This window comes from Pelophylax lessonae (genome assembly GCF_965119305.1).
Source record: "Pelophylax lessonae genome assembly, chromosome: 8".
NCBI lineage: Eukaryota > Metazoa > Chordata > Amphibia > Anura > Ranidae > Pelophylax > Pelophylax lessonae.
Window position 1 is genome coordinate 19,135,879 of NC_138775.1, and position 288,358 is coordinate 19,424,236.

The following is a 288,358-nucleotide window of genomic DNA, read 5'->3' on the forward strand; positions in this document are numbered from 1 at the left end:
TAGGAGGGAGGTCCAGAGTTGGAGGCTGAGGATGACACAGAAACACAGTATAGAATACATGTAAATATACTTGCTCTTTGTTTGGAATAAAGGCCACTTATAAGCCATAATATCTTCTATTCTATTAGTTCATCAGACATGAGGTTCAGTTTCGAAATTCTGCTCTGCACCCCCATTATACCTTATAATAGCCTGGTCTATACTGTATATCTGGCCCCCAGCACACCAACTTGCCTTTCCTCTATATCCATTCCCTAGCATATACATGTTTTCCTCTATATTCCACCCCCAAAATATCTCTTGGCCTTTCCTCAATATGCCTTCTCCAACGTACCAATGTTTCTTTACTCAATATCCTGCCCCCAGCACACCTACTAGCCTTTACTCTTTATCACCCTCTAGTGTAGAGTGCTAGGTAGTGTACAGTACAGTTTTTCTGTAGTGTAGCTCAATTGTTTGGCTTGGCTGGCAGCAAAGCCTGTGTTTTGAATCTGGGTCAGGGTGAATGACTGAGGAAATAAAACCAGAAAGTGCAGCGCTGAAATCAGTGTACAATTGAGATGCTAAAAAGCTTCAAAATAATATAAAGGAAAAAGGGTAGTGTCCGTCTTTCTTATGACGAAACGTTGGCGACTCCAGACGCAACGTCCACACGCCCCCCAACGGAGCCGGCTGTTTTCAATATGCTGATTTGGAGACCTGCGGGACGCCGCGGTTAGATCCATGACCGGCACATACTACATGCCTGTTTTTGTCTTTTAAATTGTAAGTAGTTTTTTTTAAATAAATTTACCTATTGGTTTACGGGATTACGCTATGGGCCTTTATTTCTTTCTACATATGGCTCTACACTTGATGGAGTAAATGAGAAGTTACAAGCGTGATATATACTAATGTGATTGGTATAACAACCCCCCCGGAAAAGGCTGTCTGCTTTGGGAGATTTGGAAGCACCTGAGCTTGACATCAGTCGACCTACTGGTTTATTACTAGCTGGGAGAGGCTGTCTCATTGAGTTGAGCAGCCACGGAATTTCGGTAAGCTGCTTGTTATACCTGAGCACAAAGGTGTCCCCTTCTTACACTTTTCCTTGGTGTCACTGGAAGAAATTCTATTATTTTGCACGTGGATTCATATCTCTGCACTTGTTATTGGGACTATTTATTTGGACACTACCCTTTTTCCTTTATATTATTTTGAAGCTTTTTAGCATCTCAATTGTACACTGATTTCAGCGCTGCACTTTCTGGTTTTATTGCATTTTTTGAATCACTGTTAGTTGATTTTGTGCTAGCTGCTCACTATTGTTTTCTATTACTTCAAGTTTTTGTCATATTCAGCGCGGAAATTTTTCTTCTTTTTATATTGCAATGACTGAGGGAGCCTGAATGACTCATTAAGCAGCACCTCTGGTGTCTCCCCCTACTTGCTGGAACTTTGGAGAAACTTACAGAAAAATGGGAGGGAGGTTAGGAGGAGCTGCCTGGAGTATTGATGAGGGCTCCAGCCAATCCCCTGGAAAAAATGGGCTGGCAGGGGGAGGGCACCTCTTTAATACTCTGAGTTAGCCTAGCAGGGGCAGAGTGAGTTTGGATGGAAGCTGGAGATGGAGTTTTGAGGAGGCTGTCAGTGGCTCCTTGAGGGTAACCCCCTAGTCTGGGGGGGGGGTTACCTCAGGCCTGGGGCTCTAAAAACACAAGGAAGAATCCTGTTCAGAGGCACGAGAGCAGGTGTGGGGACAGCAGGAGCCAGCGAGCACATCCAGGCGATCTTCGGGGAGAAGAAAGACGGGTGGCTGAAGAGTGAGACAATCTGGGAGGACTGAGAGACAGCCTGAGAGGACTGCTGAGTGGCAGTCTGGAATGGCTGGAGAGTCAGTCTGGGAGTATTCTGGAAGAAAAGCCAGGAGGGGTAATGAAAGGGGCAGCTGCAGCCAGGTGGGCTGGCAGTGCCTGAAGAGGTGGTGCTGGAATCGGTAGCCACAGGAAGATAGCTGGACACTGGGACTTTTTCTACACACCAAAGGGGCCCGCGGTCCCTGCCTGTAACAGGCTTTTGCTGGATCTGACAGAATGCCCTGTCAGATCCCCCCTTAACAGTGTCCCAGCTGGATCTGTGATTTTTGTTCTGCAAGCAAGTTACTGTATGTGCTGGAGGCAGGGGCGTAACTACAGGGGTTGCAATTGCAACTGGGCCCCATGCTCCAGGGGGCCTGTGTGGCTCCCCTATACACCTGGATAGGAGGGGTGGTGGGGGGCAGCATGTAGAGAAATCACTGTCCTCCTTTTACCTCCTGTAGCTGCAGGAGGAAAATAGAGGAGATTGGTTCCTCTGTGTGCTGCCCCCACCACTCCTCCTATCCAGTTCACTTGTGTTCTGCTGTCTCTGGGCCCCTGTGTGCTCCCCTGGTCCCCCCCCCCCTACTGTACTCCCTTCCCTCTCCTGCCAGCTGCTTCAGGGGATGCGTCACAATAGAGTCATAGTCAGTGACATTATAAAAAAATAAAATAAAACGATAAAAAAATAATACAATTTAAAGTATCAAAAAAATAAAAACTACTGACACGAGTGGGTGAACTTCCAGGATCGGTAAGGTCACACTTGGGACCTGCCCTGGCATTCCACCACCGCGGGGAGGCCCCAAGATGGCAGGAAGGGGGCCCACTGCAGAACTTGTGAAAGGGTCCCACTGGGGGACCGTAATAAAGGGCCCCACTATGAGAGTAACGGGCCCCAGGATTACTTGATTCTAAGGGAGCACTAAAAATGGCGGAGGTGAAACTTCCAGTTTACGGGAGTTATTATCATTACATCATATAGATTTCATTAGATCAATAAATGCACTTTAGCTCATAGAATCAAATTGGAGGTATATATAGCTAAATATAATTAGAATTACAATACTTTTAATACAATTGGTTCTGCTTATCATGTCCGTCCACCTATCATCAAAAGGGAGTACAAAGATGGGGGAACCGGAGCTTCCGGTGCGGGAGTAACAAAAAGAATATAATATGTTTTTGGGTTCATATAGATATACACATATTACCTACTGAGATCGGTGGTAACTAGCATGTACAGGAGGTGTTTCGGTGAATCAAGAAGGTTCTATTTAGAGGGAGGACAGATTGTGAGGGGAAAATGTATGGCGGACGTCAGACGCACGTAGAAAGTGATGGCAGCACCAGTGTGGTGTACACCCTATTGGGAGTAGTAGGAGTGTTGGATGTAGTGGGAGGGCTTTAGAATATAAAAGGCCAATAAGCACGAGAGTCCCCAGCTTCTGAAGAGCCCGATAGGAGGGGTGAAACAGGTTAAGCGGGGATTGTGAGGGGGAAATGTCAGACGCACGTAGGAAGTGACGTCAACACCAGTGAGGTGTACACCCTATTGGGAGTAGTAGGAGTGTTGGGTGTAGTGGGAGGGCTTTAGTATATAAAAGGGCAATAAGCACAAGAGTCCCCAGCTTCTGAAGAGCCCGATAGGAGGGGCGAAACGCGTCAAGCGGGGGCAATTTCCGGTGACGTATTTCCGGTGTTTGGAACACACGCTGTGTTGCGAACCTCACCAGCTCTTATGCTTGTTTTTATGTAAACACTGTAAGTGCATCTGATTTTAATTTTAATAATTTTTTAAACGGTTTTATGCTATGGATACCTTTCTTTCATCTCATCTATATACCGGATGAGAGCCATATGATTGAAGGAACCACTTAGGAATATTCTGAGATCCAGGAAGTACCTTATGTGTTTGGAGGGGAACGAGTGAAACCATCACTTATATCTGTGCTTGGGAGCACTAAATGTTTATTTGCTCTATATTTCTGGTGAGTAGGGATCACAGGAGGGGAGCCCAAAGAAGCACTCCGAAGACGTCAATGTAGTGACGAAACGTGTCAAGCAGACACGCACGCTGCCTCGGTTTGGACTTACCCTGGAACACACGCTGCTCTGTCTATTTCCTGGAATGGTACGGCTCCTAATAGAAGTGCGGGCAACCACAATCCGAGGGCTGCGATATGTGCAATACTGAGCCTGCTCGAATTGGGGGAGTCAAAGAGGTGAGCTGATATTACTCTTTCTGACTCCGCCAACCCGAGCAGGCTTTGCATTCAATAATAGAATACATCGCTCACTGATATTGGCTCAGCGCGGTATACTGTATGTAGCCGAAGCTACAGTACATAAAGTATACCAGTACAGGATTCCCGCACAGCCAGCGTCTTGAGAGATTACATCTACCGGTAATACTTACTTACGGTACCTTGGAGATATATGAGAGATTACATTTACAGTACTTCAGAAGGTAGGTAGTCTTATACGGTGAGTATAGCCCAAAACCTATGTTTTAAGTTGAAAATTAAGGGGGTCGTCTTATACGCCCAGTCGTCTTATACGCCGGAAAATACGGTAATCCTTTCATTTCATTTATATTGCTGAGCAGAACCCATTAGCAAGTGTAGCCAATAATTTTATACTTTATGTAAGATTTTGTTTTTATGTCACCCATCTAACTATTTATTGTGAATACATGTCTTGTGAATATATATATATATATATATATATATATATATATATATATATATATATATATATATATTCCCTACTTACTCAGTAATCATATCAATTGGTATATGCTGTTAAATAGAAATTGGTGGATGAAAAGAACTCGTTATAATTATCGTTCGGGAAATCATTCTCAAACGTATAACGTACAACACTCCAGTTCCTCGATATCCTTTTTATGAACTGGTGGTACCCAAAACTGAACTGCACATTCCAGATGAGCTCTTACTAATGATTTGTACAGGGGCAAAATTATATCTCACTCTCTGGAGTCCATGCCTCTCCTAATACAAGAAAGGATTTTTCTTGCTTTGGAAACTGCAGCTTGGTATTGCATGCTATTATTAATCTTATGATCTACCAGAACACCCAGATCCTTCTCCACCATTGATTCCCCCAGTTGTACATTGGCCTTTATTCTACACTCCATTGGCATTAGTAGTAAAAACGATCCAGCTGCCAGGGTTGACAGGCTTGGCTTTGAGATATTGCGACATCTTGTCACATTTTGTTCATTTCAATAATGAAGACATATTTCTGCTGCATGGACATGTGTTGCTCAGAGCTAAAGCAGCAAAACTGTAAGTGCCTGAGACATAATAGGGGCCAAGGAACCACTGGGATGTTCCTGCATTCCTAGCAGACTTGAATTAATGCCTAGGACCTACAAATTAATTTGGATTTTTTCTCCTGGAGGAAAAAATACTCTCCCTTGAGACATGTCTCAGAGCACCCCTAGATAACTCTCATTCTCAAAGGTGGCAACAAGGCCACTTTGCACGTTGAAGAACAAAGAAAATGGCCTCTGCCCCCACCTATAACTGGCCTTCATGGCAAAGAACACATGGAAGGGCAACGCACATGAAACAAACAAAAATAAAATTCCCAGTTCAATTTGCTAACCAGTTTGCTTACCAACCAAATTAACCTGTCTAACAGTTTGCGTCAAAACAGGGGTTTAGTTAGCACACATTTGCAAATGCATGTGTAAGCTGCAGGGCCACTCCACAGCTCCCTGTGTTACCTGCAGTCCTGCACGTTGCACCAAAAAAATAAATAAATAAATAAATTTGGACCTGAAATAATAACAGAGAAATGTTAGTAGAAGAGGACACAAAGAAAACATTCACAATTGACATTCATAGACAAGCACCTCAACTCCTAAACCAGCAGATTATGTCCAGCAATGCCAATTACACCACCCACTATGCAAAGGCACTCCACCATCAGGTCATTTTAGAGCAACAAGAGGGTCATCTACCCAGGAGGGTCTGAACTTGGATAAGGGGAGGTTAAAAGGATAAAACACTTCTCCCTAGGGAATATCCAGGACAAAGACATAGATAGAACACTTGGAGGATAACCAAAGGAACATGCATATACTAGTTAGGGGATGTCCTGCAGTGTGGCAGGGGTGGAGTTGACCAATGAAATGCTGGACCAGGAAAAGACATATATGAGATTGATGAATATATTGACTATTATTTAGGTAGATATATTCACCGATATTCATTTTGGGGTTCTTTTGTACATGAGTATAACCTCTCATCTCATGATGAGGTCTGGTCTGCTGTTGAGGTCTGGTCTAGTGTTTTGTGGTCTGGATTGGTGTTGGGGTTTGGCCTGATGTTGTGGTCTGGTCTGGTGTTGAGGTCAGATCTGCTGTTGTGGTCTGGTCTGGTGTTGCGGTCTGGATTGGTGTTGGGGTTTGGCCTGATGTTGAGGTCTGGTCTGGTGTTGAGTAATCATGGCAGGCACCAAGTAGTTCATTTAAAATGCTCCTGCTTGCTTTTGCCAACTTAAACTGCTTTTAGTGATGTTTAATTAGCAAACAATCCCACTTACACTACCACAATAGTAAATACAGATCTCACCTGACACATTGAGAAATGTTCCATTTCCATATCCCAACACTCCATGGCTGAACTGAAGAGTGACCTCACAATAATACATCCCACAGTCTTCTGCCTCCACTCTGTGCAGAACAATGGTGGCTGATCGTTGGTTGATGAATTGATTGGTATCTGCTGTGGAGAGCCTCCCAGAGTAATTGCGATTCTTTTCCGAGACCTCCAACCCGGATCTTATCATGTCTCTGTACCACTTGTAGGATCCTATCGCAGTGCTCTCCTCACCACTGATATTGTAGTCACACGGTATGGTGACTGAACTGCCCTCTGTGGCCCATAGTATCGGAATCTGCGATACGTGGATGGTCTGTGATAGAAATCCTGAGATAGATAGATAGATAGATAGATAGATAGATAGATAGATAGATAGATAGATAGATAGATAGATAGATAGATAGATAGATAGATAGATAGATAGATAGATAGATAGATAGATAGATAGATAGATAGATAGATAGATAGATAGATAGATAGATAGATAGATAGATAGATAGATAGAAATAGATGATTATAGAACATTGAGTTACCCAAAGAGAAAGTCACAATAATGAGCAGCAGACAGATAATCTTCATTGTTCGTCATTCTTCAGTACAATAAGTCTATTAGTGGGAATCGAGTGGTAGATGGATTTTATAGACATAGTCATATTACGCTATGTGGTCAGTAAGAGGAAGCAGAGCTGACACTCTACTCTCCATGTGACCATATCACATATCGTTTATGTCACATTTTGTGGTGTTCCATGGAACATCTTCTCTCCTTCACTTTACTAAAGTTTTTTAATACAGAATAGACAAATTAAACCAGTGTGAACTCCATCTTTCTTTGTCTTATGCATCATCGGACATGGTTCTGCCACTAAACAAATATCTACAAAAAGTCCAGATTATGTGGTGACATGGCACCCCTCACACTTACCTGGAATGTAAATCATGTGAGAGGCTCTTTCTGTCATTTCAGTTAATGTAATGATATAGAGATGAGCCTCACCTGAAGGAAAATTGAGGTATATTTATATAGCGGTCAATCTGACATTCACCAAACATTCACTGCTGTGAATCCTCCTGGCATATGTTTAAAATGAGAGGCAATGATTTTCCACCAGTGAATGTTTAGTAAGTCATCTTTACTTCTTTATAACTATGCCCCCATTGTGTCCTACATTGTAGTATTTGTGTCCACACTTAGCTTTGGGTGGAGGTTTTTTAAACAGTGTGTTATACTGAGTATATTAAATTAGTGTTTATAACGTAAATAGCATATGTTGTCTTCCTGTATTGGTTGCTGAATGAATGCATTATGAAAGTATTATTCTTGCTGGTTGAGTATTATTTAATATTGTCTCATTTTATTAAATAGTCCACCAACCATAGTCTTTGCAATCATCCCACCCCTATCCTCTTCCCCCTTTCCTCAACCCCCTAGTATGATGACCCACCATAGTCTTCATCATAACATACCTTGTCCCCTAGTATAATGGCCCACCATTGTCTTTGCCATCACCTACCTCATCCCCAGTATGATGGCCCGGCCCACCATAGTCTTCATCTTCACCTACCTGATCCCCAGTATGATGGCCCACCATAGTCTTCACCTTCACCTACCTGATCCCCAGTATGATAGCCCACCATAGTCTCCACCTTCACCTACCTGATCCCCAGTATGATTGCCCACCATAGTCTTCACCTTCACCTACCTGATCCCCAGTATGATGGCCCACCAAAGTCTTTGCCTTCACATACCTCATCCCCAGTATGATGGCCCACCATAGTCTTTTCAATCACCTACCTCATCCTCAGTATTATGGCCCACCATAGTCTTCACCATCACCTATCTCATACCCAGTCAAGGTAGCCCACCACTCATTTTTTCGATTCTTCATTCATCAGACAGATGAACATTGCCTACAATATCTCTCCTCACCTTGCAGAGCTGCCAGTATAATCAGCAGAATCTCTTCCTCCAGCATGGTTTTGTAAGGGACTGACAAAGAATGACAGAAAACATCCCTGTTCTCCGTAGCACAATGGCTGAAGGAACAGAAACCAGTGGAGAGAACAGAAATAACGACTTCACAGAATAAATAATATTTAGCAGAAACCAGCTACAGGGTAGATTGTTATCATTGAACCATGGCCCCTAACTGCCCTTGTTTTAGAATTGTCCCTTGTTTGGGAGGATTTGTCCTCTTTTGGAAGGATTGGCCCTCTTTTGGGAGGATTGTCCATTTTTTGGACAGATTTGCCATCTTTTGTAAGTACCAGCCCTAATTTTGGAAGGACTTGCCCTCTGATGGAAGGAATTATCTTCTTTTGAAAGGATCTGCCCTCGTTTGGAAGGTTTGGAACTCTTTTAGAAGGATTCACCCTCATTTGGAAGGATCATCCTTCCCTTGGAAGGACTGTCCATCTTTTGGAAATATGCACTCTCTTTTTGAAGGACTTTCAGTATTGAGGAAGGATTGTGCCTTTTTTGGAAAAATCACCCATCTTTTGGAACGATTGGCCTTTGTTTGGAAGCAGTGTCCATCTTTTGGAAGGATTGTCCCTGTTTTGAAACCAAATCGCTCTTCTGCTCTTTATTCCTTAGTTGTTCCTCTTTTTGGTTTAATAAATAATTCTCAATAAATATGGTTATTTAAATACCAAAACAAAAATACTATATTAAACCTTTCATCCATGACTGTAAATGTCATTTTGAAAAGCTAATTAAAGCTAAGTGACAAAAAGCAGTTGTAAGTTTAAGCAATAATTTCTGACATATATAATGCTTCACAGTCTGCAAAACTTGGGCGTAGTGGGGTGTGCGTACTTTGCCTACATACTTTGTCGTAAAAGGTGTCCCTCTTTTAACACAGAACATTGGGCGGTATCATAGACATAAACATGTATGTGCAGTGCCTGCCTGTGTAATTGGGGCTCATTAGAGAAAATGAGGAACTGTCCTCAGATGGACAACCAGTTACAGGGTGGTAAAAGAGGGTCAATCCTTCCCAAAGGTTAACAGTTATTAATGGTGTGCCCCAAGGGTCTCTATTTATAATGGTGTACCCCAAGTGTAAGTGTTCTTAGTGATATTCCCCAAGGCTTAGGTGTTGTTAGTTGTATATACAGTGGTTCAGTGTTATTAGTGGTGTACCCCAGGTTTAAGTGTTGTTAGTCATTTACGCCAAAAGAGATAAAAATTCCGCGCTTATGGATGTAAGCTAGGCTGCAGCCTACCCCAAAAAATATAGTCCAATGGGCTATATCATACAATGAAGAAGTAAAACGAGGTAAAATGGCGCTGCCTATTAAAAGGTAAATATATACTTATGTGGAAGGGGTTAAAATATCGTGCAATTATATGTAAAAAACTGTGAATAAACTTATGAAGAAAAGTTGTATAAAAAATATATATATATATAAAGTTATCCAAGCATTATTTTATAAAAATAAATAAAGATAAAAATAGACACATAAGTTGTGAGCATAAAGTGATATGTGCAATCAATAAAGATGACAAATAAACAAAGTGCCAGTGTAAAATATCCAGTGAAAACACCAAAAGTATTAAATGTATATATATTAACTCAAAAAAAGTCCAAAATCAGTCCATAAAGTGCTTGCAAGAAGGTGCTTCACAAAACAATAGTGCTTCAATATTATTCGAGGAGTGATCCGGGTGATAAGTGTAGGGTGAAGAAAAAACATGCACCCCTCCAGTATATCCCGCACTCACCAGAGATATATACCCCTACAGGGGTAATAAACTTTAAGATAATGGCCTCTTTTCTACGGATCCTAGTAGTGGGCTCTTGGGTAAAGATATCCCTGGGTGTCTCCTCTCAGCGGGGTCAGATGTTTCCAATACACAAGATCACCATAATATTCCTCTCTCAAGTGTAAGGAGATATCCCGAGGTAGTATGTAAAAAGGAAGACCTCATATAGTGATGTACCGTTTAACTTCTTTATTAGGCATAAAATCAAGAATCATACTCACATTTAAACGAGGTAAAACAAGCATAAGAAGCATTAGGGGCCGCAAATCCCTCGTTGGCGGCTACTTCCGGGACGCTATGCAAACCAGCGACCGGATCTACGTTCCAGTGGGGCGGAAATTACGTAACCACGCACAACGCGTTTCGCCACAGCTGACGTCATCAGGTGCGTAAAGGTGCCAAGTTAAAGTGTTATTTCTGGTATGCTCCAAGGTTTAGATTTGTTCTTGGTATACGTTTAGGTGTTATTAAGGGTGTACCCCAATATTTAGTGTCATTAGTAGTGTTCCCCAATCTTCATTGGGTATACCCCAATCTTCAGTTTAATTAATGGTGTTTTAGTGGTATACCCGGGGGGGGGGGGGCTGTAAAGCACAGTGCTCTGGATGCCAGAGGTTTAGAGAAGGCCTGTAATGCACACTGTGCTCTGGACAGTGGTCTGAAGAAAGGCCTGTAATGAACACACTCACAGTGCTCTGATCTGGATGGTCAGGAGGCGGGACTCTCGTATGGAGGCCTGTAATGCACAGTGCTCTGGATGCTGGAGGTAAGACAAGGCCTGTAATGCATACAGTGCTCTTGACAGTGGTCTGAAGAAAGGCCTGTAATGTACACACTCACAGTGCTCTGATCTGGATGGTCAGGAGTCTGGACTCTCGTATGGAGGCCTGTAATGCACAGTGCTGCTCTGGACAGCCGTCTGAGGACTCGGAGGCCTGTAATGCTGCACAGTGCTAACTGCTAAGCATCGAGCTCCATGGAAATTAGAAGTTCACGAGGGTAAACGTCCCTCCCTCACATTTTCGTTTCCTTTTTGTTCTTGAACTAAAAAGGAACTGATTTTCGTAAATGAAAACGTGGTGTACTTTTCGTTTAGTTTTATTCACCGTAAAAAGGACGTTGACGAAAATTTAGACAAAAATGTTTTCATTGACGAAATTACCACTGCTGGGAATACACAGCTGCCGTGCCATATAATGCACACCTGTCCGCACTTTGTAAAAGTGAAATGGTATCAAATCTTTTTTTACTTTGGATGGAGTGAAGAGATAAATAATAATCTTTATTGTCATTGTATAAAAGACGTTCAATAACAGTTTTATTTGCATTCCCTGAATGGTGCATTACAGTATTAACACAGTTACACAATAATAAAAAACAATATACGGTACACGTTATTTATAATTTATCCTGTATAAAAGAGAGTCTTTCTATTATTCAAGGTTACCAATTACATTTATATAGTGATTAATTCAGTGATTAATTAATGCTGCATCTGTCCACTGGCGCCTCTACATTGAGAACTGAGCGTTCGAACATCACTGATAGCTCGGTTCTGGCAGCTCCATGAGCAGAGAGCTGCTGACTGTCAGTCATCGGCTCTCTGCTCTGCCCCTCCTCACTCACTGGAGCGCTGGGCTGTGGAGGTGGTGGAGCGGCCGGCTCAGGCTTTCAGCGGCTCGCTGTGGGGCTGAGCCAGGTGTTAGTCCAGGGATCTGGCAGATCCCAACTTCATGGTCACGATGACGCGGAAGAGACAAGAACTCACTGCTCAAGGTGGTGTAATTGCCTGATGACCCACACCGGTGCATGCCCCGGCTCGCCTCAGTGAAAACTCGATAAAAGAAAAGGAATTGGCAGCACACCAGGTATGGTCAAAATCCAGATTTATTGACTGGACATCCAAATATGACAATCGTGATAAGGTAGACGCGTTTCACACACTGACTGTGTGCTTAACCAATAGGACAGCTCAGGCTTTCAGCGGCTCGCTGTGGGGGTGAGCCAGGTGTCAGTCCAGGGATCTGGCAGATCCCAACTTCATGGTCACGATGACGCGGAGCCTGAATAGACTTCTGTGACTGACTTCAGCCCACTCTCTACTGAACACGGGTCACAGGAGTGCAAAACAAACCCCACTGCTGTTATCCATCGAAGATGTACAGCCAACCAAGCTTTAGCTGTACTTTTCCTTTTAGTCCCATGAATCAACAGCGTATTTTATTGCCTACCAGGCACACTAAGGCTTCATGTACACTAGTAGCTCCTAAACTTGAGTTTTTGACATTTTTTGCCAAAGCTCCTAAACTAAACTCCATAAAATCCTATGTGTCAATGTGAGCATAGGCTTTTAGCAGAGTTTAGGAGCTGCTGCGGTTAGGTGAGGTTCAACCTCGCTCAACATACCTCTCTGAATGCAGAAGAATTTCGTACTGGATAGGAATGTTTTGACCTCTGACCGCGGGAAAACGCAAAACGTCAAAATGTTGCAAAACCACAGCAACATTTTTTTTTCCTGCGGCTGTGGTAAATGGCAGCCAAGTGTACATGAAGCCTAAAATGTTAGGATTGCATGCACAGCAGCTAGATACCCTATGTGCAACCAGCCTTGACGTGACTCTCTCTTAGCATCTTTATTTGTTTTGGAGATAAAACAAAGACTCCAGCTGCCAAATATAGCATGCTTTTCGTGTCCCTGGAGAGGGCGCCACTGAGCTAAATGCACCAAATCTAAAAGTCTGACGGTTATTTTGTATGTTTGATGGGTTTCTTTTATACTCAGAGGACACACCCTTAAAGTGATTGTAAAGTCTCATTTTTATTTTTTCAATAAAAATAACAAACATGTTATTACCTCTTCTCTGTAGTTGGTTTTGCACAGAGCAGCCCAGATCCTCCTCTTCTTGGGTCCCTCTTCGGCTCTCCTGGCCCCTCCCTCCCCTTGAGTGCCCCCATAGCAAGCAGCTTGCTATAGGAGCACCTGAGCCGAATCACAGCTCCATGTATCAATTCAGACACGGAGCTGCAGTTCGGCTCGTCCCCTCTCTCTTGTCATTGGCTAACGGACTTTCATTGACAGCAGGGGGAGCCAATGTGGAGGGGAGTTCCAGATGCTTGAGACACTTGTGGACATCGCTGGATCAAGATGGCCCTCAGGTAAGCATTATGTGGGAATGAGGGGGGCTGCTGCACAGGTAGGTTTTTTTATCTTAATGCACCGCCCCCTTCTGACATCACATGTACGATGTATAGAACCTGCTGCAGCAATACTGATATTTCTAAAAAAATAAATTTAAAAAAATATATAATTTAAACTTGCTCACGGGTGCAATGTATCCCAGCAATACAGATAAAAAAACATGAAAAAAATGGCGTAGGATCCCCCCAGTCCATTCCAGGTCCTACGGTGGCACAGCCCGCTTCTGACATTACATGACGTCATGTGACGTCAGAAAGAGGCGGTGCCACCAGGTGATGTAACCGGGTGGCCCCGCCCCTTGCCTATAAAAGAGCTGTCAAAGTTGAAGATCGGCATACGGCGGGTAGCCTCAGAAGAGGTGAAGCATTTTTGAAATGTTTTCTATTTTTCTGGTCTGCGGGCGTCATGATTGATGATGGATTTACATCGAGGGACACAATTTTTTTATTTTTGTTTTAATAAAGGACTTGTCAAAAACTGTGTTCTATGGTTTTTCCTTTTTTACACTTTTTTGGTGAATGGGCAGGGGTACTATGTACCCGATATCTATTCACATAGGGGGGCACGGGATCTGGGAGCCCCTTGTTAAAGGGGGTTTCCAGATTCCGATAAGCCACCCCACCCGCAGTCTAAGCCTGAGTCTAAGCCCCCCCACCCGCAGAACACCACAAGCACAGGCCAGGGTTGTCGGGAAGAGACCAAAAGGCACCCTCCCCATGTTGAGGGCAAGCAACCTGGTATGGTTCAGGAGGGGGGGGGGGCGGTCGCTTGTCCCCCCCATCCTGGCCTGCTAGGCTGCATGCTCGGATAAGGATCTGGTATAGATTTGGAGGGAAACCCAAGCGTTTTTTTTTTTTTATTTCAGTGTGGGGTTACGAAGGGCCTGGTATGGACTGGGGGGACGACCCCATGGCATTTTTTTCATTTTTGTTTATCTGTATTGCAAAGAGCTGACAATACGTTACAGCCGCGAGCAAGTTTAAATTAAATCTTTTCACTTTAGGGGACCCCCTCCCCAGGCCCAGGCACGTTAAGAGGACCCCCTAGGCACGATATTTAAAGGAATTTTTTTTCTGTAAAAACGATCTTTTTAAAAAAACATTTTCTTTGCATTGATGCATGTCCCCCAGTGCAGTACCCGGGTCTCCATGCACTTTTTTTGCCAATAACTTACATATGAGCCTTTAAAATGAAGACATTTGATTTTTCATGATCGTGTCCCATGGACTTTAATTGAATTTGCATGTTCGCTAGAACTTTTCCCCTGTTCGAGATGTTCTGGTGCAAACCGAACTGGGGGGGTGTTCGGCCCATTACTAGTTACAACAATGTGTGAGACAGGGGCGTAACTACAGGGGTTGCAACTGCAACCAGGCCCCATGCTCCAGGGGGTCTGTGCGGATCCCCTGTACACCTGGATAGGAGGGGCGGCGGGGGCAGCATGTAGAGAAATCACTGTTCTTTTTCCTCCTGTAGCAGCAGGAGGAACATGGAGGAGATTGGTTCCTCTGTATGCTGCTCCCACCACTCCTCTCCAGTTCACTTGTTTTCTGCTGTCTCTGGGCCCCTGTGTGCTCCCCAGGCTTGAAGGGAAGGGCCCCGGCCAGAGGTCGGTGGCCCTTCATGGTTTCTTGCACCGGGACCCTGAAGGTTCTAGTTACTCCTCTGGTGGGAGAAAATGTCCACAATGAGACCCCGGTCAATAGCCTGAAAGAGCTTCAGAGATGGGGCTCCAACTTTATCAGTGGATGACTCAAGAACAAAGCCACTTACAGGAGCTCACAGAGGCCATGGACAGTCCCCACATTTGCTACAATTGCCAGACTGTCAGTCCAGGCCTGGGCAACCTTCTCTAAATTAAGTGTGTTTGTAAAAAGGATTCCGATCTGAGATGCAGAAATAATAAAGACTTTACAAAAGAGAAAAAACAAAAATATTTCATAAATTCAGAAACTTCCTGATCCAGATGTATTGTAAAGGGTCTTATTTTGCACCTCAGACATCCAATCACACACTGGGGAAAAAACATGATTGGATGTTTAAAGTGATGACAGGTCACATGACACAGGATCAGGTCCTACACATTTTGCTTTGAGTAGATAGAACCAGACTGAGATTAATTCAATGCAGAAGCTCCTAATTATAGATGTGACAATGATACATAAAGATACAATAAACCTTTTCTCTTGGGATGAATCTTCCATAAATTGTCTTTTCCACCAGAAATAAAGAAACCTGAATCTGACTAAAGGACAGAGATGACGGCAAATATTGTCAGCCAGTCACAAAGGCTATTATTCCAGATTGTGAGCCTTGTCCATTGTGGCAGAAAACCCATCAATGTGCTGAGAGACTCGTTATCTGATTCCTTCCACAGTGATGGATGTTAAGACATGGCAAGCAGAGTCCAAGGATGGATATCATGTCTTCTTTTAAGAGAAAACACCTGCAGAAAGAGGAGACCAAATAATCAGAGTTGTATAAAGTACTCAAAACCCATACTTGAGTAAAAGTACAAATGCTCGATCAAAAGGTGACTTGAGTAGAAGTATTAAAGTATTCAACATTTTTTGTACTTAAGTATTGCAAGTAGTTTTTTTTTAAATTTTGCTACTCAAGTACTGAAAGTAAAAGTACAAGTACTGTATTATGTAGTTATTAAAGCGGAGTTCCGATCACAAAATCGATATTTTTTTTTTGTGCCCCTCCGCTAGTTCGACATCACCTGAAAAGGAATTGGAAAGTTAGGTTTTTTTTTTTGTTTACTCACCTTGTAAATGAAGATCGTAAATACTCACCTCAGTGTACTTCCTCCCTCAGCGCCGCGGCTCCGCCGTCACTTCCTGTCTCGCGATGATTCCTGGGAGCTGAACGTCATCGCTCCCAGGAATCAATGCGACGGCACCGGCCCCGCTCGTCACTTCCGGGCGACGCCGCATTCCCCTACTAAACAGCTTCTGGGCATGCCCAGAAGCTGTGGAGGAATGCGGCGCCGCACCGGAAGTGACGAGAGGGGCCGGTGAAGGCACATTCTGGGAGAAGAGGACGCAGAAGAAGACGCAGAAGAGGACCGCGCCGGCTTCAGCTGCCCACAAGAGAGATGGAAACGCTGTGGAAGAAATTTTATAAGTTAGTATCTCATCTTGCAGGTAAGTGCGAACCCGGGACAGATCAGAGGCTAGCCATTGTGGAATGTACTAGCCCTGACTGTCCTGGGGGTATGTTTACTGAAAAATTACTTCTGTGCCCGGAACTCCGCTTTAAAGAAAGAAGTCAAAAGTTTATTAAAGTTAAAGTTATTAAAGTTAAAGTTATTAAAGAAAGAAGTCAAAAGAAGTCAAAAGTACACATGACATTATACACATTTTTTGAGCTTCATGAAACCTGCCACCTACTGTTCTGGTAGTGGTAATTTATATAATTGTAACGAGTAACTATGCAGCACAAAAAAAAAAATATCGGAGTAGAAGTATTGAAATCATTAAAAAAATGTAGTGAAGTAAAAGTGGAAGTAGGAGAAAACAATTCTACTCTAGGAAAGTACAGATACCGCCTTTCCTTACTAAGTACAGTAGTGAAGTAGTTCTACTTAGTTACTATACATCTCTGCAAATAATGAACCCCATGGAGTGATAATCATTAGAGGTGACAAATGAGAATGTTCTACTCACCTCACATGGTAGCTAAGAAAAACACGATAGCCAGGAACACCAGAAACCCCACGATCATTCTGATGGTATTCTGGATGGTGTAGGAGGAGGTAGGTCTGGAGGCTGAGGATGAAACAGAAACACAGGATGGAAAACTTTGAAATAGACCACCAGTGTTGGGGGTAACGAGTTACAAAGTAACGGATTACAGTAACTACATTACTTTTTTTGGTAACTAAGTAAAGTAACTAGTTACAATACTAATATTGGTAACTACACTACTTTACTAGACTATAGGAACGCGCTTTCCTGCGTTACCCAAGCCGTACGATACAATCGTTATTTCGAAGAATAGAGAGGGATGAAGTTTATGACTTTTTGTTGCACTTTATGTTTTATTCTGTTTTTTCAGGTTTTGTTCTCATGTTTCCCAAAGCCTGTGTTTATACAATAAACTCTATGCAGAAAGAGTGTCATGTATCTTTTTTCTACACGGTCAATTAAGAAAGAGGAAAGTAAAGTAATAAGTAGTGAAGTTACTTTTCAAATGCAGTAACTAGTAAAGTCATCTCGTTACAATTTACAGAAGTAACTAGTAACTAGTTACATTTTTTGAGTAACTACCCCAACACTGTAGACCACCACCATACAGTATACACACATTCCATATTACACCATGTAACCAACTTCACCTAAAATACTAAAAGGTAAATAGCGGCGCTAGATGATTACTCAATGTAATAAATGTACACTGAACAAAATTATAAATGCAACACTTTTGTTTTTGCCCCCATTTTTCATTAATTAAACTTAAAGGTCTAAGACTTTTTCTATGTACACAAAAGGCCTATTTCTCTCAAATATTGTTCACAAATCTGTCTAAATCTGTGTTAGTGAGCGCTTCTCCTTTGCCGAGATAATCCATCCACCTCACAGGTGTGTCATATCAAGATGCTGATTACACAGCATGATTATTGCACTTATGCCCCGTACACATGCATCGATAGTTGGCCGTGAATTTTCGGCCAACGTCCGATCGACCGATTTTCGGCTTGTTAGTATGATGCTTTCGACAACCGACTCCGACTTTTCGGCCGAATAAAATCTGGTGTGCAGGCTATAAAATTTTTGTTTGCCGTCACCACAACGGCCGATTTTCCGTCAGTCAGTACAGATTTCGGCAGACAAAAACCTGATGAGCAAGACTGGGCATGCTCAGAGATGAAAAAACACACGGAAAGTAAACCAGCACATGACATCACTTCTGAAGTAGATTTTTGTTGGCCGAGAAAATTCGTGTGCAGTCTAGAGCACATTTCAACCAACACAACAACACTGGACAAAAGTCGGCCGATCGGTCGGCCGATAATCGTTGCGTGCGTACGAGGCATTAGGCTGGCAACAATAAAAGGCCACTCTAAAATGTGCAGTTTTATCACACAGCACAATGCCACAGATGTCGCACGTTTTGAGGGAGAGCGTGCAATTGGCATGCTGACTGCAGGAATGTTCACCAGAACTGAATTGAATGTTGAAAGAGCGACAATTCTAAAAAAAAAAAAAAAAAAACAATATTTTTTACTTTCTGCTATATAACATTCTCAATAAAAAAAAATTAAAAGTCAAATTTTTTCATCATTTTAGGCCAATTTGTATTCTGCTACATATTTTTGGTAAAAAAAAAAAATCCCAATAAGCGCATATTGATTGCTTTGCGCAAAAGTTATCTCGTCTACAAACTACGGGAAAGATATATGTCATTTATATTTATTTATTAGTAATGGCGGTGATCAGTGACTTTTAGCAGGACTGCGACATTGCACCAGACAGATCGGACACCTAACTGACATTTTTGAGGTCAGGACAAGTCAGTCAAGTTCCTCTACCCCAAACTCGCTCATCCATGTCTTTATGGACCTTGCTTTGTGAAATGGTTCAAATCATTTGGTGGAGGGGATTATGGTGTGGGGTTGTATTTCAGGGGTTGGGCTTGACCCCTTAGTTCCAGTGAAGGAAACTCTTAAGGCGTCAGCATACCAAGACATTATGGACAATTTCATGCTCCCAACTTTGTTGGAACAGTTTGGGGATGGCCCCTTCCTGTTCCAACATGACTGTGCACCAGTGTACAAACAAAGGTCCATAAAGACATGGATGAGCAAGTTTGGGGTGTAGGAACTTGACTGGCCTGCACAGAGTCCTGACCTCAACCTGATAGAACACCTTTGGGATGAATTAGAGCAGAGACTGCAAGCCAGGCCTTCTCATCCAACATTAGTGCCTGACCTTAAAAATGCGCTTCTGGAAGAATGGTCAAACATTCTCATAAACACACTCCTAAACCTTGCGGACAGCCTTCCCAGAAGAGTTCAAGCTGTTAAAGTAGCAAAATTTGGGCCAACTCAATATTGAACCCTATTGACTAAGACTAAGTTCATGTGCATGTAAAGGCAGGTGTCCCAATACTTTTGACAATAGAGTGTAACTACATAATCAGCCTCAAGGTTCCTTAAAGCCAGGGCACACTATTTTGTATCTGCATGCAGATCATAGTTCCTACTATCATAAAGAACAACTCCCATTTCTGCACAACTAATATTTGTGATCTTATAAGGAGTAATGCTGCAGCTATCTACATGAGTATGTGTGTCTGTTTTTGGAATATCCTGCACTTCTCTTTGAATAGTGAGAGTCTCAAAATACATATGACAGAAAATACCAACATGACACGAAATCTCCCCACGTATTGTGAACAATAGCAGTGGCGGCTAGTGCTCAAAATTTTTTGGGGGGGGCGCAAACAGAAAAATGTAATAGGCGTTGCTTTGCGGCAAAAAACGCAGCAAAAAAATTGCATGGCTCTGAGGTCACAAAAGTGTGAAAGGGGCCTTCAGTAATCAAGGTAGAGTGACCAGTGTACCCACATCAATGCAGTGTGACCAGTGGGCCCCCATCAATGCAGAGTGACCAGTGTGCCCACATCAATGCAGAGTGGCCAGTGAGCAGTTCCCCATCAATGCAGAGTGACCAGTGAGCAGTTCCCCAATCAATGCAGAGTGACCAGTGAGGATTGCCCCCATCAATGCAGAGTGACAAGTGAGCAGTGAGCCCCATCAATGCAGAATGACCAGTGAGCCCCATCAATGCAGAGTGACCAGTGAGCCCCATTAATGCAGAGTGACCAGTGAGCCCCATCAATGCATAGTGACCAGTGAGCCCCATCAATGCAGAGTGACCAGTGAGCAGTGCACCCATCAATGCAGAGTGACCAGTGAGCCGTACCCCCATCAATGCAGAGTGATCAGTGAGCAGTGCCCCATCAATGCAGAGTTACCAGTTCCCCCATCAATGCAGAGTGACCAGTGAGCAGTGCCCTCATCAATGCCGAGTGACCAGTGAGTAGTGAGCCCCATCAATGCAGAGTGACCAGTGAGCCCCATCAATGCAGAGTGACCAGTGAGCCCCATCAATGCAGCGTGACCAGTGAGCAGTGCCCCCATCAATGCAGAGTGACCAGTGAGCAGTGCCCCCATCAATGCAGAGTGACTAGTGAGCAGTGCCCCCCTCAATGCAGAGTTACCAGTTCCCCCATCAATGCAGAATGACCAGTGACCAGTGAGCAGTGCCCCCATCAATGCAGAGTGACCAGTGAGCAGTACCCCCATCAATGCAGAGTGACCAGTGAGCAGTTCCCCCATCAATGCAGAGTGAACAGTGAGCAGTGCCCCCATCAATGCAGAGTGACCAGTGAGCAGTTCCCCCATCAATGCAGAGTGACAAGTGAGCAGTGCCCCCATCAATGCAGAGTGACCAGTGAGCAGTGTGCCCCATCAATGCAGAGTGACCAGGGTGCCCCCATCAATGCAGAGTGACCAGTGACCAGTGTGCCCCCATCAATGCAGAGTGACCAGTGTGCCCCCATCAATGCAGAGTGACCAGTGTGCCCCGTTAATGCAGAGTGACCAGTGTGCCCCCTTCAATGCAGAGTGACCAGTGTGTCCCCTTCAACGCAGAGTGACCAGTGTACCCCCTTCAATGCAGAGTGACCAGTGTGCCCCCTTCAACGCAGAGTGACCAGTGTGCCCCCTTCAATGCAGAGTGACCAGTGTGCCCCCTTCAATGCAGAGTGATCAGTGTGCCCCCAGCAATGCAAAGTGACCAGTGTGCCCCCATAAATGCAGAGTGACCAGTGCATTTACCTGATTTGCAGCAGCGGCTTCTCCTCAGTCCTCAGTCCCCCGCGTCTCCTCCAGACCTCCCTCCTCCTCCTCCTCCTTGGCCAATGGCATGGGTTCGCCTTTTTTGGCCAATCAGGAAACGGGCCTCGGACCAGCTTCCTGATTGGCCAGGAGGAGGATCCGTGTGACAATAGCGAATATTCATTCGCTATTATCACACAAATTGGTGGGCTCAGGCGCAGTGCTTTGCGCCCCGGGCCCACCCTTTTCTGAAGCCTATTAGAGCTTCAGAAAAAAAAAACCCTATTGAATGGATGGGGGGCGGCGCCCCTACGCCCCCAACACACCAGCCGCCACTTAACAATAGTTTCATTATCTATGGATGGATATCCATCTCTACAAATAATCATCCTGGTCAATGGTCACCTAAGCCTCCTATGATCAATCTTTCCTCGATGATTAGGCTTTATTATTAATTTGTTAATGTAGCACCCTCCTAGGTAGTTGCTAGGAAAAGTATAGTTTTTGCTCTGCCTGCTTATCAGGAGAGCCTGATCAATAGTTAGGCCTATTACATGTGTCAACTGTCCATGTGTTATTCATTAGGTCTGAGGGAGTTTCCCCACTGTATTCAATAGGGAAGCCATTTGGACAGTGGAGGAAACCTAGTCAATGACACACAGGCTTTTGTGGCTGTCCCAGTGGGTGAGCACAACAGCGGTGCATCCTGGGATAGGTCATAAAAGGCAAGGGCACATGTGACCAGCGTCTTTGGGCAGGAAGCCAGGTCCCAGGAGGAGGGTGATGGTTGTCTCTCCTCCTGCCAGTGTGGAAAGTGGTCTCAGGCAGTCAGCCTAGTGGACCATACGTGTGGTGCTGAGCCAGGAGGTCCAGAGGATACTGACTGTGGAGCAAGTGGCAGAGCAACCTGAGGAAAAACAGTGTCTGTGAGTACCAGGGAGCTTGCCAGGGGTCTGCCCAGGAAGGGGACCACTCCAATGAGGTGTAAGTGGACAGGGGCTAGCACACACCGCAAGAGAGAAAGGGGGTGCCAAGTTGAGACCCTGAAAAGTAACTTAAACAGGAGCATATTCATCTATCTTCACTTCTGTGGCAAAGTGAAGCAGCGGCCTTGCCGCATACACTACAGCTAATTATCTTCAGAATTGTGCATAGTTCATAGTTGGAGTATCCCACTCATCCCTTCTTCCATCCCAGTTCAAAATAAAACACAAAAAAACAAATCCCCTGTACTGTTCATTGTCTGAGCCAAGAGTTAAAGTGATACGTTTTAACGAACTGTTGCTATGGGTAACCCAGGGGAATCCAATGTCAGCAGCTCCCTAGGGGGCAGTGCTATATTAATATTTCTCCTGTCTCCTAAATATAATCTCCTGTCTATGGGTGGATATCCCCCCTCCGTATAATCAGATCTCACCTGTCACATTGAGGAACGTCCCGTTTCCATATGCGGTTATTTCTTGGCCAATCTCAAGGGTAACTTCACAATAATACAAGCCAGAGTCTGATAACTCCACAGGGTGCAGGGTGATGGCGGCCGATCGCTGTTTGGTAAATATTGCTGGATCCACTAGGATGAATCTCCTGGAAAAATCTTTATCATTATCAGAGACCACCACTTTACTCCCCACCATGTGCTTGTACCACTTGTAGGACCCAGGAGGAGTGTCATTCTCTGCAGTGGTATTGTAGTCACACGGAAAGGTTACCGAACTTCCCTCTGCAGCCCATATTACCGGAGTCTGCCATACATGGATCGTCTGTGATAATAATCCTAACAGAGAGTAGAGACAATTATAGCTAATAACAAAAGAAACAAAAGACAAAGGACAAACAAAAACAAAACAAACATAAAAACAAGACAGTTGGGACTTTCAACGAGGCAATGCCGATCCAAGGCCAGCTACCTCCATCCCTGGGCCCTTACAGCTCCCAGAGCAGACGTTTTTGACCTTTGGATTACTGTTTATACTACCCTCCTTTATATTAACTCTACCTTGAATGTTGATTTGGGGTGCATCTGCTCCTGATGAGTGGAATTCATCCACGAAACTCATCAAGCTTAATATGGATGTATTCCCCATTATTAATAATAATTTTTTATTTGGATTTTATACATGTCTATTATCAATGACCTTCCCTTCCCAATTTACATCCCATCAATTTTGTATGATCTTGCATTTAGGATGTTCCCAATTGCCTTTTTGACTGTATTATTACATGTATGTAATTCTGATGTATCATGCACATTCTTGTTCATGCTATATATGATATCCACTATATGATACATATTAAATCTTTTACCCTGTATTAGGTGACTATACTCATTTATTATGTCCACCGACTCCACACACCTCATATAAAGTCCCATTTGTTCCCCCCTTTCCTGTTTTACCTACCAAATATTTGGGGCATCGGCTTTTTAAGAATAATACCAATATTATGTCATGAATTATACCTATATTATGTTATCTTACTCATATTTCGATCCCATAATACCTTTCCTATTATCCATTGTATTCCCCTCCCCCTTTTTATATATTAATTATAGCAGATAGATAGATAGATAGATAGATAGATAGATAGATAGATAGATAGATAGATAGACAGACAGACAGACAGACAGACAGACAGACAGACAGATAGATAGATAGATAGATAGACAGACAGACAGACAGACAGACAGACAGACAGACAGACAGACAGACAGACAGACAGACAGACAGACAGACAGACAGACAGACAGACAGACAGACAGACAGACAGACAGACAGATAGATAGATAGATAGATAGATAGATAGATAGATAGATAGATAGATAGATAGATAGATAGATAGATAAAGTCACCTGGAGAAGATGTCAGTATTAGCAGTGGATGGATAATTCTTAGGATGTGTTGCATGGTTGCTCCCAACTTCGTACAGCGTAGGAACAGAATGTTCTATATGATGTTGATCAGCTAGTTGTGGGAACAGAAAGGTAGACAATGTAGTCAAATTGCTCTGTGGGACTGTATGAGGAAGCAGACGGAAACTTTAATACAGCCCATAGAGAGGAGAGGTAAAAAAAAAAAGTAGAATAAAGGGTCTCAGCATTTGCTTTTCCTCTACAATTGTAATTAGAAAGATATTTTTGTTAGAGAGCCTAGATTATTAGATTTATTTTCTTAGAGTTTATATACTTGTGTAGCACCCTCCTAGATGCTAGGAAGGAGAGTAGTTTGCTTTGCCTGCTTAACAGGGGAGTAGCAGGTAAAATATAGCCTGCTCCATCTGCTTAACAGGGGAGCCTGATCAATAGTTATGCCTGTTGCATGAGCCCATGTGCGATTCATCTGGGCTGAGGGAGTGTCCTCACTGTATCCAATAGGGGAGCCTGTTGGACAGTGGAGGAAACCCAGCCAGTGACACACAGGCTTTGTAACTATCCCAGTGGGTTGGCACAAACAGTGGTGCATCCTGGGATATGTTATCCAGGCTTTGTAAGTTTGCTTGGTGGGGGTGCATTGTTCCAAATGCACCCCAAAAATTGTATCATACTTGTATAAACAAAATGCCTATATTTTTTCTACATAATTTATTCTTGTACATTCGTTTTCCCTTTTCCAGGTTTGTGGGATACTCCTTGAGATTTTCCGGTAGGGACTTTTTTTGTAGGTGGCGGCTGCCCCAGAGCCAATGGGGACATGGCTCATTTTTGGTGGGGGCGGATATAGCCCCCTCCTAGATAGGTGCTAGGAAGGAGAGTAGTTTGCTTTGCCTGCTTAACAGGGGAGCCTGATCAGTAATTATGCATGTTGCATGTGCCCATGTGTGATTCATCTGGGCTGAGGGAGTGTCCCCACTGTATCCAATAGGGGAGCCTGTTGGACAGTGGAGGAAACCCAGCCAGTGACACACAGGCTTTGTAAGTTTGCTTGGTGGGGGTGCATTGTTCCAAATGCACCCCAAAAATGGTATCATACTTGTATAAACAAAATACCTATATTTTTTTCTACATAATTTATTCTTTTCCCTTTTCCAGGTTTGTGGGATACTCCTTGAGATTTTCCGGTAGGGACTTTTTTTGTAGGTGGCGACTGCCCCAGAGCCAATGGGGGACATGGCTCATTTTTGGTGGGGGGGGGGGCGGATGTAGCCCCCTCCTAGATAGGTGCTAGGAAGGAGAGTAGTTTGCTCTGCCTGCTTAACAGGGGAGTAGCAGGTAAAATATAGCCTGCACCATCTGCTTAACAGGGGAGCCTGATCAGTAGTTAGGCCTGTTACATGTGTCCAGGGTGTGGTACATCTGGGCTGAGGGATTGTCCCCACTGTATCCAATAGGGGAGCCTGTTGGACAGTGGATGAAACCCAGCCAGTGACACACAGGCTTTGTAACTATCCCAGTGGGTTGGCACAAACAGTGGTGCATCCTGGGGTATGTTATAAAAGCCAAGGGCACATGTGACAGGGTGTCTTTGGGTGGGAAGCCAGGTCCCAGGAGGAGGGTGACGGCTGTCTCTCCTCCTGTCTGTATGGAAGGTGGTCACAGGCGGTCGGCCTAGTGAGCCAGAAGTGTGGTGCTGAGCCAGGAGGTCCAGTGGATGCTGACAAGTGGAGTTGGAGGCAGAGCAACCCAGGGAAAAACAGTGTCCGTGAGTACCTGAAAGCTTGCCAGTGGTCTGCCCAGAAAGGGCACCCCTCCAGTGGAGAGTCAGTGAACAGGGGCTAGCACGAACAGCAAGTGAGAAAGGGGGTGCCAAGTTAGGACCCTAAAGAGAAACTAAATCAGGATCATATTCTTTATCTTCACTTCAGTGACAAGGTGAAGCAGCGGCCTTGCCGCACACACTACAGCTAGTTGTCCTCAGATTTGTGCATAGTTCATAGTTGGAGTATCCCACTCAATTTTTGCCACGCTGGGCTCCCCTATCTGGTCTCTTGGCCCTCCAGACATCTCCCTACTTCACCATCCCCTGCACCACCTATTGGAGCCACAAACATCCAGCCGTGGACCCCTGTGTTCCTGCAGACCACCTTACAGATGAGCTATTTTATACGGTTTTAAATGTGAGCAATTTTCCTTTACCTGCCTTACCCTTTTAATTAAACTGATAACACTTAGAGGCGTTCTGATTTTTGTTTTTATTGGACTGTTCTACTGCTGCAGGGAGACCAGATAGTGTCCGTAATAGCATAGACTGACACGTTTCAAGGGAGAACCCTCTTCCTCAGAGCCAAAGAACTGAACCGTGGCGAGGCCTGTTCTGAGTGGAACCTGTTCTGTTAAACCACTGTATGGTCTTGGCCACCATGCTGCAGCTCAGTTTCAGGGTCTTGGCAATCTTCTTTTAGCCTAGGCCATCTTTATGTAGAGCAACAATAATTTTTTTTTCAGATCCTCAGAGGGTTCTTTGCCATGAGGTGCCATGTTGAACTTCCAGTGACCAATATGAGAGAGTGAGAGCGATAACACCAAATTTAACACACCTGCTCCCCATTCCCACCTGAGACCTTGTAACACTAAGGAGTCACATGACATGGGAGGGAAAATGGCTAATTGGGACTGAATTTGGACATTTTCATTTAGGGGTGTGCTCACTTTTGTTGCCAGCGGTTTAGACATTAATGGCTGTGTGTTGAGTTATTTTGAGGGGACAGACAATTTACACTGTTATACAAGCTGTACACTCACTACTTTACATTGTAGCAAAGTGTCATTTCTTCAGTGTTGTCACATGAAAAGATATAATAAAATGTTTACAAAAATGTGAGGGGTGTACTCACTTTTGTGAGATACTGTAAATCTTTCTCCTAGTTTGTAGATGATAACTTTTGCACTTTATTTACCAAAAATATGTAGCAGAATATAAATTGGCCTAAAAAAGAATGAAAAAAATAGATTTTTTTAAAGTTGTTTCTTTGGGAATGTTGTATAGCAGAATGTGAAAAATATATTTTTTTTTTCAGAATTGTCGCTCTTTTTTTTATAGCGCAAAAAATAAAAATGGCACAGGTGATCAGATACCACCAAAAGAACGCACTATTTGTGGGTAAAAAGGACATCAATTTTATTTTGGTACAGCGTCACACAACCCTACAATTGTCCTTTAAAGTAACGCAGTGCAGAATCGCAAAAAAAATGGCCTGGTCAATAAGGGGGCAAATCCTTCCGGTCCAGAACTGGTTAAAAAAACACCTGGCAGCTAAACACCGGTGTAACTGATCTTTACAGCCTGCTGGCTTCTGGGAGACACCTGCTGGTGGACACTGGAACTGCAGCAATCAGCCCAGAGCAGAATAGTGCCACCAGCAGGTGAACTCAATTCTTTTACCCCTATACAGGGGTCTTCAAACTATGGCTCTCCAGTTGTTCAGGAACTACAATTCCCAGCATGCCTAGTCATGTCTGTGAATGCCAGAGTTTTACAATGCCTCATGGGATGAGTAGTTCCACAACAGCTGGAGGGCCATAGTTTGAGGATCCCTGCCCCTATATATCAGAGGTCCCCATCATATCAGAGCCCCATATACATCCCAGATCCCACATCATAGCCCCACTTCACATTAGAGGCCCTTCATCACATCAGAGCCACCTTTACATTAGAGGCTCCCCTAACATCAGAGCCATCTTCATATTAGAGGCCCCCCTCACATTAGAGTCAACTTCACATTTGAGGCCCCCCATTACATCAGAGCCCTCTATACATCAGAGGTCCGCCATCGCATCAGAGCGCCCCTTCACATTAGAGTCCCCCCATGATATGAAAGCCCCGTCACACCAGAGGCCCCCATTACATCAGAGCCCCATATACCTAAGAAGTCCCCCCATCACATTAGAACCCCCCTTCACATTAGAGGCCTCCCATTACATCAGAGCCCCACATCACATAAAGGTTCCTTATACATCAGAAGTCCCCCTCTACATCAGAGCTCCTCACCACATCACAGTTGCTCCTGTGAATCAAAGGCCCTCCCTACATAAGTCCCCTCCCTTAACCACAGAGCTTTTCCATCACATCAGAGCCTCCTATTCACATCAGAGTCCCCCTATCAGAAAGCCCCCGTTATCACACAGCCCACCCCCCAATTTCACAGTTCCCTTTTCACATCAGAACCCTACATTTTTGGAGAAAGGGAATGAGATGGAGGAGGTCGGGAGGAGATGGACTTCCATCTTCTCTTGAGTGCTGGGGGTGGCCCTGCATGACATGTGCCCTAAATCAGAGTCGTGCTTCTCTTTGGTGTGGGCAAGCAGACTACCTTCACCACAGCAATGAAAGACGCAGTGCTTCCTGACCATAGAGCAATATTGATTGTTATGGTGCTTGAGGCTGGCACACCCGCACCATGGCAAATTAAGATGCTGATCCAGGGAAAACCTAGTCTCATGTTCACAGCACCCCAGGGGAACCCAGGTAGTGCCCTGGTTTAGAGACACTGGAATAATGCATTCTTTGCCATATAAACTGGGTCGTGTCAGAGGGCCGCAGTTTAACACTCGTCCAGGGTCCCAGTTTATGTAAAATCGGCCCAGCACACCAGGATAAGAATCCTTACTTTCAAAGAACCTAAAGTCACTTCGCTAAAAATAAAGATCCTTATTCTGGTGTAAGTGGTTGCTTCCATAAGATACAGTACAACATATTTTTTGGGTAAGTAGGCAGATGATTAGATGGAATTATTCCATCTGTCCCTGTAAGGTCCTCAGTATAATGAACAGGCCACTAATTGCGTCCCATTGTATCACTTCCCATCTGAAATCACCTCATAAAAAAAAAGTAAAAAAGTCGTTGAGACCGGGCCGGATGTCAGGGATGGAAAGTTCTCCTTTTGACAATGTTGTGAAACCCTATAAAACAGGAAATGTCATATAAACTTCTGGTTTCATTAGTGCCTAAACCCCCCAGATGACCGCCATGTATAGAGGACTCAATAATAATATACAAGTTGGTAAGACTCTGAGTTAGGCCAAATGGCAGGCATGAAAAGTTTTATCCAACCATATGAAACATTAGATGTCATATACTGTAGATATCTGGTTATATCAGTAGTGATGGGCTTAACGTTCGTGTCGAACATAAGTTCGACTAGAACATTGCTGAACACACGAACAAATGGGGTGTTCGGCGGTAAGTTCACCCGCCGATGACTGTCCCATAATGTACTACGTGATTGCAGTGCATTAAGTGCTTGTGATTGGCCAAAGCATGCACCTGACCTGTATGCTTCAGCCAATCACAGTACAATGTCCTGTCAGAGCCATAATTGGCCAAAGGCAGGGTGCCTTTAGCCAATCAATCATGGCTCAGGGGCTAAGTCCACGCCCCACACTATGTACGGCTGCTTACACGGCGAGTGGAGATTAGGCAGGGTAGTTAGAGGATTGTGCTTTGATGTTTAATGCAGTCAGTGCAGTGTAGTGTGGGGCGGATTCATCTTGTGTAACACAGTGTAGTGCAGTCAGTTTAGTGTAGTACTGTGCTGATTCTTGTGTAACACAGTGTAGTGCAGTCAGTGTAGTGCTGTGCTGTGTTTCTTCTGTAACACAGTGTAGTGCAGTCAGTGTAGTACTGTGCTCATTCTTGTGTAACACAGTGTAGTGCAGTCAGTGTAGTGCTGTGGTGTGTTTCTTCTGTAACACAGTGTAGTGGGGCCACTAAAGTTTTGGTGTATACAACACGTCTGTGTCACCCCACTGACCCCATTTTTTTTTTTTCACTGATATATATATATTTGTTTTCTTTTCAATTTCTTTTTTTTTTTTTTTTTTTGCAGCATCAGATTCTGTTGCTGCGATATTAGTACTCCCCCTTCTGTGTCACAGGTGCTATTACTTCTGCGTCAGCAGTGATTTTTTTTTTTGTGCCTTATTTAGGGCATAATTGCTGTCCTCCCTTTTGTGTCGTAGGTGCTATTCTTTCTGCATCAGCAGAAGGGTTTTTTTTTTTCTTTCGTGGCACAGCAGGACTAATAATATTTAGGGCATACTTGCTGTTCCCCTTTCTGCATCACAGGTGCTAGTACTTCTGCGTCAGCAGTGGGTTTTTTATTTTGAATTTTTTTCGTAGCACAGCAGCAAGAATAATATTTAGGGCATGATTGCTGTCTCGCATTCTGCATTGCAGGTGCTATTCCTTTTGCATCAGCAGAGGGTTTTTTTGTGGCGCAGCAGTACTAATTTTATTTGGGAATAATTGCTGTCCCCCCTTTTGTGTTGTAGGCGCTATTCCTTCTGCATCAGCAGGGGTTTTCTTTTTTTTTTTTGCTTTATTAAGTTTTTATTTATTAAAAAAAAAACTATAATAAAATGGTTTATAGTGCACCAAGTGCAAAATTATTGCACCCAAGCTCCATATTCCCTTCCCACACTCTATAATAAAAAGTTATAAAAATCCCCCCCCCCCCCAAAAAAAATAAAAAGGAATAATAAAACTTTTTATAGTGTACCAAGCACAAAAGTTTTGCACCCAAGCATCATATTTCCATCCCACATTCTATCATAAAAAGTTATAAAAAAAAAAAACCCCATCATGTCCGAAAGGCCAACAAAAAAAGCAGATGCTCACAGGCCACTAAAATAGGGCAAGAAGCCTCTGTGTCCACAGTGAAAAGTGGTGGTCAAAGACATGGTGCATCCTCTGCAGGCGGGGCACGCTTGTCCTTTTTTTCTGGTGCTGGCCATGTTATTGTCATGTGGAAGGCAATGTGGTGGCCTCGTTGGACAGAGCGATCAGCAGGAAGGTTCACAGTACTGCTGACTCATGGACTAGCAGGCATGGTCAGGGACGTTACATTTCCTTGACAGGCGCACTGGGTAACTCTGCTGGCAGCTGGGAAGGATGCAGGACAGGGTTCAGTGCTGAAGCTTGTTCCGCCACCACGCCTCCAAAACATTGGTGGTGATTCTGCCACATCTGTCTGCTCCACCCCTTCCTCTTCTTCTTCCTCTATGGCCCCTTCTGCTGAATTGTCCTCTGAACCAGCAGTGCTCCCTAAGCGTTCAAGAGGCTACGCAAGCAGTCAGACTAAAAGATGTCATGCAGTGCTTCAGTTTTTGTAAATTTAAAAGAATTGGGATAAAAACAGCTTGGGGGACCCTTTGGGTCTTGTATGGCTTTTAAGGGAACCCCATGACAGAATTAAGAAAAAAAATGGTGTGGGGTCCCCTCAAAATCTACACCAGGCCCTGTGGGGGTCTGCGGGTGGGGGGCTTATTGGAATCTGGAAGCCCGCTTTAAAAAGAGGGCCCCCAGATCCTCTCCCCCCCATGTGAATGGGTATCTGTATACATCGTACAAATGCGCCACTTTACAGGCAGACTAAGGGGACCCCCCAGGCATGATATTTAAAGGAATTTTTCTTTCACTTTAAGCATCATTAAAATCACTGCTCCTGTAAAAACGATCATTTTAAATACATTGTTTTGCATTGATGCATGTCCCCCAGAGCAGTACCCGGGTCCCCATACAGTTTTTATAGCAATAACTTGCTAGCAATATCAAGAGGTGAGAGATCAGGAGGTGATGGCTGGATATTGGGAGGTGGAATATCAGGAGGTGAGATAACAGGAGGTGGAGGTAGGATATTGGGAGGTGGAATATTGGGAGGTGATATATCAGAAGGTGGGAGTAGGATATTGAGAGGTGGGATATTGGAAGGTGAGAAAACAGAAGGTGAGGCAGGATTTTGTTAGATGGGATATTGGGAGTTAAAGTGTTTCTAAACCCAGGAGCCTGCATTTACTATATCTGGTCTCCCACAGTACACAGAACATGGAAATGCAATAGTTTTAGTAAATATAAACTGCTAAATAAATTTTCCCATCAGCAGTATTTAGTAGTCATATGACTGCGATCAGTGTCTTGTTAAAACTTGCAGGGGGATATTTCATTCTGCTCTGACTGTCCTATCAGGCTGCAGGACCCCTGACCCTCTGTCTGGACAGTGCTGATTGGCCCTGTGCTGATCACTAGGGATGATCGAACTTTTGAAAAGTTTGGTTCGGCCAGAACACCCGAACTTCCCGAAAGTTTGGGTCCGGATTCCAGAACCCCATTGAAATCAATGGGACCTGAACTTCGGTAATCAAAAAACACCATTTTGAAGCCCGAAAACCCAATAAATGCCCCTAAAAACTGCCTAGGGTTCTGGGTCATGCCCCAGGGACTATTAATCACACAAAAAAAGTTCTTAAAAATTGTCGTTTTTGATAGAGAGCCAATTATTGAAAACATTATTGAGAAAAATAAATAAATTAGATTTCTTTGGATTTAGTGTCTGGGGGGTCTAAAAAGTGTACCTGTGACGTTTCAGCCCTGTAGCATGTCCAGAACCAGAAAAAAAGATAATTTTTCTTAGAATTTTTAGTAGAGCAGGGATGGGGTTCAGCTCCTTTCACATCTGGGAGTTTTTGTTTCAGGCATTTATTGGGCTTTTTTGTGGACGTCTTTGGAGGCAGTCATGACATCTGAACTTCTGTGTAGGGGTATATATACACACACACATATATGTATATATACACATACACACATATAGGTGTGAAAGGAGCGGAACCCCATCCATGCGCTAATGAAATTATTTGCAGGGATGGGGTTCCGCTCCTTTTACACCTACTGTATATGTGTGTATGTGTATATATATATATATATATATATATATATATATATATATACACATACACCTATACACCTATACACCTATATATATACACACCTAGGCGTTTTTGTTGCAGGCGTTTATTGGGCATTTTTTGGGCGTCTTTGGAGGCAGGCATGACATCTGAACTTCTGTATAGGGGTATATATACACACACACATATATGTATATATACACATACACAGATATAGGTGTGAAAGGAGCGGAACCCCATTCATGCGCTAATGAAATTATTTGCAGGTATGGGGTTCCACTCCTTTCACACCTATATGTGTGTATGTGTATATATATATATATATATATATATATATATTTATATATATATATATGTGTGTGTGTGTGTGTATATATACCCCTATACAGAAGTTCAGATGTCATGCCTGCCTCCAAAGATGCCCAAAAATGCCCAAAAAATGCCCAATAAACGGCTGAAAAAACACACCTGGGCGTTTTTGTTGCAGGCGTTTATTGGGCATTTTTTGGGCGTCTTTGGCGGCAGGCATCACATCTGAACTTCTGTATAGGGGTATATATACACACACACATATATATATATATATATATATATATACACACATACACACATATAGGTGTGAAAGGAGCGGAACCCCATCCCTGCAAATTATTTCATTAGCGCATGGATGGGGTTTCCGCTCCTTTCACACCTATATGTGTGTATGTGTATATATACATATATGTGTGTGTGTATATATACCCCTACACAGAAGTTCAGATGTCATGCCTGCCTCCAAAGACGTCCACAAAAAAGCCCAATAAACGCCTGAAACAAAAACGCCCAGGTGTGATAGGAGCGGAGCCACATCCCTGCTCTACTAAAAATTCTAAGAAAAATTATCTTTTTTCTCTGGAGGTCACCCTGACATGGATGAGTTCGGTCACCCTGGCATAGCAGTCAGAGTCAGTTCACCCTAAACTACATTACGGTCACCCTGACACTTAACACTTTCCCTACAGAAACTAGATTTTTGAATCTAACTTTAGTGGTATATAGTACCCTAACTACACTAGATAGCCCTTTCCTCACACTAATAATTGCTAAATTACACTTTTGCAGCAGCAGTAACAGAACTGCTTCCACTCTCTTCCACAGCACCTGTATTACAGTGCTAGAGATTTGGCGGGGCTATGTTATATACTGGGGGGTGTATTCACTACTGATTGGCCTCTGGACCCCCTAGTCACTCCAATCACATTCCTAGCATCCTCCTGCCCCCTCAATTGGCTTTTACTCACGTTTCTGGTCCAATCACGGGCTTTTAAAGCCCAGCTCCTGTCCCATTGCATTTTGGGCGGCTCTGGTGCCGAATTCCAAACTTTTACCGCAAAAAGTTCGGAATTCGGCCGAATTGCGAACAGTCAATGTTCGGGTCGAACCGATGGTCGACCCGAACCGTTCGATCATCCCTACTGATCACATCCACTCTCCCAAGACAAAAAAACTCTCTAGCAATACATAACTGAGCATGTGCAGCTTGTCCCCTAGCCTCTGTTCTATCAGCAGATAGATTGGGGACCATGGAAAAAGGGGAGGATCAAAGAAGACAGAATCAAACAGCCTTTTTACACAATGCAGAGGATTAACCCCTTAGGATCCACAGTGAGTATACCAAGCATGCTTTGCTGCATATACACACTGACTATACTGTTGTGGGTTTAGTAACACTTTAAGATACCAGCAGGTGGGGGCAAGATATTGGCAGGTGGAATATCAAGAGTTGGGGTAAAAGATCGGGGGGGACCAGATATCAACAGATGGGGCAGGATTTTGTAAGGTGGGGTACCAGAAGGTAAGGGTAGGATATAGGGAGGCTGGGTGTAGGATTTCAGTGAGGGTTGGGGCTCCTTTATCTTGGACATATCACTGTCAAGGTTCACAGCTTGAAAAATGTTTTAGGACAAATAAATGGGGCCTTGAGTAGACTGAAAATATCCATCTAGCCTGGTCAGAAGCCTGGTGCATGGGAACTCACCACCAGGCACAATGGACTCTTATACTAATTCTCTTTATTTCCTAAAATTATACACATACAGTAAACTACAAGTAATATCAGAAAGACCCATTTATTGTCACATATGAATATGAGGGATAGGGGAGATCTGGGAGGAGATGAGATGATCGAGTAACTTGTGTAAAACCTTCAGAGATATAAACTTCATAGACATGTGTCCAATTTACTGTATGTAAGTGTCATATAAAGATTCAGTAGTCATCAAAGTCCCAGCTGGGCGTGTATTATGAGAATTCCGTAGGCAATTGTGACATCATGTCCTACAGATGAACAGTAAAACTGACCATGGGTGACAGTTGCTTAAAGATAGCACATCATATCTTCTGGTAAGGGAAAAAAACCTTCAGAATAAAGAGACAAAAAACAATGACCACCATGGAAAGGGAAATTCAAGTGAATAGAGGATAGAAGAGAGAGTTCTACTTACAATAGCTGCAATAGCAGACAGACAGGATGATCAGGAACATCAACAGCACCAGGGCCAAGCTCAGGATATTGATGACAGTGAACAATCTAGGAATGATGTAGTCGGTGGCTGGAGACATCATGGAAGAACTCTCTCTGGCTGTAGGACATTATAATAGGAGCTTAGCAGATACAGAACATATGGTCACTGTTTATTTGAGTTGTAAGAGGGCTTGGCAATGGAAAAAACATTCTTAAAAATGACGATACATAAATAGGGGAAGGAAGGACCTGGACACCAACATTTCAAGGTCAACTCTGCGAGCCAGGCTGGTTGAAGGTCATCCTATGGAAAGAGGGGTAGTAAATGACCAAGCAAATCATAACTGCCTACTGCTCATCATTGCATACTAATGCCCAAAAATGCTTTTACTATTTTCCAACATATCAACCAAGCCCTGTATGAGTTACAGCATAGGTGACTGTATGTACTGGTGAGTAGGGATGGGCTCTATGTTGGAGTTGAACTTAAGTTCAACTCAAACATCAGCTGGAAGGCCGCCTGATGATGAGCGCCCTATAATGCACTGCCCTGTTGCAGTGCATTGATTGCTGATGATTGGCCAAAGCATGCACCTGACCTGTATGCTTTGGCCAATCACAGCACAATGTCCTGTCAGAGTCATGGTTGGCCAAAGGCTGGGTGCCTTTAGCCAATCATGGCTCAGGGGCTTAGTCCACACTATATAAGGCTGCTGCTTACACGGCAGCCATGTGTGACAATAGAGATTAGGCAAGTAGTTAGTGGATAGTGTGTTCAGTCAGTTTAGTGCAATCAGTGTAGTGTACAGGCATATTCCACTTTTAAAATGTATAATGTGTAATTATATGTTGTAGTCCTGGGTCCCTTCTCGGTGCTCCCCAAGTTTGGTGTCCCTGTCACTTATGGTTCGGGAGCAGTGCCATGTCAAGCTGACCACTTCCGGTTCGAGCGCGTCATCCCTCCACAGCTTCTGGGCATGCCCAGAAGCTGTTTAGCAGGGAATGAGGCGCCTGCACCAGAAGTGTCGAGCGGGGCTGTGCAGGCACATTGATTCCTGGGAGCGATGACGTTCAGCTCCCAGGAATCAATGCAAAGAGGAAGTGATGGCGCGGCCCGCGGCCGCAGAGGGAGGAAGTGGAAGAAAGGTGAGTATATTTTTCTTCAATAACAAGGTAAGTAAACAAAAGAAAAATCCTAACTATCCATTTGTTTTTCAGGTGACCAAGAGCAAGCGGATGGCCCAAAATCGACCCCAGATCCCGCCCCCCCCCCCCCCCCCCCCCCGTATGTGAATGGATCGTACCCCTACCCATTCACCAAAAAAGTGTAAAAAGGAAAAACCACAGAGCACAGTTTTCGACAAGTCCTTTATTAAAAAGTAAAAAAAATTGTGTCCCTCGATGCAAATCAATCATGAATCATGATGCCCGTCGACCCGAAAAATAGAAAAAACTTCAAAAAAGCTTTGCCTCTTCTGAGGCTACCCGCCTTATGCCGCTCTTCAGCTTTGACAGCTCTTTTAAAGGCTATGTCACTCTGTGGCACCGCCCCCTTCTGACATCACATGACGTCATGTCTGACCATAGTTCTATCAAATAGCCACAGATTTGGTGTATGCTGATTAACATATTGGTCACTGCATTCTGCAATGGTGATGCATGCAGCAAAGTGTCAATGAGTACTATGTACACCTTTCTGCATCAGAGAGAACAATGATCTCCTTGGAAGGCATATCCTTAAGGGAGTGCTCTGAATAATCTTACAGGGCAATCTCACTCTCAAACAAAATATTCAGGGTAAATGGAAACAAGATGTTGGTAACCTTGAGGAAGAGCAATGGGACAGTGTATCACAAAATGAGGTTGAAGGATTATAAGAGGTGCATGAAAGTCCATGCCCCATATATAAAATCCCTTCCTATCCATATACTGCATCCACCAAGGGGATGGAGGTGTAATGCTTTTCAGCTGGTCTTCTCCAGTTTGCACCATGGTTATATTTTAACCTAATTATTTGAACTTTTTGAGACAATAGCCAGTCGTGCATGGGGATGGGTTGGGGGAGGTTGGGCTGTCTCCCTCTCACCTGTTCCCCATCCACCCATTAGCGGCCATGTGCCTCCAGTGTGAGGACACTAAATTAAGAGTGTAGGACTGCAGATTTAAACAGGGTGCCGTGACGTGGCTCTGCAGCTTTCACATGCGTTTGCAAATGTGTGTCAACTAAACCCCTGTTCTTTGTACCAAGAGACAGGTCTTATTTGGTTGGTGACAGACTGGAAGGTGAGTACATCAAACTGGGGGCTGGCTGACTTTCATGCACCTCTTATAATCCTTCAACCTCATTTTGTGTTTTGTTATAGGGATGGAGACGCCGGGCAACACCAGCTTGGGTCTCATCTAAAGTCCCACCTAGTCCAATATGTTTAATGGGACAGTGTATTAGAGTCAGTGCTTCTCAGCTCTCTAAATACTACGCAGAGGCTCTCGCAGCTTTATATTGTTCCCAGTGCCCACTATACACCACTGAAACTGTACCATAAGGGAGCACTACAATCCCCCTTATGTGGCAAATGAATTATAGGCCAGGGTGACCTCATACATTTATTGTGGTACTTCCCTAAACGTCATATTGGGTGGAGATACCGGATACTATAAATATGGTTTTCCAGACCACCATTTCTTTAGACCCCAAATGTTGTATATTGGGCATCCTGGATGATTAAGAATTTACTAAGGCAGCTACACTCACCAGCCACTTTATTAGGTACACCTTGCTAGTACCGGGTTGGACCCCCTTTTGCCTTCAGAACTGCCTTAATTCTTAGTGGCATAGATTCAACAAGGTGTCAGTAACATTACTTGGAGATTTTAGTCCATATTGACATGATAGCATCACACAGTTGCTGCAGATTTGCTGGCTGCACATCCATGATGCGACTCTCCATTTCTAACACATCCCAAAGGTGCTCTATTGGATGAGATGTGGGGAGTGTGGAGGCCATCTGAGTACAGAGACCTCATTGTCATGGAGAAGAAACCAGTGGTGAGATGATTGGAGCTTTGTGACATGGTGCATTATCCTGCTGGAAGGAGCCATCAGAAGATGGGGACACTGTAGTCATCAAAGGATGGACATGGTCAGTAAGAATACTAAGGTGGGCCATGGCATTTAAATGATGCTCAGTTGGTACTAAGGGGCTCAAAGTGTGCCAAGAAAATATCCCCCACACCATTACACCACCACCAACAGCCTGAACAAGTGATACAAGGCAGGATGGATCCATACTTTCATGTTGTTTACGCCAAATTCTGACCCCACCATCTGAATGTTGCAGCTCCAATCGACACTCATCAGACCAGGCAACGTTTTTTCCAATCTTTTATAGTCCAATTTTGGTGAGCCTGTGTCAATTGTAGCCTCAGTTTCTTGTTCTTAGCTGACAGGAGTGGCACCCAGTGTGGTCTTCTGCTGCTATATCCCATCTGCTTTAAGGTTGGATGTGTCGTGCGTTCAGAGATGGTATTCTGCATACCTTGGTTGTAACGAGTGGTTATTTGAGTTACTGTTACCTTTCTATCATCTGGAACCAGTCTGCCTATTCTCCTCTGACCTCTAACGTCAACAAGGCATTTTCCTCCACACAACGTCCACTCACTGTATATTTTCTCTTTTTCAGACCATTCTGTGTAAACCTGAGAGATGATTGTGGTTGAAAATCCCAATAGATCAGCAGTTTTTGAAATACTCATACCAGCCCCGTCTGGCACCAACAACCATTCCACGTTCAAAGTCACTTAAATTTCCTTTTCTTCCCCATTCTGATGCTCAGGATTTAACTTCAGAACTTCAGAAAGTCATCTTTATCAGATGCCTAAGTGCATTGAGTTGCTGCCATGTGATTGGCTGATTAGCAATTAAATAGGTGTACCTAATAAAGTGGCTGGTGAGTCTATTATGTAGGGCTTTGTTCCAAACCAGGAGACTCATTCTACAATACTCAGAACAACTCCTGACTTCTAGGGTGTGGCTTAATAATATGGGGGACACTCTCCACCTAGAAAAAAAAATCAATTATCGAACATAGAGGAAACCCAGGGAAGCTATGGGGAGGTTGGATGACTGTACCGGGTTTTGTCGCCAATTGATCTTGTTATATACAGAATTTTGTGATATAGTGTGATGTTACCTTGCTCGTGGAAATCTTATATAATGCCATTGTGCCTGCTGCATGACACTGCTGGTAACCATTGTAAAAGTTTAATAACGTATCTGAAAACTTTACATGTGTGCTAAATTGTGAATAATGATGGCTTGGCTGTGCGATTATTGTCTTTAATGCCTTTGCTTATCATTTTCCTATTCTGGAACATTGTTGTTGTAGTGGATTATGTCTGTTCACATTCTGTTTAAGCTCAATAAACCCCTTGCTGATTTAAAAAAAAAATGTATATATATATATATATATATTTACAGTATATTCACCTGTCACATTGAGGAACGTTCCATTTCCTTCTCCAGATATTTCTTGGCCAAAATTAAAAATAACTTCACAGTAATACATCCCGGAGTCTGAGAACTGCACACTGTGCAGGGTGATGGCGGCCGATCGTCCATGGATGAACTGATTGGTGTCCACTCTGGTAACCCTTCCGTGGAAATGCTTGTTATTATTAGAGACCTCTGGTCCACTCCCCGCCATGTGTCTGTACCACTTGTAGGACCCAATGGTAGGGTTCATTCCACTGATAGTGAAGTAACACGGTAAGGTGATTGAGTTGCCCTCAGCGGCCCATATTACTGGAGTCTGCCACATGTGGATTGTCTGCAATGGAAATCCTGACAGAGAGTTGATATCAATGAGTGTGACAAGACTATACTAGAGATAGGTAGATAGATAGATAGATAGATAGATAGATAGATAGATAGATAGATAGATAGATAGATAGATAGATAGATAGATAGATAGATAGATAGATAGATAGATAGATAGATAGATAGATAGATAGATAGATAGATAGATAGATAGATAGATAGATAGATAGATAGATAGATAGATAGATAGATAGATAGATAGATAGATAGATAGATAGACATTCCTTCAATGAGATCAACTAAGGGAACTGCTATAGGTGGCCCTCATGAAGAGGTTGGCATTAAGCCTGGAATGCCAACATGGACACTCTGGTCTCAGCAATGTTCTGTAACATTAGGTGTTAGATAAAACCTTAGACTCAACATTAGTAACGATGAGCCCTATACTAGACATGTGCTGTGTGAGGCACAGAGGTGTCCAGAGGCCTTTTCAAACAACAAAAGTTTCCCACAGAGTAGCCTGTAGCAGAGATCCGGCACCTTTTGGTAAAGGAAAAGGATGGGGGCGCAAAATGGGAAGGAAAGAGACAGAGAGAACAAAAAAAAGGGGGGGTAATGGGGGGGTATGTGTGAATGGGGGGGGGGGGGCAGGTACAACCAACTACCCCCTCCGTCACCTTCTGATAAGCTATATCTAAGGATAATATTATGCCAACGGGATGTGGCGCTGCGAAAAGAGAGCCCGCATCACTTAACGTCCACAGCCGGGGGTCCAGCTATCACCCCGTAGAAGTTCCTGATAAGCCTGGGAACCTTGAAAGGTTGTCCAAGCCTCCCATGTGTGAGAAGATTTGGAAATATTGTCTTGAGTGGTATAGATCAGCTCCTCCATCTTTCCTATGCGATTTATGCGATGATTCTATTATATTATATTATATTCGTTTATATTCTAATATTTTACTTGCTATTCTTTCTAATCGATTCAACTTTGTTCTATTCTAATTCAAATGTATTCTATTGGGAATTCGAATTTTGGAAGATGGTTACATTCATTCTAATATATTCTATTTTATTGTTTTTTTGTATTCTGTTCTATTCTTTTCTATTATAATCTATTTTTTTCTTTTCAATTTTATTCTATTTTTTTTCTTTTCTATTCTAATCTATTCTTTTCTATTCTTTTCTAATTCAAATTTACTCTATTCAAATTTTTGGAAATAGTTATAGTCTTTCAATTTCGTTCTATTCTATTGTTTTTTCTACTCTTTTCTATTCTTTTCTAATCTATTCTATTCTTTTCAAATTCTAATTTATTCCATTCAAATCTGAATTTATTCTATTCAAATTTATAATTTCAGAAGATGGTTATATTCTTTCTATTTGATTCTATTTTATTCTATTGTGTTCTTTTCTATTCTCTTCTATTATTTTCTATTCTATTCAAATTCGATTTTATTCCATTTAAATCTAAATTTATTCTAAAGGGGGATCATGGTGTGGGGTTATTATCTAAAGGAGGATTATGGTGTGGGGTTGTTTTTCAGGGGTTGTGCTTGGCCCCTTAGTTCCAGTGAAGAGAACTCCTAAGGCGTCAGCATACCAAGACATTTTGGACAATTTCATACTCCAAACTTTGTGGGAACAGTTTGGGGATGGTCTCCTTCTTGTTCCAACATGACTGCGCACCAGTGCACAAAGCAAGGTCCATAAAGACATGGATGAGCGAGTTGGGAGTGGAGGAACTTGAATGCTGAAGCAAAGGTCTTCAGCATTCTAGATGGGAAATGTGGATTCTGGCAAATCCCTCTGGATGAGGAATCATCATTACTCACAACATTTATGACCCCATTTGGGAGATACCAATGCTTACGGATGCCATATGGAATTTCAACTGGAAGCAAAGTCTTTTAAAGATGTATGGAGCAGCTCTTTGCTGGACAGCCATGTGAACAAGTCGTGGATGATATCTTGATTTGTGGATCCTCAGTTGAGGAACATGATAAACGACTTAAATGCATAATAGACCGTGTCAGAGCCATCAATATGCAACTCAACCCTACCAAATGTCGCTTCAGGGTTTTAGAGGTGTCATACGTTGGACATCTTCTCTACGGATAAAGGTGTCAAGCCTGACCCAGAAGAAACCAAAGCCATCCATCAAATGCCTGCTCCAGAGGGCAAACATGGAATGCAAAGGTTTCTTGGCATGACCAATAATCTGTCGAAGTTCATTGATCACTACAGTAAGATAACATCTCCACTCCATCAGCTTCTGCGCCAAGATGCCGACTGGCGTTGGACTGAACAACATGCTGTTGCTGTGGATACATTGAAAGCACAATTAACTAGTCCACCTGTCCTACAGTATTTTTATGTGCATGAGTCGGTGTGGGTATGGTCTGCTGATGTTTCTCAGCATGGTCTTGGGGCAGTCTGTCTTCAAGATGAAAGGCCTGTGGCTTTTGCATCAAGTGCCCTCACTGAGACTGAAGCACACTATGCACAAATTTGGAAGGAGTTATTGGGACTAGTATCTGACATATTTGAGTTGTCAAAAAAGGATTACCTGGTCTTGGTAGATTCGTACTCTGGCTGGCGGGAATTTTATGTCCTCAAAAACACTTCCAGTAACACAGTGATCAGGACATTAAAGCGGATATTCTCCACACATGGAATTCCCTATCAAATGATGACTGACAACATCATTTTCAAGTCGAGAATGCAAGAACTTTGCTCACCAATGGGATTTTCAGCACGTCACTAGCAGTCCCAATTATCCTACATCCAATGGTCTTGCAGAGTGTAGTGTAAGATCGGCCAAGCACCTCCTAGAGAAATGTGCACGTGATGGTTCTGACGTTTATGCAGCCCTACTCAACCTCCGCAACACACCTAGGAATGACATGCCTTCTCCGGCACTACATTTACTATCATAGTTACATAGTTACATAGTAGATGAGGTTGAATAAAGACAATAGTCCATCCAGTTCAACCTGTGTAGGTGTGTGTGGCTGTAATCATCTCACATAGCCCTGAATGTTCTGATCCTTGAGATGTACGTCTAATAGTCTTTTGAAAGCCACTATACTTCCCGCAGAAACCACCTCTTGTGGTAGAGAATTCCAGAATCTTGTAGCCCTCACAGTAAAGAACCCCCCACGTTGCCTGAGGTTAAAACGCTTCTCCTCTAATCGCATTGTATGCCCTCGAGTCCTTGTGCAATCCCTTCGACTGAACAGCTTTTTTTCTAAGCTGAGATTCCCATTGAGATATTTGTAAATTGCTATCATGTCCCCCCTCAGGCGTCTCTTCTCCAGGGAGAATAAATCAAGCGATTGCAGACGCTCTTCATAATTAGGGTCCTCCAATCCCCTAATCAGTTTAGTTGCCCTTCTCTGGACTCTCTCCAGCTCCAACACATCCCTCTTGAGGACTGGCGACCAGAACTGGACAGAATACTCCAGATGCGGTCGGACCAGAGTTTTATAAAGTGGAAGGATTATAGTCTTATTTCTGGAATACATCCCCTTCTTTACGCATGCTAATATTCTGCTGGCTTTGGCAGCTGCCGCTTGACATTGCATGCTATTGCCTAATCTATCATCAACCAAGACTCCCAGATCTTTCTCCATTTTTGATTCCCCCAAGGGTTCCCCTCCTAACGTGTATTGTGCTTTTATGTTTTTAGTCCCCAAGTGCAAAACCTTACACTTCTCCACATTAAACCTTATTTGCCATGTTGTTGCCCACTCCGTAGTTTTGTCCAGGTCATTCTGTAGGATATCTGCTTCATGCTGTGCAGTTATTGCCCTGGTTCATGAAGAACCAGACTCTGATTCCCATGGTCCCATCCCACTTCCTGCCATGAGTTGAGTCTAATGTTCAGGCTGCGTTATTTACACTCAGACAAAAAGAAAAGATAAGCCAGGACAAAGGCTCATGATATAGAACATTGAGTTACCCGAAGAGAAGAAGAGAAAGTCACAATAATTAGCAGCAGATAGATAATCTTCGTGGTTCGTCTTTCTTCAGTACAATAAGTCTATTAGCGGGATTCAAATGGTAGACTGATTTTACAGACATTGCAGTCATAATACTCTATGTGGTCAGTAAGAGGAAGCAGAGCTGACACTCTCCATATGACCATATCACATGTCTTTCATGTCACATACTTTGTGGTGTTCCATGGGATCACCCACTATACCTATTCTCTATTTATTTATGCCTCATAGTTGGGAGCTCAGCCAGCACTTTGTGGAGCAGCCTTGGTACACAGGCCTCTGTTTTTAACGTAACTATTGAAAAAAATGAATTAAGTTAAATATTTTTGTTCTGAGGAGCATTTACAACAGAAGCCCTCTAATAGTAATGGGCAAAACAGCCCCCTTTTTGGTTCGCACCAGAACATCTCGAACATGGGAAAAGTTCTAGCGAACATTCGAATCCTATTAAAGTCTCTGGGACACGAACATGAAAAATCAAAAGTCTTAATTTTAAAGGCTTTATAAGCAAGTTTTTGCCAGAAAAAGTGTATGGGGACCCGGGTACTGCCCTGGGGGATGGACATGCATCAATGCAAAAAAATGTTTTTAAAAGGATCATTTTTAAAGAAGCAGCGATTGTAATGATGCTTTAGGTTAAAAAATAAAAATTCCTTTAAACATCGTGCCGGGGGGGGGGGGGGTTCCCTTGATGTGCCTGTAAAGTGGCGCATCTGTACAATGTATGGAGCCCATTGCAGCAATACTGACATTTCTAAAAGAAGAAATGTAATTTAAACTTGCTCGCGAGTGTAATGTATTGTCGGCTCCTGGCAATGAGGAGTACAAAGACAAGTGTGTCTTGCCTACAGTCAAGCATGGTGGTGGAAGTGTCATGGTCTGGGGCTGCCAATGGGGAGCTACCGTTCATTGAGGGAACCATGAATGCCAACATGCACTGTGACATACTGAAGCAGAGCATGATCCCCTCCCTTCAGAGACTGGGCCGCAGGGCAGTATTCCAACATGATAACAACCCCAAACACACCTCCAAGACGACCACTGCCTTGCTAAAGAAGCTGAGGGTAAAGGTGATGGACTGGCCAAGAATGTCTCCAGACCTAAACCCTATTGAGCATCTGTGGGGCATCCTCAAACGGAAGGTGGAGCAGTGCAAAGTCTCCAACATCCACCAGCTCCGTGATATTGTCATGGAGGAGTGGAAGAAGGCTCCAGTGGCAACCTGTGAAGCTCTGGTGAACTCCATGCCCAAGAGTGTTAAAGTAGTGCTGGAAAATAATGGTGACCACACAAAATATTAACACTTTGGGCTCAATTTGGACATTTTCACTTAGGGGTGTACTCACTTTTGTTGCCAGCGGTTTAGACATTAATGGCTGTGTTGAGTTATTTTGAGGGGACAGCAAATTTACACTGTTATACCAGCTGTACACTCACTACTTTACATTGTAGCGGGGTGTCATTTCTTCAGTGTTGTCACATGAAAAGATATAATAAAATATTTACAAAAATGTGAGGGGTGTACTCACTTTTGTGAGATACTGTATATGCATATCAATTCTTTAAAAGGGAAAGGTGTAGAATATGTATGTTTTAAATGTATACATAGGCAGGCTAATTCTAATCAGGACTCGAAAGAACGCAAACATCTAATGAAAACATTATTAGTGCCGTGCGCACAATGAGTGCAGTGTGCAATACATAAGCAAACATACAAAGTGGAATACAATTTTATACAGAATTTACACATTTCCTTTACGATAGATAGATAGATAGACAGACAGACAGACAGACAGACAGATAGACAGACAGACAGACAGACAGACAGACAGACAGACAGACAGATAGATAGATAGATAGATAGATAGATAGATAGATAGATAGATAGATAGATAGATAGATAGATAGATAGATAGATAGATAGATAGATAGATAGATAGATAGATAGATAGATAGATAGATAGATAGATAGATAGATAGATAGATATAGAACATTGAGTTACCCAAAGAGAAAGTCACAATAATGAGCAGCAGACAGATAATCTTCATTGTTCGGCGTTCTTCAGTACAATAAGTCTATTAGTAGGAATCGAGTGGTAGATGGATTTTATAGACATAGTCATATTACTCTATGTGGTCAGTAAGAGGAAGCAGAGCTGACACTCTACTCTCCATGTGACCATATCACATATCGTTTATGTCACATTTTGTGGTGTTCCATGGGACCACCCACTATAAAAAAATATAAAAGGGGAACAGAGTTGCGCTGAAAATGGTGATTAAACATGCCAAATATTTAAAATGGAAGCAAACAGAATAAACATATAGACTACAAAGGCTGCAATATAAAAGTTCTAAATAAATACCTTTTTGACCTCGAAGGTGCTAGATCATAAATGGTTCACAATCAAAGTTTCATTCCACCACTGTGTGCAGCAGACCATCAGAGATACTGCCACCTTAGGTGTAAAAAAAAAATGCCTGCTTACCGGCAGTACTGGACCTCTTTTTATAGGAGGCCAGTAGCACTTTTTGGCTGATTACCCCGCCAGGGCCTTGAGATGATATTCCTGCAGACTTTTCGCTATACTGTAAAAGGCAGGCATCCGGCTGGACTCTCCATGTTTTCAAGCTCAAAGACAAAAGGATGCTCCATATAGTGTAAAATCCAAGTAACATTTATTAAAAGTAACAAAATTGCATTCACATTAAAGAAGAAAAAAAGCGCATTTTATCTCTTGCCAGCCAGGAACATAAACAAACACTCGCACTTCCAGGACTTGTGGTCAGCGATGACATCAGCGCGTCATCCTCCCTATGCGTTTCGTCATAAAATTACGTCGTCCTGGGGCACGGGCGACACACCATGCCATCACCCTATATAATCTAACAATGAACCAAGCCTCAATTTAAGTGCCGAGTGCTCAAATAGACCTTATCCAAGCCTTATTCTGCATCTGTGATAGAAGAGCACAATACAAAGCTAAAAAAGAACCCATCATGGCTTTTTTTTTCCTGTTTTTTCCTCCAGTAGAAGCCATGGGTATGGTGTATCGTGTAGAGGTACCAAATGGTGGGCAGGTTTGAAGCTACATTTGTTATCATCTTGGATGTGTTATTGATAAAGCTGCCTTTTAATCGAATAAATGTGAGTTTAATGGTTGAAGTTGTTTTTTGGGTCATTGTTTCATCATTGTGTGGGTACTGCACCATTGAAGATTCTCCCTTTATTTCTACATGTACCCATTTGGAGTAACATCTTTAATGTGAATTAATCCAGAGACCAAGTGGGGGTATTTAACTTATGCCTGATACCCTTAGTGGGTTAACCGTGGAGGGGAGCAGACACTTCGCCTGGTGATTGCAGCACGGATTTTAAAGAGAGATCAGACACGGAATGTTTTCACTACTGCACTTTTAATAAGAATTTTTGGACTTGGTTTATTGCACTGTAGCAGTGTCTGTTTTAAATTTGCTATACAGCTTTGGACATTTTGTCTCACTTTGCCCTTTATATCATCAGAGACGAGGCCTCTGCACCATTGTTGCACATTAATTGTTATATTTGCACTTTATAATTTTTTCACATGATTTGACATTATTTGTATACTATTAATTTTACTATCACTGTTTTAAGCAGCGTTATCACATTTTTGGTTTCTATTATGGATCTTTAGAAGTGGGAATACATTTAGTGGTAGCAGCAGCTTTTATTTATATTTACATTATTTATAATATATTTTACCATTGGTGTTTCAAGGGTAGCGCACTCGAACATAAAGCCCATCCCTAATCAGAATCTGACCCAATGGAGTTGATTTACTAAAGCTGGAGAGTGCAAAAATCTGGTGCAGCTGTGCATGGTAGCCAATCAGCTTCTAACTTCAGCTATTTCAATTAAGCTTTGACAAAAAACCTGGAAGCTGGTTTCTATGCACAGATGCACCAGATTTTGCACTCTCCACTTGCACTTGGTTTCAGTAAATCAAGCCCAATGTGACCATGTGTCTGGAATATTCAATTTTTGCAGTTATTTCCAGCCTGTGCCCCGCACAACCCCCAGCTGGCAGGAATAGTCCCATCTACAGAGGTCTGGCTCCAGCACTGAAAGAACAGGGCATGTTTTCTTATAAACAATATAATAGTGTTGCGCAAATAAAAATCTATAAAATTGTGTAAAAAAGAATAAATAATAAAATGTATAAAAAAGTGTATATGTAAAACTCAGCCCTCAAGCAAAGAATCCTGAATCTAAAAATGCATAACAATGTATCATTAGTAAAATCCAATGCTTAGAAGCAAAAAAGTGCAAAGTGCAAAACACAAGTGAATATTGCAACAAGTCCCAGTGCAAAAATGTATATATATCAATCCATGCAATATATATATATATAAAAAAAAAAAAAACAATTAATGATGAGTTATTACAGCAAATACCAGTGATAAAGTTAAATCAGTCCGTGCAATATATTAAAATCAAATGATAATAAATTATCCAAAAAAGTCTTTGGTGATGATCAGTACAGAGTGGTATAAAAGAATCTTGTATAGGTGCTCAAGCCACCTAGATGTGGCAGTGTTTCCCAAACAGAGTGAGTGACCGAGGTGTCACAGCTCAATCATAACCGTGCACCCCCTTGTGATTGGGCGCTCACCTTAAAATTGATTCAGTTAGGCTCAAATGCAAGATATCCTATGGATGACACTTCCGGGTGATCACATCCCAATATCAGCAGATCTCACCGTAACAGCCAACGTATCATGAAAATAAAAGGCTTATAATAGTGCTTATACCCTTAAAAAACTTTTAATTCTTGTAAAAACGTAAGGTAATGCACTCACATGTGATGGTGCATCTATGCACTTTTAAACAGCCATACAAGTTAGGTTTAACAACCTTCAGAATACCGTTGTGGTATAGTGGGAGTGTCCTTTCCTCTATGTAGATTCAGTCTGACAGCCTGACAGTCTCGCCAGTAGCTCGGCGAAGCGCTCCGTCCGTCCTTGCCCCTCCCCTACGCGTGACGACACAAGGGACCACGTGTCTTCATCAGGGGAATTTACACGTGGTCCTTTGTGTCGTCACGCGTAGGGGAGGGGCAAGGACGGACGAAGCGCTTCGCCGAGCCACTGGCGAGACTGTCAGGCTGTCAGACTGAATCTACACAGAGGAAAGGACACAGCTGCGGCGTTTCCCACTATACCACCACGGTATTCTGAAGGTTGTTACACCTAACTTGTATGGCTGTTTAAAGGTGCAGGGATGCACCATCACATGTGAGTGCATTACCTTACGTTTTTACAGGAATTAAAAGTTTTTTAAGGGTATAAGCACTATTGTAAGCCTTTTATTTTCATGATACGTTGGCTGTTACGGTGAGATCTGCTGATATTGGGATGTGATCACCCGGAAGTTTCATCCATAGGATATCTTGCATTTGAGCCTAACTGAATCAATTTTAAGGTGAGCGCCCAATCACAAGGGGGTGCACGGTTATGATTGAGCTGTGACACCTCGGTCACTCACTCTGTTTGGGAAACACTGCCACATCTAGGTGGCTTGAGCACCTATACAAGATTCTTTTATACCACTCTGTACTGATCATCACCAAAGACTTTTTTGGATAATTTATTATCATTTGATTTTAATATATTGCACGGACTGATTTAATTTTATCACTGGTATTAGCTGTAATAACTCATCATTAATTGTTTTTTTTTTTTTCTATATATATATATATATTGCATGGATTGATATATATATACATTTTTGCACTGGGACTTGTTGCAATATTCACTTGCGTTTTGCACTTTGCACTTTTTTGCCTCTAAGCATTGGATTTTACTAATGATACATTGTTGTTTTTTAGATTCAGGATTCTTTGCTTGAGGGCTCAGTTTTACATATACACTTTTTTATACATTTTATTATTTATTCTTTTTTACACAATTTTATAGATTTTTATTTGCACAACACTATTATATTGTTTATTGGCTCTTTGCACTTTTATGAGAAGTGAAGTGTCTGCGGCATTTAAAATCTGATGTAGGTAGGTTGCTCGCAGGATTTCTTGTTTATAGGGCATGTTTTCTTCCTTTGATAATACACAGAACTCTGGAGGAACAAGCTTCTAATTTTTTTTTGGTTTCTGTTCCTCGATCTGTTACATTGCAGAGAAGTGGCCCGCGTGTCTGTCACTTGGTACCAATCGCTGGCAGGACCATGCTGGATGGAGGGACTCTGCTGATTATACTTACAGCTCTGCAAGGTGAGGGAGACTCTGGGGTTGATTTACTAAATGCAAATAGACTGTGCACTTTGCAAGAGCAGTTGCTCCAGAGCTTCGTAAATGAGCAGAAGTTCTGCTGACTTCCATCATCCAATCACGTGCAAGAAAAAAATGCACATTATTGGGTATTCTTTGCAAAGTGAAGCTTTACCTCATTTACTAAGCTCTGGAGCAACTGCACTTGCAGAGTACAACTACACTTTGCAAAGTGCAGTCTATTTGCCTTTAGTAATTCAACCCTATTGTATAGAAGTCTGTGGGGTTGATTTACTAAATGTAAATAGAATGTGCACTTTGCAAGAGCAGTTGCTCCAGAGCTTAGTAAATGAGTCTTTCTGTTTGCCTATCCTCCTATGGCTGGGCACTGGTGGTGGGGGGGGGGGGGGGGGGAGTCTGTCTGTCCTCCTATGGTTGGACACTTTTTGGAGAAGTGGGTCTGTTTGTCCTTTGAAAGCTGGACACCGGTGAGGGAGAAGTCTACCTGTCCTCCTGTGGCTGCACACTAGTGGAGGGAGAATTGGTCTGTCTGTCATTCTATGGTTGAACACTATAGTTAAGGGGGGGGGGGGTAGTCAGTCTGTCTGTTCCCCTATGGTTTGATACTGCTGGGTAGTTGGTTTGGGGATAGACTGTACACTGGTGGGGGGGAAGGGGTCTGTCTTCTGTCTTCATATGGTTGGACACTGGTGGGGGGAGTCCGCCTGTCCTCTGATGACTGGACATTAGTGAGGGAAGTCTATCTGTTTGTCCTCCGAAGGCTGGACACTGGTGGGGGAAAAGGGGTCTGTCTTCATATGGCTGGACACTGGTGGGGGGAGTCCGCCTGTCCTCTGATGACTGGACATTAGTGAGGAAAGTCTATCTGTCTGTACTCGTATGGCTGGACACTGGTGGTGGGCACTGTCTGTCTGTCCTTTTATGGGCTGGATATTGGTTGTGGGGGAGAGTTTGGGGCTGTCTGTCTTCCTATGGCTGAACAGTAGTGTCAGGAAGAGTCTGTCTGCCATCCTCCTATGGCTGAACACTAGTGGAGGGAGAGTCGGCCTGTCCATCATTCTATGGTTGGACACTATAGTGGGGGGTAGTCAGTCTGTCTGTCCCCCTATGGCTTGCCACTGATGGGTAGGTGGTTAGGGAATAGGCTGTACACTGGTGGGGGAAAAGGGGTCTGTCTTGTGTCTTCATATGGCTGGACACTGGTGGGGGGCAGGGCCGCTGATAAGATTAAATTGAGGGGGAGAGTTCGGGGCTGTCTGTCTTCCCATGGCTAAACATTAGTGACAGGAAGAGTCTGTCTGTCCATCCTCCTATAGCTTTACACTGGTGAGGGGGAAGTTTATCTGTCTGTCCTCCTATGGCTGAACACTGATAGTGGGGGGGTCTGTCTGTCCTTCTATGGTTGCACACTGATCTGGGGAAGTCTGCCTTTAAGTCCTTCAATGGATGAACACTATCTGTCCTTTTGTCCCCCTATGGCTGGACCTTGGGGGGGGGGGGTCACCTCTCTGTATTGGTACATGTTATATAGCACTGTCATATTCAGCAGCACGGTACAGGGAACAACTGCATGGGCAGCTCTTTGCTGTTCTGCTGCACAGGAGCTTACACTCTAATCTGATGTCCCCATCAAAGTCAACCACTGAGCCACCGTGTTGCCATAGTCGGGTTTTGGGTGAATTGTGTTTTATGAACATCCCTAATCTCCTGAGCCACAACCACTGTATCAGTGTGCTGGGAAATGACAGATGCCATTCCTTTATATGTCTTTGAGGGAGCACAGACAGTCCTTATTGCAATCACTAAGGCACTCTCCTTTCGCACTTGAATATTAAGCAGCAGAAAAGCTCCACTCTAGAATCAATTACATATAGTACATCAGGCCCGGACTGGCCATAGGGCAGACCGGGCATATGCCCGGTGGGCCGAGGCCTCCGCTCCGGGCGCATGATGTGACTAGTGTGTCCCAAGTCCCGACTCCCTCCGATGCCGGTTGCCGCTGGGTACATTGATAGTTTATCCTCTCCATCTTACATTGGAAGGGATGGGATCAGATGATGACAGAAGGGAGAGATGTTACTTCAGAGATTTGGCTCCTCAGACATTGGCCTACATGGCCTTTCCACAGTCCAGGCCTGGACAGACAATGGACATCTCATACTCATCAATGCTCCTGACAGTTGTATACTTAATCTTCATTGGCTGTCCCTACTGGTGATGCAGTGGGTGAAGGTAGAGCTGATCCAGGGCAATGATGACATCACCCTTTATCACATGGAGCGTCACAGTCATCACTCATGCCAGAATGATGTCACAAGTCACATGACTGATCCAGACTACATTTCTGGGAACACAGGACTGACATAATGATATTACCCATGGGAAAAAGAAACTGTCACACAATAAGGGCATAGCCATGACTTTGTCATGAAAATCTCACAGCAATTCTCTCTGATGACATGGCAGTACAGTACACCTTAGTAATATGACATCGCTCTCTGGTAACATGGCATCCTTCTCTAGTAACATGGCATCCTTCTCTGGTAACATGGCATCACTCTCTAGTAACATGGCATCACTCTCTAGTAACATGGCATCCTTCTCTGGTAACATGGCATCTTTCTCTGGTAACATGGCATCCTTCTTTAGTAACATGTGATCCTTCTCTGGTAACATGGCATCCTTCTCTGGTAACATGGCATCCTTCTCTGGTAACATGGCATTCTTCTGATCTTCTCTAGTAACATGGCATCCTTCTCTGGTAACGTGGCATCCTTCTCTGGTAACATGGCATCCTTCTCTGGTAACGTGGCATCCTTCTCTGGTAACATGGCATCCTTCTCTAGTAACATGGCATTCTTCTCTGGTAACATGGCATTCTTCTCTAGTAACATGGCATCCTTCTCTGGTAACATGGCATCACTCTCTAGTAACATGGCATCCTTCTCTGGTAACATAGCGTCACTCTCTGGTAACATGGCATCACTCTCTTGTAAAATGGCATCCCTCTCTGTTAACATGGCATCCTTCTCTGGTAACATGGCATCCTTCTCTGGTAACATGGCATCACTCTCTGGTAACTAGGCATCCTTCTCTGGTAACGTGGCATCCTTCTCTGGTAACGTGGTATCCTTCTCTAGTAACATAACATCCTTCTCTGGTAACATGGCATCACTCTCTGGTAACTAGGCATCCTTCTCTGGTAACGTGGCATCCTTCTCTGGTAACGTGGTATCCTTCTCTAGTAACATGGCATCCTTCTCTAGTAACATGGCATCCTTCTCTGGTAACTAGGCATCCTTCTCTGGTAACATGGCATCCTTCTCTGGTAACATGGCATGCTTCTCTGGTAACATGGCATCACTCTCTGGTAACATGGCATCCTTCTCTGGTAACATAGTGTCACTCTCTGGTAATATGGCATCACTCTCTTGTAACATGGCATCCCTCTCTGTTGACATGGCATCCTTCTCTGGTAACATGGCATCCTTCTCTAGTAACATAACATCCTTCTCTGGTAACATGGCATCACTCTCTGGTAACGTGGCATCCTTCTCTGGTAACGCGGCATCCTTCTCTAGTAACATGGCATCCTTCTCTAGTAACATGGCATCCTTTTCTGGTAACATGGCATCACGCTCTTGTAACATGGCATCCTTCTCTGGTAAAATGGCATCACTCTCTGGTAACTAGGCATCACTCTCTGGTAACATGGCATCACTCTCTGGTAACGTTGCATCCTTCTCTGGTAACATGGCATCATTCTCTGGTAACATAACATCCTTCTCTAGTAACATGGCATCCCTCTCTGTTGACATGGCATCCTTCTCTGGTAACATGGCATCCTTCTCTAGTAACATAACATCCTTCTCTGGTAACATGGCATCACTCTCTGGTAACGTGGCATCCTTCTCTGGTAACGCGGCATCCTTCTCTAGTAACATGGCATCCTTCTCTAGTAACATGGCATCCTTTTCTGGTAACGTGGCATTCTCCTCTGGTAACATGGCAATACTTTCTAGTACTATGTCAGAGATCTCTGGTAATATGTTAGAACTCTCTGGAAACATGGCAACACTCTCTAGTAATATGGCAACAGTATCTGGCAACATGGCATCACTCTCTGGTAATATCAGGGTTGAATTACTAAAACAAATAGACTGTGCACTTTACAAAGTGCAGTTGCTCCAGAGCTTAATAAATTAGGTCAAGTTTCCCTTTGCAAAGAATACCCAATCACTCATTTTTGGTTGCATATGATTGGATGATAGAAGACAGCAGAGCTTCTGCTCTTTTACTAAGCTCCAGAGCAACTTCTCTTGCCGAGTCCAACTGCACTTTGCAAAGTGCACAGTCTATTAGCCTTCGTGTCAGTCTCTGATAACATAACACCAATTTCTGGTAATATGGCAGCTCTCACTGGTAACACCACAGAGAACTGGCCTTTTTAGCAGAGACTGCTGCCATATTACCAAATGGTACTACTACATTACCAAAGAGTGTTGCCAGATTATCAGGGACTATTGCCATATTACCAGATATTTATGGCATATTACAAGAGGGCTATCATATCACCAATGAGTACTGCCATGCTACCAGAGAGAGTTGCCATATTACCAAAGAGTGATGCCATATTACCAGAATTTGCTGCTATGTTATCAGAGAGTGATGCCATGTTATCAGAGAGTGATGCCATAATACCAGCGAGAGATGCCATATTACCTGTTTCCTGAGGTCAGATCAGTGCAGTCTGGTCGCTATAATCTGGTGAATCCCGGTACATGACTGGACATGTTCTTGAATCAGGAAGGCTGGCAACTCAGATGCTCTTTAATAAAAGTACTTTATTCGTTACATGGGTACACAGGTACAGGTTACATTCTGACGCGTTTCGGCTATGGAGCCTTCATCAAAATTTTCTCTTATGACTGGACATGTTGTTCCAGGATTACGGTTAGGGCCTCAGAACTCCCTACACAAGGCTGGACAAACCCCCCCAGGCCGAGTATCCAGTCTGTCACACCAATCCTCTGGGTACTGACCCCCCCGGCTGCCATGGAAAACCATGAAGTATTATGAAATTAAGTGGTTTAGAAGTAGTGATCGACCAATATCATTTTTTCATTGCCGATGTTTTGGTCATCGCGTATCGGTATTTTCGTACATTTAAAAAAAATGTATTTATATATTTTTTGTTTTTACTTGACAGGTACTCTTGTGGAGGCATCTGGGGTCTAAAAGACCCCAAACCCCTCCTCTGCACTTAAAAGCATTCAAAACGCCAAGTTTGGTTGTTTTGAATGCTGTCATTGTTTTTAATCTGGCGCCAGACAGTACCCGGATGCAGGGCTTTTTTTCAGCGGGAACGCGGGGGAACTTCCGGCACTTCCAGAACTGAATGTATGTAATGGAAAGGGGTGCTGGGGTGTGCTGGAGGGTCTATTGATGCTGGCTAATAGGGAATCTATTGCTGCAGAGGATGGGGGTCTATTGTTGCTGGGGAGGTCTTCTGTTGCTCATAGGGATTTATTATGCTGGGGTGGGTCTTTTGCTGCTGGTGGGTCAGTTGTTTCTGGGAGGGATTTATTGTTGAGGGAGGGGTCTTTGTTGCTGACTGCTGGAGGGTATATTGATGCTGGCTACTGGGGAATCTAGTGTTGCTGGAGGGGATCTATTTGCTGCTGGAGGGGATCTATTTGCGCAGAGGGTCTATTGTTGCTAGGGAAGTCTGTTGTTGCTGGTGGGGTATCAAGTTGCAGGGAATCAATCATTGCTGGGAGGGATATACTGTTGAGGGAGGGGCCTAATGCTGCTGGCTGCTGGAGAGTCTATTGATGCTGGACGTTGGAAGTCCATTGTTGCAGGGGTGGATCTATTGTCGCTGGGGTGTCCATTGTTTCTAGATCTATTATAATACCTTTCTTGTTATCGTTAATTCTCTAAAAGGGGTGGTACTGGGAGGTGAGTAGAAGGTGAAACCAAGGAATGGTGCTCGGGGGTGGGTAGGGGACGGAGATAAGGGGTGACTCAGAAGGGAGGAGTTCCTGCACCTATTCTCTGAGAAAAAAAGCCCTGCCCGGATGTGATATCATGACCCGATGCATGGAGACCCGATCAGAGCCGAACGCAGGCTGGTTGCCCGGGTCTCCCGGTGGGACGGGAGACCCGGGTGATCCACGGAAGGCATCGGGAGGGGGGCGGACGTCCCCTCCCGCTCCTTGTAATGACAGCCGAGCGGCTTCTCAGCCGCATCGGTTGTTATTACAAGACAGCCGACCTTCGGGTATGGACGCCGGTACCGGGGTGAGGCCTCTAGCTGCAGGCATCACTCCGGTACAAGCACTTTCCGAAATATCGGTAATATCAGCCAACTTGGTGGCCGATTCCGATATATCGGGGAAAGTGCATTTCGGCCCTCGATATATAGGCTTTGCCGATAATCGGTCGATCCCTATTTAGAAGTTCTCACTTTGCTCGGACGTCACTGGCCACCTGTATATTCCAAGTCAGTGACTCAGAAAGTATTAAAGTCATTGGATTCTCACGACGACCAGACAGCACACATTTTCAGAGGCACGTCTGCAGTGGTAGGTTCCATTGAACATGGTAACCACGTTGTGTTCTGTATTTTTCAGCATCTTCTGCACAGACTTTTGGTGTGTACCAGATTCTGAAAGTTTCTGCTTTTGAGCATGGCTCCGTCACCCTCTTCTGTAACTTCACCTTCAATGAATCGTCCCTTGGCTACAACAAATGGTACCGCCATGATGTCAAAGGACCCGAGGTGACGAACACCAGCAAAGATTACATCGGGAGAGTCTCCATCGTTAGTTCAGAAGATTTCATGTATCACAAATCTGCCAATCTTCGCCTCCACAGGCTGAATCTCTCCGACAGCGGCCTTTATATCTGTGAGGTCACCCTGATGACACACCCTATGCGGATAGCACACGGGAACGGGACTCATCTGGACGTAAAACGTGAGCTTCTAAAATTCTGTAAACCCAATCACTAAAATCTCATAGAAGCCTTAATATGTTCTAAAGTCATTTTTAAATTTGAAGCTTTCATTATAATAAGCCCTGGTGATCCTGCCATGGAGGTCATTGTTCATGCACTTCCTGTTACAGGGTGACAACGCTCTGTCCCTGTGAACCTGGGTTGTCACTCTGTCATGGTGGTTCCACTGCTAGTTTTTTAATACACATTACACAGACATGGTCCACTGTTGTCACCATCAGGGAACCCTCCCTAAGAAATGCCATGCAGTCTTTAGTGGAGTGCATGCAGACAAAAGCTGACAAGAAGATCAGCCACATGTAACCCAGGAGGACACATAGAGGAAAACAGGGATTTTATTTAGAAAAAAAGACAGATGTTTATGATACATGAGCAAACTATGTCATCCAGTTTGAGTTTACATGTTCTTTAACCACTTTACCACCGGAGGATTTTGCTGTCTTACGTCCAGGCCACTTTTTGCGATTCGGCACTGTGCGACTTTAACTGACAATTGTGCGGTCGTGCGACGCCGTATCCAAACAAAATTGACGTCCTTTTTTTTCCCACAAACAGAGCTTTCTTTTGGTGGTATTTGATCACCTGTGCGATTTTTACTTTTTGCGCTATAAACAAAAAAAGAGCGTAAATTTTGAAAAAATAACAATATTTTGTCACATTTTTTATATGAAATTCCCCCCCAAAAAAATGTAAAAATCAAAATGTTTTTTAAATTTTTGGCCAATTTGTTTTCTGCTACCTATGTTTGGTAAAAAAAAATCACAATAAGCGTATTTTGATTGGTTTGCGCAAAAGTTATTGCGTTTACTAACTAAGGGAAAGATTTCTGTAATTTTTGGTGTTTTTTTTTGTAACGAGTAATGGGGGCGATCTGCGATTTTTTTTGTGGGACTGCGACATTGCGGCGGACAGATCAGACCCTTGACTGACATTTTTGACACTTTTGGGGGTACCAGTGACATTTCTATAGTAATCAGTGCTATAAATATGCACTGTTACTGTAAAAATGACACTGGTAGGGAAGGGGTTAATTTTATTGGAGAGGGAGGGGTTAATGCATGCCTGGTGCTTACTAGCGTGTGTGGGGGGAGGTGACTGAGTGACACAGGGACAGATCGCATGTTCAGCTATGCTGAACCCTGCAATCTGTCACTGTCTGTCACTTAGGAGATCCGCCCGCTCTGTTTACACAAGTGGGCGGATCTCCAAACTTGATTCCCCGACGATCAGGGAAGAGCGGCGGCGATGTGAATGAATACAGCGGGAGTGAGCCTCTGGCGGCGCGCGAGCGCCGCCCACAAGGGGAGGAGTCCAGCGACGTAGTACTACGTCGCTGGATGATAACGAGCCACTGTGCCGCAGTAGAGGCACAGTGACTGGTCGTAAAGTGGTTAACCTGTTCCTAACCGCCCGCCGCAGTTATACGGCGGCAGGCAGCCGCTCCCAGGACAATTGCTGTACATGTACTGCGGTCGCATGCACGAGGCTAGGGTGCGAGTGCACGCTGCCAGCGGCACGCTCCCACCCCTGCTCGTCAGTGGGGAAGACAATGCAGCGTGCAGGCGGCTCTGGTTGCCACCTGACACCCACGATCGCTCCCCGATGAGAGAGAAGAATGGTCAGCTGTTGTAAACACAGCCAACCGTTCTCCCTGGGATGATCATAGAGCCCCTGTGATCCTTCTATATAGGAGCACATGTCTCTATGGTCATTTCAGAAGCCACGCCCCCCCACAGTTAGAATCACTCCCCTAGACTCACATTTAACCCCTTGATTACCCACAATGGTAACCCCTTCCCTGCCAGTGTCATTATTACAGTAACAGTGCATATTTTAGCACTGATTACTGTAGTAATGTCACTGGTACCCCCAAAAGTGTCAAAAATGTCAGTCAGGGGTCCGATCTGTCCGCCGCAATGTTGCAGTCCCACAAAAAATCGCAGATCCCTGCCATTACTAGTAAAAAAAAAAAACATAAAAATTACATAAATCTTTCCCGTAGTTAGTAGACGCAATAACTTTTGCGCAAACCAATCAAAATACGCTTATTGCGATTTTTTTTTACCAAAAATATGTAGTAGTAAACAAATTGGCCTAAAATGTTGAAACATTTTGAATGTTAAATTTTTTTTTTGGGAATGTTATATAGCAGAATGTGAAAAATATTGTTTTTTTTTTTTCAAAATTGTCGCTTTTTTTTTTGTTAATAGCGCAAAAAATAAAAATCACACAGGTGATCAAATACCAGCAAAAGAAAGCTCTATTTGTGGGAAAAAAAGACATCAATCTTATTTGGGTACAGCGTTGCACGACCGCGCAATTGTCCGTTAAAGTACCGCAGTGCCGAAACGCAAAATAGGGCCTGGTCAGGAAGGGGACAAATCCTTCCGGTCTTAAAGTAGTTAAAAGAGAACTCCACTTTTGTTAAAAAATAATTAACATAGCATGTAAAATTGCTAGAGAAGACATTTTGTAGAAAAATGTTATTAAAAAATACTTTTCCATTTCAATCTGCAGCCACTATAGTTTTCTAAACTGTTGAATATTATATATATATATATATATTTTTTTTTTTTAATTTATATATATATATATATATATATATATATATATATATATATATATACATAAATCTGCACTTATGTGTGTGTGCTATACAGATAGGTAAATAAACTGAAAATAAGTGAATAATTAAACTAAATAAAGTTTTCTGGGTGAGGTTGCCACTCCTTTAAAAGGTGTAGTACCTTTAAATCATGTGCATATGTGTAAAGAGCGCTCTCACTGATATTCTGAATAAATACTGTTATTAATACACATAAATCAATCTCATAAACATGTCAATAAAATCATATCTTCAATAAATCAAATGTCCAAAAAAGTCCATTATTATAGGTGATCTTCTTGGTAAAAATTAAGATTCTATTCTGACTTAAAGTGTTGTACTGCCCAGTGCTGTGAACATAAATGGGTGCAATCCGTGCTATAAACATAAATTGGTGTGCCCCCGTGGGAGGGACGAAACGCGTCAGTTACCAATGGGTGGTTACGTCAGATCCGGCCAGGACACACAAGTTTCGGGGCACTTTCGGCTTCCAGTTTTCGTGCCTGTATTATTTTCATACTACTGTATGTGAGTGGAATTACTTGATTTTATTATGCCTAAATAAACGGAATTATGTTATATACTCTTCCCTTTCTTTACCATTCATACCACATATGCGTAAACCTTCATCTGAAAATAAGGAGCCAAGTTGGAGGACTACAAAGCCCAGCATTTTGAGGCAATTTATAAAGCGTAAAAGACTTCTGTCATGGGTGTCTGTGGCAGCTGGTGAGTGAGTGGGCACACAGGAGGGGAGCATGGATTGCACCAATTTGATGAAGATGAATGATGAAAATTTACTCATATGTGGTATGAATGGTAAAGAAAGGGAAGAGAATACTGTATAGTGTAATTCTGTTTATTTAGGCATAATAAAAACAAGGTATTCCACTCATATAGTATTAAAATAATACAGGCATAAAAACCAGAACTGGAAGTGCGCCACGACTGACCTCACTACCCGTGGTCACTTGACGCATTTCGTCCCTCCCATGGGGCGCACCAATTTATGTTTATAGTACGGATTGCACCCATTTATGTTCACAGCACTTGGCACTAAACCACTTTAAGTCACGATGGAATCTTAATATTTACTAAGAAGATCACCTATAATAATGGACTTTTTTGGACATTTGATTTTTTGAAGATATGATTTTATTGATATGTTTTTGAGATTGATTTTTGTGTATTGATAACAGTATTTAATCCGAATATCAGTAAGAGGGCTCTTTACACAATTTCCTAAAATTGTTTAAAAATTCAAGGCAATATAGCAACTTGGATACATATCTGTACCCTAATGTGCATATGCAATGCCCCACCCCCATCACTAGGGTATAGAATGCCCCCTCCCCCACCGTTGTGTGTACATATTGCCCCCCAACGTTGTGTGTTCTGAATGCCCCCTTCATTGTGTGTACAGAATGCCCCCCTCTATTGTGTGTCCTGAATGCCCCCTCTGACGTGTGTACAGAATGCCCCCCTCTATTGTGTGAACTGAATGTCCCCCTCCATTGTGTGTACAGAATGCCCCCCTCCATTGTATGAACTGGATGTCCCCCACCATTGTGTGTACAGAATGCCCCTCTACATTGTGTGTATAGAATGCCCCCCTCCATTGGGTGTGAGAATGCCCCCCTCCATTGTGTGAACTGAATGTCCCCCTCCATTGTGTGTACAGAATGCCCCCTTCCATTGTGTGTACTGAATGCCCCTCTCCATTGTGTGTACAGAATGCCACCTATCTGTCATGTGTAAAGAATGCGCCTCTCCATTCTGTCTACTGAATGCCCCCCTCCATTTTGTGTACAGAATGCTCCCATTTGTTGTGTGTACAGAATCCCCCCCTTTGTTGTGTGTACAGAATGCCCCCCTCTGTCATGTCTACAGAATGCCCCCCTCTGTCGTGTGTACAGAATGCCCCCTACGTTGTGTGTACTGAATGCACCCCTCTGTTGTGTGTACAGAATGCCCCCCTCCATTGTGTCTACTGAATGCCTCCCCCCATTGTGTATTGTGTGTACAGAATGCCTCCTTCATTGTGTGTACAGTACAGAATGCCCCCCCCCCATTGTGTGTACAGAATGCCCCCCTCCATTGTGTGTACAGAATGCCCCCCTACATTGTGTGTACAGAATGCCTCCTTCATTGTGTGTACAGAATGCCTCCTTCATTGTGTGTACAGAATGCCTCCTTCATTGTGTGTACAGAATGCCTCCTTCATTGTGTGTACAGAATGCCCCCCTCCATTGTGTGTACAGAATGCCTCCTTCATTGTGTGTACAGAATGCCTCCTTCATTGTGTGTACAGAATGCCTCCTTCATTGTGTGTACAGAATGCCCCCCTCCATTGTATAAACTGGATGTCCCCCTCCATTGTGTGTACAGAATGCCCCTCTCCAAGAAAACCCCCTCATTATTTGTGTATGAAATGTCCCTACTGTTGCTGAACAGAATTAAAATATTTGCAAGCAGGTGAGTAGAGAAGTTTTCGGCAGAAGAGACATAAAAAACATCAGAAGATCCGACCTTTCCGTTTACTTCTATTTTAAGGGAAGATTTTCCACTGAAACTTCAATAGATTTCTGTTCCACAAAACAGACCAACATAGTGATAAGTCAGTTTCTACATGAATGATGTGAAGGAGGCTTTAAGGGGAACTAGTCTATTAAGAGTTTCAATGTCCACTTCAGGACTGAGGGGTCTGCTGAGTTCAGGATTTGGAGCACCAGTTGTGCCTCACCAAACACCAACGCAGGAAAGAACTCGGCACTGAAAAATCACGCTCACTATTTCTTAGGTTCTTTCTTTGCTTTCCTCTCCCTTTTATATAACAAAGGATAATTGTGTACAGAACTCAATAGCTCAAACTGACATTTAAATTGCAGTTACTTCTCTCCTATTGGATGGTTCAGTCTGTAGTTTCAGTCAGCCATGCCAAAGATGAAAGCAGGGAGCATCTACTGTGCTGTCTCCTTAGTTAACCCCTAGTGCTATGGCAGTCCTTTGCCATTAGTTAAGTATTTCATTGTAAATCAAAAAACGAATACACACACAAATAGAGAAAACAAAAAAAACAGCAAACTTGTGAATTGTTTTACTTATTAAAAAATAGGATCGAGACATTGCCCCACCGGAAGGGTAAAGTGGGTAGATAAAATGCAATATTTACGGAGAATGGAGAAACTGACAGCAATAACAAGCGATAATTATGAGAAATTTCCTCCCCGAAGATGAGGGAGTTGTTAGCGGTGGGTTATATCGTAAAATAGCTTAATTGGGATGGAGGGGTGTGGAAGGAGATGTCGGGAGGGAGAGGAAAGAAAGTTATATCTTTTCTTTTGTTTTTTGTTTTTTTTCTTTCCCTGATGGTTGGTTGTGGTTGGTTTTAAGTAGGAAGAGTTGTTACACAAAATCTCTTTATTTAAGATTTTAAGCTTATAGGCCGGGGCCTCTTTTTGATGATGCTGATTGTGGTTGGGCTACTCAGGAATGTGAAAGATGTTTTCCTATGGTAATTTTGATGTAAAACTTTAATAAAAATCATAATTTTCAAAGAAAAATAGGATTTCCCCCAAACCAAATTGTCTATTATGTTATCTCCCTAGTTAACCCACAGTGCTCTAGGAATTCTTTGTCATGGGTCAAGTATTTCATTATAAAACATAAATTGAGTTAGTGTATCTGCACATTGTATCTGATGCAATCCTCTGCTGTGCTTGGGTGACCTTACCTGTCACTTGTCTCCTTAGTTAGCCCACAGTGTTCTGGGAATTCTTTGTCATGGGTCAAGTATTTCATTATAAAACACAAATTGAGTTAATGCATCTGCACATTGTATCTGATGCAATCCTGCGCTGTGCTTGGGTGACCTTACCTGTCACTTGTCTCCTTAGTTAACCCACAGTGCTCTCAGAATTCTTTGTCATGATTCAATTATTTCATTATAAAACACAAATTGAGTTAGTGCATCTGCACATTGTATCTGATGCAATCCTGCGCTGTGCTTGGGTGACCTTACCTGTCACTTGTCTCCTTAGTTAACCCACAGTGCTCTGGGAATTCTTTGTCATGGATCAGCTATTTAATTGTAGCACCCTTCTAGGTAGGTGCTAGAGAGTGTATAGTTTTTGGGGTTCCCTGCTTAGCAGGGGGACTGTCAGGCAATTGTAAGTACTTTCTGCCTAACAGGGAGCAGTGTTCCATTGATAGGGTCTGCTCAGTGGGATCTGATGCTGCTCATGCTGTCTGCCTCTTTCACACTGGTCCAATAGGAAGGAACATATTGGATAGTGGGTAGAAACCTGACAAATGGGAGCATGGGTATAGATACAGCCCTGGCCTTTGGCAGAGGAAGGTGCCTCGAGGCACCTGGCTGTGTGAAAATACCCAAGCAACTGGCTGCAGGATAATCAGAGGGAGGCCCAGGGAAATCTATGCTCAGCGATCCCTTCAGGGGCAGTGCTACATAATTCTAAAACACCAATGGAATTAGTGTATCTGCACATTGTATCTGACGCAATCCTTGCAATCCTCCACTGTATTTGGGTGAATTCACCTTTCACTTGTCACCCTAGTTAGCCTACAGTGCTATGGGAATTCTTCGTCATGGGTCAACTATTTGATTGTAAAACATAAACTGAATGAATGTATCAGCTGCATGTATCTGATGCGATCCTCCACTGTCCTTTCATTCTCCTTTCAGCAGTTGGGTAAATGTGGATCACTCTCTGCAGAAGATCTCCTCTCTTGGCTATGGCCTATACGCTATGGCCCCTGTCTTCATTTTATACACTTTAGAGATGCTTTAGGTAAAGCCGGCATGCCGAGCTGGTGTTTTGGGGCCGCATGTTGACCTCTTACTCCTTCTTTAGCTCTTAGTGGTAGAAGAATGTTAACTGAAATCAGTGCCCAGCTGTCCTCCAGTTGAGTCATTTTGCTGCTCAATACTTGGGTAGGCCAGCCACAGGTGAAAGGAAAGAAAATTGCTTGACTCCCCAGTTAGTGTTGATAGGGGAATCCCTCCCATAGCGCTTTTGTGTTCTGTCAGTGGGGAGTCTTCCCCACCAGCAGAATACAATGATCACTGTAGCGGCCGCCCCCATAGAAAGAGGGGTTTCGCCGCCAGAGATGTTCTCTTCCCCCTAGTGGGAGGGATGCTGTAGAGTAGAGCAGGAACCACTCTTACCAGAGCTAGGGATTTAGCGATCCAAGCCCAAAGGAGATAGAGCTGGTATAGCCTTCTCCCACAAACATGAGATGACACTCTATGTTGTGAGTCTAAGCAAGAACTGTTTATTAAATTCCAAGACATACAGTTTTACACACAGTTATGAGACACTCCCCTTAGCCTTGCCAAAGGGGGGGAAGGGGACAAGGAACAAGCCAATGGGAACTGAACATTTGTACATTGAAACAGGTAGTCTCTCAATACACACCCCCTGCGGAGAGATGTCTCCAGTCCAGACCATTGTCTGTGTCATGAATCCACACAATTAGACACAGAAACAGGAGGGGGGGGAGAAGGGCTGTAGCATTACATTACATTAACTCAATGCCATGAGTCATGCCATATTCAGCTGTTCAGAAGATGCATAAAGGGAACATAAAATGCCATAAAAGGCAATGTCCCAAACTCATAGGAAAATGACACGAAGGGGTTTACAATCCAGGGACAGGGTGATCCGTCACACATAGTGACGTTTAGTACCGTCACATCTATAAAAAAAAAAAACACAAATGTAGAGCGCTAAAAAACCACTGGCATATGAAGGGTGAATGCAACACTAACAGACGGGGGGAAGGGGGAAGGGGGAAGGGGGAAGGGAAATACCAAAAAGAAGGGACTTCTATATAAAATAAATACCAGTAGATAATGAATAAAAGTCCCAAATCTGGATGTCCAATGGCACTGAGCAGCTCTTCTCAGAAGTGAGGAAGACTCTGGAGCAGAAAAAACAAAAAGAAAAGCGCTCTAAGTGCAGACAAATTTATTATAAAAATAAGAACAATAGCTGTAGCAACTCACAAGATGCCACGGTATTCAGGCTTTATATCATCATATAATATATGAAGCTCCTCTAGGTGGTGCCATCTATCCACACTATAGGCAGTATACGCTGGAAAACCGTCCGTCACATAGGAGGAAGAGTGCCGGCTGTCTCTTAGAGGCGTCTGGGGAAGCAACTGCGATGTGGAGATGAAGGAGAGAAGAATGCGGCCACGTCGCCAGGGAGCTGGAATGCTTGGTATGAACGGCATGCACGACGCGTTTCTGAGCATGCGCAGGGTCCCGATCGGACATGCGCGCTCTTTCATCAGCAGCAGCACCTATATCCACTGGCAGTGGTTTGGTGACAAAAAACCAACAGACTGGTTGTACTGAAGTCAATCGATGGATCAACTTCAGTACAACCAGCCTGCCCATAGACAGATCAAAATTCGGCCAGTTTAGCAGGAACTGGCCAAATTTTGATCCGTTTTCGGCTGGCTTTAGGTTATGACCCTCCTTTCTGGTACAGAATGTTGAAATTTGCAGATGGTACTATAATTTTTTATTTAGAAACGTGCTATCATCTATTTTTTTTTTATTGTTATTATTAAATAGGTCTGGCTCTAAAAAGAAATCATGTGGCCCCTTGAAGATTTATTGCACTGTTTCTTTTGAGTTTCATGTCCCTGAGGTGAAGTCATTTCCTTGTCTTTTGCACTTTGTTAAATTTCTGTAATTGTATTTTCCTCTTTTGGCAGCATTTGTTGCAGACAATTCGAAGTTGCAGCTCGCCATTACAGTAAGTTTTAGCACAATCGCCATCATCATCATCCTTGTCTTAGCGGCTGTGGCGGTTTTCCTTGGACACCACAAGAAATGTGAGTGTTGGAACAGTCCAATACTAATCATTCTGTTGAGAAGGCTCTATGAAAACTTATACCTCATACACACGCAACGATTGTTGGCCGTGAATTTTCGGCTTGTTAGTATGATGCTTCCGACAACCGACTGCGACTTTTCGGCCGAACAAAATCTGGTGTGCATGCTATAAAATTTTTTTGGCCCGTCAACAGAACGGCCGATTGTTCTTCAGTCAGTACAGATTTCGGCAGACAAAAATGTGATGAGCAAGACTGGGCATGCTCAGAGAAGAAAAAACACACGAAAAGTTGGGTTTTGTTGGCCGATAAAATTCGGGTGCAGTCTAGAGCACATTTCAACCAACACAACAACACTGGACAAAAGACGGCAGATCGGTCGGCCAACAATCGTTGCGTGTGTACGAGGCTTTAGTCAATGACATGACCTTTCAACGCTCCAGACTTTTCTAATAAATCAGAGATCAGGCAACATGCATAAACATTTTTCAACCACATTCCACCTTCTACTGTCTCCTAAGCACTTCTCTGTCCGCTCTCCTCGTTACCAAACCACTGTGTAACAATTCCTGGCCACCAATCACAGAGGAGGACAGGGGGAGTAGCACTGGGACTCAATACCTGCACCAGATAATGGCCCCAGGACAATGACTGGTTCCAGAGGCGTAACTAGAACCTTCAGGGCCCCGGTGCAAGAAACCATTAAGGGCCCCCTGGCCGTGGGCCCTTCCCTTCAAGCCTGGGGCTCTTCCCACTGATCCTGGGGGTTTTTACTCTAGTTGCGGGGCCATTTATTACAGTCCCGCAGCGGGACCCTTTCACAAGTTCTGCGGTGGGCCCCCTTCCTGCCATCTTGGGGCCTCCCCACGGTGGTGGAATGCCAGGGCCCTGTCTCAAGTGTGACCTTTGCAATCCTGGAAGTTCACCCACTGGTGTCAGTCATTTTTATTATTTGGTATTTTAATTGTATTATTTTTTATCACCTTATTTTATTTTATCATTTTATTTTATTTTTTTACAATGTCACTGACTATGACTCTGTCCATTCAGAAAAGGAAGGAGCTGGAAAATTACATATTTAATGACCCCTTCCTGGTTTTCTATTGTGACATCCCCTGCAGCAGCCGGCAGGAGACGGGAGGGGGGGGGGGGACCAGGGGAGCATACAGGGGCCCAGAGACAGCAGAACACAAGTGAACTGGATAGGAGGAGTGGCGGGGGCAGCATACAGAGGAACCAATCTCCTCCATTTTCCTACTGCAGCTACAGGAGGAAAAAGGAGGACAGTGATTTCTCTACATGCTGCCCCTGCCGCCCCTCCTATCCAGGTGCACATGGGAGCCACACGGGCCCCCTGGAGCATGGGGCCCGCTTGCAATTGCAACCCCTGCAACTCCTGTAGTTACGACCCTGACTGGTTCATTTGATGAGAACTGGCCTACATGCTATAGAACAGGGGTCTTCAAACTATGGCCCTTTAATTGTTCAGGAACTAAAATTCCCATCATGCCTAGTCATGTCTGTGAATGTCAGAGTTTTACAATGCCTCATGGGATGTGTAGTTCCGCAACAGCTGGAGGGCCGTAGTTTGAGGATCCCTGCTATAGAAGACAAAAGTCACAGGAGATCGAGATATAGGGCCTAACATTTTAAAGTGAGAAGAGAACATGAGCTCCAATCACATGCATGAGGCATTGCGGGTTTTTAATTCCTGTGCACACAATTGGAATGTGTAAGTTATTCAGGTACTCCTCAGACCCATCATTGGGCCCTTAATGTCAGCACTGACCTTACTTTGTAGAATTAGAAACCATTGGTAGAGCGGAATAAGAGCCCATCAGGAAACTATGGTGGCCACATCTATGGGTTGTAAGCACACTGGTCCGATCATCACATAGCAGCTGTGATTATTACCGTAGTTATTTTTGCAGTTTCCATAATCAGTCCCCTTGATGAGTCTTCATACAGCATGACCTCCATTATATAGGGAAAGTGTTGGGCCCATGGACCTATGGCCAATCCTTTATAACACTTGGTTCTTTTTGATGAATTATGCAAAGCGAGCGAAAAATATTTAGAAAAGTGACTTTTTATGGGTTAGATGTTTTTTTTTTTTTTTTTACCTTTTTTTTTTTTATTTAGTAATAAAACACTACACCATAATACATTTAAAAATATCCTCACTTGTTATACAAACATTACCCACATCTCCTTCATCTCCCCTCCCCCCCCTTCCACCTATCCCCCCACAAACTATGTCTTGCCACACACTTTTTCACTTCCATTATTGTCGGAATTGTCATTATTATTATTCCATTATTAACCGGCTCTCTTTTCCTCCTACTACTTCTATTCTCCTTTTATTTCAACATACAGTATCTCACAAAAGTGAGTACACCCCTCACATTTTTGTAAATATTTTATGCCATCTTTTCATGTGACAACACTGAAGAAATAACACTTTGCTACAATGTAAAGTAGTGAGTGTACAGCTTGTATAACAGTGTAAATTTGCTGTCCTCTCAAAATAACTCAACACACAGCCATTAATGTCTAAACTGCTGGCAACAAAAGTGAGTACACCCCTAAGTCAAAATGTCCAAATTGGGTCCAAGGTGTCAATATTTTGTGTGGCCACCATTATTTTCCAGCACTGCCTTAACCCTCTTGGGCATGGAGTTCACCAGAGCTTCACAGGTTGCCACTGGAATCCTCTTCCAATGACGACATCATGGAGCTGGTAGATGTTAGAGACCTTACGTTCCTCCACCTTCGGTTTGAGGATGCCCCACAGATACTCAATAGGGTTTAGGTCTGGAGACATGCTTGACCAGTCCATTACCTTTACCCTCAGCTTCTTTAGCAAGGCAGTGGTCATCTTGGAGGTGTGTTTGTGTTCGTTTTCATGTTGGAATACTGCCCTATAGCCCAGTCTCCGAAGGGAGGGGATCATGCTCTGCTTCAGTATGTCACAGTACATGTTGGCATTCATGGTTCCCTCAATGATCTGTAGCTCCCCAGTGCCGGCAGCACTCATGCAGCCCAAGACCATGACACTCCCCCACCATGCTTGACTGTAGGCAAGACACACTTGTCTTTGTACTCCTCACCTGGTTGCCGCCACACACGCTTGACACCATCTGAACCAAATAAGTTTATCTTGGTCTCATCAGACCACAGGACATGGTTCCAGTAATCCATGTCCTTAGTCTGCTTGTCTTCCGCAAACTGTTTGTGGGCTTTCTTGTGCATCATCTTTAGAAGAGGCTTCCTTCTGGGACGACAGCCATGCGGACCATTTTTTTTTTTTTTTTGAGGGGGGATTTGTGATATGGCAATATGGGGAGAGAGAGGATTTGAGCTAGGGGCGCAAAGATTTGTGATGAGAAGAGTGATTTCAGCAGGGGGGGGGGGCAAATTTGTACTAGTAGGAGGGGGAATTTATGCTTAGGGAGTAAGCGTACAGATTAGTGCTGAATTGTTTTTTTTTTTTTGGGGGGGGGATTTTTGCTGATACATAATGCTCATACATCTTGGGGGGGGGGGCAATTTGGCATGTTTGTCCTGGGCTCTAGATTACCTTTTCCCAACACTGCATTCAGTGTTAACTCCTTTAGTCTACTGACCAATATTTTTGCATATAGTTTTGTATCTGCATTTAATAGTGCTAAAGGTCAATAGCTAGAACACACAGTTACATCCTTTCCCTCTTTGGGTATTATTATGTAATGGTCTTGCAATGACTCTTTCCTCAACCCTTTTCCTTCACCTAACCCATTTATATAAAAACAAAATTTGGGGATAAGTTGTTCTTTAAAAATGTTATAAAAGCGAACCGTGAACCCGCCAGGTCCTGGGCTCTTCCCCCTTGCTGTGTTTTTTAACGCTAGTTCAATTTCTTCTTTCGTTATTGGGTCTTCTAATGTTTTCAACTCTTCCGCTGATACTTTAGGTAGATTTGCCTCTCTAATATATTCTTGGTTTCTTTTTTTGGTTCCTATTATTTAATTTTCCTTTTATTCTTACCGAGTATAAGGAACTATAATAGTTTTGAAAAACTTCTGCAATTTTTTTATGATGAAAAGACCATCTTCCCGTTTTTATTTTTAATTTTTCCTAAAAAATTAATTGATTTCTTATTTTTAATCACTTCTGGACCGGAAGGATTTGCCCCCTTATTGATTAGGCCATTTTTTGCGATTAGGCACTGCGTTACTTTAACTGTCAATTGCGCGGTCGTGCGATGATGTACCCAAATAAAATTGATGTCCTTTTTTTCCCCACAAATAGACTTTCATTTGGTGGTATTTGATCACCTTTTTGTTGGCCAATTTGTATTCTCCTACATATTTTTGGTAAAAAAAATCCCAGTAAGCGTATTTTAATTGGTTTGCGCAAAAGTTATCGTGTCTACAAACTAGGGGAAAGATTTATGTAATTTTTTTTTTTCTACCAACAATGGCGGCGATTAGCGATTTTTAGTGGGACTGCGACATTGCGGCGGACAGAGCGGACCCCTAACTGACATTTTTTACACTTTTGGGGGGACCAGTGATATTACTACTGTTGCTAAAAATATGCACTGTTACTGTTATAATGACACTGGCAGGGAAGGGATTAACACAGTGGTGATCAAAGGGTTAAGTCCGAGCCTAGAGGGTGTTTTCTACCTGTAGGGGGAGGGACTTGTGAAATGATCATAGAGACCTGTGATTTTGTATAGAAGGATCACAGGCGCTCTGTGTTCATTTCAGAGAGAAGAATGGTCAGCTGTGTTTACAACAACTGACTGTCCTTCTCTTTCAGCGGGAAGCGATCGCGGGTCCCCGGCGGCAATCGCGGCCGTCGGCCCCGTGCATCAGCATCCTCTATCCTTTCCCAATAAGCGCATTGTGTTTACAACAGCAGACCGCCATTCTCTCTCCACGGGGAGCAATCATGGGTGCCTGGCGGGAATCGTGGCCACCCGCCCCGTGAATCAGCTTCCCCGTTGGCGGAATGGGGGGGCGTGCCTCAGGCGGCGCGCACTTGCCCCCAGGATTGCTTCCACGGAGCGCTGTGCAGGTACGGCGATTTGCGCAGCTAAGCCAGCCAAGTGGTTAATCTTACCGAGTATAAGGAACTATAATAGTTTTGAAAAACTTCTGCAATGTTTGATGATGAGTAGACCATCTCTTCATTTTTTATTTTTCATTTTCCCTATAAAATTAATTGATTTTGTTATTTTTTAAAGATCTTGCTAGATATTTTCCGGGTTTATTTCCCCATTTATATCTGTCTTTAGCCCCTCTTTTAAATACTTTTCTTGTTTCTTGCTCCATTGACTCATTTAATTCGTCTCTCTTTAACACCAAAGCCTGTTGTTTTCCTACCTGTTTTTTTTATGTATTTGTTCTAACTCCTGTATTTTTGTAATTAATGTTCTCATGTTGATTGTCCTTTCCCTTTTCTTTTTAGCATGGGGCAGATGTGTTGAGGATGCACACATTCATGATAAAAATCCATCAATGGGCATGATTAATCCATGTCATTGTGAACTGGCCACATTGGAATGATTGGGATTCATGGGTGTGGGGTCTTTTGTTTCCTATGTAGGGTCTTTGTGTAATACTGACTTGTTTCCTCTCCTCCTCCAGTGTCAGAGTGTCTTCTGCTGAGGATGACGGGAGATGCGGAGGACCACACCTATTGTACAGTTGAAGGTAAAAATGGTTACTACCAAATTATCATAAAGAAGGGCAAATATAGGGGATGACATAGGGAAGACCTGAGCAAGGCAAAGGATAATGAAAATAGAATAAGCAATAGATGTGTCGGGGAAGGGGTCCAGCTCAGAGTAGGGGAAGAAGGAGGCTGTGTAACCAATGGGTGTTTTTGGGGGGGAGGAGACAGAAGAAACAGAATAGGCAATGGGTGTATTCAAGGGAGGAAACCTGTGCAGGAGAGTACAGGATAATCAATGGATGTGTTGAATAGAAGACTGGTGCAGAGCAGGGGAGGGATGAAACAGGTCAGGCAATGAGTATTTTGGGATAGGAAACCTATGCTGATGAAGGAGGAAACAAGATAAGCAATAGTTGCATCAAGAAGGAGACCTGTGGAGGATAGCCAATATATGTGCTGAGGAAGAGAACTGTGCAAAGCAGGGGAGGGAGAAAACGGACTAGTCAATGGGTGTGTCAGAGAAGGGGACCTGCACAAAGCAGGTATGGGAGGAAACAGGATAGGCATCAAGTGTGTCAGACCAGGGGACCGGTGTAGAGCAGGGGAGGGAAGAAATAGGATAGGCAATGGGTGTTTCTAGGGAGGAGACCTGTGCAGATTGTTGGAGGGAGGAAACAGGATAGTCAATGGGTGTGTTAGGGTCAGGAACCTGCGCAGAGCTGGGAAGGGAGGAAACAGGATAGTCAATAGGTGGGTTGGCGAGGAGACCTGCACAGAGCAGGGGAGGGAGGAAACAGGATAGTCAATAGGTGTGTTGGCGAGGAGACCTGCACAGAGCAGGGGAGGATGGAAACAGGATAGTCAATAGGTGTGTTGGCGATTATTAGAAGGAAAATTAAGCTATATCTAAAAAAAGACTATAAAGGATATTGGGGATTTTTCTACTGTGAAGGTTTTTCGGCCTAACGTGTATATTACTTTTTTTTCTCCTAGAAGTTAGAAGTTACATTGATGAACAGACGATTCCCCAACAGGTGATTCTGTTTGCCCATATCAGACAGAGTTCAGGAAGAGATCAGCAGTGTCAGGAAGAGTGACTCACGTCATGTGACTCACAATCTAAATTCGAAGAGTCAACAGGCTAAGCACCATTCGTCCACCATGTCTATGAGACCTGATATCATATTATCTTCTTCAGCAGGCCATACACGGTGCAAATTTCTTTCCTGCAACAAAAGAAATTTGCTAGATTCCCCCATCAACACAGACAATGTAGACATGGAAATCCCATTTGCCAAGTCATTGTATTCTCCCGGCAGGGGGGGTGGGGAAAGTCGTCCCCGCTGGAAGAAGACAGTGATTAATGCTAGCGGCTATACCAGCTGCTAGCTATAATCGCATGTAAGATTCGGCAGGCTGGTTGTGCCCAAGTTGATTGATCAATCAACTAGGTACATTTAGCCTGCCCATACACGGTTAGAATCTCAACCAGTTCCTGCTGAACCGGCTGAAATTCAAACCGGCTGGCCTAGGATAGGCAATTATGTAACAGATTAGCACACAGGATGTGTCTTCATATTGACATCTTATTATTTATTTATTACAGGTATTTATATAGTGCCAACAGTTTATGCAGTGCTTTACATATTTTGTACATTTGGATCAATCCCTGTCCTCAAGGAGCTTGCAAACTAAGATCCCTATCTCATATACTAGGGCTAATTTGAAAAGGAGCCAAATATCTTACTAACGTGTCTTTGGAACACGAGGGAGACTGTAGTATCCAAACTAAACCCATGCAAGCAAAAGGAGAACATGCAAACTCCATGCACATAGAGTTTTGGTTGGGAATGATTTAAACCAAGGACTGTAGTTCTACAAGGCAGAAGTGCTAAACTACTAATCTACCATTTCATCACCGTCACTCATAACTGTACTCTTATTTCCACAGAGTTATTGTACTGAGAGCCGAATCTACATCAAGGACAATAGGCAGTATGATGCAAGGACAACCAGGTACGAAGAATCAGTCTTAGGTCCAATTAGTGGGACTTGGTGGGGAAGGAGATGCTGACTCTACTGATAATAGAAGAGTATTACACAGTTTTAGCATTCTCTTTGCCATATTGGCTTTCTGATCCAGAGGAAGCTGCACCACAGCTTTATGGCCTTCATGAATTCAAACCAGAGATTGTTGGCACATTTTATCTCTGTTGAATCACCTGTGTATTATTATAACTACTATTTATTATTACATCTCCAGCAGATACTGAGAATGAAGAATCCTGTTTTCAGAGCCAAGAACCGGCATTACGGACAGCCAAGGTCCAGCATGACTCCACCAGACAGCAGCTGCCCCATTCTATGCTTTGAGGAATAGGAGGGGCCAATACCAAGACCTCCATGGCTGAATTTTTAGTGTCGGAAATGTGTGTTCTCTGTGTGATCCATAGATGATCCTCAGCATTTTCCAGCCAATGGAGAAAGAGATTTTGAAAGAATGCAGAACTTATGTGTACTGAGTACTGTATGGTGATTGGGGATTCTCCTACTAGGAAAAAAGGAAAACTGTCACAACCATCGGTGACCAAATGTTACATGGGCCTGTAGATTTATTCATTCACCATTTAGTACATAGGTACATTTAGTACACAGGCTTAACAATGATTGTCATCCTCCCAATGATGTAACTCCTCCCATTCTAGGTGGGACTTTGTTGTTGATTCCACATCCACCCCTGTGGTGCACACATTCCTCGTAGGCAGTGGCCAAACTATAGGCATAGCAGCCCATGTAGATGCTATGGGTCCTATGGGTGGAAGGGGAGCCCCATTAGAGAGGCTGTTAAAGCAAATAAACTGTGAAGTGTACAGTCTACTAGATGCATGTGAAGAGTCATCAGTATTGCTAGTCACACAGAGCTCCCTGCTTTATTTAATTTATCTAACTGTCTAAGTGGTGTAGAATTATTGCCCCCAGAGCTTCTGCTACAGCTCAGTCCACCCCAGGGATAAACTGGCTGGGGGGCAAATGCCCCTAGGGATGCTCTGAAGCCCCAAAAAAAGGCTGCACTGCTTCCACTGCAGTCATGCCTAAAGGTTTCCTGATGAAGTGGAGTAAAATTCCCTGCCAGTGTCCTACCAAGTGCAGAATGAGGACAGAGTGCAGGCAGCCTCTTAATGGTGTACACATATTTACATAGTTAGTGAGGTCGAAAAAAGACATCCGTCCATCCAGTTCAACCTATGATGTGTGTGTTTGCTGTTAACCGTACATTGTATACCCCTGTATGTTGTGGAATTTAAGGTGCCCATCTAATAGTTTTCTGAAACTATCAATTCTCCCTGCTGATACGACTGCTTGTGGAAGAGAATCCCACATCCTTACTGCTCTGACAGTGAAGAACCCCCTACGTATTTTAAGGTTAAATCGCCTTTCTTCTAGTTTTAGTGAGTGGCCACGTGTCTTATTGTATTCCCTTTCTCTGAATAGTTTGTTCCTTATGTTAGGGTCGCCAGTACAGTATTTGTACATTGATATCATATCCCCCCTCAATTGTCTCTTCTCCAGAGAGAATAGGTTCAGTGCTTGTAGTCTTTCCTCATAGCTGATGTCCTCCATTCCCCTAATTATTTTTGTTGCCCTTCTCTGGACTTTCTCCAGTTCCAGCACATCCTTCCTGAGGACCGGTGCCCAGAACTGGACAGCATACTCCAGATGTGGCCGGACCAGAGTCTTGTAGAGTGGGAGAATAATCTCTTTATTTCTGGAGTGAATCCCCTTTTTTATACATCCCAGTATTCTGTTGGCTTTGCTTGCAGCGGCTTGGCATTGCATAATACACCATTATCGAGCAGAGGCTGGCTCTGTACCTGGAGCCTTAGACTGGGATGGGGGCTGGGAGGAGGCAGGGAAGAGAGAAAGCGGGGCTTAGATTTGCTGCACTATGGGCCTCTGGGTTGTACTTGCCCCCTGGGCTAAAAGTTGCAAGTCAGCCCCTGGTCAACCCTGTATGCCTAACACAGTTTTCCAAAGACTGTAAAAAGTCTTTGAGTTTCCCCTCAGTTATTATTGCTATTATTGTTTCTGCTACAACTTTTATGTTTTTTTCTTTTTTACTAGCTAATAGACCACCTCGTTGAGCACTTGCTTGCTCTGGGGCTAGGAGGGCTTAAAATTTGCACTAAGTCCCTGAGATCTTATATCTGATATTATAAAAAAAGACAGTAGACATCCTGAATACTGGCAGAGTCATTTAAAGGTAATTCCCTGCACTGCTGCTCATCCCTGACATCTTTTATCCCCACCAGAGGTCCCTAATAGTGCACTGACCTCCAGCTGTCCTTCATTCATGCTTACGTTATGTTAACATTAGTGACGATATTGTTACAATGGACACTGTGAGGTGACACAAAGAGAGGTTAAGCTGGGACTCCATAAAAAAGTTTGTTTTGGGGCCCCATGATCTGTAGTTACACCTTTGCTCATAGGCATTCACAATGCACTCTGCCCATTCACTGAGCACTGCACTACACCTCCATCCTGGCACCAGACAACATTTCATTGACACTGGAAATTGTCCTTCATTAAGTGGATGGGCCTTGGCTCATCAGTCATTTCAGTTATTTGTAGAATTGTTTGATTAGACATAGAAGTCCCAAGTTTATCGTCTCCACAAATCCACCATTGGTATAGTTGGGCAGAATGTACCCAGCTCAAATTAGGCCATGATGAATGTCCCCATCTGATATCCTTCGATCTCCTGATTGTGGCATCCTCCAAATTTTATTGTTCAGATCCCATTGTATATTTTATGGAAATATGGGCGACTCCTCTAATCCAACCCTGTATCTTGGCCTAGGCCAACAAGGCCCAGGCCTAGGGCAGCACTTTGCAGGGGGGCGACAAAAAAGCAGTCCCCGCATAAAAAATACAGCCTCCTCCTGGCTTTTAGTGTAGCACCATTCTTATGGGCCAGACTGGGCCGGGTGGCAGGGCCTATGAGGCAAATCAGTCTGGCGCCCCCATAAGCGTCCAACTAGACTTGCATAGGTATGGAAAACCTACTTGAAGCAAGCAAAAGCCTCTCAACACAGCTTAGGGTCCATTCGCACCAGCCGCTTCACTAGTGAAGCCTAAAGAGGAAGGGGTGGGGTTTGCAGATGGCAGGGGGGGGCTTAAACAGGAAGGGGTGTGGCCTTGGCAGGAAGGGGTGGGTCATATTTAAAGTATGGGGTGCACGAGTTTAGTCAGGCCTAGGGCAGCACAAATCCTAAATACACCACTGCTCTAATCATGACAATGTTGGCAGTGTAAGAGAATGTTATACGTTGTGTCACAAATTATCAGTTATTCTGTGTATGATCCGGTTGCTAATATCACTACACATTTATCTGTATACTGAGGATATTTGATAGAGTTCTGATTCTTTAATAACTATATATTCCATGGGAACATTAAAATCCTTACCAGAGGTGTGAATTTAAAGGCTCACAGATTGAAAGGATGTTCTCTATTAGTTTTGTTCTTGTTGTGCTTCTTACTCTTTCCACTGGTGTCCCCATAATAAACACTATTTACCATAAACCTTATCTGTTGTGCCTTCTATTAGCTACATATCTTCCACAATGTTTTCCTGTCTATCCTCCCGTCAGCTTCCATGGGATCAAACTATTGTCTCTGGCAATGTGTGTAGCGGCAATGCCACAATACAGAACCCAAAAGTCTGTTTGGGTGGGTGGGAAATTTTGCCTAAATCAAAATTTCTCTCTTTGGACAGTCCTCTTGGTCACAGCTGTGAAAATATTATAAGATATGTGCATTCTGTGAATGTCAGGTAAGACAACTGTTTCAGGTCTGATTGGTGGTGTTTGGGCCCCTATAATGGCGCTTTTCCACTGCATGGAACCGAACGGTTCGGCTCACTTTTGTGCTTTTCCACTGCTGGTACCGCATTGGTACGGTGTAGGAACGGTTCGGTACGGTACGGTACGGCGGCGCTTTTCCACTGCATGGAACCGAACAGTACGGCTCCCAAAAACAGTACCACCTCGATTATGGTTCCAAGAGGTACCATACCGGTACCATATCCCACAATCCTTTGCATGCAGTCACTACTAGCCACTGATTGGTCAGAGAATCGTTGTTATCCCACCCACTTAACTTTAGTACTACTTTAGTGGAAAAGCAAACCATACCGTACCGTACTGAACCGTTCCAACACCGTACCTTGCGGTACCAGCAGTGGAAAAGCAAACCGGGCCAAGCAGGGCCAAGGAGGGCCGAGTAGAGCCGAGCAGGTACTTGCAGTGGAAAAGTGCCATTTGACTCCTAACCATCACCAAAATCACTATATCATTACATCACAATATCTAATCCAGTCTTGCTCAACCAGGGTTCTGTGGAACCCTTCAGTTTCTCCATAGGTTGCTAGGGGTTCCTTAAGTAATGAGCAATTTCTGCCTCTCAGGTAAGTAACAATTGAGAATAATAATCTTTTTAGCTATCTGTAAAGGGGTAACTCTTCCCAGTGACAACAATTGTAAGGAGCATTTATCCCACTGACCATCACACCAATGTCTCAAGAGCTGTAGATAACGTAATTTTTAGCAGGGGTTCCCCAAGACCAAAAAGTTGTTTCAAGGGTTCCTCCCTGTTAAAAAGGTTGAGAAAGGCTGATCAATTCATTAGAAACCTTTTGTTGAAGAAACTAAAACTTTCAAATACTTTATACTGTAAGCATAAACAGCAGTAGACAGAGGACACAATAGAAGGAGCCCAACTGACTCTACTAGGGTCTTACAGATAACTGCTGGGTAGACAGTAAAATAATTATTGTTTTGGATACAATTTTCATTTGATGGACATCAGGTAAAAAATATCTCTGAGTTTCTCCTTTTGCATTAGTTGTGGTTTTGAACAAGAATTTAGAATTCAAAGCCTAAAAGGAAGTGAAGATCCATCAACAAGAAGAGAAACCAAACCAAAATAGTATTTTATTCAAGAATATTCTCCAAACCTGTTACAAAATACAAACCTGTAACAAAATATAATAATTTATTAACATTATAGGGGAGTGTTATGTTATAATGTGAATGGTGACCTTGTACTCACCAATACGAATCACATCAGTGGGGGTAATTCAGGTCCAAGCAATGGCTGGACATCTATCAGAGGGTACTTTGTGACCATTTCCAAGGCATTACTGAACCCAGGTGTTGGTGCTCACTCACAAAATGATACAAGTCTGGAAGAAATGGTTTAAAATATTATAGTGATACAAATGAGTCTATATTATTGAGTATTTGATTCACTCGTTTCATATATGGATGCATGTGCTACAAAATGTATTATTTTTATATGAGTCCTAATAACTGCCTAGTTATGCAGTCGGTGTACTGTGGAGAATAGCTGTCTGTGTCTGTCTAAACCTCGTGCAGAATTTCATAAGTGAAGGTCAGACTTTCTGGTTATAATTGTCCTTTCAGGAGGTGACCTTTCCCCACCTGACTGTCTCCCCAAATAGTACTACTTATAGTTTGAAGGGTATCAACGGGTCCATGGTGACTCCAGCTTGACAATTTGAAGCATGCATGCATCCATGGAAATATGTCAACAATTTGAATGTTCCAGAAATGTTCCAATAATAAATGTACGGACTAATGAAGGTACTATAGGAAACCTGACATATGATGAGTAGTAGATAAATCTGTATGATGGTCAGCTCAACCTCTTGTCAGAAAATGAATCCCATATGGTGCACAAGAGGAGAAACTTGACAATTCACTCATTATGTTTTAACTTTGTCCAGGATCAGCTTCCTCTCTGCTTCCTCTCTCTTTAACCTTAAGTCCACGAGTAGTCTCTCCTCTGTATGCTCTCCTTGATGAACATGATAAGCAGCTGCTGCCACGCATCAGCGACACCCAAATCTCACTCTGCCTCCTCTCTCCTCTGTCCACCACCAGCTCCTGCTTGACCTCCTTAACCCCAGATACAAACCTCTTCCCCTTTGCCACCAGCCTTGCTTAGCCCCATTCTAATTATTCTACCCATGGTCCATCATCATCAGATCTCACTCTGCTTCCCTGTCCAACCACTACCACTACCACCAGCTCTTGCTCTTTCTTTTCTCCCAATGGTCAATCATCAGATCTCACTCTGCTTCCTCTTTCCCCTGTCCACCACCAATGGCTTCTGCTCTACCTATTCTCCCCATGGTCCATCATCAGATGTCACTCTGCTTCCTCTCTTCCCTGTCCACCAGCACTGGCCCTGGCTCTACCTATTCTCCCTATGGTCCATCATCAGATCTCGCTCTGTTTCCTCTCCCCCCTGTCCACCACCACTGGCTCCTGCTTTACCTATTCTCACCATGGTCCATCATCAGATCCCACTCTGCTTCCTCTCTTCCCAGTCAACCACTAGCAGCTCCTGCTCTACCAATTCTCCCCATGGTCCATCATCAGATCTCAACCTGCTTCCTCTCTCCCCTGTTCACCACCATTTACAACTCTACCTATTCACCCCATTCCTCTCTCCTCTGTTTACCACAAGCTTTAAACTACTTATTCTCCCCATGGTCCATTATCAGATCCCACTCTGCTTCCTTTCTCCACTGTCTATCATCAGATCCTGCTCTACTTAATCCTCCATTGTCTATCATCAGATCTCACTCTGCTTCCTCTCTTCCCTGTCCACCACCACTGGCCCTGGCTCTACCTATTCTCCCTATGGTCCATCATCAGATCTCACTCTGCTTCCTCTCTTCCCTGTCCACCACCACTGGCTCCTGCTTTACCTATTCTCACCATGGTCCATCTATTTTCTTCCTCTTTTTTCTGGACAGTTCCCACCCTGCTTTCTCTGCTTCTCCCAATGTTCCATGCTCAGCTGTCTGTCTTCTATCTCCCCAACCCCATTCCATAGACTGCTCCATTATATCTTCTTTATGTCCAATGGATCCCTAAACGGTTGCCTTTCTGCCTCTGGATGCTCCGACTATCTCATACGGATCCTCATACACCTCTGAAGACACCTAGACACCTAGACAATGACTGGAACGCACGTCATGGCGCCACTTGAGCCCGGTGGAACGCAAATCGGAAGTGCCGCTTTCCACACCGTAGCTCACAATAGTGACGGAGTTTTATTTGATTTTTATCCCGATTTCTTTTGGAATTTTGCTGTTTTTACTGTTTTTACTCTTATTGGGACTTTGTAAATGGCTCACCTGGATATTGTGCAATAAACCCATTTGGAAAACGGTATTACAGTATCCAGACTTTCCTTTCTTTCATAACATCACTGACTGGTAGTTGGCAGCAGGAGGAGCGTTGTTATAAGAGAAAGCACCCACTTGGAGGGAACGTACCCAGACCCTGGGGGTCACAAAGCTCTGGTGGTCCTAGTGTCGTAAGGCACATAGGGCCCACGCAATCTGGTGAGTGTGAAATCTCTCTATTTTTGTCACAGTGGAGCACAAGGATTGACACCAGGGATAGAGTGGAAGATCTATTACAGCAGCACCAAGCACTTTTCACTGTGCACTTTTTATTTATTTACTTCAATATCCACTATCAAGAAGTCACGTCACTTTAAAATAATGAACTTTTTTTTTTTTTTTTTTTATATGAACTTTGACACATTTTTATAATTTTTTTTGCACTATATATGAATTAGCAAATCTATTAATTTATACTGTATTTAACTTGTATTTAAAGTGTACCTATTTATTTAATATTATAATAGATCACGGGGTTATGTATGCACTTTTATAAGTTTGACATTTTTTTTCATTGGTTTAAATATTTTTAGGCAAGCGCTATAGGTAATCACATATTAACTGATTTCTTCACCCTCATCGAGCACTCGCACTTTCACTATAGCAGCTGCATTTCACACATATTTATATTTTATTTATTCAGAAACTCTAGGGTTCTCCATTTGGCGTGGGAATATACTCTGTATATTTTTTTCTACCTCATTCACAGCAGCCTGACTTAGCTTCTACAAAACAGAGGCTCCTGTGTATTTTCAGGGGTATATGAGCAGCAATCAGACCAGTACAGGTTCTCCTGTGGCCTAATCAGGGCCGGTGCTAGACTTTTTTACACCCTAGGCAAGATCAGTTACTTGCGCCCCCCCCCCAAAAAAAAATAAAAAGGTAAGGGGTTAAAAACTGTCATATCCAGTGACCCTGATCTGATGGTTCCTCCATGTAATGCTGTCATACCCAGTGACCCCCATATTCCTCTATGTCACACCTGGGGACCCTGATGTCCCCCTATGTCACACCCAGGGACCCTGATGTTTTTCCATGTCACATCCTGGGACCCCAATATTCCTCCATATACTGCTGTCATACCCACTGACCCTGATGTTCCTTCATATCATACCCAGGGACCCCTGTGTCTCCATGTCATGCTGTCATACCCAGTAACCCCAATGTTCCTTTATCTCACATCAGGGATACCTGATGTTCCTCCATGTCATACCCGGAGACCCTGATGTTTTTCCATGTCATACCTGGGGACCCTGATGTTCCTCCATGTCACACCTGGGGACCCCAATCCCCCATGGCACACCCAGGGATCCCAATTCCTCATGGCACAACTGGTGACCCAAAAGCCCTGTTACACTTGTGACCCCTCTCCCCCATGTCACACCTGGTGACTCTGATTCCCCATGGCACACCTGATGACCCCAATTCTCTTTTACACCAGGGATCCTCCATGTCACACCCAGGGACCCTGATCCCCTGTTCTGGGGACACTCACTGGGCAGTATGAAGAGAGTGGCCTGCACTCTTCCCTCCTTCACCGTCATCCTGCTTATTCCTTCTCCTAGGATGCTCCTCTCCTGGACCACAGTGCTCACCACAGCTCCAACCGGCTCCTGGTGGAGGGAAAAGCAGCAGTCAGAGAGCTCCACACCTCCTTCATCACCAACATCCTCAGACCATTCCGGTGCCTCGTCGCTTCTGCTCCAGTAAAGGTGCCGCCCTCCAGTGCCGAGCTCCGGCTCAGGTTCAGCTCTCCTCCACTCCCTGCTTAATACCGACCCAGGGAAATGAACGGCTGCCCATCAGCTCAGTGTAGAGAGTCACTTCCCGCCCAGAGTTTAGGCCGCTCAGCTCCAGACGAAGAGGATCATCATGCAGGTAGCACTCCGGTGGGCTCCTTTCCTTCCCCATCGGGCTCCCCCAACAATGGTGGAAAGCCAGGGCCTGGTAGATCTGGCACTGCCCCAGACACCTGGCATCTTCCTCTGTCCCTTCTTCCTCCCCCACTGCCGCCCCTCCCCTCAGCTCACAAGGATCATTCATGACGGAGAGTGAGTGCTGACTCGTGGCTGCGCCCCTAGGTGGCAAAGTGCCCTAGGCGGCTGCCTAGTTTGCCTAGTGGAAGCACCGGCCCTGGGCCTAATTGTCCCTAGCTCTCTTTTCCTTAGTAGGATTAATATAGGTAAGGGCCTTAAAAATTAGGCAGAGCTTTCAGGGAAGGCTTAGCCCTCGGCGTATGGGCTCACACTAAGGATCTCCAAATCAGGCCACAGTCAAAGTCCCTTCTAGGATCTTGCTCCAAATATTTAATGGTGTAATCTGAGCCAACCTACTGGGAGCTAGCTCTTTAGTGACTGGATCGTTGTTTGCTGGAAAGCTGCTGCAGATAAAGCTCTTACCAGGCAAGACAATGCTGGATTCATGGCTGGCCCTTCGTGTTTTATTGGCAACAACAGTAACGGATAGACAGGAAATTACATCATAATTATGGTATGTAGTTCCATTATACGAGGATTGAACATAACACATACTGCCATCTAGTGGCAGAACTAGTATTACATTGTAATATGATATGAGAATGGCTGTTGCATCTATGTCTGTATAAAGAGCATGCTAACCCTGTCAAATATGGACAGTCAACCCATGTTACACTACTAGCCCAGCAAACTGAATACATCAACACTGGATAACACAGAGTGTAACTAGTGAAAATCCTGGAGCATTGCTAAACTAGGAGAGACCATACTAAACAGCAAAAAAAAAAAAAGAATCAGGCTAAACAAAATGGCGGCATCCCTGGCAATGACAGTATTAGGAGGCCAGATGTGATGTGTTTGGATGCAGAGTTGTTAGTTCCTGGCAGCTCTGTCTGTGTGGATTAGAAGAAATATCTGAGAACTTCTGAAATATTATTGATAATAATAGATTTTGGTCTCGGTGTAAAGCAGACGCCTCCTCATACAGTAAGTGACTTCTCACATTTGCGATTTCTCTTCCTAAGATCACTTCCTGAGCAGAGCAGAGGCTGGCGCAATGAGTGTGCTTGTCTACTGTCGTGTGCAGAGATGATGGGGGCTGTGCATTTTCTTCTGATCCTGGGGGCACTGCCAGGTGAGAGCTGGGGGTCTGTGCATGGAGGCAGGGTGTTCCCACTATATGGGGGTCTGTATGAAGAGGCAGGGTGTTCGTACTTAAATGGGGGTCTTTGCATGGAAGCAGGGTGTTCCCACTCTATATGGGATTCTGAATGTGGGGGTAGGGTGTTCCCACTCTCTATGGGGGTCTGTATGTGGGGGCAGGGTGTTCCTACTCTATATGGGAGTCTGTATGTGGGGGCAGCGTGTTCCTACTCTATATGGGGTCTGTATGTGGGGGCAGGGTGTTTCTACTCTACAGTATATGGGAGTCTGTATGTGGGGGCAGCGTGTTCCTACTCTATATGGGGTCTGCATGTGAGGGCAGGGTGTTTTCGCTCTATATAGGGTTCAGTGTTTCTACTTTATATAGGAATCTGAATGTGGGGGCAAGGCGTCCCCACTCTAAAGAGGGGTCTGTGCATGGGGGCAGGGTGTTCTTACCCATTTTAAAGTTCTGTATGCAAGGGGAAGGAAGTTTCTATTCTATACAGGGTTTAGTACACATGTGTCTGGGTCTTTCTACTCTCTCAGGGTCTATGTGTGGGGGTTGTTCCTACTCTAAATAGGGGTATGTATGAGGGGGACAGAGTGTTCCTATTGTATATAGGGTCTGTTTGTGGGGGCAGGGTGTTTTCTCACTATACAGGTATCTAAGCCACATACAAGGGGATGAAGTGTTCCCACTCTATATGGGGTCTGTGATCAGGGGCAAGGTGCTCTCACTTTATACAGGGGTCGGTGTCATACACAAGGGCAGGGAGTTCCTTTTCTATATGGGGGATTGGGGGGGGGGGGGGGTTGTGTATGGAGGAAAGATGTTATAACACTATATGGGGTCTGTATGTGGGGGCAGGGTGTTCCCATTCTTTACATGGAGGGCTGCATTCTGGAACTCTTTCTATTTTTTTTTTTGGAACATAATCGTGTAATCTGTGGCGCTGTATGTGAAAATGACAAGTTACAGGTATTGGTCTCTACTCTCTGTCAGGATCTCTACAACAGACAATCCATGTATGGCAGACTCCAGTAATATGGGCCACAGAGGGCAACTCCATAACTCTACCATGTGGCTACAGAATCACCGGAGAGAACACTTCCATCGGGTCCTTCAAGTGGTACAGACACGTAGTGAGGAGTAGATCGGAGGTCTCTGAGAATGAAAAGCATTTCTCTGGAAGACTCTCCAAAGCGGACCAAATTCGGTTCGTCCATGAACGGTCAGCCGCCATCACCCTGCACAGTGTGCAGTTGTCAGACTCCGGGCTGTATTACTGTGAAGTTACATATCAGATGGGTCAAGAAATATCTGGATTTGGAAATGGAACGTTCCTCAATGTGACAGGTGAGATCTGTATTTACTGTCCTGGTTGTGTAATTATCAATATCTGACCAATAATGAGACAGTGAGATGATACGGAAGAGGTATTTCATATCTGACACTTTCTGGAAGGTTGTCTCACAGACTCATTATTAAAATAAAAACAATTTAACAGTAAAATCTAAATTTCTAATGTTAAACCTTTCCATATACATAAAAGATCCCATTCAGAGATCAGCTGGAGGGTCTCTGAGGTGCCAACAACATACCAACCTCCCCCCATCCAACTGCACACTGACCCCAATCAGTCCTTCACTAGCTTCCAGTATATGACAACCGGTGAGAGGAAAAGTCTGCCTCGTATATTGATAATCAGAGATACTGAAGAGATTATATATTATCAGACAGTATTTACCAGGGCTTTTTTTCAGCGGGAACGTGGGGGAACGCAGTTCCGGAACCTCCATTCTGAATGTATGCAATGGTAAAGGGGTGCTGGGGTCAGTGGGGTGAGCTGAGGGGCCTATTGATGCTGGCTGCTGGGGTGAATCTATTGTTGTTGGTGAGGCTCTTGTTGCAGTGGAGGATTTATTGTTGCTAGGGGGAACGATTGTTGCTGGGGGGTTATTGTTGTTGGAGGGGTCTATTGTCGCAGGGAGGATTTATTGTGTGGGGGGGGTGATTGTTGAAGGGGAGAATGTATTGTTGCTGGGGGGTTATTGTTGGGGGGGGGGGGGGGCGATTGTTGCAGGGGAGAATTTATTGTTGCTGGGGGGCTATTGTTGGGGGGGGGGCGATTGTTGCAGGGGAGAACTTATTGTTGTTGGGGGTCTATTGTTGCTGATTGCAGGGGATCTATTTTACACTTTTTTTTTCTATTGTTGCAGGGGAAGATTTATTGTTGCGGGGGGATCTTTTTTTTTTTTTTGGGGGGGGGGAGGGGGTCTATTTTTGCTGATTCCAGGGGATCTATTTTACTGCCTTTTCTAGTTATTAACAAATTCCATACAAATTACCTAGTACCACAACATGATACTTGGTTCTGTATTCTCTAAAAGGGGGGGGGGGGTACTGGGAGGTGGGTAGAGGGTGGAACCAAAAGACAGTGCTCGAAGGTCAGTAGGGGGTGGAGACAAGGGGTGACTCCGAAGAGGGGAGTACCTGCACCTATTTTTGGAGAAAAAAAGCCCTGGTATTTACTAATAGTATTCGCTTCTAAATCCCAGCAAAGTTCAAAGACATTAAAAAACAAATCTGAAACAAATCTGAATTTTCTCTTGAACCAGATTGTATATATCAACTGAATGAAATTCACCAAATAAGTCCTTATCATAGAGTGTCCCACCAATTACACACAGGACTGACCCATCCGCTCAATTATTAATTTAACTTGTATCCAACACAGGAGATTTACATTCAATATATACCAAAGATCCACCATACACATGAGACACATCAAACACAAGAATCAGGGGGGGCATCCTTCCAGAACAGCTACATGTGGGGGCCGCTGTACAATAACATCAATTCAATCAGTTATTTCTAATACATTTCACTTATACAAAGCCAACATAATCCACCATATGCTACAACAAACATATCTTAGTCTATCTAATAAAAGAGAGCATAACCTGAGACAAAACGTATGAGGGTCCTGATCATTACATCTAATAGAGGACAGGAGGTATGAGGGTCCTGATCATTACATCTAATAGAGGACAGGAGGTATGAGGGTCCTGATCATTACATCTAATAGAGGACAGGAGGTATGAGGGTCCCGATCATTACATCTAATAGAGTACAGGAGGTATGAGGGTCCTGATCATTACATCTAATAGAGGACAGGAGGTATGAGGATCCTGATCATTACATCTAATAGTGGACAGGAGGTATGAGGGTCCTGATCATTACATCTAATAGTGGACAGGAGGTATGAGGGTCCTGCTCAATACATCAAATAGGGGACAGGAGGTAGGAGGGTCCTGATCATTACATCTAATAGAGGACAGGAGGTATGAGGGTCCTGATCATTACATCTAATAGAGGACAGAAGGTATGAGGGTCCTGATCATTACATCTTATAGAGGACAGGAGATATGAAGGTCCTGCTCATTACATCTTATAGGGGAACAGGAGGTATGAGGGTCCTGATCATTACATCTAATAGAGGACAGAAGGTATGAGGGTCCTGATCATTACATCTTATAGAGGACAGGAGATATGAAGGTCCTGCTCATTACATCTTATAGGGGAACAGGAGGTATGAGGGTCCTGATCATTACATCTAATAGAGGACAGGAGGTATGAGGGTCCTGATCATTACATCTAATAGAGGACAGGGGGTATGAGGGTCCTGATCATTGTATCTGATAGAGGACAGGAGGTATGAGGGTCCTTATCAAATTAATAAATGTTGCTGAAGTTGGATCCTTATTCTTCCAGCTTCTTATTCAAATGCAGAAGTTAGCCTCTTTTTCACACAAGTTTATAATAAAATTGTGAAGTTTGGCAACAATTCTATCTCCCTAACTGCCATGTATTTAATGGGGTATTTCTGAATAAACACCTTTTTCTCTATGAAAACCATCTTGGCTCACCCAGATGTGACTTGTTTTCATATAATTGGGCATCCCTCTATTTGTTAAAGTTCAATTTGGCCTGAGCCATGTGATATAAATTGTAAAATATGGCACCAAACTTGGCACCCTGACAGCCATGTTTTTCAATGGTAAATTCCAAATAGGAAGCCAAGCTCGCACGGTACGGCTCGCTTAAACAGTAACACCTCAGTTGTGGTTCCAAGAGCGCCGTACCGGTACCATATCCCACAATCCTTTGCATGCAGCCTTGACTGTTTGTCACTACTAGCCACTGATTGGTCAGAGAATCATTGTTATCCCACCCACTTACTATTAGTGGAAAAGCAAACCGTACCAAGCCGTTCCAACACCGTACCATGCGGTACCATGCAGTGGAAAACCAAACTGGGCCATGCAGGGCCGAGTGGAGCCGAGCCGGTGCTTGCAGTGGAAAAGTGCCAGTAGATAGTTTAGAGCTTTTAATTCTTGTTTGCCTCCTGTGTGCAGTTTTGGTCTTTGTTATACAATGTTTCTTTTTTTGCTGGTTCATATTTGTTAGGCCTCTTTCACACGGTCCGCCTCCGTAGGCGGATCCGTGTTGCTCAGCGGGGATCGATCCGCGATCCCCGTTGAGCCGGCGGATGACAGCTCCGTCTCCGCTTGCAGAGCGGAGAGGGAGGTGTCTCAGCCCCTGCTGCCCTCTATGGGGGATCGGATGAGAGCGGATCGCCTGTCCGCTCTCACCCAATCCGATCCGATTACTGAACGGATGGAAAAATAGGGTTTCCATCCGTCCAGATTTCAAGGACAGGATCAGATACGGATGGCAGCGGGTGTCAGCGGAGGTGTCTCCGCTGACATCCGCTGCCCCATAGAGCTGCATGGAGGATCCGATCAGATCCGCCTAAAAAACTGACAGGCGGATCTGATCGGATCGTCCGTGTGAAAGAGCCCTTAGCTGGCAGACAATGCATCTCATGTAATCTTTGAAAACAAAATAAAGTGCAAAGGTTTAGGTGACATACTTTATGCAGAGAAGGAAATGAAAGACATTCTAATGCATTTTTTAAAAATACTAATTGAAAAACTATTTCATCAAAGGAATACATTACGATTTTTCACTTCTTTCTTTCTTTCTTTCTTTCTTTCTTTCTTTCTTTCTTTCTCTTTCTCTTTCTTTCTTTCTTTCCTTCTTTCTTTCTCTTTCTTTCTTTCTTTCTTTCTTTCTTTCTTTCTTTCTTTCTTTCTTTCGTTCAGAATTAACCACTTTAAGACAGGAAGGATTTGCCCCCTTAATGACCAGGCCATATTTTGCGATTCGGCACTGCGTTAATTTAACGGACAATTGCGTGCTCGTGCGATGCTGTACTTAAATAAAATTGATGCTCTTTTTTCCCCACAAATAGACCTTTCTTTTGGTGGTATTTGATCACCTGTGCGATTTTTATTTTTGCGCTATAAACAAAAAAATTTGACAATTCTGAAAGAAAAAAACAATATTTTTCACATTCTGCTACATAACATTCTCAAAAAAAAAAAAATTAAAAATCGAATTTTTTTATAATTTTAGGCCAATTTGTTTTCTGCTACATATTTTTGGTAAAAAAAAATCACAATAAGTGGATTTTGATTGGTTTGCGCAAAAGTTATCGCGTCTACTAACTATGGGAAAGATTTATGTCATTTTTATGGTTTTTTTTTTGTTACTAGTAATGGCGGCGATCTGCGATTTTTAGCGGGACTGCGACATTGCGGCGGACAGATCGGACCCCTGACTGACATTTCTGACACTTTTGGGGGGACCAGTGACATTACTACAGTAATCAGTGCTAAAAATATGCACTGTTACTGTAAAAATGACACTGGCAGGGAAGGGGTTAACATTGTGGGTGATTTAGGGGTTAAATGTGAGCCTAGGGGAGTGATTCTAACTGTGGGGAGGCGTGGCTTGTGAAATGATCATAGAGACCTGTGTTCCTATATAGAAAAGATCACAGGGGCTCTATGATCATTGCAGGGAGAGGAACGGTCAGCTGTGTTTACAACAGCCAACCATCCTTCTCTCTCAGCGGGGAACAATCGCGGTTGCCAGGCGGCAATTAGAGCCGCCTGCCCGCTGCATCGGCTTCCCCGGTCGCCCCCTAGCTGCCTCCAAGCGAACGACGTAGGTCTATGTCGCTTTGCCTGGGAGAGCCACACTGCGGCAGTAAATATGCGGTAAGCGGTCGCCAACTGGTTAAAACATGAAAGAAAAATTTTTAGGCGGGTAAACTGGATGATATAGAAAAAGTTGTGGTATTTGTCTATCCAGCCAGCAGGTGGAGTCTTTGTTTCCCATTCACATTTATTCCAGACTTTCTTTGAACCTTTGTTGTAAAAAGTCTATTGTTTAGTTTTTCTAATGGTTTAAGCTGAAATTTACATAAATTAGTAAAAGCAGTGACTCCTGTCCTTCCTTCCTATATAATTTTCTGACGTGTTGGTGTAATATCTTTCACTTGGATGTTATAAGCTAAATATAAGCCATATAAGATAAAACTAAATCTGTGTCTGCCTTCATTTCAGGCTGCAAAGCAACAACATGTGATCATTTTAGGGGCATGATTCTTTTATATGAAAAAGTGATATAGTAGCGCCAAACACTGAATGAAAATCAATAAAATGTCAAATAAAATATCAAATAAAAATATCAACAAAAAATGTCCATATAAAGTCCAATGAGTCCAAATAGATTGGAGGAGAAATAGTGGAAACAAGATCCCAATTCCCAGTTGTGCAGTTGAAAAAGAGCCAGCACCCAATCGTGATAAATGCACTATCTGCTTACCAGATGCTTATAGATAAAGGGCGATGAATAGACTCAGACTGTGCAACCAGGAAATGAAGGGTCCAATTCATATAATCAAAACTCCAATGTACCTTCGATGAGAAAGGAAGGACAATAATGATCATACTCACAAAATTGCTAATAAATATGGCAATTTCAAATGTAAAAATCTGCTGTATAAGAAGCGTGCTGCTTGTTCCCAGGTCGCCTGACGCGTGTCGTCAGAGTAATTGACATCATCATCCCGCCTCTGATGATGTCAATTACTCTGACGACACGCGTCAGGCGACCTGGGAACAAGCAGCACGCTTCTTATACCGCGTTTTTTTACATTTGATATGCCATATTTATTCGCAATTTTGTGAGTATGATTCCTTTATTCAATAAATGATTGTCCATGCAGTCTACACTATTGTCCTTCCTTTCTCATCGAGGTACATTGGAGTTTTGATTATATGAATTGAACCCTTCATTTCCTGGTTGCACAGTCTATTCATCGCCCTTTATCTATAAGCATCTGGTAAGCAGATAGTGCATTTATCACGATTGGGTGCTGGCTCTTTTTCATCTGCACAACTGGGAATTGGGATCTTGTTTCCACTATTTCTCCTCCAATCTATTTGGACTCATTGGACTTTATATGGACATTTTTTGTTGATATTTTTATTTGATATTTTATTTGACATTTTATTGATTTTCATTCAGTGTTTGGCGCTACTATATCACTTTTTCATATGTCTACCTAGTTTGTAATCAACTATCTAGTTGGCTGCCTTCACCAATCTATGTATTTATACATGCTTTTATTGATCTTATATTGTGTTTAGCTGTCCGAGCGCAGATTATCCCTCTATTTTTTACCTATGATTCTTTTATATACCCCCTGTATATACTTTTATTCTTGTATCAGTAAATATGGTTGTTATTCTATGTCTGTTCTGTTGCTGTGATTAACAACCGATTTTTTTTCGGCTTCTATTTAACCACTTAAGCCCCGGAAGATTTTACCCCCTTACTGACCAGGGCCTATTTTGCGATTCGGCCCTGCGTGACTTTAACGGACAATTGCGCGGTTGTGCGACACTGTACCTAAACGTATTTGACGTCCTTTTTTTCCCACAAACAGAGCTTTCTTTTGGTGGTATTTGATCACCTGTGCGATTTTTTGATCATGCGCTATAAACAAAAAAAGAGCATCAATTTTGCAAAAATAACAATATTTTTCAAATTTTTTTATATGAAATTCCCCCCAAAAAAATGTAAAAATCAAAATTTTTTAAAGTTTTAGGCCAATTTGTTTTCTGCTACATGTTTGGTAAAAAAAATAGCAAAAAGCGTATTTTGATTGGTTTGCGCAAAAGTTATTGCGCTTACTAACTAAGGGAAAGATTTTTGTCATTTTTGTTGTTTTTTTTTTTTAACGAGTAATGGCGGCGATCTGCGTTTTTTTTTTTTCAGGACTGCAACATTGCAGCAGACAGATCGGACCCTTGACTGACATTTTTGACACTTTTGGGGTTACCAGTGACATTACTACAGTAATCAGTGCTATACATATGCACTGTTACTGTAAAAATGACACTGGCAGGGAAGGAGTTAACTTTATTTGAGAAGGAGGGGTTAAGTGTGTCCCTAGGGGCGTGCTTCTAACTGTGATTGGATGTGACTTGAGGTGTAAGAACAGAGATCAACGGTCCTACATAGCAGGACCGTATGATCTCAATTCTTACACAGGGGAGAATGACAGGCAGGTGTGTTTACATTAGCCGCCTGCCTTTCTCCCGCTTTAACGGACAATCGCGAGTGCCCGGCGGACATAGGGTCCGCCGGGCACAAGCGCGGGGGGGGGTCCCTGAGCGAGCGGGAGCGCGCCTCCAGTGGCGCGCGCTCGCTCCCTAGAGCCTCACAGGCTAGCGACGTAGACCTACGTCACTTTGCCTGTGAGGGGCTGACTGCCGACGTAAATTGTCGTTAGGCAGTCAGCAAGTGGTTAATTTTCTTTTGCAGCAGTTTTGTCCAACAACCACCAGCCCCACATATTTCTATTACTTCCGATCACTTTGATACATGTTTTTCTTTACTTGCTCTTCTGTTGTTGATTTGTATTAATTTATTATACATGAGCAAATTGTTTCTTTCCAAATCGAAATTCAGGTGAATTTTTTGTTATTCAGAAATTCAGATTATAAAAACTAAAACATCAGCAAAAAGGTAGTTTTCTTTCTAACCAGAAGCTACTTAAGCATTTTAGAGCTGCATTTACAATAGTAACGAATGTAAATGAATCCTCAGAAAAAACGAAGCGAAATTCATCAAAAATAACAAACTTTGAATTTGAAGTCAAGTTCAATTCGATATAGAATTAGAGTCAAATTTAATTTCGATTTCAATTTGGAGACGAATATGAAATGTAAACATATTGCATTTCTTAGATGTGAAAAATTTGGCAGCCGCATTTGAATAAAAACATTTTTAATTTAAATTTTCCAAATTCGGTCGAATTGAATTCAGTTGTAGAATTCGCAAAAATTTAAATTGAATTAGAAAAACAAATAAACAAAATGAAACAAAACAAATTTGGAAAATTAATTTAACTAATTTAACTAAATAAAATTAGGTCATTAACAAATTGAAACAATCAATTTTTTTCGTTCTGCACATGTCTACCCCAATCCTGCACCCCACAGCAAGGCTTGGGGGTATTTTATAAAACAATTTGCATTGCTATTTGTCCACAACTGCAATGCAAACTAACCAGCTGTTGAACAAAGGGGCAAAATCAAATGTTCTTCAATAATTATGGACATTAGTAAAGAGATACATTCATCATAACGAACTTAGACTAAGCCTCCATTCACATTAGGTCGCTCCGACTTCGGGGGCGACCTGTGAACTCGCGTGCAGCGCGACTTTGGCGCGACTTGCACAGACTTCATATCATGAATGTCTATGCAAGTCGCCTCCAGGTCGCCCCGAAGTAGTACAGGACCCTTTTTCTAAGTCGGAGCGACTTTTGTTGCTCCTATTAGAACGGGTCCTGTACTATTCAATGGGAGCGACAATGCACGACTTGTCAGGCTGACCAAGTCGCCTGACAAGTCGTACCAGTGTGAATGGACACTTATCAGCAGGACAATATTGCAATATGAAGCTGCGCTTATCCAAAAAAAAAATTTTAATTAAATAAGAAAGTAACGTGAATGGATGAGTGAAAAAAAATCCTTATGCCTAATGTTGTTCCTAACACTACATTTTGGTCTTTGCATTTTATATTATATAGGTATTTTTTGCAATATCAAATTCCTTTTCCCTCGCATGGCTTATTCCCTGTGAGATATTTTTATACGATTGTGTTCTTATTTGGTATGCACCATTCATATTCAGCGGTAAAGGCTACAAGATGATGGCCTCCGTTTGTTCATCCATGTACTCCCGTTACATCTAGTTTGCTTCAATATCATGGCGATCACCAACACTAGAGTATATAAGCATGACTTCTTAGCTTATCAGTCTCCCCTGAGGAAGTCCCGTGACCATGACGATGCACGTCGGGACATCACATGATAGGCAAACCCAGAATTGCAGTTAAACGGACGGCTCGAGACACCGAGCCACAGCGTTTTTTGGATGTAACCTGCCGATTGTCTGCTGTTCAACATGTGAGTTATTGTTGTTCTATTTGTTAATAAATATCGTGGAATATACTACACCAGATGAGCCTCTCCTGTCTGTACTCCATTTGGAGTTTTTAGGATGCTACAGTTCGCGTCCTTGATATATTGCAAGATTGCCAGAGATTCTTTACACGCTGTGTCCTTATAGCAGTAAGGTAAGGATGTAGTACACCTGGAATAATTTTCTTGAGTTACTGATTCACTGCTCTACCATCTGATGCTGGAACCACTTATCTGATTGTACACTGAAAACTTACTTGAGATCACCCACGTTTTCTGGCACAAGATTCACTTGAGCGGGTTTATATATATATATATATATATATATATATATATATATATATATATATATATATATATATATATATATATACAGGGCTTTTTTCTCAGAGAATAGGTGCAGGAACTCTCACTTTTGGAGTTACCCCTTGTCTCCGCCCCCTACCTACCTCCGAGCACCGTTCCTAGGTTCCACCCCCTACCCACCTCCCAGTACTGCCCCTTTTAGAGAATACAGAATCAAGTATCATTTGTGGTACTAAGTAATTTGTATGGGATTTGTTAATTATAACAAGAAAAGCAGTAAAATAACAACAAAGGACACCCCCAGCAACAGTAGATCCCACCAGCAACAATGGACCAAACACAACAAAATACACCCAGCAACAATAGACCCTCAGCAGCAACAACAGATCCCCCCACAGACAGCATCAATAAACCCTCCAGCAGCCATTTACAATAGATGGTTTCCTCAACAGTAGATCCCTCTCAGCAACAACTGCCCCCCCCCCCGCAGCACATAAGACCAGCCCCAGCAACAATAGACCCCTCTGTAAAAAATAGATCCCTTCCGGAGACAATAGGCCCCCCAGCAGCAACAGTAGACCTCACCAGCAACAATAAACCCCCCACAAAAATATATCACCTCCAGCAACAATAGATCCCCCACCAGCCAGCATCAAAAGACACCCATAGCAAAGCCCAGCACCCCTTGCCATTACATACATTCAGTGCTGAAGGTGCCGGAACTGCGTTCCCCTGCGTTCCCGCTGAAAAAAAGCCCTGTATATATATATATATATATATATATATATATATATATGTTTCTTTGAGTGTCAAGTATATATATTGTGTCACCCATCTATTGCCTCATCATCACTATTTATTGTTTTTATCATATTTCATTACTTGAGATTATTCACGTTTTTTGGCACATGATTCACCGGAATGGACTTTTTATTTTATGTATGTTTTTTAGAGTATAAAGTGTATTTATTTTGTCACTCTACTACCTCACCACCACTATTTATTATCTTCCAGATTCTTTATCATATAGCATTTATATAATTTATCTATTTATTACCAGGATTGCAAGCATTTTATTCTTATATTTGTTTTTTTCACTCATCTGTTCACGTTATTTTCGTATTCAATTTATATATTTTTTTTGGATAAGCGCAGCTTCATTTTTATTATCTTTTTATTCTATTTATCCAGCTTTGGTAAGGCTGAACAGTTAGCTGCAGCTGTCCCTCACTACACCTTTTTACGCGATAGCGCAGGGGCCTTCTCTTTACCTAATATTGCAATATGGCCACTAGTCGGAGTTTAGGATCATAGGAAATAAGGGATGTAAGAAGAGATACAATGTTACAGCTCTAGAGAATGCTGTAGAGAATGTACAAATAGATATACCCATTACTATTATAACAGGGGTGCCCAACCTTTTGCAGAACGATAGCAACCTAAATTACTTGGTAACCAGTCGCGGGCCTCAATGAGCAGAGCGGGCAGATGACAGATCTGTGTCCTCTCTGCATATGCAGAATGGACATAGATACAGCCCACTCTACTCTATGGGTCCTCCGATCCCATCTGGACAGACAATAATGTTGTGTCTTTATCTATATACCCTTCAAATATTTTTTTTGTGTTTTGTTGTATATAATTGTAGCACCCTACAGGTAGGTTCTAGGTAAATGTATAGTGGGCCTTGTCTGCCTAACAGCAGGGCTGTGATTTGTTGGATAGGGTGTCAGGGCTTCCAGATGTGCCTGCTGAGGGGAGAAGTATCCCCACTGGCTCCCATGAGAGGCTTCTCATAGGGCAGTGTGGGAAGCTTAATCAGGGGACACATCCCAGCTTGTAACTACCCCAGAAGGCAGATTATGCTGCAAAGGATTCTGGGAGTGGGTATAAGTTGGGGGGAAGTGCATGGCACGGCATCTTTGGTGGGAGCAGAGTCCCAGGAGAGAGAGTGCGGCTGTCTCTCCTCCTGTCTGAGGAAGGCGGATGTCTCGGGGTGTCGCCTGAGTGTCCAGAGAGTGCTGAGTTGAGCTGAGGGGATCCGGTGTGCCGCGAGCCTGCGGAGAGAGAGAGGGGTCCAGTCCCAGGAAAGCCTACACAGGTCATGAGTATTGAGGATTGCCCCTGGGGGTCTGCCTAAAGTTAGAGGGGACCACTCCAGAAGAGGTTCTGGCATCCAGTGTCAGCTAGCTGCAAAGGGGGTGCCTAGGTTGAGGACCCTGAAGCTACAGAGGGGGTACATAGTCAGTGGACCCTGAAAAGTTTGAGGTTAAAGGGGGCACCTGCGGTTTGGGCCCTGAATTGTACAGAGTGTGTCAGTTACAGTGATAGCTACACAGAGTTCCACTATAATACTACCTCAAGCTGTGCCAGGCGGGGAAACAGTATTCAGTGACTTTCACAGTGCATCAGTGTAAGGAGTTCTACAGTTCTCAGTCTTGGATCTTCTTGACTAGAAGTCGAGGATTCAGCACTTATTCTGCTTCACAGAATATTCTCAGTGTCAGTGAGCGTTGGCTGGCGCCGGCTGGCGTCAAGGAAGCGCCAACGGGCATTTCAGAAGGAAAAGTCCCAATTGTACTTAGTTTAGCCTCAAGGAGTATCCCACTCATTCCCTTCTCCCATCCCCTAATTCCAATAAAAACCACAAACAAAGATGCTGGAGTTGTCGCTGCTTCAGTTATCACACCCAAGGCCGCAACTCACATGGGCTGGAGGGATTACCGGTACTAACGGCAGACCCACATCAGGCCTTAGGGCTGGAAACCTTGCTACAGTTGGGGGCTCGTCCGGGATTTTGCCATTAGCTACTGGGCCAGTTGCCCTTGCCAATGACACAAGAACAAGTCCAAAAAATACATTTTTTTGTCCGGAACTGCTACATCTACATACATAATAAAGTGAGGAGATGTATGTGTGTGTTTCTGGAAAGTATGTGAGATTTGTTTTGTTTTTCACTCTTTGGATCTACAGAGCAGCAGACTTGTATTTTCTACCCAATTATTGTTGTATAGTTTGCATTTCTTGACAAAAATAAAAGAACTTGCTTTTGTTCTTCCATTAGGAGCTGAAGGATCTGCATCAAAAGATTCTCCGCAATGGTACATCTATGGTGGAGTGGCTGGTGGTGTGCTCCTTCTGGCGGTCTTGTCAGCAGTTATATATTATATGTACAGCAAACAAGGTAGGTACTACCAGTGACTGGACAACATTGTTGCCATATGGTGGTCAGAATTTCTATCAGGTCAATTATACAGGTGTGGAAGAATGGTGGGGGAACAGCTTCCACTTTGGAATACACTATGTACGTCTTTGGAGTTTCATCTGCTTTTTGTCCTCCTTAGTACAGGCTGACCAGTTGTTCCATGTCTTCTGACAAGTAGATGATCACAGTGGGGTCATTGTAAATATATGGGGGGGTCTGTGCTCTATGTAGCATATACAGGGTGTAGCATCTTCTCATGTTCCATGTCTTCAATGTAAGGACAGGTAGGTGTCACAGTGGGGTATTTACAGGATAAAACATCTTCTCATGTTCCATGTCTTCTGCCGATCTACTGGGATTTTTACACACAACCATCTCTCAGGTTTCCAGAGAATGGTCCGAAAAAGAGAAAATATCCAGTGAGCGGCGGTTGTGTAGAGGAAAATGCCTTGTTGGTGTCAGAGGTCAGAGGAGAATAGACAGACTGGTTCCAGATGATAGAAAGGCAACAGTAACTCAAATAACCACTCGTTACAACCAAGGTATGCTGAATACCATCTCTGAATGAACACATTGAACCTTGAAGCGGGGTGCCACTCCTGTCAGCTAAGAACAGGAAACTGAGGCTACAACTCGCACAGGCTCACCAAAATTGGACAATAGAAGATTGGAAAAATTTGCCTGGTCTGATGAGTCTCAATTTCAGCTGCGATATTCAGATGGTAGGGTCAGAATTTGGCGTAAACAACATAAAAGCATGGATCCATCCTGCCTTGTATCAACGGTGGTGTAATGGTGTAGGGGTTGTTTTCTTGGCATACTTTGGACCCTCTAGTACCAATTGGGCATCATTTAAACACCACGGCCTACCTGAGTATTGTTGCTGACCATGTCCATCCCTTTATGGCTACAGTGTCCCCATCTTCTGATGGCTCCTTCCAGCAGGATAATGCACCATGTCACAAAGCTCCAATCATCTCACCACTGGTTTCTTCACCATGACAATGAGGTCACTGCACTCCAATGGCCTCCACACTCACCACATCTCATCTAATAGAGCACCTTTGTGATGTGGTGGAATGGGAGATTCGCATCATGGATGTGCAGCCGATGCAACTGCTTGATGCTATCATGCCGATATGGACCAACATGAATCTATGTCATGAATAATGAGAGCAGTTCTGAGTGCGAAAGGGGTGCAACCTGGTACTAGCAAGGTGTACCTAATAAAGTGTCCAGTGAGTGTAGTTTACTTTACAACAGCTTCTCATGTTCTATGTCTTCAGTATACAGACAGGTAGATGGTCACAGAGGGGTCATTGTAGATGTATGGGGGGGGGGGTGTACTTTATTTCATATAGTATTTTCAGGATATTGCAGCTTCTTATTATCTATAATATTGTATTTTTTTCTCTACTTCACAGCGTCCTCCATCCAAGATGTGTAAGTTCTGCATTTTCCCCATATTACTAATACCAGAAGTTCTCCTGTTGTGTGATTCCCAGCATTCGCCCAAAACTGACATTTTAATCACTTCAGCTCTGGAAGGATTTTCCCCCTTATTGACCAGGCCGTTATTTGCGATTCGGCACTTTGTTACTTTAACGGACAATTGCACGGTCATGCAATGCCGTACCCAAATACAATTGATGTCCCTTTTTCCCTCCACAAATTGAGCTTTCTTTTGATGATATTTGATCACCTCTGCGGCTTTTAGATTTTGCGCTATAAACAAAAGAAGAGCGACAATTTTGAAAAAGAAACACAATATTTTTTACTTTCTGCTACAAAACATTCCCAATAAAAAATTTTTAAAAAATCTATTTTTTTTTATCAGTTTAGGCCAATTTGTATTCTGCTACATATTTTTGGTAAAACAAATTCCCAAAAAGCCTATTTTAATCGGTTTGTGCAAAAGTTATAGCGTTTACAAACTATGGGATAGATTTTTGGACTTTTTTTTATTTTTTTTTGTTGTTATTAGTAATGGCGGCGATCTGCGATTTTTAGCGGGACTGCGACATTGCGGCGGACAGATCGGACCCCTAACTGACACTTTTTTGGGGACTAGTGCCATTACTACAGTAATCGGTGCTAAATAATATGCACTGTTACTGTATAAATGACACTGGCAGGGAAGGGGTTAATACTGGGGGTGATCAAGGTGTTAAATGTAAGCCTAAATGTGCTTTCTAACTTTGAGGGGGGGGGGGGTTCTGTGACAGGCACACAGAGATCAGAGTTTCAGCTTAGCAGAGACACATGATCTCACTGTGGCTGTCTGACAGGAGAGCCGCCTGCTTTGTTTACATAGGCAGGCAGCTCTCCTGTCAGTTTCTCTGAAGATCGTGGGAGGCCGGTGGCAGTCTAATCACAGCGAGAGTGCGGCTCCGGCGGCGCGCACGCTCCGCCGAGACTGCGTGCGTATAATCACGTAGATCTACGTGTTTATGCACAGCCGAGCCGCCCTGCCGCAGTAAATCTGCGTGGGGCAGTCGGGAAGTGGTTAAAGACTCTCTAGTATATATGAAATCAGACCACCAAACATGTGATTTAGGGTAATGATGTCTTGTTTTGTGTTGCAGAGGTCCGATCGTCTACACCGACTTTATGACACAAAGTAAGAAACTATTTTTTATTTTTATATTTGAGAAAAGTATGCTGTTCATGACTATGGTCATGGTCATTTTAGGAGTAAAAGTAGAACTATAGGCAAACATTTTTTTTTTTTCATTTTGGATAGAGTAAGGGAGGGTCAGGGCCGGTTTTAGACAAAGTGTGGCCCTGGGCAAACCTAAAAGTGGGGCCCCAAATTTTTTTATATTCTACCAAAAATATAGGCGCCATATGCTGCGCGGCACCCAATTGCACCAACCGGCAAGGGAAAGGGAAGAGAGGGGCCGTGTCCTTCCACAGGTGCGCTAGGAATCTGTAAGATCGGTGCTATGGGCTCCTGACAGTGACGGGGCCCCTTTGTAAAATGGAGCCCGCCAGGGGCGGACTGAGAACCCTCAGGGCCCCCGGGCAAAATAAATCAAGGGCCCACTTCCAGGCCCCACCCATGTCCCGCCTCCAGTTACACCCTTGCCCCGCCTCCAGACACACCCACATCCTGCCTCCAGACACCCTACACAATCTTTAGACACAAGGAACAAAAGTGCAATAATTTATAAACAAGTGCAATATAAATAATTCACAAACCAAGACCAGTGCATTACAAAAATCATACATAGACAAAACCAGAGCATTACAATAGTAAATTGCCAGGTCTAGGTGGGGTAGGGTTGCTACCTCACCCCTTTAATCCAGGACACATACGAATTACCAGTGGTGGCTGGTGCTCAAAATTTTTGGGGGGCGCAAACAGAAAAATGTAATAGGCATTGCTTTGCGGCAAAAAAACGCTGTAAAAAATTGCGTGACTTAACAAACAATCATTAGGTTGGTTCAAGATTGACCAGCGTGTCCCCATTCACTGCACAGTGACCAGCATGTCCCCCATCAATGCACAGTGTCCACAATGCACAGTGACCAGCATGTCCCCCATCAATGCACAGTGTCCACAATGCACAGTGACCAGCATGTCCCCCATCAATGCACAGTGTCCAGCATGTCCCCCATCAATGCACAGTGACCAGCATGTCCCCCATCAATGCACAGTGACCAGCATGTCCCCATTCAATGCAGAGTGTTCAGCATGTCCCCATTCAATGCACAGTGTCCAGCATGTCCCCCATCAATGCACAGTGTCCAGCATGTCCCCCATCAATGCACAGTGTCCAGCATGTCCCCATTCAATGCACAGTGTCCAGCGTGTCCCCCATCAATGCACAGTGTCCAGCATGTCCCCCATCAATGCACAGTGTCCAGCATGTCCCCATTCAATGCAGAGTGTCCAGCATGTCCCCCATCAATGCACAGTGTCCAGCATGTCCCCCATCAATGCACAGTGTCCAGCATGTCCCCATTCAATGCACAGTGTCCAGCATGTCCCCCATCAATGCACAGTGACCAGCATGTCCCCCATCAATGCACAGTGTCCAGCATGTCCCCATTCAATGCACAGTGTCCAGCGTGCCCCCCATCAATGCACAGTGTCCAGCATGTCCCCCACCAATGCACAGTGACCAGCATGTCCCCATTCAATGCACAGTGACCAGCATGTCCCCCACCAATGCACAGTGACCAGCATGTCCCCCATCAATGCACAGTGACCAGCATGTCCCCCATCAATGCACAGTGTCCAGAATGTCCCCATTCAATGCACAGTGACCTGACCAGCATGTACCCCATTCAATGCACAGTGACCTGACCAGCATGTCCCCATTCAATGCACCGTGACCTGACCAGCATGTCCCCATTCAATGCACAGTGACCTGACCAGCATTTCCCCATCAATGCGTGACCCCCCCCCCCCCCCCCCGGAGGACTTCACTTACCTCTGGTGCCACTGCCGTCACCGTGCCTGGCGTGCTGCTCGGGACTCGGTCGGACGTCTTCTCCCTCCGAGTCCTCGTCTCGACCTGCATGCACGCCGCCCGTCTCTGTCCCGACTCCCTGGCGACCGTGCTGCTCAGGAGTCGACTTCTTCCTCCTCCATGGCGCTGCGACTCGGTCGGCGCCGCCCGGTGCCTCTTCTCTGACGGCGGACGGTAAGGTGTGGTGAATTTGGTGGGGGGATCACATATTAGGGTGGGGTTGTCAGTGGTGAATTGTGTGGTTTAGGGGGGGGCTACACCGCCACTGTATCATACCCCCCCCGCACACAATTCACCACTGATCTCCTCACCAAATTCACCACTACTGTGTCATTCCCTCCGAATGACACAGCAGTGGTGAATTTGGTGAGATTACATATTGGTGGGGGTGTCAGTGGTAAATTGTGTGGTGGGGGGGATGACACAGCAGTGGTGAATTTGGTGAGATTACATATTGGTGGGGGTGTCAGTGGTGGGGGGGAATGACACAGCGGTGGTGAATTTGGTTAGATTACATATTGGTGGGGGTGTCAGTGGTGGGGGGGAATGACACAGCGGTGGTAAATTTTGTGGGGAAATCACATATTGGTAGGGGGTCTGTGCCACAGACCCCCTACCAATATGTGATTTCCCCACAAAATTTACCACCGCTGTGTCATTCCCACCCCTACACCACTACTGACACCCCCACCAATATGTGATCATGTCCCCCAAATTCCCCACTGCTGTGTCATACCCCCCACACCACCACCAATATGTGATGTCCCCCAAGTTCACCACTGCTGTGTCGTCGTCCCCCCACCACACAATTCACCACTGACACCCCCACCAATATGTGATCTCCCCCAAGTTCACCACTATGGTGAATTTAGGGGAGATCAGATCACATGTTGGTGGGGGTGTCAGTGGATGTGGTAGTTAGCTGGTGCTTGCCTTGAACAAAACCGGTACTACTGTACTGTATTCCTGTTATTATCTACTCACTGACCTGACCTCACCACTTATGAGGACACCATAGATCAGAAGGCGGAGCGGGCCACAGGACCCTTCACAACGTCACGTTCACGTGACTCCGCTGAGGTGTGGGCGGGGTAAGGTGCCCTCAGCGTGATGGGGCGGGGTTAGGTGCCCTCAGCGTGACGAAGGAGAGTGACTCGACCAATGTGTGGGGGGAGCTACCTGTCAATATTCACTGGGGAGGGCTAGGAGTAACTCGGCTAAAGTGTGGGCGGGGCTAGAGCTCTTCAATGTGCACGGCCACGGACCAACGAGAAGGCAGGCCTAAGAGGGACTCTTTGTGGTGTAGGCGGGGCTAGGCGTCCTTAATGAGCACAGAGGGCGGGGCTAAGAATGACTCGGCTGATGTGTAGGCGGGGTTACAGGTCGTCTCCCCTCCTCACACTTCAACATAGAACTGGCCGCCGGGCCCCGCCTCCTAGTTCTATAGCGGCGGCCGCAGGGCTCCTCCCCTCCTCCCACTTCCATAGCGCTGGTCGCCGAGCGGCGGTTCCCGATAGCCCGATGTTGTCTCTGAGACAACATCGGGTGAATTAGTGCTGTACTGGGCGGCGGGTTCCCTTCCCGTCCGAAGTGCCCGACCGCTCAGTCCGCCCCTGGAGCCCGCTGCTGACACTGACATGGGGCCCAGGGCCCCTGGACATTCGGGGCCCTGGGCAGTTGCCCAGTTTGCCCCCCCTAACGCCGGCCCTGGGGAGGGTTATAACCCCAGTTGGAATTTATTTTACGTCATCATGTGTCCCATCGCAGAGATTTCCCTTCACTTCCTCTTCCATAGCCAAACAGGAAATGAGAGGAAATCCCAGTAAATTAAGGTAAATTTTTGGGGACCCCCAGATGAGCAGAACTAGTGTCCCCATTGGAAGATTTCCCCTCGATTACTTTTCTGGGAACAACCCAAAATTTGGGATTTTCTTTTACTTTCACTTTCAATATTAATGCTATACCGGACACATAGAGAGGATGAACCTCCTTAATGCCTCGTGCACACGTTCCGATAATCGTACGATAAAACTCGCTTTCAACTTGATCGCATGATAATCTGATCGTTAGTACACAGCTTTCGACAGCCGATCACGACAGTTTGTCCAAAAAAATCCAAAAGGGACAAACAGGAAAACTTCTGTTGTACGATAGCCTAGCGAACGACAATCGTTTAATCAGTACAATATGCATCTGCTAAAAATCGATCTACAAAGACCTCGCAGGATCAGAAACACTAAAATAGCATGGAAAAAGCCTTGCTGCCATTGTTTTTGTTTTGCACCATCTGATACGTAGCTACGCAACCAGGAAGCTTTTCCAGAATCGTACAAAAAAAATCCTATGTTTATATGCATTGTTAAGTTCGATATTAGTATCATGCAACAAAATGCGAACGATAAGTCGTCCGATTATCTGAACGTGTGTACGAGGCATTATGGGGGCACGAATAGCAATATCATCTGACAAGCATCCTAATCCCTCTACACTCTATCCAAAACTAAAAAAAAAAGTTTTGCCTTTAGTTAATACACTTAAATTCTGTAATAGATACAAGATCTCATCCAGCAACATTTATTCCATAACATAGATATCCCAAATAGAAATAAAATATTCAATATGAAATATCCCACCACACAACAATACAATGTTGGTGATCATTACCCATTCCAGAAATCTTTCTTTTGGTAAATATATTTTATCATAAATAAACATTTTGTCATTATAAATGATCATTGAAAGAATATGATTATAATGTTCTTTCATCTGACAATCCATTAATATACATAAATTAAATACATAAAATACATAAAAATAAATAAATAAAATAATAATTAAAAATAAATAAATAAATAAAATACATAAATGAATATATATAAAGCCCATTAATATACAGGCAGCTATCTCGCAAATACTTCATTATTCAACAATTTCTATAGATGATTGTATCACGTCTTCCTTTTCTCTATTAGTGCCCACAAACGCAGCTCACAGCAGATCCACACCACAGGAACAGCCGGTAAGTATTTTTGCTGTATTGATCCCTCAGTTTTCTTTGATATAATCTTTACTATGGTCAGGATATCACATATGTTGAATGCCATGTTGTTGTACTAAAGTCTCAGAGTTTGTTGATATCATCCTAATCAAGGTCAGGATCTCACAGATGTTGGATGGCATGTTGCAGCAATGAAGCCTCAATATTGGTCGGTATTAGTATCATCATTGTTGGATGTCCTGTTTCGATACTGAGGCCTTGGTGTTGGTTGGTATAATCATGGTCAGGATATCACAGATGTTGGATGCCATGTTGTTGTACTGAAGCCTCGGTGTTGGTTCTTGTTAGTATTATCATGTTGGTTTTTGTTGGTATGATTGATGTATCAAAGCCTCAGTGTTCATTGATATGGTTGTTATGGTCATGGTGAAGATCTTACAGATGTTGGATGCCATGTTTCAGTAAAAAAGCCTCAGTGTGGGTTGGTATTATTATCATCATTGTTGGATACCATCTGGCAGTTTTGAAGCCTCAGTGTTGGTTGACATTATCATCATTATGGTGAAGATCTCACAGATGATGGACGCCATGTTGTGGTTTTGAAGCCTCGCCATTGATTGATATTATCATCATCATAGTCATAACCTCACAGATGTCGCATGACATAGTGAAGTAATAAAGCCCCAGTGTGTGTTGGTATTTGTATCATCATTGTTGGATGCCATGTTGTGGCATTAAAGCCACTGTGTTGGTTTGCATGATCATCATGATCAGGAGCTCAGATACACTATATTGTCAAAAGCCTTGAGACTCCTTCCTTTACTCGCACATGAACTTTAATAACATCCCAGTCTTAGTCCCAAGGGTTCAATATTGATTTGGCCCACCCTTTGCAGCTATAACAACTTCAACTCTTCTGGGAAGGCTGTCCACAAGGTTTAGGAGTGTGTCTATAGGAATATTTGACCATTCTTCCAGCAGCGCATTTGTGAGGTCAAGCACCGTTGTTAAACGAGAAGGCCTGGCTCGCAGTCTCTGCTCTAATTCATCTCAAAGGTGCTCTATCGGGTTGAGGTCAGGACTCTGTGCAAGCCAGTTAAGTTCCTCCACCCCAAACTCGCTCATCTATGTCTTTATGGACCTTGCTTTGTGTATTGGTCCAAATCATTTGGTGGAGGGGGGATTATGGTGAGAGGTTGTTTTTCAGGGGTTGGGCTTGGCCCCTTTGTTCCAGTGAAGGGAAGTCTTAAGCTATCAGAATACCAAGACGTTTAGGACAATTTTATGCTCCCAACTTTGTGGGAACAGTTTGGGGATGGCCCCTTTCTGTTCCAACATGACTGTGACACCAGTGCACAAAGCAAGGTCCATAAAGACATGCATGAGCGAGTTTGGGGTGGAGAAACTTGACATTCCTGACCTCAACCTGATAGAACACCTTTGGGATGAATTCGAACGGAGACTGCAAGCCAGGCCTTCTCATCCAGTGTTAGTGCCTGACCTCACAAATGCGCTACTGGAAGAATGGTCAACCATTCCCATAGACACACTTGTGAAACTTGTGGACAGCCTTCCCAGAAGAGTTGAAGCTGTTATAGCTGCAAAGGGTGAGCCAACTCAATATTGAACCCTACAGACTAAGACTGGGATGCCATTGAAGTTTATGTGGGTGTTAAGGCAGGCGTTCTAATACTTTTGACAATATAGCGTATGTTGGATGCCCTGTTGCGTTATTGAAACTTCAGTGTTGGTTCTTGTTTGTATTATCATGGTCAGGATCTCAAAGATTTTGTATGTCATGTTGTTGTATTGAAGCCTCAATGTTGGTTGATGTTATCATCATGGTCAGAATCTCACAAATGTTGGATGCCATGCTGTTGTATTGACATTTCAGTGTTAGTTGGTATTGGTATCATCATTGTTGGATGCTATGTTGTGAGATTGAAACCTCAGTGTTAGTATTTTTATGATCCTGGTCAGGGTCTCACAAATGTTGTATGCCAGTCCGCTAGTATTAGTATCGTTGTTGGATGCCATGTTCCTTTACCGAAGCCTCAGTGTTGGTTGATATTTAATACTATCATCATGGTCAGGATCTCACATACAGTATGTTAGAGGCTATGTTTCTGTATAGAACCTTCAGTTATGGTTCTTGTTGGTAATATTATAGTAAGGATCTCAAGGATGTTATATGGCATTTTGTTGTACTGAAGTTTCAGGGTTGGTTAATATTATCATTATCATGATCAGGTCTCACAAATGTTGGATGTCATGTTGCTGTATCAAAGATTCAGTGTTGGTTGGTATTTGTATCATCATTGTTGGATGCCATGTAGCAGTATTAAAACCTCAGTGTTGGTTGTTACTATCATCATGGTCAGGATCTCGCATATTTTGGATGTCATGTTTCTGTATTGAAGCTTCAGTGTTGGCTCTTGTTGGTTTTATCGTGGGCAGGATTTCAAAGATGTTGGATGTTATGTTGCTGTATTGACATCTTAGTTGTGGTTGATATTGTCATTATCATGATCAGGAGCTCACAGATGTTGAATGACATATTGCAGTAATGAAACTCAGTGTGTGTTGATATTTGTGTTATCATAGTTGGATGCCATGTTGTGGCATTAAGAGCCGTTTCACACTGAGGCGATCCGACTTTGGGGGGCGACCTGTGAAGTCGCGTGCACCGCTGTGCACCGCGACTTCGGCACGACTTGCAGAGACTTCACATAATGGAAGTCTATGCAAGTCGCTCCCAGGTCGCCCCAAAGTAGTACAGGACCTTTTTCTAAGTCGGAGCGACTATTAGAACGGGTCCTGTACTACTCAATGGACCACGACCTACCGCGACTTGTCAGGCTGACAAGTCGCCTGACAAGTCGTGCTAGTCTGAATGGGCTCTAAAGCCATGGTATTGATTGGTATGATCATCATGGTCAACGTCTCATATATGTTGCTTTATTAAAGCTTCAGCGTTGGTTCATGTTTGTATTATCATGGTCAGGATCTCACAGATGTTGGATGCCATGCTACTGTATTGAAGCCTCAGTGTTGGTTGGTATTAATATCATCATGGTCAGGATCTCACAGATGTTGGAAGCCATGCTGTTGCATTGAAGCCTCAGTGTAAGTTTGCATTGGTAACATCCTTGTTGAAAACCTGCCATGCTGTGAGATTGAAAACTCTGTGTTTGTTGATTTTATTATGATCATGGTCAGGTTCTCACAGACGTTGAATGCCATGTTGCTGTATTGAAGCCTCTGTGTGGGTTGGTATTAACCACTTGCCTACTGTGCACTTAAACACCCTTCCCATCCAGGCCAATTTTCAGCTTTCAGCGCTGTCACACTTTGAATGACAATTGCGCGGTCATGCTACACTGTACCCATATGAAATTTTTATCATTTTTTTCACACACATAGAGCTTTCTTTTGGTGGTATGTAATCACCTCTGGGTTTTTTATTTTTTACAAAAAAAAAGAATAAAGACAGAAAATTTTGAAAAAAAAAAAAGTTTTTCTTATTTTCTGCGAGTAAATTTTGAAAATAAATTTCTCTTACATCCTCCGACAGTCGCCGCCCTCTTCATATTCGTCACAATAGGGTATTAGACTTTGCTCCGAAGGAGTAGCTAGGCAACAGAATATGTTAATATAAAAGTTTTAACACATCCCACCCCCAGGAGGTGGTCCCCTCAGTCAATACCCTCCTACTTCCTGTATCCATACTCCAGTTTCAATGTCTAGCTTGTCAGGAGTAGCTGGATGTCTCTATGCTGGGGCATTTCTTGTCTCAGCTTTTCTTTTCTGTTTTGATTTTCTTTGAGTTTTTTCTCTTGCTTTACTTAGCTGTTATTTTTTCAGCGTTAGTTAGTTCTTCTGATGAAGAGGATTCGTGCGGGCTGGGTCTCGGGCTGATCCCCCTGGTCGCAGGTTGTGGGTCAGTGGCTTCCCGGCCTGCCATCGAGCGTTCAGCCAGGTACCGCTCCTGGCACAGTGAACGACCCATCCCTGTTCGGTGCAGGGATGCTTGGTGAGGTGGCTACCTCACTGGACGCTGTGCGGTTTCTTAACCCCCGTTTAGTGCGTCCTGGATGCGACTCTCCCTGCCTCATGTGCTGCGGTTTGTTCGCCTGTGCGGGTTCCCCACGCCATTAGGAGGTAAGTGTACTTATGTGGGGACCTGTCTGTCGGGGGGGTGTCAGTCTGGGACTGTGTAACCTGCCTCTATTCACACTATTTGGCTCCCTGTCATTCTGCCTGCACGCTGTGGGCTGCAGGGGGGGGGGCTGTGTGGCACTGTGTGTCTGCCTGTGTACTGTGTGAAGGGCTGTGTGCTGTGGGGCATGCCTTTGGTCATGTTGGGGCACTATACAGCGGTCGCTGCGGCGATCCGCCATGTTTTTTTACATGGGTGGTGTTTTGTAGTACATCACAGAGCGGGGGAGCGGCGTTTTCAGGGGCCAAACGGCGCCATTTTGCCTGCACTCGCCCCAGCCGCATGTTTTCACTGCGGGCGGCCATTTTCTTGTAGCCTTCCATAGGCTTTAACAGAGCGCCCTGATTGCATCACTTCCTCTTTCCTGATGTGCACTGATCGAGGCGGCAGCTACAGCAGGGGTCTCCTCAGGTTTTAACCTTTCTGTCTTCCTATATCCATTGCCTGTGTTCTGTGGTATCCCTGTGGGGGTCTCATTGTGCTTGTGTGTGTGGCGGTGGGCTGCGCTCGCCGCGCTTGTTAAAGGGGCAGTTAACCCTTTCTTTGCCAGCATATTTTTTTGGGGCAATGGATTCTCAGGAGGGCAAATTTCCTGCCACATTGGTGGGTAGCCAGGGGACTGCTGTTTCCCCCCCAGGGGGGGATTTGGCTGCGATTGTGGCTAATCTTGCTGCCCAGGTGCAAATGTTGGTGGCTGCTCAATCCACAAAAAGGTCCCGAGCTTCAATTTCCTCTGGTTCAGGGGGTGATGGTGCGGGGGCTGATATGGCCGGGGTCTCCTTATCAGGGTCCCGTTCCTCCCTGGATCTTGTGGGGTCCGAGGTGGAGGCTGAGGTTGAAGGGGTGGATGATTCTCCTCCTGGCTCGTCTGAAGAGCTTGCACTCATGGATGAAATGGTTGCTTCCATCAAGCAAACGCTGCGCTTGCAGGATGAACCGTGTCCGCCTGCTGCCTTGGCAGCTTATGGGACAAAGAGAAGACGCAAAACATTGCAGGTTTTTCCCTGCACTGATGATTTTCAGAGCGCTGTTAAGGAACAATGGCGTCATATCCGCAAGCCTTTTGCTGTACCCAGTAGGTTCAAACTGCGTTATCCTTTCACGCCCGCTACTGACGAGCGTTGGTGTGTACCACCTCCAGTGGATCACGCGATCGCGATTCTGAATAAGTCCACTGCGATTCCTGCTGAGGATACCCCGGTGTTCACAGACAAGAGGCTGGAGTCTCTTGCCCGTCATACCTATTCTATTATGGGTTCTATGCTGAAAGCTCTGTTTGCTTCCCTTATGGCGGCCCAGGCGGTCGCGAGTTGGACGCAGGTGCTTAGACGCGTTTTGGTGGCTGATTCCGCCCCACAGGCGACATTGGACATGGTGGATCAAATCCATCAGGGTGTCATGTATTTGTGCGATGCGGACTTGGATATGGTCCCGTTGGCCGCGCGTGTACACGGTGTGGCAGTGTTGTCTCGCCGTTTGGTTTGGTTGAAGTGTTGGTCGGTGGACCAATCTTCGCGCAAGACCTTAGCCAATCTACCTTATGACGGTTCTCGCCTTTTTGGCGAATCCTTGGATACTCTGATAAAGGGGATCACAGGGGGTAAGAGCACGCTCTTGCCCCAATCTCAAAAGGCTAAGGCGGCTCCTGGTAAGGGGCATGCTTCCTTTCGGCCCTCTCAGGGGTCCTTTCGTGCCTTTCGGCCGCACTATAAGGGCAAGCCGTTCAAAGGTCGGGGCTCCCAAAAGAAGCCGTGGACAGGTAAGCAGAAGTCCGGCCAGTCCGGACCCGCTGCCCACAACAGTGCGGCCTGAAGGGGCGCCCTCACCCGGTTCTGGGGTGGGGGGACGCTTGCTCGGTTTTCCTCAACCATGGCTGACCCGTGTTCGGGACAGGTGGGTTCAGGAAATCGTTCGATCGGGTTACAAGATCGAGTTTATCTCTCGGCCGGAGAGCAGATTTTTTCCCTCAAATCTTCAACTGTCTCCGGAGCGTTTGCGGGACTTGCACCTAGCGGTGCGGGACCTGAGGGCTCAGGGAGTGGTGGTTCCGGTGCCTCATCGGGACAGATTTCGAGGGTTCTATTCCAATCTGTTCACCGTGCCCAGGAAGGAGGGCAAGGTACGTCCAATTCTGGACTTAAAGGCTCTGAACCGCTTTGTGTGGGTTCGCAAGTTCCGCATGGAATCCTTGCGGTCGGTGGTGGCTGCCCTGGTTCCGGGGGAATTCATGGCCTCCATCGACTTGAAGGATGCGTACCTACACATCCCCATTTTCGAGGGTCACCAGAGGTACCTTTGATTCTCCATTGCGGAGGATCACTACCAATTCGTGGCGTTACCCTTTGGTCTCGCTTCGGCTCCGCGGGTTTTCACCAAGGTGCTTGCACCGCTGCTGGCCTTGTTAAGGACCCAGGGCATCTCTGTCCTGGGGTACCTGGACGATATTCTGGTTCGGTCTGTGACCAGCCAGGGTCTGGAGTCGGATCTGTCCGTCACGGTGCAGACTCTACAGGAGTTTGGTTGGACGATAACTTATCCAAAGTCGACGCTGTGTCCGTCGGTTCATCTTCCCTACTTGGGGATGATCCTGGACTCGGTCCAGGCGAAGGTATTCCTACCGGACGACAAACTCCAGACTCTTCAGGGGGAAGTCCAGTCCCTCAGGGACGTTCCGTGCTCATCCCTACGGACATGCATGCGGTGTCTGGGACTAATGGTCTCGACTTTCGAGGCGATTCCCTTTGCCCAGTTTCACACGAGGGGTCTCCAGGCGGAGATCCTATCCAGGTGGGACGGGCGTCCACAATCTCTGGATATCCAGTTTTGTTGAGTCGTCGCACCAGAAGGGGTCTTCTGTGGTGGCTCCAGTCCCCGGCAATGTCGGGGGGAAAGTCTTTTCGTCCTGTCTTATGGACGGTGATCACCACAGATGCCAGTCTGCCGGGCTGGGGTGGTGTTCTGGGCGTCCTGTCCGCCCAGGGAACGTGGTCGGAGGAGGAATCCTCACTCCCGATCAATATTCTGGAGTTGCGTGCGATAAATCTCTGCCTTCAACGTTGGACGGACAGACTGCGCGGCTGTCCGGTTCGAGTTCAGACGGACAATGCCACGGCGGTGGCTTACGTCAATCACCAAGGGGGCACCAGGAGTGCCCGCGCGGCTCGAGAAGTGGCCGTCATTCTTTCTTGGGCCGAGACACATGTTCTGGCGATATCGGCGGTGCACATCCCGGGGGTGGAGAACTGGCAGGCGGATTACCTGAGCCGCCAGACCCTGGATCAGGGGGAATGGTCTCTCCATCCGGATGTCTTCCAGATGTTGTGCGCGAAGTGGGGTCTTCCAGAGGTGGACCTGTTCGCGTCTCGTCTGAACAACAAGGTTCCAAGGTTCGTGGCAAGAACGCGCGATTCTCGGGCAGACGCGTCGGACGCGTTGGTAGCCCCGTGGCATCAGTATCGGCTGCTGTATGCGTTTCCGCCGATTCAACTGCTGTCCAGGTTCCTTCGCAGGTTGATCTCGGAACCACACATGGTGATTCTGGTGGCACCGGACTGGCCTCGCCGGTCCTGGTACGCGGACCTCGTGAATCTGGCGGTCGACGCTCCATGGCGTCTGCCTCTTCGAGAAGATCTCCTGTCTCAAGGGCCGATATTCCATCCTGCTTTACAGTCGCTGGCTTTGACGGCCTGGCTGTTGAAACCGAGGTCCTGAAGGAGAGGGGTCTCTCTCCGGAGGTCATTCACACTTTGATTAACGCGAGGAAGTCTTCCTCGGGGAAGGTTTATCAACGTACTTGGAAGGCCTATTTTGCCTGGTGTGAGTCCATGGGGTTTTCACCTCGCACTTACTCGGTGTCTAGGGTGTTGTCCTTCCTTCAGACGGGTGTCGACCAGCGTTTGGCGCTGGCTACGGTCAAGGGTCAGGTGTCTGCACTGGCCGTTCTTTTTCAACGTCCTGTGGCGTCTAACTCTTTGGTTAGTACCTTTGTTCAAGGGGTGTGACATCTGGTCCCTCCTAGGAGGGATCCTTTGCCTCCTTGGGACTTGAATCTTGTTCTGTCCGTGCTACAACATGCTCCATTTGAACAGATCAGGAATATCTCGTTGTCCATGTTGTCCAAAAAGGTAGCTTTTTTGGTGGCGATCACTTCGGCTCGCAGGGTTTCGGAGCTGGCAGCTTTGTCCTGCAAGTCTCCGTATCTGGTCCTTCATCTGGATAAGGTGGTCTTGCGACCTAACCCTTCTTTTCTTCCGAAGAGGGTTTCGGATTTTCACATCAATGAGGATATTGTCCTGCCTTCGCTCTGCGCGAAGCCCAGGCATCCAAAAGAGGTGCAGCTGCATTCCTTGGATGTTGTTCGGGCGATTAGGGTTTACCTGAAATCGACTGAATCTTTCCGCAAGTCGGATTCCTTGTTTGTCCTTCCAGAGGGCCCTCGGAAGGGTTTGGCTGCGTCTGCCTCTACCATTGCAAAATGGATCAGACAGACTGTGGAACAGGCCTACGCTTTGAGGGGGAAAGTTCCCCCTGTGCCTGTGAAGGCACACTCTACAAGGTCTCTGAATACGTCTTGGGCCTGTCGCCATGGGGCTTCTGTGGCCCAGGTGTGTAAGGCGGCGACTTGGTCGTCCGTTCACACCTTCACGAAATTCTACAGAGTGGATGTTCAGGCATCGGCAGATGCTTCCTTTGGCTGCAAGGTTCTGAGTGCGGCAGTTCTTTAGAGCCTCTTGTATGGGCTCCTTGGCTGTTTGGGATACATGTTGTTATCCCTGGGTTATTTGTTTTCCTGGGATTTTTGCTTCTGTTGAGCAAGTTTTTTTCTTCTGTTGCCCAGATGGTTTCCTTCCTTTGGTAATGTTCCTTTCTCTGCTGTGGAGACGGCGTTGCCTTGGGCGCGGCTGCGTTTCCCACCCCTCATGTTTGCACTGCTTTGGGACGTCCCCAATATGAAGAGGGCGGCGACTGTCGGAGGACGTAAGAGAAAACTGAATTTTTGTAAAATCTTACCTGTAAAATTCCTTTCTCTGAGTCCTCCGACAGTCGCCGCCCCCGCCCCTCTTTTGGGGTTGATTGTACTCTCTACTGCTATTCCACTGAAACTGGAGTATGGATACAGAAAGTAGGAGGGTATTGACTGAGGGGACCACCCCCTGGAGGCTGGATGTGTTAAAACTTTTATATTAACATATTCTGTTGCCTAGCTACTCCTTCGGAGCAAAGTCTAATACCCCATTGTGACGAATATGAAGAGGGCGGCGACTGTCGGAGGACTCAGAGAAAGGAATTTTACAGGTAAGATTTTACAAAAATTCAGTTTTTTCTCCTTCACTGATGTGCGCTGATGAGGCGGCACTGATGGGCACTGATAGGCTGCACTGATGGGCACTGATGAGGTGGCACTTATGGGCACTGATGAGGTGGCACTTATGGGCACTGATGAGGAGGTACTAATATGCCGCACTGATGAGCACTGATAGGCGGCACTGATAGGCGGCACTGATGAGCACTGATAGGCGGCACTGCTGGGCACTGAGAGGTGGCACTGCTGGGCACTGAGAGGCAGGGCCGGACTGAGCATCGGGCACAGCGGGCATATGCCCGGTGGGCCGCCGAGGGTATTGTAATTTGTAATGGGAGAGACAGTGACACTATGTCCGGCCGTTGCTTCTCTCCGCGGCCGATTCCGCGGAGTCTGAGGGCCGCGGCCGCCGCATTACCGCCATCTGGCCGCCCGCCACTGTCCCCGACCCCGCATTACGGCAATCTGGCCGCCCGCTATCCCCGACTCCAGTCCCCACTCCTTAAGTCCTTGCTATTCTTTGCTCAGCTCAGCTGGCCTGGCAGCCGGCTCCGCAGCGGCATCCAGGCTCCAGCGTAGCTCAGGAGGGGGTGGAGTCGGTGGGTGGACCGTCACCGTGTGACCGACCGTCATGTGACTAAGGCCGGGGGTGGAGCTAGAGGCCGGCGGGGACCCCATGCTGCCTTTTCACAGGAAGAAGCGGGAAGTGACCGGCGCCGCACACCGCACAGACAGACACTGTCACACTGACAGTGTGTCTGAGTGACTGAGAGACAGTGAGTCAGAGTGTGGAGTCGTCAGAGTCAACTTGCAAGTAGTGCCTGCCTGCCCTGGAGGAGCTGCATTAACACCAGCAGCACTGCACCACCCACGACCAGGACAGGAGCCAAGGCCTCAACAGGTAAGGAAAGAATGGCAGCAGGCCAGCAGCACAATTTACAACACCACAGACCACACACCACTGTCACACTCACCGCTGGGATTTGTGGTTCTGGGTGGCCTCCAGCAGAGCAGGGTTCTGGTCTGGAACTTCTGGCTTAGCAGCAGGCAGGCCACAGGTGTAAAAAACAGATAACAGCTACACACTGTCACAGCACTGCTAGAAAACATGTGCCATGCCAGTTTGCTTATTACATGTGATGTGACAGCCAGGTGCACATTTTCAAGTTGAAAATGTGCACCTGGCTGTCACATCACATGTAACAAGCAAACTGGCATGGCACATGTTTTCTAGCAGTGACAGTGTTGTAGCTGACTGTTATCTGTTTTTTACACTTGCGGCCTGCCTGCCTGCTGCTAAGCCAGAAGTGAACCATGCTCTGCCGGATGCCAGAACCACAAATCCCAGCGGTGTTGTCGTGTTTGTTTTTGTGCCCTTTCCTTACATGGCACATGTTCTAGCAGTGACCGTGTGTAGCGGTTTTGAAAACAGCTAAACACACACTGTCACAGCACTGCTAGAAAACATGTGCCATGTCAGTTTGCCTGTTACATGTGATGTGACAGCCAGGTGCACATTTTCAAGTTGAAAATGTGCACCTGGCTGTCACATCACATGTAACAAGCAAACTGGCATGCCGCATGGCACATGTTTTCTAGCAGCAGCTAGTGACAGTGTGTGTTTAGCTGTTTTCAAAACCGCTACACACGGTCACTGCTAGAACATGTGCCATGTAAGTAGAGATGCACCGAAATTTTGGCAACCGAAATTTTCGGCCGAAAATTAGCCTATCCCATTTCTGCCGATAAGGAGTTAAAGATGCTGAAAATGTATGGCTGCTACTATGTGTAAAAACTGAGCCCTTCACTTCCCTGTCATCTCCGGGTATCTTTGCTGACCGATCTGATCCTCTGCCGGTGTAACGTTAAAAAACCATACCCCGTGAAGAAACCATACCCTCGTCACTTCCTGTGTGAAACATCAGAGCAGCGCAGCAGTGCGCATGCTCAGAGCCCTGGATACCTAATTGAACATCAAAGAATTTGACAAGTGCGCATGCTCGGAGGGCATGAAATAATCGCGGCACTGTGTGTAATGTTATACTTGCGGCGGTAACATTAAAACAGTTCGGCTGCAACATCAATAATCTCCTCTCCTATCCATGTCACTTCCATGATCTCCCCTAATAAATATAAAAGCGGTGGCGGGTGTATGAGATGTAAATGACGGCTCCGTGATCCGCTTTTATATTTATTAGCCGAGATCAGGGAAGTGAGAGGGGAAGGAGCGGAGATGATTTATGTTGCAGAGGAGCTGTTTTAATCTAACCGCCGCAAATGTAAGTACCGTGAGAAATCCATACCCTCCGTAGGTGCACCGGAAGTGACGAGGGTATGGTTTTCTCACGGGTATGGTTTTTTCACGGAACACCGGCGCTGGGCGATTCATTGTGAGCTACATTGGTTGCTAGGATGGCCGGCCGAATGGCATCTAGCAACCAGTGACATCCCGGAGAGAAGACCCAGCATGCACAGCAGAGGAGGATCTCGTCCTCTGCGCCTTTTACTGAATCGCTCCACCCACCTCCTTCCAGTGGCGGATCCAGGGGGGGCATCGGGTCAATTGCCCCCCCCCCCCCGAGAAAAATATTACACACGGCACAGTGTAACTCTCCAGTCCTCAGGAGCGACCAGGCCAGCAGCGCGGCGGAGCTGAAAGCTTCTCTTGTAGTGATGTAGTCCCGCCGCTGGCCTATACAGCAGTCGCGCCCGCAGCCCCCCCCCCCCCCGCAGAGAGTGCACTGGTTGCTGCTATGCCAATCGCCGATTGGCGTTTAGCAACTAAGCAACCAGTGACGTCATCATCTCACCTCCTAAGGAGTGGAGGAGAGCGATGCCCCAGCATCCACAGCGCAGCCTCTGAGTCCTTCCTTGCGCGCTTAGTGCTGGCTCCACCCACCTCCTCCCTCCAGGCTCCAGCAGCTTCACTACAAGTAGCCAGGCAGCCAGCAGCACCGAAGGAGAAGAATCTGAGCAGTGAGCAGTCAGTGACAGTGATCTGTGACAGTACCTAGTAGTTCAAAAGTAAGTTCAATTTAATGGATGTATTTAAAAAAAAAAAAAAAAAAAGTGCCCTGCCCAGGCTGCCCTTTGCCATTAATGTTAAAGCAGAGTTCCACCCATATGAGATGAACTGACTGACTGACTGAATCCCCTTTTAAAATGCTTTTACCAATGCAAACTATTTTTTTTTTTTGTAAGGAAATACTGTTTTTCTTGTTTATTCATCCGAACTTCCAGCCAGGTCCTGCTGCCTATAGGTGATTACGTCACTCTGCGATTCGCAAGGGCTTCTGGGATAGCGGCTTCATGTATCCCAGCAGCCCTTGCGAATCGCCTAGTGACGAAATCTCATGTTATTTCCAGACCAGTGTTCCGTGAGAAAAACCTACCCTCGTCACTTCCGGTGCACGGCAGTGTCACGGCAGTGTGTGTAATGCGGCGGTTACATTAAAACAACTGTGCTTCAACATGAGTCATCTCCACTCCTGTCCCTGTCACTTCCCTGATTTCGGCTAGTAAATATAAAAGCGGCGGCGGGTGTATGAAAATATAAATCACGGAGCCGACAGCCGCTTTTATATTTACTAGCCGAGATCAGGGAAGTGACAGGGACAGGAGCGGAAATGACTCACATTGCAGCACAGCTGTTTTAATGTAACCGCCGCGTGGGTAGGTTTTTTTCACAGCACACCGTGATAATTTCAATTTAGTGTGCATGCGCACTAGTCAGCTCCTCAGCTGTTCTATTAGGTATCCGAGGCTGTGAGCATGCGCACTGCTGCACTGCTCAGCTGTTCCTGGCCGGAAGTGACGAGGGTAGGTTTTTCTCACTAGGTAATTCTCACGGAACACCGGCACCAGCTGTTCTCAGGGATGTATTGCATTCAGTCCGCGATCTGCCCCGCCTCCTCTCAGTGAGCGCAGACTGAAAGCATTACATGCCGTAGAGCTCACTGAGAGGAGGCGGGGCGGAGCGCTGACTGAATGCAATACATCCCTGAGAACAGCTGGTGCCGGTCTGGAAATAACATGAGATTTTGTCACTAGGCGATTCGCAAGGGCTGCTGGGATACATGAAGCCGCTATCCCAGGAGCCCTTGCGAATAGCCGAGTGACGTAATCACCTATAGGCAGCAGGACCTGGCCGGAAGTGCGGATGAATAAACAAGAAAAACAGTATTTCCTTACAAAAAAAAAAATAGTTTGCATTGGTAAAAGCATTTTTAAAGGGGATTCAGTCAGTCAGTTCATCTCATATGGGTGGAACTCCGCTTTAACATTAAAGAGGTTGTAAACCCATGAACATTTTTTTTTTTTTTTTCTGTAACCTGAAAGAGAAACACATAATGAGCTAGTATGCTTCGCATACTAGCTCATTATGAAATACTTACCTAAGAATGAGCCCCCCGCTGTGCCGCCCGCTCACAAGGTTAGGACCGTATAATACGTTAAAAACAGTTCTATAAGCAACACCTTTTTTTCTGGCAGTGCCCCTCCCGAGACTAGACTCTGGATCCGCCCCTGCCTCCTTCCTTCATGTGCTGCACGCTGCGGAGGAAGGTAATGTGGCTGTCTGCAGTGTTGTTTTTCTTCTCTCTCTCTCTCTGCCATACATTTCCTTGTGCAGTCACAGCGCAGCCTATACAGGTGTATAGGAGGCAGCAAGGATTAACCCTCAAAGGCTACAAATAACAGAGAAGCACTGGTATTAAATGTAAAGGCTGCAATAAATAAAGCACCCCTATCCCCAGTATGAATAAATAAAAAAAAAAATAAAAAACTTTGTCCCCTTTTTTTTTTTCCTTCAAAAAAAAAAAATTACATTTCCAATCACAGCCAGTGCAGCTTGGCATTGGAGCTCACCCCCTTTTAATTGCAGCAGCACAACCTGCTTGTAGATCCAAGTCAAAAGCATCTCTCTCTCTCTCTCTAGTCTACAACCTGCATCCTCTAATAAGGAAGTACATAGGGCTGCTCGAGAAGAACTACAAGTACCAGCAGGTCCCGTCACTACTCCAAAGTTATACAGATAGCAGAGCATAAGTTCCTATAGGTAAAAGCCATCTCATTCAGTCTACTACCAGCATGATGGGGGATAAGCTGCTGCTCCTCTAGCTGCACAAGAACTACACATCCCAGCATGCCTTGACACTACCCATCAATTATATACATAACAAAAGGTTGTCCCACAAGTAAGCAGATTGCCATCATTAACTCTTTGTGGGGGGGCGGGGTTAATTACCAGTGGTATTTGTATTATGCAGCATGAGGGGGTTAACGTATTGCTACTGATGCATTAGTGAGGGACCGGTGGCAGTTAATTAACCCCTTTGTGCTGCATAAGTGCAACCAGTATCAGTGCAAACACTGACACTGGTGCCACTAATGCAGCACAAAGGGGTTAATTAACTGCCACCGGTCCGTCACTAATGCATCAGTAGCAATACGTTAACCCCCTCATGCTTCATTAAACAAATACCATTGGTAATTAACCTTGCCTACTATTTTAAAATCATTTGGGGGGAAAAAGTCATTTTCGGTTTTCGGCAAAGGGCATCCTGCATTTTCGGTTTCTGTTTCGGCCCAGAATTTTCATTTCTGTGCATCCCTACATGTAAGGAAAGGGCACAAAAACAAACACGACAACACTGCTGGGAGGGGGCCGGGGCCCTATCAATTGGACATGGGGGCCCGGCAGCTTGAAATTTTACTACGTGTGCAGGCAGTAAATATATATTTCTCTGTGGCTCCTAGGTTATTGATTGCAGTCGCACCGCAGACACCACCCAAGGCCTGCCTGCAAGGTAAGTGACGATGCCAGCCTGACTGCAAAAGTAATCCTTATTTTGACCCAATTTTTGATGTGTCTGTATGAGATTGGTAATTGTCTCTCTTTTACACAGTGAGTGATGGCATCAGACTGTGTGAGAGAGGGACAGTTCTTGGGCCCTAACCTAAAGGTGTGTGTGTGTATATATATATAGGATTTTTTTTAACACTGCACTTACCAAGCCAGTATTAAATGTACCACAATTACAAACACACACACACACTAAATATATATATATATATATATATATAATATATATAATTTTTTTTTTTTTTTGGTGTGTGTTTGTAATTGCGGTGTACTGGATGGGTAAATGCGGTGTTAAAAAAAAAAAAAAAACATATATACACTTTAAATGCAGGCATCTTTTTTGGGTGTATATATATATATATATATATATATATATATATATATATATTCTGTCACTGAGGCACTGTCAGCCGTGCAGCGGGCTGATGCTGAGCCCAGCTCTGCGGCGTGGCCAATCAATGCTGCACAGCCAGGCCTCAGGGGGTGGTACTGGTAACGAAAAGGGTGGAGCAGAACAGAGGGACCCCCTTCTGCCTGATATCGTGACGTGACGCGTGAAGGAGCGGGGAACACTTACTTGACTGTGGACTTGACTTCCCTCACTGCGGCCGGCTCCGCGTCTTATCAGCTTTCTGCTCAGGGGGGGGGTGTGAGTCACAAGTAGAATAATATAGATTGGTTTTTGTTAATTGTCTGCTCTGATGCCACTGTCAGGCCTATTTGCAGAAGAAATCCTTATTTTTCCGTATTTTTTGATCATGTGTCTGATGATATTGGTTTTGGTAATTGTCTGATCTGATGCCAGCCTATTTGCAGAAGAAATCCTTATTTTTACAAAATGTTTCAACATGTTTCTGTATATGAGAAGGGGACACGGCATGCTGGTCACTACATTAATGGGGGGGGGGCATGCTGGTCACTACGTTGATGGGGGGCATGCTGGTCACTGCGTTGATGGGGGGCATGCTGGTCACTGCGTTGATGGGGGGCATGCTGGTCACTGCGTTGATGGGGGGGCATGCTGGTCACTGCGTTGATGGGGGGGCATGCTGGTTGATGGGGGGGGAATGCTGGTCACTGCATTGATGGGGGCATGCTGGTCACTGCATTGATGGGGGGCACGCTGGTCACTAAATTGAAGGGGACACTTCACGCTGGTCATTGCATTGAAGGGGACATGGCACGCTGGTCACTGCATTGATAGGGGAGGCACGCTGGTCACTGCATTAATGGGGGGCACGCTGGTCACTGCACTGAATGGGGGCATGCTGTAGTAACTCTGCATTGAATGGGGGCACGCTGTAGTAACTCTGCACTATCGCAATATACAGTGCCTTGCGAAAGTATTCGGCCCCTGAACTTTGCGACCTTTTGCCACATTTCAGGCTTCAAATATAAAACTGAAATTTTTTTGTGAAGCAACAACAAGTGGGACACAATCTTTAAGTGGAACGAAATTTATTGGATATTTCAAACCTTTTTAACAAATAAAAAAATGAAAAATTGGGTGTGCAAAATTATTCAGCCCCTTTACTTTCAGTGCAGCAAACTCTCTCCAGAAGTTCAGTGAGGATCTCTGAATGATCCAATGTTGACCTAAATGACTAATGATAATAAAAAGAATCCACCTGTGTGTAATCAAGTCTCCGTATAAATGCACCTGCACTGTGATAGTCTCAGAGGTCCGTTTAAAGCGCAGAGAGCATCATGAAGAACAAGGAACACACCAGGCATGTCCGAGATACTGTTGTGGAGAAGTTTAAAGCCGGATTTGGATACAAAAAGATTTCCCAAGCTTTAAACATCCCAAGGAGCACTGTGCAAGCGATAATATTGAAATGGAAGGAGTATCAGACCACTGCAAATCTACGAAGACCTGGCCGTCCCTCTAAACTTTCAGCTCATACAAGGAGAAGACTGATCAGAGATGCAGCCAAGAGGCCCATGATCACTCTGGATGAACTGCAGAGATCTACAGCTGAGGTGGGAGACTCTGTCCATAGGACAACAATCAGTCGTATACTGCACAAATCTGGCCTTTATGGAAGAGTGGCAAGAAGAAAGCCATTTCCTAAAGATAACCATAAAAAGTGTCATTTAAAGTTTGCCACAAGCCACCTGGGAGACACCAAACGTGGAAGAAGGTGCTCTGGTCAGATGAAACCAAAATCAAACTTTTTGGCAACAATGCAAAACGTTATGTTTGGCGTAAAAGCAACACAGCCCATCACCCCGAACACACCATCCCCACTGTCAATCATGGCGGTGGCAGCATCATGGTTTGGGCCTGCTTTTTTTCAGCAGGAACAGGGAAGATGGTTAAAATTGATGGGAAGATGGAGGGAGCCAAATACAGGACCATTCTGGAAGAAAACCTGATGGAGTCTGCACAAGACCTGAGACTGGGACAGAGATTTGTCTTCCAACAAGACAATGATCCAAAACATAAAGCAAAATCTACAATGGAATGGTTCACAAATAAACATATCCAGGTGTTAGAATGGCCAAGTCAAAGTCCAGACCTGAATTCAATCGAGAATCTGTGGAAAGAACTGAAAATTGCTGTTCACAAACGCTCTTCATCCAACCTCACTGAGCTCGAGCTGTTTTGCAAGGAGGAATGGGCAAAATTTTCAGTCTCTCGATGTGCAAAACTGATAGAGACATACCCCAAGCGACTTACAGCTGTAATCGTAGCAAAAGGTGGCGCTACAAAGTATTAACTTAAGGGGGCTGAATAATTTTGCACGCCCAATTTTTCTTTTTTTTATTTGTTAAAAAAGTTTGAAAGATCCAATAAATTTCGTTCCACTTCATGATTGTGTCCCACTTGTTTATTCTTCACAAATGATTACAGTTTTATATCTTTGTTTGAAGCCTGAAATGTGGCAAAAGGTCGCAAAGTTCAAGGGGGCGAAATACTTTCGCAAGGCACTGTATATCGTTGGGAAAAAAGTATCGCAATGTGATTTTTTTTTTTTCAATATCGTGCAGCCCTACTTCCCACAATTAGTGACATTTTATTGTCTTTTTCAATTTTCAATTTACTCAGATGTCTGCAAAAAAACAAAAAGGAGGAGCGGAAAAAATCAGAGAGAAATCTAAGAAGTCTTTGGAACGTGATGCTCTGAAATGTGCTAAAATTTCGGACATGTTCAGTCCTTCTCATGCACAGAGTTCCAGTGATCCCATGGCAGGGCCCGGTAGAGAGGCAACAAACAAAGAACAAATAACAAATGATGATTTAGTGGAATGTTTTGAAGAGACCTCAGAATTATCCACTGAAGAGCATAGAGAATTGGGGCACACAGAATTACCCAGGAAACAAGTTATTATGGATGTTTCAGAGTGCCAAACAGAAGACATAGATAAATCGATTAATTATTTTGCTCGTCCAAATAAAAATGAGTTTGCTGTCTTTTTCAATTATCATCCACGGCAGGATATTCCAGATCCAATACTAAAAAAGGCGACAAAACGTAAAGATGGAACAAGTCGCAAATGGCTCACCTACTGCAATGAAAAAAAAGCTATGTTTTGCTCTGTTTGTCTGGCTTTTGCAAAGTCTCAAGAAACAAATTCTTTTATTGAAGGAATGACAGATAAGCGTCATGTTCATCAAAGAATTGAAGAGCATGAGAAGAGTGCAATGCACAACGTGTGTGCCGAAGCCTTTTTTATGAAATCAAGTAGTGCTGGTGTTGATGATCTACTTATGTATAAGCAAATGTCTGTACGGCGAGAACAAGTAAGAAACAGGCGACAAGTACTGCAGCGGATTGTAGATGTAGTAAAGGTTATAGGAAAGCAGGGTTTGAGTTATAGGGGAGATAAAGATGAGGCTGCCTATAGTTTAGAGGACATAACGAAAGACCATGGAAATTTTTTAGAACTCATTCTTCTCGTCAGCAAGTATGACATTTGCCTGAAAGATCATGTAACCCAATGTATTGAAAACAGCAAGAAATTGCACTCTTCTGGAGGGAAAGGAAGAGGATCTTTGATAACCTTGCTTTCAAAAACAACTGTCAACAAAGTTATACAAGCTATTCGGATGCTTATCGAGGAAAATATCTCAAAAGAAGTAAGGGAAGCCGGAATGTTTTCAATTCAAATTGATACAACTCAAGACATCACTTCCAAAGATCAATGCTCCATAATTGTTCGCTATGTGACTGATTGTATCAATGAAAAGCTTCTTGCAGTTGTTGAATGTGAATCTTCAACAGGAAAAAACCTTTTTAATTTGCTTACGGAAGTCTTAAAATTATGCAAGCTTGATATCAAAAATTGCATTGGCAATTCAACTGATGGAGCAGCAAATATGCAAGGCCAATACAATGGTTTCTCTTCATGGCTGTCAACTGAATCACCAGGGCAAATTCACATTTGGTGCTATGCACATGTTCTGAATTTAGTACTTGCAGATACAACAAAGGTGGTAGTTGAAAGTGCATCACTGTTCAGTTTGTTAAATGACATCGCTGTCTTTATTCGGGATTCTTATCAGCGCATGAATACCTGGGAACAAGTTAGCCAGGACCCTCATCGTCGCAGAATTTCAGTAATTGGGGAAACACGCTGGTGGTCAAAAGATGTCGCTTTAAGAAAAGTCTTTGGGGAATTTTCAAATCCTGATTCTGCTTTGTTTCTTAGTCTACTGTGCACTTTGAGCCGAATTGAAGAAAACGTGTCATCGAAACCTGAGGTGCGTGTTAGAGCAAAATACTATGCGGAATCCTTGCTCAAATATGAAACCATACTCACGGCACAAATTTTTTTGAGAATATTTGAATTGACAACACCATTGTCCAAATATCTGCAAACAACTCAGATGGATATCTCAAAAGCTATGCAAATGGTACAGGGAACCTATGAAACACTTAAAACAATAACGAGAGATTTTGATTCCATACAAATGACTGCTGATAAGTTTGTTAAGTGGGCAAATGACAAGATGCAAGAAGAAGAAAGTTACCACCTAGAAGTACAGACCACTCTGCCTCAAAAAAGAATAAGAAGAAGAAAGCGAATGCCAGATGAGACAGATGACGATGTAGCAGTTTGTGATGCTGTTTCAGCCTATACAATCCGTGTGCACAATGTTATATTGGATACGGTCACACAGAGCATGAATCGCCGCTTTCTCGCTTGTGGGACTCTCTATGCTGACTTAGCTTGCTTGGAACCAAAAAGCTTCTCAGATATAACAAAATCTGGACTTCAGGCACCAGCAATGGATGAACTCAGCAAACGATTACTTAGATTTGATGAGGGAGCAACATCAGAAAATTTGCGTTCCCAACTGGCAAATTTTGCAATGCAGTGGCCCAGACTGAAAACATCACCCCTTGATCAATATATTGTACAAGAAGATGTATCTATGGAAAACCAGGAAAGCGTATTGCCAGAAACAGAACTGGTGAACAAATCTTGCATGGCATGTAAGAACTGTGCTATTTGCTGCTATAAGATACTGCAGCGCTTTAATTTGTTAACTGATGCCTATAATGTCATTGGTTTAGCCTACAAGTTTTTGCTCACACTATCCTTTACTCAAGTTGCCTGTGAAAGAAGTTTCTCCACGTTGAAATTTATTAAGACCCGTCTAAGAAGTTCTGTATCTCACGAGCATTTGAGCTCTTTGATGCTAATGGCAATCGAAAAGGATATTCTAATGAACCTTGATTCTGATGATGTCATTGACCGAGTTGCAGAAACCAGTGAACTTCTACGAAACTTGCTGAATCCATAGAGAAGTTCTTTTGTTCTGTTATTTTAAAGATAACAAAAATATATGCCAAAAAATCTAATATATTTGGTTATTTATTTCTTTTTGTATTGAATCGTTCATTAAAAATTTTGCACTTAATGTATTGCATTCATTCTTTCATTTATTATCATAAATGTATATAATTTCAAATGATTAATAAAATACAATGACTGAGGTGAGGTGTGATAGTGCAGGAATTGGGGCTGATCTGAGGTGTGATAGTGCAGGAATTGGGGTGATCTGAGGTGTGAAGGTGCAGGATTTGGGGTGATCTGAGGTGTGAAGGTGCAGGAATTGGGGTGATCTGATGTGTGAAGGTGCAGGAATTGGGGTGATCTGAGGTGTGAAGGTGCAGGAATTGGGGCTGATCTGAGGTGTGATAGTGCAGGAATTGGGGTGATCTGAGGTGTGAAGGTGCAGGAATTGGGGCTGATCTGAGGTGTGAAGGTGCAGGAATTGGGGCTGATCTGAGGTGTGAAGGTGCAGGAATTGGGGTGATCTGAGGTGTGAAGGTGCAGGAATTGGGGTGATCTGAGGGGTGAAGGTGCAGGAATTGGGGCTGATCTGAGGGGTGAAGGTCCAGGAATTGGGGTGATCTGAGGTGTGAAGGTGCACGAATTGGGGTGATCTGAGGTGTGAAGGTACAGGAATTGGGGTGATCTGAGGTGTGAAGGTGCAGGAATTGGGGTGATCTGAGGTGTGAAGGTGCAGGAATTGGGGTGATCTGATGTGTGAAGGTGCAGGAATTGGGGTGATCTGAGGTGTGATAGTGCAGGAATTGGGGCTGATCTGAGGTGTGAAGGTGCAGTTGACAGTTGTTTTTTATGTATCTGGCACTCCCAATTTCTTTGAAAACATTTTTCGGCACACTGTGCCCAAAAAGGTTGTCTACCCCTTGATTAGAGTAACCCTCATCTTGTGCTGCTTCATACTATTTTTAGGACTCAACCATCAAAACAGGATTTAAAGTAAGACAAAAAAAACGGCATCATATGGCAGCTCTGATCTAAACTGGACCCAGTCTGTCAGATTAAACTAAAAAAGGTACCGTAATCGAATCCAAACATCCTGGAACATTAAATCCTCTCATCAACCATCCCGACGAACGTCACGCCCCAGCCACGCCCCCGTCACGCCCCCCTCCTGGGCTGCTCAGTCCAAAATGCCCGGGCCTATTTTTTGTCCCAGTCCGGGCCTGCTGAGAGGTGGCACTGCTGGGCACTGAGAGGCGGCACTGACGGGCGGCACTGATGGGCACTGATAGGCGGCACTGATGGGCACTGGCGGATGGCACTGGACACTGACGGGTGGCACTGATGAGCGGCACTGATGGGCAGCACCATCAGTGCCCACACTCAGTGCCCATAGTGCTGCCAGTCAGTGCCTAGATGAGCAGCCACTGATGGGCACTGACTGGCAGCACTATGGGCACTGATTGTGGGCATTGATGGGGGCACTGATGGTGGGCACTGTGGGCACTGATGGGGGGGCACTGTGTGTATGTTTTTACCTTTTAGTAATCAGGGCACTGGTGATCAGTGCCCTGATTACATGTCTCTGTGTCCCCGGCGCTGTGAGGCTCCCCCTCCTTCCTCACACTGCAGGCTCCGTGTGAGGAAGGAGCGCCGGCGATGAGAGATGATCTCATATGTTTACATATGAGATCATCGCTCATTGGACGGCCCGATCACGTGTTGAATGGCCGCTGTGAATGGCCATTCACCACGATCTGTGATCGGCCGTGTCTAAGGGACACGGCCGACACAGATTTTCCCCTCTGCGCGCTCGCGGGAGCGCGCGGGGGGCGTGTCATTGGGAGGCCGTTTAAAAACAGCCTCCCGAAAATTCAAGTCCGCGCTGCAGCCGTATATAGGCTATAGCGCGGACGGGGGGAGGTTAATATTATCCTTGTTGGATGTGATGTTGCAGTATTGAAGCCTCAGTGTTGGTTGGTATTATCATCAAGGTCAGGATCTCACATATGTTGGATGCCATCTTTATGTAATGAAGCTTCAGTGTTGGTTCTTTTGGTATTATCACAGTCATAATCTCAAATATATATTGAAGCCTTATTGTTGGTTAATATTATCATCATCATGGTCACAATCTTACAGATATTGAATGCCATTTTACTGTTTTGAAGCCTCGGTGTTGGTTGGTATTTTGATCCTGGTCAGGAACTCACAGATGCTGGATGCCATGTTGCTGTGATTAGTAAAAGGTCAGACCTGGCCACCATCCTGTCTGTATAATATCTGTCTACTTGTACCACTTACTGTCGAACTGTACTTCTACCTTCTACTGCTCAAAAAAATGAAAGGAGCTATTTGAAAACACATTACTGTAGATCTCATCTGGGAAAAATAGCTGGATATCTATACTGATATGGACTGGGTAATGTGTTAGGATCTATACTGATATGGACTGGGTAATGTGTTAGGAATGAAAGGATGCCAAATCCTTTGATGGAAATGAAAATTGTCATCCTACAGAGGGCTGAATTCAATGACAGCCTCAAAATCCAAGGGAAAAAATGATGCAGCCCATTTTGCTGAAATTTCATTGCAGAAACTCAAAATGGTACTCTGTAGTTTTATGGCCCCCACGTGCTTGTATGCATGCCTGACTACATCCAGGCCTGCTCCTAATGAGAGGACGGATGGTGCCCTAGGGTATTTCCGCCCAGATCTGGGAGCAGGGCATCACTGAGCTCCTGAACAGACTGAGGTGCAGCCTAGCGGCATTAGATGGACTGAAACATAATGTCCCACAGGTGTCCTATTAGATTTAGGTCAGGCGAACGTGGGGGCCATTTAATGGTACCAATTCCTTCATCCTCCAGAAACTGGCTGCATACTCTCACCACATGAGGCCTCGCATTGTCGTGCACCAGGAGGAACCCAGGACCCACTGCATCAGCGTAGGGTCTGACATTTGGTCCAAGGATTTCATCCTGATACCTAATGGCAGTCGGGGTGCCATTGCCTAGCCTGTAGAGGTCTGTACGTCCCTCCATGGATATTCCTCCCCAGACCATCACTGACCCACCACCAAACCGGTCATGCTGAACGATGTTACAGACAGCATAATGTCTGTCACATGTGCTCAGGGTGAACCTGCTCTCATCTGTGAAAAGCACAGAGTGCCAGTGGTTGACCTGGCAATTCTGGTGTTCAATGGCAAATGCCAATCGAGCTCCACAGTGTCAGGCAGTGAGCACAGGGCCCACTAGAAGACATTGGGCGCTCAGGGCACCCTCACAAAGTCTGTTTCTGATTGTTTGGTCAGAGACATTCACACCAGTGGCCTGCTGGAGGTCATTTTGTAGGGCTCTGGCAGGGCTCATCCTGTTCCTCCTTGCACAAAGGAGCAGATACCGGTCCTGCTGAAGGGATAAGGACCTTCTACGGCCCTGTCCAGCTCTCCTAGAGTAACTGCCTGTCTTCTGGAATCTCTTCCATGCTTTTGAGACTGTGCTGGGGGACACAGCAAACTTACTGGCAATGGCACGTATTGATGTGCCATCCTGGAGGAGTTGGACTGCCTGTGCAACCTCTATAGGGTCCAGGTATGGCCTCATGCTACCAGTAGTGACACTGACCCTAGCCAAATGCAAAACTAGTGAAAAACAGTCAGAAAAGATGAGTAGAGAAAAAAAGGTCAGTGGCCATCACCTGTAAAACATTCCTGTTTTGGAATTTGTCTCATTGTTGCCCATCTAGTTCACCTGTTGTTAATGTCATAAACACCAAAGCAGCTGAAACTGGTTAACAACTCCCTCTGCTACTTAACTGACCAGATCAATATCCCAGGAGTTTGATTGAATTGATGCTATAATCTGATTAAAAAGTGTTCCTTTAACTGTTTTGAGCAGTGTATTATATTATTACACTTTATATTCCATCCTGAATATTTCTGCAGCATCCTGCACACACATTGCATACACGTCTATATAATTCCCTGGAGTTTATATCGACATTCCCGCACTGCGTAGTTCTTCAAAGGGTATCCAGGAGGCAAATGGTCTCTGATCAATCAGATCCTGTCTGTCATTTCTCCAGTGGCAGATAGGACATAAAAAGAAACACCTGATTGGTTGTGGAGAAGATTAATTTCCTCCAGATTTATAAATGTAATCTGTGACTGATGAGAAGAGTGATAGGAATGTTGAGTCGCTCCATCCTGTGACATCACTTTGTTGCCTCTTTCTTATTTATAGCCTCCGGACACTTGCCTGTACAGCATGGAGAACCAGCACTATACGTACTTCCAGCACAGAGACATCCAGAAGATGCCAACTTCCCAGTGTTATCAGGAGATGGATCTATACAGTGTCATACCATAGAGGAATCACCGAAACCACAGGCATGGCGCCACTCTCCTGTACAGCAAATATTCAACCCTAACAGACCGATAATTCACCAGATAAAGTAAACCTGTGGGAAGCATTCATTTTATGTTGTTTTGATGGATCTTCTGACTGCACATACAGTAATAGATATCTATAGAGCTGCGGTCATACCTGGAGGATCAGTGATAGGAGCTGGCTGTCACTTTGTCAAACGTGAAATTTGGATAAGCCAATTTATATCTGCAAGAAATTAGCCTCTTGAGGTTCTCTAGGAAAGAGATAGCAGTAGGGGTGACAACAACATATAATGTACAGTGGCCATCACCCCCAATGGCTCAGGAATATCCCTAAGGGGCAGTTCCTGAGGATACGAAGTTTCAGTCGTTTCTGGGAGGGATCTACTGTTGAGGAAGAGGTCTATTGTTGCTGGCTGCTGGAAGATCTGTTGTTGCTTCCAGGGGTCTATTGTTGCTAAGGAAGGGGGCGGTATTTTCTTGTAGGTGGTCCATTGTTGCAGGGGGGGGGGGGTCTATTCTTCCAGAGGGTCTGCTGATGCTGGCTGCGAGGAGATCTGTTGTTGCTGCTAGGGAGGGGGGTGTTTTGTTGTGAGTGGTCCATTGTTGCTGGCTGCAGGGGATCTATTCTACTGATTTTCTTGTTATCATTAATAAGCTCAATACAAATTAGTTAGTACCACAAATGTTACTGTATTATCTAAAAGGAAGATTTTGGGAGGTGGGTAATGGGTGGAACCAAGAAACGGTGCTCAGAGGTGGGTAGGGGCAGATCTTGAAAAGGGGGAGTTCCTGCACCTATTCTCTATGAAAAAAAGCCCTGCATAAGACCCACCCTTAGCAACAATAGATCCCCTGCCAGCAACAATAGATCTCCCCAGCAAAAGACCCCCCCTGCAATAATAGATTCCCTCCAGCGACATTAGATCCCCAGCAACGGGCATCAACAGACCCTGCCGCACACCTCCAGCACCCCTTGCGATTACATACATTCAGTCCTGGAGGTGCCGGAACTGCGTTCCCCCGCGTTCCCGCTGAGAAAAAGCCCTGGTTCATATATAGAGAATGCCCATCGTTTGGTGATCGTGTTGTTAAAAGGGTTCTTGATCCATCTACGAGACCCACTATGTTTTGGGATAGGAGTGTTTTTTTCTCAAGCCGGAGGTGTGTGTCTTGCAGGCAGGTCACGGATAAACAAAGAGGCAAAACATCCTTTATTTCAAGTGGGAATGGGAGAACTTTTGAAATAAAGAAATTTATTTCATGCCAGTCCACACATGTGGTATACTGTTTAGAATGCCCGTGTGGGATGATGTATATTGGTCGAACCAAGAGGACGCTCTCTAAGAGAGTATCAGAACATATTACTAACATTAAAAAAGGGTTTGAAAACCATAGTGTTTCTCTCCATTTCAAACTGAAACATAATAGGGATCCGTCTGGGCTCAAGTTTTGGGGTATAGACAAAATTGATGCCTCTTGGCGTGGTTCCAATCTGGTAAGGGAACTCTCCAAAAGGGAAACCTATTGGATATACCTCACCGATTGTATGTATCCCAAAGGCCTTAACTTGGAATAAGATGTTAATTGCTTCATCAGTGATAATTGATTTTCAGTCCTGCGTTTTATTGTAATAATAATACATTTTTTTTTATTTATTTTTTATTTTTTATCTTCATGTGAGGTTTACTCTTTTTCTATCTTTTTATCTGATTATGTTTATCAGATTGAATATATTATTGATGTATTATTTTAATTTTATCTGTTTAGGTCCTTTTACAATGGGCCATAATTTTATTATGATGATCTTAATGAGTGCCTATTCGAGTATGGGTACATTATGTATTTTAATGTACTGTATATCGGTATATGTTGATAGCTGCATCTATACTAATTGTTGAACGACCGAATACAATCTTATGAAAGAAAAGAAAAAAGGAGGCGCAAACACCTAGTGCATTACCAGTGGTCACCGTTAATAAAAAGTTTTAATAAATGCCAAATGCATACTCACAGATTATTAAAATCGTGTTACAAGAATCCACCACACGTGAACTGGAACATGTCCTTGTAGATAGGACCGCTAACGCGTTTCAGGAGTCAAGCTCCCTTCATCAGAGCTGGTCTTATTAGCAGCAGATCAAAATATATATACTCTAGCTTTGAGTATGCATGTTAAAACTTTTTATTAACGGTGACCACGGGTAATGCACTAGGTGTTTGCGCATCCTTTTTTCTTTTCTTTCATGCACTTATGTTGGAGTTCCCTGCCTGAGGAGAGCAGCACGCCAGTCTTTCCCATCGGAGTGAGCGATTGGCTGAATTGTTTGTTTGGAATACAATCTTATGCCTGTCTGTGAGTGTGTGGAGTATAACACACACCGCTTATTATGGGCTGCATTGATTATATGATGTATTCTGCATTATGCTTTATAGCTGTGGATTGTTTTTATATTTTTATATTTGTGTTTATATTTATGTAAAAACGATGGGAGATGACGGATGGTGTGTGACCTATGGTAGATCTCTTTTTCCACAGCATAATTTATACTATTATTTGTTGGGGTGTACATTTGCAATCCTAACCTCTAGTATAAGTTGGCCAGTGCTTGAGGGAAGTTTTGTGTTTTTTTATTGATCGTTCTGTGAATGGGGTACATTCCAACACGATCTGCTTATTGATGAACTCCCATGAACCTATTCACATGCCTGGGGCAGGCGTTCATGTTGGCGTGACGGATCCCCCATAAGGGCTAAGCGATTGGCGAGGAGGGAGATAAATTGCAGGGGTTGATTTGCATGCCCACGCCCTCTGTTGAAGTCAGCCAATGACGAAACGCGTCAAGCGTGAGCACGCTATCACCCCAACATACTACACGCTGTCGGTGGTTACGGAGATTTTTGAGCATCTCCGAGCAAGGATAGAGCGGGGCCGGGTCACAGGAAGTATCCGAACATCTCCGAGCGCCGCAGTCACGGACTTATCTGAGGATTCACGGCCAGGGACGGAGCGGGTACTGGTGAGATCTCAGCCACCCAGTATTTGATCATCTCCATTCGTTTGAATGCTTTAGCCTTGTATCATTTTATGGCATGTGAGTGCAATGTGATGGGGATGGGGCTGTCTTTTTAGTCAATAAATTAGTTGTATTGGAATACTGCCCTATGAGCGTTTTTCCTCTTTATACACACACATGTGATGCTGTTGGAAGTGCTGCAGTTATCATTGGGTATATTTCCCAGAGAGAGACTCCTGAACATCTGCCGGTGTATGTTACTAAGTGGAGTGATCCGGAGTTTATGGTCTCATATTTAAGGCTTATCGATCTCCGCCTTTGGTGAGTGTTGACTGCCTAGGGGGTCACGTGGTGCGGTGGAAGTTCTTCTAAATATCTCTTCACGCCGTGGACGGTGATTGGTCATCCCTCTTGAGCTGTTATAATGGACTTTGCATTTCTATAGTGCATCTTTCTTACTTACCAATATATATTGACAGGGCTTTTTTTCTCAGACAATAGGTGCAGGAACTCCCCTCTTTCCGAGGTACTCCGTTTCTCTGGCCCTACCCACCTCTGAGCACCATTCCTTGGTCCCACCTCCGAGCACCATTCCTTGGTTCCACCCCTACCCACCTCCGAGCACCATTCCTTGGTTCCCCCCCTCTACCACCATTCCTTGATTCCATCCCCTACCCACCTCCCGATACTGCCCTTTTAGACAATACAGAACCAAATATAATTGTGTGGTGCTAAGTAATTTGTATATAATTTGGGAGTGATAACAAGAAAGGTAGTAAAATAGATCCCCTCCAGCCAGCAACAATAGATCCCCCTAACAATGGAACAATAGACTCCGGCAGCAACAACAGATCTCCCTACCGCTAGCATCAATCAACCCCTCCCTCAACAGTAGATCTCTCCCAGCAAAAACGGACTCCCCAGCAACATAGAACCCATCCCCAGTAACAATAGATCCCCCACCAGCAACAATAGACCCCCTTGCTAAAATATATCCCCTCCAGTTAGAGTAGATCCCCTCACAGCAAGTATCAATAGACCCTGCAGCACACCCCAGCACCACTTACTATTACATAGAGTCAGTTCTGGAGGTGCCGGAACTGCGTTCCCCCGCGTTCCAACTGAAAAAAAGCCCTGTATATTGATGTCCAATATATATTTATCAGCGCTGCTTACATGGCTACTTTTCTGTCAGGACTGACATTTGAGGGTATTCACATCTGTATTTATCATTTTGGTTTCATTAAGGCAGCAGCTATTATTTTGTAATATTTATTGTTTTAGTGTTTATATCGCATATTACATTTAGCGCTGGATGATTGAGAAATATAGTCCTTCGGTCCATTATTCTCATTCCTTGTTTCCTGTTTGCTGCTTTCTGTTTCCCCTGTCCCCTTCACTTGGCCATGTAGAAGCATTTACACCACCGATAAGGTCTTTCCTGTGCCCTCCGATCTTACTGCCTACATGAAAACTCCAAATCTCCCAGAGGCTGGAGCATGTTAGAATCATAACATTGTTCAGTGCATGCCAGCTATTTGGTCACAATGTTAGGAACACCCTCTTTGACTGTGCAGAGCATTATGGTAGGTTCATACAGACATCAGATACCTATACTAGTAATATTTCAAATGTATTCAATGGTTCTTTTTCCTCTACAGTCCTCCGCTCTACCAGCTGAGCTATCGAAGGAACTTCAATGGTTCTTGAAAGGGTTAAAAAAGACTGAAATAATGTACATAATTAATAAACTGTACATAAAGCATTTTCAAAAGTGCCGACAATTTATGCACCTCTTTACATACTGTACGTTCACATCAGTCCCTGCCCCAAGCAGCTTACAATCCAAGGTCCCTATTGTTGTATATTTGTTAGAATCTCTGTATTGCCATTTTAAGAAAAAGTTTTGACATTTCTGCTTTAGGAGCTTTCGGAGATAGTAGGAGAGCATACTTGCCAACTGTCCTGTTTTTGCCGGGACAGTCCCGGCAAATAGGAGCCTGTCCCGGGTAATTTACATTGTCCCAGCAATGTACTTATTTACACTTTGCACTGTATTTATATTTACATTTTTTGTATGGTCACTCCTGAGCACATTTCACACTTAAGAATTGCAGGGAATTGTGATGAGAATTTTAAACTTTAGGCAGAAGTAGTGCAGCTGAATGGGAGAATTATTCCAACTCTGCTACTTTGGCCTCAAGTTTAAAATTCCCTTTTCAATTTCCTGTAAATCTCTCTTTATTGAGTAGACCCTAAAATCTGATGATAAGTAGGCAGAGATTAATTAGGTGAAGTGGGCGGAGCTTTAGGGAAGTGGGTGTGGTAAGTAATTGATAGCTGTGCTGCAAAGTGTCCCTGGAAATTTTTTTCAAATGTTGGCAACTATGGGAGAGGTTGGAGCATGAAGTTTGGTTCTCAGTCTGTCTGCACTGCTGAGACTCAACAGTGGAGAAGAGGACACCTGAACCCTGTGTGTAGCCTCCAGAGATGTTTCTGCAGCAACCTGGAGAGCCTGTAATACCTTGGGATCTCTGATATGAACAGTTTTCAATCTACTGACTAGCATGTGGCCTGGATGGGGCTGACCTTAGAGACAGAGAGCATTGCTGTTTAACACTGTAGGCTCCAGGGGCTGACTGTCAACTTTAAAAACCGGAGACCCATGGTGCAGCAACCCAGCCCCCCTTCCACTCTACCTCTTCCCTGTCTCCTCCTGACCCCATTCCAGGCTGAAACTCCGCTCTAGGTACTCTCTACTCACGGGCCGAAACCGGGTTCCCAACCTGGCCAGCAGGGAGCAGTTGGGGGGAGCTAGGACAGCTGAGGCGGGGCTGTCTGGAGGAGGAGAGCCTCAAGTGGGGCTGGGAACTGGCCTCTTCTCAGACACAGTTTACACCATCCATGCTGGGGAGAGGCTTGCGCTCTGTCCTTGTCTTCATCCCGCACTCAGTAGGTCAGCAGTGGGGACTTTTTACTTCTCTTCACCAGGAATCCTTTAGGCATGTCTGTGGCAGAAGCGGTGCAGCCTTTTTACAGGATATCAGAGTTGCCCGGGGGGCAATTGCCCCCCTGCCCCCTGGCCCAGTCCTCCCTTGGTAGGTTCAGAATCTTATAGGATTTTATCAACTTTGGGAGCAGATTCTTCATACACAGCTGCATTACAAGCCCTATAACAGTATTTTAAACCAGCCAGAGTTTGTTTTCACAGTTGTGGTCAAAGCAAGGTAGAATCTATCTGCCACTATGTTGTGGGCTTAAAATTACAGGCATTTTGCTGCGCCTGGGGAGCCGCAGGTGCCCCATGCATCTTTCTATACAAGTAAATGGGTGTACATTGTTGTACTCTCGTAAACGCTAATGCTTTAGTGCATTGGCGCCTACCCAGGCTGTACACGGCAGCTGTAGTTCCCCAGATACAGGAATGTTATGCCAAGCACATCCTCAACTTCTCACCGTAGGTGAGGCCTCAGTATTCAGTGCCATTCTAAAAAGCAGCTATTCATCCCAGAGCAACCAAGTGCCATTTAAAAATGGTGCCTAGGCTAAGCGGCTTCTGTGGCCCGCCGCTGGATTTAGTGCTGGAATTAGGGGTTTTATCTGTGAAAGCTGGAATCTAGTGCTAAGCTCAGAAGCTGACAATCAGTTCCTGGGCTTCCGATCGTGCTACACAGCCTTTCATAGGAGTTAGGTTGAAAAAAGTTTTATGTTCTCTTGCACTTGCATTTTGGTGCAATAAACAATTTTAAGGAAACCTGATTTGTTGATGTTTTTTCCCACTTTTTTAATTTACCTCATTTTTTTTCATAAATGAATGGTTGTTAGTAGAAGAATCCTCTTTGAAACAAATCAGGTGTGCACTGTTGTACCCACTTCTTCACAGTCACTTTCACCTCATCTTCAATGCTGGTTTCCCATTCTTTAAACTTCTTTATCCATCTGTGCACATTGTTCTTGTCAATGGTGTCATCTCTATAATCATTCTGTAGCCTTCTGTGAATGTCGGATAGCCTGGACCCTTCCTTCTTCAAGAACTCAATGACGACTCGTTGCTTCTGCTTGGAATCCATCATAATATAGAGGAAGAGATACTCTACCATCATGTAATGATTTCTATTGGCGGCCCTGAACGAATGGATTACAGCACGACCGGGGATTATTCTGGAGTACCACTAAACTGGAAGAAACCATACTAAACAGCTAAAAACTAGAGTCAGCAACATGTTGCCATTCCTGGAAGTGACATTATCAGGAGGCCAAATGTGATGTGATTGGATGCAGATTTATAAGTTACTGGCAGACAAGCGGGCACTGTCGTCCACACCTGGTGGACCTGCCCAAAAGTAAGACGATTTTGGATTCGCACCTACAATTTTATCTATTCCTTGACGCAGGTTAACTTGGTAAAATCTCCCCAACAAGCCCTTTTGGGTAGACAGATCGAGGGGGCATCTAAACATACTAAACGCCTTATAGCTTTTATATTCACAGCTGCTAAAATTGCAATCGCTCGCTCCTGGCGCACTGCTGTAATACCGCTTGAGCTGCTCAAAGCTAAATTTACCTGGATCATGATAAATGAACGGATGGTAGCGCTACTTAATGATAAAATGCGTTTGTTTGACAAGACCTGGGACCCTTGGCTCAGATATCTGGGGGAGTGCCACTGTTCCCTCGGGAGATAAGAGTTGTAAATGCCCCTGATTGGGGGGGGGGGTGGACCTGGATGCTGACCCCTTTCTACCCGCCGCTACTGATCTCTTCTCCTACTTCTTTCTTTGCTACTGCTTTTGCTCTTCCGTGATACCTGGCTTCTTTCTTTCATTTCCTTTTCATTTCTTTCCTCTTCCCTTCTCTCTCTTTATTTTATTTTATCCTCATTTTATAACTTTCACTCCTTCCAGTGCACTGACAGATGGCAAATGCCTCCCCCAGTTTGGTGTGCGATGGTGGGATTGGGGGTTGGGGGCCACTTCCCTCCTGGGGCGCAGTGTGTTCCCGTAAGGGGCCCCGGGGGGAGCGGGGGCCGGGCCCGCCGACCACCCATGTGGCTGATTGGAGGCTCTATTTCTACCTTGACTTGAGTCACCATTCTATGGTTTACTTTGTTTACCTGGTTTTTCTTATTCCTGCGATATTAATATTTATATTGTTCTAATTCATGTTTTGAGGCTGCTATGCTATTTCTGCCATGTATGACTGAGCCCTATGGGCACACTTTGCACTGTTGTAAGTTTTGTTTACTTTTTCATGAAATCTTAATAAAAATTATTGGAAATTATAAGTTACTGGGAGCTCTGTTTGTGCGGATTAGAAGAATTATCTGAGGACTTCTGAAATAATAATGATAATAATAGATTTTGGTCTCGGTGTAAAGGAGACGCCTCCTCATACAGTAAGTGACTTCTCACATTTGCGATTTCTCTTCCTAAGATCACTTCCTGAGCAGAGCAGAGGCTGGCGCAATGAGTGTGCATGTCTACTGTCGTGTGCAGAGATGATGGGGGCTGTGCATTTTCTGCTGATCCTGGGGGCACTGCCAGGTGAGAGCCGGGGCTCTGTGCATGGAGGCAGGGTGTTCCCACTATATGGGGGTCTGAATGTGGGGGCAGGGTATTCCCAATTTATATGGGGTTCTTTATGTGGAGGCAGGGTGTTCCTACCCTATATGGGGGTCTGAATGGGGAGGTAAGGTGTTCCCATTCTCTATGGGGGTTTGTATGAAGGGGCAGGGTGTTCCCACTCTATATGGGGGTCTGTGCATGGAGGCAGGGTCTTCCCTCTCGATATGGGGTCTGAATGGGGAGGTAAGGTGTTCCCATTCTCTATGGGGGTTTGTATGAAGGGGCAGGGTGTTCCCACTCTATATGGAGGTCTGTGCATGGAGGCAGGGTCTTCCCTCTCGATATGGGGTCTGAATGGGGAGGTAAGGTGTTCCCATTCTCTATGGGGGTTTGTATAAGGGGCAGGGTGTTCCCACTCTATATGGAGGTCTGTGCATGGAGGCAGGGTCTTCCCTCTCGATATGGGGTCTGAATGGGGAGGTAAGGTGTTCCCATTCTCTATGGGGGTTTGTATGAAGGGGCAGGGTGTTCCCACTCTATAAGGGGGTCTGTGCATGGAGGCAGGGTGTTCCCACTCTATATGGGGTCTGAATGTGGAGGTAAGATGTTCCCATTCTCTATGGGGGTTTGTATAAGGGGCAGGGTGCTCCCACTATATATTGGGGTCTGTATGTATGGGCAGGTTGTTCCTATTATATATGGGGGTCTATATCAGGGGGCAGGGTGTTCCTACTCTATATGGGGGTCTGCATGAGGGGGCAAGGTGTTCCTACTGTATATAGGGGTCTTTGTTTCTAATCTGTATTGGTAGCTGAATGTGGGGGCAAGGTGTTCCCACTCTATACAGGGGTCTGAGCATAGGGGCTGGGTGTTCCTACTCTATATGGGGGTCTTTACATGGGGGCAGGGTGTTCTTACCCTATGTAGAGTTCTGTATCTGGGGGCAGGGTGTTTCTACTCTATACAGGGGGTTTACATTTGGATGTAGAGTGTTCCCACACTATATAGGGGTTTGTGCACATGGGGCTGGGTGTTCCCACTGTATATGGGGTCTGTTTGTGGGGGTAGGGTGTTCCCTTTCTATACAGGGATCTAAACCATATACAAGGGATAGAGTGTTCCCATTCAGTATGGGGTCCATGTGCAGGAGCAGGGGGCCCAGTGTCATACACAAGGGTAGGGTGTTCCTTTTCTATATGGATAAGGGAGGTCTGTGTATGTTGGCAAGAACTTATAACTCTATTTGGGGTCTGTATTTAGGGGCAGTGTGTTTCCATTCTGTATTTGGGGTTTTCTGCATTCTAGAACTCTTTCAAAAATACATTCATGTCGTTTCTGCTGCTGTATGCGAAATCAATAAGTTACAGGTATCAGTCTCTGCTCTCTGCCAGGATTTTTTTTACAGACAATCCATGTATGGCAGACTCCAGTAATATGGGCCACAGAGGGCGGTTCGGTCACCTTACCGTGTGACTACAGAATCATCGGAGAGAACGCTTCCATCGGGTCCTACAAGTGGTACAGACACATAGTGAGGAGTGGATCGGAGGTCTCTGAGAATAATAAGAATTTCTCTGGAAGATTCTCCAGAGTGGACACCAATCATTTCATCCATGGACAATCAGCCGCCATCACCCTGCACAGTGTGGAGTTGTCAGACTCCGGGATGTATTTCTGTGAAGTTACATTTCAGTACAGCCAACAAATATCCGGAGATGGAAATGGGACGTTCCTCAATGTGAGAGGTGAGATCTGTATTTACTGTCCTGGTTGTGTAATTATTAATATCTGATCAACAATGAGATGACTCTTCAGAAATTACAGTATATTTCATATTTGATATCTTCTGGAAGGTCATCTTCCTGTCTTATTTTCTTAAATATGAACAATTTAACAGAAAAAGCTAAAAAATCCAAGGAAAAAATATCCATAGACATGAAAGATCCCATTCAGAGATTAGCTGGAGGGTCTCTGAGGGGTCAGCAACATCCAACCTCCCCATCCAACTGTACACTGACCTCAATCCGTCTTTCAGAAACACCCAATAAAAGACAAGTTAACCTACAACTACACTACAACAAACCGATCAGAGAAAGAGAGAGAGAGAGGAGAGGCAGAGAGAGACAGAGAGAGCGAGGCAGAGAGCAGTGCCATCTTAAGAGCATTAAAGGGCCCCGGGCAATGCAGTGCACTGGGGCCCCGCCTACACATTCACCCGCGAGACTAAAAATTCAAATTATCAATAAGGTGATATTTATTGTTACAGCAGTGCCAGGCTAATGACAGCTTCCACGTCCAGCGGCTGGGTCCGGTGAACACACACGGATGGGAGTCAGACTCAACTGTCCTGTGTGCGCCTGTTCCTGTGGAGGCAGACAGGCATTGCTGCAGTTATGGGCTCCCCCTCCACGGCCCAAGTGGCCTGAAAGCAGCACAGGGCCGACAGGCGTTGCCACCTGCTAAGTTCGGCAGCGGGATGCACACGGGAATCGGGACTAATGCTTGGCTGGGGTTGGGTCATTGGGCAGGTGGGGCCCTCCCAGGAAGTGGGGCCCCCGGGCAACTGCCCAGCATGCCCATTTGGTAAGATGGCCCTGGCAGAGAGAGACAGAGAGACAGAGAGAGACAGAGAGAGAAAGAAAGAAAGAAAGAAAGAAAGAAAGAAAGAAAGAAAGAAAGAAAGAAAGAAAGAAAGAAAGAAAGAAAGAAAGAAAGAAAGAGAGAATGATGAGAGAGAGAATGAGAGAGAGAGAGAGAGAGAGATATGAGAGAATGAGAGAGAAAGAGAAAGAATGATGAGAGAGAGAGAGATACGAGGTATGAGGGTCATGATCATTACATCTTAAAGCGGAGTTCCAATCAAAAGTGGAACTTCCGCTTTAAGTGCTCCTGAGCCCCTGACATGTCACATTTGGCATGTCATTTTTTTGGGCGGGGGAGCGGGTAGTTTTGACAGGTACCCGCTCCAACTTCCTCTCGGGCGGCTCGGGCGGATGTTCTCCTCTCCCCCTCCCTCCCTGCAATCTTCTGGGACACGTCAGAGGTCCCAGAAGATTGCCCGCCCATGCAGGACGCGCAGCGCGACTCGCGCATGCACAGTGCGCACCCGGCTGTGAAGCCGCAAGCTGTCACAGCCGGGTGCCCACATTAGAGATGCCAGGGCCACGGGGAGAAGACGAAGTGAACCGAAGCTCCCGCCGGCCGCATAGCTGGACCGCGGGACAGGTGAGTGTGTGTTTATTAAAAGTCAGCAGCTAAACTTTTTGTAGCTGCTGACTTTTAATAAACACAAAAGCCAGTAGAACTCCGCTTTAAAGCATTGTTTACCCTAAAAGAAAAAACTATTTGATCCTGTTCCTTAAAAGCATGTTATGCAGCACAGTTCTCATGCTGTGTAATTTGGCCCCCTGTTTCACCTGAATTACCTGGCTGTTCCTGCCTGGTTCTGCCCTTCCCCCTGTAAACTGACCATGGGTTATCATGGCTGCTGAACCCTGACACCGTGGTCAGTTTACATGCCTCTATCATTCGCAGCCCTGCTCTGTCCTGCTCCCCCCACCACCAACCCTGCCTGTCAGCTTGTGCCAGTGAACGCCCCCTCCCCTCCTGCTGCTGAAATAACTTTATCATTTTTTAGGCAATCCCCTGTGTTAGATAATGCAATCTCTCCTCTGTGTGCTTTATTAAAACAAATGCCTCTGTATACCTTATTTCCGAGCGCCGCTCGTTGCTCACGTGACCGGCCACCACTCTTCTCCTCTCCTCCCCTCCCCTCCTCCCGACTGACATCAGTGGGGGATTCTCAGCCCCTCCCACTGTAGCTGTCAGATCTGGAGAGGAAATGGCAGGCAGTCATGTGAGCGCCACGTGGCGCTCGTAAATAAGGTATACAGAGGCAGTTTTTTAATAAAGAACACACAGAGGAAATATTGCATTATCTAACACAAGGGATTGCCTGAAAGTGATGAAGTGGGTTTAAAACCACTTTAGGTTCCAATCACATCTTGGCGTCCTAAATCACCGAAAATCGTGGGACCCCTGTGCGATTCCTGTCACTTCCAATGGCAACCAATGACTGTGCGATTTTGCCACAATTGTAGTCCAATGAGTTGTGGTAAAATCGAGCAAACAGAATTGCGGGACAAGTACAAGAACTTCTTTTGGGCAACAGGTGTCTCACGATTCAGTTTTTGCAATTTTACTGCGATTTGTCGGGTAACAATCGCTGCAAAATCACGCCACGATCGGGTGCCATTGGAAATGACGGGGATCGCACTGGCATCCCACAGTTTGCCGTGATTTCCCGTGACACCCCAAACGCGGAGGGATTTTGCTGCTATTGCCACCTGACAATTTGCGGTAAAATCGCGCAAACAGAATCACGAGATGCCTGTCGCCCAAAAAAAGTACAATAACTTATTTTGGGTGAGAGGCGTCCCTGTTTGCGCGATTTTACTGCGATTCGTCGGGTGACAATCGTGGCAAAATTGCGCCGTGTTTGGGGTGCCATTGCAAGTCACAGGAATCGCACGGCGTCCCGGCGACTTGCAATGGTTCGAGATCGCGACAATTCCGCCTGCGATCTGAGACGCCTATATCTGAATGGAGCCCATAGGGAATAGAAGGTCTGAGGGTCCTGATTATTACCATTCACATATAGGCTTTGCAGATCACGGGCAGAATTTCTGTGATTCTGACCGCGATCCTGAAGCACTGCAAGTCACCCGTGCGATTGCCGTGACTAATGACACCCCAAATGCGGCACGATTTTGCCGTGATTGTCGCCTGACAAATCGAGGTAAAATCCCGCAAACAGAATCTCGAGATGTCTGTCGCCCAACAGAAGTACAAGAACTTATTTTGGGTGACTTATTTTGGGTGGCAATGATTTTACCGCGATTCATCGGGCGACAATCTCAGCAAAATCGTGCCGCGTTTGCGGTGCCATTGCAAGTCACGGGAATCGCATGGGCGTCCCGCGACGTGCTATGGTTCAGGATCGCTGCAATTTTGCCCGCGATCCGAGACGCCTATATATGAATGGAACCCATAGGGATTAGAAGGTCTGAGCGTCCTGATTTTTACAATAAGGCTGCATTCACACCTGAGCGTATAATTTTCAGCCTTTTTTTGGTGTTTTTCATGCATTTTTTCAGGCGTTTTTCTGGTGTTTTTCAGGCGTTTTTTTTTGCAGTTGTTTGGAGACAGGCATTGACATCTAACAAAAATGCTTATAATTTGCTAAAAAAGAAGCTCATGTACTTTTTTGAGATTCAGGCGTTTTGCTTCAGGCGACAAAAACGCTCATATATGAACAGGGGGCCATTGAAATGAATGGGATTTTGCCTGTTGGGCGTTTTGAGACTTCAGAGATGAGTGTTTGAACAGGGCCTAAGGAGAGAGGAAAGGCTGTAGAAGGTGTGTAAACACGGGCATCCACATACGGGGGGCAATTGCCGCCCCCGGAATCTCAACTTCCACTTTAAAGGAGTAGTCTGAAGCAAAGTGTTTCTGGGGGAAATAGAGCATCACACAAAGTTATAACACATTCAAATATACTCACGTTTTCCTTATGGTCTTCTTCCCGGTCTTCTCCTCGTTTTTCTCTCCGGCCTGAAGCTGGGTCTTTTGATGACGCTCGACTTCTTTCTTCTTCATCCGCCGCCATCTTCGCCCGGTGACTCATCGATCCCAGGAGTCACTGCGGACTGCGTCGGCCTCCACGCCCGGAGTCGAATACTCCCCCTGACCTAATTTATGCATATATGCGCTGAGCTGAGCTGTCATTGGCTCAGCTCAGCAAACGCCGATTGGAGCGCTGTCCTCCAATCAGCGGTTATGTACCGCGCATGCGCACGTCCGACCGTAGAAAAATCTACGGATAGTAAATTTCTACAGAAGTCCATTGTACGCTTGCGTACTATGTACGCTTATTCACAGCACGTCTTGCTCCTTTCTCCCAGCGTAGGGAGACAGTATCTTATTACATAGCAACAGCTATGTAAGGTTAGTATTGGTCACTTGTAAAGTAATCAAAGTGTTAATGAATATTAAAATAAAGGGGATTCCTTACATATGTAACCCCTCCTTTTGACTATAAATGTGTTTTTAAAACAATAAACTTTCATTGTGGACTGGACTGGAATATTGCCAACCTTGTGGGGGGAATTATACTGCCAACCTTGTGGGGGGAATAATACTGCCAACCTTGTGGGGGGAATTATACTGTCACTTGTAGTTTTTACTTAGATCTATGCATCATCTCAATAAATAAAGAAATATATATATAGATATAGTGAAATGCTGCATATATCTAAGTAAAAACTATAAGTCACAGCATGCCCGTACAGTATTTTTATGTATGGGCATGCTTTGACTTGTAGTGTGCACCTAGATGTAGGCAGCATTTCACTATATATATATATATATATATATATATAAACATATAATAAGTTTTAAAACTACAAGTCACAGCATGCCCATACATAGAAATACTGTAAGGGAATGCTGTGACTTATAGTTTTCCTCTTGAGGTAATAAGCATTTCAATATAAATACATATAATGAAATGCTGCTTACATCAAGGGGATAACTACAAGTCACAGCATGCCAATACAGTATTTTTATGTACGGGAAAGCTGTGACTTGTAGTTCTGGATAAGGGATGGTTGGGGGACTAACATGGAAAGGGGGTATGTGTATTGTACTTTATTTTACCATTATGGGATGGTGATTGGTGCACAACTTCCGATCCTTCGGCCCGCTGCTGCTCCGGCACTACAACCTCTAGCGATGTAAGCTTTACATGCTCATTGGAGCTCGGCAAGCCAATAGAAGAGGACGTATTTTACGAGGCGGGGATAGGGAAATAGGTGCGAGAGGAGGGGGCGTGTAATATTATAATTTAGGGAGGGGGCCGAGCGGAGGAGTCACAGGGGGAGGGCAGGAGATTACCGGAAGAGATGAGCGGGCATGCTGGGAGAGGTAGTTTTATCATGGCGGCCATAGAAGAAAACCCGGAAGTGCTGAAAACTTCGGGAGGGAATAAAAGAATAACCGCTGGGCCGATTTTCTTGAAAGTGGCGACATTGAAAAGGTATTTCAATTGGCTAAATTCTGGCATTTTGTGGAATGGGGCTTCAGACTACTCCTTTAAAGTAGTTGTTAAGCTACTTTATACTATCCTGTCTGATCTGTTTATTAATCCTGTGTGCCCCTGTGTCTGTGTATGTGTTTTAAAAAAATAAGCCGTTCTTTACCAGTTTTTAGAGCGCCGATCGCCGCTCACGTGACCTACCAGCTTTCTCCTCTCCCTCTCTGACAGCTGCCTGCAGCAGGCGGGGCCGAGGATTCCCCGCTGACATCAGTCGGGAGGGGAGGAGGAGAGGCCGAGAGGAGAGAGGCGGCGGGTCATGTGAGCAGCAAACCCAAAACAGAGAGTGTCAGCTTTGCTTTTGCATCAGGTTTCTCAAACCTCTGATGCCTGCGCTTTATGTGATAATGACTAAGCCCCTCCCCTTCATGACATTGTTGAAAAGGGGCGGAGCATGGCTGACCTTAAAATGATGCCCCTCGGAAAAATTTCTGCAGACGCCCATGTGTGTAAAGTTTGAGGTGTGAGGTTCTGAGGAGATGTGCAGTAGATAGTTTATGTATTTATTGTTGTTTGTTTCCTGTGTTGTTTGTTTCCTTTGTTGTTTGTTTCCTGTGTTAAAATTTGGGTTTTGTTATACGTTTCTATTTTTTGCTGATTCATTTTTCCTGCCCGGGGGGACAACACAGGAAACATCTCACACAGTCTTTGAAAACAATATAAAATGCGAATGTTTAGCTGACATGCTATGGAGAGAAGGAAACTAACAAGGTATTATAATGCATTTTTCTTGTCAAATTAGTTTTATTGAGTTTTGTTATACAAGGAGGTTTAGATGCAACAATAAGGCTCCATTCACATATAGGTGTTTCGGATCGCCATTCTGCCCACGATCCCAAACCATTGCAAGTCGCGGGACGCCCGTGCGATTCCCGTGACTTGCAATGGCACCCCAAATGCGGGGCGATTTTGCCGCGATTGTTGGCCGACGAATCACGGTAAAATCGTGCCGTAAAATCGCAGGAAATTTAACGCAAAAGAAGTTCTTGTACGTGTTTGGGGCACAGGAATCACATGGGCGTCACGCGACTTTCAATGGTTCAGGATCACGGGCAGAATCGTGGCAATTCTTCACATGATCCAAAACGCCTATCGGTGAATGGATTTGTTTTACTGAGTTTTGTTATACAAGGAGGTTTAGATGCAACAATTAGGCTCCATTCACATATAGGCGTTTCGGACTGCGGGCAGAATTGCAGCGATTCTGCCCGCGATCCCGAACCATTGCAAGTTGCGGGACGCCCGTGAGATTCCTGAGACTTGCAATGGCACCCCAAACGGAGGGCGATTTCAGCCGATGAATGGCGGTAAAATAGCGCCGTAAAATCGCAGTAAAATCACGCAAAAGAAGTTCTTGTACGTGTTTGGGGCACGGAATCGCACGGGCGTCCCGCGACTTTCAATGGTTCAGGATCGTGGGCAGATCCAGAGAGCCTATAGGTGAATGGAGCCCTAGAAAGTAACATCATAAAGTACGGGTATAAAGATAATTACAGATACGTTGTAATACAATGAATACCATGTAGTTCAAAAATAGGTATAACAAATAAGAAAACTCCTCTTTGAAAAGATCTAGATAGAATCAAAATCTAGTATATCATAAAAAGAAAAAAATAATTCCATCAGAGGGATACATTGTGATTTTGTACATTTTTTCTTTCCTTACTTATTATGTTCAGAACTAAAACATAAAATAAATATTTTTAGTCAGGTAAATCAGTTAATTTGTATGTAAATAAAGTAGATATTTTCTTGTTTATCCAGTATGTGGCCATTTTGCTTCCCGTTCACATTTTCCCAGGCTCTCTTTTGAGACTATGTTGCAAAAAAGTCCATTGCATAGAATAGCTGAAGCTGAACTTTACAGTGACTCCCCCCCCCCCCCGCCCCCTTATAAAGCAGTGTTCAAGGTTTTAAAATACAATGCCTGATAAACAACTTCTGTCGTGCTTTCCATTTAAATAACCCATAGTGCTTTGGTAATCCTTTTTAATGCAATATTTATTTCTGTATATATATATATATATATATATATATATATATATATATATATATATATATATTTTTTTTTTTTATATATATATTTATTTATTTTTTTTCTCTGCTATCAGTAGTGGTGGTGGTTGTTCTATGTCTGTTCTGCTCCTGTGATTAGCTGTCCTTTTTATTTTGGTCCCTCTTTAATTTTCTTTTGCAGCAGTTTTGTTCGACAATTACTGACCACACACTGACCACACGCTATTGCTATTACGTCTACTCATTCTGATACATGTTTTCAGTTACTTTTTCACTTCTGTTTTTATTTTGTGTTGAGTTATTAGTGAACACTTCCAGACCTGATTTTACACTCTATGGCAGAGGTCTCCAAATTGTGGCCCAGGGGGCTAGATGTGGCCCTTTGCTTGCTTGTATATGGTCCTTGAGGCATTATTCCCCCCCTCTGTCAGCAACAGTGGGGCATAGTTCCTGCCACTGACTGGGGCACTAGTCCTCTCACTGACACCAACTATGGCACACTATTCCTCCCACTGATACCAATGATGGGGTACTATTTCTCCCACTGATACCAATGATGGGGCACTGTTCCTCCAACTGACATCAATGATGGGGCACTATTCCTCCTACTGTCACCGATGAGGGGGCACTATTCCTCCTACTGACACCAATGAGAGGGGGCACTATTCCTCCCACTGACACCAATGATGAGGCACTATTCCTCCTACTGACACCAATGATGAGGCACTATTCCTCCTACTGACACCAATGATGGAGCACTATTCCTCCTACTGACACCAACAATGAGACACTATTCCTCCCATTGATATCATTGGCGGGGCACTATTGCTCCCCCTAATACCAATGATGGGGAATTGTTTAATCCAACTGATGCCAGGACATTTTCTCTCCCACTGGCCACAGTCCGGCACCTTAATACCACCAATACCAACGATGGGGCACTATTACTCTCATTGACACCAATGATGGAGCACTATTCTCCCAACTAATACCAAGGATGGGGCATTATTACTCCTACTGACACCAATGATGGAGCACCATTCCTCCCGCTGACACCAATGATGGGGCACTATTCCTCCCATTGACACCAATGATGGAGCACTATTATTCCCATTGACACCAATGATGGAGCACTATTCTCCCAACTAATACTAAGGATGGGGCATTATTACTCAAATTGACACCAACGATGGGGCACTATTCCTCCCAGTGATACCAATGATGGGGCACTATTCTCCCCACTAATACCAATGTTGGGGCACTATTCCTCCCAGTGATACCAATGATGGGGCACTATTCTCCCCACTAATACCAATGATGGGGCACTATTCCTCCCAGTGATACCAATGATGGGGCACTATTCTCCCCACCAATACCAACGATGGGGCACTATATTACTCCTATTGACACCATTGACGGAGCACCATTCCTCCCACTAATTCCATCAATGGAGCACTATTATTCCCACTGATAAAAAATGATGGAGCACTATTACTATTAATTGCCGCTCCGCAATGGTGTGTGTTCCACCTGCGTTTCACCCCACCGGGACTTGCCGTGAGCCGGAAATGATGTCACTAGGATACCTCAATGCATTTCACCGGAAAGGCGTCATCAGGAAGTTATCTATAAATATGTGCAACATATGCAAATAAATAAATAAATAAATAAGTGATTCAAAAGTCCATGTAAAATAATATAATATAATGTAATAATGTCCTTTAGTGCAGTTCCACCATGCCGTGCCTTTAATAATAATAAAGTGCTGGTGCAATCAATCCACACATGAAGGTGCTGATAAGTGCTTTTCCCGTGCTCACCTCAACGTTTGACTAATGTTTTACCATTGAGTCAAACAAAGCTTTTCCCCTCTAAGGATATCATTCAGGAAAAAAATCTCACTCCTCTCCTTCTTCTTTTGGTGAAATCACACTCCACTCTACGGTATATATGGGGAATAAAAAAGACTTTCTAGTGCCCTGCGTAAAATATATTTAATAGGCTTAAAGGTAAACAGTCAGTATACTTACAGACCAGGCACTCAGAGCAATGCGGGCTTGTCAAACGGGCTTTCTTTTGGCACTGCATTGATTTTTTGTGTATGTTGCAGGGGCGTAACTACAGGGGTTGCTGGGGTTGTAGTTGCAACCGGGCCCCATGCTCCAGGAGGCCTGTGCGGCTCCCCTGTACACCTGGATAGGAGGGGAGGGCTGGGGGCAGCATGTAGAGAAATCACTGTCCTCCTTTTTCCTCCTGTAGCTGCAGGAGGAAAATAAAGGAGATTGGTTCCTCTGTATGCTGCCCCCGCCACTCCTCCTATCCAGGTCACTTGTGTTCTGCTGTCTCTGGGCCCCTGTGTGCTTCCCTGGTCTCCCCCCCCCCCCCAACTGTGCTGCCGGCTTCCTCCCTCCCATGGCCATCTTTCTGAATGAGCTTGCTGGGAAGTTGCCAAGGGGCCCCACCTGCCCAGTGACCAAGCCCCAGCCAAGCATTAGTCCTGATTCCCATTTCTGTGTGCATACCCCTTCCGAACTTAGCAGGTGGCAAGCACCAGGGGGTTGGAAGCTGTCATTAGCCTGGCACTGCTGTACCAATAAATATCGCCTTATCGATAATTTGCATTTTTATTCTCGTGGGTGATTGTGTAGGCGGGGCCCCAGTGCACTGTATTGCCCAGGGCCCATTATTGCTCTTAAGATGACACTGTGCTCCCTCTCCTGCCAGCTGCTGCAGGGGATGGGTCACAATAGAGAACCAGGAAGGGATCGGTAAATATGTAATTTACCAGCTCCTTCCTTTTCTGAATAGACAGAGAGAGAGTCTTAAGCTGGCCATACACTAGCCGGAAAATCGTTCGAGCTCATTTTAGAAAAAACGAAAAATCGGCCGTGAGAGCAGACGATCGTGCCAGGGCCGGGACAAGGGGTGGGCAGGAGGGACAGTTGCCCTGGGCACAATGGTTTATTGCAGGGATGGGGGGGCACCTTGACCCTAAACCTAAGGGAAGGGGGGGGCGCTGTTTGGCATCCTTGCCCTGGGTGCTGGGTGACCTTGTCCCGACACTGGATCATGCCATCATGTAATGACCAAATTTCAAATGATAAATTGTTCAATGGACATAAATAAATCCGTTTTTTGTTCAGTTTGTCACATATATCTATTGCAAACAGGTCGGGGGCGAGAAACACATTAACCTTTCAATTTATCGTTCGCTCGGCAGAATTTTCCAAACTGTTCCTTCGATTTTTCGGCTCTGAAAAGTTAAAACCGATTTTCTATTTGTGCCCATTAACTGGACGAAAAATGAACGAATGGACCAAATGACAGATTTTTTAACGATTTTTCGGCTAGTGTATGGCCAGCATAAGTCAGTGACATTGTAAAAAAAAAAAAAATAAAATTATAAAAAATAATACAATTAAAATACCAAAAAATAAAAACTACTGACACCAGTGGGTGAACTTCCAGGATCGCAAAGATCACACTTGACACTGGGCCCTGGCATTCCCCCACCGTGGGGAGGGGCCCCAAGATGGCAGGAAAGGGGCCCACTGCAGAACTTGTGATAGGGTCCCGCTGCAGGACCAAAATAAAGGGCCTCGTAACAAGAGTAAAGGGCCCCAGGATCAGTGGGAAGAGCCCCAGGCTTGAAGGGAAGGGCCCCGGCCAGGCGTCCAGGGGGCTCTTCATGGTTTCTTGCACCGGGACCCTGAAGGTTCTAGTTACGCCTCTGGTATGTTGTACAGTAAACCCCCCTCCATCGCGGGGGTTATGTTCCAGACCCACCCGTGATAAGTGAAAATCCGCAAAATAGAAATACCCCATTTAAATACACCCTAGGCATGTTTTTATAACTTTTATGGTAGTTTTAAAAGCATTTTATGGTCTTTAAAGCGGAGTTCCGGCCACGGGGTCGAAATTTAGCTAAAAATACCCCCGGGACAGTCAGGGCTAGTACATTCCACAATGGCTAGCCTCTGAACTGTCCCGGGTCGCACTTACCTGCAAGAAGAAATACTCACTTATAAAATTTCTTCTCCAGCGTTGCCATCTCAGATGTGGGCAGCTGAAGCCAGCGCGTCCTCTTCTGCGTCCTCTTCCGTGTCCTCTTCTCCCAGAATGCCCTGCACCGGCCCCGCTCGTCACTTCCGGTGCGGCGCGTCATTACTGCACAGCTTCTGGGCATGCCCAGAAGCTGTTTAGCAGGGAATGAGGCGCCTGCACCAGAAGTGACGAGCGGGGCCGGTGCAGGCGCATTGATTCCTGGGAGCGTTCAGCTCCCAAGAATCAATGCAAAGAGGAAGTGACGGCGCGGGCCGCGGCCGCAGAGGGGGGAAGTGGAAGAAAGGTGAGTATATTTTCATCTATAAGAAGATAAGTAAACAAAAAGAAATCGTAACTATCCATTTGTTTTTCAGGTGACCAAGAGCAAGCGGATGGCCCAAAATCGATTATGTCGATTTTGTGGCTGGAACTCCGCTTTAAACACACTTTTAAAACAATAGAAACACATTTAAACGCATAAAAGATATTGAGAGAAAGAGCAATGGAAAACACAAAAATATTGAATTAATAATGAATTAATTAATATAGTAATATTAATAAGTCTTACACACAAAAAAAAAAAATGTGAAATACCGGGACCGCGAAAACTGAACCGCGATATAACGGGGGTTTACTGTATTGTGTTTAGTGAAAAACGCTTTACGCAAGCTGCCATTAGGATTTTTGACCATTCACTGTTACTTATTGGATATTATTGATTGCGCGGATTTATTATTTAGTATTACTAATATGTGTTTTATAACGTATGTAGGGATGATGGCAATCACACTTTCAGCCACCTAGTCACTACCTAAATATGGAATCACAAATGTGAGAAAAGCAGCAGAATGAAGAGAGGAGATTTGTGTGTTTCTGGACTGTCTGTCAGATTTGTTATTTTCTCCTCCAATTAACATCATATATTTTTCCATTCTTTAACAAAATGAAAGGACATTCTGCAGGATCTGAATCTAACGGTGACCCATCATACATCTATGGCGGAGTGGCTGGCGTTGTTCTCCTTCTGGCAGTTATATCAGGAGTTGTATATTATATGTACACCAAACAAGGTGGGTACTACCAGTGACTGGACAACATTTTTCTCATATGACGGTAGGAATTTCTATGTGTCCAATCATACAGGCAGTGGCGGGACAGCGCCCAGGGCAAAGATGGTAAACTGCGCCCCCTTCCCTTAAAGCGGTTGTAAACCCTATAAAAAAAAAAAAAAAAAAAACCTGCAAGACAAAGGCATAATGAGCTAGTATGCATTGCATACTAGCCCATTATGTGTAACTTACCTTAGAACGAAGCCCCGACACGGACCCCCGGACATCGCTGCGGGCGCTGCCATGATCCCTCGCCGTCTCTTCCGGGTTCGGCGGCTCCGGCGCGCTGATTGGCCGGAAGACACGGCTCCGGCGCGATGGTTGGCCGGAGCCGCGATGACGTCACTCCCGCGCATGCGCGCGGGAGTGATTTTTCCGGCAATCTCCGGCAAACATAATTGAAGGTCCCCCCGGACCTTCAGAGCGCATGCGCCGCTCGCGCGAGCGGCTGCATGCACTGTAAATATCTCCTAAACCGTGCCGGTTTAGGAGATATTATTTGTACCTACAGGTAAGCCTTATTATAGGCTTACCTGTAGGTAAAAGTCTCAAAAAGCGGGATACTACCGCTTTAAGGTTAGGGTCAGTGGCGGCTGGTGCTCCATGGGCGGGGGGGCAGCAGACCACACCATACCCCCCCCCCAGACCACACCAGCCCAAGCCCACACACATAACCCCCCCCCCCCTCGGTCACCGGCTCACTCACCCTGGGCACCGGCGGCAGCAGCAGCTTCCCCCTCAGTCTCCTCCATGGGTTTCCCCTGCGTCTCCTCCTCCCTCCTCCTCCTTGGCCAATAGCATGGCTTCTCCTTTCGGGCAATCAGGAAACGGGTCTCAGGACCTGATATTCATTCGCTATTGTCGTACAACTGGGTGGGCTCAGGGCGCAGTGCTCTGCGCCCCAAGCCCACCCTTTTTTGAAGCCTATTAGAGCCTCTGGCTCTAATCAGGTGCTTCAAAATAAAAATAAAAAAAAACCCCATTGGAATCAATGCGTCCGGCGCCCAGCATGTAGATTTTGGGGCCGGACGCATGGATAGGGGGGGTGGCGCCCCTGCACCCCCAATGGATTAGCTGCCACTGGTGGCGGGACAAGGTCATCCAGTGCCCAGGGCAAAGATGGCAAACTGCGCCCCCCCCCCCTTCCCCTAGGGTTAGGGTCAGGGTGTCCAAGTCCCTGCAATAAACCATTGCACCCAGGGCAGCCGACCCTCCTGCCCACCCCTTGTCCTGGCCCTGCATACAGGTGTGGAAGAATGGTGGATGAAGAGAATCCACTGTAGTATATACATTGTCCCTCTATTGAGTTTCCTCCAATCATTGTCCTCCTCAGCACAGGCTGACCTGTTCTTCTGAGGGGTCATTGTAGATATAAGGAGTTCCTGTATTCTTTATAATATATACAGGATATGACAGCTTCTAATGCTCCATGTCATCAGTATAAAGACAAGTAGATGATCACATCAGGGTCATTATAAATATACGGAGGTGTGTTGTCTTCATTCTTTAGTAGTATACACAAGAAATAAGAACATTGTTCCATGTCTTCAATGTATGGACAGGTAGATGGTCACAGAGGGGTTATTATATATATATATATATATATATATATATATATATATATATATATGGGGAGTCTGCAGCAGGGACATGCGGGGAGGTCAGTGGCTGGGGAGGCACTGGCTAGTATCAGAACCAGATACAACCCCCACATCACCATTTAGTAAATAAACCCTGACATCACCATTTAGTGATTTATAGCAAACATATAGAGGTATCAAAAAGTATATTTATTTACATCTACATTAAAAATTAAACATGTGCATGCATATTTGTATGTGTTTTGTTTTATATATACCTAATTGATGGTTATTATGTTTAGCATGTAATGTAAGTTCTTCCCTTTTTTTGGTGCTGTAGAAGCTACGCAGTACAGCGAAACGCGTTGACCTACGGAGGTGACCTCTACCCACAGACACCTCCAGTTCAGGTTTCCAATTGGTATTATTCCTATTGGGGAAGGTGTCAGAATGGGTCTTTTGGGGTCATATTTCTATCATGTTTTTTTATATGCTTTGTTTTCACATGTTTTTATGATGTATCGATGCTAAATAGATGCTATGTGATACATTTTTTTTATGTTCAAATAAATATACTTTTGGATACCTCTATATAGGGATATAGTCTCACATCTATTCCAGTAAAGTCCTCCTGATGCTTCTTTTTTGTTCTTTGCAATTATTTTATATTGTTTTTAAGGTAATTTACTATATTTTAAAAAAACTGTACTCAAGCAGGTGGTTTAACGGACAAATTACTGAAGTTTGAAGTTATAACTTCAAATCAGTAATTTCATAGTAAATAGATAAATAATAAATTATGTTATAACATGTAGCAAAATAATATATTATTTTACTTGATTAACCACTTGCCGACCGCCGCAAGTAGATATACTGCGGCGGTCAGCCCCTCACAGGCAAAGTGACGTATATATACGTCACTAGCCTGTGAGGCTCTGGGGAGCGAGCGCGCCGCCGGAGGGGCGCTCCCGCGCGGTCACGAACCCCCCCCCCGCGCGTGTGATGTCCGCCGGTCACTCGGCGATCGTCGGTGGAGAGGGAGAAAGGCAGACGGCTAGTGTAAACAAGCCGCCTGTCATTCTCCCCTGTGTAGAAACAGTGATTATACGGTTCGACTATGTAGGACCGTTGATCACTGCTCCTACACCTCAAGCCACAGCCAATTACAGTTAGGATCACGCCCCTAGGGACACACATAACCCCTCCCTCTCAAATAAATTTAACCCCTTCACTGCCAGTGTAATTTTACAGTAACAGTGCATATGTATAGCACTGATTACTGTAGAAATGTCACTGGTAACCCCAAAAGTGTCAAAAATATCAGTCAAGGGTCCGATCTGTCCACCGCAATGTCGCAGTACCGCAAAAAAAATCGCAGATCGCCGCCATTACGCGTTAAAAAAAAAAAACAACAATAATGACAAAAATCTTTCCCTTTGTTAGTAAACGCGATAACTTTTGCGCAAACCAATCAAAATACGCTTTTTGCGATTTTTTTTACCAAACATAGGTAGCATAAAACAAATTGGCCGAAAATGTTAAAAAATTTTGATTTTTACATTTTTTTGGGGGGGAATTTCATATAAAAAAATGTGAAAAATATTGTTATTTTTGCAAAATTGACGCTCTTTTTTTGTTTATAGCGCATGATCAAAAAATCGCACTGGTGATCAAATACCACCAAAAGAAAGCTCTGTTTGTGGGGAAAAAAAGGACATCAAATTCGTTTAGGTACAGCGTCGCACGACCGCGCAATTGTCTGTTAAAGTCACGTAGTGCCGAATCACAAAATACCCCCTGGTCAGGAAGGGGGTAAAATCTTCCGGGGATTAAGTGGTTAAAAAAGTACCTTTTCAGCAGCAGCAGATTCTCCCTCTTCTCTGTGTGAGAAAAACATGGGATTATGGGTAAACCTTATACCCATAATCCCATGTTTTTTCCTTAGTTAGGAGGGCCGGGCTGGAAGGGAGCATTTGTCATTTAGACACACCCCCCTTCTATGACACTGCAGTGAGAGGAGAGCCTCCACTGCAGCATTTTTATTGGACAGCTTGGACCAGAGGTGCTTTACCATTGGTCCAAGGCTCCAAGGTGTCCATTGAGCTCAATGCCTCTGACAAGAATTCACTGTGAGCTCTTCCTCTCAGTCTGCTGGAAACAGATTCTGACAGGCTGCGCAAGGAGACCCGCATCTCCGGAACCATAGGTGCTATTTTGATCAGTGGTGGGGTAGGACTTCAGATACCTACTCCCTAACTTTGGGGTCTCTGTGACCCCAGGTTGCTGAACTACGACCCTCGAAGCTCGATTGTTTTTTGTTTTTATGTTCATGACAGGTGAGGCTCTGCCTCCCCTAAATGCACATCCCTGGTCTACATTTTATATAGTATTTACAGGATATAACAGCTTCTCATGTTCTCTGTCTTCAACATAAGTCACAGTGGGGTCACTCATAAATGGGGGGGGTAGGGGGAGTAGGGTTGTATTCTATAGAGTATATACAGGATATAACAGTTTCTCATGTTCCAGGTCCTCTGTATACAGGCAGGTAGGTGGCAACAGAGGGGTTATTGTAGATATATGTATTCTATTTACAAACCCAATTCCAAAAAAATTGGGACACTGTACATATTGTGAGTAAAAAAGGAATGGACTAATTTACAAATCTAATAAACTTATATTTTATTCACAATATAATATAGATAACATATCAAATGTTGAAAGTGAGAAATGTCATGCCAAATATTGGCTCATTTTGGATTTTATGAGAGCTACACATTCCAAAAAAGTTGGGACAGGTAGCAATAAGAGGCCAGAAAAGTTAAATGTACATATAAGGAACAACTGGAAGACCAATTTGCAACTTATTAGGTCAATTGGCAACATAATTGGGTATAAAAAGAGCCTCTCAGAGTGGCAGTGTCTCTCAGAAGTCAAGATGGGCAGAGGATCACCAATTCCTCCAATGCTGCGGTTAAAAATAGTGGAGCAATATCAGAAAGGAGTTTCTCAGAGAAATATTGCAAAGAGTTTGAAGTTATCATCATCTACAGTACATAATATCATCCAAAGATTCAGAGTATCTGGAACAATCTCTGTACGTAAGGGTCAGGGTCGGAAAACCATACTGGATGCCCATGAACTTCGGGCCCCTAGACGGCACTGCATCACATACAGGAATGCTACTGTAATGGGAATCACAACATGGGCTCAGGAATACTTCCAGAAAACATTGTCGGTGAACACAATCCACCGCGCCATTCGCCGTTGCCGACTAAAACTCGATAGGCCAAAAAAGAAGCCATATCTAAACATGATCCAGAAGTGCAGGCGTTTTCTCTGGGCCAAGGCTCATTTACAATGGACTGTGGCAAAGTTGGAAAACTGTTCTGTGGTCAGACGAATCAAAATTTGAAGTTCTTTTTGGAAAACTGGGACGCCATGTTGTCCGGACTAAAGAGGACAAGGACAACCCAAGTTGTTATCAGCGCTCAGTCCAGACGTCGTCTCTTGCAGGGAAGACCTTGCATTTTCCAACATGACAATGCCAGACCACATACTGCATCAATTACAACATCATGGCTGCGTAGAAGAAGGATCCGGGTACTGAAATGGCCAACCTGCAGTCCAGACCTTTCACCCATAGAAAACATTTTGCGCATCATAAAGAGGAAGATGTGACAAAGAAGACCTAAGACAGTTGAGCAAATAAAAACCTGTATTAGACAAGAATGGGACAACATTCCAATTCCTAAACTTCAGCAACTTGTCTCCTCAGTCCCCAGACGTCTGCAGATTGTTATAAAAAGAAGAGGGGATGCCACACAGTGGTAAACATGGCCTTGTCCCAACTTTTTTGAGATGTGTAGATGCCATGAAATTTAAAATCAACGTATTTTTCCCTTAAAATTATACATTTTCTCAGTTTAAACATTTGATATGTGAAAAGAGTGGAATAAATTGCGCTCAACACTTAAAACACAACCAAAAAGTGCTTGTGTGCATAAATATGTGAATAAATGGTTATAAATAAATAAATATACAAAATCCTAAATGTGAAAAAAGTCCTTGGTAAATAAATATCAACAGTCTTTAAAGTGCCCAGTGCAATACAGATCTCTCAGCAATGACTGAATATCACTCCAACTTCAAGTGAGGGACCTCCACCATAAGAGACTTTTCTCCACCCAGTGCTCGGGGTAAATACTTCTTACCAAAGCTGGTGGACCCCTTAATTACAGGGGGTCTAAAGCAGCGTAAATGGTCCACAAATGCCTCCAAGCTATCCTTCAGGTCCCTTGATTTAAGACTCAGCTCGCATAAGGAACTCCAAGTATTTCAGGATATTTGTGGGGAGAAAGATAAGGAAACTCCAATAGTGTAGTATGTTCTGATAATTAGGGTTTATTAATGAAATTGCACTTACTCAAACATTAGATTCAAATGCCTTCATGCAGTAAATGCAGCATGGGTTCGGTGTACGGGACGCTCCTATGCTTCTGCGTATCACCAACCCGGAACTCCACGGTCTCACGTTCCCGACGCACGTTTCGTCAGACGCGCTGACGTCATCAGGGGATCATCACGGGTTGGTGATACGCAGAAGCATAGGAGCGTCCCGTACACCGAACCCATGCTGCATTTACTGCATGAAGGCATTTGAATCTAATGTTTGAGTAAGTGCAATTTCATTAATAAACCCTAATTATCAGAACATACTACACTATTGGAGTTTCCTTATCTTTCTCCCCACAAATATCCTGAAATACTTGGAGTTCCTTATGCGAGCTGAGTCTTAAATCAAGGGACCTGAAGGATAGCTTGGAGGCATTTGTGGACCATTTACGCTGCTTTAGACCCCCTGTAATTAAGGGGTCCACCAGCTTTGGTAAGAAGTATTTACCCCGAGCACTGGGTGGAGAAAAGTCTCTTATGGTGGAGGTCCCTCACTTGAAGTTGGAGTGATATTCAGTCATTGCTGAGAGATCTGTATTGCACTGGGCACTTTAAAGACTGTTGATATTTATTTACCAAGGACTTTTTTCACATTTAGGATTTTGTATATTTATTTATTTATAACCATTTATTCACATATTTATGCACACAAGCACTTTTTGGTTGTGTTTTAAGTGTTGAGCGCAATTTATTCCACTCTTTTCACATTTATGCGTTTTATACGTTTTTATTGCAGCTTGCACTATGGAAGCAATTCCTCTTATATATATTTAATTAATTTATGATAATTTGATTGATTAATTTATTATCGAATATCACCAATTTTGCGCAGTTTCTTTTAGGCCACCAAAATTTTTTTCATAAACATTTGATATGTCATCTATGTTGTATTCTGAATAAAATATTGAAATTTGAAACTTCCACATCATTGCATTCTGTTTTTATTCACAATTTGTACAGTGTCCCAACTTTTTTGGAATCGGGTTTGAAGTATATACAGGATATAACAGCTTCTCACGTTCACTGTCTTCAACATAAGTCACAGCGGGGTCACTAATAAATGGGGGGTAGGGGGAGTAGGGTTGTATTCTATAGAGTATATACAGGATATAACAGTTTCTCATGGTCCAGGTCCTCTGTATACAGGCAGGTAGGTGGCCACAGAGGGGTTATTGTAGATATATGGGGAGGGGGTTGTATTCTATTTAGTATATACAGGATATAACACATTTTAATGCTCCATGTCTTCTGTATACAGAGAGGTAGATAAAGACAATGGGCTCATTGTAGATTACAGTACATGGGGTGGTCCAAGACATTGTGCTGCCTGGGTCCAAGAATAAATGCTACCCCAGCCCCCACCCCCTGCCCCTCCCCCCCCCCAAAAAAAATCATGCCCACCAAAAGGTCCCCCACATCCATTATTTTATATCATGATAATTAAAACTAGAATTGCATTTATGAGGAAGTCAGATTTACATGCAACAGCACCTTGTCTATATGGAAAATTATTTAGGGGCTGCATTGTGTGTGTGGGGGGGGGAGTTAGGTGACTGCTTTGTGAGGGAGGTTATGCGGCTGCTTTGAGGGGTATAGGGACAAAAAAAAAAAAAAAAAAACAGTAATAACTTTAATAAATTTAGAAAATATTATATATATATACAGTGGGTACGGAAAGTATTCAGACCCCCTTAAATTTTTCACTCTTTGTTATATTGCAGCCATTTGGTAAAATCATTTAAGTTCATTCTTCTTCCTCATGAATGTACACATAGCACCCCATACTGACAGAAAAACACAGAATTGTTGACATTGTTGCAGATTTATTAAAAAAGAAAAACTGAAATATCACATGGTCCTAAGTATTCAGACCCTTTGCTCAGTATTTAGTAGAAGCCCCCTTTTGATCTAATACAGCCAGGAGTCTTTTTGGGAAAGATGCAACAAGTCTTTCACGCCTGGATTTGGGGATCCTCTGCCATTCCTCCTTGCAGATCCTCTCCAGTTCTGTCAGGTTGGATGGTAAACGTTGGTGGACAGTCATTTTTAGGTCTCTCCAGAGATGCTCAATTGGGTTTAAGTCAGGGCTCTGGGTGGGCCATTCAAGAACAGTCACGGAGTTGTTGTGAAGCCACTCCTTCGTTATTTTAGCTGTGTGCTTAGGGTCATTGTCTTGTTGGAAGGTAAACCTTTGGCCCAGTCTGAGGTCCAGAGCACTCTGGAGAAGGTTTTTGTCCAGGATATCCCTGTACTTGGCCGCATTCATCTTTCCCTCGATTGCAACCAGTCGTCCTGTCCCTGCAGTTGAAAAACACCCCCACAGCATGATGCTGCCACCACCATGCTTCACTGTTGGGACTGTATTGGACAGGTGATGAGCAGTGCCTGGTTTTCTCCACACATACCGCTTAGAATTAAGGCCAAAAAGTTCTATTTTGGTCTCATCAGACCAGAGAATCTTATTTCTCACCATCTTGGAGTCCTTCAGGTGTTTTTTAGCAAACTCCATGCGGGCTTTCATGTGTCCTACACTGAGGAGAGGCTTCCGTCGGGCCACTCTGCCATAAAGCCCCGACTGGTGGAGGGCTGCAGTGATGGTTGACTTTCTACAACTTTCTCCCATCTCCTGACTGCATCTCTGGAGCTCAGCCACAGTGATCTTTGGGTTCTTCTTTACCTCTCTCACCAAGGCTCTTCTCCCCCGATAGCTCAGTTTGGCCGGACGGCCAGCTCTAGGAAGGGTTCTGGTTGTCCCAAATGTCTTCCATTTGAGGATTATGGAGGCCACTGTGCTCTTAGGAACCTTAAGTGCAGCAGAAATCTTTTTGTAACCTTGGCCAGATCTGTGCCTTGCCACAATTCTGTCTCTGAGCTCTTCAGACAGTTCCTTTGACCTCATGATTCTCATTTGCTCTGACATGCATTGTGATCTGGAAGGTCTTATATAGACAGGTGTGTGGCTTTCCTAATCAAGTCCAATCAGTATAATCAAACACAGCTGGACTCAAATGAAGGTGTAGAACCATCTCAAGGATGATCAGAAGAAATGGAAAGCACCTGAGTTAAATATATGAGTGTCACAGCAAAGGGTCTGAATACTTAGGACCATGTGATATTTCAGTTTTTCTTTTTTAATAAATCTGCAACAATGTCAACAATTCTGTGTTTTTCTGTCAGTATGGGGTGCTATGTGTACATTCATGAGGAAGAAGAATGAACTTAAATGATTTTAGCAAATGGCTGCAATATAACAAAGAGTGAAAAATGTAAGGGGGTCTGAATACTTTCCGTACCCACTGTATATATATATATATATATATATATATATATATATATACTGTTATCTTCTTCCAGACCTCACCACCAGACAGGTGAATCAAACACCCACTTTCTGTCCTCAGTCCTCCTGTCACTCTTGTGTCTGCCGTGGCCACCGCCATAGAAGATCCAGCCTGCCCTGTGTGAGATGGAGTGCGCTGATGTCTGACGTCATTGCGCACACCACAATCACGCGAGGGGCGTTCCCAGGAGGAGAAGCTCCGCCTCCTCATACTCATCAGTTTGCACTACGGACGGCAGTATGAGATGGGAAATGCCACTCGTAACATGCTGCAAACTGACGACACAAAACTGCTGGAAAAAAAATCTTGGGCGTCAATTTGCTGCCCTACTCCAAGTTCTGCCTGGGTCCAATGGACCCAGCGGGACCCATGGTAAGGCCGGCCCTGATTTACAGGATATATCATCTTCTCTTGTTCCATATCATCAATGTACAGACAGGTAGATGGGTCATTGTAGATATGATGGGAGGGGGAGGTCTGTATTTTTTGTAGTATAATGGTGGAAATATCAGCTTCTCATATTCTCATATATTTTCTCTTCTTCACAGCATCTTCCACCCAAAATGTGTAAGTTTGCCTTTCTTCCCGTATTACATGTACAAGAATCTCTGCTGTTGGGTGATTCCCAGCATCCACCCATAACTGACATTTAAAGACTCTAGTGTATATAAAATCAGACCTCCATACATGTGATTTAGGTAATGATGTATTTTTTTGTGTTACAGAGGTCCGATCGTCTACACCGACTTCATGGCACAAAGTAAGAAACTATTTTTTCTGTTAATATATATGAGAAAAGTGTGCTGTTAATGAATGGAGTCATTTCCGGGAATGAATGTTATAATAAATTATCTCATCCAGGAACAAATGTTCAATAACATGTAGATACCCCAACTAGAAATAAAATGTGAAGTATTCCACCCAAACAATAATACAATAATGGTGATCTACACCCGGTACAGAAATCTTTCTTTTGGTGATGATATTTTATAAAGAAATAAATACACTATTATCATTAACCGCTTCCGGACCACCCATCGCATTTTCACTGCGGCAGGGTGGCTCTCCTGCGTGAACTGACGTAGATCTACGTCGGTTGCGCGCCTGCAGCTAGGGGGCGAGTGCACCCTGCCGCCGGCACGCTCCCGCCCCCTCTTGGCAACAGGGAAGCCGATGCACGAGTCAGGTGGCTCTGATTACTGCCTGGCACCCGCGATCGCTTCCCGCTGAGAGAGAACGGTCAGCTGTTTTAAACACAGCTGACCGTTCTTCTCCCTAGAATGATCATAGAGTTCCTGTGATCCTTCTATAAGCCACGCCCCCCCCCCCCCCCCACAGTTAGAATAATTCCCCTAGGCTCACATTTAACCCCTTGATCACCCAAAATGTTAACGTCTTCCCTGCCAGTGTCATTATTACAGTAACAGTGTATATTTTTAGCACTGATTACTGTAGTAACGTCACTGGTCCCCCCAAAAGTGTCAAGAATGTCAGTTAGGGGTCCAATCTGTCCGCCACAATGTCGCAGTCCTGCTAAAAAATGCAGATCCCCACCATTACTAGTTTAAAAAAAAAATGACATAAATATTTCCCGTAGTTAGTAGACGCGATAACTTTTGCGCAAACCAATCAAAATACGCTTATTGTGATTTTTTTTTTTACCAAAAATTTGTAGCAGAAAACAAATTGGCCTAAATGTTAAAAAATTTAGATTTTTACATTTTTTTGGAAATGTTATATAGCAGAAAGTGAAAAATATTGTTTTTTTTTTTTTCAGAATTGTCGCTCTTTTTTTGTTTATAGCGCAAAAAATAAAAATCGCATCGTTGATCATCAAATACCACAAAAAGAAAGCTCTATTTGTGGGGAAAAAAATATTTTTTTTTAGGTACAGCGCCGCACGACCGCACAATTGCAGTGCCGAATCGCAAAATATGGCCTGGTCATTACGGGGGAAAATCTTCTGGTCCAGAAGTGGTTAAGGCTGGGTTCAAACTTAACACAGATGCGGCTCACAGTTGGGGTCTGATGCGTCCCTGTTCTCCATTTCAGGGATGAATCAGGCCCGAACTTTTGCCTGAATTCAGACCTGAAATGGAGCCAAAGACACACAGGACCCCTGTGCAATCCGCTCCACAGCAGCCATGGAGATGTGTGAACCGGGTCCATTGAGAGCCGGGCACACTCTTCTGTCATGCGAATTGGATGCAGAAAACTCACATCCAATTCGCACTAGTGTGAACCCAGCCTAATGATATTTGAATTCTCTGAAGGAAGATGAATATAATGTTCTGTGATCTGAAAAATTTCCCAGCTCCATATTGACTGCTTTTTCATAAATACTTAATTTTTCAACAATTTCAATGGATGACTTCACCATGTCCTCCTTTTCTTTGTTAGGATCCACGAACGCAACTTACAGCAGATCCACACCACAGGAACAGCCGGTAAGATTTTTTGTTTTATTGAAGGCTCATTGTTGGTTGGTATCATCATCATCATCATGGTCATGATCTCACAGATGTTGGATGACATGTTGCAGAAATGAAGCCTCAGTGTGGGTTGGTTTTAGTTTCATCATTGTTGGAAGCCATGTTGCATTATTGAAGCCTCTGTGTTGGTCAGTATAATCATTATGTTCAGGATCTCACAAATGTTGGATGGATTGCTGTATTGAAGCCTCATTGTTGGTTGGTATTATCATGATCACGGTGAGGATCTCACAGATGTTGCAGGAATGAAGCCTCTGTGTGGGTTGGTATTAGCATCTTCACTGTTAAATATCAAGTAGAGGTATCGAAGCCCCGGTGTTGGTTGGTATTATCGTCATGGTCAGAATCTCACATATGTTGGATGCCATGTTGAGGTAATGCAGCTTCAGTGATGGTTCTTGTTGGTTTTATCATGGTCAGGATCTCAAAGATGATGGACGCCATATTGGAAAAAGAAAAATGGCCATGTTGCTGTATTGAAGCCTCAGTATTGGTTGGTATTATCACTATCATGCTTTGAAGCCTCATTATTATTTATTATTATTATCATCATGATCAGGATCTCAGAGATGTGGGATGCCATGTTGAAGTATGGAAGCCTCATTGTTGGTTGGTATTATCAATCTCAGGAAGGATCTCAGAGATGTTAAATTTCATGTTCCTCTATAGAAGCCTCTGTGTTGATATTAACATGGTCAGGATCTCAGAGATGTTGGATGCCATGTTTTTATATCAAAGCTTCAGTGTTGCTTGATATTATATTCATCCTGGTCAGGATCTCACAGATGCTGCATGCCATGTTGCTGTATTAAAGGTACCGGGCCCACTGTGCTTGGGGCAGCTGGTACTGACGGCAAGTCTTTTCAAACGACAGTAGGTACACATCAATGTCACTGTCCTTTTCCATAACTGGAAATTTGGCTGCCGGGTTCACAAGCAGAGAGGTGTCCTTGTGCTCTAGGGATCCGAGGTTCTGAGCCTGTGGCTGCGGCGGGAGCTTAGCCATCTCCAGGTTGTGCCGACATTCAGCCTCCCTCTCAGCCTGGCGTTCTGAAGCCTCTCTCTTAGCCCGGCGTTCCATAGCCTCTCTCTCAGCCTGGTGTTCCGCTCTCTCAGCCTCTCTCGCAGCCTGGCGTTCCGCAGCCTCTCGCTCGGCCTGGCGTTCCAGAAACTGCAGGTACGCCGTAGGATCCACCGCCTTGATATGTTGTAGTGTTTCCCGCATTTGAGGAGAGTCTATGCTGGTTGCAAGCAAGCTGGGGCTGGTCTGCTCATGCTGTGGCTGGGGGGTGACGTCCAGTGATACCCCAGTGTCAGTCTCTGCTGGCCCATCCTGCGAGGCTGTTCCCGAATGACTGGGTTTTGAAGTAACGGAAGCCTCCTCCTCTGGTTCCGTCAGATTTTGGCTTGCCTGGATATCATACTCCTGCAGGGCATGAATCATTACTTCACGACTTTTGCAACTGACGTCAAGTCCTCGTGATGTGCACTCCGTACTAAGTTCATTTTTTTTCATTTACTTATATTCCGATAAACCAGGCATGTTTGCAAGCAGAAAAGATAGAACAGAAAGCAAAGCTTCAGTGATGGTTCTTGTTGGATTTATCATGGTCAGGATCTCAAAGATGATGGACGCCATATTGGAAAAAGAAAAATGGCCATGTTGCTGTATTGAAGCCTCAGTATTGGTTGGTATTATCACTATCATGTTTTGAAGCCTCAGTATTATTTATTATTATCATCATCATGATCAGGATCTCAGAGATGTGGGATGCCATGTTGAAGTATGGAAGCCTCATTGTTGGTTGGTATTATCAATCTCAGGAAGGATCTCAGAGATGTTAAATTTCATGTTCCTCTATTGAAGCCTCTGTGTTGATATTAAGATGGTCAGGATCTCAGAGATGTTGGATGCCATGTTTTTGTATCAAAGCGTCAGTGTTACTTGATACCAGTGGCGGCCGGCCCATAGGGGGCGCAGGGGCGCCGCCCCCCCCCAAAAAAAAAGAAAAAGAAAAAAAAAAGATTTAAAAAAAAAAAAAAAAAAAAAAATTTTTGCCCACAAGGGGCGCCCGTCTCATTGGTGCCTATGGGGGTGGGGTTTTCCACCCGCAGAGGCGCCGATAGACGGCCTTCTGGGGCGTAACTGTAGCGCAGAGCTCTGCGCTCCACCACCCCTCTTTCGGCGTCCGCCGCATTGGTGCCGATGGGGGGTGGGGTTTTCCACCAGCAGAGGCGCCAATTGGCGGCCTTCTGGGGCGTAACTGTAGCGCAGAAAAATGCGCTACACCACCCCCTTTTGTGATGTCTTGGATCATGATTGGTCCAGACTCCAGCCTGGACCAATCATGATTCAGGACATCCATGGTGACCTCGTTGGGGGCGGTGCCGGTGCGTGCATCAGTCACTCACCGTCACCGCCCGGTCACTTTCCCGCCGCAGCCCGCGAAGAAGAGGAGTCGCGAGGAGGGGAGAAGCCGCCGCCAGGAGCCGAGCAGAAGAGGACGGACATCAGAGTCGCGAGGAGGGGAGAAGCCGCCGCCGGGAGCCGAGCCGTCGCCAGGTAAGTGCCTATTCCACCACCTGCGCCATGCCTGTGCCATGCCTATTCCACCACCTGTGCCATGACCTTACCATCACCTGTGCCATGCCTGTACCATCTGTGCCATGCCTATTCCACCACCTGTGCCATGCCTGTACCATCTGTGCCATGCCTATTCCACCACCTGTGCCATGACCTTACCATCACCTGTGCCATGCCTGTACCATCTGTGCCATGCCTATTCCACCACCTGTGCCATGACCTTACCATCACCTGTGCCATGCCTGTACCATCTGTGCCATGCCTATTCCACCACCTGCGCCATGCCTGTGCCATGCCCATTCCACCACCAGCGCCATGCCTGTGCCATGCCTATTCCACCACCTGCGCCATGCCTGTGCCATGCCTATTCCACCACCTGCGCCATGCCTGTACCATCTGTGCCATGCCTATTCCACCACCTGTGCCATGACCTTACCATCACCTGTGCCATGACCTTACCATCACCTGTGCCATGCCTGTACCATCTGTGCCATGCCTATTCCACCACCTGTGCCATGCCTGTGCCATGCCTATTCCACCACCTGCGCCATGCCTGTGCCATGCCTATTCCACCACCTGCGCCATGCCTGTGCCATGCCTATTCCACCACCTGCGCCATGCCTGTACCATCTGTGCCATGCCTATTCCACCACCTGTGCCATGACCTTACCACCACCTGTGCTATGACCTTACCATCACCTGTGCCATGCCTGTACCATCTGTGCCATGCCTATTTCACCACCTGTGCCATGCCTGTACCATCTGTGCCATGCCTATTCCACCACCTGCGCCATGCCTGTGCCATGCCCATTCCACCACCAGCGCCATGCCTGTGCCATGCCTATTCCACCACCTGCGCCATGCCTATTCCACCACCTGCGCCATGCCTGTACCATCTGTGCCATGCCTATTCCACCACCTGTGCCATGACCTTACCATCACCTGTGCCATGACCTTACCATCACCTGTGCCATGCCTGTACCATCTGTGCCATGCCTATTCCACCACCTGCGCCATGCCTGTGCCATGCCTATTCCACCACCTGCGCCATGCCTGTGCCATGCCTATTCCACCACCTGCGCCATGCCTGTGCCATGCCTATTCCACCACCTGCGCCATGCCTGTACCATCTGTGCCATGCCTATTCCACCACCTGTGCCATGACCTTACCACCACCTGTGCCATGACCTTACCATCACCTGTGCCATGACCTTACCATCACCTGTGCCATGCCTGTACCATCTGTGCCATGCCTATTTCACCACCTGTGCCATGCCTGTACCATCTGTGCCATGCCTATTCCACCACCTGCGCCATGCCTGTGCCATGCCCATTCAACCACCAGCCCCATGCCTGTGCCATGCCTATTCCACCACCTGCGCCATGCCTGTGCCATGCCTATTCCACCACCTGCGCCATGCCTGTACCATCTGTGCCATGCCTATTCCACCACCTGTGCCATGACCTTACCATCACCTGTGCCATGACCTTACCATCACCTGTGCCATGCCTGTACCATCTGTGCCATGCCTATTCCACCACCTGCGCCATGCCTGTGCCATGCCTATTCCACCACCTGCGCCATGCCTGTGCCATGCCTATTCCACCACCTGCGCCATGCCTGTACCATCTGTGCCATGCCTATTCCACCACCTGTGCTATGACCTTACCACCACCTGTGCCATGACCTTACCATCACCTGTGCCATGACCTTACCATCACCTGTGCCATGCCTGTACCATCTGTGCCATGCCTATTCCACCACCTGTGCCATGCCTGTACCATCTGTGCCATGCCTATTCCACCACCTGTGCCATGCCTGTGCCATGCCCATTCCACCACCAGCGCCATGCCTGTGCCATGCCTATTCCACCACCTGCGCCATGCCTGTGCCATGCCTATTCCACCACCTGCGCCATGCCTGTACCATCTGTGCCATGCCTATTCCACCACCTGTGCCATGACCTTACCATCACCTGTGCCATGACCTTACCATCACCTGTGCCATGCCTGTACCATCTGTGCCATGCCTATTCCACCACCTGCGCCATGCCTGTGCCATGCCTATTCCACCACCTGCGCCATGCCTGTACCATCTGTGCCATGCCTATTCCACCACCTGTGCCATGACCTTACCACCACCTGTGCCATGACCTTACCATCACCTGTGCCATGACCTTACCATCACCTGTGCCATGCCTGTACCATCTGTGCCACGCCTATTCCACCACCTGTGCCATGCCTGTACCATCTGTGCCATGCCTATTCCACCACCTGCGCCATGCCTGTGCCATGCCCATTCCACCACCAGCGCCATGCCTGTGCCATGCCTATTCCACCACCTGCGCCATGCCTGTGCCATGCCTATTCCACCACCTGTGCCATGACCTTACCATCACCTGTGCCATGCCTATTCCATCACCTGTGCCATGCCTGTACCATCTGTGCCATGCCTATTCCATCACCTGCGCCATGCCTGTACCATCTGCGCCATGCCTATTCCACCACCTGTGCCATGCCTGTACCATCTGTGCCATGCCTATTCCACCACCTGCGCCATGCCTGTGCCATGCCTATTCCACCACCTGCGCCATGCCTGTACCATCTGTGCCATGCCTATTCCATCACCTGTGCCAAGCCTGTGCCATGCCTATTCCACCACCTGTGCCATGCCTGTACCATCTGTGCCATGCCTATTCCACCACCTGCGCCATGCCTGTGCCATGCCTATTCCACCACCTGCGCCATGCCTGTACCATCTGTGCCATGCCTATTACATCACCTGTGCCATGCCTGTGCCATGCCTATTCCACCACCTGCGCCATGCCTGTACCATCTGTGCCATGCCTATTCCACCACCTGTGCCATGACCTTACCATCACCTGTGCCATGACCTTACCATCACCTGTGCCATGCCTGTACCATCTGTGCCATGCCTATTCCATCACCTGCGCCATGCCTGTACCATCTGCGGCATGCCTATTCCATCACCTGTGCCATGCCTATTCCATCACCTGTGCCATGCCTATTCAATCACCTGCGCCATGCCTGTACCATCTGTGCCATGCCTATTCCACCACCTGTGCCATGACCTTACCATCACCTGTGCCATGCCTATTCCATCACCTGTGCCATGCCTGTAACATCTGTGCCATGCCTATTCCATCACCTGAGCCATGCCTGTACCATCTGCGGCATGCCTATTCCACCACCTGTGCCATGCCTGTACCATCTGTGCCATGCCTATTCCACCACCTGCGCCATGCCTGTGCCATGCCTATTCCACCACCTGCGCCATGCCTGTACCATCTGTGCCATGCCTATTCCATCACCTGTGCCATGCCTATTCCACCACCTGCGCCATGCCTGTACCATCTGTGCCATGCCTATTCCATCACCTGTGCCATGCCTATTCCACCACCTGCGCCATGCCTGTACCATCTGTGCCATGCCTATTCCACCACCTGTGCCATGACCTTACCATCACCTGTGCCATGCCTGTACCATCTGTGCCATGCCTATTCCACCACCTGCGCCATGCCTATTCCACCACCTGTGCCATGGCCTTACCATCACCTGTGCCATGCCTATTCCATCACCTGCGCCATGCCTGTACCATCTGTGCCATGCCTATTCCACCACCTGTGCCATGACCTTACCATCACCTGTGCCATGCCTGTACCATCTGTGCCATGCCTATTCCACCACCTGCGCCATGCCTATTCCACCACCTGTGCCATGACCTTACCATCACCTGTGCCATGCCTATTCCATCACCTGCGCCATGCCTGTACCATCTGTGCCATGCCTATTCCACCACCTGTGCCATGACCTTACCATCACCTGTGCCATGCCTATTCCATCACCTGTGCCATGCCTATTCCACCACCTGTGCCATGACCTTACCATCACCTGTGCCATGCCTATTCCATCACCTGTGCCATGCCTATTCCATCACCTGCGCCATGCCTGTACCATCTGTGCCATGCCAATTCCACCACCTGTGCCATGACCTTACCATCACCTGTGCCATGCCTATTCCATCACCTGTGCCATGCCTGTACCATCTGTTCCATGCCTATTCCATCACCTGCGCCATGCCTGTACCATCTGTGCCATGCCTATTCCACCACCTGTGCCATGACCTTACCATCACCTGTGCCATGCCTATTCCATCACCTGTGCCATGCCTGTACCATCTGTTCCATGCCTATTCCATCACCTGTGCCATGCCTGTACCATCTGTTCCATGCCTATTCCATCACCTGCGCCATGCCTGTACCATCTGTGCCATGCCTATTCCACCACCTGTGCCATGCCTGTACCATCTGTGCCATGCCTATTCCATCACCTGTGCCATGCCTATACCATCTGTGCCATGCCTATTCCACCACCTGCGCCATGCCTGTGCCATGCCTATTCCACCACCTGCGCCATGCCTGTACCATCTGTGCCATGCCTATTCCACCACCTGTGCCATGCCTGTACCATCTGTGCCATGCCTATTCCATCACCTGTGCCATGCCTATACCATCTGTGCCATGCCTATTCCATCACCTGTGCCATGCCTGTACCATCTGTGCCCTGCCTGTACCATCACCTGTGCCATGCCTGTACCATCACCTGTGCCATGCCTGTACCATCTGTGCCATGCCTATTCCATCACCTGTGCCATGCCTATACCATCTGTGCCATGCCTATTCCATCACCTGTGCCATGCCTGTACCATCACCTGTGCAATGCCTGTACCATCACCTGTGCAATGCCTATTTCATCACCTGTGCCATGCCTGTACCATCACCTGTGCCATGCCTGTACCATCTGTGCCATGCCTATTCCATCACCTGTGCCATGCCTATACCATCTGTGCCATGCCTATTCCATCACCTGTGCCATGCCTGTACCATCACCTGCGCCATGCCTATTCCATCACCTGCGCCATGCCTATACCATCACCTGTGCCATGCCTATACCATCACCTGTGCCATGCCTATACCATCACCTGTGCCATGCCTATTCTACCACCTGTTCCATGCCTATACCATCTGTGCCATGCCTATTCCATCACCTGTGCCATGCCTGTACCATCTGTGCCATGCCTATACCATCACATGTGCCATGCCTGTACCATGACCTCAAAGTCATGCAATTTTTTTACCTCGTTTTTTGCCGCGAAGCAATACCTATTACATTTTTGTTTTTGCGCCCCCCCAAAAATTTTGAGCACCAGCCGCCACTGCTTGATACTATCATCATCCTGGTCAGGATCTCACAGATGCTGCATGCCATGTTGCTGTAATAATGCCTCATTGTTGGTTGGCATTATCATCATCCTGGTCAGAAACTCACAGATGTGGGATGTCATGTTGCTGGGGCTAGTACAAGGTCAGATCTGGTCACCATACTGCCTGCATTATCTTCCTGTTTGTTGGTCCCTCTCACAGCCACACTGCACCGCCTGTACTTCTCTTATGTACTTGGTGAATTTTGGATGTAGGAGATGAAACACCAGCAGCCATTCAGAGAGCAGTCTAGCAGCCATTTGGTGCTGGCAAAGAGGGTGAGTGGAGTAATGCAGTCATGAGAAGATAGGTGAGCGACCAACAGATGGAGGAAAGCCTCTCAGTACCTTGCAGTATTGCTGTGGCCCAGCAAGCTAGCACTAAGATGGTCCTCCTTACTTGTGTTTTAGGTGACACATGTGCCATTTATTTAGTGCAATGGGGCATTTTTTGTCGTTTTTGAAGCTTGCCCCTAGATTTTGACCAAACATTTTGGCCCTGATTATAATTATCACTGTAAGGAGGTGACAGGACCTCTTTACATGGCTCACAGTGGCTCATGGCACAGAGGGGTGAAGCAGGGAATATTTGGAAGACTTGTATTTCTGATCACCTCAACAGATTGATGTAAGCTTTAGCTTTCTCCTATTTTAAAGAGCTGGTGTCCTTGCTCTTCAGGTTCTGGCAGGGGGGTGGATAGTGGCATAGAAGCTGGTAGTTTCAGTCAGTCGCTCGTTATGTCTGGTCAGTGTCAGTTGTGACCAGCCAATGAAAAGAAGATCCTTTGAGATCATCACCTGTTTGGTTGGAAAATCATTACTCACCTTTGCAAACACTAGGTAGGTTTTTGGTATTTTTTTTTTAACTTATTATTATTATTTTTATTTTTGGGGCTTATTTTGCCACTTAGGTCACTTCTGCCTGAAAGGGAATCGCCGGCTGCAAAAAATTATACTGGGATGATGCTTGTAGGTGCAGGCATCATCCCGGTATTACCACTGAAACCCAAGGACGTACGGTTACATGCATTTGGGCGAAGTGGTTAAAAGTCCCATGGGCAAATATTGGTTGTGTGTATTATTAATAAATATTTTATTCTTGTATATTTCTGTAGCTTCCTCCACATGCCTATTATTGGAGTTTACATTCCTGCACTGCATATCTCTCTGAAGGGTAGCCAGAGGAAATGCCCTCCAATCAATCAGATCCCAGCTGTCATTCCTCCAGTGGCAGATACAGTATCTCACAAATTGAGTACACCCCTCACATTTTTTTAAATATTTTATTATATCTTTTCATGTGACAACACTGAAGAAATGACACTTTGCTATAATGTAAAGTAGTGAGTGTACAGCTTGTATAACAGTGTAAATTTGCTGTCCCCTCAAAATAACTCAACACACAGCCATTAATGTCTAAACCACTGGCAACAAAAGTGGGTACACCTCTAAGGTAAAATGTCCACATTGGGCCCAAAAGAGTCCGTATTTTGTGTGGCCACCATTATTTTCCAGCAATGCCTTAACCCTCTTGGGCATGGAGTTCACCAGAGCTTCACAGGTTGCCACTGGAGTCCTTTACCACTCCTCCATGACAACATCACGGAGCTGGTGGATGTTAGAGACCTTGCCCTCCTCCACCTTCCATTTGAGGATGTCCCTCAGATGCTCAATAGGGTTTAGGTCTGGAGACATGCTTGGCCAGTCCATCACCTTTACTCTCAGTTTCTTAGGCAAGGCAGTGGTCGTCTTGGAGGTGTGTTTGGGGTCCTTATCATGTTGGAAAACTGCCCTTCGGCCCAGTTTTCGAAGGGAGGGGATCATGCTGTGCTTCAGTATGTCACAGTACATGTTGGCATTCATGGTTCCCTCAATGAACTGTAGCTCCCCAGTGCCGGCAGCACTCATGTAGCCCTAGACCATGACACTCCCACCACCATGCTTGACTGTAGGTAAGACTCACTTGTCTTTGTACTCCTCACCTGGTTGCCGCCACACACGCTTGACACCATCTGGACCAAATACGTTTATCTTGGTCTCATCAGACCACAGGACATGGTTCCAGTAATCCATGTCCTAAGTCTGCTTGTCTTTAGCAAACTGTTTGCGGGCTTTCTTGTGCATCATCTTTAGAAGAGGCTTCCTTCTGGGACTACAGCCATGCAGACCAATTTGATGCAGTGTGCGGCGTATGGTCTGAGCACTGACAGGCTGACCCCACACCCCTTCAATCTCTTTAGCAATGCTGGCAGCACTCATACATCTATTTCCCAAAGACAACCTCTGGATATGACGCTGAGCACGTGCACTTAACTTCTTTGGTCGACCATGGCGAGGCCAGTTGTGAGTGGAACCTGTCCTGTTAAACTGCTGTTTAACAGGACAGGTTCAGTTTCAGGGTCTTGGCAATCTTCTTATAGCCTAAGCCATCTTTATGTAGAGCAACAATTCTTTTTTTCAGATCCTCAGAGAGTTCTCTGCCATGAGGTGCCATGTTGAACTTCCAGTGACCAGTATGAGAGAGTGAGAGCGATAACACCAAATTTAACACACCTGCTCCCCATTCACACTTGAGACCTTGTAACACTAACGAGTCACATGACACCGGGGAGGAAAAATGTCTAATTGGGCCCAATTTGGACATTTTTACTTAGGGGTGTACTCACATTTATTGCCAGCGGTTTAGACATTAATGGCTGTGTGTTGAGTTATTTTAAGGGGACAGCAAATTTACACTGTTATACAAGCTGTACACTCACTACTTTACATTGTAGCAAAGTGTCATTTCTTCAGTGTTGTCACATAAAAAGATAGAATAAAATATTTACAAAAATGTGAGGGGTGTACTCACTTTTGTGAGATACTGTAGGACACACATTGCATTTATAAACCTCGAGGAAATGAATCGTCTTCAACAACCAACCAATCAGATGTTTTCTTTTATCTCCAGTGATGGCGAACCTTGGTACCCCAGATGTTTTGGAACTACATTTCCCATGATGCTCATGCACTCTGCAATGTAGCTGGGAAATGTAGTTCCAAAACATCTGGGGTGCCAAGGTTCGCCTTCACTGCTTTAGGAGATAAAAGGAAACATCTGATTGGTTGTTTGTTGAAGACGATGCATTTCCTCCAGGTTTATAAATGTAATGTGTGAATGATGGGAAGAGTGATGGGAATATCGGGTCTCTCCATCCTGTGACGTCACTTTGTCATCTTTTTTCTTCTTTTTTAGCCTCCGGACACTTGCCTGTACAGTATGGAGAACCAGCACTATGCGTATTTCCAGCACAGAGACATCCAGAGGATGCCAGCTTCCTCATGTTATCAGGAGATGGATCTATACAGTGTCATACCATAGAGGAAGAACAGAAACCACAGACATGACGCCATTCTCCTGTACAGCGAATATTCACCCCAAACAGACTGATAATTCAGCAGAAAAATACAAACTGGTGGGAAAAGTTGCTTTAAGTCATTCTGAGGGATCCTTCTGACATACAGTAATAGATCTCTTTTTAGCTGCAGTCATACCCGGAGGATTGGTGATAGGAGCTAACTGTCACTTTGTATGACATACAATTCAAATGAAACAATTTATATCTGCAAGAAATGAGCTTCTTGAGGTTCTCTGGGAACGAGGTAATAGTAGGCGTGAGTCGTGACATACAATGCTGTTCCATCAGAGAGTGTCACCACTGTTCAGAGTCTGCAACTCTTCTTCTTTCTGTGCCCCCCTGTCCATCTTCCCTTGGCCATGAAGAAGCATTTACACCTTCGATAGGATGCCCTCCAATCCTACTGCCTACAAAAAAAAAAAAAACACCCAATCTCCCAGAGCCTGAAACATGGTGTAACGACAGCATTGAGCAGGGCATGCCAGCTATTTGGTCACAATGTTAGAAACACCCTCTTTGACTGTGCAGGGCATTATGGGAAGTTCATACAGACATCAGGTTCTTATACTAGTAATATTTAAAATGTAATCAACTATTCCTAATAAATTGATAAGGTTGAAAAAGACTGGAATCTTTAAATAATGTGCATAATTAATCAATTATCCATAAAGCATTTTCACCAATGCCAATAATTTATGCAGTGCTTTACATACTGTACGATGACATCAGTCCCTGTTGTAACAAAGAAACGAAAGAGATTCCCCTGAGGGGGGGGGACTTTAACGGCAAACAACCATCAAAAATATGCACAAGTGTAAAAATATATACATTTATTTAGAACAACTTATATAACAATAATTAAGTGAAAAAGACATACATCAATAAAAAAACAATGAACAATACATGCGGCTAAAATACATCACTAGAAAAATATGCAAAGCGGAAGCATAGAGGTTCGTTCCCTTAATTTGTGAACCTCTATGCTTCCGCTTTGCATATTTTTCATTGTTTTTTATTGATGTATGTCTTTTTCACTTTCTTATTGTTATATAAGTTGTTCTAAATAAATTCATATATTTTTACACTTGTGCATATTTTTGATGGTTGTTTTGCCGTTAAAATTCCGCCCCCCAGGGGAATCTCTTTCGTTTCTTCAGACTATATGAGGGATGTTGGCAATATCCATCTAGACACCACTGCCCGAGCATAATCACATATATTCTATTGTAACAAAGGGTTCATTTTCATGTTACATATATTCATTTATTGGCAGGTTCAATATATTTACCCTTTCAGATTTGGGGATGAAGTACAATAATTAAGACCACACACAAGTAGTAAAGTAATAAAAAGATTTACTTAGCCTCGATTAAAGATGGAATACAGATGATACAGATAAATTCAAATTCAATCCAGGGAACCCCTCAACTTCTGAAGTCATCAGAAAGTTCTGGAATCTACAGTCTCTATATCTCCAGGCACATGTTCACTGGTTATGTCCTGGAAGAGGTTCTGAATTCAATCTTAACCACTTAAGCCTCGGAGGATTTGGCTGCTCAAAGACCAGGCCCTATTTTGCGATTCGGCACTGCGTGACTTTAACGGACAATTGCGCAGTCGTGCGACGCTGTACCCGAATTAAATTTGCGTCTTTTTTTTTCTCACAAACAGAGCTTTCTTTTGGTGGTATTTGATCACCTGTGCCATTTTTCTTTTTTGCGCTATAAACAAAAAAAGAGCGATAATTTTGTAAAAATAACAATATTTTTCACATACTTTTATATGAAATTCTCAAAAAAAATTGAAAAATCAAAATTTTTTAACATTTTAGGTCAGTTTGTTTTTTGCTACATATTTTGTAAAAAAAATCGCTATAATCGATTTTGGATTGGTTTGCGCAAATGTTATTACGTTTACTAACTACGGGAAAGATTTATGTCATTTTTATTGGTTTTTTTTTAACGAGTAATGGCGGCGATCTGCGATTTTTTTTTTTGCGGGACTGCGACATTGCGGCGGACAGATCGGACCCCTGACTGACATTTTTGACACTTTTGGGGGTACCAGTGACATTACTACAGTAATCAGTGCTAAAAATATGTACTGTTACTGTAATAATGACACTGGCAGAGAAGGGGTTAACTTTATTGGTGATCAGTGGGTTAAATGTATCCCTAGGGGCGTGATTCTAACTGTGGGGGGGCGTGGCTTTTGATGTAACCACAGAGACATACGATCCTACATAGCAGGATCGTACAGTCTCTGCAGTTAGATCAGGGAGAATGACAGGCGGCTTTGTTTACATCAGCTGTCTGCCTTTCTCCCTCTCCAGCGGGAGATCGCGAGTGGCCGGCACCCATCGGAGCCGCCGGTCACTCGCGCGGGGATCTCAGTAAACAAGTGGGGGCGGGAGCGCGCCTCCGGCGGCGCACACTCGCGCCCTACAGGCTCCCTGGCGAGCGACGTAGCCCTACGTCGGTTTTGCCCAGGAGCAGCTGACCGCCGCAGTAAATAGTTGTGTGGCGGTCGGCAAGTGGTTAAGCTGGTATTGTATTTATAATTGAAAAAGGCGCCAATAAGCTGGTTTTATCCAGTTCTAACAAAAGAATGGCTAGAACGGTCCTGAGACAATGTAACCATCTGTGAGGTCAGAGAGATCAATTTATGCAGGAATGAGAAAGCCATTCAATATACAGAAATGTGTATGTATATATATATATATATATATATATATATATATATATACACAGAAGTGATGACCTTATTAACTATCGTAGTTAATAACCACTAATACCAAGTTCTTTGTAAATCAATTATGAATATAGATCCGTACTACACCTGAGCTTACAATCTAAGGTCCCCATGGATGTATATTTGTTAAGTTCTGTGTATTGCCATTTTAAAGAATTGTTATGGCATTGAATCAGGAAGATGGTTCGATTAATAAAGATGATGACCCGTTTTCAGTCTGTCTGCAACGCTGAGACCCAGCAATGGCGACAAGCACACCTGAACAGTGCCATCTTAAGAGCATTATAGGCCCCCGAGACAATGCAGGGCGCTGGGGCCCTGCCTATACAATCACCCACGAGAATAAAAATGTAAATTATCGATAAGGCGATATTTATTGGTACCTCCAAGAAAATCAGTGTTTAAACATTAAATTAATAAATAATAAATAATTTTGGAAAATGCTAAAAATAATAAATAAAAAAATAAAATAATTAAAAAAAAGGCTTAAAAAAATTTATAAATAATTTAAAAAAGCAAAAAATAAAATGCACTGATATCCTTATTAATTTGGGCATCAATTGTATACAAAATAAAAATGACATGCAGATGTTTTGGCTTTCTGAATATACAAAGACAATATTAATTTCTGCACATAAAAAAGTTAGTACTTACCCTTTCTGTCTTTCTTTCCTTTCTGCCATGCTGGCTTCCACTTTAGGCTTCTACAGCAGTGCCCCCGCCCTTTCGGCTTGTGTTGCGGCTATCCTGGTGTGTGCCTGTCTCCTGGTGGACCTTGGAAGCAGACAGGAACTCCTGCTACTGTGGGCACCTCTCCATTGCCCAATTAGCCTGACAGCAGTGCCAGGCTAATAACAGCTTCCAAGTTTGGCGGCTGGGTCCAGTGAACATACACACGGACGGGAGTCCGACTCGACTGTCCTGTGTGTGCCTGTTTCAGTGGAGGCGGACAGGCATTCCTGCAGTTGTGGGCTCCCCTTCCACGGCCCGGTGGCCTGGCAGCAGTGCAGGTCGAGAGGAGCTTACCACCTGCTAAGTTTTGTGGCGGGATGCACACAGGAGTCGGGACTAATGCTTGGCTGGGGCTGGGTCGCCCAAGTGGTAAGATCCCCTGTATGCACCCCCCATAGAAGTTTCAGCAGCCCCCTGGAGAGCCTGCAATGCCCTGGGATCTCTAATATGAACAGTTTTCAATCTATTTACCAGCATCTAGCCTGGATGGGGCATGACTTGAGAGACAGAGGGCATTGCTGGTTAACTCATTAGGGTCAGAAAATGATAGGATTTGCTCTGGGAGCAGATTCTTCATACACAGCTACAGTACAAGCTCTGGAACTGTATTTTAATTTGTGTTAGGAGAAGGAATTTGGGGGGGCAGGGTGGGGTAAGAATTGTTCTAGGAGGGGAAATTTGGGTGTGTGTGCTAGGAGTGGTGATTCCGGGGGACTTGTGTTCGGGAGGGGGATGGGAGAAGAGGACTTGTGCTAGGAGGGGGGATTAAAAGGGCTTGTGCTAGAAGAGATGATATGGTAGAGGGGGACGAGGTTTGTGCTAGTAGGAGAATTTTGTTGGGGGGGGGGGGTTTGCTAGTAGGTATAATTGGGGATGTTGGTACTAGGAGGGGGGATGGGAGGATGTTTGTGCTAGTATGGGGATTTGGAGTAGGGAGGAGAGAATGTGTATTCAAAGGGGAAATTAGAGGTAGGGATCGACCGATTATCGGCAATGCCGATATATCGAGGGCCAATATGCACTTTCCCCGATATATCGGAATCGGCCCGGAGGTTACCGATATTGCCGATATTTTGGGAAAGTGCTTGTACCGGAGTGATGCCTGCAGCTAGAGGCATCACCCCAGTACCGGCGTCCAAAGCCGACGGTCGGCTGTCTTGTAATGACAACCGATGCGGCTGAGAAGCCCCTCGGCTGTCATTACAAGGAGTGGGAGGGGACGTCTCCCCCCTCCCGCCGCCTTCCGTGGCTCGCCCGGGTCTCCCGTCCCACCGGGAGACCCGGGCAACCAGCCTGCAAGGCCAGCATTCTCCATGTAAAAAACCCGCCGCCTTCCGCGGCTCGCCCAGGTCTACCGTCCCACCAGGAGACCCGGGCAACCAGCCTGCACGGCCGCCAAAGAGAAGACCCGATCAAAGCCACATTCGGCTCTGATTGGGTTCTCCATATACAAAACCCGGAAGTGATGTCAGGACATCACTTCCGGGTACTCGGCGGCAAATTCAAAAAAATGCGAGCATTCGAAATAGCCAAACTTGGCGTTTTTAATGCTTTTAAGTGGAGAGGAGGAGTTGGGGGTCTTTTAGACCCCCAGATCCCTCCACCACCTTTGGAAATAAAAATTTTTTTTAAATGTCCGAAAATATCAGCCAATATCGGCCGATACCGATATCCAATGACCAAAATATCGGTACCGGCAATAAAAAAACGATATTGGTCGATCACTAATTAGAGGGGTGGATTTGTGTTAAGAGGGGTGATTTTTTTGGGGCTGGGAATTTGTGCTGGAGGGATGGAGGGGCAGAGATTTGTGCTGAAGGGGGATTTCAGCAGGGGGGGGGGGGGTTTGTACTGGGAGGAGAGGGGATTTATGCTTAGGAGGTAATCATGCAGATAAGTGCCCATTTTCATTTTTTTTTTTGGGGGGGGGATTTCTGCTGACACATAATGCTCAAATGCTCATACATCTTGGGGGGGGGGGGCAGCTTAACATGTTCGCTGGGCTCTCAGTGACCTTGTTCCAGCACTGTTTGTACCCACTTCTTTACAGTCACTTTCACCTCGTCCCCAGTGCTGGTTTCCCCTTCTTCAAATTTCTTCATCCATCTGTGCACATTGTTCTTGTCATAGTGTCATCTCTATAATCATTCTGTAGCCTTCTGTGGGTGTTGGACAGCCTGCACCCCGCCTTTATCAAGAACCCAATGATGTCACGTTGCTTCTTCTTGGAATCCATCATTCACCTGCAATGAAAAAGAAGAAGAAGAGTTACTATAGAGGAAGTGTTACTCTACCATCATGTGAAGTTTTAAGGACCTATGTAAGGTAATGAAAATGTTTTTGAACACTTTTGCATTACTTTTGGTGCAACCTTGTGCAGGGTTGCTGTTAGAAATCACGGGGGCCCCCGTACAGCCTACCTGGCAGGGCTCCCCCAAATATATTAGGACATTATTTTCACAAAAAATACAGTAAAATCATTATTAGCAGACAAAAACACAACAGAGAACATGTGTGAATTAGCCCTTTTTAATTGTTTTTTTACATTAAAAAAAATAATAATTATAACTTTTTTTAAAAAATGTTAAAAATGTTTACAATTATTTTATTTTACATTTTTTTAAATGATTCATTACAATGTTTAACAATTATAATTTTTTTTACAATTTGTTATTTTTTAGCCACTTCTGGACCGGAAGATTTTCCCCCTTAACAACCAGGCCATATTTTGCGATTCGGCACTGCGTAACGGAAAATTGATGTCCTTTTTTCCCCACAAATAGAGCTTTCTTTTGGTGGTATTTGATCACCTCTGCGATTTTAATTTTTTGCGCTTTAACTACTTGCCTACTGTGCACTTAAACCCCCTTCCCATCCAGACCAATTTTTAGCTTTCAGCGCTCTCACACTTTGACTGACAATTGCGCGGTCATGCTACACTGTACCCATATGAAATTTTTATCATTTTTTTTCACACAAATAGAGCTTTCTTTTGGTGGTATGTAATCACCTCTGGGTTTTTTATTTTTTACAAAAAAAAAGAAAAAAGTTTTTCTTATTTTCTGCGAGTAAATTTTGAAAATAAATTTTTCTCCTTCACTGAAGGGCGCTGATGAGGCGGCACTGATGGGCACTGATAGGCTGCACTGATGGGCACTGATGAGGTGGCACTTATGGGCACTGATGAGGAGGTACTAATATGCCGCACTGATGAGCACTGATAGGCGGCACTGATAGGCGGCACTGATTAGCACTGATAGGCGGCACTGATGAGCAAAAGTCCGCGCTGCAGCCGTATATAGGCTGTAGCGCGGATGGGAGGTGGTTATACAAAAAAATTGTGACAATTCTGAAAAAAAAAACAATATTTTTCACTTTCTGCTATATAACATTATCAAAAAAAATTAATCAAATTTTTTTTAACATTTTAGGCCCATTTGTTTTCTGCTACATATTTTGGTAAAGAAAAAAATCGCAATAAGTGTATTTTGATTGGTTTGCACAAAAGTTATCGCAGCTACTAACTACGGGAAAGATTTATGTCATTTTTTTTTTTTTACTAGTAATGGCGGCGATCTGCCATTTTTTGCGGGACTGCGACATTGCGGCGGACAGATCGGACCCCTAACTGACATTTTTGACACTTTTGGGGGGACCAGTGACATTACTACAGTAATCAGTGCTAAAAATATGCACTGTTACTGTAATAATGACACTGGCAGGGAAGGTGTTAACCCAGGGGTGATCAAAGGGTTAAATGTGAGCCTAGGTGAGTGTTTCTAACTGTGGGGGGACGTGGCTTGTGAAATGACCATAGAGACCTGTGATCCTATATAGAAGGATCACATGGGCTCTGTGATCATTCCAGGGAGAAGAACGGTCAGATGTGTTTACAACAGCTGACCATTCTTCTCTCTCAGCGGGGAACGATCGTGGGTGTCAGGCGGCAATCGGAGCCGCCTGCCCCGTGCATCGGCTTTCCCGCTGCCGAGTGGGGGCGGGCGCGTGCTGCCGGTGGCGCACACTCGCCTCCTAGCTGCAGGCGCGCGACTGACATAAGTCTACATAGGTTTGCTCAGGGGGGCCACCTGCCACAGTAAAAAGGCGGCGGGCGGTCAGGAAGGGGGTTAAAGGACAGGCAAGCCTGCAGCGCTGCGGGAGGGGGATTGGCACAATGAAAGGGGGGGGTCACACAGGGGGGAATCAGAAGCAGGCAGAACAGGGAGGGGGATTGGTGTCGGACAAGTAACTACAGGAATGGTGCCCTGTGTCTGTGTCTCTCCCTGCAGCAGCTGAAAGCTGGCAGGAGGGGGAGAAAACGGCTTTCAGCTGCTCCAGGGAGCTTTACAGGGCTTCCTTCTGTAATTGTCCCTCTGCCAGACCACACTGATTGCCCATGCTGTTGGGGCCCCCCTGTGTGCCCGGGCCCCCTACAGGAGGACTGGTGGTCCCCCCCTATTAGCGGCCCTGCCTATGAGCTCTATAAGTGGCCCAGAATGGATGGCACAGATTGTACCGAGGAAAATCCTGGAGCACCGCTAAACTGGAAGAGACCATACAAAACAGCAAAATTAGACTCAACAATATACAGTAGCTGCATCCCTGGAAGAGACAGTTTTAGGAAACCAGATGTGATGTGATTGGATGCAGATTTAAAAGTTCTTGGCAGCTGTGTCTGTGCGGAGCAGAAAAATGATCTGAGGACTTCTGAAATAATAATGATAATAATAGATTTTTAGTCTTGGTGTAAAGCAGACGCCTCCTCATACAGCAGGGGACTTCTCACATTTGTAATTTCTCTTCCAAACACAACTTCCTGAGCAGAGGCCAGTGTGAGGAGTGTGCATGTCTACTATCGTGTGCAAAGATGGTGGGGGCTGTGCATGTGCTGCTGATCCTGGTGGTGTTGCCAGGTAAGAGCCTGGGGTCTGTGCATGGGGGTGAGGTGTTCCCACCATATGGGGTCTGGATGTAGGGGCAGGGTGTTCCTAATCTATAGAGGGGTCTGTATGTGGGGGCAGAGTGTTCCTACTCTATATGGGGGTCTGTATGTGGGGGCAGGGTGTTCCTACTCTATATGGGGGTCTGTATGTGGGGGCAGGGTGTTCCTACTCTATATGGGGGTCTGTATGTGGGGGCAGGGTGTTCCTACTCTATAGAGGGGTCTGTATGTTGGAACAGGGTGTACCTACTTTATATGGGGGTCTGTATGTGGGGGCAGGGTGTTTCTACTCTATATGGGGGGTCTGTATGTGGGGGCAGGGTGTTCCCACTCTATATGGGGGTCTGTATGTAGGGGCAGGGTGTTCTCACCCTATACGGGGTCTGTATATGGGGGCAGGGTGTTCCTACTCTATGTGGGGGTCTGTATATGGAGGCAGGGTGTTCTCACTCTCTATTTGGGGGTCTGTATGTGGGGGCAGGGTGTTCCTACTCTATATGGGGTCTATATGGGGGTCTGAATGTGGGGGCAGGGTGTTCTCACTCTATATGGGGTCTGTATGTGGGGGCAGGGTGTTCTCATTTTATATAGGAGTCTGTATGTAGGGGCAGGGTGTTCTCACCCTATATGGGGTCTGTATGTGGGGACAGGGTGCTCTCACTCTATATGGGGTCTGTATGTGGGGACAGGGTGCTCTCATTTTATATAGGAGTCTGTATGTAGGGGCAGGGTGTTCTCACCCTATATGGGGTCTTTATGTAGGGGCAGGGTGTTCTCACCCTATATGGGGTCTGTATGTGGGGACAGGGTGTCCCCACTCTATATAGGGGTCTGTATGTAGGGGCAGGGTGTTCCTACCCTAAATGGGGGTTTGTATATGGAGGCAGGGGGTTCTCACCCTATAGGGGGTCTGTATGTGGGGGCAGGGTGTTTCCACTCTATACAGAGTCTGTATTTGGGGACAAGAAGTTGTGTTAGGAGGGGGAATTTAGGGAGGTTGTGCTAGGAGGGAGGATTGGTGGGTGGTGAGGGGGGGGGAGTTGTGTTAGGAGGGGGAATTTAGGGAGGTTTTGCTAGGAGGCAGGATTGGTGGGGAAGGAGGGGGGGGGGGGTGTTTGTGCTAGAAGAAAGGATTAGTGGGGGGATTTGGGGGGGAGAAGATTTACAACCTACAGACCACATTTAGGGCAGGGTGTTCCTACTCTACAGTATATGGGGGTCTGTATGTGGGGGTAGGGTGTTTCTACTCTATATGGGGGTTCACACCAGGTACAGTGCAGTACTGCATGCAAAATCGCGCATTTTCCTGTACGGCACAAAAATGCACTCCCTTTTGCAGATGTGCGTGGGTGCCATCAATTCTTAATAGCACCCCCACACATTACAAAATGCGATGTGTGGAAGCGCCCACATTTGGATGCACTTCCTGGGGGGAATAAGCCCTCAGATTGTTGTGTCCTGGGACTCCGCACAATTCTAAAGGTTGAAAACCACTGCTCTAATCTTTTCTCATAGCTGAGCTTCTCCATGCCTCTTATCAGTTTGGTTGCTCTTCTCTGCACTTTCTCCAGTTTTCCAATATCCTTTTTGAGAACTGGTGCCCAAAACTGAACTGCATATTCCAGATGAGGTATTACTAATGATTTGTACAGGTTGATGTCTCTCTCTCTCTGGAGTCTATACCCCTTTTACACAAGAAAGGATTTTCCTGGCTTTAGAAGCTGCAGCTTGGCATTGCACGCTATTATGAAGTTTACAATCCACCAGAACACCCAAATCATTCTTCACCATTGACTCCCCCAGCTGTTCTCCTCCTAGTGTGTATGATGCATGTGTAACACCCTCTAATGTGCAACTAGTGTAGGTAAATATATTTTGTTGACTCATGGTACAGTAGTCTGTAATTGGATTGGGTTACTCCAGGTTAGGCTAGAGTGCTCTACAGGGCAGGTCTCAGGGAAGCTTCTGGAAATTAGTGGGTGGAGGGTAGGGGTTCCTGATCTGCATACTTTAAGGGGAATCTGGCCAATTCCCAGGCAGAAGGCACCGACAGGGTGGCTGGATCAATCCTTAAAAATTGTGGAGCCTGAGCAGTAGAGGAGTAGGGTGGAAAATGGAGTGCTGAGGTTGCTTTTGTGGGGCCTGGGAGGGGACTGGGGGGCTCTGCCTCCAGGCTGGAGCTGAAGAAAGGAAGGAGAGGAATCTCCATTACATCAGTCTTGTGCAGAAGACATCTTGTCTGGCATGGGAGGATCTTGATAGTAGGAGGCCAGAACAGAAGTCTTGACCAGTGCAGCACATACAAAGGGAAAGACTGCCAGAGGTAGCACACTTTCCTGGAACAGCATTGAGCTAAATCGCAATTCCTTGTCCTAGGGTATTCTTCAGAGCAGCCAGGTGGGCTGGTAGTCAAAGCTGCCAGGTGGACAGGTAGTGTCCTACTGAACTGTGTGAGGTTCTACTACTGAATATAGTTTGGACATTTGTGCTATTTCTCTAAAATGGACTGAGAGCTCCTGGTTCATAAAGAACTTTGCCACTGAGCTATAGAGACTGGGTCTTCATCTTTTTGTTAACATAGAGAAGGAAGTTTGTCATCAACTGTTGTTCTTTAAGTCAAGTTGGGCATCCCATAATCCCTATACCCTATCCAAGTTGTTTGCCTAATAAAACAACAATACCAAGCCCATGGACTGATTTCTGGTGTCTTGATGCAAGTTGGAAATGCGTGTTGCCTGGCTGTGCAGGGATAGGGGCACTCAAGAGCCAGCAGCTCCTGTGGGGGTAGTGCTACACATGCATATTCTTAGCTCCCAAGTGCATAACTTTACATTTATCAACTTTAAACCTCATTTGCCACATACAGTAGTTGCCCAATGAAACAGTGCATTGAGGTCAGCTTGTAAGTTGGAGACATCCTGTAAGGACATTATTCCACTAAATAGCCTCATCTGTATGCAGGGGCAAGGTTTCCCCAGGGTCGGTGTCATGCACAAGGGCAGGGTGTTCCCACTTTGTAATGGGGGGGGGGGGGGGGGACTGCATTCTGGAATTATTTCTTATTTTCAGGACATAATCATGTAATCTGTGTTGCTGTATGTGAAATCAATAAGTTACAGGTATCGGTCTCTGCTCTCTGTCAGGATTTATATTGCAGACAATCCATGTATGGCAGACTCCAGTAATATGGGCCACAGAGGGCGGTTCGGTCACCTTACCGTGTGACTACAAAATCATCGGAGAGAACGCTTCCATTGGGTCCTACAAGTGGTACAGACACTTAATGAGGAGTGGGGTGGAGGTCTCTGAGACTAATGGGAATTTCTCTGGAAGACTCTCCAGAGTGAACATCGATAAGTTCATCAATGAAACATCAGCCGCCATCACCCTGCACCCTGTGGAGTTGTCAGACTCCGGGATGTATTACTGTGAAGTTACATTTCAGATGGGACAACAAATATCCGGAGATGGAAATGGAACGTTCCTCAATGTGACAGGTGAGATCTGTATTTACTGTCCTGGTTGTGTAATTATCAATATCTGATCAACAGAGGCAGTGAGATGACCCTTCAGAACAGAGGCGTAAGTAGAAGCTTCAGGACCCCGGTGCAAGAAACCATGAAGGGTAACTCACCCCCCGACAGGAGGAGGGCTGTGTGACAGGAGGGGGGGTCCTGTGACAGAAGGGGGGCAGTATGACAGGAGGGGGGGAAGAGTGACAGGAGGGGGCCATGTGACAGGGAGGGGGGCAGTGTGACAGGGAGGGGGGCAGTATGACAGTAGGGGGCAGTAATACAGGAGGGGGGCAGTGTGACAGGAGGAGGAGGCGGTGTTGCAGTGGATAGTGTGACAGGAAGGGAGGCCGTGTGACAGAAAAAGGGGTAGTGTGACAGGAGTGGGGCAGTATGACAGGAGGGGGGGGCAGTGTGACAGGAGGGGGAGGCAGTGTGACACAAGGGGGGGAAGTGTGACAGATGGGGGGTAGTATGACAGGGTTGGTCAGTGTGACAGGAGGGGGGCAGTGTGTCAGGAGGCAGTGTGACAGGAGGAGGGTGCTGTGTGATGGGGCAGTGTGACAGGAGGAGGGGGCAGTGTGACAGGAGGGGGGCAGTATGGCAGCAAGAGGGGAGTATGACACCAGGGGGGCAGTATGAGAGCAAGGGGGCAGTATGATAGCAGGGAGGGCAGTGTGACAATGGGGTGGGCCAGTATGACAGCAGGGGGGGCAGTGTGATGGTGGGGACGGTATGACTGCAGAGAGTGCATTGTCACAGTTGGGGGGCAGTCTGACAGCAGAGGGGGCAGTATGACAGCAGGAGCGTAGTGTGACAGTGGGGGGCAATATGACAGCAGTGGGGCAGTATGACAGCGGAGGGGCAGTATGATGGCAGGGGGCAGTATGACAGCAGAGGGGGGCAGTGTGACAGCGAGGGGCAGTATGAAAGCAGGGGGGGCATCGTGACTGCAGGAGGGGGCAGTATGATAGCAGGGGGCAGTATGACAGCAGGGGGGCAGTGTGACAGGAGCAGGGGACTGTGTGTCAGGGGGCAGTGTGACAGGAGGGGGGCAGTGAGATAGGAGAAGGGCAGTATGGCAGCAAGGGGGGTAGTATGACAGCAGGGGGGGCAATATTACATCAGGGGGCAGTGTGACAGCAGGGGGGCAGTATGACAGCAGGGGGGCAGTATGATAGCAGGGAAGGCAGTGTGACAATGGGGGGGCAATATGACAGCAGGGGGGGCAGTATGCAGCAGAGGCAGTATGACAGCAGGGAGTGCAGTGTGACAGTGGGCAGGCAGTCTGATAGCAGAGGGGCAATATGACAGTGGGGGGCAGTATGACAGTGGTGGCAGTGTGACAGTGGGGGGGCAGTATGACAGCAGGGGGACAGTATGACAGCAGGGGGGCACAGTATGACAGGTGGGGGGCACTGTGACAGAATGGGGGGCAGAGAATGCATTTGTACGCTTGGCCTGGAACCAAGACTTACCTGGCAGAAGCAGCCTGTAGTTGCAGGAGCTGGAGTCGAGGGGCAGAGCTGAGAAGCAGACTGATAATCCAGGGACCAGGCTGGATAGGAGGGGTGGCGCGGCGCGGCGGAGCAGCTTATAGAAGACCTGAACCCCTCCATTATCCTCCTGCCTCCTGCAGCCACTGAAAACCTGCTTCTCCTCCTCTCCTTCCCGCAGGCATTCAGCGGCTGCAGGTGATAGGATGATAATTGAGGGGTCCGGTTCTTCTATAAGCAGCACCATCACGCCACTCCTCCTATCCAGGAGCAGACAAATCTGACAAGGGAGCCACAGGGACCCTCTGTAATATGGCACCGGGTCGCAGTTCCTATCCCTGCGACCCCTATAGTTACGCCCCTGCTTCAAAAGATACAGTATATTTCTTATCTGATATCTTCTGGAAGGTTATCTCACAGTTGCATTATTTTATCTTCTGTCAGTTGCTAAGGGTAACCCAGGGGAATCCAGAAAGTGTTATATCCAGCGGTCCTCTAGGGGTCAGTGCTACATACAGGTAGAGGCCACTATTTTTTCTCTACTCATCTTTTCTGACTGTTTTTCACTGGTTTTGCATTTGGCTAGGGTCAGTGTCACTACTGGTAGCACGAGGCCATACCTGGACCCTATAGAGGTTGCACAGGCAGTCCAACTCCTCCAGGATGGCACATCAATATGTCTCTTTGCAATAAGGTTTGTTTTGTCTCCCAGTATCGTTTCAAGAGCATGGAGGAGATTCCAGGAGACAGTCACTCTGGGAGAGCTGGACAGGGCAGTAGAAGGTCCTTAACCCATCAACAGGACCGGTATCTGCTCCTTTCTGCAAGGAGGAACAGGGTGAGCACTGCCAGAGCCCTACAAAAGAACCTCAAGCAGGCCACTGGTGTGAACCTTTCTGACCAATCAGAAACAGACTTCATGAGGGTGGCCTGAGGGCTTGATGTCCTCTAGTGGGCCCTGTGCTCACTGCCCAGCACCCTGGAGCTCGATTAGCATTTGCCATTGATCACCAGAATTGGGAGGTCTGCCACCGGCACCCTATGCTTTTCACAGATGAGAGCAGGTTAACCCTGAGCACATGTGACAGACAGGAAAGGGTCTGGAGAAGCCGTGGAGAATGTTATGCTGCCTGTAACATCGTTCAGCATGACCGGTTTGGTGGTGGGCCAGTGATGGTCTGAGGAGGCATATCCATGGAGGGACGCACAGACCTCTATAGGCTAGACCAGGGGCAGACTGGCAACTTTCAGCCCAGGGGGCAAGTACAAACCAGAGGCCCATGGTGCAATGACTAGGACCTCCCCCCACTCTCCTTCTTCTCGGCCACCTCCTGACCCCCATTCAAGGCTGAAGCTCCGCTCCATGTACTCTCTACTCGCAGGCTTAATCCGGGTTCCCAACCTGGCCATCAAGGGGCAGTTGGGGGAGCTGGGACAGCTCAGTTGGGGCAGGCCAGGGGAGGAGAGTCTCCAGTGGTGCATGGAACCGGCCTCTGCTGAGACACAGTAGGTCAGCGGTGGGGACTTTTTACTTTTCTTCACCAGGAATCCTTTAAGCATGTCTGTGGCAGAAGCGGTGCAGCCTTTTTACAGGACATCAGAGCAGCCTTTGGGGGGGAAATGCCCCCCTGCCCCCTGGCCCAGTCCTCCCCTGGGCTAGACAATGACATCCTGACTACCATTAGGTATCGGGATAAAATCCTTGGACCCATTGTCAGACTCTATGCTGGTGCAGTGGGTCCTGGGTTCCTCCTGATGCAGGACAATGCCTTGACTCATGTGGCGAGAGTATGCAGCCAGTTCCTGGAGGATGAAGGAATTGATATCATTGAATGGCCCCCACGCTCGCCTGACCTAAATCCAATAGAACACCCATGGGACATTATGTTTTGGTCCATCCGACAACACCAGGTTGCACCTCAGTCTGTTCAGGAGCTCAGTGATGGCCTAGTCCAGATCTGGGAGGAAATACCCCAAAACACCATCTGTCGTCTCATTAGGAGCATGCCCCGACGTTGTTAGGCATGTATACAAGCACGTGGGGACAATACAAACTGCCGAGGACCATTTTGAGTTGCTGCAAAGAAATTTCAACAAAATGGACTCGCCTGCTGCATCATTTTATCACATTGATTTTCGGGGGGGGGGGGGCTTTGAATTCAGCCCTCTGCAGGGTGATCATTTTCATTTCCATTAAACAATGTGGCATCCTTTTTATTCCTAACACATTACCCAGTCCATACCAGTATAGATCCTAACACATTACCCAGTCCATACCAGTATAGATCCTAACACATTACCCAGTCCATATCAGTATAGATCCTAACACATTACTCAGTCCATACCAGTATAGATCCTAACACATTACCCAGTCCATACCAGTATAGATCCTAACACATTACCCAGTCCATACCAGTATAGATCCTAACACATTACCCAGTCCATACCAGTATAGATCCTAAAACATTGCCCAGTCCATACCAGTATAGATCCTAACAAATTACCCAGTCCATAGCAGTATAGATCCTAACACATTACCCAGTCCATACCAGTATAGATCCTAACACATTACCCAGTCCATACCAGTACAGATCCTAACACATTACCCAGTCCATATCAGTATAGATCCTAACACATTACCCAATCCATACCAGTATAGATCCTAACACATTACCCAATCCATACCAGTATAGATCCTAACACATTACCCAATCCATACCAGTATAGATCCTAACACATTACCCAATCCATACCAGTATAGATCCTATCACATTACCCAGTCCATACCAGTATAGATCCTAACACATTACCCAGTCCATATCAGTATAGATCCTAACACATTACCCAATCCATACCAGTATAGACCCTAACACATTACCCAGTCCATACCAGTATAGACCCTAACACATTACCCATTCCATATCAGTATAGATCCTAACACATTACCCATTCCATACCAGTATAGATCCTAACACATTACCCAGTCCATATCAGTATAGATATCCAGCATGAGATTTTTCCCCATTGAGATCTAATGTGTTTTCAAAGTGTTCCTTTAATTTTTTTAGGCAGTGTATTTTCCAATAGGTGCAAAGAAAAAGTAACAGGTAAGTGCTTTCCATGTGTCTCCTCCACCACACATCACACAGCCTCTTACCAAATATAATTGATCTCTTAGATATACAAGATCAAAATGTGCTGTTGTAGATGTACCCCCAGGGAGACTGCCTGCTTCAGCCAGTAAAAGAATCTAAAAATCTGGCCTTCTTACACCAAGGACCAATAGCGCACCACACGTTGAGCTCAAATTATCCTCAAACACAATAAAAGGAGCTGACACAATGTAAAATCACCAAGGTGGATTGCTTTATTCAGCAGCAGAAAAAGTACTTATGCAACAAGTACAGAGAAAGTACTCCAACCCCCGGACGATGCTCTTTGTTAGCGAAACGCGTTGAGCCTGTGAAACCCACCGACTTCTGGAAGCATGGCTCCCTTATTGTAAATCTCTGTATTCGCTATGCAAGTACCTATTCTGTGGTGGAGAAGATGTGGAAAGCACTTACCTGTTTATTACCTTTGCTTACCTTTATTGCTCATGATTAACATTTGATAGCATGAGCACTTTATTGATTCAGCACAGTTATTCGTAATGAAATTTGTATTTACTGATTAAATGAAATTGTGATTTGTTATTCATTGACTTTGTTGTTTGCACTGGCACTTTATTGTATGAGGAGTAATCACCATATATTATAATTGAGGAAGCGCACCTTATTCACATAGATATAACAGAATAACTTTCTTCCATCCAACTGTACACTGACCCCAAACAGTCCTTCAGCGCTCCCAATATATGACAACTGGTGAGGGGAAAAGTCAGCCCTGGATATTTATAGAGGATAGGAGGTATGAGGGTCCTGGTCATTACATTTAATAGGGGACAGGAGGTATGAGGGTCCTGGTCATTACATTTAATAGGGGACAGGAGGTATGAGGGTCCTGATCATTACATCTAATAGAGGACAGGAGGTATGAGGGTCCTGATCATTACATCTAATAGAGGACAGGAGGTATGAGGGTCCTGATCATTACATCTAATAGAGGACAGGAGGTATGAGGGTCCTGATCATTACATCTAATAGAGGACAGGAGATATGAGGGTCCTGATCGTTTCATCCAATAGAGGACAGGAGATATGAGGGTCCTGATCATTACATCTAATAGAGGACAGGAGGTATGAGGGTCCTGATCGATACATCTTATAGAGGACAGGAGGTATGAGGGTCCTGATCATTACATCTAATAGAGGACAGGAGGTATGAGGATCCTGATCATTACATCTAATAGAGGACAGGGGGTATGAGGGTCCTGATCATTATATCTAATAGAGGACAGGAGGTATGAGGGTCCTGATCATTACATCTTAGAGGACAGGAGGTATGAGGGTCCTGATCATTACATATAATAGAGGACAGGAGGTATGAGGGTCCTGATCATTACATATAATAGAGGACAGGAGGTATGAGGGTCCTGATCATTACATAATAGAGGACAGGAGGTATGAGGATCCTGATCATTACATCTTACATCTAATAGAGAACAGGAGGTATGAGGATCCTGATCATTACATCTAATAGAGGACAGGAGGTATGAGGGTCCTGATCATTACATCTAATAGAGGACAGGAGGTATGAGGGTCCTGATCATTACATCTAATAGAGGACAGGAGGTATAAGGGTCCTGATCGTTACAGTTTACATTTAATAGGTGTGAGGTTGGAGTTATTTATAATCTGAGGAGATGTAGATCGTTTCAAGGTTTTTATTCTTGTTTGTTTCCTGTGTGAAGTTTTGTTTTACAATGTTTCCTTTTTGCTGTTTCTTATTTCTCATCTAGGGAACAATGCAGGAAACATCTCACACAATCTTTGAAAACAATATAAAATGCAAATGTTTAGGTGACATGCTTTGTGGAGAGAAGGAAATGAAAGTAATAATATTTTAACACATTTTAGAAATACACTGAAGGACTCATGGTAAAAACACTTCAAAATCATGGGAATGCATTGTGATTTTGTACATTTTTATTTTTTTACTTATTATATTCAGAACTTATACATTAAAGAAATATTTTTAGTAGCGTGAATCAGATATTTTGCATATACAGTATTTCACAAAAGTGAGTACACCCCAAACATTTTTGTAAATATTTTATTATACATTGCATTGCGAAAGTATTCGGCCCCCTTGAACTTTTCAAACTTTTGCCACATTTCAGGCTTCAAACATAAAGATATAAAACTGTAATTTTTTGTGAAGAATCAACAACAAGTGGGACACAATCATGAAGTGGAACGAAATATATTGGATATTTCAAACTTTTTTAACAAATAAAAAACTGAAAAATTGGGCGTGCAGAATTATTCAGCCCCCTTAAGTTAATACTTTGTAGCGCCACCTTTTGCTGCGATTACAGCTGTAAGTCGCTTGGGGTATGTCTCTATCAGTTTTACACATAGAGAGACTGAAATTTTTGCCCATTCCTCCTTGCAAAACAGCTCAAGCTCAGTGAGGTTGGATGGAGAGCGTTTGTGAACAGCAGTTTTCAGTTCTTTCCACAGATTCTCGATTGGATTCAGGTCTGGACTTTGACTTGGCCATTCTAACACCTGGATATGTTTATTTGTGAACCATTCCATTGTAGATTTTGCTTTATGTTTTGGATCATTATCTTGTTGGAAGACAAATCTCCGTCCCAGTCTCAGGTCTTTTGCAGACTCCATCAGGTTTTCTCCCAGAATGGTCCTGTATTTGGCTCCATCCATCTTCCCATCAATTTTAACCATCTTCCCTGTCCCTGCTGAAGAAAAGCAGGCCCAAACCATGATGCTGCCACCACCATGTTTGACAGTGGGGATGGTGTGTTCAGGGTGATGAGCTGTGTTGCTTTTACGCCAAACATAACGTTTTGCATTGTTGCCAAAAAGTTGGATTTTGGTTTCATCTGACCAGAGCACCTTCTTCCACATGTTTGGTGTCTCCCAGGTGGCTTGTGGCAAACTTTAAACAACACTTTTTATGGATATCTTTAAGAAATGGCTTTCTTCTTGCCACTCTTCCATAAAGGCCAGATTTGTGCAGTATACGACTGATTGTTGTCCTATGGACAGAGTCTCCCACCTCAGCTGTAGATCTCTGCAGTTCATCCAGAGTGATCATGGGCCTCTTGGCTGCATCTCTGATCAGTCTTCTCCTTGTATGAGCTGAAAGTTTAGAGGGACGGCCAGGTCTTCGTAGATTGCAGTGGTCTGATACTCCTTCCATTTCAATATTATCGCTTGCACAGTGCTTCTTGGGATTTTTAAAGCTTGGGAAATCTTTTTGTATCCAAATCCGGCTTTAAACTTCTCCACAACAGTATCTCGGACCTGCCTGGTGTGTTCCTTGTTCTTCATGATGCTCTCTGCGCTTTAAACGGACCTCTGAGACTATCACAGTGCAGGTGCATTTATACGGAGACTTGTTTACACACAGGTGGATTCTATTTATCATCATTAGTCATTTAGGTCAACATTGGATCATTCAGAGATCCTCACTGAACTTCTGGAGAGAGTTTGCTGCACTGAAAGTAAAGGGGCTGAATAATTTTGCACGCCCAATTTCTCAGTTTTTTATTTTATATATATATATATATATATATATATATATATATATATATATATTTTATATATATATATATATATATATATATATATATTTTTTTTTTTATAACAAAGTTTGAAATATCCAATAAATTTCGTTCCACTTCATGATTGTGTCCCACTTGTTGTTGATTCTTCAAAAAAAAAAATACAGTTTTATAGCTTTATGTTTGAAGCCTGAAATGTGGCAAAAGTTCGAAAAGTTCAAGGGGGCCGAATACTTTTGCAATACACTGTACCTTTTCATGTGAAAACACTAAAGAAATTACACTTTGCTACAATGTAAAGTAGTAAGTGTACAGCTTGTATAACAGTGTAAATTTGCTGTTCCCTCAAAATAACTCAACACACAGCCATTAATGTCTAAACTGCTGGCAACAAAAGTGAGTACACCCCTAACTGAAAATGTCCAATTTGGGCCCAATTAGCCATTTTCCCTCCCTGGTGTCATGTGACTTGTTAGTGTTACAAGGTCTCAGGTGTGAATGGAGAGCAGGTGTGTTAAATTTGGTGTTATCGCTCCCACTCTCTCATACTGGTCACTGGAAGTTCAACATGGCACCTCGTGGCAAAGAACTCTCTGAGGATCTGAAAAAAAGAATTTTTTGTTGCTCTACATAAAGATGGCCTAGGCTAGTGATGGCGAACCTTGACACCCCAGATGTTTTTGAACTATATTTTCCATAATGCTCATGCACTCTGCATTGTAGCTCAGCATCTTGGGAAATGTAGTTCCAAAACATCTGGAGTGCCAAGGTTCCCCATCACTGGTAGGCTTTAAGAAGATTTCCAAGACCCTGAAACTGAGCTGCAGCACGGTGGCCAAGACCATACTGTGGTTTAACAGGACAGGTTCCACTCAGAACAGGCCTCACCATGGTCGAGCAAAGAAGGTGAGTGCATGTGCTCAGCGTCATATCCAGAGGTTGTCTTTGGGATATAGACGTATGAGTGCTGCCAGCATTGCTGCAGAGGTTGAAGGGGTGGGGGGATCAGCCTGTCAGTGCTCAGACCATGCGCTGCACACTGCATCAAATTGGTCTGCATGGCTGTCGTCCCACAAGGAAACCTCTTCTAAAGATGATGCACAAGAAAGCCCACAAACAGCTTGCTGAAGACAAGCAGACTATGGACATGGATTACTGGAACCGTGTCCTGTGGTCTGATGAGACCAAGATAAACTTATTTGGTTCAGATGGTGTCAAGCGTGTGTGGAGGCTACCAGGTGAGGAGTATAAAGACAAGTGTGTCTTGCCTACAGTAAAGCATGATGGTGGGAGTGTCATGGTCTGGGGCTGCATGAGTGCTGCCGGCACTGGGGAGCTACAGTTCATTTAGGGGACCATGAATGCCAACTTCTACTGTGACATACTGAAGCAGAGCATGATCCCCTCCCTTTAGAGACTGGGCCACAGGGCAGTATTCCATCATGATAATGACCCCAAACACACTTCCAAGATGACCACTGCTTTGCTAAAGACCTGAAGATAAAGGTGATGGACTGCCCAAGCATGTCTCCAGACCTAAACCCTATTTGTGGGGCATCCTCAAACTGCAGGTGGAGGAGCGCAAGGTCTCTAACTTCCACCAGCTCTGTGATATCGTCATGGAGGAGTGAAAGAGAACTATTGACACTTTTGCCCAAATTTGGACATTTTCACTTAGGGGTGTACTCACTTTTGTTGCCAGCGGTTTAGACATTAATGGCTATGTGTTGAGTTATTTTGAGGGGACAGCAAATTTACACTGTTATACAAGCTGTACACTCACTACTTTACATTGTAGCAAAGTGTCATTTCTTCAGTGTTGTCACATGAAAAGATAGAATAAAATATTTACAAAAATGTGAGGGGTGTGCTCACCTTTGGGATATGCTGTAACTGTTGTGAAATTTGCCAATACAGCCAGCAGGTGGAGCTTTTGTTTCCTCTTCACATTTTTGTAAAAAAAAAAAAGGGTTCTGCTGTGTTTTTCCTTTAAATTACCCATTGTTTTGTGCTAATCCTTTTTCATGCATTATTTATTATTTTTTATATATATATATATATTATATTACAGTGGTGATCGAATGTTTGGGCACCCCAGGTAAAAATTTGTATTAATGTGCATAAAGAAGCCAAGGAAAGTTGGAAAAATCTCCAAAAGGCATCAAATTACAGATTAGACATTCTTATAATATGTCAACAAAAGTTAGATTTTATTTCCATCATTTACACTTTCAAAATAACAGAAAACAAAAAAATGGTGTCTGCAAAGGTTTGGGCACCCTGCAGAGTTAATATCGTGTACTGCCCTCTTTGGCAAGTATCACAGCTTGGAAACGTTTTTTTGTAGCCAGCCAAGAGTCTTTCAATTCTTGTTTGAGGTATCTTTGCCCATTCTTCCTTACAAAAGTCTTCCAGTTCTTTGAGATTTCTGGGCTGTCTGTCACTGTTGTAGAAATTTTGATAGACATTTCTTTAGTTAAATAGTCATTATGTCTCCCAGTGTCGGTTTTACCGATAATCGATATTTACGGTGATTATCGCTTTAACTGTCATTGCAGGAAAGATTTGTTGGTGAAAATCTTCCAATGGATGAGATGGCACAATACTTGTAGCAAAGAGAGTCCATCGCATAGATCTAGGTCTGCGGTTCAGGGCCCTGCGCTGCTGAGATATGTCTGTGATATGGAAAACTCTTATTTTACCAAGATTAATAGATGGCTCCTTATAGTCACATTCGATCGGTGTGACTGGGGGGGGGGGCTGCTGCTATTATCTTATACAGATAAAGCCTCATCAACTGGAACAAATAGAATGGTCACTATCAAAAATGGTTTATATATGAATCATTTTTGATGAAGACCCACCAACATGTAATGGACTCATGTTTTATGGATTGACATGAATGAACAATGAAAAGCCATGTGCTCCTTCTGGCAGTTGAACCTTTTGTTTGCTCTTGTTCATTCATGGGCATGTACTCCACAGTTTCTATTGTGCTTTTTGAATGTATACATGTCTGTTATTGGTGGTTGTGAAGCCACTCCCTGTAACTCCCTTTCTGCCCTGAGACACAGAACACAGAGGACACAGAAGAAGGCACATAGACACACACACACACACAAGCTCACACAGCAGCTAAGAGACACATAACCTCTCACACACAAACACTTGCTCTTACACACATGCACACACATACATATCCAATGGAGAGAGACCTGGCAGATGGCATTGAAATGACCCAGCGCGTCTGTTCCTTTCTTTATCGCCGAGCGCTTGGTAAATCGTTATACAGGAGAGCGGCGCATTTGTACTTTTCAGTACAAGCTATTAGTGGAGCTTGGTGCGTAATAATCTGGAGCGCACTGAAGCGGTTTTGCACGCTCCAAGCCCTATTAATTTCCACTACAGTCACGCACTGCTCTTTTAAGGTCTATCCATAGATTTTCAATTATGTTGAGGTCAGGAGATCGTGAAGGCCATGGCAAAACCTTCGGTTTACGCCTCTTGATGTAATCCCCCGTGGATTTTGAGGTGTGTTTAGGATCATTATCCATTTGTAGAAGCCATCCTCTCTTTAACTTCAGCTTTTTCACAGATGGCATCAAGTTACCATCCAAAATTTGCTGACATTTTATTGAATCCATTTTTCCTTCTACTCGTGAGATGTTCCCTGTGCCACTGGCTGCAATACAACCCCAAAGCATGATTGATCCACCCCCATGCTTCACAGTTTGACAGAGGTTCTTTTCATTAAATTCTGTGCCCCTTCTTCTCCAAACGTACCTTTGCTCATTCCGGCCAAAAAGTTTAATTTTAACCTCATCAGTCCACAGAACTTGTTTCCAAAATGCATCAGGCTTGTCTATATGTTCATTTGCAAAGTTCAAACGCAGATTTTTGTGGTGAGGATGTAGAAGAAGTTTTCTTCTGATGACTCTTCCATGAAGACCATATTTGTACAAGTATCTCTTGATAGTGGAATAGTGTACCACAACTCCAGTGTCTGCCAGACCTTTCTGGAGGGATCGTGTAGTCAAACGTGGGTTTTGAATTGTTTTTCTCACAATCCTGCGAGCTGTTCTGTCTGATATTTTTCTTGGTCTTCCAGATCTTGCTTTAACTTCCAGTGTTCCTGATGACTGCCATTTCTTAATTACATTCCGAACAGAGGATATTGACATCTGAAAACGCTTTGCTATCTTCCTTTAGCCTTCTCCAGCTTTGTGAGAGTCAACTATTTTCAGTTTCAGTTTTCTAGACAACTGCTTAGAAGATCCCATGGTGCTGATTGTTGGGGCAAGGTCAGATGAGTCTGGGCATTTAAAACCTTTGAGATTGACATCACCTGGTCTTCCCAGACGATGATTGAGAACAATCCATGACACTGGCAGGTCTCAGCCTTGCAAAGGGGGCAGTGCATGCTATAAATTCTGCAGGGTGCCCAAACTTTTGCAGACGCCATTTTTTTGTTTTCTGTAATTTTGAAAGTGTAAATGATGGAAATAAAATCTAACTTTTGTTGACATAAGAATGTCTAATCTGTAATTTGATGCATTTTAGAGATTTTTCCATCTTTCCTTGGCTTCTTTATGCACATTAATACAAATTTTTACCTGGGGTGCCCAAACTTTCGTTCACCACTCTCTCTCTCTCTCTCTCTCTTTATATATATATATATATATATATATATTATATATACACAGGTGCATCTCATAAAATTAGAATATCATTGGAAAGTTAATTTATTTCAGTAATTTAATTCAGAAAGTGAAAATCCTATATTTTATATACTGTAGATGTATTACACACAGAGTGATATATTTCAACCGTTTCTTTCTTTTAATTTTTATGATTATGGCTTACAGCTAGTGACAACCCAAAATTCAGTATCTCAGAAAATTTTTATATTACATAAGACCAATAAAAAAAAAGGATTATTAATACAGCAGTATGTCCATGTACAGTATAGTATGCACTCAGTACAGGCATACCCCGTTTTAAGTACACTCACTTTACGTACACTCGCGAGTACGGACACAGCCTGGTCAGCTTGGCATGGCATTACTCCCAGTTTTTAACATTGGCGTCTATGGGAAATCGTGGTCAGCTTGACATGGCATTACTCCCAAACCATAAGTGACAGGGATACCAAACTTGGGGAGCAATGTGGGGGGACCCAGGACTACAACATATCCTATTTGTGGCCAGCCAGCTTGCCTAGGAAATGAAAAAAGGTATTGCTTCACTTTAAGTACATTTTCATTTTACATACATGCTCTGGTCCCATTGTGTACTTAAAAGCGGGGTATGCCTGTACTTGGTCGGGGCTCCTTTTGCATGAATCACTGCATCAATTCGGCATGGCATGGAGGTGATCAGCCTGTGGCACTGCTGAGGTGTTATGGAAGTCCAGGTTGCTTTCATAGCAGCCTTCAGCTCATCTGAATTGTTGGGTCTGGTGTCTCTCATCTTCCTCTTGGCAATACCCCACAGATTCTCTATGGGGTTTAGGTCAGGCGAATTTGCTTGCCAATTAAGCACAGGGATACCATGATCATGTGACCAGGTATTGGTAGTTTTGGCAGTGTGGGCGGTACCAGGTCCTGCTGGAAAATGAAATCAGCATCTCCATAAAGCTGGTGAGCAGAGGGAAGCATGAAGTGCTCTAGAATTCCCTGCTAGAGGGCTGCGCTGACTTTGGACTTGATAAAACACAGTGGACCAACACCAGAATATGACATGGCTCCCAACATAATCACTGACTCTGGAAAATGTTGAGTTTCATTTGGAAATAAAGGTCCCAGAGTCTGGAGAAAGAGTGGAGAGGCACAGAATCCAAGTTGCATGAGGTCCAATGTGCAGTTTCCACAGTCAGAGATGATTTGGGGAGCCGTGTCATCTCCTGGTGTTGGTCCACTGTGTTTTATCAAGTCCAAAGTCAGTGCAGCCCTCTACCAGGGAATTCTAGAGCACTTCACAGTCTCCACTCTAATTCATCCCAAAGGTGTTCTATCTGGCTGAGGTCAGGACTCTGTGCAGGCCAGTCATGTTCCTCCACCCCAAACTCGCTCATCCATGGCTTTATGGACCTTGCTTTGTGCACTGGTGCGCAGTCATGTTGGAACAGAAAGTGGTCATCCCCAAACTGTTCCCATGAAAATGTCCAAAATGTCTTGGTATGCTGACGCCTTAGAGTTCCCTTCACTGGAACTAAGGGGCCAAGCCCAATCCCTGAAAAACAACCCCACACCATAATCCACCCTCCACCAAACGATTTGGACCAGTGCACAAAGCAAGGTCCATAAAGACACGGATGAGTGAATTTGGGGTGATAAATCTTGACTGGCCTGCACAGAGTCCTGACCTCAACCCGATATAACACCTTTAGGATAATTTGGAGCAGAGACTTCAAGCCAGGCCTTCTCATCCAATATCAGTGCCTGACCTCACAAATGCGCTTCTGGAGGAACGGTCAAACATTCCCATAGACACACTCCTAAACCTTCCCAGAAGAGTTGAAGCTGTTATAGCTGCAAAGGGTGGGCCAACTCAATATTGAACCCTACAGACTAAGACTGGGATGCCATTAAAGTTCATGTGCGTGTAAAGGCAGGCGTCCCAATTCTTCTTATATATTAAGAAAAATGTAATCTAGTATCAGTAGTGGTGGTTGTTGGTCTATGTCTGCTCTGTTCCCATGATTAACAATCATTTTCTTTTGGTCACTTTTCAATTTTCTTGTTTAGTGGTTTTGTCCAACAACCACCGACCCCACACACTGATTTTGCTTTGATACAAGTTTTTAGTGAGCACTTCTACCTTCCTCAACAACGCTTGGCAATAAATGTATGAAAAAAATGTGCATAGCTATTTTTCCAGTGAAATGACGTGTACTGTATATCTGTTCTCTGTGAACTAACCAGCTGTTGGAAAATGGGGCAGACTAAACTGTTTTAAGCTATTTTCTCTTCTGGTCGAATGTTCCTTAAATATTGTGGACAGTAGTAAAGGTAGTGTGACGTATTCACCGTCACTGGGAGTGAAAGACAGATACTTAAGGGACACTGAGAAAATAGTTTGGATAACTTCAAGTGGGAGAGTAATATTTATCAACAATATCTCTCAAGAACTATGAAGATTTATTCCCACCACTGCCACCAATGTAACGAAACCGCCGACCCACACTGTACTTGTGGTCTTCCATCAGTATACGGCTTCCTTGCAGTCATGAACATATATCCCAGATTTTCCCAGCCGCCCTCATACAAAGCTAGCCAACAACTTAGCTCGTACAAGTTTTGGAACCTTCTCCTTTATTCAACAGTTTCACACTCAATTTATACACACATGAGCACATCCCCCTCCTGATCAAATTACAACACATAGGTCAGGGGTTGCCTGATTACATTATCCTATGCAGATGAAATTGTATACTGAAACAGAATTAACCTGAACTAATTATCTAGCCATCTGGACAGAACAGATCTGTGAGGTCATTAAAATTTGACAATGGGACAGGCAGGCTTAACGCAATCCACACCCTAACTCAATAGATAGACAATAGGACAAGACTAAATCCAAATAAATATAATATATATATAGATTACCTCTCGTCCGCCGGGTAAGGAGGAAATCCACCAGGTGGAGGGATCTCACAACTATCAATTTGATATCATTTGATTTTTCTACACCTTGATTTTGCATCATATTATCACAGACTGAAATATTTTCATTTTGGACTGTTGGACTTTATGATTTTTGCACCAGATTCACTTTATTTGAATATCACCTTTATATTTATTTGGATTTAGCGCACCATATATACCTTCACATTATATTTACTTATTTTTCTGGTAGCAGCTTTTTCACAGATCAGCGCACCTTTTTCATTTTACAATAGGACAAGACTGCCAATGACAGTCTGTCCGTCTACTAAATTGAAACACATGGAATACACATCTAGGTGTCACAGACTCCGTGGCAACAGGCCACAGGTCTCACAGTGCAAGGGGGGATCAAATGTCCACATTTCTTGAGAGACACCGTTGACAAATATCACTCTCCCATCTGAAGCCATCCAAACCATTCTCTCAGTGTCCCCCAAGTATCTGTCCTCACTCTCAGTGATGGTGAACACCGTCCCAGGTAGGTTCATTCATGGTGAACATAGAGTGAATTTGGAAAATACTGGATAATGGCCACTAGATGGAGCTCAGGATCATAAGAAAATAAATCCATCTTAGTAAGTTATAATTTTGCTTTAATATGGAAAATCACATATCAGACATTATAAACTGGTTATTGATATGAACAAAGCATGTCAGTGGAGGGGAGAGCAGATATCAATAACAGATCCTGAAGGGAATGGAATCAGAAATGTGAAAAAAGCAGCAGAATGAAGTGAGATTTGTGTGTTTCTCTGTCTGTTAGATTTGTTTTGTTTTTTGCTCTTCGTATCTACAGAGTACAGACTAACAAAATTAAATTTTCTTCTTAATTAACGTCATAGATTTTGCCTTTTTTTTTTTTATAAAAAATAAATGAATCCATTTGCTTTTTACTAACTTTAACAGCTGCACAATCTGCAATTGTAAATGACCAGTCCGGGAACAACATTGGCATAGTGGCTGGCGGAGTGGCTGGCGGTGTCCTCCTTCTGGCGGTCTTGTCAGCAGCTGTATATTATATGTACACCAAACAAGGTAAGTACTACCATTCACTGGAGTCTCCTCAAGACAACCTTATCATAGAATGGTCGGAATTTGTATCTGCCCAATCACATCAGTGGAGGAAAGAAATGGCAGGCAAACAGCTTTCACTATAGTATACAAACTATGGGGTTGACTTACTAAAGGCAAATAAACTTTGCAGCGTGAAGTTCCTCCAGACCTTAGTAAATGAGCAGAAGCTCTGCTGACCTCCATCATCCAATCATGTGCAAGGAAAAATCCAGATTTTTTTATTTTCCTTGCATGTTAATCGATATTCTTTGCAAAGTGAAGCTTTACATCATTTACTAAGCCTTGGATCAACTGTACTTTCTATATGTCTTTAGTAAATCAACCCCAATGTCCCTCTGCAGACACTGGCCGCTTGTTCTATGTCTTCTGATGGTCATAGTGGGGCCATTGTAAATATATGGGGGGGGGGGGGGTCTGTATACTATATAGTAGATGAAAGGTATATTAACTTTAATGTTCCATACCTGATCACAGTGGGGTCATTGTAGATATATGGGGGGATGATTGTAGTTTATATAATATAGGGATCGACCGATTATCAGCAAAGCCGATATATCGAGGGCCGATGTGCACTTTCCCCGATATATCCGAATTGGCCCCGGAGGTTACCGATATTGCCGATATTTCGGAAAAGTGCTTATACCAGAGTGATGCCTGCAGCTAGAGGCATCACCCTGATACTGGCGCCCATAGCCAACTGTCGGCTGTCTTGTAATGACAACCGATGCGACTGAGAAGCCACTCAGCTGTCATTACAAGGAACAGGAGGGGACGTCCCCCCCATCCCGCCACCTTCCGTGGCTCGCCCGGGTCTCCCGTCCCACCAGGAGACCCAGGCAACCAGCCTGCACGGCCACCGAAGACCCGATCAAAGCCGCATTCAGCTCTGATCGGGTCTCCATGCAAAAACCCAGAAGTGATGTCATGACATCACTTCTGGGTACTCGCCGCCAAATTTACAAAACTGACAGCATTCAAAACAGCCAAACTTGGCGTTTTGAATGCTTTTAAGTGCAGAGGAGGGCTTTGGGGTCTTTTAGATCCCCAGATCCCTCCACAAGAGTACCTGTCAAGAAAAAAAAAAGAAAAAAAAATTTTTTTAAATGTACAAAAATATCGCCCAATATCGACCAATACGCGATGACCAAAATATCGGTATCGGCAATAAAAAAACGATATTGATTGATCACTAATAATAATAATAATCACTAATAATATATACATGATATACCAGTTACTCATGTTCTATGTCTTCTGTACATAGGCAGGTAGATGGTCACAGTGAGGTCAATGTAGATATATTGGGGTCTGTATTCTATATATCAGGGGTCTCCAAACTATGGCCCTCCAGTTGTTTAGGAACTATGATTCCCATCATGCCTAGTCATGTCTGTGAATGTCAGAGTTTTTCAAAGCCTCATGGGAGGTGTAGTTACACAACAGCTGGAGGGTCGTAGTTTGGAGATCCCTGCTATATGGTATATAACAGCTTCTTATGTTCCATGTCTTCAATGTATAGACAGGTAGATGGTTATAGAGGTGTCATTTTAGATGTGTGGGGGGGTTTGTACTCTATATAGCAGTGGTCTCCAAATAGTGGCCCTTTGCTTGCCTTTACCTGGCCATTAAAGCGGAGTTTCACTCTTTTTTGTGTTTGTTAACCACTTAAGGCCGGGAGGATTTGGCTGCTCAAAGACCAGGGCCTATTTTGCGATTCGGCACTGCGTGACTTTAACGGACAATTGCACAGTCGTGCGACGCTGTACCCAAATGAAATGGACGTCCTTTTTTTCCTACAAACAGAGCTTTCTTTTGGTGGTATTTGATCACCTGTGCGATTTTTACTTTTTGCGCTATAAACAAAAAAAGAGCGACAATTTTGAAAAAATAACAATATTTTTCACATTTTTTTATATGAAATTCCCCCCAAAAAAATGTAAAAATCTAAATTTTTTAACATTTTAGGCCAATTTGTTTTCTGCTACATATTTTTGGTGAAAAAAAATCACAATAAGCGTATTTTGATTGGTTTGCGCAAAAGTTATTGCGCTTACTAACTACGGGAATGATTTATGTAATTTTTATTGTTTTTTTTTTTTTAACTAGTAATGGCGGCAATCTGCGATTTTTTTTTTTTTCCGGGACTGCGACATTGGGGTGGACAGATCGGACCCTTGACTGACATTTTTGGCACTTTTGGGGTTACCAGTGACATTACTACAGTAATCAGTGCTATATATATGCACTGTTACTGTAAAAATGACACTGGCAGGGAAGGGGTTAACTTTATTAGAGATCCAGGGGTTAAGTGTGTCCCTAGGGGCGTGATTCTAACTGTAAAGGGGTGTGGCTTGTGATGGAACCACAGAGACATACGATCCTACATAGCAGGATCGTATGATCTCTGCTGTTACATCAGGGAGAATGACAGGCGGCTTTGTTTACATCAGCCGCCTGCCTTTCTCTCTCTCCAGCGGGAGATCATGAGTGACCGGCGGACATCGGAGCCGCCGGTCACTCGCGCGGTGATGGCAGTGAACGAGCGGGGGCGGGAGCGTGCCTCCGGCGGTGCGCGCTCGCCCCCTATTGGCTCGTGGGCGAGTGATGTACCGAAACGTCACTTTGCCCAGGAGGGGCTGACCGCCGCAGTATATGTACTTGCGGCGGTTGGCAAGTGGTTAAAAAAAAGTGTAGCTGCTAACTTTTAAAAAAGAACACACTCACTTGTCCCACGGTCTAGCGATGCGGCCAGCGGGAGCCTCGGTTCTCTTCCCCTCCTCTCAGCGGTGCTGGCATCTCTAGTGTGAGCACCCGGCAGTGACAACTTGCGGCTTCACAGCCGGGTGCGCACTGCACATGCACGAGTCGTGCTGCACGTCGTGAATGGCCAGGCAATCTTCTGGGACCTGTGACGTGTTGCAGAAGACTGCAGGGAGGAAGGGGGAGTGGAGAACTTCTGCTTGAGCCGCCTATGAGGTCCGAGCGGAAGTGGGAGCTGTACCTGTCAAAATTAGGTACCAGCCCTCCAAAAAAAAATGACATGCCAAATGTGGCATGTCAGGGGGTCAGGAGTATTTAAAACAAAAGTTCCAAAGTTGGTGTCAGTGGTGCACTATTCCTTCCACTGACACCAACGATGGGGCATAAATCCTTCCACTGACAACAAAAATGGAGCACTATTCCTCCCAACGGCACCAATTATTTCTCCCCTAATACCAAAGATCAGGCATGGTTTACTCCCACTGGACACAGTTTGGCCCCCCTAAAGTCTGATGGACAGTAAACTGGCCCTTTTCTTAGAAAGTTTGGAAACCCCGGCTATATAGTACAGTATATACAGGATATAACAACAACTTCTCATATTCCATGTCATCCACTTCAATATACAGACAGGTAGATGGTCAAAGAGGTTGTAGATATATGGGGGCAGGGTCTGTATTCTACATACAGGATATAACATCTTCTCGTATTCTATAACATTTTATCTTTTCTCTTCTTCGCAGCTTCCTCCTCCACCCAAAATGTGTAAGTTCTGCCTTTCTCCCCATATTATGTATACTAGAAGCTTTGCTGTTGTGTGGTTCCCAACATCCACCCATACCTGACATTTTAAAGCAACCATTCTCAACCAGGGTTCCTGCAGAGTTTGCTAGGGGTTCCTGTGTCTGAGTGACCTTCTATCTGATGGTACCTCCATAATTCTGGGGCCAATGGCACTTGGCAGAGTCAGCAGCCTGACTCCATTCTGTCTATCAGGCTCACCATACAGGTTACAATCTGAATGTATATTGTCCTTACAATTAATTTTAGATTTACCAAAACTATACAATATGAGGACCTACCTCATCCATCCAATCAATATTTATCCAAACAAAGAGACCCTTGCACTACATACTTAGCAGTAGATCTAAATGAGGTTGTACAGATTGTAGGGTGTATGGCGAGCCTCAGGGTGCCACTGGCACTGCTGTATTTAGGCCTAGGCCGACAAGGCCTAGGCCTAGGGCGGCACTTTGTGGGGGGGCGGCAAAAAAGCCGCCCCCCTGCATGAAAAAACCCCCGTACCACTACGAAAACATGAAAGGAAAAAAAAATGGCCGCGGCCGGCCCGACATGCGCACTGCGCATGTGCCGGTGCCGCTCGGGAAAACCCGAACCTCTTCGGCTATTCTCGGGCAGGCGGCGCGTGCGCGGTGACGTAATGGCGCCGGGCTGCGCCATTTTCAAATGGAAGGCGCCCCAAGGTAAGTGAGACTCGGACTCCTCCGCAGCAGATGCCGGTGCTGCGGGCATGGTACAGGAGATTTCCCTGTACCATGCCCGCAGCACCTACATCGGCTGTACTATGCTGATCAGAGCCCTGCATCTTCTGTATTATGCTGCTCAGTGCCCACAGCCACCTCCTGTATTACGCTGCTCAGTGCCCACAGCCTTGCACCTCCTGTATTACGCTGCCCAGTGCCCACAGCCTTGCACCTCCTGTATTACGCTGCCCAGTGCCCACAGCCTTGCACCTCCTGTATTACGCTGCCCAGTGCCCACAGCCTTGCACCTCCTGTATTACGCTGCCCAGTGCCCACAGCCTTGCACCTCCTGTATTACACTGCCCAGTGCCCACAGCCCTGCATCTCCTGTACCATGCTGCCCAATGCCCACAGCCCTGCATCTCCTGTACCATGCTGCCCAATGCCCACAGCCCTGCATCTCCTGTACCATGCTGCCCACAGGCCACAGCCCTGCATCTCCTGTACCATGCTGCCCACAGCCCTGCATCTCCTTTACCATGCTGCCCAATGCCCACAGCCCTGCATCTCCTGTACCATGCTGCCCACAGCCCTGCATCTCCTGTACCATGCTGCCCACAGCCCTTCATCTCCTGTACCATGCCCACAGCACCGCATCTCCATGTCTGCAGCCCCTGCACTATGCGTGCAACTACTGCATCTCCTGTACCATGTCCGCAGCCCCTGCACTATGCCTGCATCTCCTGTACCATGTCTGCAGCCCCTGCACTATGCCCGCAACAACTGCATTTCCTGTACCATGTCCGCAGCCCCTGCACTATGCCCGCAACAACTGCATCTCCTGTACCATGTCCGCAGCCCCTGCACCATGCCTGCATCTCCTGTACCATGTCCGCAGCCCCTGCACTATGCCCGCAACCCCTGCATCTCCTGTACCATGTCTGCAGCCCCTGCACTATGCCCGCAACCCCTGCATCATGCCTGCAACCCCTGCATCTCCTGTACCATGTCTGCAGCCCCTGCACTATGCCCGCAACCCCTGCATCTCCTGTACCATGTCTGCAGCCCCTGCACTATGCCCGCAACCCCTACATCTCCTGTACCATGTCCGCAGCCCCTGCACTATGCCCGCAACCCCTGCATCTCCTGTACCATGTCTGCAGCCCCGGCACTATGCCCGCAACCCCTGCATCTCCTGTACCATGTCGGCAGCCCCTGCACCATGCCAGCAACCCCTGCATCTCCTGTACCATGTCCGCAGCCCCTGCACCATGCCAGCAACCCCAGCATCTCCTGTACCATGTCTGCAGCCCCTGCACTATGCCTGCAGCCCTGGAAGATTTTCCCCCTTAATGACCAGGCAATTTTTTGCGATTCAGGACTGCATTACTTTAAAGGACAATTGCACGTTCGTGCAAAACTGTACCCTAAAAAAATGAATGTCCTTTCTTTCCAACAAATAGAACTTTATTTTGGTGGTATTTGATCACCTGTGTGATTTTTATTTATTGCGTTATAAACAAAAAAAGAGCGACAATTCGGAAAAAAAATATTGTTTTTCACATTCTGCTATATAACATTCCCCCATAAAAATGTAAAGATCAAATTTTGTCATCATTTTAGGCCAATTTGTATTCTGCTACATATTTTTGGTAAAAAAAAAAAAAATCCCAATAAGTGTATATTGATTGGTTTGTGCAAAAGTTATTGTGTCTACAAACTAGGGGAAAGATTTATGTAATTTTTTTTTTTACTAGTAATAGCGTCAATCTGCGATTTTTAGCGGGACTGCGACATTGCGGTGGACAGATCGGACCCCTAACTGACATTTTTGACACTTTTGGGGGGGACCAGTGACATTACTACAGTAATCAGTGCTATAAATATGCCCTGTTACTGTAATAATTACACTGGCAGGGAAGGAGTTAACCCGGGGGTGATCAAAGGGTTAAGTGTGAGCCTAGGTGGTGTTTTCTAACTGTATGGGAGAGGGGCTTGTGAAATGACCATAGAGACCTGTGTTCCTATATAGAAGGATCACAGGCGCTCTGTGATCATTTCAGGGAGATCAACGGTCAGCTGTATTTACAACAGCAGGCCGTCGTTCTCTCTCAGCGGGGAGCGATCGCGGGTGCCCGGCCGCAATTGTGGCCGCTGGCCCCGTGGATTGGCATCCCCGTTGCCTAGTGGGGGCCCCCAGGAGTGCTCCCACGAGCCAACGTACCCATATAAAACAACGAAATATACAAGTAGGCACTTTGTACCCACTTTTAATATACAGAGAGGAAGAGGTGGGGCCTAAAGAGGAAGGGGTGTGGTTTACAGATGATAGGGTGGGTCTGAAACAGGAAGGGGTGTGGCCTTGACAGGAAGGGGTGGGTCGTAGGTAAATTAGGGGGTGCATAAGTTTAGTCCGGCCTAGGGCAGCACAAAACCTAAATACACCACTGGCCACTGGTCACCAATGTAAGGGACATTCTTCCCACTGACCTCCAATGTAAGGAGCATTCTTCCCACTGACCTCCAACGTAAGATGAATTCTTCCCACTAAACACCAATGTAAGGAACATTCTTCCCACTGGCCACCAATTTAAGGAACATTCTTCCCACTGACCACCAATGTAAGGGACATTCTTCCCACTGGCACCAATATAAGGTGCATTCTTCCCACTGACCACCAATGCAAGCAACATTCTTCCCACTGACCACCAATGCAAGCAACATTCTTCCCACTGACCACCAATGTAAGGGACATTCTTCCCACTGACCACCAATGTAAGGGGCCTTCTTCCCACTGACCACCAATGCAAGCAAAATTCCTCCCACTGGCCACCAATATAAGGTGCATTCTTCCCACTGGCCACCAATATAAGGTGCATTCTTCCCACTGACCACCAATGTAAGGAGCATTCTTCCCACTGACCTCCAATGTAAGGAGCATTCTTCTCGCTGGCCACCAATGTAAGGAGCATTCTTTCCACTGATCACCAATCTAAGGGGCATTCTTCCCACTGATCACCAATGCAAGCAACATTCTTCCCAATTTTGTTTATTAAAAGTCTTGCAATCAATAAGCATAAAATCAATATACATAAATAAATATATACATATTTACATGAAAAGGGGGGGAAAAAAATACATAGCAAATTCTGCTCTCAAATAAAGACTGCCTTTACAGCAAAAACAAAACTCACATCATGAAACACATCATTACCGGAAAAAATTATCTTAATAAGACTCACACCACCACACCAGACATCAAACCTGCGAGGTCAAGAAACAAAACCACTCCCATTATGCATGCAGCCCTTCTTCCAAAAATGAAGATATTAACTAACAAAAGCTAAGGGCGTGAAAGAAATAGCATAGGAAAAAAGCTTTTCACCCAGAGATGGACAGTTCACCAAAAGCAGGTCTGATATTCCTCCACGCCCTTATCCAGACCGCTCAAGGCTCCCTGCCCTTCTCAAGACCCCGAATCTTCCCAACCTCACCCAGAATATCGTACACCACCACCTCGACAGGGAGGACTTTCTTCCGCAGGGTAATCTGGCACCGTGCATTCCACGTGAAGTAACGGACAACTATACTAACTAGAAAAAGTGTATCCAAATCAAAATCCCAGCGAGTCGGGAATGCCCCGTACACCCACTCCGCATAACTCATGCGATAGAGAAAGGGGATGCCTAGAGCCCTCCCCACCCTTTTATACACCTCTATGTTAAAGGGACACTGGAGCAAAAAGTGGTCCATAGACTCCACTTTACCAACACACTCCGCTCTAGGACAATCCCGATCATCCACAGGGCGATGCTTCAGGTTCCCTCTCACATAGAGCCTTCCATGGAAAGCGAGCCAGGCTTGATCCCTAAACTTCAAAGGGATTCTTCCTAAGTTAATTAAACGCAACCCCTCCCTCATTACGGGGCCTGGGCAATCCCTTAAGGTCAGCGACACACTGAAAGCAGAGCCCAAAATCCTCTTCTCAAGAAGCTTTCTGGGGAGGGACTTGATATCCCCCACTGTCACCTGCCACTGCCTAAGTATTTTCAGACACGGGGCAACATAAGCCGGAAGCTTGCCATGTCGGACTCTCAGACTTTTCACTGGCCCGCCATCTTCCCAGCATCGCAGAAAAGGCCTAAACCAAGATTGAAAAATACCCACCCATCCCGGCGGGGTCTCTGCTAACATATTACCAAGATTATACTTTAAAAAAAGCAGAGAAAAGAAAACTATAGGGTTGACCATTCCTAGACCACCCTCCCGCCTGGACAGGTAAGTTACACTGCGTTTGATCAGGTTCAGCCTATTTCCCCATAACAGTTGGAAAAAGCAGCTGTACACCCTTGCATAGAGAGATTCCGGCAAGATACAGACAAAGCTGACATATAAAAAGATTGGGATCAGGTAAGTTTTAATCAAGTCAACCCTTTCCCTCAAGGAAAGTTTCCATTTCTTCCAGCTTGCCACCTTGGCATTGGCATTCAACAACCTGCTTTCCCAATTTCGATGACCATAGTCACCAGGACCAAATTTGATGCCCAACACTTTAATTTCCTGCTGGGGCTCTGGGAAGGCATCCGGAAGTTCGAAGCTTTCACCCTCCTCACCCATCCAGAAAACTTCACTCTTTTCATGATTGATTTTAGAGCCAGAAGCCTCAGTGTACTGCTCTATCACAGAGACCACCTCCTGCGCCTCCTCCATCCCAGAGATAATAACAGACACATCATCGGCATAGGCCACGACCTTCAAAGGCGGCACACCAGCAATGCCCAAAGGCACCCCACACAACGATCCACTCTCTAACCTTCTTATGAAGGGGTCGATTGCGAATACATATAGCAGGGGGCTCAAAGGACACCCCTGGCGCACACCAGAGGCAACCTCAAAAGGCCGTCCAACCCAACCATTAACAAGTGGGAAGCTCTCAGCCCCTTTATATAATGTTTTCAGCCAGTCAATAAACCTCCCCTGCAGGCCGTATCTACCAAGTAGCAAATACAGGTACTCATGATTGACTCGATCAAAAGCCTTCGCCTGATCCAATGCCAGCAAGTACTTTCTCCATCCAGCAGCCCTGCATCGCTCCAAAGCCTCCCGGACAGCTAAAATTGCTGAAAAAGTACTTCTGCCCTGGACCGAGCAGTGCTGATGATTGGACAACAAATCGCCTGCTACTGACGACAAGCGCCAAAAAAGAATCTTTGCCAAAATCTTTCTATCAACATTGAGAAGACTGATGGGGCGCCAGTTCTCAATTATTGAGGGGTCTTTACCTTTTGACAGAAGAATCACAGCGGATTGCCTCATGGAGGGAGGGAGAGAACCCTCTTCTAAACAGCTGTTATAAACCTCCGCTAAAAAGGGAGCCAGAATGGACTTAAAACACTTGTAAAATTCAGCTGTCAACCCATCTGGCCCAGGCGACTTTTTGGTAGCCAGCTTCTCTATAGCACGAACTACCTCATCCGCTGAAATTGGTTCTGTCAAATCCATCAAAGGCAATATACCATTTCCCAATCCTGGAGTAGAATCCAGAAAGCTTTCCATCCTGTCCCGACTAAGGTCCTTTCTTCCCAGAAGGTCTGCGTAATATGACCTGAAGATCTCCAGGATCCCTGATCTGGACTTCACCAGGGAACCCGTACTATCCCTCAGACCTATGACCGTCTTAACTGCTATGCCTTGCTTACAGTTCTGGTAAGGATCAGGCGAGTGATATTTCCCATAATCTCTCTCCAGAACCAAGGAGGCATGACGGTCGTATTGACACTTCCTAAGAAGAAGCTTTACCTCCGAGATCTCCCCTGGATCTCCTCCATACGAGACAAGACGATCAAGTTTCCTCCGCAAATGCTGGTAGGCAATATACATACCAAGCTGCTTCTTCTTACTTATGGCCTTGAAAAGTCCAATCGCCCTTTGTTTCACAAGCTCCCACCACTCTGACTTACTGCTGCAAAAGTCCAGAATAGAAACCTGTGCCTGAAAAAAATCCTCAAAGGATTGTCTTACCTCTATATCTTCCAGGAGAGCCGAATTCAGTTTCCAGGTACCCCTTCCCCTGGGTGGAGTGTCCGAGGCATTCAGAGTCACAGACAGCATACAGTGGTCAGAGAACTCCACCGCCCTCAACTCAGGAGCCGAGAAAGCAGAGTTCTCCTTTAAAAAATACCTATCTATCCTACTCTGACTATTCCCTCTCTGAAACGTGAATCCCGTGCTGCCAGGGCAGTGCTTAATGTGCACATCTACCAGGCCTGCTTGTCTAACCATATCTCTAAGAAAAACGCTATCATAACCCAGCCTGTCTATGGAGACCCTCCTGTCTTCAGGCCTAATTATGGTGTTAAAGTCACCTCCAAAGACAACCTGCTGGGATGTAAAAAGGAAGGGCTTGATCTTTGTGAAGAGGCATTTCCTGTCCCATTTTGACTGCGGTCCATAGATATTGATCAGGCGCAGGTCCTGCCCCCTAACAGAGACGTCTAAGACCATGCATCTCCCCATTTCTACCTCAATAACCCGCCGGCACGTTACCATATCGGTTTTAAAAAGAACCGCAACTCCGCTGCAAGGCTCAGCCGCAAGAGACCAAAAGGAGGGACCGCATCTCCACTCCCTTTTTGCTAGATGGACATCGGCCAAAGTATTGAGCCAGGTCTCTTGCAAAAATAAAATCTCAGCATCAAACTCACTGAGCAAAAATAAGGCAATATCACGAGCTCTTGCAGATTTCACACTGGCGACATTAATGGTCGCCACCTTTATCAGAGCGGGCACTGCCATCAGGATGATTGGGGTAGTCGTTTCTTAACCTCCACCACACTCTCATCACCCGAGACAGCTCTTTTTACACTATGTGACTCCCCCTCATCCATAGATGAAATGGATAAATCGGATACTAACTCCTCCCCTGATAACACAGAAAATGAGTTGCCAAGAGGAACCCCTCCTGGCTCTATCTGTAAGGAGGAAACGACCGCTTTACTGGTTTTCCTCTTTTTCTTTTTCTTCCTCCTTGTCCTCTCCCACCCCTCCTCATCTGAATCCTCCACAACAGAGGGTGAGACATGGGACATGGACACCCCTCCCTCAACCCCATCGACCCCACCACCATCCAGCACCCCTGCACCCTCTTGGCCGCGTTTGCGGTGTCGAGAGACAGGGACTGGAGATGGAGTAGGCCGAGGGGGAAGATCCACTATACCCGCCCCCCCAGCAGCTTCCGCTAGTCTGGAGGATCTACGCACAGTAGATGTAGGAACAACCACAGGAGGGACAGACTCAGGGACCACATCACCAGGGGAAACAAAATCTGACACAACAGACACAGGAAGGACAGACTCAGGGACCACCTCACTAGGGGAAACAGAATCTGACACAACAGACACAGGAGGGGCAACAACAATTTCCTCTCTAACTTCAGCTGCTTCATCTTCTTTATCAAGCCTCTGCAGCTCAGTCTCCAATCCTGGCAAGTTATGCAGTGCCTCTGGGCACTGGCTATATGGATGACCCAGCTGCTGGCACAAATTGCACCGAATCTGGGTGCATTCTCTGGCCAAATGGCCTAAATCCTGGCACAGTGAGCACTTCTTGTGGGTGCAGGACGATGCAAAGTGGCCTTTATCACCACATTTATTACACACCTTAGGCTGACCTTGGTAGAAAATGGTCAGCCTATCCCTACCCAGAAAGGCTGAGCAGGGAAGGTGCTGAACTACATCGCCCAGCACCCCCAATTTTAGTGACACTGTCCAGGCCCCTGTCCATATCCCATGCTCATCAAGGACCTTCCGCAGTGGAGTGAGGACCTCGCCATATCGGCGTAGCCATACTAATAAATCAGCCTCTGGTATGGATTCGTTACGCACCAAAATGGTCACTGATTTTATCAGAGGCTGCCTTGAGATCACTTTTGGCACCAAACCACTCCACTGCTGAAGGCCCTTGCACCTCCTATATCTCTCCCAGAAGAGATCCAAACTTTCAGGTTTTACAAACGACAAATCAAATTCATAACTCCCCACCGGGCAAATTAAAGCAAAAATATCACAAGCTTTAAACCCCATTTCCAAAATCAACTCAGCCACCCTCCCCCTTACTGGTGGAGTTCCATCCCCCACCCACCTCAACTGTACCACATTCCTCCTCCTATACCCACCAAACCTCCCTGAATTTTGACTAATAACAGAATTCCCACCACCCACCCTGGTGTGACTCCCCAAAGCTGAAGCATAGCTTCCAACATTCCTCCCAGCAGAAAATCCATCAGTTTTTTTTAAATTATCTGACACACACTTAGCAGATAACGATTGCACAGATTCGGGATTGATCTGTGCAATCGAATCTTTCCTCTGCTGAGCAGGAGGAGAAATGTCATTTTTATTTTTCCCAGCATTACTAACCCCTTCACCACCACCCACCACATTCATTGCTTTAACATTAATGTCATTTTTTATACTTGCTGGGATATTTATTATTGCTGTTGTCTTCACAGCAGAATCCATATTTGCTGCTGCACTGGTAAAAACTCCAGCTGTCATCTTCTCTTCCACTAGGACAGGGTTTTCAGCTGTGGAAATAGAATCTTGTTTTAACACAGCAACAGGTGAGACATTGCAGGAGACTTCCATAGCTGCTTCACTTCCAGCACTATGTTGATCCCCTCCCCCACCAGAAATCAGCTGGTCAAACAGCACTGGAAGACTGGGAGGCTCAGGTGAACATGAAGCATGCTCTTTGGAGCTGGCAGCCATTTTGCTTGCTGTGGGACTACTGGTCTCAGCCAGACCAGCAAAATCCATGCCTGGGGTGTTAGATGCAGGTCCATCCACATTCATCTGATGGTCCGGGAATTCATTGGTCAGGGATTTTCCTTGCATGTCTGCATTCGGTTTCTCCACAGCAGAATCTCCAACAGGTAGCTGTATGCAGAGCTCCTTCTCACCTGGGACACCATCCACTACAGCAGGTGGGGCAGACATGCTGGAAGGCAGCATGGTGTACTGGGATTTCTCCACCAGTACTGGCTTTGCTGACTTGAATCTCCTCTGCCCATCCTCAGGGATTTCTGATGGATCATCAGAAAAGACAAACTTGTCTGCTTTCAGGGGTGACTCCATCTCCTGGATAAATGTCAGGGATCCATGTCCACTCTCAACCCCCTGGCTGGTTGCCGCTGGTGATTCCCAGTTCTGGCATGGGGGGAGAGGTGCAGAGGCAGATGGAGCCGGGTCATCCATTAACTGAGGCTGCTGATCCACAGAACTTGCTGATGTCTGGCTGGTAAATCGCCTCTCATTATCAAACTTTTCTTTAAATGCTCCACTTCTGTCTTTCAGCCTTTCCAATAATAAAGATTGTTCCTTTACCTTTTCCTCCAATTCTTGTAACTCAGGCTTCATGGCTGTGCGATTTTTACTCCAGGCTTGGAAATACTTGGTTTTGAAGGATTTATGTTCAGCCTTCAAAACTTTAAGTTTTTCTTCCGCTCTCCCAATCGCCCTAAAACGATTGATAATCTTCTGGCTGAAGACATCCGCATTCTCACCAGGGCCTGGACCCACAGACAAGTCCTCCACCTCCTCCTCACTAGGCCCCGTGTCATCAGGGGGATCCCTCCCAGGGCCTCCCCCAGGATCAGGCATTGTTCCTGGGCCAAGCTAGCAAGCAAGGCCCAGGCTTGAAAAGGGCTGGTTCTCACAGAGAGCTCTTTGGGTGTGTCCTCCTCCTTCTTCCCAATTTTTGTTTATTAAAAGTCTTGCAATCAATAATCATAAAATCAATATACATAAATAAATATATACATATTTACATGAAAAGGGAAAAAAAAATACATAGCAAGTTCTGCTCTCAAATAAAGAATGGCTTTACAGCAAAAACAAAACTCACATCATGAAACACATCATTACCGGGAAAAATAATCTTAATAAGACTCACACCACCACACCAGACATCAAACCTGCGAGGTCAAAAAACAAAAACCACTCCCATTATGCATGCAGCCCTTCTTCAAAAATGAAGATATTAACTAACAAAAGCTAAGGGCGTGAAAGAAATAGCATAGGAAAAAAGCTTTTCACCCAGAGATGGACAGTTCACCAAAAGCAGGTCTGATATTCCTCCACGCCCTTATCCAGACCGCTCGAGGCTCCCTGCCCTTCTCAAGACCCCGAATCTTCCCAACCTCACCCAGAATATCGTACACCACCACCTCGACAGGGAGGACTTTCTTCCGCAGGGTAATCTGGCACCGTGCATTCCACGTGAAGTAACGGACAACTATACTAACTAGAAAAAGTGTATCCAAATCAAAATCCCAGAGAGTCGGGAATGCCCCGTACACCCACTCCGCATAACTCATGCGATAGAGAAAGGGGATGCCTAGAGCCCTCCCCACCCTTTTATACACCTCTATGTTAAAGGGACACTGGAGCAAAAAGTGGTCCATAGACTCCACTTTACCAACACACTCCGCTCTAGGACAATCCCGATCATCCACAGGGCGATGCTTCAGGTTCCCTCTCACATAGAGCCTTCCATGGAAAGCGAGCCAGGCTTGATCCCTAAACTTCAAAGGGATTCTTCCTAAGTTAATTAAACGCAACCCCTCCCTCATTACGGGGCCTGGGCAATCCCTTAAGGTCAGCGACACACTGAAAGCAGAGCCCAAAATCCTCTTCTCCAGAAGCTTTCTGGGGAGGGACTTGATATCCCCCACTGTCACCTGCCACTGCCTAAGTATTTTCAGACACGGGGCAACATAAGCCGGAAGCTTGCCATGTCGGACTCTCAGACTTTTCACTGGCCCGCCATCTTCCCAGCATCGCAGAAAAGGCCTAAACCAAGATTGAAAAATACCCACCCATCCCGGCGGGGTCTCTGCTAACATATTACCAAGATTATACTTTAAAAAAAGCAGAGAAAAGAAAACTATAGGGTTGACCATTCCTAGACCACCCTCCCGCCTGGACAGGTAAGTTACATTGCGTTTGATCAGGTTCAGCCTATTTCCCCATAACAGTTGGAAAAAGCAGCTGTACACCCTTGCATAGAGAGATTCCGGCAAGATACAGACAAAGCTGACATATAAAAAGATTGGGATCAGGTAAGTTTTAATCAAGTCAACCCTTTCCCTCAAGGAAAGTTTCCATTTCTTCCAGCTTGCCACCTTGGCATTGGCATTCAACAACCTGCTTTCCCAATTTCGATGACCATAGTCACCAGGACCAAATTTGATGCCCAACACTTTAATTTCCTGCTGGGGCTCTGGGAAGGCATCCGGAAGTTCGAAGCTTTCACCCTCCTCACCCATCCAGAAAACTTCACTCTTTTCATGATTGATTTTAGAGCCAGAAGCCTCAGTGTACTGCTCTATCACAGAGACCACCTCCTGCGCCTCCTCCATCCCAGAGATAATAACAGACACATCATCGGCATAGGCCACGACCTTCAAAGGCGGCACACCAGCAATGCCCAAAGGCACCCCACACAACGATCCACTCTCTAACCTTCTTATGAAGGGATCGATTGCGAATACATATAGCAGGGGGCTCAAAGGACACCCCTGGCGCACCCCAGAGCCAACCTCAAAAGGCCGTCCAACCCAACCATTAACAAGTGGGAAGCTCTCAGCCCCTTTATATAATGTTTTCAGCCAATCAATAAACCTCCCCTGCAGGCCGTATCTACCAAGTAGCAAATACAGGTACTCATGATTGACTCGATCAAAAGCCTTCGCCTGATCCAATGCCAGCAAGTACTTTCTCCATCCAGCAGCCCTGCATCGCTCCAAAGCCTCCCGGACAGCTAAAATTGCTGAAAAGGTACTTCTGCCCTGGACCGAGCAGTGCTGATGATTGGACAACAAATCGCCTGCTACTGACGACAAGCGCCAAAAAAGAATCTTCGCCAAGATCTTTCTATCAACATTGAGAAGACTGATGGGGCGCCAGTTCTCAATTATTGAGGGGTCTTTACCTTTTGACAGAAGAATCACAGCGGATTGCCTCATGGAGGGAGGGAGAGAACCCTCTTCTAAACAGCTGTTATAAACCTCCGCTAAAAAGGGAGCCAGAATGGACTTAAAACACTTGTAAAATTCAGCTGTCAACCCATCTGGCCCAGGCGACTTTTTGGTAGCCAGCTTCTCTATAGCACGAACTACCTCATCCGCTGAAATTGGTTCCGTCAAATCCATCAAAGGCAATGTATCATTTCCCAATCCTGGAGTAGAATCCAGAAAGCTTTCCATCCTGTCCCGACTAAGGTCCTTTCTTCCCAGAAGGTCTGCGTAATATGACCTGAAGATCTCCAGGATCCCTGATCTGGACTTCACCAGGGAACCCGTACTATCCCTCAGACCTATGACCGTCTTAACTGCTATGCCTTGCTTACAGTTCTGGTAAGGATCAGGCGAGTGATATTTCCCATAATCTCTCTCCAGAACCAAAGAGGCATGCCGGTCGTATTGACACTTCCTAAGAAGAAGCTTTACCTCCGAGATCTCCCCTGGATCTCCTCCATACGAGACAAGACGATCAAGCTTCCTCCGCAAATGCTGGTAGGCAATATACATACCAAGCTGCTTCTTCTTACTTATGGCCTTGAAAAGTCCAATCGCCCTTTGTTTCACAAGCTCCCACCACTCTGACTTACTGCTGCAAAAGTCCAGAATAGAAACCTGTGCCTGAAAAAAATCCTCAAAGGATTGTCTTACCTCTACATCTTCCAGGAGAGCCGAATTCAGTTTCCAGGTACCCCTTCCCCTGGGTGGAGTGTCCGAGGCATTCAGAGTCACAGACAGCATACAGTGGTCAGAGAACTCCACCGCCCTCAACTCAGGAGCCGAGAAAGCAGAGTTCTCCTTTAAAAAAAACCTATCTATCCTACTCTGACTATTCCCTCTCTGAAATGTGAATCCCGTGCTGCCAGGGCAGTGCTTAATGTGCACATCTACCAGGCCTGCTTGTCTAACCATATCTCTAAGAAAAACGCTATCATAACCCAGCCTGTCTATGGAGACCCTCCTGTCTTCAGGCCTAATTATGGTGTTAAAGTCCCCTCCAAAGACAACCTGCTGGGATGTGAAAAGGAAGGGCTTGATCTTTGTGAGGAGGCATTTCCTGTCCCATTTTGACTGCGGTCCATAGATATTGATCAGGCGCAGGTCCTGCCCCCTAACAGAGACGTCTAAGACCATGCATCTCCCCATTTCTACCTCAATTATCCGCCGGCACGTTACCATATCGGTTTTAAAAAGAACCGCTACTCCGCTGCAAGGCTCAGCCGCAAGAGACCAAAAGGAGGGACCGCATCTCCACTCCCTTTTTGCTAGATGGACATCGGCCAAAGTATTGAGCCAGGTCTCTTGCAAAAATAAAATCTCAGCATCAAACTCACTGAGCAAAAATAAGGCAATATCACGAGCTCTTGCAGATTTCACGCTGGCGACATTAATGGTCGCCACCTTTATCAGAGCGGGCACTGCCATCAGGATGATTGGGGTAGTCGTTTCTTAACCTCCACCACACTCTCATCACCCGAGACAGCTCTCTTTACACTATGTGACTCCCCCTCATCCATAGATGATAAACAAATAGATAAATCCGACACCAACTCCTCCCCTGATAAAACCGAAAATGTGTTGCCAAGAGGAACCCCTCCTGGCTCTAACTGTAAGGAAGAAACGACCACTTTACTGGTCTTCCTCTTCTTCTTTTTCTTCCTCTTTGTCCTCTCCCACCCCTCCTCATCCGAATCCTCCACAACAGAGGGTGAGACATGGGACATGGACACCCCTCCCTCAACCCCATCGACCCCACCACCATCCAGCACCCCTGCACCCTCTTGGCCGCGTTTGCGGTGTCGAGAGACAGGGACTGGAGGTGGAGTAGGCCGAGGGGGAAGATCCACTATACCCGCCCCCCCAGCAGCTTCCGCTAGTCTGGAGGATCTACGCACAGTAGATGTAGGAACAACAGGAGGGACAGACTCAGGGACCACATCACTAGGGGAAACAAAATCTGACACAACAGACACAGGAAGGACAGACTCAGGGACCACCTCACTAGGGGAAACAGAATCTGACACAACAGACACAGGAGGGGCAACAACAATTTCCTCTCTAACTTCAGCTGCTTCATCTTCTTTATCAAGCCTCTGCAGCTCAGTCTCCAAACCTGGCAAGTTATGCAGTGCCTCTGGGCACTGGCTATATGGATGACCCAGCTGCTGGCACAAATTGCACCGAATCTGGGTGCATTCTCTGGCCAAATGGCCTAAATCCTGGCACAGTGAGCACTTCTTGTGGGTGCAGGACGATGCAAAGTGGCCTTTATCACCACATTTATTACATACCTTAGGCTGACCTTGGTAGAAAATGGTCAGCCTATCCCTACCCAGAAAGGCTGAGCAGGGAAGGTGCTGAACTACATCGCCCAGCACCCCCAATTTTAGTGACACTGTCCAGGCCCCTGTCCATATCCCATGCTCATCAAGGACCTTCCGCAGTGGAGTGAGGACCTCGCCATATCGGCGTAGCCATACTAATAAATCAGCCTCTGGTATGGATTCGTTACGCACCAAAATGGTCACTGATTTTATCAGAGGCTGTCTTGAAATCACTTTTGGCACCAAACCACTCCACTGCTGAAGGCCCTTGCACCTCCTAAATCTCTCCCAGAAGAGATCCAAACTTTCAGGTTTTACAAACGACAAATCAAATTCATAACTCCCCACCGGGCAAATTAAAGCAAAAATATCACAGACTTTAAACCCCATTTCCAAAATCAACTCAGCCACCCTCCCCCTTACTGGTGGAGTTCCATCCCCCACCCACCTCAACTGTACCACATTCCTCCTCCTATACCCACCAAACCTCCCTGAATTTTGACCAATAACAGAATTCCCACCACCCACCCTGGTGTGACTCCCCAAAGCTGAAGCATAGCTTCCAACATTCCTCCCAGCAGAAAATCCATCAGTTTTTTTTAAATTATCTGACACACACTTAGCAGATAACGATTGCACAGATTCGGGATTGATCTGTGCAATCGAATCTTTCCTCTGCTGAGCAGGAGGAGAAATGTCATTTTTATTTTTCCCAGCATTACTAACCCCTTCACCACCACCCACCACATTCATTGCTTTAACATTAATGTCATTTTTTATACTTGCTGGGATATTTATTATTGCTGTTGTCTTCACAGCAGAATCCATAGCTGCTGCACTGGTAAAAACTCCAGCTGTCATCTCCTCTTCCACTAGGACAGGGTTTTCAGCTGTGGAAATAGCATTCTGTTTTAACACAGCAGCAGGTAAAGCATTGCAGGATATTTCCATTGCTACTTCAATTCCACTTCCAGAACCATGTTGATCCCCTCCCCCATCAGCACTCAGCTGGTCAATCAGCACTGGAAGACTGGGAGGCTCAGGTGAACATGAAGCAGGCTCTTTGGAGCTGGCAGCCATTTTGCTTGCCGTGGGACTACTGGTCTCAGCCAGACTAGCAAAATCCATGCCTGGGGTGTTTAATGCAGGTCCATCCACATTCATCTGATGGTCCGGGGATTCCACGGTCAGGGATTTTCCTTGCATGTCTGTCGGTTTCTCCACAGCGGTAACTCCCATAGGTAGCTGTATGCAGAGCTCCTTCTCACCTGGGACACCATCCACTACAGCAGATGGGGCAGACATGTTGGATGGCAGCATGGTGTACTGGGATTTCTCCACCATTACTGGCTTTGCTGGCCTGTATCTCCTCTGCCCATCCTCAGGGATTTCTGATGGATCATCAGAAAAGACAAACTTGTCTGCTTTCAGGGGTGACTCCATCTGCTGGATGAATGTCAGGGATCCATGTCCACTCTCAACCCCCTGGCTGGTTGCCGCTGGTGATTCCCAGTTCTGGCATGGGGGGAGAGGTGCAGAGGCAGATGGAGCCTGGTCATCCATTAACTGAGCCTGCTGATCCACAGAACTTGCTGATGCTTGGCTGGTAAAACGCCTCTCATTGTCAAACTTTTCTTTAAATGCTCCACTTCTATCTTTCAGCCTTTCCAATAATAAAGATTGTTCCTTTACCTTTTCTTCCAATTCCTGTAACTCAGGCTTCATGGCTGTGCGATTTTTACTCCAGGCCTGGAAATACTTGGTTTTGAAGGATTTGTGTTCAGCCTTCAAAACTTTAAGTTTTTCTTCCGCTCTCCCAATCGCCCTAAAACGATTGATAACCTTCTGGCTGAAGACATCCGCATTCTCACCAGGGCCTGGACCCACAGACAGGTCCTCCACCTCCTCCTCACTAGGCCCTGTGTCATCAGGGGGATCCCTCCCAGGGCCTCCCCCAGGATCAGGCATTGTTCCTGGGCCAAGCTAGCAAGCAAGGCCCAGGCTTGAAAAAAGGCTGGATCTCACAGAGAGCTCTTTGGGTGTGTCCTCCTCCTTCTTCCCACTGACCACCAATGTAAGGGGCATTCTTCCCACTGGCCTCCAATGTAAGGAGCATTCTTCCCAATGACCACCAATGTAAGGGACATTCTTCCCACTGACCCCCAATGTAAGGGACATTCTTCCCGCTGACCACCAATAAAAGGTGCATTCTTCCCACTGACCACCAATGTAAGGGACATTCTTCCCACTGACCACCAATGTAAGGGGCCTTCTTCCCACTGACCACCAATGCAAGCAAAATTCCTCCCACTGGCCACCAATGTAAGGGGCATTCTTCTCACTGACCTCCAATGTAAGGAGCATTCTTCCCACTGACCTCCAATGTAAGGGGCATTCTTCCCACTGACTACCAATGTAAGGGACATTCTCCACAGTAACCCCCAATTAATTGGTTTTAGCAGGGGTTCCCTGAGGCCTAAAATAATTTCAAGGGTTTCTTTGGGGTAAAAAGGTTGAGAAAGGCTGCTTTGAAGACTCTAGTGTATATGAAATCAGACCTCCATACCTGTGATTTAGGTTAATTATGTCTTGTTTTGTGTTGCAGAGGTCCGATCGTCTACACCGACTTCATGGCGCAAAGTAAGAAACTATTTATTTTATTATTATATATGAGAAATGTGTGCTGTTCAGAAATTGAGTCATTTTGGACTGTGCGTCCTAATATACAGTATCTCCCAAAAGTGAGTACACCCCTCACATTATTGTAAATATTTTATTATACCTTTTCATGCGACAACACTGAAGAAATGACACTACAATTTGCTACAATGTAAAGTAGTGAGTGTACAGCTTGTATAACAGTGTAAATTTGCTGTCCCCTCAAAATAGCTCAACACACAGCCATTAATGTCGAAACCGCCGTGTAACAGAAAGAGAGATGCGGCACATCCAGAGTAGTAAAGAAGTCTTTGGTTTATTGGTATTCCACACTCACAGGCTTAAAACATGACACACAGGAGAGCCACAATGTTCAGCAAATGCGTTTCACACAAAGTGCTTTTTCATTGCTCAACAAAAGTGAGTACACCCCTAAGTGAAAATGTCCATATTGGGCCCAATTAGCCATTTTCCCTCCCCGGTGTCATGTGATTCGCTAGTGTTACAAGGTCTCAGGTGTGAATGGGGAGCAGGTGTGTTAAATTTGGTGTTATCGCTCTCACTCTCTCATACTTGTCACTGGAAGTTCAACATGGCACCTCATGGCAAAGCACTCCCTGAGGATCTGAAAAAAGAAGTGTTGCTCTACATAAAGATGGCCTAGGCTATAAGAAGATTACCCTGAAACTGAGCTGCAGCACGGTGGTCAAGACCATACAGTGGTTAAACAGGACAGGTTCCATAAGAACAGGCCTTGCCATGGTCGACCAAAGAAGTTGAGTGCATGTGCTCAGCGTCATATCCAGGGGTTGTCTTTGGGAAATAGACATATAGCCTTTTCTAAAGGTGATGCACAAGAAAGCCTGCAAACATTTTGCTGAAGACAAGCAGACTAAGGACATGGATTACTGGAACCATGCCCTGTGGTCTGATGAGACCAAGATAAACTTATTTGGTTCAGATGGTGTCAAGCGTGTGTTGCGGCAACCAGGTGAGGAGTACAAAGACAAGTGTGTCTTGCCTACAGTTAAGCATGGTGGTGGGAGTGTCATGGTCCCACACTGGGGATCTACAGTTTATTGAGGGAACCGTGAATGCCAACATGTACTGTGACATACTGAAGCAGAGCATGATCCCCACCCTTCAGAGACTGGGCCGCAGGGCAGTATTCCAACATGACAACAACCCCCAAACACTCCTCCAAGAAGACAACTGCCTTGCTAAAGAAGCTGAGGGTAAAGGTGATGGACTGGCCAAGCATGTCTCCAGACCTAAACCATATTGAGCATCAATGGGGCATCCTCAAACGGAAAGGTGGAGGAGCGCAAGGTCTCTAACATCCACCATCTCTGTGATGTCATCATGGAGGAGTGGAAAAGGATTCCAGTGGCGACCTGTGAAACTCTGGTGAACTCCATGCCCAAGAGGGTTAAGGCAGTGCTGGAAAATAATGGTGGCCACACAAAATCTTGACACTTTGGGCCCAATTTGGACATTGTCACTTAGGGGTGTACTCACTTTTGTTGCCTGCGGTTTAGACATGAATGGCTGTGTGTTGAGTTATTTTGAGGGGACAGCAAATTTACACTGTTATACAAGCTGTACACTCACTACTTTACATTGTAGCAAAGTGTAATTTCTTCAGTGTTGTCACATGAAAACATATAATAAATTATTTACAGAAATGTGAGGGGTGTACTGACTTTTGTGAGATACTGTATATCTCATCTAGCAACATTTATTTCATAACACAAAGATACTCCAACTACAAATAAAATATTTGATATGAAATATTCTACCACACAATATTACATGCCACATCCCACATAATATTACAACAATGATCTGCACCCACTCCAGAATCTCCCTGATAATGACAAGAAGGTAACGGCATATCTTGGTAATTATATTTTATGATAAATATACACTTTGGGGTTGATTTACTTAAATTGATTGTAAAGTCTAGTTTAAAAAACAAAAAACAAAAAAAAACAAAGATGTTATACTTACCTGCTCTGTGCAGTTGGTTTTGCACAGAGCAGTCCGGATCCTCCTCTTCTGGGGTCCCTGGCTGGAGCTCCTGGCCCCTTCCTCCTGTTGAGTGCCACCACAGCAAAGCAGCTTGCTATGGGGGCATCCGAGCCGAACTGCAGCTCTGTGTGTCCATTCAGACACGGAGCTGCCGTTCGGCCCTGCCCCCTCTTTCTCCTGATTGGCTAACTGACTTTGATTGACAGCCGCAGGAGCCAATGGCGTCATGGCTGTGTTTCAGCCAATTTAGGAGAGAGAGTCCCGGATGGCCGAAGGACTGGTGGACATCGTTGGACAGAGATGGGGCTCAGGTAAGTATTAGGGGGTTGAGGGAGGCTGCTACACACAGAAGGTTTTTTATCTTAATGCATAAAATTCATTAAGATAAAAAACCTTCTGACTTTACAACTCCTTTAAGGTAAATGGACTGTGTGCTTTGCAAGTGCAGTTGCTCCAGAGCTTAGTAGGTGAGGTGAAGCTTCACTTTGCAAAGAATATCCAATCACATGCAAGGAAAATATAAAAAAAACAGCATTTTTTGTTTTCACATGATTGGATGATGGAGGTCAGCAGAGCTTCCCCTCATTTAATAGGCCCTGGAGCAAATGCACAGTCTATGTGCCTTTTCGGGGGTTCTTTTTTCTCAGAGAATAGATGCAGGAACTCCTCCCTCCTGAGTCACCTCTTGACTCCACCCCCTACCCACCTCCGAGCACCTTTACTTGATTCCACCCCCTACCCACCTCCCAGTACCGCTCCTTTTAGAGAATACAGAACCAAGTATCATTTTGTGGTGCTAGGTATTTTGTATGGAATTTGTTAATGATAACCAGAAAGGCAGTAAAATAGATCTAATAAAAATGGACACCTGAGCGACAATAGATCCACCCCAGCAACAATGGACTCCTAAAAGCCACCATCAATAAACCCTCCAGCAGCCAGTGACATTAGACCCCCCTCCACAGTAGATCCCCCCCCCCCCCACTGGAATGATTGACCCCCAGCAATAATAGATCCCCCACCAGCAACAATAGACCTCCCCAGCAATAACAGACCGCCCTGAAAAAATAGATCTACTCCAGCAACAATAGATTTCCTAGCAGACAGCATCAATAGAACCTCCAGCAACCAGCAACAAAGACCCCTCCCTCAACAGTACATCCCTTCCAGCAATGACCGCCCCCCCTCCCCCCAGCAACAACAGATCCCCCATGAGCAACAGAAGAACTCCCCAGCAACAATAGCGGCCCCCTCCCTTCGCAAAAATAGATCCCCTCCAGCAACAATAGATTCCCTAGCAGCCAGCATCAATAGACCCTCCAGCACACCCCAGCACCCTTTGCCATTACATACATTCAGTTCTGGAGGTGCGTTCCCCCACGTTCCCGCTGATAAAAAGCCCTGCCTTTAGTAAATGAAGCCAAATGTCATCATTAATGTCAGTATTGTCTGAAGGAAGATGTTTAGAATGTTCTGTCATCTGACATTCCATTTCCCAGCTACCTATATATACGCATTCAACTATTACTATAGATAATTCCACCATGTCTTCCTTTTCTTTATTAGGATCCGCAGATGCAGCTCACAGGAGATCCACACCACAGGAACAGCCGGTGAGATTTCTTGCTGTATTGAACCCTCATTGGTGGTTGGTTTTAGTATCCTCATTATGGTCTCACAGATGTTGGATGACATATTGCAGTAATGAAGCCTCAGTGTGTGTTGATATTAGTATCATCATTATTGTTGGATGCCATGTTGCGGTATTAAAGCTCGATATTGGTTTTTGTTTTTTTTTTTTTCAATCATCCAGGTCAGGATCTCAAATATGTTGGATGCCATGTTTTCTGCGTTAAAGCCTCAGTGTTGATTCTTGTTGGTATTATCATGGTCAGGGTCTCAAAGATGTTGGATGCCATGTTGGTATTTTGAAACCTCAGTGTTCATTGATATCATCATCATCATCATATTCAATATCTCACAGATGTTGGATGCCATGGTACGGCATTGAAGCCTCATTCTTAGTTGGTGATGATGGATGCTATCTTGCTGAATTGAGTATCTGGGTTGGTACCTCACGCCAAGTTAACCTCCCTGGCGGTATGATTATGTCAGGAATTATGTACCAAAAGCGGTACAATTTTTTGATATTTATAATTTATAATATATATAATATATATATATATATATATATATATATATATATATATATATATATATATATATATATATATATATATATATAATAAAATATAAATATATTATAAAATATAAATATTATATTAATAATAAATATATTATAAAATATAAAATATATATATTATAATATATATAATACATATATAATATATATAAATAATATAATTTATAATTTACAATTTATAATATTTGATATTTTTCTGATACTAAGGTGATACAGTGTAATCCTCTCAGATTACACTGTATCACCTCCTTTTTATGTGTGTGTGTTTTGTGCAACATTTGAATTTCCCTCCCAGTTCCGCTCCCATGCACCATTGCTGCTGCAGGGAACGGAACCAGGAAGTCATCAGAGCGACGGACGGCGCGGCGGAGATCTCGGCAGCGATCACAGCAATGGGAGATCATCGCTGGATCCCCAGGAGAAGGTAAGGAACCCTGCTGCAGGCTCTGCACATCTACCCCGAGCGTGACTCGGGGATACAGATAGTAGCATGAAAGAACCACCCCGAGTCACGCTCGGGGATACCGCTAAGGGAGTTAAGTGGGACTTTAGAGGCAAGTAAGTTGTATACAAGATATAAAATATTGTATTTAATAAAAAGAAAGTCCTCCCTTCTCCCTCTTTGCAAGGGAAGTGAAGGTGGACAGAAGTTCCCTGGACTCTTAAGCCGGTTCGCGCATGCGCCGCAGGCGCCGCACGTATCAGCTTTGTGACGTCCGTCACGCGGTCTCCCATCTAGCACCATAAAACAACCAATCTGCGATTGTAACAGTTTGGGTCAGTAAATACAGCATAACCCTTTATATTATATATATATATATATATATATATATATATATATATATATATATACTTATGCCTCACTTTTTAACCCACATATATATATACATAATAAATTCCAGACCCAGTTTGGACCAACTTCATGCTGTGTATGACCCAATTGGAACCCAACCTATCCTTTGCTCAACAATCGTTTCTTAAAGCACGTAACTGTAAGTGCTCCAATCACATATCGGATACGAAATTTATGTAACTCTTCTATATAACCTTACATAACATGCAGGTATATACTTTTGCAGGATGCTCCCTATGGTTCTCGCTGTTTAGCAAAGGGCTAAAGAATCACACATGGAACAAAACAATCTATGTATGTATACCCTACTCTATTTTATACCACAAATAAGCCCGAAAATGAATACATATTTTTGTATACTACTGTTACAAAAATGGCGACAATATTCCTTGGAAAAGGCTTACCTCTAGCCGAAACGTGTAGGATACGCAGGAATTATCTCTGATCAAACTTCCAAGCCATACAGCATGGAGAGACAGAGACACATATTCCTACAATAAGTCACCTTATGACACATGTCACATAATTTCTAACCTTCAAGCACTCACTTGGGTCTATAACCCACCACCAATGACTATGTAAAAACATCTTGTATGTTTGATGTAACCAATTTTTCTCTTTCTTTTTATTAAATACAATATTTTATATCTTGTATACAACTTACTTGCCTCTAAAGTCCCACTTAACTTGGCATGAGGTACCAACCCAGATACTCAATTTTCCCAGGGATGAAGGCAGACACTTATACTTAAAAGCTTAATAGAGATCATAACCAACCCCCTATCTTGTTGAATTGAAGCCTTTGTGTTTGTTTATATTATCATCATTATCATCATGGTCAGGATCTCACAGATGAAGGATGCCATGTTGCAGTAAGGAAGCCTCAATTAGTATTAGTATCATCAATGGTGAATGCCATGTTTTGGTATTGAAGCCTCTGTGTTGGTTCTTATTATCATCATGGCCAGTATCTCACAGATGTTGGATGCCATTAATGCCACAGTGTTGGTTCTTGTTGGTATTGTCATGGTTAGGATCTCAAAGATGTTGGATGCCATGTTGGTATTTTGAAACCTCAATATTCATTGATACCATCATCATCATATTCAATATCTCACAGATGTTGGATGCCATGGTATGGCATTGAAGCCTCATTCTTGGTTGGTGATGATGGATGCTATCTTGCTGAATTGAAGCCTCCCTGTTTGTTTATATTATCATCATCATCATGGTCAGGATCTCACAGATGTAGGATGCCATGTTGCAGTAAGGAAGCCTCAATTGGTATTAGTATTATCAATGTTGAATGCCATGTTTTGGTATTGAAGCCTCGCCGTTGGTTCTTAATATCATCATGGCCAGTATCTCACAGATGTTGGATGCCATTAAAGCCCCAGTGTTGGTTCTTGTTGGTATTGTCATGGTTAGGAACTCAAAGATATTGGATGCTTTGTTGTATTGAGGCCCTAGTTTTGGTTCTTGTTGGTATTGTCATGGTTAGGATCTCAAAGATGTTGGATGCCCTGTTGTTGTGGGTAATACGTGGTCAGACCTGGCCACCATCATGCTTGACATCTCCATGTCTTCTGGTCCCTCTCACTGCCACACTGCACTGCCTGCTCTCCAAATATGCCCTTGGTGCATTCTGGGAGTTTAGGAGATGACACGCCTGCAGTCAAGCAGAGGGCAAACTAGGGCTATTATCTGGTGTCATATAGTGCTAGACAGGAGGGTGAGTGGAGAAATGCTACCATGAGAAGATGGGTGAGTGACCATAAGACATAGGACATTTTCTCAGTATTAGGCCCCAGGGCCACAGCAATACTGCAAGGTGGTGGGATAATCCTCCTTACTCATGTGTTTGGTGACACACACACATTGTAATTTTAGTGGTGCAATTGGTCATTTATGTGCTTTATAGTTTTTAAAACTTGCTCCTAGACTTTGGTCAAAATTCTTGGCACTAATTTTTATTATCACTGTCAGGAGGTGACAGGACCTCTTTACATGGCTCACAGAGGGTCATAACAGAGAGGGTGGGGAAAGGGAAAATTTGGAGGATTTATGTGTGTGATCACCTCAGAAGATTTGTGTGAGCTTGCTTCACGAATGGTGAATGGTGAGCTAATGTCCATATTCAGCCGGTCCACACAGTGTGATGGACAGTAGCAGGGACTGGTCATAGAACCTGAGACACCTATGCAGAATCTCATTCTGCAGGTTGTGGGAAGTGCAATGGAGTGTGAGGAGCTCTGTACAGTCAGTGCCCAATGCCACCATCTCTATCAAGGGTCCCTGTCATACAAGCAGAGGACCTGAGAGTAGCCCTTGTGTCCGGGAGACTGTCAAATGTAGTCCAGTAATGCCTTTCTGACAGATTCCTGTCCTTCCCTTGAAAGCTGTTCTCTTGGAAAAGACCAGATATGGAATGTACATCGAAACTTTCTTTGGTGCAGAGTTTGTTCAGCTTGTCTCCTCTTGAAGGTCACAGTAAGGCCATGTTGTGTTAATCCATCCTGCAACCTCCACCTTACACTACCCCTGGACATTCCCACAGTCCAGGCTCAGGACCAGAATCATGAATTAGGTTTGGGTTATCACCCATCCACCAACATGGTATACACCAGAACGAAGAACAGGCAAAATTCATCTTTCCATCTGTGCCACATAAGTATATCAGTCAGTCGCTACGTCCAGTCAGTGGCAGGATCTGGATCTGAACCCAGGACCTCTGTTGTGTCTGTAAATACAAAACAAAGAAAGTGCGCACCAGCCTAGCGCATTATCCTCAGCGAGTTTATTGATAAAAAAAGGGTAAAAATCAGCTACTCACAAACATACGTGAAAGTCAAGCATTTCAATTCCATAAAGCAGCATCATTACAGAAGTCCAATATCTCATAAAAGCGGAGTACTGACACGTTTCGAGGTCGTGCCTCTTCATCAGAGCCTGAAGGCCATGACTAAGTCCATGGCTTAAATATAGTAGACTAGGCCTCAACATGACCCTCAGAGATGTGGGAGGAGATACCACCCATATGGGCCTGGCTACACAGTTAATTGCCTAGAACATAGCAGATTTTAATTGATAAACCCGATAGATCTACTGGCTAAGCTTGTACATTAGCTAATCAACATCACCTTCCTGACACATGATAAGTTATGCATTATAAATTATAAGTTATAAGTTGTACAGACACACATAGAGTACTCAGCCATTGCGGCATAGACCAACACATCCTCCTCTCACGGTAAATATACAACACCAAGGGTTCATGATAATTCACAGCTATTGCTGAACCTGACAGAACTACTACCAACATGCCTGGATATGTACACCTATGCAATGTGTAGGACAGATATGCTATACTGTAGGATCGCCATGGAAATTCGCATGGCAATCCATAGGCAGTCTGATGGATCCCCGTTGGTGGTGGTAAAAAGCAAGGTATTTACCTGGAAGGTTGCTAAATAGTGTCACACTGCCCATCTATATTGGTATATCGTTGCAAAATTGCATTATTCCATACTTGTCTGGTAGTAAGACGGCGGTGGAACTCTGTTGTGTCTGGCAGTAGCTCATCTTACTGTGCCATTACAAGAATATTGTGCTCAGCACCAGCCAATATCTTGCTCCTTGCATTTCTGCTGACATCTGTATCTTCACTAATGGTAAAGGGAAAAGTTCTGGATGTTGTACATCTCTGCAAAACCCCGTAAGAGGGTGTATGACAGCCTCAGCCTGGGCTCCAACCAGGCCATGCCCCCCAACGTTGCCAAGGCTGAGGCTGTCATACACTTTATTATGGGGTTTAGTAGAGATGTGTGACTTTGAGGACTTTCCCTTTTTCCATTATATGTTTAGAGCTGGGACCAACTCTATCCTTAGCTGCACTCCAAGCAGTTGCTACAAAAGAAGACCCGATGGAGCCTTGAGCAGCAACTGTAAATTTTGTTTGGGTCACAAACTGTATCTTCACTACCACTCGTTACCAACCATTGGCTTGTTTGTAAATCATACTTCGAACCTGCCACCACCTGTTATTGACCTTTGGCTGGTTCCTTGACTATGCTCCTGCTTAATCCCAACCTGCCACCACCTGTTATCGACCCTTGGCTTGTTCCCTGACTGCGTTTCCACTTAAACCCAACTTGCCACCACCTTTTACCATCCTTTGGCTTGTTCTTTGGCTGTGCTTCTACTTGATCCCAACCTTGTCACCACCTGTTATCGACCGTTGGCTTGTTCCTTTATTACGCTTCTGCTTGGTCCTTACCTGCTACATCTGTTACCAGACCCCAACTTGCTCATCTGCTGGTGGGGAGATCCTGAGGATCATGACCTGTCATTAACACACTAAGAAACCCATCTCCACCATCAGGAGCTCTGGGGAAGACAAGGTAGTTCCCGTGCCTTGGGCGAGCCCACATCACCTTCTTAGGTGATCTGATTGTTTAGTTAGGCTGCTGATCTGCCTGAACCATTCTATTGCTATAACTACTGGTCTCCAAGCCTGTCCCCTGACCGTGACACATTGGAGGTTATTTACTAAAACTGGAGAGTGCAAAATCTGGTGCAGCTCTGCATAGAAATCAATCAGCTTCCAGGTTTTATTGTCAAAGCTTAATTGAACAAGCTAAAGTTAGAAGCTGATTCGCTGTTATTCACGAAGGCACCAGATTCTGAGTGCTCCAGTTTTAGTAAACCCCCCCATTGTTTCCAGTCAGTGTAATTCTTTTGTGTTCAGTCAGTGTCAATCACTACATAGTTAGTCAGGTTGAAAAAAAAGACACAAGTCTATCTGGCTCAACCAATATAAAACCAAAAACAGCAAAGAAAACCCAACCATACAATCCCATATACACAATCCTATACCCGCAGTTGATCCAGAGGAAGGCAAAAAAACCCAGCAAAGCATGATCCAATTTGCTGCAGCAGGGGAAAAAAATGCCTTCCTGATCCCCCGAGAGGCAATTGGATATTCCCTGGATCAACTTTACCTAAAAAATATTAGTATACAGTTATATTAACCTGCCTAGCGGTATGATTCTTTTGGATTTTAGGTGCTGAAAGCGGTACCATTATTTTGCATGTAATTCTTGTGAATGAGCAGCCCAAACCAACTGTATACATTTTATATATATATATATATATATATATATATATATATATTTATTTATATAAACGTGTATATATATATATATAAAATGTATACAGTTGGTTTGGGCTGCTCATTCACAAGAATTACGTATATATATATATATATATATATATATATATATATACACACATAAAAAGTACAGTAAAACTGCAGGAAAGGGCACTGGGGGGCAAACTAATATGATTTTTTTTTATTTTGAATGGTATCAGTGTGTTTGGTGTGTTTTTACATTTGAATTTGCCGCCGGTTCCACCCCCCTGCGAACGTCACGTCGCAGGAGACGGAAGCCGGGGCACGGAGACGATCGGGAGGAAGATTCGCCGCGAGACACCGCCGGGACACATCGCTGGATCCTGGTGACAAGGTAAGTAACCCTGCTTACAGGATCCAGCGATGCTTCTGGCGTTACCCCGAGTGTGGCTCGGGGTTACCGCTTTTGGCTCTGAAATGTAACCCCGAGCCACGTTCGGGAATACCGCTAAGAAGGTTAAGTACACCCAGGAAAGAATCCAGGCTTTTTTTTTTTTTAAAAGAAATCAACTGAGCTGGCCAGATCCACCTCTGGAGGGAGTCTATTCCACATTTTCACAGCTCTTACTGTAAACAAATCTTTCCGTATTTGAAGATAAAATGTATTTACCTCTAGATGTAAAGAGTGCCCCCTTGTCCTCTGTGATGACCTTAAAGTGAATAACTCAACACCAAGTTCACTTTATGGACCCCTTATGTATTTATACATGTATACATGTTGTTCATACCCCCCCCCCCCCCAATCTACTCTTCTCAAGAGAGAATAAATTCATTTCCTCTAATCTTTTCTCATAGTTGAGCTCCTCCATTCCTCTTATCAGTTTGGTTGCCCTTCTCTGCACTTTCTCCAGTTCCCCGATATCCTTTTTGAGAACTGGTGCCCAAAACTGAACTGCATATTCCAGATGAGGTCTTACTAATGATTTGTCCTGGGGCAAAATATCTCTCTCTCTGGAGTCCATGCCTCTGTTAATACAAGAAAGGACTTTGCTTGGTTTGGAAACCGCAGCTTGGCATTGCATGCTATTATTAAGCTTAGGATCTACCAGAACACCCAGATACTTCTCCGCTATGGATTCCCCCAGTTCTACTCCCCCTAGTATGTATGATGCATGCATATTCTTAGCCCTCAAGTGCATAACTTTACATTTATCAACATTAAACCTCATTTGCCACATAGTTGCCCAATGAAACAGTGCATTGAGGTCGGCTTGTAAATTGGAGACATCCTGTAAAGAAGTTATTCCACTGCAAAGCTTGGTGTCTGGTCAGTGTCAATGTGAGTCATTGTGTCCTGTCATTGTCAGTCAAACACAATGTGTATCTCCAGGGCCACTGATAAGGCAGTACAGCCAGCCCTCCTGTACTGGGCCCGGACTTTATCAAGTCAAAAGGGGGGCCCAAGCACCTGCTGAGCAGGAGGTCCAGCTGTACTGTCTTATTTCAGACACCGATTTTCTTCTGCCTCCCCTTACAGCACTGCCAGCTTCTCCTCTTCTTACCCCCCCTCCATCTGTTGTCCAGGACCCCTTTCCCTTTGCAGCGCTGCCGGCTTCCCGCCTCTCCTCTCTGCTGTTGGCACACAGGGGGACAATTCAAGGTAGAGAGCGGGGAAATTGGCAGGAAAATATGTCATATACGGGTGCCTTCCATTCCTGAATGAACATAGTGAGAGATCGGTACCAGTCACTCCTGTGTCCATTTGTTACTGATGCATAGTAAACTGTTTACTATGCTTCAGTTAGTGAATGATCAGGAAACCTCAGAGCACTTCCTATTCATTCATCTGTGCAGCTGAGGTTACAGTGAAAGGGACTGATAAATCTGTCCTGTCACTTTCGTCTGGGGGAGGGGGGCCCTGTCAGGTAAGCTGTATGGGGCCCCATGATTTCTAACAGCAGCCCTGTGTATCTCTATAGAGTCCTCTGAAGGGTGGCCCGAGAGGAAATGCTCTCTAATCAATGAGATCCCGGCTGTCATTCCTCCAATGGCAGATAGGAGATAAAAGGAAATGTCTGATTGATTGGTTTTTAAATACGATTTATTTCCTCCAGATTTATAAATGTAATGAGTGACTGATGAGAAGAGTGATGGGAATATCGGGTCTCTCCATCCTGTGATGTCATTTTGTTGCCTCTTTCTTCTTTTTTAGCCTCCGGACACTTACCTGTACAGCATGGAGAACCAGCACTATACGTATTTCCAGCACAGAGACATCCAGAGGATGCCAACTTCCCCGTGTTATCAGGAGACGGATCTATACAGTGTCATACCATAGAGGAAGCACCGAAACCACAGACATGGCGCCATTCTCCTGTACAGCGAATATTCACCCCAAACAGACTGATAATTCACCCAAAAATAAAAAATTGTGGGAAAAGTTCATTTATGGTATTTTGAGGGATCCTCATACAGTAATAGATATCCATAGAGCTGCAGTCATACCCGATCAGTGATAGGAGCTGGCTGTCACTTTGTATGGCGCACAATTGAAATAAACTGATTTATATATGCAAGAAACGAGCTTTTTGAGGTTCTCTGGGAATGAGATTTAGGCAGGGGTAACATACAGTGGGTACGGAAAGTATTCAGACCCCCTTAAATTTTTCACTCTTTGTTATATTGCAGCCATGAAATATCACATGGTCTAAGTATTCAGACCCTTTGCTGTGACACTCATATATTTAACTCAGGTGCTTTCCATTTCTTCTGATCATCCTTGAGATGGTTCTACACCTTCATTTGAGTCCAGCTGTGTTTGATTATACTGATTGGACTTGATTAGGAAAGCCACACACCTGTCTATATAAGACCTTCCAGATCACAATGCATGTCAGAGCAAATGAGAATCATGAGGTCAAAGGAACTGCCTGAAGAGCTCAGAGACAGAATTGTGGCAAGGCACAGATCTGGCCAAGGTTACAAAAAGATTTCTGCTGCACTTAAGGTTCCTAAGAGCACAGTGGCCTCCATAATCCTCAAATGGAAGACGTTTGGGACGACCAGAACCCTTCCTAGAGCTGGCCGTCCGGCCAAACTGAGCTATTGGGGGAGAAGAGCCTTGGTGAGAGAGGTAAAGAAGAACCCAAAGATCACTGTGGCTGAGCTCCAGAGATGCAGTCAGGAGATGGGAGAAAGTTGTAGAAAGTCAACCATCACTGCAGCCCTCCACCAGTCGGGGCTTTATGGCAGAGTGGCCCGACAGAAGCCTCTCCTCAGTGTAAGACATATGAAAGCCCGCATGGAGTTTGCTAAAAAAAACACCTGAAGGACTCCAAGATGGTGAGAAATAAGATTCTCTGGTCTGATGAGACCAAAATAGAACTTTTTGGCCTTAATTCTAAGCGGTATGTGTGGAGAAAACCAGGCACTGCTCATCACCTGTCCAATACAGTCCCAACAGTGAAGCATGGTGGTGGCAGCATCATGCTGTGGGGGTGTTTTTCAGCTGCAGGGACAGGACGACTGGTTGCAATCGAGGGAAAGATGAATGCGGCCAAGTACAGGGATATCCTGGACAAAAACCTTCTCCAGAGTGCTCTGGACCTCAGACTGGGCCGAAGGTTTACCTTCCAACAAGACAATGACCCTAGGCACACAGCTAAAATAATGAAGGAGTGGCTTCACAACAACTCCGTGACTGTTCTTGAATGGCCCAGCCAGAGCCCTGACTTAAACCCAATTGAGCATCTCTGGAGAGACCTAAAAATGGCTGTCCACCAACGTTTACCATCCAACCTGACAGAACTGGAGAGGATCTGCAAGGAGGAATGGCAGAGGATCCCCAAATCCAGGTGTGAAAGACTTGTTGCATCTTTCCCAAAAAGACTCCTGGCTGTATTAGATCAAAAGGGGGCTTCTACTAAATACTGAGCAAAGGGTCTGAATACTTAGGACCATGTGATATTTCAGTTTTTCTTTTTTAATAAATCTGCAACAATGTCAACAATTCTGTGTTTTTCTGTCAGTATGGGGTGCTATGCGTACATTCATGAGGAAGAAGAATGAACCTAAATGATTTTAGCAAATGGCTGCAATATAACAAAGAGTGAAAAATTTAAGGGGGTCTGAATACTTTCCGTACCCACTGTATACTTACCATAGTTGGCAACATTTAACACTTTACAGCACAGCTATCAATTACTTACCACAACCACTTCCCTGAAGCTCCACCCACTCCACATAATCTCCGCCTACTTATTATCAGATTATAGGGTCTACTCAATAAAGAGAGAATTACAGGAAATTGAAAAGGGAATTTTAAATTTGAGGCCAAAGTAGCAGATTTGGAATAATTCTCCCATTCAGCTGCACTACGTAAAGTTTAAAATTCTCATCACAATTCCCTGCAATTCTAAAGTGTGAAATGTGCTCAGGTGTGACCATACAAAAAATGGAATTTGGAAATATATATAAAGTGCAAAGTGTAAATAAGTACATTACTGGGACAATGTAAATTACCCGGGACGGGCTCCTATTTGCTGGGACTGTCCCGGCAAAAATGGGACAGTTGGCAATTATGCAAATTATAAAATAAACAACAAAACCAAAACAACACCCTAGACTGTTCTTTCATGTGTCCAGCCATTGGGAATAAGTCCCGGTTCACATTTGTGCGATGCGGGATCGCTGCGAATATGCAGCGTGATTCCCACATCGCATCCGCACCCCTGGCAGTTCACACTGCCATATGCGATACGCAGGGGGTGTCAATTAAAAGTTAACGACACCCCCAGTTGCAGTCACATATCGCAGTGCGATCTGCAAGTTCGCACAGAATCGGATCGCACTAGTGTGAACCACCATGAGATCCAATTCTGCTGCGAATAAAAAAAAGCCCCATGTGCGAGTTTAGTGCGGATGCGGTGCGAATTCAGCCATACAAAGTGTATGGTTGAAATTCGCACCGCACATCAGATCGCATGTAATTTAGGAGCAGTGAGCTCCGAATTACATGCGATCTCCGCAATCGCACTAATGTGAACCGAGGCTAAGGAGGGATTCTGAGGTTTTCCCAAGTAAATATGTGCCGGTAACCAGGGGAGCCCGTAGAGTCAATATCCAGCAGTTCCTACGGGGACAGTGCTACAATTACATATAATGTTACAGAAGACTGTCACAGACTGAAGAGTTCAGAGACGATGGTCAGAGACCGCGGACATTCTACTACAGCTGTGGTTGCAGAGTGGAGTCACGTGGCAGGAAGAGGTCAGAGACTCAGGAAACCCCAGGACTGCTAGAGATGAGATGACTGCTATTACATATCGTCATAATCATCATCATCAATACTCCTGTGTCGGGGCCCGAGGGCCGCACTGACAACAGCAATGGGCCACATCATACCCAGCACAGTGTACACAGCACAGTGTACACAGCACATACCGTACCCAGCACAGTGTACACAGCACATACCATACCCAGCACAGTGTACACAGCACATACCATACCCAGCACAGTGTACACAGCACATACCATACCCATCACAGTGTATACAGCACATACCGTACCCAGCACAGTGTACACAGCACATACCATACCCAGCACAGTGTACACAGCACATACCATACCCAGCACAGTGTACACAGCACATACCGTACCCAGCACAGTGTACACAGCACACACCGTACCCAGCACAGTGTACCCAGCACATACCATACCCAGTACAGTGTACACAGCACATACCATACCCAGCACAGTGTACACAGCACACACCGTACCCAGCACAGTGTACCCAGCACATACCATACCCAGCACAGTGTACAAAGCACATACCATACCCAGCACAGTGTACACAGCACATATCGTACCCAGCACAGTGTACACAGCACATATCATACCCAGCACAGTGTACACAGCACATACTATACCCAGCACATACTATAACCAGCACAGTGTACACAGCACATACCATACCCAGCACAGTGTACACAGCACATATCATACCCAGCACAGTGTACACAGCACATATCATACCCAGCACAGTGTACACAGCACATATCATACCCAGCACATACTATAACCAGCACAGTGTACACAGCACATACCATACCCAGCACAGTGTACACAGCACATATCATACCCAGCACAGTGTACACAGCACATATCATACCCAGCACAGTGTACACAGCACATATCATACCCAGCACATACTATAACCAGCACAGTGTACACAGCACATATCATACCCAGCACAGTGTACACAGCACATATCATACCCAGCACAGTGTACACAGCACATATCATACCCAGCACATACTATAACCAGCACAGTGTACACAGCACATATCATACCCAGCACAGTGTACACAGCACATATCATACCCAGCACAGTGTACACAGCACATATCATACCCAGCACAGTGTACACAGCACATATCATACTCAGCACAGTGGGCAGATCTACCCTGCATAGTGGACACAGTACACATCATAACATTGTGATACATGCAGTGCCCACTGTGCTGGGTATGGTGCTTGCGGATATGTACACTTTGCTGGGTGTTATATGTGCTGAGCCCACTGTGCTGGGTATGGTGCATACTTTATCCACTGTGCTGGCTATGGTGTGTGCTGCTATGTCCGCTGTGCTGGGTAGGGTACATGCCTCTACCTCTTGTCTTGCTTGCTGTTCAGTCTGTTTATTCAGTGGACTCCAGCAGGGGCACAAGAAGAAACAATGCATGTTTAGTTCCCTGTGATGGGAATGCTGTGCTGAATATTGGTGTGTACTGCTATGACCACTGTGCTGAATATTGGTGTGTACTGCTATGACCACTGTGCTGGATATTGGTGTGTGTTGCTATGACCACTGTGCTGGGTATTGGTGTGTACGACTATGACCACTGTGCTGGGTATTGGTGTGTACGGCTATGACCACTGTGCTGGGTATTGGTGTGTACTGCTATGACCACTGTGCTGGGTATTGGTGTGTGCTGCTATTACCACTGTGCTGGGTATTGGTGTGTATTGCTATGACCACTGTGCTGGGTATTGGTGTGTACTGCTATGACTACTGTGCTGGGTATTGTGTTCTGCTATGACCACTGTGCTGGGTATTGGTGTGTACTGCTATGACCACTGTGCTGAGTATTGGTGTGTACTGCTATGACCACTGTGCTGGGTATTGGTGTGTACTGCTATGACTACTGTGCTGGGTATTGGTGTGTACTGCTATGACCACTGTGCTGGGTATGGTGTGTGCGGCTATGACCACTGTGCTGGGTATGGTGTGTACTGCTATGACCACTGTGCTGGGTATTGGTGTGTACTGCTATGACCACTGTGCTGGGTATTGGTGTGTGCTGCCATGACCACTGTGCTGGGTATTGGTGTGTACTGCTATAACCACTGTGCTGGGTATTGGTGTGTACTGCTATGACCGCTGTGCTGGGTATCGTTGTGTAATGCTATGACCACTGCGCTGGGTATTGTTGTGTACTGCTATGACCACTGTGCTGGGTATTGGTGTGTGCTGCTATGACCACTGTGCTGGGTATTGGTATGTACTGCTATGACTACTGTGCTGGGTATTGGTGTGTACTGCTATGACCATTGTGCTGGGTATTGTTGTGTAATGCTATGACCACTGTGCTGGGTATTGGTGGGTACTGCTATGACCATTGTGCTGGGTATTGTTGTGTACTGCTATGACCGTTGTGCTGGGTATTGGTGTGTACTGCTATGACCACTGTGCTGGGTATTGGTGTGTACTGCTATGACCACTGTGCTGGGTATTGGTGTGTACTGCTATGACCACTGTGCTGGGTATTGGTGTGTGTTGCTATGACCACTGTGCTGGGTATTGCTATGACCACTGTGCTGGGTATTGGTGTGTGTTGCTATGACCACTGTGCTGGGTATTGGTGTGTACTGCTATAACCACTGTGCTGGGTATTGGTGTGTACTGCTATGACCACTGTGCTGGGTATTGGTGTGTAATGCTATGACCACTGCGCTGGGTATTGTTGTGTACTGCTATGACCACTGTGCTGGGTATTGGTGTGTGCTGCTATGACCACTGTGCTGGGTATTGGTATGTACTGCTATGACTACTGTGCTGGGTATTGGTGTGTACTGCTATGACCATTGTGCTGGGTATTGTTGTGTAATGCTATGACCACTGTGCTGGGTATTGGTGGGTACTGCTATGACCATTGTGCTGGGTATTGTTGTGTACTGCTATGACCGTTGTGCTGGGTATTGGTGTGTACTGCTATGACCACTGTGCTGGGTATTGGTGTGTACTGCTATGACCACTGTGCTGGGTATTGGTGTGTACTGCTATGACCACTGTGCTGGGTATTGGTGTGTGTTGCTATGACCACTGTGCTGGGTATTGCTATGACCACTGTGCTGGGTATTGGTGTGTGTTGCTATGACCACTGTGCTGGGTATTGGTGTGTACTGCTATAACCACTGTGCTGGGTATTGGTGTGTGCTGCTATGACCACTGTGCTGGGTATTGGTATGTACTGCTATGACTACTGTGCTGGGTATTGGTGTGTACTGCTATGACCATTGTGCTGGGTATTGTTGTGTAATGCTATGACCACTGTGCTGGGTATTGGTGTGTACTGCTATGACCATTGTGCTGGGTATTGTTGTGTACTGCTATGACCATTGTGCTGGGTATTGGTGTGTACTGCTATGACCACTGTGCTGGGTATTGGTGTGTACTGCTATGACCATTGTGCTGGGTATTGTTGTGTACTGCTATGACCATTGTGCTGGGTATTGGTGTGTACTGCTATGACCACTGTGCTGGGTATTGGTGTGTACTGCTATGACCACTGTGCTGGGTATTGGTGTGTACTGCTATGACCACTGTGCTGGGTATTGGTGTGTGTTGCTATGACCACTGTGCTGGGTATTGCTATGACCACTGTGCTGGGTATTGGTGTGTGTTGCTATGACCGCTGTGCTGGGTATTGGTGTGTGTTGCTATAACCATTGTGCTGGGTATTAGTATGTACTGCTATGACCACTGTGCTGGGTATTGCTATGACCACTGTGCTGGGTATTGGTGTGTGCTGGTGCAGAAAACTAGAACACAGAAGAGTCATCACTGGAAGACTGCAGAGACTCTGTGGAGGTAGAACTCTGGTGGGAACTGAGCACCTAACCCCCATTTCTAGGAGTCCCCATGTCTGTATCTGCTATGTACTGGTGACTACGGCGGTGTCTCTGGGACTATAAGGAAATGAATGGTCCTAGACATGGGACTGACCACCTGAGGATATTCTGCTTTCTGTGGCTTGTTGTGCAGAAGCTCATCATACAAGGAGTGAGATGTATGGTGGGGTTCCTGTTTCATCTTCTGTGTTCTTCCACATCTCACATCAGATGGGACACAAGGAGCTGCCATCAACCAGACATCATGAGGAGACTGAGGCTTCTCCTTCTACTGCTGGGACCCCTGCAAGGTGAGGGTCAAGGACTCCACTGTGGTGGGTGAAGTGGGGGGACTCTGTGATGGGTGGAGTGGGGGGGGGGCTCTGTGATGGGTGGAATGGGGGGTCTCTATGATGGGTGAAGTGGGGGGGACTCTGTAAAGGGTGAAGTGGGGGGGACTCTGTTATGGGTGGAATGGGGGGGGGGGGGACTCTGTGATGGGTGGAGTGGGGGGGGACTCTGTGATGTTTGGATGGGTGGGTCCTCCAACTGGCTTACTGGGGGGGTCTCTGGTGTGAAAGGTGGATGGAGGGGGTCCTGTGGGGGGACTCTGTTGCTATGGATGAAGTGGGGGGACTCTGGGATGTGATGAGTGGAGGGATTCTGTTGCTGTAATGGGTGGAGTGGAGGGAAACCGTGTTTGGGGAACGCTTTGATGGGGGGGGGGGGTGTGATTGGGGGACATTGTGATGGAAGGGTGTGATTGGGGGACATTGTGATGGGGGAGGTGTGATTGGGGGACATTGTGATGGTGGGGTGTGATTGGGAGACATTGTGATGGGGGGTGTGTGATTGGGGAACATTGTGATGGAGGGTGTGATTGGGGGACATTGTGATGGGGGTGTGTGATTGGGGGACATTGTGATGGGGGAGGTGTGATTAAGGTGTGATTGGGTGACATTGTGATGGGGGGGTGTGATTGGGGGACATTGTGATAGGGGGTGTGATTGGGGGACGGTGTGATGGGGGGTGATTTGATGACATTGTGATGGGGTAGGTGTGATTGGGGGACATTGTGATGGGGGGGTGTGATTGGGGGACATTGTGATGGGGGGTGTAATTGGGGGACATTGTGATGGGGGCGTGATTAAAGGACATTGTGATGGGGGGTGTGATTGGGTGACATTGTGATAGGGGGTGTGATTGGGGGACATTGTGATGGGGGGTGTGATTGGGGGACATTGTGATGGGGGGTGTGATTGGGGGACATTGTGATGGGGAGGTGTGATTGGGGGACATTGTGATGGGGGGTGTGATTGGGGGACATTGTGATGGGGGTTTGATTGGGGGACATTGTGATGGGGGGGTGTGATTGGGGGACATTGTGATGGGGGGTGTGATTGGGGGACATTATGATGGGGGGTGTGATTTGGGGACATTGTGATGGGGGGTGTGTTATTGAGGGACATTGTAATGGGGGTGTGATTGGGGGACATTGTGATGGGGGGTGTGATTGGGGGACATTGTGATGGGGGGTGTGATTGGAAAACACTGTAATGGGGCATGCTGTGATTTGGGGATGCTGTAATTGGGGGGGGGGACATTGTGGTTGGGGGTTGGTGTGATTGGGGGACACTCCGATGGGGTGATTGTGTGAGTGGGGGACATTGTGATGTGGTGATTGGGGAATACTGTGATGGGGATGATGTAAAGGGACATGCTGAGATTGGGGGAAATTGTGAGGGCACAATATGATGGGGGATGCTGATACTGGGGCACACTGTGATGGGGGGGGGGGTGTTGAAATCAGGGGAAAACTGATGAAGAGGTCAATGTGAAATCTGTCTTCTTAGCATTAGAGGAGAGGTGGTCTCCATCTTCAGCTCCTGGGATTTACTAATCAGCAGGACAGACATATAGAATGTAGGCCTTGGTTAGAAATGCAGTTAGGGTCTGACCCCAACTAAGGTGGAAAGTCTTCAGAAACCGATGAGTGTTCAAGTTTATGTAATACTCTTGGTAGAAGATGTTCTATGAGGTGACCCATTAACGTAGAACAATACCTGGACACAATTGGCAGCGCCTGCATTTACCCAAAAACATTTGATGTCGCCCAATCTGGCTGCTTCCATAGATTCCATTATATTAGTTTGGAAAATAAGTTACATAGTTAGTGAGGTTGAAAAAAGACATCAGTCCATCCAGTTCAACCTATGATGTGTGCGTGTGTTTGCTGTTAACCGTACATTGTATACCCCTGTATGTTGTACATTGTATACCCCTGTATGTTGTACATTGTATACCCCTGTATGTTGTGGTCTTTAAGGTGCCCATCTAATAGTTTTTTGAAACTATCGATGCTCCCTGCTGATTCCACTGCTTGTGGAAGAGAATTCCACATCCTTACTGCTCTGACAGTAAAGAACCCCCTGCGTATTTTAAGGGTAAACTGTTTTTCCTCTAGTTTTAGTGAGTGGCCACGTGTCTTATTGTATTTCCTTTCTCTGAATAGGTTTTTCCATATGCTAGGGTTAACAGTGCAATATTTGTACATTGAAATCATATCCCCCCTCAATCGTCTCTTCTCCAAAGAGAATAAGTTCAGTGCTTGTAGTCTTTCCTCATAGCCGATGCACTCCATTCCCCTAATTATTTTTGTTGCCCTTCTCTGGACTCTTTCCAGTTCCAGCACATCCTTCCTGAGGACCGGTGCCCAGAACTGGACAGCATACTCCAGATGTGGCCGGACCAGAGTCTTGTAGAGCGGGAGAATAATCTCTTTATTTCTGGAGTGAATCCCCTTTTTTATACATCCTAGTACTCTGTTGGCTTTGCTTGCAGCGGCTTGGCATTGCATGCCACTACCAAGCCTGTTGTCTACCAGTACCCCCAGGTCCTTTTCCATCCTAGACTCACCCAGAGGTCCCTCCCCCCCCCCCCTAGTGAGTAGCTTGCTTTCTGGTTTCTGCCACCCAAGTTTATAAATTATCTCTTCATTGTGTGTGAAAGTGTCCAAATGATTACTTGTGTTTTTTTAAATTTAACTAAATGCCCCTATCTCTGAGGGGTAGGTGAGATATGGTGACAGCTCAAGGGGGTAGGTAAGATTAGGTGACCAACACCTTGGGTTATGTGAGTAATAGTGATAAGATATGGTGACTGGCACCCAGGGGTAAATGAAATATGGTGATGGCACATGGAGGAGGTGAGATTAGGCGACCAACACCCACCATTAGATAAGATATATTGATTGCCATCCAGGGGGGGGGGGGGTTAGGGAAGATATGGCGTCTGGCACACAAGGGCTCGGTGACTGTGATATTTTCTTAATTCTGTTGTCAATAGTTTGCACGAATGTTCATGTGACGGTGTTCAGCCGTATACTGACGGAAGACCACAAGTACAGCGTGGGTCGGAGGTTCCGTTACAGTTCACAATTTAAAATTAAAAAAAAAACAGTGGAGGCCTACAGCCTAGTGCCGAGTCTCTGAAAGGATGAGTAAGCTAGTTGCTGTAGAAAAGAGTCATCAAACTATCACCTTACAAACCCTAAAAAGAATCCTACAGATTCTCTGACTGCAAAAGCAGCAAGCAAGGAGAGGTCTTCAGGAACTGAGACTCTGCACTGTCTGGGCACCATCATCTGTTTGTCCTAGATCAGAGAGGTTGTTTCACCGCTAAGGAAATCCAATATATTAGTCGTTGGGAGAACACAATTATTCTGATAGTACGCATTAGGAGCTACATGCAGATGCAAAACAATATGGCCTGGTATTATGGAACACCTTTGGGACTGGCAGGGGCTGACTGGCAACTTTTGGCCCAGGGGGCAAGTACAAACCAGAGGCCCATGGTCCAGCGACTCTGCCCCCCTCCCACTCTCTCTCTTTCTGGCCTCCTCCGACCCCCATTCCAGGCTGAAGCTCTGCTCCAGGTACTCTCTTTTGATCAAATCCGGGTTCCCCACCTGCCCAGCAGGGGGCAGTTGGGGGGAGCTGGGACAGCTCTGTCAGGGCTGGTTGGGGGAGGAGAGTCTCCTGTGGGGCATGGAACCTGCCTCTGCTCTGACACAGTTTACATCATCCACGCTGGAGGGGGAGGGGGGGGGTGCACTTTTTCCTTGTCTTCATCCAGCACTCAGTAGGTCAGGGGTGGGACTTCTCTTCACCAGGAATCCTTTAGGCATGTCTGTGGCAGCCTTTTAATGGAGCATCAGAGCAGCCCGGGGCAATTTCCCCCTGTCCCTGGGCCAATCCTCCCCTGGGGACTGGCAAAATGGGTAAATAGACCAGTTAGCGGTCTTTGGACTTGTTGCCATTGGGTTGGTACCCTGGTCTTGGAAATCCTAACCTCAATTCAGCCATCAGAGCCAGCTGGTCCATATAACTTAAACTATGATTTTCCACCGTTAAAGAGTTTGGTGTCTGTCTGCCAACATCCCAGTCTGTATACAAAACAAAACAAGCCCCAATGGGAATTGAGACTTTAGGGGCAGGCAAGACACCAAGAAAGTAGAAAATTATACAATTTTATTGAACCATAATAAAACGTGAACAATGGACAAATATAAAAACACAGAGCATAACAAAAACACATATACTCATAGAAGTAATTGAATATACATCCTACAGTAGTTGAACATCATGTGTAGGTATGGTCTCTATATCACCCGACGTGTTTCAGGTTTATATCCTTTCATCAGGGGAGTATGATAGGGAGATTACATAAGCTTCATTTGCTTCAAATGAAGTGAGAGAGGAATTATAGCTATTAGATGAAGGGACAGGTTCAGATGTAGCCCCCACTGAGTTCAGATGCAATGACGGGGGGGGGAAGCAGTCTAGGCCAACGTCCCTGTATGTTTCCTCGAAGGTCCCTCACAACACAAGAGGCTGCTGATGTATATTGAATTGCTTACAGTATGTCACAAAAGTGAGTACACCCCTCACATTTTGTCAAATATTTAATTATATCTTTTCATGTGACATCACTGAAGAAATTACCCTTTGCTACAATGTAAAGTAGTGAGTGTACAGCTTGTATAACAGTGTAAATTTGCTGTCCCCCTCAAAGGGGGTGCCATGTTGAACTTCCAGTGACCAGTATGAGAGAGTGAGATTGATAACACCAAATTTAACACACCTGCTCCCAATTCACACCTGAGACCTTGTAACACTAATGAGTCACATGACACCGGGGAGGAAAAATGGCTAATTGGGCCCAATGTGGACATTTACACTTGGGGGTGTACTCACTTTTGTTGTCAGCGGTTTAGACATTAATGGCTGTGCGTTGAGTTATTTTGAGGGGACAGCAAATTTACCAATCCTATATGGTCCCGGCAGTCACTGTCCCAGATGTGGTCCATATAACTTAAGGCCTTTTCAGGAGGCAAGAATTCTCCTGTGCCTTACGAGTAGGATGTAACCACTAGATGGCGGTGTGCAAAAGTTAGCATTGCAATCGAATATAGAAACCTATTGGTTGTTCAGGAATGAAGGATGATATTTAAGCAAGCTTTAGTGGGTGGGCTCCATCCCACTACATTCACTAAGTCCCGTCCTGTTTTTTTTTTTTTTAATCTAATCCTTACAATTCGAATCAGTCCGATTCGATAATATACAGAATATATAGCAATCTTCCGGGGAATCTTTGGGTTGAATTAGAGCGGAGACTGGGAGTCAGGCCTTCTCGTCAAACATCAGTGCCTGACCTCACAAATGTGCTTCTAGAAGAATGGTCAAACATTCCCATAGACACACTCCTAAACCTTGTGGATAGCCTTCCCAGAAGGGTTGAAGCTGTTATAGCTGCAAAGGGTGGGTCAACTCAATATTGAACCCTACGGACCAAGACTGGGATGCCATTAAAGTTCATGTAAAGGCAGGTGTCCCAATGCTTTTGGTAATATATTGTATATCAGAAAGGTTTAGGTGAATTTCAGTCTGGTGGCTCATATCTATGGTCCAATGCTTTGTAATGCCAATTTGTATCCAAATCTCCCAATGTTAGCTCTGAATTTCTGAATTTGGAGGCCTTGGGTTGGGAATGAGGTCAGATAGCTCAATAGACCAATATTATGTCCTCCCAGGGATAAGTGTGTTGTGCCATAATTATTTGTTCACCATGTAACGAGCATCATTTGTCTATGCCAGGATTTCTATCACAGACGATCCATGTATCGCAGATTCCGGAAATATTTGCAGTGAAAGGCAGTTCGGTCACCATCCCGTGTGACTACAACATCAGCAGTGAGAAGGAAGCCACCATCGGGTCCTACAAGTGGTATAAACGCTTAAATCATTTCAGGATGGAGATCTCCCCCAGCAATAGTGAATTAACTGGCAGAATCTCCAAAGCCGATACAGATCAGTTCATCAAAAAACGATCAGCCGCCATTGTTCTACACAGGGTGGGATCCTCGGATTCTGGAATGTATTACTGTGAGGTTTCCTTCCAGATTGGCAGCGACATCTCTTCACAGGGTAATGGGACATTTCTCAATGTGACTGGTAAGAGAATTCTTTGAAGCGGTATCCAAGGGGAGATCATGTGACTAAGTGGGGGTCCTATGTTACCAGTGTTCAGGGGAAGGTTCCTTCTCATCTTTGTCTGGGGGAAGGTCTGATATCAACTGTGTCCAGGGGGAGGTCCCATGTCACCTTTGTCCAGGGGAAGGTTCAGTGTCCCATTAATCCAGGGGAAAGTCCTGTGTAACCTGTGTTCAGTAGAAGGTTGCCTTTCACCCATGTCTATGGGGACATACCATGTCACCTGTGTTCATGGGAAGGCCCCAGGTCACCTTTGTCTGGAGGAAGGTCCTTTGTCACCTGCGTTCAGGGGGAGATCCCATGTCACCTGTGTTCAGGGGGAGGTCCAATGTCACCTTTATCCAGGGTAAGGTTCTTTGTCACCTGTGTCTAGGGGGAGATCCCATGTCACTTGTGTTCTGGGGGAGGTCCCATGTCACCTTCTTCCAGGAGAAAGTCCTTTGTGACCTGTGTCCAGGGGGAGGTCCCATATCACCTTTGTCCGGGGAAGGTCCTTTGTCATCTGTGTCCAGGGGAAGGTCCCATATAACCTGTGTTCATTGGAAGGTCCCATGTCACCTTTGTCTGGGAGAAGGTCCTTTGTCACCTGTCTCTGGGGGTGGTCCAATGTCACCTGTGTTCAGGAGAAGGTCTCATGTCATCTTTGTCTGCGGAAAGGTCATTTGTCACCTGTGTCTGGGGGGTCCAAGTCACCTGTGTTCAGAAGAAGGTCCCATGTCACCTTTGTTCGGGGGAATATTCTTTGTCACCTGTGTCTGGGGAGAGCTCCCATGTCACCTGTGTTTAGGAGAAGATAACATGTCACCTTTGTTTGGGGAGGGAGGTCCAATGTCACCTGTGTTCAGGAGAAGGTCCCATGTCACCTGTGTTCAGGAAGAGGTCCAATGTCACCTGTGTTCAGGAGAAGGTCCCATGTCACCTTTGTCTGAGGGGAAGTCCAATGTCACCTTGTCCGGGGGAAGGTCCTTTGTCACCTGTATCCAGGGGGAGGCCCCATGTCAACTTTGTCCAGGGGAAGGTCCTTCATCACCTGTATTGAGTGAAAGGTTGTTTGATACTCCAGCTTTTCTGCCAGTTCAGGTCAGAGTCAGCTTGAGAGACCAGATTTGAGAGCTTGTTCTAAAGCTGGCCATAGGTGGTTCGAATCTCGGCCATTATAGCAGGAACAGCAGTGGCAGCTGGTACGTTGGGGGCGCAGGGGCGCCGCCCCCCCCCCCCCATCCATGCGTCCGCCCCCTAATCTACATGCGGGGCGCCGGACGCATGGAGTTCAATGGGGTTTTTTTTCTGAATTACCTGATTAGAGCCAGAGGCTCTAATAGGCTTCAGAAAAGGGTGGACCCGGGGCGCCCTAGCCCACCAATTTGTGTGACAATAGCGAATGAAAATTCGCTATTGTCACATGGATCCTCCTCCTGGCCAATCAAGAAGCGAGTCCAAGACCCGCTTCCTGATTGTCAGAAAGGCGAACACCTGCCATTGGCCGAGGAGGAGGCGGGAGGACTCGAGGAGACTCGGGGGACTGAGGAGAAGCCGCCGCTGCAGGTAAGTGCACTGGTCTCTCTGCATTGAAGGGGGCACGGCACGCTGGTCACTATGCATTGAAGGGGGCACGCTGGTCACTCTGCATTGAAGGGTGCACGGCACGCTGGTCACTCTGCATTGATGGGGGGAAGCTGGTCACTCTGCATTGAAGGGGGCATGCTGGTCACTCTGCATTGAAAGGGGGCACGCTGGTCACTCTGAATTGAAAGGGGACATGCTGGTCACTCTGCATTGAAAGGGGGCACTCTAAATCTTGATTACTGAAGGCCCCTTTCACACTTTTGTGACCTCACTGAGGAACAGACTGAGTTTTGAACCATGAATGTACCCAAGTTATTGATCGATCGATCGATCCACTTGGGTACAACCAGCCTGTCGGATTTTACATGCAATTATTGCTAGCATCTGTTCTAGCCACTAGCAATAATCACTGTGTTCTCCCGGAGAGAATGGCTTCCCCCTGCCTAGAGAACACAATGGCTCAGCGGGAGGAATTCCCCCATCAACATCTGTGTTGGTGGGGGAATCAAGCGATTTCCTGTGGCCCGTGGTTGCAGAAAAGGAAATTACTTCATCTATGGCCGGACTAAGGAGGCCTTTAGATTTCACGAAATGTTACAACTAGACATGTGCATGCCGTTAATTTTAGTTTAGTTTTGGTTGTGTTTTTGTCATATTCGTTATGTTGACACGATTTGTTTACAGAATTCATTTCGTATATTTGTTGGTCAAGGTGGATTAGGAAAATTTTGCAGTTTTTCTGGAAGATTGCTATATAACGTATTCTGTATATTATCAAATCTGACTCATTCGAATTGTAAGGATTCAATATTTTTGGACGCTAGTCCAACCCACCAAGAGAAATGCCATGAGCTGGTCAGGCACATATGTTGGACAAGAAGGCCTGGCTCACAATGCTCTAATTCATCCCAAAGGTGTTCTATCGGGTTGAGGTCAGGACTCTGTGCAAGCCAGTCAAGTTCCTCCACCCCAAACTCGCTCATCCATGTCTTTATGGATCTTGCTTTGTGCACTGGTCCAAATCATTTGGTGGAGGGGGGATTATGGTGTGGGGTTGTTTTTCAGGGGTTGGGCTTGGCCCCTTAATTCCAGTGAAGTGAACTCTTAAGGCGTCAGCATACCAAGACATTTTGGACGATTTCATGCTCCCAACTAAGTGGGAACCGTTTGGGGATGGCCCCTTCCTGTTCCAACATGACCGCGCAACAGTGCACCAAGCAAGGTCCATAAAGACATAGATGAGCGTATCTGTGGTGGAGGAACTTGACTGGCCTGCACAGAGTCCTGACCTCAACCCGATAGAACACCTTTGGGATGAATTAGAGCAGAGACTGGGAGCCAGGTCTTCTCATCGAACATCAGTGCCTGACTTCACAAATGCGCTTCTGGAAGAATGGTCAAACATTCCCATAGACACACTCCTAAACCTTGTGGACAGCCTTCCCAGAAGAGATGAAGCTGTTATAGCTGCAAAGGGTGGCCAACTCAATAACTCAATATTGAACCCTACGAACTAAGACTGGGATGCCATTAAAGTTCATGAGCGTGTAAAGGCAGGCGTCCCAATACTTTTGACAATATAGTGTGTATCAAATGCAGGGTGATAAGTGGTTCAGTAAACCTATATTGTTACTATATTGTACCAGCTGTGACCCCCCCCCCCTTCCCAGGTGAGGAAGTGAGACCTGCATGTGCTCATACTGGAGAGGGAAGCAGGACAGGAATAGGACCCAACCTCAGTCAGTATCAGGAACCTGCGCGGTGAAATGAGGAAATGTCTCTATATTATCAGGAACAACCTGGTATGGGGGGGGGGGGGGGGTTGGCAGAGACGATTAAACATGACTTGTAGATTTTTCTTCCCATTGACCCTTCTCCCTTTACAAAGTATCCCATTTCTACTTGCTCCCTCTCCTCTACCCTCTCTAGGCAACCTCTGACTGACCACCAAATGATCTACCAACCCCCCTAACCTTTGTGCACTCAATAGTCACCGCCCCTGTTATGCAGCTCTCCACACCATTTTATTGGTTCATTTCATGTTTTTATCCGACCCAAGACCTCAGCCAGCTAGTTTCTTCATCAGTTTCTCTTACCTTTTGTAGGCAGGTGCAGTCTACTTTCTCCACTGCAGGTGGCGCTCCTCCACAGCAGCAATGCAGGTGATTGATGAATTAGAGAAGAACCTTGCATCTTGGGTTAGGCAGAGTCTATTTAAGACCCTGGCTCCTGGGTTTGGTGCGCATGTTTTTTGGCTAGAGTAGGGACAGGTCACCTCACCTGTCTGTCAGGGACAGTGTTTAGTAGTATCAGTGAAAGGTTTCAGAGGAGTAGGAAAGTGCAGGGACATGTCATAGTAGTTAGTACCTACCATTGGGGTCTTCATATAGATGGGGGTGAGCTGTCATTTAAAAACGGTAAGTACACCGAAAAGAGGGAATGCCTGATTTCCAATATGCACGTAGTTTAATGGGTAAGTGTGCTGAGAAAGGTAAAGGATGGCTGCAGTGCTGTGAGCCAATGGGCGCCACAATGATCCACAGATGATCCAATAGGGACAACCCCAGTGGAGTCCTTACAGAGGTGTATAGAGGAATATTGTAAACCTGAGGTAAGATACAAAAGAAACAACACTTTGGTAATGAGAAAAGTAACAATTAGTGCAGAAAGAAGGAGTGATGACTTAAAAGTTAAAATACCTGTAATTATTACAGGTATTTTAACTTTTAAGTCATCACTATATGAAGACCCCAATGGTAGGTGCTCACTACTATGACATCTTAAACAGAAATGTATTCTCTCTATATACATATTTCTTCTATAATATCAAAGAATTTTTACTTGTATAGGCACATCTCGTGTTCTAAACTCTGGCTGACCCCTGAAGAAGGGTATTCACCCAAAACGCGTAGGGTCTTTTCCAGTTCTCCTCACCATTTGTACCTGGGAGTCTTCCATATTGAGGGTGATCTGTCCTTGCATGCAATTTTTAACTTTTTTCGCCTACCATTTGTATATTGGTTGTATTGACAATCTGTTTTTCTTTGTACAAAATAAAGTTTTGATATATTTTACTCCTTATGCCCCATACACACGTGCAGATTATCTGCAGACTTTTGTCTGCAGATTTACCTTTTCTATGTAGTGCAAGGGCCTGCCGGATTGCATACAAATTGAAAGTGTTTAGGTTTGACCTCATATTATATGGTTTTGGTAAGTCTGCAGACAAAAGTCTGCAGATAATCTGCACGTGTGTATGGGGCATTAGTTGTGTTCTTCAGTGTCAAGTGGCATTCATAGTCCCAAACAATTGGGGGTATCCTCCTTTTCTCTACTTACCGGGATGATGGCCATTGACACTAGGTACTAGGTGATGGGATAACAAATATCTACTGAAATCTGATTGGTCACCTGAAAAAAAGTGGTCTCTTCTCCCATCTGCCTGTGGTGGAAGGAGATGACAACATTCTAACCCTATTTAGCTGAGAGTGGAGATAACATCTGATATCCTTTCATTTAGGATTACATAAGATCTCACACTGGAGAGTTGATATGAGAATTCATTGTTTTGTTGGAAATGGCCGGTTCTCTTTGATGAGACGTTCCATTGTTCTTAGCTAACTCCAGCCTATGTTGCAGGTTCCATGGATGACCCATGGCAAGACTTGGATTGCAAGTGCTCCTCAGGTAAGTAATGTCTTTTCAAGGTCAGGGAGTATGTGATGTAAATGTGAGGGGGGGGGGGGTCCAAGGAAAAGGACACAATGCCACTGACCCAGAAGTCAAACCACAAGGAGAACCTTTTAATGTCTCATGCCAGGGATGAGAAGGAGAAATGAACAGTCTACTGCAGTCCATGTCACTTTTGTTGAGGAAAGAACCAATCCTCTTCAAGCCTTTGGAGATTCTTACCTCTTTCTGCTCTGTAGATACTGACACAAGGATTCCAGGCACTTCCTCACTGTTAAGTAGGAGTGTCTGCCTTCTAAAGTCACATGATCCCTTTCAATAGTGTACTTCAGTGCTGGCAAACCTTGGAACCCCAGATGTTTTGGAACTACATTCATTTCCCATGATGCTCATGCAATATGCAATTGAGCATCATGGGAAATATAGTTCCAAAACATTTGGGGTGCCAAGGTTCGCCATCACTGGTGTAGTGGGTCTGAAACTACTAGGAGAAGTAGTGAATTGGAAATGTCAATCCTAGGGGGGGTTCTAAAGACAGATAGTGCTCACGACACCTCCAGGTTGTCAAAGTTACATGGAAGTGGCAGTTTTAAAATCCAGATAGGTGCAGATTGAAATAAAAAGGCCGTTTTGAAAACATTACATTACAACATGGCTGGTGTAGCTGGTATACTGTAGGCGTTTTTGTTTTTTGCAGTAATGGAGTTTTCCTTTAATTCGACTACTGATGAAAAATTCCACTATATATATATATATATATATATATATATATATATATATATATATATATATGTCTCTTTGGCACAGAACGCCCACCAATACCAACCACCACCCTCATCATAAAGTGCTGCTATCAACAACACCATCCCCACTACAACCAGCACCATCACTGGTAGCAATATCATCACCAGAACCATCTGCATCACCAACACCAATCATTGCCACTATCAACATCATAGTTGCCAAAACCATCTGCGCCACCAACACCAACCACTGCCACTATCAACACCATCACTCATTACCAGAACTATCTTCACAACCAACACCAATCATTACCATTATCAACACCATAGTTGCCAGAACCATCTGCGCCCTGAACACTAAACACTGCAACTATCAACACCATCGTTACCAGAACCATCTGCACCTCCAACACCAATCAGTGCCACTATCACCATCATTATCAGGATCATCTGCATCACCACAAATCAGTGCCACTATTAAAACCATCTCCGCCACCAACACCAACCACTGCCATTATCAACACCATCATTACCAGAACAATCTTCACAACCAACACCAATCATTACCATTATCAACACCATAGCTGCCAGAACCATCTGCGCCTCGAACACTAAAACACTGCAACTACCGTATCAACGCTATCGTTACCAGAACCATCTGCACCTCCAACACCAATCAGTGCCACTATCAACACCATCATTATCAGGATAATCTGCACCACCACCAATCAGTGCCACTATTAACACCATAGTTGCCAAAACCATCTGCGCCACCAACACCAATCACTGCCACTATCAACACCATCATTACCAGAACAATCTTCACAACCAACACCAATCATTTCCACTATCAACATCATCATTACCAGAACCATCTACACCACCAACACCAATCAGTGCCACTATCAACACCATAGTTACCAGAGCCATCTGCACCACCAACACCAATTAGTGCCACTACAGACACCATTATTATCAGGATCATCTGCACCACTAACATCAATCAGTGCCACTATCAACACCATCATTAACAGAACCATCTGCACCACCAACATTAATCAGTGCCACTAACAACACCATCATTACCAAAACCATCTGCACCACCACCACCACTAGCAACCCCTGCCACTACCAGCACCATAACCATTACCAGAATTCCTGGCACCATCATCAAATACTCCCAATACCATCACTTCCAACACCACCAGTACCGGTTTCATCACCATCAGGACTGCCAATATCAAACATTGCCACTGCCAACACGACAACCAACATCACCGCAGGTTTCCTGGCGTTTCATTAGGAATTCCAACTTTTCATATAGCACGTCACAGCATGAATTCCCGATGATGATGATAATGACAGAGGGCTGCAGAGGAGGCCATTGTCCTTGGAGGCTCATTGTCTTACTTTAAGCCAATATTGATTATATTCCAAAAGATGGGGAAATCTGAGTTTGGGTCTCTCCCATCTGTTGTGGTGTCATCTGTAGGATAGGTGTTGGGTTTTGTATAGTTTCCTCTTATCTCTTGACATCCGATAACCTGGTGATGAGGTCTCTCTGAGTCATCACATTGCAAATCAGATCTAAAGGGAACTACAAAGGCAGAAGCTAGTCATTCTCCTTCCCTTATTGAGCCACCAGATGGACCAATCAGGGAAATACAATAATTGGGGGTTATGTTTTGCCTTATAAAACCCCTTGATTGGTAATTGTTTTCTTATTTGTATTCTTAGAGGATTCACAGAAGACTCACAAAATTTGTATCCTGCTGAAGGCTGCGGGGCTTGTGGCAATTCTAATGACTGCCCTAGTCGGCTATCTGTGTGCCAAAATCTGTGAGTGGCAGTGGAAACCCTCTACCTCTACGGCATGACCTGCCCATAATATGACCGTCAGAACTCACCGTGAACAGTCCATACGGCCGAGAAACCTCCAGAACATTACACATTATATCTATGGCAGAACATCCAAAATACCAACCTGGTACAATACACTTCTCAGGAAATGTACAGCACTGACTGTAATATTGCCCTCCTATACAGGAGTGTCTGCATTGCCCCTAGTTCCTTATTCCAATAAGGTTTTCACCAGCACAACTTACAGGGAGTAATAACACGGAAGGTGATTGGTTCCTGAGGCCAGCCCATAGTGATTAAGAAAATACCCTGGTGGGCAAGGCTTCCTCATTATATGCCGGCATACTCATCCTAATCTACAGCTGTATATCCCAATTCCTCTGCAGCCAATGAGATGCATGTGTTCATGGGATAATGCGTTTCCTCTGAAGGTACCCCAGGGACCATTACTCTGAACATACAGGTCACAATGGAGGCCCCGGGGCCACTTCCCAACAATTGGAGTCAATAAAGAGGACTAAGCTGAATGACTGGAGATTAGTGTGGGTGGACACAGATGGCACTGACCATGGACACCTTTCCATTTAATGCCCCATAGGGGATGATGGCAGTGCCCAGCACTAGGGATATGAGATTTCATTGTGTGTCATGGCTGGAGACACCAAAAACCAATTCTGCCACATTATGGTTTTGGCTGAACCTAGCTGTTGTTCTGGTAGGAATGGGGAACAGCTGCTTCCATTGAAGCCTGAATACACAGCAGTTTTGGAGTAGGTGGAGTAGTAGGAGCTCTACTAAAGCCTCGTACACACGCAACAAATTTCCGCCAACCGGTCGTCCGTCTTTTGTCCAGAGTGGTGTCTGTTGGTTGGAATGTGCCTAGACTGCACACAAATTTTCCCACACGACAGAATTCTACTTCAGAAGTGATGTCATGTGTTGGATTGCTTTGTATGTGTTCTTTCATCTCTGAGCATGCCTAGTCTTGCTCATAAGATTTTTCCCCATCGAAATCTGTACTAATGAGACGAAAATCGGACGTGTTTTGATGGTTGACAAAAATTATATAGCCTGCACACCAGGATTTTTTCGGCCGAAAAGTCGGAGTCGGTTGTCGGAAGCACCATACTAACAAGCCGAAAATCGGCAGATCGGTCGTCAGAAGAAAATTCCCCGCCGAATTTCAACTCGTGTGTACGGGGCTTAACATTTTATGTTGGGGTTTTTGTTTTTTTTTATCTTTTGGAGATATTTTTTGTGTTGACAATCTGAGTGGAGCATTGGGGATTTTTTTATATATTTTTTGCCCCACCCATGTACGCCTCTCCTCTGCGCATTACACATTGATATGAGTGGGCACTCCACTTCCTGTCCCGCAGACAACAAAGAAAGTCCTTATGGGGACACAGACAAAAGTTCAGAGTCCCTCCCCCCACTCCATCCACAACTAAAATAAAAACTATGGTTGGCTCTCCTTTTACAATTAGTGAAGAATGTGGAACTCCTAGTTGATTATTGAACAAGCCTGAATATGAGATGGATATTGGAGGTCATGGTGGAAATGTAGGGAACACTGAAGAGAATATCTATGTATGTAAAAAAGAAAAGAATAATAATAATATACAATAAAACGTATCTGTAAAATAAAAACAGATGATGTGTAATGTGTGTCTGGAGTTACAATCACATAAATAAAAGATGTACAATGTGTGTGGATAGTGAGGAGAAACACGGAGGGTAAAACACAGAAATGACTTTATTATAAAACAAACTCTGACATGTAATAACATTAATGTAAAACGTGATAAATAACATTGTGATGATAAATAAAAAGGAACCAAGGGGACAACGCAACCCTGGAGACAGCCTGACCCCAGAGACAGAGGACAGGGTGGCCCCAGGGAGAGAGAGCACAGAGACCGAGGAGAGTGCGATCCTGGAGACAGCCTGACCCCAGAGACAGAGGCTAGCATGACTCCAGACACAGCCTAATCCCAAAGATGGAGGGCAGTGCAATCCTGGAGACAGCATAACCCCATACACAGAGATCAGCATGACCACAGAGACAGCCTGACTCCAGAAATAGAGGAGAGCCTGACCCCGGAGACAGCCCAACCCCAGAAACGGAGGACAGCCTGACCCTGGAGACAGCCCAACTCCAGAAAAGGAGGAGGACAGCCTGACCCTGGAGACAGCCCAACTCCAGAAAAGGAGGAGGACAGCCTGACCCTGAAGACAGCCCAACCCCAGAAACGGAGGACAGCCTGACCCTGGAGACAGCCCAACCCCAGAAAAGGAGGACAGCCTGACACTAGAGACAGCCCAACCCCAGAAAAGGAGGACAGCCTGACCCTAGAGACAGCCCAACCCCAGAAAAGGAGGACAGCCTGACCCTAGAGACAGCCCAACCCCAGAAACGGAGGACAGCCTGACCCTGGAGATAGCCCAACTCCAGAAAAGGAGGACAGCCTGACCCTGGAGACAGCCCAACCCCAGAAAAGGAGGACAGCCTGACCCTGGAGACAGCCCAACCCCAGAAACGTAGGACAGCCTGACCCTGGAGATAGCCCAACTCCAGAAAAGGAGGACAGCCTGACCCTAGAGACAGCCCAACCCCAGAAAAGGAGGACAGCCTGACCCTGGAGACAGCCCAACCCCAGAAACGGAGGACAGCCTGACCCTGGAGACAGCCCAACTCCAGAAAAGGAGGACAGCCTGACCCTGGAGACAGCCCAACCCCAGAAAAGGAGGACAGCCTGACCCTGGAGACAGCCCAACCCCAGAAACGGAGGACAGCCTGACCCTGAAGATAGCCCAACTCCAGAAAAGGAGGACAGCCTGACCCTAGAGACAGCCCAACCCCAGAAAAGGAGGACAGCCTGACCCTAGAGACAGCCCAACCCCAGAAAAGGAGGACAGCCTGACCCTGGAGACAGCCCAACCCCAGAAACGGAGGACAGCCTGACCCTGGAGATAGCCCAACTCCAGAAAAGGAGGAGGACAGACTGACCCTGGAGACAGCCCAACTCCAGAAAAGGAGGACAGCCTGACCCTAGAGACAGCCCAACCCCAGAAAAGCAGGACAGCCTGACCCTGGAGACAGCCCAACCCCAGAAACGGATGACAGCCTGGCCCCGGAGATAGCCCAACTCCAGAAACAGAGGACAGCCTGACCCTGGAGACAGCATGACCTCAAAGACAGCTTGACCCAGAGATGGAGGACAGCATGTTCTTGAAGACAGCCAGACCCCAGAGTCAGAGGACAGCATGACCCTGGAAACAGCATTACCACAGAGACAGCAGAGATGGAGGAAAGCACAATTTTAGAGACAGCATGATCCCAGAGATGAAGGACACCACGATCCTGGAGACAGCCTGACCCCAGAGACAGAGGACAGCCTAACCCCAGAGACAGAACAGAATGGCCCCGGAGAGAGAGGCCAGACTACAGAGGCAGAGAACAGTGTGACCCCAGGGACAGTTTGACTCCAGGTACAGAGGACAGCACTACCCTGGGGACAACATAGCCCCGAAGACAAGTCCGACTCCAGAGACAGAGAACAATGTGACCTCAGAGACAGCATGACCCTGGAGACAATGAGACCCCAGAGACGAAGGTCATCCTGACCCCCGAAAAGGGAGGACAGTATGATCTCATAAAGAGATCCTTACCGCTCTACAGGGGGGATCGATGAGGAGGGGGTGCAGGTTAAAAAATGAGGTGTATAGAAAGGAGGGGGAGGCTTTAAGGTAATATGGTAAAGGAATAAACTCTGCTCCTCAGTCTATGATCCTAAATAGCTGCTAACATAAGGACGCTATGCAGTCCACAGTAATAGAATATCCAGGTATATAGTGCATCCGCCAGAATAAAACACCACCACAACGATATAGATATACAAATGTGACCTCCACCTTAATGCTCATAGGTGAAACTCTCCAGACCTACTGACCCCAGATTGAGAAATTAGTCAGTATGCGCACAGTGTATAACTCCAGAGGGTGGTCACCCAAAGACGCAATTATCCTGCCAAAAGCTCCCCCTCACTGGTCTCACTTATGTCTGTAGATTTCTCTCATGTATCACCAGATGTCTTTAAAGTGACACTAAACTAAAAAAAAAAAAAAAAAAAAAAAAAAAAAAAAAAAAAAAAAATTTTTTCCAGTATTCTTAACTCAAAAAAGTCCCTTTCTATTGCTCTCAGACTCCTTCAGATCTCTAAATTTAATTTATTGCTGCTGTGATGAGTCTTCCTGGACATTCTCCATGGTCCCACTGTATGTAGGAACGTAGCCCCCCCCCCCCCTCTCTTTCTAACTTCTCAGATGGACTATGGACTCTGACGAGGCAGAAAAACAGGAACAAACGATTTCATGAAAAATAGATGACAGGGCCATTAAGTAGTAGATGAGCATGGATGATTTTAGGAGAAAAAGGATATCTTTTAGTGTCACCTAAATTGAAATATTTGGAAGATATCTTGTGAGTCCTTCCCTACTATATTCACTGCCTGAATTTTTTTACCACCACCTGACCCTTTGATTTTTAGATTTTTTTTTTGGACTTTGGACAAAAGCCTTTTAAATCTAAAAAGGTTGTTTTGTGCAATTATTGAACTACATTATGAACCAAAAGAATCGTACTTGATTTTATATTCCTAGAAACCAGGAGAGGGCGCTCTGGTAATATCTTCAAAAGCACTCGATCTCTCTTTAAAATCAGACAAAGTGTTTAAATCAGAGAAACCTGTAATAAAAGCACACTCCTCTGATTTATATGATCATTATCCATCATTGATCATAGTAGTCCCCCTTCTAGATTTCCTACTATAGTGATATTTCTCTATCTAGATTCTAGAATGTCCTCTTCATATCCTTTCTTCAAGAATCTTCCCTTCAAATATTTTTACTTGTTTAAAGCGGAGTTCCGGGCAGAGAAACGATTTTTTTTCTGAACATACCCCCGGGACAGTCAGGGCTAGCACATTCCACAATGGCTAGCCTCTGATCTGTCCCGGTTCGCACTTACCTGTAAGAAGAAATACTTACTTAGAAATTTTCTTCCACAGCGTTTCCATCTCGGTTGTGGGCAGCTGAAGCCGGCGCGGTCCTCTTCTCTGTCTTCTTCCGCGTCTTTGTGTCCCAGAATGCACTGCACCGGCCCCTCTCGTCACTTCCGGTGCGGCGCCGCATTCCTGAACAGCTTCTGGGCATGCCCAGAAGCTGTTTAGCAGGGGAATGCGGCGTCGCCCGGAAATGACGAGCGGGGCCGGTGCGGCGCATTGATTCCTGGGAGCGATGACGTTTAGCTCCCAGGAATCATCGCGAGGCAGGAAGTGACGGGGTGAGCCGCGGCGCTGGAGGAGGAAGCTGTCATAGGTGAGTATTTACGATCTTCAATAAAAAGGTGAGTAAACAAAAAAAAAAAAAAATAACTATCCAATTCCTTTTCAGGTGAGGCATACCTAGCGGAGGGGCACAAAAAAAAAAAAAAAAAAAAATCTTTTTTGTGCCCGGAACTCCGCTTTAAGTTCATCTGACAAATTTCCATCATTTTGTCACATCCGGATAATTTGGCCTCTTGGGATGTCACATACCCAACTAGGCCGATGGCAACTTTTTTGTTTTTTTGTAACTTTTATGATCTATATTAGGTTCATCCTCACCTACACAAATAGTAAGGTGTAAGGCTGCATTCACACTTGCGTAGTAGGTACAAGCGTTCCCACTCGCGATTTTGGTTGAGCAATTTGCCCATGATTTTGCGTGTTGCACATTCACTTTGTGGGCTGCCCTATGCGCGTTTGTCACCCCGAAAAGAAGCTCCTGGCCCTTCTTGGGCAACAAGCAAAGGAAGTAAAGGAGGAGAGCATATTTAAAAGAAGAAAAACTACCACAAGAGGACACAGTTTTAAATTAGAGGGGCAAAGGTTTAAAAGTAATATGAGGAAGTATTACTTTACTGAGAGAGCAGTGGATGCATGGAATAACCTTCCTGAAGAAGTGGTAGCTGCAAATACAGTGAAGGAGTTTAAGCATGCATGGGATAGCCATAAGGCTATCCTTCATATAAGATAGGGCCAGGGACTATTCATAGGATTCAGATATATTGGGCAGACTAGATGGGCCAAATGGTTCTTATCTGCCGACACATTCTATGTTTCTATGTAAGCATAGCAAATTTGCGTTTTGCCGCATGATCAAAGCAGGATCGCAACACATTTGGGGTGCCATTAACTAGTTCTGGACCAGAAGGATTTGCCCCCTTCATGACCAGGCCATTTTTTTGTGATTCGGCACTGCGTTACGTAACGGAAAATTGCGCGGTTGCGCAACATTGTACCAAAATTGATGTCCTTTTTTCCCACAAATAGAGGTTTCTTTTGGTGGTATTTGATCACCTGTGCGATTTTTATTTTTTGTGCTATAAACAAAAAAAGAGCGACAATTCTCAAAAATAAAATAATAATAATATAAATATATATAAAATTTTCCCTTCACATTCTGTTATATAACAAAAAAATAAATTTTAAAAATCAAAAATGTTCATCCTTTTAGGCTAATTTGTATTCTGCTACATATTTTTGGTAAAAAAAAAATCTCAATAAGCGTATTTTGCGCAAAAGTTATCGCGTCTACAAACTAGGGGAAAGATTTATGTCATTTTTCCATTTATTTAGTAGTAATGGTGGTGATCTGCGATTTTTAGCGGGACTGTGACATTGGGGCGGACAGGTCGGACCCCAAACTGACATTTTTGACACTTTTGGGGGGGACCAGTGACATTACTACAGTAATCAGTGCTAAAAAGATGCATTGTTACTGTAATAAAGGACACTGGCAGGGAAGGGAATCGGGATCCCGGCTGCCGAGTAGGGGCGGGAGCGTGCGCTCGCCCCCGAGCATCACTCCCGCAAACCGACGTACCCCTACGTCGATTTGCGCAGCAAAGCCAGCCTGTCGCAGTAAAACTGCGGCTGACGGTTGGCAAGTGGTTAAAAAATAATGGCACCCAAGAGCATGGGATGAACAGGGCCTAAAGAATGAATACTTTGTTTATTATGCTTATATTTTAAAGTGGAGCCTCACCCAAAAGAGCAAGCACTGCTTATCTGCCTCCTCCCCCCCTGCCACATTTTGCACCCTTTGAGGGGTTGACAGGTACCGCTCCCACTTCCGGCTCAGTTCGCCGCTGCCGCCGCAGCAGCCCCATCCTCCTCCGCAGCCAGCCCACTCAAAAAGTGCAGCGCGATTCGCACAGCAGGAAACCGGCTGTGAAGCCAGGTTTCACTGCCAGTTTCCCTTAGCCAAGATGGCAGGGGGATTACCTAAGAGCCGATTCAAGAATAGGCCCAGACGAGGACACCGCTGGATGCCTGGACAAGTACCCACCCCAATAGTAACAGCCAGCAGCTACAGTAATTGTAGCTGCTGACTTTTAATTTGTATTTGGGGGGGGGGGGGTGAACTCATTCTTTATTTCTGATGTTAGGAACATAAAACTAAGCTCATCTATAAAACTTATTAAAGGGTTAGTTCACCTTTATCAAAAAAAAAAAAAAAATCCTATGCAGAAAAGGGGCCTCTGTAGATAAAAACAAGCTGTGACTAAAGTTAAAGAATGCCCTTGCTATAGGGGTAAGGTTTTTACATACTGTACCTCCTGCAGCCTGGATAAAAAATACCCATAGATGGCATCATCATCCTGTTCTTTTTTGATAGGACGTTGCTAAGACACTCCAAGCCGTTACTGCTAACCCCCACCACCACAGAAGTGAGCGCTCAAACTCCCGCACATGCATAGTCCACTATCTCCTCTGTGGCAGAATCACTAAGTCTACATTCACACCTGAGCGTAGCGTTTTCGCGCGTTTTTTACCGCGATTTACAGGCGTTTTTTGATTGAATAGATACCAATGGAAAACGCCTGTAATCTGCCCAAAAAGAAGCTCATGTACTTTTTTGAGCGTTGGGCGTTTTGCTTACAGCGTCAAAACGCTCAGATGTGAACAGGGGTCATTGAAATGAATAGGATTTGTCTTGTTGGGCGTTTTGAGAGCTGATCCTAGAGCAGAAAAACTCCCCAAAAACGCCCCAAAACGCCTACATGTGAACGGAGCCTAAGTCCAGAGCTACTACAACAGAGGAGACAGCATGTGTGAGGAGGTTTGAATCAACTGGGAGTGTCTTAGTAACATCCCAACAACAAGGCAGGATATGGGATGATATCATCTCTAGGTTTTTGTCCAAGCTGTGGGGGGGTACGTAAATGGCCTACACCTTCAGCAAAGGCATTATTTAACTTTCATCAAAGCTGTACAGTTTGTGTCTATCTACGGGCACCCCCTTACCTCCATAGGCAGTCGCTTGGTAAAAGTGAACTGACCCTTTAAAGAACATTCAACCCCACTCCATAGGAAGAAGATGTCGTCAATAGATCTCTGCCAATAGACTAAACTAGGGTGAGATATACCATAAATGACGGCCTCTTCCCACATTAAAATTTGCTATGCTGGGCCCATTGCCTTTTTTTTGCCCCCATGACATAAATGGCATCTCTGTCTACAGACATAAGTGGGACCTTTAAAGAGGCACTGGCGGTGGGATAAGCTGGAGCTTTCTTTGATAGTGGAGACATGGAAGATCCTTGGATGGTATCTCTCTGGATTTATACACCATATACTGACCTTATTTCTCTATCAGTGTCTATAGGTCTGGACCAAGGTGGAGGTGACATTTGTGTGTAGATCTTCTTGGTGTTGAAGTGCCATATACCTGGATATTATATTGAAGGTAGTATGGATGTGGGGGAGCAGGTTGTACAGAAGGATCCTAGGTTGGAGGGGGGGGGGGTCTCCTCCCTCTCCCAGCCCTTTTTTTGGTAAGGAAAAAGCTAGACGTCCTTTCAGATCTTCACCCCTGTCTGGTCTCCATTGTGACAGTGACCCTCCTGCTTCCCGTCCGGTTTATGACAGCATGACCAAGTATCACCAAAAACAGGAAGTGAAGGGACAGATACAACAATAAAAAGCTGGCGAAGCTTCTTTCCCCTCATTGTTTGTTTATTACTGTAAGTGTCCCTGCTGGATTTCTGGTCATTGTGACAGAACAAAAAGTGGGAGGAAATCCTTTCCAAATGGATCACCGGAAGAGGTTCTAACACTCCCTCGCTCTATGGCTGGAGTTCTACTTTAAAGTCACTGCAATCAGCTACTGAATACATGATTTGAGTGCGGGGGAGGAGAAAAGAGCGGAGGGATGTGAACTCCAGGAGTGCATAAAGTCTTAGAACATGGCCACCGGCAGCTCTCGCTTGAACATCCCCTCGAAGTTGAGGTCGGCCCCCATCAGTTCTTCTTCCAGGTCGTCCAACGCCCACTGATGATCCGTCAGTTCCAGAGCTTCCCACTCCGTCTGGGCAGAAAGGTGACCAGAGAACATGTGTCACCAGAGGGGAACAATACACAGAGTGGTGTGTAGGGATTAAAGCAGAGTGTAATATGTAGTACAGGCATGTGCTGGATGTAAAATAGTGCAGTGTGTAGTATACAGGGTGTGATGTACAGTATATAAGGTGTGGTGCAGAGCAGTGTGCAGTATATGATGTGTAGTGCAGTATATAGTGTACGGGGTATGGCGTATATATGGTATGGGGTGGAGAAGTGTGCAGTGGATGTTGGGTTGCGCAGTGTGTAGTAAACTAGGTGTAGTGTATAAAATGTAGGGTAGAGCAGTGCAGAGTATAAGTAAGTGGTGGATGGTGGCTGGTACAGGGTGTAGTGTGTAGTATACAGGATGTGGTGTATAGCATACGGAGTGTAGGGTAGAGCAGTGTGTAAAAGGTAGTGAATTGTGTGGTATATGGGGTATGGTGCATAGGGTGTGGGGTAGAGCAGTGTGTGGTAGTGAGTAATAGGCACTGAATTGTGTAGTATATGGGGTGTGGTGCATAGGGTGTGGGGTAGAGCAGTGTGTAGTAGTGAGTAATGGGTAGTGCATAGTGTAGTATATAGGGTTTGGTGGATGATGGGTGGTGCAGTAGGTAGTATATAGGGTGTGGTGGATGTTGGGTAGTGTAGTAGATAGTATATAGGGTGTGGTGTGTGAAGGGTGGTGCAGTAGATAGTATACAGGGTTTGGTGGATGAGGGGTGGTGCAGTAGGTAGTATATAGGGTGTGGTGGGTGAAGGGCGGTGCAGTAGGCAGTATATAGGGTTTTGTGGGTGAGGGGTGGTGCAGCAGGTAGTATATAGGGTGTGGTGGGTGAAGGGCGGTGCAGTAGGCAGTATATAGGGTTTTGTGGGTGAGGGGTGGTGCAGCAGGTAGTATATAGGGTGTGGTGGATGAGGGGTGTTGCAGTAGGTAGTATATAGGGTGTGGTGGATGAGGGGTGTTGCAGTAGGTAGTATATAGGGTGTGGTGGATGAAGGATGGTGCAGTAGGCAGTATATAGGGTGTGGTGGATGAAGGGTAGTGCAGTGGGTAGTTTATAGGGTGTGGTGGATGAAGGGTGGTGCAGTAGGTAGTATATAGGGTGTGGTGGATAAAGGGTGGTGCAGTGGGTAGTATATAGGGTGTGGTGGATGAAGGGTGGTGCAGTAGGTAGTATATAGGGCAGCTCAGTAAGAATAGTGACAACACAAGGAGAGCGATGACAAACGTCACCTCAATTGTGATTTTACCTTGAAAGCTTTGTTGGTGTCAGCCGGCATTGCCATGGCAGCTCCGGTCATCTGTTCCTGCATGACGCGGGATTGGTCAGCGGCTGGAACATCAGATACACAAATCATTAAAGGAACCCAGTGCTGAGAGATATATACAAGCTGCCATTGTAGACTTCCTGAAACTTCTCTGTGCCTGGCTGCCTCTGGATTCAATGACTTGCTGTCAAAAATACAAACAGGGCAGGAAAGCTGCAGGAGGGGAAGAGAAGACGGAGGAGCCCAACTAAATGATGGCAGCGCCCCCTGCTGAGCAAAGAGCCTGATTGAATGTTACAGCACCCCCTGCTGGGGACAATTCACAACCAGATAGAAGACTGTACTCAGGAAATCTGTGTAGCCGAGAGCCAATATTCCACCTGCATAATTTTTTTTGTTGTAACTGCCATAAAATCTTTATCTCAGAGTCCACTGAGGGACATGGGAAGTCCTTTTTAACGGCAGAGACAAAGGGACAGTCGGGTGAGCGGCAGAGGGGAAGGGGACAGTCGGGTGAGCGGCAGAGGGGAAGGGGACAGTCGGGTGAGCGGCAGAGGGGAAGGGGACAGTCGGGTCAGCGGCAGAGGGGAAGGGGACAGTCGGGTCAGCGGCAGAGGGGAAAGGGACAGTCGGGTGAGCGGCAGAGGGGAAAGGGACAGTCGGGTGAGCGGCAGAGGGGAAAGGGACAGTCGGGTGAGCGGCAGAGGGGAAAGGGACAGTCGGGTGAGCGGCAGAGGGGAAAGGGACAGTCGGGTGAGCGGCAGAGGGGAAAGGGACAGTCGGGTGAGCGGCAGAGGGGAAGGGGACAGTCGGGTGAGCGGCAGAGGGGAAAGGGACAGTCGGGTCAGCGGCAGAGGGGAAAGGGACAGTCGGGTCAGCGGCAGAGGGGAAAGGGACAGTCGGGTCAGCGGCAGAGGGGAAAGGGACAGTCGGGTCAGCGGCAGAGGGGAAAGGGACAGTCAAGTGACCAGTGGCAGAAGTAAAATTTGGGGTGACTAGTCCACACAAGCCTTTCTTACCGTTATCCTGCCCAAGGATCAGTGAGTAGATGCTTCTTAGGCCAAAGACATTGAGGAAGTACCAGGAGGCGGAGCTCACCCTGTAAAAACAGAGAGGAGGAGTCACACGGCATCTGCCATCCCTACACCTTGCATTGATTACTGTCAGATATCAGAGATGAGAAATGATCAGAAATCATCTTCTAGTTCTCTCAGAACTCTATGCCCATGACAACTGAAATTGGCTGCTACTGACGCTGTACAGCTCTGGAGTTGGTTAGAATGGTTTCCACTGTACACAATCACTGAAATGTTTATCAGCGGCGAGTAAGGGTCTGTGTCAACAGGCTGTTCACTTCAAGCGGTTTTTGGATTCTTATTCAAGTCTGCATTTATTTTCATACAAGTCAATGGAAATATGCAACCAGCAATAAGCAGATCAACTGCAGGTCAGAGAGAGAGATCAACTGCAGGTCAGAGAGAGAGGTCAACTGCAGGTCAGAGAGAGGTCAACTGCAGGTCACATGCACCTGTCAATGAGTTGTAAACAATCTCCGATTTCTCTAACTAGGCCATCAATACCGGCCGAAGTCTGACCACACTGGCCCCTGCAGAGCATATAATGGCCAGAGATCAATTTTATATTTGGTGTTTTTTTTTTTTTTTTTAACCACTTCCAGTGACTGTAGACGTTTCCTAATGTCTGTAAATAGTAATCCACCCCCCCACCCCCTGCACACCAGCTGTCTATCTGAAGTTCCCACAATTCTTTCTTCTTACCATGAAGCGTCCAGAGAAAGCAGTTCGATTCCCTGTTGCAGCATCGGTTTGAAGCGCAGCGTCAGTGGAAACGGGACCTTCGCTGAAACACAAGTCAAGGAAACCCATCATACAACCACCATCATCCCCTCATACAACCACCATCATCCCCTCATATCAACAACCATCATTGCACAGCCACCATCATCACCCCCCCCCCCACCCCAGGTCCCCATCCGTCGTAAATACAAACACCATCGCCCACCTCATATCCCCAACTGTCATTGTACAACCACCATGGTCCACCCCATATCCCTGACCGTCGCTGTACAATCACCACCGTCCACTCCATATCCCCGACTGTCCACTCCATATCCCTGACCGTCATTGTACAATCACCCATGTCCACCCCATATCCCCGACTGTCATTGTACAACCGCCATGGTCCACTCCATATACCTAACCGTCATTGTACAATCACCAATGTCCACCCCATATCCCCGACTGTCATTGTACAACCGCCATGGTCCACTCCATATCCCCGACTGTCATTGTACAACCGCCACAGTCCACTCCATATCCCTGACTGTCATTGTACAATCACCAACGTCCACCCCATATCCCCAACTGTCATTGTACAACCGCCATGGTCCACCCCATATTACTGACCCTCACTGTACAATCACCACCGTCCACCCCATATCTCCGACTGTCATTGTACAACCGCCACGGTCCACTCCATATCCCTGACCGTCATTGTACAATCACCCATGTCCACCCCATATCCCCGACTGTCATTGTACAACCGCCATGGTCCACCCCATATATCTGACCGTCATTGTACAATCACCACCGTCCACCCCATATCCCCGACTGTCATTGCACAACGACCATCATCCCCTCATATCACCAACCCCCATTGCATAACCACCATGATCCCCACCCCCCAGGTCCCCAACCGTTAACATGCAACCTCCATCATCCACACCATATTGCGATAATTGTGCAACCGCCATCGTCCATCCCATATCCCCGACCGTCATTGTACAACTGCCATTGTCCATCCTGACCGTCATTGTACAACCGCCTTCGTCCACCCCACATCCCCGGCTGTCATTCTACAACTGCCATTGTCCATCCTGACCGTCACTGTACAACCGCCTTCGTCCACCCCATATCCCTGACCATCATTGTACAACCGCCATCATTCACACCATATTGCCATAATTGTACAACTGCCATTGTCCACCTCTAATCCCCGACAGTCATTGTACAACCACCACCGTCCACCCCATATCTCCAACCGTCACTGCACAACCACCATCATCCCCTCATATCACCAACACTCATTGCATAGCCATCATCCCCCCCCCCCCCCAGGTCCCCAACCGTTAACATACAACTGCCATCATTCACACCGTATTGCCATAATTGTACAACCGCCATCGTCCACCCCATATCCCAAACCGTAATTTTACACCCGCTATCGTCCACCCCATATACCCGACCGCTATTGTCCATCCCGAGCGTCATTGTACAACCATCATCTTCCACCACATATCCCCGACCAGCATTGTACAACCGCCATCGTCCACCCAATATCCCCGACTGGCATTGTACAACCGCCATCATCCACCCCATATCCCTGACTGGCATTGTACAACAACCATCGTCCACTCCATATCCCCGACCAGCATTATACAACCGCCATCATCCACCCCATATCCCCGACCGCAATTGTACAACCGCCATCGTCCACCACTTATCCCTGACAATCATTATACAACCACCATCGTCCTCCCCATATCCCCGACCGGCATTGTACAACCGCCATCTTCCACCACATATCCCCAACCGTCATTGTACAACCGCTATCGTCCACCCCATATCTCCGACCACCATCATTACCCCTCAATCTGTGTATAACCCCCTTCCACACTTCGCACAAATCTCTGTATACCCCCCCATCATCACCCTCCAATCCCACCTCTTACTTGTCACAAACCCAGAGAAGGTCATGTTGATCCATCCACCGATGAGGATCATGGGCAGCACATTGGTGACGTTCCCCTTCATCATGTCTGTCAGCATGGTGGGATCTGGAAGAAAAGTCACATGATTATTACTGGTTATAGAGGATCAGAGGAGGGCACAAATATATTGTTTCATCACAATCCATACCCGTCATGGGAGAGGGTGGCACCACCTTCCTCTTGGTCTTCTTGAAGAAACCATCCTCTGCATTGTTGAAGAAGAATTTCCTCATGAGAAAGGACTGGAAATATAGAAGAGGATGATTATGTCTGGGTGGAGGAGAAAGTCTAAAGCCTAGTACACACGCAACGATTATCTGCCGACCGGTCGTCCGTCTTTTGTTGGTTGGAATGTGCCTAGACTGCACACGAATTTTCTCGCCAGACAAAATTCTACTTCAGAAGTGATGTCATGTGTTGGTTTGCTTTCTTTGTGTTCTTTCTTCTCTGAGCATGCCCAGACTTGATTTTTCCCTGTCGAAATCTGTACTGACCAGATTTTTTTCGGCCGAAAATTCATACTAACAAGCCGAAAATCGGCAGATCGGTCGTCGGACGAAAATTCCCTGCCGATTTTCGACGCGTGTGTACGAGGCTTTAAGCTCCAAAATCCTAAGCTCACATTGGACAGTACACTGAATGATCATTGGCCCTTACCTGCTTTGGAATGTATTTTCCATTTTCTCTGAGGACTCTGCTGCGGATCAGAACCTGACTGGAAGAGAAGAGAGAGGGGACAACCATGAGAGGGTAGAGCAGGGAATTCAGGCAGAAGTATGGCAGGGAAGGGAACTTCAGAGAGATACAGGACCCAGTATGATGGGGAAGGGAACTCCAAGCAGATACAAGGAGCAGTATGATGGGGAAGTACAGGAAGCAGTATAATAGGGAACTCCAAGAAGATAAAGTAAGGGGTAAGCAGTATGATGGTGGAACTATAGCAGAATACGGGAAGCAGTATGATGGGGAGGAGAAGAACTCTGTGGAGTAGTAGGAGGGAACTCTGCGAAGATACAAAGAATGGTATGATGGCGGATCTGTGAGGAGCTACGGGGAGCAGTATGATGGAGGAACTCTGGGGAATACACTGGGAGCCGTATGATGGAGGAACTCTGGGGAAGACACTGGGAGCCGTATGATGGAGGAACTCTGGGGAAGACACTGGGAGCGGTATGATGGCGGATCTGTGAGGAGCTACGGGGAGCAGTATAATGGAGGAACTCTGGGGAAGACACTGGGAGCCGTATGATGGAGGAACTCTGGGGAAGACACTGGGAGCGGTATGATGACGGAACTCTGGGGAAGACACTGGGAGCGGTATGATGGAGGAACTCTGGGGAAGACATTGGGAGCGGTATGATGGAGGAACTCTGGGGAAGACACTGGGAGCGGTATGATGGAGGAACTCTGGGGAAGACATTGGGAGCGGTATGATGGAGGAACTCTGGGGAAGATACTGGGAGCGGTATGATGGCGGAACTCTGGGGAAGACACTGGGAGCGGTATGATGGCGGAACTCTGGGGAAGACACTGGGAGCGGTATGATGGCGGAACTCTGGGGAAGACACTGGGAGTGGTATGATGGAGGAACTCTGGGGAAGACACTGGGAGCGGTATGATGGGGGAACCCTGCAGGAGACATTGGGGGCGGCGTGATGGGGAAATCCTGCGGGAGACATTGGGAGCGGCGTGATGGGGGAACTCCAGGAAGATATTGGGTGGAGTATGATGGGAAAGGGAACTCCGGCAAGATTCTAGGAACTCTAGGAAGATACGGAGCACAGTGTCCAGGCGATATGGAGAGCAGTATGATGGGGGAACTCTGGGGAGCCATATAACAGGGAAGGGAAATTTGGGAAGATACGGCGAGCAGTATGATGGAGGAATTCCAGGGAGCAGTAAGGCCCAATCTTATGGGGTAGTCCAGCCTCCATGGCGCCCCCACCTGTCAGACACTTGCTCCTGCGTTAGTTTCTTGTCACTCTGGAGAAGGATGGAGACGTAATGGCGGATCATCCCCACAAAGAAGGTGATGAAGACGATGGGCAGCACCACCCATAATCGGATGTTGGAATCCAGGAGGAGCTCCGGCTCGGTCATGGTGATAAGCTGGGACAATAAAAACACAAGAAATGTCACAAATACATAGGAGGTCAGAAAAACAGAAACCTTGTGGAATAAGGGGGCTCTCTGCTACTAGGACAGGCTCAGGGTGCGGAGTGATGGAGTTATCATAAACCACTGAAATCTGTGAGGTCAGCCATAGCAGCCAGACACTCCAGGGGCCACAATGTGTGAAGGGGGCCCATGTGCTGAGGGATTTCTATTTTTCGGACCTGACATTACATATTAATATACAAAGTATTGTAACCATAGCTGGAAAGATTTCACTCCGAGGATGATGGCTGGGGCCATATCTGCCAGATCTCTGTGGCTTTGCCCCCCAATGCCCCACCCCCGAGGAGCAAATCTCCTCCTCCACAGAACAACCGAGATCCCGATGTATAAACATCAGTGCAGCCAACTACCAGGGATAAGGACAGACAAAGAGTCAGGGAAGGGGGGGGGATGATGATGACTGGGGTCTCTACACACACTGCCATGACATACAGGGGATATAGACAAACAGGGGAACGAAGATGAAGGAAGAGGATGAGGTGATCACTGAGGTCTCCTATGTCTGTCTCTGCACACATAGTGATGGATGGAGGAGGAGGAGGAGGAGGAGGAGGAGGAGAAGGATGATAGGGGGAGGAGGATGATAGGAGGAGGATCATGGTGATTAAAGGGGGAGGAGGAGGAGCAGGAGGATGATGATAGGCAGAGGATGATATGGAGAGGGAGAAGGATAATGATGATGGGGAGGATGACAATGATGATGAGGATAGGAGGAGGGGGGAGGAGAATGACAATGATGATAGGAGGAGGTTGATGATGATGATGATAGGAGGAGGATGACGATGATGATAGGAGGAGGAGGATAGCGATGATAAGGAGGATAGGAGGAAGATAGGAGGATGATGATGATGATGATACGAGGAGGACAGTGATGATGGGAAGGGAATGAAGATTGAGGAGAGGGTAATGATGGAGGAGGAGGATTATGATAATGATGGAGGAGGAGGAGGTGATGATTGAGGTTTCCTGTGTCTGGCTCTGCACACATAGGTATGGGAGGATGAGGATGATGGGGGTAGAGGAGAGGATGAGGATAGAGGAGAGGATGAGGACAATGATGTGGGTCTCTCAGCACACACACAGCGGACGTACATGGACACCAGGGGATGGGGATGATGATGATGATGGATGATGATGGGGATGATGATGGGGATGATGATGGGGATGATGATGATAATAGGGGAATGATGATGGATGATGATGGGGATGATGATGATGATGATAATAGGGGAATGATGATGATGATAGGGGGAGGATGATCAGGTGATGGGGATAATGATGATGATAGGGGGATGGGGACAGAGGAGACGAGGAGGATGATGATGGGGACAGAGGAGACGAGGAGGATGATGATGATTGGGATAGAGGAGACGAGGAGGATGATGATGATTGGGATAGAGGAGAGGAAGATGATGGGGATAGAGGAGAGGAGGATGATGGGGATAGAGGAGAGGAGGATGATGGGGATAGAGGAGAGGAGGATGATGGGGATAGAGGAGAGGAGGATGATGGGGATAGAGGAGAGGAGGAGGATGGGGATAGAGGAGAGGAGGAGGATGGGGATAGAGGAGAGGAGGAGGATGGGGATAGAGGAGAGGAGGAGGATGGGGATAGAGGAGAGGAGGATGATGGGGATAGAGGAGAGGAGGAGGAGGATGATGATGGGGATAGAGGAGAGGAGGAGGAGGATGATGATGGGGATAGAGGAGGAGGATGATGGGGATAGAGGAGAGGAGGAGGATGAAGATGATGGGGATAGAGGATGATGATGGGGATGGAGGAGAGGAGGATGAAGATGATGGGGATAGAGGTGATGATGGGGATGGAGGAGATGAGGATGAAGATGGGGGTGTCTCGGCACACACAGGGGACGGACACCGGGGGATGGGGATGACAGGATACAGATGAAGCCATTACCACTCACCGGATTCCCCTCTCAGCCTCCTCCTGCCGGGCCCCTTGTTGGACTCGCAGCAGACACTCTAATTGGCCGGAGCTCCTCACGCTGATTGGTATCTTCAGCTGTCACTCTTCCGCTCTTCAACAATACTAGAAAACCCGACCAATCACAGCGCAGACTCGCAGGAAGAGGCGGGGTATCACCCTTGGTACTCGTAAGTCTCCATAGTGACAGCAGTAAGGGCCGCCATGTTTGATTTGGGAAGAGCATTCAATAAGAGTATAGCTCCCAGGGCCAGTGTCTGATAGAACACCTGGCGGGGCAGGACCATGGGAGTTACATATAGGCGGGGCTAAGTACCCACAGAAAGAGATGGTAAGGGGTGTGGTCAGACCTTGTGCTGGAGGCGGAGCCTGTCACTGCTGAGGGGAGGTGCCAGCTATGCATAAATCCTCCTTGGGGGCATTGTAGGAGGTGTGTCCTGTGCTCCTCCCTCCTCCTTGCTGAGGACAGATCAGTGTTCTGCTATCACAGCGGATTCTATCATCTGCAGTTTATTATGAGGGTGTGTCTGCTTGTCAGCCATACAATGCCCTGATGGAGTCTATCCCCTCCCTTGTCAGCCAATAGGATGGTAATGCCTCATACCTAGGTTCTGCCCCATAGAGTCTAGCCCCGCCCCCTCATGTACCCCCCCCCCCCCCTCCATGCCCCCCAGTTCATCTTCTCTGCATATTATTTTTTTCCTCCCCAGCTGCACATTTCTTCTGTGCTGGGGGTGGTCCAGTCTCACTCCCCGCCCCTCCTCATTATATTTTTTGCTATTATTTTAATTTCTAATTTACTTTGCTATTATTTTAATTTCCCCCACATACATTGGTTGGGGCTCCTATTGTGCCTCATCCACCCCTGTAAGTTCTGAAGTTCTGTCTCCCTCTCTCGGCCTGGACATTCACCCCCCCCCCCAAGGCAAAAGGGGTCAGAATTTTTTAAAGGGCCTGTGTGGGGGGGATGGGCAGGCTCCCTTCACTACTCTACTCCATCCTGTCCACCCATCACACCCAACAACTTTCTCTGAACAGGAAGTTATCAGCCTTTTACCTTGATACTATAGCCCATTATCCTTTACACTATTTTCTTATCTACCAATTAGCCTCCCTGATCTCCAGGCTGAGGCCCACCACCTGCCTGCTCCTCAGGGGCCCCCCACTTCCCTTTTCATGTCTACCCCAAGGCGCCCACCACCTAGCCTATCTCTAGCCCAGGGATGTAAACCTTCCCTCTAATGTCTTCTATGAAGCAAACCACCTCCCCTCAGGGGCCCACCAATACCTTTCATCTATACCCTGGGGGCCCACTGCCTCCACTCTCATCTCCAGCTTGGGCCCAGCCTCTTATCTCCTCCTTGGACCCAACTCCTTCCCTCCCATCTCTAGCCCAGGGCCCACCTCCTTCCCTCTCATCTCCTCCTGGGATACACCACATTCCCTTTCATCTGCAGCCCACCTCCGTCCCTATTATTTCCAGCCCAGGACCCACCTCCTTCCCTCTCATATACAGCTCAGGACCCAACTCCTTCCCTCTCATATACAGCTCAGGACCCAACTCCTTCCCTCTTATCTCCAGCCCAGGGCCCACCCCTTTCTCCTTCCCTCTCATCTCCAACTCGGGGCCCCCCTTCTTCCTTCTCATCTCCATTCCAGGGCCCACCTCCTTCCCTCTCATTCTTATCCCAGGGCCCACGTCCTTCCCTCTTGTCTCCATCCCAGCGCCCACCTTCTTCGCTCTCATCTCCACCGTGGGACCAACTTTACACTATTTATCTACCAATTACCCTCCGTTATCTCCAGTCTGCGGCCCACCACCTGCCTGCTCCCCTCTCATCTCATCTCCAGCTTGGGCCCAGCCTATTATCTCCTCCTTTGATCCAACTCCTTCCCTCTCATCTCCAGCCCAGGGCCCACCTCCTTTCCTCTTATGTCCCCCTGGGATCCATCAATCCTTTCTCTCATTTTTATTCTAGGGCCCATCTCCTTCCCTCTTATCTCCAACTCAGGGCTCACCTCCTTCCCTCCCTTCTCCATCCCAGGGCCCACCTCCTTCCCTCTCATCTCCAGCCCAGGGCCCACCTCCTTCCCTCCCATCTCCATCCCAGGGCCCACCTCCTTCCCTCCCATCTCCATCCCTGGGCCCACCTCCTTCCCTCCCATCTCCATCCCTGGGCCCACCTCCTTCCCTCCCATCTCCATCCCTGGGCCCACATCCTTCCCTCTCATCTCCATCCCAGGGCCCACCTCCTTCCCTCTCATCTCCAGCCCAGGGCCCACCTCCTTCCCTCCCATCTCCATCCCAGGGCCCACCTCCTTCCCTCCCATCTCCATCCCTGGGCCCACCTCCTTCCCTCCCATCTCCATCCCTGGGCCCACCTCCTTCCCTCCCATCTCCATCCCTGGGCCCACATCCTTCCCTCTCATCTCCAGCCCAGGGCCCACCTCCTTCCCTCTCATTCTTATCTCAGGGCCCACTTCCTTCCCTCTTGACTCCATCCCAGCGCCCACCTCCTTCCCAGCGCCTACCTCCTTCCCTCTCATCTCCACCATGGGACCAACTTTACACTATTTATTTATCTACCAATTACCCTCCGTTATCTCCAGTCTGCGGCCCACCACCTGCCTGCTCCCCTCTCATCTCATCTCATCTCATCTCCAGCTTGGTCCCAGCCTATTATCTCCTCCTTGGACCCAACTCCTTTCCTCTCATCTCCAGCCCAGGGCCCACCTCCTTTCCTCTTATGTCCCTCTGGGATCCACCAACCCTTTCTCTCATCTTCATCCCAGGGCCCACCTCATTCCCTCTCATCTCCAGCCCAGGGCCCACCTCCTTCACTCTCATCTCCAGCCCAGGGCCCACCTCCTTCCCTCCCATCTCCAGCCCAGGGCTCACCTCCTTCCCTCCCATCTCCATCCCAGGGCTTACCTCCTTCCCTCCCATCTCCATCCCTGGGCCCACCTCCTTCCCTCTCATCTCCAGCCCAGGGCCCACCTTCTTCCCTCTCATCTCCAGCCCAGGGCCCACCTCCTTCCCTCCCATCTCCAGCCCAGGGCCACCTCCTTCTCTCCCATCTCCATCCCAGGGCCTGCCTCCTTCCCTCTCATCTCCATCCCAGGGCCTGCCTCCTTCCCTCCCATCTCCATTCCAGGGCTCACCTCCTTCCCTCTCATCTCCAGCCCAGGGCTCACCTCCTTCCCTCTCATCCCCAGCCCAGGGCCCACCTCCTTTCCTTTTATGTCCCTCTGGGATCCACCAACCCTTTCTCTCATCCTCATCCCAGGCCCACCTGCTTCCCTCTCATCTCCAGCCCTGGGCTCACCTCCTTCCCTCCCATCTCCAGCCCAGGGCCCACCTCCTTCTCTCCCATCTCCAGCCCAGGGCCCCCCTCCTTCCCTCCCATCTCCATCCCAGGGCCGACCTCCTTCCTTCTCATCTCCAGCCCAGGGCTCACCTCCTTCCCGCTCATCTCCAGCCCAGGGCCCACCTCCTTTCCTCTTATGTCCCCCTGGGATCCACCAACCCTTCCTCTCATCTTCATCTCAAGGCCCACCTCCTTCCCTCTCATCTCCATCCCTGGGCCCACCTCCTTCCCTCCCATCTCCAGCCCAGGGCCCACCTCCTTCCCTCCTATCTCCATCCCTGGGCCCACCTCCTTCTCTCTCATCTCCAGCCCAGGGCTCACCTACTTCCCGCTCATCTCCAGCCCAGGGCCCACCGCCTTCCCTCCCATCTCCATCCCAGGGCCTACCTCCTTCCCTCTCATCTCCAGCCCAGGGCCCACCTCCTTTCCTCTCATCTCCAGCCCAGGGCTCACCTCCTTTCCTCCCATCTCCAGCCCAGGGCCCACCTCCTTCCCTCCCATCTCCAGCCCAGAGCCCACCTCCTTCCCTCCCATCTCAGCCCAGGGCCCACCTCCTTCCCTCTCATCTCCAGCCCAGGGCCCACCTCCTTTCCTCTCATCTTCATCCCAGGGCCCACCTCCTTCCCTCTCATCTCCATCCCAGTGCCCACTTTTTTTCTCATCATCCTGGGACCCACTGTATTCCCTCTCATCCACACTCTAGGTATGACCACCTTCTCTCTCATGCCTAGCCTGCAGCATGCCACCATCTATTTATTCGCTATCCCAAAAGCCCATGACCTTCCCTCTCATCTCCACCATGGGACCAATTTCTGATTTCTATCCTGGGGCCCACCTCCTTTCCCTTTAATCTCTATCATAGGGACCCATGCCTCCCCCTCATCTCCATCCAGCAGACCCACCACCTTCCCTCTCCTTTCCATTCCAATACCTACTGCCTTTCTTCTCATCTGTACCCCGGGCCCATACAGGTCCATGTAAGAAGCAGCTTTTTAACAATATGGCTCCTAAGGCTGAAATATTAATGTAATACCAATCAGATCCACATCAGGCATATACAGATAGACAGATCTAGTACCTTTCTAGCGAAGGGACCGTTTTTCTACAGAAGGCCAAAACACTGCAACTGCTCACAGCTTACTCCCCGTACCAGAGAGCCTTCAGCGCCAAGTCCTGTTTCTGAAACATGGTAGAGGGCACCAGTGACCAGATCCAGAGACCAGCTTAGGGTCACCATATGTCAACCTCCTCAGCTTACTACCCAGAGTAAGGCGTCTTCACAGCCAAGACCCATTTCTGAAAACTTTAAAGGGGTTGCGGTGACCAGAACTAGAGAGCGACTTCCGGTCACCATATGCAGATATCCTCAGCTTACTCCTTGGAACAGAGAGCCTTCGGAGCCCAGCCACATATCTGAAAAAAAAAAAAAAAGGAGTAGGTCTGCACATATCTAGAAATCTGCTTAGGGTCACCTTATATAGACCTCCTCAACCTACTGCCCAAAGCAGTGAGCCTTCAGAGCCATTTTGTAACAATCCTACAGGCTCACTTGAGTTAGAGGACTGCTGGCCGGGGGTAGGAGTGGAGCCTAGTGGCAAGGACCGCAGGCAGGTAGTAGGTGCAGGAAGTCTGGCAGAGGTGTGGTCAGACAATCCGGGTTGGCTACAGTGGTAGCAGTTCTGGATACCGGATGGACACCAGGTAGTACTCGGATGAGGACACGGGTTCACCTGAGGTGCGGAAACTAAGTGCTTGTTGGTTTTCACTAGAGCCCCTGATGGTGGGGATAGACTGCGCTGCAAGCTAACACCAGGTCGCGGTCCCCAGGATCACCCAGCCAGGCAGGGTGCAGGTTCGGTCCGGAGGTGGAGGAGCAGACAAGGGATAACCAGAGAGAAGTCAGACGAGCCAAAGGTCGGGGCGGGCAGCAGTAAGCGTGGTCAGACAATCCGGATCGGCAACAGAGGTAGCAGTTCAGTAGGTAGGGATAAAGCAGAAGAGTAGTCGGTAGTCAATTCCTGGTCAGCAGTGGATTTGTGGTAGTAGGCAAGAGCAGCAGGTGAGGAGAAGCTTGATCAAGGCTCAGGAGCTCAATAATCAGCAAGCTGGAGTGCAAGGGGCTGGACTTATATAGGGAAGTACCAGGTGTGGGGAATCAAGGGTGATGAGCAAGGCTTGGCAAGACTAGGGTTGAATAATAGGCTTCAGGGAGGAATGTCCAAAGAGGACGGTAGCCTAGTAAGCAGGGCTACCGCCTGGAATGTGGCTGGTCACAGGTTTTGAATCCCGACACATTTTCTATTTCTGAACATATGGAAAGGGATTGAAGAGACCTGCTTAAGATCACCATACACAAGGCTTCCTCAAGTTACTGGAGCAGAGAGTCCAGTTCCAAAAGAGGGCTGCTGTGACTGCACAGATCCAGAGTCTGGTTTAGGGTCACCCTATGCAGGCCTCCTTCAGTGCAAACAATGAACACTGTCCAGGTGTGCCACTCTGGAGGATATAGGACTGTCACAGAGATATCAAATGTAGGAGGAATTTGAAAGATCTGCACTCATTTGCACTGACTGGAGAGAAATTTAAAGGATAAGTTCACCTTTTGTAACATGTTACACCCATATTCAGGGTGTAACATGTAACCGGTTACAAATCTACCAGCTCCTGCACTTCCCTGGCCCCCCAATGTCACATGTGGCGGGGAGATCTTCAAAGAATGTGGACGCATCACTCATTCACAGAGTTCTGTGAATTGAAAACTAAAAGGTCTGGAAGCCTTTGCGCCTGTCGGCTTGTAGTTCTTAATGAATGTTGTTGAGCGCGGTGGTAGTTCATTGATGTTTCCTGTTAATGTGTAACTGCTTGACTGTATGATGTACGGCCAAACAGCTTACACACAGAGCCTGCAAGAAATGTATACCTATTATTAATGCACACTAAAGTTTTTTTTTTTTGTTTCTTTTTAATCAAACTGACCCAATAAGAGAAAACATTACTCAACAAACGAAGCACTGAGAAAGCTCTGGAGACATACATATGTATTGACCTCCAATTTAAGGGGTGTTCAGCCCACTGACCTCCAATGTAAGGAGGGTTCTCCCCTCTGCCCACCAATGTAAGGAACATTCTTCCCACTGAGAACCAATGTAAGGAGGATTCTTCTCAATGACTACCAATGTAAGGAGCGTTCTTCCCACTGACCTCCAATGTAAGGAGCATTCTTCCCACCAATGTAAGGAGGATTCTTCTCACTGACCTCCAATGTAAGGAGGATTCTTCCCACTGACCTCCAATGTAAGGAGGCATTCTTCCCACTGACCTCCAAAGTAAGGAGCATTCTTCCCACTGAGCACCAATGTAAGGAGGGTTCTCCCCTCTGCCCACCAATGTAAGGAACATTCTTCCCACTGAGAACCAATGTAAGGAACATTCTTCCCACTGACCTCCAATGTAAGGGGCATTCTTCCCACTGAGCACCAATGTAAGGAGGATTCTTCTCAATGATCCCCAATGTTAGAAGGATTCTTCTCAATGATCCCCAATAAGGATTGTTGTTCTCACTGGCCATTAAGGCAAGGAGCAGGAAGGAAGTCTGTGGGGTGGATTTATTAAAGGCAAAAAAGATTGCACTCTGCAAGGGCATTTGCTCCATAGCTTAGTAAATATGGCGATGTTTTGCTTTGCAAAGTCATACCCTATCACGTTGAGGAGGAGAAAAAAAAAAAAAAAACATTTCCACATACACATGATTGGATGATAGAAAGCAGCAGAGTTTCCCCTCGTTTACCAAACTCTGGAGAAAATTCCCTTGCAGAGTTCAACATGCAAAGTGTACAGTCTACTTGCCTTTAGTAAATCAACCCCTAATGTTTTTTGGACAAGACTTTTATTTTAATTGACTATTAATAAAAATTATTTTATCATAAAGAACACAGGGGTGTTTAAATATCCAAATACTGTACTTGCATTACACTGAGAAAGGCTGGTCTAGGGGTCTATTAATGGTATAAATGTTTTCACCCAAGATGCACACATTTTCCTAATTGGACTCTTCCACTTTAATTTGCTGTATGGATTGTCGTTTTTATATTTGGAACCAATAAAGGTGATTGAAGCAGTGTGCGGCCGTCCAGACTTTCTTCTTGTACATGTCTCTGATGCATGCAGGGTCGGCACCTGTCTTATGTGCAGAAACAGCAGAGGAGCTGTTTTTCTTGAGCGGTATACAATATATTATTGTTAGAAAAACGTGTGAATTGTGGGTGAATGTTGTGTAAATCTTGCATGAAAGCATTTATGGATAGACCCTTTTTTTGTCTAGATGGTGTATATAGAGAGGTGCTGCAACTAACACCTATTTCACTCTGGGCAGCCCCTGAGCCCAAC

General features: G+C 45.5%; 5 protein-coding genes and 1 pseudogene across 7 annotated transcripts in view; 3 read left to right on the forward strand and 3 right to left on the reverse strand.

The window, feature by feature from the left end:
• LOC309561269 (natural cytotoxicity triggering receptor 3-like) overlaps positions 1-8,475 on the reverse strand; it is a 10,985-nt gene extending 2,510 nt beyond the window's left edge. Inside the window, exons 1-3 of one of the 2 annotated variants that reach the window (XM_082265080.1) lie at positions 8,400-8,475; positions 6,440-6,796; positions 1-25 (exon numbers count right to left, since the gene is read on the reverse strand). The exon at positions 1-25 is cut by the window's left edge and continues 81 nt beyond it. In XM_082265080.1, coding sequence (XP_082121206.1) covers positions 1-25; positions 6,440-6,796; positions 8,400-8,445 — 428 coding nt within the window. In that variant the 5' untranslated portion in view covers positions 8,446-8,475. Of the gene's footprint in view, positions 26-6,439; positions 6,797-7,394; positions 7,426-8,399 lie in introns of those variants that run through there. The other variant, XM_082265081.1, reaches the window with a different exon arrangement.
• Positions 8,476-50,431: 41,956 nt separating this feature from the next.
• Positions 50,432-75,309, forward strand: LOC309561268 (natural cytotoxicity triggering receptor 3-like). The gene is made up of 7 exons (XM_082265079.1): positions 50,432-50,486; positions 57,140-57,484; positions 66,880-66,999; positions 72,636-72,701; positions 73,657-73,697; positions 74,615-74,679; positions 74,927-75,309. Exons 1-7 carry the CDS (start codon positions 50,441-50,443, stop codon positions 74,934-74,936), a joined length of 693 nt encoding a protein of 230 aa, XP_082121205.1. The 5' UTR covers positions 50,432-50,440; the 3' UTR covers positions 74,937-75,309.
• An 11,016-nt stretch (positions 75,310-86,325) lies between these two features.
• LOC309561270 (uncharacterized protein) lies at positions 86,326-132,085 on the forward strand. The gene is made up of 5 exons (XM_082265082.1): positions 86,326-86,425; positions 98,855-98,971; positions 101,578-101,612; positions 106,443-106,489; positions 131,845-132,085. The coding sequence occupies exons 2-5, from the start codon at positions 98,897-98,899 to the stop codon at positions 132,057-132,059; spliced, it is 372 nt and encodes a 123-aa protein (XP_082121208.1). The 5' UTR covers positions 86,326-86,425; positions 98,855-98,896; the 3' UTR covers positions 132,060-132,085.
• A 22,642-nt stretch (positions 132,086-154,727) lies between these two features.
• LOC309562125 (uncharacterized protein) lies at positions 154,728-240,819 on the forward strand (the record flags this gene model as incomplete). Its single annotated transcript, XM_082266255.1, has 5 exons — positions 154,728-154,854; positions 210,392-210,413; positions 228,141-228,175; positions 231,791-231,837; positions 240,624-240,819. The coding sequence occupies 5 exons, from the start codon at positions 154,728-154,730 to the stop codon at positions 240,747-240,749; spliced, it is 357 nt and encodes a 118-aa protein (XP_082122381.1). The 3' UTR covers positions 240,750-240,819.
• A 22,856-nt stretch (positions 240,820-263,675) lies between these two features.
• LOC309562126 lies at positions 263,676-270,490 on the reverse strand (annotated as a pseudogene). The gene is made up of 3 exons: positions 270,344-270,490; positions 265,489-265,580; positions 263,676-264,062 (listed from the first exon to the last, which is right to left on the reverse strand). The product of its transcript is annotated as an uncharacterized misc_RNA (transcript).
• A 553-nt stretch (positions 270,491-271,043) lies between these two features.
• EMC3 (ER membrane protein complex subunit 3) lies at positions 271,044-278,586 on the reverse strand. The gene is made up of 8 exons (XM_082265078.1): positions 278,428-278,586; positions 277,140-277,197; positions 276,631-276,724; positions 276,444-276,548; positions 274,471-274,552; positions 273,712-273,791; positions 272,675-272,757; positions 271,044-271,406 (listed from the first exon to the last, which is right to left on the reverse strand). The coding sequence occupies exons 1-8, from the start codon at positions 278,580-278,582 to the stop codon at positions 271,278-271,280; spliced, it is 786 nt and encodes a 261-aa protein (XP_082121204.1). The 5' UTR covers positions 278,583-278,586; the 3' UTR covers positions 271,044-271,277.
• Between the last annotated feature and the right edge of the window lie 9,772 nt (positions 278,587-288,358).

Excerpts from the sequence above, each read along its gene's own strand:
- LOC309561268 (XM_082265079.1), top strand. The coding sequence starts at position 50,441 with ATGCTGGATGGAGGGACTCTGCTGATTATACTTACAGCTCTGCAAG. Across the intron at positions 72,702-73,656 it reads CACCTATTGTACAGTTGAAG|AAGTTAGAAGTTACATTGAT; the intron begins GTAAAAATGGTT and ends TTTTTCTCCTAG. Across the intron at positions 73,698-74,614 it reads AACAGACGATTCCCCAACAG|AGTTATTGTACTGAGAGCCG; the intron begins GTGATTCTGTTT and ends TTATTTCCACAG.
- LOC309561270 (XM_082265082.1), top strand. The coding sequence starts at position 98,897 with ATGGTGGAGTGGCTGGTGGTGTGCTCCTTCTGGCGGTCTTGTCAGCAG. Across the intron at positions 101,613-106,442 it reads CACCGACTTTATGACACAAA|TGCCCACAAACGCAGCTCAC; the intron begins GTAAGAAACTAT and ends TTTCTCTATTAG. Across the intron at positions 106,490-131,844 it reads CCACACCACAGGAACAGCCG|CCTCCGGACACTTGCCTGTA; the intron begins GTAAGTATTTTT and ends TCTTATTTATAG.
- EMC3 (XM_082265078.1), bottom strand. The coding sequence starts at position 278,582 with ATGACCGAGCCGGAGCTCCTCCTGGATTCCAACATCCGATTATGGGTG. Across the intron at positions 273,792-274,470 it reads CTTTCTCTGGACGCTTCATG|GGTGAGCTCCGCCTCCTGGT; the intron begins GTAAGAAGAAAG and ends CTGTTTTTACAG. Across the intron at positions 271,407-272,674 it reads ACACCAACAAAGCTTTCAAG|ACGGAGTGGGAAGCTCTGGA; the intron begins GTAAAATCACAA and ends CTTTCTGCCCAG.